Genomic DNA, 288,358 nt, shown 5'->3' on the forward strand with positions numbered 1-288,358 from the left:
AAGAAACTAAATATGAATAAAATGATGACTTACAACACGTGGTAAGCTTTCCCTCCTGGCTTTGATCTTTTTAATCTCCGGCAAAACTAACATAAAATGCGACAGAAACCAGGGTTGGGTAGGGTTACTTGAACTGGATTACTTTCAATTACTTTTGGATGACTCCAATACCAAATATGCTAATAAAAGACAAAAGAAACTCATCTCATCTCATCTCATTAGCCGTACCGCTTATCCTCATTAGGGTCGCGGGGGGGCTGGAGCCCATCCCAGCCATCTCCGGGCAGTGGGCAGGGGACTCAATATGAATAAAATGATGACTCACAACACACGGTAAGCTTTCTCTCCTGGCTTTGATCTCTTTGATCCCCAGCAAAACGAACATAAAATGCCACAGAAACAAAATGAAAATAAATCCAAACAGCTTGCCAACATCATTTTTGCCCTTCCGTGTGTTCCGTTACTCCCCAAGCCTGTACAAAATGTAGTCATTTTATTCATCTTTCTTTTCTTTTGTCCTTTATTAGCATATTTGGTATTGGAGTAATCCAAAAGTCATTGAAAGTAATCCAGTTCAAGTAACCCTACCCAACCCTGATGAGAATAACCTGTGGAGTCCCTCAAGGGTCTGTGCTAGGACCTTTATCAAAGACTCGTGTTATCCGTAATCAAAGCTCATCTGGAAGATAGTGATTTGTATGTGGCCCCCGAGCCGTAGTTTACCCGCCCCTGGGGTAACAGAAGTGCACCCCTCCTCTTGCTCTGTCACTCAAAGACGCACACGCACGCGGGCGCGTAAGCACCCTCCCCCCCGGCCACTTCCACCATTGTTGTTGTGGCCGCGCGCTGGTAGTAGCGAGCGCCAGTGCAGTCGAAGGCGAGCTGCCTGCCACACAAACCTTCTCCATTCTCTCCGTTCCACTTTCAGCGCGGAGAAAAGGAATCCGAGTCACAAGGAGAGAAAAGATCCGAGGACGCTGCGTAAAGACGCAGCGTAAAGACGCAGCGGCGAAGCCAACCGCGGGACTCACCCGGTGTACAGCCGCTTAAGCGGATCACGGTACCCGAGGAAAAGGAGAGCATTTATCGAGCCCCTCTATGGATGTACTTTGAGTGGTTTTCCCCGGCTTCTCGCACCAGAGACCCGGCAGCTGTCGCCACTCGAGGGGGTCGAAGGCAACGGCGGATGCTCCTTCTCATGGATTTATAGGCGAACGAGTACAAGAGTCCACTTAAGAAACTTGATTTTTTGGGGGGGGGGGGTTGTTGTTGAAAAAGGCACAAGTGGACTACATGAGCCAAACAGGGATTTCGGTTTCCAAAGACTGGGATAAGGAGTGAACACCAGCAAACAGCCTGCAAGGAGACTTACTCGAGCTTCGGTGCGTTGTTTCATTCATTTCATTCAATTATTGAGTTTCGGGCATTTTGGCCACCATTTGCTTTCCAATTCAAGTTCAATAGACTTGTTTGTGAGAGTAAAGCAAACTATTGAGTTCTTTAGACATTGAACCCGAGTAAAAGCGCGTGCGTGTGCGGAGTTTGGACTTATGGTCCGTTCGCAACTTCAAGTCGCTTCAAATCCCCACAAAGCCTTCAAACAAACGTGGGATTTTTCACTTTTGGGTGGAGTTTTCATTCAAATGACCCCCAAAAAATGCAGACAGCATGCAAATGACGAGAAATTAACATGAGGGATTAACAAGGTGCCGCTTTATCTTGTTTTTTGTTGACGGGTTGTTTTTCGGGACAATAAAATCAGATAACCCGAGATATAATTTGCATTTCGGTTTTTTGTAGGTCTGCAAAAGCGATTATTCAAATAATCAATTCAACCGTGGATTATTTTGTTGATGAAACGGATAGACACAAACTATATCATCTTATTCAATGCAGTGTCTTATAAACAGGGTTGGATAGGGTTACTTTAACTGGATTACTTTCTATTACTTTTGGATTACTCCAATACCAAATATGCTAATAAAAGACAAAAGAAACTAAATATAATTAAAATGACTCAATTTTGTGCAGGCTTGGGGAGTAATGGAATACATGGAACGACAAAAAGCTGTTTGGATTTATTTTTATTTTGTTTCTGTCGCATTTGATGTTCGTTTTGCCGGAGATCAAAGAGATCAAAGCCAGGAGAGAAAGCTTACCACGTGTTGTGAGTCATCATTTTATTCATATTTAGTTTTTTTTGTCTTTTATTAGCATAATTTGGTATTGGAGTCATCCAAAAGTAATTGAAAGTAATCCAGTTAAAATAACCCTACCCAACCCTGCTTATAAACCAGAAAAATAGCTCCTAAAACCAATATAGGCTACAAACTTTGATGGCAAATGAGTGAATAATTTGGTACCGTGTTGAAAAATACTGCAGGAAAATTGATTATTATGAAAAACAAAACATCAGAGTCAAGTCAAAATCAATTCCCCCAAAAGGAATGTATTTAAAGAGACCACAAAACGGTCAAAATGTGTTAAAGTAACAACCCCTACAATTCTAAAGCCAAATAAATAAGGCTCTAGAGCTGGGGTCTCCAGCTGAAAATCCTTCACCAGTGCTGGGTCATTGTGATTTTCCAGTAAAATGATGGTTGACTGCGTCCAAGCCTGCAAAAAATTTAGTACTTTTATTCTTATTTAGTTTATTTTGTCTTTTATTAGCATATTTGCCATTGGAGTAATCCAAAAGTCATTGAAAGTAATCCAGTTAAAGTAACCCTACCCAACCCTGGTGGTCTGTGCATCCCTCTCAAGGTTTCTTCATTTTACTCATGTTGAGGTTTTTGAGTTTTTCCTTGCCCTCATGTTGGTTTTAGATCAGGGGATGCTGTTATAATAGTCTGTAGTTTGCACTAGTCTGTGGTCTGCAGGGTTGGGTAGGGTTACTTTAACTGGATTACTTTCAATGACTTTTGGATTACTCCAATACCAAATATGCTAATAAAAGACAAAAGAAACTAAATAGGAATACAATGATGACTCACAACACGCGGTAAGCTTTCTCTCCTGGCTTTGATCTCTTTGATCTCCGGCAAAACGAACATAAAATGCGACAGAAACAAAATGCATTTTTGCCGTTCCATGTATTCCGTTTCTCCCCAAACCTGCACAAAATTTAGTCATTTTATTTTTATTTAGTTTCTTTTGTCTTTTATTGGGGGCGGCATTAGCTCAGGAGGTAGAGCGCTCGTCTGGGGATCAAGAGATCACAGGTTCGAATCCCGGCTCCTCCGTGTTACATGTCGAAGTGTCCTTGGGTAAGACACTGAACCCCTAATGCCCCCTAATGGGAAATGTGAAGCACATTGTAAAGCACTTTGGGAAGTCATCGACTCGAAAAGCACTATATAAATGCAAATCATTTCATTTTCATTTCATATTAGCATATTTGGTATCGGAGTAATCCAAAAGTCATTGAAAGTAATCAAATTAAAGTAACCCTACCCAACCCTGTTTGTAACAAAAAGTAATTCTCATCTTGAAAAAAGCTTGGAGACCTCTGTTCCAGGTACCCGTACGATGATTTTTTCGAGGAATTGATTTGATAATGGATTAGCGACGAACTATTGGAACAGTATACTGATTCTTAACGGAGAGAGTGAACATCAAAGATGATGCACTGGAATCGAACTGGGCAGGCAGCTGCGTCTCCCTGGAAAATTTGGAGTGTTTTTCCTCAGTCGGGACCCATTATCCCCGATTGGCCTTGAGCACCGTCCATTGACAAACAACAGCTCCTCTCCTTATTCATGACACGGTGACAATGAAGGACAGTGAAGGACCAGCGGGGCAGTTCGCAGGTCATCCGGTTAAGAATGTAGCTGCTCCCAGTCCAAACAGTGTCCCATTGATTCGCGTGGTGCAGAATACCAGGAGTAAAGCCTTCTCCTTGTCCGGTCTCCACAGGTTCCAAGTTGGATCGCCGATGTCAGGAGGTGGCGCGTGAGGCCGACTGCGGGCTTCCCACGTATAAATCGCCATCTTGAAGGAACGCTAAGGAGATCGAGATGGCCAGGGTCTGCATGTTGTGCCTGCTTCTGCTCTGCTGCTCGGACAGAGTCCCCGCCAGATCCCGCGATGGACCGGGAAGAATGAGAGGTACGGAATTGGGTTTTGTGGGTAATGTCGGCGATCTTTGTTCAAGTCTGGTGTGACGTTGCTCGAATCTGTCAGACGGAATGAAAACTGAGATCGCTTGCACTCGTTTCTTGGTTTTTATTGGAAGGAAGGAATGACAAGACGTGATTCTTCGATCCGTTGTTTGACGGATTGACGAAGCTTGACAGGCGGGCGAAGGCTTGGCGGGAATGGTCGTGGACAGGCGTAATCATTGTGTTGTTGGTCGAGGCTGGAGAAGAAGGGCGTCGTCGTATTCGGAAGAGTGATCAGGAGTCAGATGGACAGGGCAGGTCGTAGGCAAATTCGGAAACGGGTCGGCAACGGAGATCAAGTAGAATAAAACAGGAAGCAGGCAAGGGCTTTCTGAGCAGATGGCAACAGGTAGCATAGTACAATCAGACAGCTTGTTTCCGGAAGCTGAGGATTTAAATGGACAGGGTGCGCCAATCAGCTGTCCTGGCTGTTGGTGCCAAATCCTGAGCACAGGTGTTCCCGATCCGGGTGATTGTGACAGAATCCGATTCCACTTGATCAGGAAAATGCCAAGGTTTGGCTGAAGAGCCTGAAGGTAGTCCCTGGAGTACCTTAACTGGTGTGCACATGCGTCTCAGGTTTAGAAGAATCCCGCTTTTCGGAATTACCCCAAAGTAGAGTCTCATTTATTTGTGACCCCTATATTCACCCAGAGTCTTAAAGGGATTCACAGGCCACTATGACATCATCATACCTGTCAACCTGAACGTTTTTGCCGAAAAAATACATTTATTATGCATTTTAAGACGTGTACAACGTACGAGAAAATCTGTACGGAAAAAGGCAAATTTGGCAATTATGGGTACCATTCGGTATACACCGACTATCACGAAACGGCAAATTAATCAAGTCTAACGAGTTCGCCGCGGTAGCCTCTATCTCGGTATCGTATTTTTCGTTGCAAATGAAGCCAGCGGTTTGATGCTACTGTGCGCATGCTTCTGCTGCCTGGGGATTTCCCACCATGCATCATTCCGTGGTAGTTGTGTAGTGAAAGGAAGTCCGTCTCTTTTCAGAGAACCGGCTTTTTCGGCTCAACTCATTAAAGAGAGCCGGCTCTCCAACGGCTCACTTGCTTTGATGCATAATATTACGAATTATTATGTTATATAAAGTTGAAAAAAGGAAGTATAAAAGGAGAAAATGAAAAAAGACAGGTTTGTGGTTATCCCTTTAATCAGTGTATTACCAACAATAATTTAATGCAGAAAACAAATTCATAATTTGAATAAGAAAATTCTACTTAATTCTATTTGCATGTATTTTTCCTTCTACTGTGAACATTCAAGCTACTTCATTTTTGTACTTTTTTTTAATAATGAACCTCATTCATGTCGAGCAACTCAGGATCTCACTACAAAATGTTAATGAACAATATATATGATATAACGAAACACATGTACAATATAACATGTTAAACTACATACATAAACACGTTTGAAAAAAAATATATGGTGTAAGATTATTTTGTATTTTGTAAAGGAAAATACAACAGTTTGTAAGGTATCATCTACAGAAATACTACAAAAATGCCACTAAGGAACACTATAATAGAAACATATTGCAACATCAATATTACAATAGAAATACTACAAATATACTTCAACACAAATAGTTCTAAGGTCTTGGGAACCTCCTGCGTGGGTTCAAATCCAGCTCCAGACTTCCTGTGCGGAGTTTGCATGTTCTCCCTGTGCTTACATGGGTTTCCTCCGTGCACTCCGGTTTCCTCCCACATTCCAAAAACATGCGTGTCAGGTGGATTGGCCTAACCAAAATCAAATTGTCCCTAGGTGTGACTGAGCGAGCGAGTTGTCTGTCCCTGTATGCCCTGCGATTGGCTGGCAACCAGTTCAGGGTGTCCCCTGCCCACGGCCCAATGATTGCTGGGATGGGCTCCAGCACCCCCGCGACCCTACTAAGGATAAGCGGTGTAGCTAATAAGATGAGATGAGACAAATATTAAGACACGAATACCACAAAAATACTGCAATATACTTCAAAAAAAAAGTACAGCAATACTCTAAAACTAGTGCAGAAATATGACAAAATCTGACTGAAGAAACAGTAGAAAAAATGTCTGTCTTTTTAAATCTAGTGTTTTTCATGGTGTTTAAGCCGATCCTGTCCTTCATTGAGGGAATGCTATCATATTTGGCTTGAATTTGGGGTCTTGGACCCCCTCACTCCCCGCTATAGAGACGTCATTGAGGCAGTTTTCAGCCCCCTACAAGTGGTTTCACTGTCAATTCCAAGAAGCTTCACCTCCCATGAGATGAAGAGCATAATGGGGTGGAAGTGCTACCTGATCCGCTGCGATGGCCCGAGGCTCGGAAGTGGGAATGTGACGCTCGGCACGGAAAGAAGAACGAGTAGAAGAGGAGGAAAAAGGCGGTTGCAAGAGGGGTTGGGGCCTTGTTCTTCTCGTTGATGCTTTTCAAACAAAGTGCTAAAGCAACATAGAGGGCTGAGGTCCCCCCAAGGGACCTGTTCTGAAAAGAGCTAATCAGTGATGGGCTCATTGCCATGTTCTGGTCAAGGGACTGAGCCTATTTAACCCTGTTTCCAAATTTTAAACCCGATAAAACTCTGATCAATTGTTAGAAATTCAAAGAAGTAAATTTAAAATCGATTCAAGTCAGGGAATTATTTTAAGCAAATAACAGAGTAGAATGAAATGAAATGATCTGCATTTATATAGCGCTTTTCAAGTCAAGACTTCCTAAAGCGCTTTACAATGTGCTTCACATTTCCCAATAGCGGCCTTGCATCCATGTAAGGCGCTAACCTGCTTAATTGGGGTATTAGGGGTTCAGTGTCTTACCCAAGGACACTTCCACATGTAACACGGAGGAGCCAGGATTCGAACTGCGATCTCTTGATCCCAAGACGAGCGCTCTACTGTATTAAACACATTTATTCATCTTTTTTACATTTATTTTAGAGAAAATTCAACAAACTAAATCCCAATGTATGGGTTTTATAAAGTCAATGAACAAAACATGTGCAGGTTTCTTTTAGCTGGCTATCTTGTAACCTTGATTGCTCTGTAGCTAGCTATCAAGACATTTTTTTACATTTTGTTATGATTTGCGGTGTGGGTGAACCCATGTGGGGGAGGCTGGGACTGCAGGCAGAGGTTCTCAAAACAAGGACGGTATTTATTAAGAAAAATGGGGACCAAAGTACCAAACAAAGGAGTGAGAACAATGAAACTCACAAGAAACAAAAACCAAACTTGACAAAGGCTAAACTAGAAATGACTGAAACTGGAAATAGTAACTGCAAGGAACAAAGTAACAAACTAACTTGGCATAGAAGTGAAAATGACACAGGAAAATACACATAAACTCAAATCTACCAAACCGGGATTACTGCACAAAAAGGTCCTTTTAAAAGCTGCAGGATGATTGGGCACAGGTGTGTGATCATTGGACACACCTGTCCGTAGATCGAAGCGCCAGTTAGGGCCCCCTGGTGGTGGGAAGTAGACCCTTACAAATTTGACCTTTTGCACTAGTTACCAATCAATGCAAATATTTAGATGTATTTTTACTGTTTTAGATCGCTATTTTCAGTAGCTTTACCTGATTACCTTTCTAGCTAACTATCAAGCTACCTTTATAGTTATTTTGCAAGTCATCTAGCTGAGTTGCTGTATTAGAAATGTAAATGAAAGTGGGTCTTTGCACTAATTTTTAACAAAAAGTAGTTCTATGTGCGCAATTGCGCACTGCTTGCACATTCTCAGCGCACAAGAAAATCTAGCCAGCGCACAAAAATGAGAGCTTGAAATTACTAATTAAGAAGCGACTTAAGTCAAAGTTACAGTGCATGAAGGTAAAATTACAAGGGTTCCCTTGACGTTGTGTCCTAAATGCGGTATTTTGAAGTCGAGTCAAAGTAGAACGAAGTTGAGCAAAGTTAGTAGAGTTTGTCGAGAACCGGCTCCTTCGGCTCGGCTCACTAAAAGGAACCGGCTCTTTCGGGTCCTAAACGGCTCTTCAGGTTGTTTTTGCTCCTTTAATCCCTACACGACCAAATATGATGTAAAATTATGCACAAAATGACTTAAAGGAAGGGAGGAATAGAACAAAAAAGAAAGAAATACCAAAATGAAAATGTAGTGAAAAGCTGAGAAAAAAAAGAAACAAAAGGACGAGAGAAAAAAAGGAAAAATTTAGAAAAAAGCCAGAAAAAAAAGAAGCGAAAACAACCCGAAGAGCTGTTTAGGACCCAAAAGAGCCGGTTCCTTTTAGTGAGCCGAGCCGAGGCCGGTTCTCGACAAACTCTACTAACTTCTCTCAACTTCGTTCTAATTCGACTCGACTTCAAAATACCGCATTTAGGACACAACGTCAGGGGAACCCGTGTATTTTTAACTTCATGCACTGTAACTTTGACTTAAGTCGCTTCTTAATTAGCAATTGTGAGCCCTGATTTTTGTGCGCTGGCTCGATTTTCTTGTGCGCTGAGAATGTGCGAGCAGTGCGCAATTGAGCAGCTTAGAGGGAACTCTGCTGGAAGGCCAGTAAAAATGTGATCAAGGGCCGTAACCGGCCCTCAGTCCAGACTTTGGACCCGCTCAACTCAGGAGGATAAAACAAGCAAAATGTTTTATTGGGGGGAGACACGAGTGAATTCTTCCTGAGGATGTGAAAGGTGGAGGGTCTGTGTTTCTCTCTCCTGGGGCAAAGCTAGCTGAGGCTTGCTCCCCAGACGGCGTCCCCACTTTATTTGCCAGACAGACGATTGAAGATCTTAGATAGAAGAAGCCTTCAAGGACACATTCCTACCTTCCCCAGGAACTCGCTATGTGGAGACCACATAAAGGAGAAAACTCAGGTGTCCTCACCTTAACTTTTCAAAGCGATAAGAGAAACCTTTGATTTGCAAAATCCTAAATGATACTCTGCTCGTTCCTCCAAACAGAAGAGACGCTTTTGATGTGAAAAGCCCCCCAAGTCATGCATCCGGAAATGGGAATGTACATGATTCAGGATTTTTAAAGTGACAGTGTGTAACGTAGGGCATCCACTTGTGGAATGAAACTATTAGCGCAAGGGTATCCAACTCGATTGAGTAATAAAACCATTCCGCTCTTCTTAAAGGGACAGTATTTGTTATTTGCAGGGTTGGGTAGGGTTACTTTAACTGGATTACTTTCAATGACTTTTGGATGACTCCAATCCCAAATATGCTAATAAAAGACAAAAAAACCTCAATATGAATAAAATGATGACTCACAACACGTGGTAAGCTTTCTCTCCTGGCTTTGATCTCCGGCAAAACGGACATAAAATGCGACAGAAACAAAATGAAAATAAATCTAAACAGCTTGCCAACATCATTTTTGCCGTTCCATGGATTCCGTTACTCCCCAAGCCTGCACTAAATGGAGTCATTTTATGTTCGTTTTGCCGGAGATCAAAGAGATCAAAGCCAGGAGAGAAAGCTTACCGCGTGTTGTGAGTCATCATTTTATTCCTATTTAGTTTCTTTGTCTTTTATTAGCATTTCTGGTATTGGAGTAATCCAAAAGTCATTGAAAGTAATCAAGTTAAAGTAACCCCACCCAACCCTGCAGACCACAGACTAGCGCAAAAAACAGACTATTATGACAGCATCCCCTGATCTAAAACCGACATGAGGGCAAGGAAAAGCTCAAAAAACCACAAGATGAGTAAAATGAAGAAACCTTGAGAAGGGTCAGTCTCAAAGGGCTGCACAGACCACAGATTATTGCAAACCACAGACTATGATGACACCATCCTCTGATCTAAAACTGACATGAGGGCAAAGGAAAACTCAAAAACCTCAACATGAGGAAAATGAAGAAACCTTGAGAGGGACATCTAAAACGGCTGCACAGACCATTATCGTTGGGTAGGGTTATTTTAACTGGATTACTTTCAATGACTTTTGGATGACTCCAATACCAAATACGCTAATAAAAGACAAAATAAACTAAATATGAATAAAATGATGACTCACAACACGTGGTAAGCTTTCTCTCCTGGCTTTGATCTCTTTGATCTCCGGCAAAATGGACATAAAATGCGTCAGAAACAAAATTAAAATAACTCCAAACAGCTTTTTGCCGTTCCATGTATTCCATTACTCCCCAAGCCTGCACTAAATGTAGTCATTTTATTCCTATTTAGTTTCTTTTGTCTTTTATTAGCATATTCGGTATTGGAGTAATTGAAAGTAATCCAGTTAAAGTAACCCTACCCAACCCTGGATCTTGGCAGAGGTCTGTGCTTGACTCACGATGACAAAGAACAGCAAAACCAGTAAAATATTTGCGGTCCTAATGGCGAGGGAACTATCAAAGGATGGTGACCGTGCCAAAGAATCTTCAATATTGGCCCGGCTTTTTTTCTCTTGACCCGTCCGGGAGGGCATCTGCTGGTCAGACCCCGAGTCGGGACCGCCGCGAGGCCGTTTTCTCCCACGGACGAAGTTGAAAGGCTCCGGGGCCACTCCGACTCCGTTCTTGTTCCGACACCCGGCAGCTCTCGCCTTTGAATTCATGCACAATCGAGTCCGTCGGACAGCGAGTTACACTGCCGTCCGTCGCCCGGCCGTCTGTCTTGCGGTCTGTTGCTGTTTGGGCTTTGTTTTGTTTGGCCCCTTCGCCTCTAGGTGACGATTCACACCTCGCCGCAAGTTCAACGGCGGGGCACGGCTGGCCGTGCCCCGGCAAGTTCATTAGCGCGGGTCCTCGGAACCCGAATTCTACTAAACTTTAGGAAAAAACTGATTTGTGTTCCCATGCCTGTTCCCAACTGTTTTGGATTTTGGTTTTTCTTCCACACTTAGAACCAATGTTCCCTGTAATTTTCCAGGGGTCTGAGCGTTCACACAAAGTCAGTGAGCAACGCTTGAAACAACAATGAGCAACCGTAATCCCAAGTGTGGCAACTAAGTCATTATCAAACATGTCCAAAACATCAAGTTACATTTTGCTGAGTTTCCGGAAATTCAAAATTATTCTTCTCTTTTGAATGAATTGACTCATGTACGATTGCAAAGGTTGTACGGCCTACAAACGTCTTACAATTCTTTCACAAGATATCTATTTCTTTTTATTTCCTGACATATTTTGTCGCATAATATTCACATTTTTGGGGGCTTATTTAGTCGGTTGTAAGATACAGAACGGTACTTAATCACATTTTTTAGTGGAAGTACAATGTTGGCAACAAGATTCACTTGATATCATTGGAAATTATTTGAATGCAACACAAACTTTTTTTTTCCGGGTTTTTTTTCTACGTTTTTAAAATTCTTTTAAAAAAATCTCATTGAGTTTATTTTTTCCGAGCTGTTACTTTTTTCTTTTTGTTATCTATTTACTTTTTTTCCTTTGTTTCTTTCTTTTCTTTTTTTCTGGCTTTTTTCCGAATTATTCCTTCTTTTTTCTCTTCCTTTTGTTTCCTTTTTTTCTCAGCTTTTCACTACTTTTTCATTTTGGTGTTTTTTTCTTTTTTGTTCTATTCCCCCCTTCCTTTAAGTCATTTTGTGTATCATTTTACATAATATTTGGTCATGTTGGGATGAAAGAAACAAAAACCACCCGAAGAGCCGTTTAGGACCCGAAAGAGCCGGTTCCTTTTAGTGAGCCGAGCCGAAGAAGCCGGTTCCCCGACAAACTCTACTAACTTTACTCAACTTCGTTCTCCTTCGACTCGACTTCAAAATACCGCATTTAGGACACAACGTCATGGGAACCCGTGTATTTTTAACTTCATGCACTGTAACTTTGACTTGAGTCGCTTCTTAATTAGTAATTTTGAGCCCTGATTTTTGTGCGCTGGCTAGATTTTCTTGTGCACTGAGAATGTGCGAGCAGTGCGCAATTGCGCACGCGCGCAGCTTAGAGGGAACACTGCTTAGTAGTCAAGTCAAGTCATTTTTATTTCTATAGCTCTTAATCACAAAGAGTATCAAAGGGCTGCACGGGTTATTGCAGAGACTATTATTTCAGACTATTATTACACCATCCCCTGATCTAAAACCTACATGAGGGCAAGGAAAAACTCAAAAAACCTCAACATGAGGAAAATGAAGAAACCTTGAGAAGGGACCGGACATGTGGTATCCCCCTTTCAGGATTACCAGGCAAAAGATGTTGCAATCACAAATAAAACCGATATTGTCCACAAAAAGTATAGGTTATGCATATGCTTTAGAGTAGAAGTGTGTTTTAAGCTTAGATTTAATCGAAGTTTGTGAATGCGTTTACAGTTTACAGATAGTGGAGAACAGGAGAACAGATTGCCTTTTGACTGTGAAGCACCAGCAGGAAGCAATCAAACAGAAAATTGCGCGTTCTGAGTGACTGAGCGGTAATGGAGGTCCCCGGCCGGGAAGCGTACGCGTCTCGAGCAGTGCGAGTGGGCGAGTACATGAATGGAGCGAGTGACCCGATGAATGGAGGCCACTGTGGCCGATGGTGACACGATAGTAGCCAGGTTATCGCGCCACTCTATCCCCACTTCCTCTTGGCGTCGAGCCGACTCGATACGATGGGTACACCGTGCACTCCACATGCCGGATGTTTCCAAGGCCAACTTAAACCAGTAGGATGTGCGCCTATTGTTTTTTTAACACCCTCAGGACAGGATTAGGACCAGTGTTCCCTCTAAGCTGCGCGCGTGCGCAATTGCGGACTGCTTGCCCATTCTCAGCGCAGAAAATCTAGCCAGCGCACAAAAATGAGGGATCAAAATTACTAATTAAGAAGTGACTTAAGTCAAAGTTACATTGCATGAAGGTCAAAATACACGGGTTCCCCTGACGTTGTGTCCTAAATGCGGTATTTTGAAGTCGAGTCAGAGTAGAACGAAGTTGAGTAAAGTTAGTAGAGTTGGTCGAGAACCGGCTTCTTCGGCTCGGCTCACTAAAAGGAAACCGGCTCTTTCGGGTCCTAAACGGCTCTTCAGGTTGTTTTTGCTTCTTTAATCCCAACATCACCAAATCTCATCTCATCTCATCAGCTGCACCGCTTATCCTCAGTAGGGTCGCGGGGGTGCTGGAGCCCATCCCAGCAATCATCGGGCAGTGGGCAGGGGACACCCTGAACTGGTTGCCAGCCAATTGCAGGGCACACAGGGACAGACAACTCGCTCGCTCATTCACACCTAGGGACAATTTGGACCGGCCAATCCACCTGAAATGCATGTCTTTGGAATGTGGGAGGAAACCGGAGTGCCCGGAGGAAACCCACGCAAGCACGGGGAGAACATACAAACTCCGCACAGGAAGTCCGGTAGCTGGATTTGAACCCACACAGGAGGTTCCCAAGACCTTAGAACTGTGCCGCACATGCGCTAACCACTGCGCCGCCGTGCGGCCACATGACCAAATATTATGTACAATTATGCATAAAATGACTTAAAGGAAGGGGGGAATAGAACAAAAAAGAAAAAAATACCAAAATGAAAAAGTAGTGAAAAGCTGAGAAAAAAAGAAACAAAAGGAAGAGAAAAAAAGAAGGAAAAATTTCGAAAAAAAGCCAGAAAAAAAGAAAAGAAAGAAACGTAGGAAAAAAGTAAATAGAGAACAAAAAGAAAAAGGTAACAGCTCGGAAAAAATAAACACAATGAGATTTTTTTTAAAGAAATTTTAAGAAAAAGTAGAAAGAAAACACGGAAAAATTACATTCAAATTATTTCCAATGATATTAAGTGAATCGTGTTTCCAACATTGTACTTCCACTCAAAAATGTGATTAAGTACAATTCGGTATCTTACAACCGACTCAATAAGCCCCCAAAAATGTTAATATTATGCGACAAAATATATCAGGAAATTAAAAAAAATGGATATCTCGTGAACGAAATGTAAGAACAAACGACGTCAATTCATTCAAAAGAGAAAAAAATAATTTTGCATTGCCGGAAACTCAGCAAAATGTCAAGTTTTGGACATGTTTGATGATTAATTATCTTGCCACACTAGGGATTGCCGTTGCTCACTGTTGTTTCAAGCGTTGCTCACCGACTTTGTGTGAACGCTCAGACCCGTAAGGAAAATGACAGGGGACATTGATCAGGACTCTGATTCGAAGCTAACTCTAACAATCTCATTCATGTCACCTCACAGATCTGCGGATGTCCAGACCACTGATAGTGCCAGGTTACCCTGATAACATCACGGTGACGGTAACCGGTCAGGCGAAGCTTCTGTGTAAAGTCCACCGGCCCGCATCCACCAAGGTGCAGTGGTTGAAGGCGGAGCTCCGGGGGCCGGGCAGGGGACAAGGAGGACCTCCGCACCTTAGACCCCTCACGGTGAGCAGCCATCAGTTCGTTTGGTTAGTTTATTACGGTAGTATGGCTAAAACGAAGTTGTTTTCAGGCCTTGGAAAACAACGGCTCCAAGGTGAACACCTTGCAGCTGTCCAACATCAGCCTAGAAGATGCTGGAGAGTACGTCTGCATGGCGGAGAGCCGACACAGAGGGAAAACTGTGCAGTCCATGCAGTCCGCGTGGGTCCAAGTCTTGCCAGGTAAAATCCTACGATCAAACTAACTATCAGCCATTTATACGGAACACAACAACATTCACACAAAGTCGGTGAGCAAAGCTTGAAACAACTGTGAGCAACCATAATCCCATGTGTGGCAAGATAATGACTCATCAAACATGTCCAAAACTTGATATCAAGTTACATTTTCCTGAGTTTCCGGCAATGCAAGTGACTCATGTACTATTGCAAACGTCGTGTGTTCTTACAATTCTTTCAAAAGATATCCATTTCTTTTTATTTCCTGATATATTTTGTCGCATAATATTAACATTTTTGGGGGCTTATTTCGTCAGTTGTGAGATACAGAACTGTACTTAATCACATTTTTAGTGGAAGTACAATGTTGGCAACAAGATTCACTTAATATCATTTCCTTCTTTATACCCTGTTTTTTCTACTTTTTTTTTAATTCCTTTAAAAAAAATCTCATTGTGTTTATTTTTTCCGAGCTGTTCCTTTTTTCTTTTTGTTCTCTATTTGCTTTTTTCCTACATTTCTTTCTTTTCTTTTTTTCAGTTTTTTTTTCTAAATTTTTCCTTCTTTTTTTCTCTTTTCTTTTGTTTCTTTTTTTCTCAGCTTTTCACTACTTTTTAATTTTCTTTTTTTTTTCTTTTTTGTTCTATTCCCCCCTTCCTTTTAGTCATTTTGTGCATAATTTTACATCGTATTTGGTCATGTTAGGATTAAAGAAGCAAAAACAACCCGAAGAGCCGTTTAGGACCCGAAAGAGCCGGTTCCTTTTAATGAGCCGAGCCGAAGAAGCCAGTTCTACACAACTGTACTAACTTTACTCAACTTCTTTTTACTTCGACTCGACTTCAAAATATCGCATTTTGGACACAACGTCAGGGGAATCCGTGTATTTTGACCTTCATGCACTCTAACTTTGACTTAAATCGCTTCTTAATTAGTAATTTTGAGCCCTCATTTTTGAGAGCTGGCTAGATTTTCTCGTGCGCTGAGAATGTGCGAGCAGTGCGCAATTGTTAGAGGGAACGCTCAGGGACCATTAATTCTAAAGCAATGGACGCCATGAAAACCTTAATCCCACAAGGTATTGCTCTTTATGAAATGTTTCACAAATTGACCATAGCCTTGTCTCATCTCATTAGCCGTACCGCTTATCCTCAGTAGGGTCGCGGGGGGACTGGAGCCCATCCCAGCCATCTTCGGGCAGTGGGCAGGGGACACCCTGAACTGCTTGCCAGCCAATCGCAGGGCACACGGGGACAGACAACTCATTCGCTCATTCACACCTAGGGACAATTAGGACCGGCCAATTCACCTGAAATGCATGGTTTTTGGAATGTGGGAGGAAACTGGAGTGCCCGGAGGAAACCCACGCAAGCACGGGGAGAACATACAAACTCCGCACAGAAAGTCTAGCCTTGTGCAATGCAAAATGCAAGAATGGGAAAAACTGAGACCCAGAGATTTCTAATGAAAACTCGCCACCCTCCCTCTAGTGTCACACTTTGACATGTTCATTAGCTTCCTTTTCTCCCCAAACATTTTGTAAGTTTGTTTAAACGGAACCAAGAGAGGAGGGCGCTTCACGGTATTTGCTCCAGGACCACAAGAATCCACAAAAAGGGACAACAAAAAGGATAGGATCGAGATCGTGGAGGAGGGTATGGGGTCAGGTCGGTCTGGCAGTCCTGGTTTCCATGGCAATATCATTGTTTTGAAATAAAGGGCGTGAGGGGTTAGATGAAGAGGTAACACATAGACTCGTCGCTTTCGTCCAGTCCTGCTATCAGACCACTTTATTATCCTTTCCACTTTCCACTCACCGTAAATTCCGGACTATAAGCCGCTACTTTTTTCCCAAACCTTCAACCCTGCGGCTTATACAGTGATGCGGCCGATTTATGTCATTTTTCTAACGGCCGCCAGCGGCGCTCGAGTACAAAAGGTAAGATTTAGACCGGTGGAATATATGCGCCGAGGAAGACTGCAACTTCTTAGCTTGTGCACAAATTAAATTAGCGTAGACATATCCTCATCATGCAAATTGAAAAAAAAAGGGATATGACGTAGCTTTCGAGCTAAAAGCAAACGAGCAGTCCGATAAGGAAGGACACAGAGCTACTGCATGTAAACTTCACTTTGCGAGCGTGTTGCTAGCGTGTTTTTGAATAAGGGAGCGTGGGACCACGTCTATATGACAAAATCTCTTTCCCATACTGGGGAAGACGACTTTGATGACGTCAGTTGTAAGGAGGAAGATGAGGACGGTTTACCATGGTTTCTACAAGTACGGTATGTTTTTTTTAACAGACCCGTTTACTGTGTTGCGAGCGTGTTGCTAGTAGCGTTTTGCTACCCTTCACAGGCACAGTTTGGGATGAAAGTTATAATATTATATAATTGAAAACTCTCTCGGTATACTGTCTTTCTTTGTAAATATGTGTAACCGATGTATAATATGTATTTGCACCTATATATTTTTGTAATATATTTATTTGAGACACTTATTCTGATATGTTTTGCGAATTAAAAAAGAGAGGCAGAGCAAACGCGGGCTGATGGGAAGTGGGGTAAAGTTGAGTGAGACCTGTTGTCGCGGCGGACAAGAGTGGATATATATTTTTCCCACCCTTACCTTTGGAAATATAGACTTTTTTTCCTTGGATTAGTTTCAACGGGCACCCGGACTCTGCAGGTCTGCATCAAACCTTAAGTACCGGTATCATTTTCTGTTCATTATGCCGGCTGTGATTTTTGGACTGTGTACTTTATATTCAGTTACAATCGCGGGACTCAAAGCCATGTTTGGGCTAATTTTGTGATTGTGTTACATGTTTTAATGTGGGCGCATGCGGCTTATATACAGGTGCGGCATGTGTAAGTACCAAATCGGTTTTCCTCTTAAAATGTGGTGGGTGCGGCTTATAATTAGGTGCGCTCTATAGCCCGGAATTTACGGTACTTGTTTGTTCCTATTCTAGATGTTTTCAGGGATCCAGCAAAGCATCTCCTCCTCGAGCCGGGACAAGTTCTGAAATTACGCTGCGAACAAAGTTCTCGGCCTGGAATGGCGGTCAGCTGGTACAAAGAAGGAACCCGGTTGGTCCCCACGCCAAGAATCCAGATCCGTGGCGTCGCCATGGAAATCGCCGACCTTACATACGAGGACTCCGGGGTTTATGTGTGCGCTCGCCGTGGAACCAGAGGACCGGTGCAAAACTTCATGGTCACTGTGACTGGTAAGGATAGCAGTCACCACTCACAATAGGGTACATAGACATGGCAGAGTTCTGGTTTGGCCGCGTCCTAGACGCATGATTTCTGCTGGGGACGCATCGTGTCAAATCACCGTGCGTCCCCGGGACGCAACTTTTTTGACACGAAATTGTCATATCATTTTTTAACAAAGATTTACCGCACTCCAAACTTTTCGTCAGGCAGATCCTCCATTGTTGTTTTGGTCTCGCGGTTCGAGTTTTCGTCTCCACGCCGATCTCGAGTTCGAGTTGTGTAGTGAAAGTCCGTCTCTTTTTAGAGAACAGGCTTTTTCGGCTCAACTCATTAAAGAGAGCCGGATCTCCAACGGCTCACTTGCTTTGATGATTGATATTACGAATTATGTTGTATAAAGAAGTTAAGAAAAAAAAGGAAGTATAAAAGGAGAAAATGAAAAAAAGACAGGTTTGTGGTTATCTCTTTAATCAGTATATTACCAACAATAATTGAATGCAGAAAATGAATTCATAATTTGAATAAGAAAATGTAGTATTCTACTTCATTCTATTTGCATGCGTTGTTTCCTTCTACAGTGAACGTCCAATCGACTTCAATTTCGAACTTTTTTTATAATAAACCTCATTCATGTCGAGCAACATCGACAATTCATTAACAATATATATGATATAACATGTTAAACTACATAAATAAACATGTTTGAAAAAAAAAAGATTTTTGGGGATTTTTTAAGGGAAAATACGACAGTTTGTAAGGGCATGGAGCACACTAAATTTTGGGGAGCCCTAGATCTCTGTTGGGACCCATAGATTTTTGAGCATGCCAGTCCCCATCATTTTTCAGAGGTAAAATGAACACTGACATGGTCACAATAACTGTCTTTACTTTGTAGACTCACTGGGCTCGGGAGATAATTACGACGATGAGGATGGTCTGGATGACCCGACGATAGAGGTGGAAAACGACCAAGTTTACCTTTCTAGAGGTGTGTTACTGGTTTGCAGTGAAGCTTCTGTATATGCAATTTTGAGAGCCTTGTAAGCAGTGTTCCCTCTAAGCTGCGCGGCGCAGAAGAAAATCTAGCCAGCGCACAAAAATCAGGGCTCAAAATTACTTATTAAGAAGCGACTTAAGTCAAAGTGACAGTGCATGAAGGTCAAAATACACGGGTTCCCCTGACGTTGTGTCCTGAATGCGGTATTTTGAAGTCAAACAAAGTTGAGTAAAGTTAGTAGAGTATGTCAAGAACCGGCTTCTTCGGCTCGGCTCACTAAAAGGAACCGGCTCTTTCGGGTCCTAAATGGCTCTTCAGGTTGTTTTTGCTTCTTTCATCCCAACGTGACCAAATATTAAGTAAAATTATGCACAAAATGACTTAAAGGAAGGGGGGAATGGAACAAAAAAGGAAAAAAATGCCAAAATGAAAAAGTAGTGAAAAGCTGAGAAAAAAAAGAAACAAAAGGAAGAGAAAAAAAGAAGGAAAATTTTAGAAAAAAGTCAGAAAAATGAAAAGAAAGAAATGTAGGAAAAAGTAAATAGAGAACAAAAAGAAAAAAGGAACAGCTCGGAAAAAATGAACACAATGAGATTTTTTTAAAGGAATTTTTAAAAAAAGTAGAAAAAAACCCAGAAAAAAAGAATAAAAAGTTTGTGTTGCATTCAAATAATTTCCAATCATATCAAGTGAATCTTGTAGCCAACATTATACTTCCACTAAAAATGTGATACAGTTCTGTACAACTGATTAAATAAGCCCCCAAAAATGTTAATATTATGCGACAAAATATATCAGGAAATAAAAAGAAATGAATATCTTGTGAAAGAATTGTAAGAACAAATGACGTTTGTAGGCCATCGTACATGAGTCAATTCATTCAAAAGAGAAAAATAATTTTGCATTGCCGGAAACTCAGCAAAATGTAACTTGACATGTTTGATAATGAATGATCTTGCCACACTTGGGATTATGGTTGCTCACTGTTGTTTCAAGCGTTGCTCACCAACTTTGTGTGAATGCTCAGACCCATAAATAAAATTAGAGGGAACATTGCTTATAAGTCTTACCTGTGTTCTGGTCTTCTAAGGTCCTTACTGGACCCACACCCAGCGTATGGAAAAGAAGCTGTATGCCGTCCCGGCGGGCAACACAGTGAAGTTTCGTTGCCCGGCCATGGGCAGCCCTATGCCCGGTATACGCTGGCTCAAAAACGGAAGGGAGTTCAGAGGCGAGCATCGCATCGGGGGCATCAAGGTACAACGGTTTCCTTTTGGATGGAGCCCTGCTTCACAGTTAGGGTCACTGCCTGTTTTTTGTCTTCCTGTCAGCTGAGGCATCAACACTGGAGCCTGGTGATGGAGAGCGTGGTGCCTTCAGACAGGGGAAACTACACTTGCACGGTGGAAAATAAATACGGCTCCATTTCTCACAGCTATGTCCTTGATGTCTTGGGTAAGATTCCAAATTTGTCAATCCGGGGGGGAATTCCCGTTGAGGTTTCTCGACGCCAAACATTTTTACAGCTTCGGAATTGGCCAGCGCGTGTTAAAATGCTGTAAAGTCGAGTTTCCCTGGGCGAGCTCTAATTCTATAAAACTACCGTATTTTCCGCACTATAAGGCGCACCGGGTTATAGGGGCGCACTCCCCAAAAATAGTTTTTGGTCCTATATTTTCCATACATAAGGCGCACCGGATTATAAGGCGCTACAATGGGAACGTCGACAAAACAGTCAGATAGTTCAGTCCAACTGATTACCCCCTTAACATTCCAAAAGCTTGCAAAGAAGCAAATACGTGTCTCAGACATGTACGGAAAAAGTGTCTGTACGATGTCACCAATCTCTCAAATGCGTCCTTCCACATATCATTCGGAAGGTTAAACTCTTGGGATTCAAGAAATGCCAACCATTTCTTACTTTCCGTTCTATTTTTTGCTGGCAACTGTGTGGACAGCAAAGTAAGAATTTCATCGTGCGGGGAAACGGGGTTCTTTACCGTGCATATGACAACAAACACTTTGAATTGAATTGAGTTTAAAAATAGACTCATCACAGAAACATCAAGATCGTTCTAAAACAAGATACCGGGAAAATATAAAGCCGCATAGCTCACCTAAGTTCTCTTGCAGCCATCACGTTCAATAATGATACGTAACCATGGTCTTACAACCGTGAGTGTAGTAAATCCAGGAGAGTCAAATATTTACAAATACAGAATAGTAAAAAAATGTTTTCTCTATGCCGTAGTGCAACCCGACGTGTGATTCGCATTCATCTTTTTCGGCCAATTGCAGGCTTTGTTTTGCCCCTTTAGTCTATGCGAGCCTGTAAATGATAGAAAGGATCCTCCGAATAACTTTAGCCAATAGTGACTGATTCGAATGATGATTGACACATTGGTTAGGAAACGAAACGCCGGTATATAAATCCCAGCATACACTGCGGACGAGTCGGCGGCTGCTTGCATTAGTTGCAAGACTTTGCGACTTAATATTGATCCATATATAAGGCGCACTGTATTATAAGGCGCATGGTCAGCTTTTGAAAAAATAAAGGCTTTTAAGTGCGCCTTATAGTGCGGAAAATACAGTAATTTGATCTTAAAAGTTAGATTTCCAAGCCGTGCCGTCTGACTGACTGTATTCATGGCAGTGGTCATTAGTGAGCTCTTGTGGAAAAAGCCTCACGTCTCCAAATGAAAGCCTCCACTGTGAACGGGAGGCTAATCGGGGGGAACGAGCAAAAGGTGACGGGGCGCCTGGCGTCCGCAATGGCCGGCAGGATGTGGCGTCCAAAGCTGTTTTCTACCTGACCTGTCACTGGAGATTGAGGAGGCCAGTGGGCTTGTTTGTTCATTTGTTTCCTGTCCAAGCGCAGCAGGGTCGAGCTGACTTGTGGAGAAGACTAACCAGACAGAAAACACCATCAGAGAATGTCAAGTCAAGTTATTTTTATTTGTATAGCCCTTAATCACAAAGAGTCTCAAAGGGCTGAACAGGTTATTACATAGACTATTTTTTCAGACTATTATTACACCATCCCCTGATCTGGAACCAACATGAGAGCAAGGAAAAACTCAAAAAACCTCAACATGAGGAAAATGAAGAAACCTTGAGAAGGGATCGCACATGTGGCATCCCCCTTTCAGGATTCAGTGACTTACTCTCAAAAACTGCTGTTTTTGTGACTGCTGTGAACATTGACAACTGTAGATCAAAGTGACCCCAGCTGTCAATGAGATTCGAAGAAAAAAATCCCTTATTTTAAAAAAATTTTTACTGGGTGTGTAAATAGTTTTACCCTGGCGAGGTTTTATCCCCTATATTTCAGAATTTCTTTTACTTTTTCCTCAAATCACTTGTCAACACTAGTCCAAAGTCAGGCCTATGTCATGAAATAAATAATATGTGGCCCACCAGCAATGTTTACCGCAGTATAAAATATATTTGTTTAAAAAAAAATTTGACCGTGGCGTTCTGTGAGAATTGCCGCCCATCCCGTTTCCTACAAAAAGCTGACTGGAAACGGACACTGTGAAAAGGTGAAGCAACCGGAAGCTGTTTTAACGGCACAACGACGCTTTTTCAAATGTAAATACTCTAAAGGCGAGCTACAAGGTCTGATGGCCAAAGCTAACTGAGTTTTGAGAGAATGCCAGGCTGAATAGTCGGCACTCACACATTTTTAGCTTACCAAACCTGGCCTCCTGCTTTCTGATATGTTTGGACAGTCCTGGTCTAGACCTTTGCTCATTTGGTTCTACCTTCGTTTCCTTTTAGAGCGCTCCCCTCACAGGCCAATCCTTCAGGCAGGTCTTCCGGCCAACACCACAGCAGTGGTGGGCAGTGATGTCCAGTTCCAGTGCAAGGTGTACAGTGACGCACAGCCACACATTCAGTGGCTCAAACACATCGAGAGGAACGGAAGCCGATACGGTCCTGACGGAACGCCCTACGTCCAGGTTCTTAAGGTCGGTGGCGCTTTGATATTTCGGAGGCACAAAGACCATCCTTCTAACCTCCTGTCTCTGATAATTAACGCAGACCGGGAGTTTGAATATGTCCGAGGTAGAGGTGCTTTACCTGTCCAAAGTCACCATGGAGGACGCCGGAGAGTACACTTGTCTAGCAGGAAATTCGATCGGATTTACCTACCAATCAGCCTGGCTCACCGTCCTTTCAGGTAAAGCCAAAACCGAATTCTTCTTCTGACAACCTCTCGGCACTGTGTTTCAACTTTCGTTGAACTTTCACTTTTGTCGCAGAGGAAGAAGCTGCAGATGCAATGGACACTATTGAGACCAAGTACACCGACATCATTATCTACGCTTGTGGCTTTCTGGCTTTGGTCATGGCCATCGTCATCGTGGTGTTGTGTCGGATGCAAGTCCACCCCAGACGGGAGCCGTTTGACGCCCTGCCGGTCCAGAAGCTTTCCAAGTTTCCGCTGCGTCGACAGGTGCGCATCACGGCTAAAACCGGATTCCGTAATCCGAGCGCAAGATGTAAAGTTCCTTTTCTGTTCAGTACTCGGTGGACTCCAACTCCTCAGGAAAGTCCAGTGCGTCTTTGATGAGAGTGGCTCGGCTTTCTTCCGGCTGCTCTCCCATGCTGGCCGGAGTGATGGAATTTGAAATACCGCACGATCCTGACTGGGAGTTCCCCAGAGACAAGTAAGATACCCCGAATGACATCATTCGTTGTAAATTGTGTTCAAAGCTGTAATGTAAATACCGTAAATTCCGGACTATAGAGCGCACCTGATTATAAGCCGCACCCACCACATTTTAAGAGGAAAACCGATTTTGTACATACACAAGCCGCACCTGTATTTAAGCCGCATACGCCCACATTTAAACATGTAACACAAACACAAAATTAACCCAAACCCGACTTCAAGTACCGCGATTGAAACTAAATGTCCTTCATTAAAGTCCACAAAACACAGCCGGCAAAATGAACGGAAAATGATACTTAAGGTTTAATGCAGACCTGCAGAGTCCGGGTCCCGTTGAAAGTAATCCAAGGAAAAAAGTGTATATTTCCAAAGGTAAGGGTGGGAAAAATATATCAGATGAACACATTTACTCACGTAACTCCTTTTTCTTTAACCAACTTTTTACGCCCTCTTCTTTCCTTGTCTGTCCCTCACCTTTAGCGGTCCCCACTTAAACTCGGCACCCCGCGTTTGTTCCGCCCCTCATTTTTCGTTCATCCGTGCAAAACATATCAGAATAAGTGTCTAGGATAAATACATTACAAAAATATACAGTTGCAAATACATATTATACATGGGTTACACATATTTACAAAGCAAGACGGTACACCGAGAGAGTTTTCAAAGCTTTAATAATAATAATATAGCTTTGACAGGGCAGTTAATGGTAGCAACACTCGAGCGCCACTAGCGGCCATTAGAAAAATGACATAAATTGGCCGCATCACTGAATAAGCTGCAGGGTTGAAAGTTAGGGAAAAAAGTAGCGGCTTATAGTCCGGAATTTACGGTAGCTCTGTCTCTTGTCATGACTGAAAAGGAACCTGTGTTGGAAATAACCCAAGCCCCAAACGACGGCTTCAAACTTTTCATTTGGACCCCTCGATCTCTCTTCTAGCTTAATACTGGGTAAACCTCTGGGGGAAGGCTGCTTCGGCCAAGTGGTTCGAGCCGAGGCCTACGGCATCAACAAGGAGGCTCTGGACCAAGCTTCGACAGTTGCGGTTAAGATGCTTAAAGGTAAAAAAAAATGACGCCCATAAAGTTATAAGTGTGCCAGTCTGTTTATCTATTTTCTTTACTGTTACAGATGATGCCACAGACAAAGATCTGGCTGACCTCATCTCAGAAATGGAGCTTATGAAAGTGATGGACAAACACAAAAACATCATCAACCTTCTCGGAGTCTGTACTCAGGATGGTGAGTTCCAAGCAACACCGGGGTGGACAATTAGTCCCAAAAAAACCTAGAAGCAACCTTGTTTAAATGTGGCCCTACCTGGAAACAGGACCTCTCTATGTACTTGTTGAGTACGCTTCCAAGGGAAGTCTGCGTGAGTACCTGCGAGCCAGACGGCCACCGGGCATGGACTACACCTTTGACGTGACCAAAGTGCCAGAGGAGCAGCTCACCTTTAAGGACTTGCTGTCTTGCGCCTACCAGGTCGCGCGAGGAATGGAGTACCTTGCTTCTAAACGGGTATGCTGGACTTTCTTCTTCAGATGTTTGCGAGTATCTCAGTAAAACGTGGTTTGGAGTTTAGGTAACTACTACACAAACAATATATAACTACTCAGTGTTGGGTGAGTTAACGAAAAACAATGAATGGATGTCTAGATAGATAGATAGATAGATAGATAGATAGATAGATAGATAGATAGATAGATAGATAGATAGATAGATAGATAGATAGATAGATAGATAGATAGATAGATAGATAGATAGATAGATAGATAGATAGATAGATAGATAGATAGATAGATAGATAGATAGATAGATAGATAGATAGATAGATAGATAGATAGATGTCTAGATAAATAGATAGATGTCTAGATAGATAGATGTCTAGATAGATGTCTAGATAGATAGATGTCTAGATAGATAGATAGATGTCTAGATAGATGGATAGATGGATAGATGTCTAGATAGATAGATAGATAGATAGATAGATAGATAGATAGATAGATAGATAGATAGATAGATAGATAGATAGATAGATAGATAGATAGATAGATGTCTAGAGAGATGTCTAGATAGATAGATAGATAGATAGATAGATAGATAGATAGATAGATAAATAGATAGATGTCTAGATAGATAGATAGATAGATAGATAGATAGATAGATAGATAGATAGATAGATAGATAGATAGATAGATGTCTAGATAGATAGATAGATAGATAGATAGATAGATAGATAGATAGATAGATAGATAGATAGATAGATAGATGTCTAGATAGATGTCTAGATAGATAGATAGATGTCTAGATAGATGTCTAGATAGATAGATAGATAGATAGATAGATAGATGTCTAGATAGATAGATAGATAGATAGATAGATAGATAGATAGATAGATAGATAGATAGATAGATAGATAGATAGATAGATAGATAGATAGATAGATAGATAGATAGATAGATAGATAGATAGATAGATAGTTAGATAGATAGATGTCTAGATAAATAGATAGATGTCTAGATAGATAGATGTCTAGATAGATGTCTAGATAGATAGATGTCTAGATAGATAGATAGATGTCTAGATAGATGGATAGATAGATAGATAGATAGATAGATAGATAGATAGATAGATAGATAGATAGATAGATAGATAGATAGATAGATAGATAGATAGATAGATAGATAGATAGATAGATAGATAGATAGATAGATAGATAGATAGATAGATAGATAGATAGATAGATAGATAAATAGATAGATGTCTAGATAGATAGATGACTAGATAGATAGATGTCTAGATAGATAGATGTCTAGATAGATAGATAGATGTCTAGATAGATAGATAGATGTCTAGATAGATAGATGTCTAGATAGATAGATAGATGTCTAGATAGATAGATAGATGTCTAGATAGATAGATAGATAGATAGATAGATAGATAGATAGATGTCTAGATAGATGTCTAGATAGATGTCTAGATAGATAGATAGATAGATAGATAGATAGATAGATAGATAGATAGATAGATAGATAGATAGATAGATAGATAGATAGATAGATAGATAGATAGATAGATAGATAGATAGATAGATAGATAGATAGATAGATAGATAGATAAATAGATAGATGTCTAGATAGATAGATGACTAGATAGATAGATGTCTAGATAGATAGATGTCTAGATAGATAGATAGATGTCTAGATAGATAGATAGATGTCTAGATAGATAGATAGATAGATAGATGTCTAGATAGATAGATAGATAGATAGATAGATAGATAGATAGATAGATAGATAGATAGATAGATGTCTAGATAGATGTCTAGATAGATAGATAGATAGATAGATAGATAGATAGATAGATAGATAGATAGATAGATAGATAGATAGATAGATAGATAGATAGATAGATAGATAGATAGATAGATAGATAGATAGATAGATAGATAGATAGATAGATAGATAGACGGATAGATTATTCATCCCGTAGGGAAATTCCCACTTCCAGCAGTATCCTTGTGTTGAAAATAAAACAATAATAAAGTAAAAGGAATATAATACATAAATACCCAATGTTATGTGTTGCTATAGAGTATTTAAATAGTGCTACATTCTGGCCAGTCTTTGTGGGATCCCATGTGGATGCCACCGCTAGAACGCAATTGTGAGCTTGGACAGGAAACGGAGAAAAGAAAATGGAAGGTTTGAAATCGGATGCCCTGAAAGTTGTTAAGTTTGAATTGAGGTGTTTAATGAGCAAGCTTTAAGAGCTACAGTCCAGATGGGGATCATTTTATTCCAATAGTCCCTTCCTTCTTTCCTGTTCTTATTTTCCGGCAAACTCGGCGCTCTCGCTTATCAACATGTCCCTTTGTCTGCCAGTCGCCGTCTCAGAATCCAGGCCTGTTTACTCTCCGCCGTCCATCTGTCCGTCCCCGCCATCTTTAGGCTTTTGTCCCTTTTAGCACCGCCATAAATCTGTTAGCAAACAGAAGGTCTGGGCGTCGGCGTCGGGTTTCTGGGCCGCCGGGCCGCTGCCAGAGCCTGAAAGTAACCCTCCATTATGGGAAGACCCGCAAACCCAGGCCGCTCTCACAAAAAGCCAGAGTCTATTTCCTACCAAAACCAAAATAAGCTTTAATGACAGCCATTCCAGTCGGATAAACAGTGACTTTCAAAACCTTCCCCCTGTGCCTCCAAACTCCCGCTTTTCTATTTTAAGATGTTTGCCTTGAGTAAAATTCCATCCATTTGTGTGTTGACACTGACCAAGGCTTAGAAAAATGTCAAACCCGAACCTGCGTTGGGCAAGTCTTGTAGACTTTAAGAGATTTGGGATTTTAGTATTGGCTATGTGGAGATGGCGCTTTCCGACAAGGTACTCTTCCTACCGCCTCCATAAAATCTTCAAGTGGTTCTTAACATGGGTTCGATCTATCCGACTCATGATCAATGGTCCCTCCAAGCTGCGCAATTGCGCACTGCCTGCATAATCTAAGCGCACAAGAAAATCTAGCCAGCGCACAAAAATCAGGGCTCCAAATTGTTTATTAAGAAGCGAATTCAGTCAAAGTTACAGTGCATGAAGGTCAAAATACACGGGTTCCCCTGACGCTGTGTTCTAATGCGGTATTTTGAAGTCAAGGTCGAAGTAGAACAAAGTCGAGTAAAGTCAGTAGAGTTTTTCGAGAAGCGGCTTCTTCGGCACGGCTCACTAAAAAGAACCGGCTCTTTCGGGTCCCAAACGGCTCTTTAGGTTGTTTTTGCTTCTTTCATCCCTACACGACCAAATATTATGTAAAATTGTGCACAAAATGACTTAAAGGAAGGGGGGGGGGGATAGAACAAAAAAGAAAAAATACCAAAATGAAAAAGTAGTGAAAAGCTGAGACAAAAGAAACAAAAGGAAGAGAAAAAAGAAGGAAAAATTCAGAAAAAAAACAGAAAAAAAGAAAAGATAGAAACAAAAGAAAAGAATTAAATAGAGAACAAAAAGAAAAAAGTAACAGCTAGGAAAAAATAAACACAATGAGATCTTTTTAAAGGAATTTTTAAAAAAATCGAAGAAAAAAAAACTGGGAAAAAGAATAAAAAGTTTGTGTTGCATTCAAATAATTTCCAATTATACCAGGTCAACCTTGTTGCCAACATTGTACTTCCACTAAAAAAAATGTGATTAAATACAGTTCTGTATCTTGCAACCGACTCAAGATACAGAACTATCAACATAGTGAGTCAATTCATTCAAAAGAGAAAAATAATTTTGCATTGCCGGAAACTCAGCAAAATGTAATTCAAGTTTTGGACATGTTTGATAATGATTTAGTTGCCACACTTGGGATTGCCGTTGCTCACTGTTGTTTCAAGCCTTGCTCACCGACTTTATGTGAATGCTCAGACCCGTAAGGAAAATGACAGGGAACATTGCTCATGATGTCTATACTCAATGGCATGCCCCTTGAGTAGTAATAGTCGGCCATCATTGAATCACGTGACAATGCTGCACAGAATTTTAGGAGTGATCCAACAAGGGATGCCATTATAGTCCATAGCAAGATACTTTCTTCATTTTAAAGTCCATAATATGTCAAGCCAAAAAAGGAAGTGGCCGGATGAATTTATACAATATGGATTCTCATGTATCACAGAACCGGATGGGAGTCAGACTCCTATCAGCAGGATTTGAAATGCCCTAAAAAACACAATGCTTGCTAAATTCAAGGTGTAGAGAGCCAGAGTATGTGATTAGATCATTAACAACCTAACCCTTACAGCATCAAATTAAGTTGCGTACAATATCGCAAATTGGTAAAATAATTGTTAAGCCAGCTGCTTTAAAGATGGCTTATATATATATATATATATATATATATATATATATATATATATATATATATATATATATATATATATATATATATATATATATATATATATATATATATATATATATATATATATATATATATATAAATGCAATGTTATTCAAAATAACCGATTCCAAAGCACACCCTCTCACAGACTCGATGGACCCTACCTGGAGCTCATAACTTGCACCTTACAATAACCTCCTGTAGACCATTGAAGAAGAACCAGTATTCTGTCATAGCAGCAATCACAAAAGCAGTAGTACTGAGACTTAATACTGTAAACTACCAAATCACAGATATGAGTATGTTATGTCATGACATTTATAAACTCATATCGGTGACAGTGACCGAAGGTAAATGCTCCCAAAATCCAAAAGTGTTTGGGGAGTATGTTAGGAGTGAGAAGATTGGATAGATTGAGAAATGAAATTGTGAAAGACAGAACTGGAGTAAGGTGTGGAACTGAGGAAGCATGTAGATAACAGAGTGCTCCGTTGAAGAGGATGGGTGAGGAGCGAATGTTGAAGAAGATCTACAGAACGGAAGTAAATGGAAGGAGACCAAGAGGAAGGCCGCCATTGATGTGGATGTATGGTGTTATGAGTGCTCTGCAGGAAATAGGTCTAAATATAATGGAAGCTAGAGCTCTTGTTGGTGATAGGAATAAGTGGAGAGGTGTTGTGAAAGGTTATTGAGATGTTTAGATGTGTTCTAAGGGATGGGCAGGGCACCTGTATGATGCGGCAGGGGTAAACCAGTGAAAGCTGTCGGGCTCTGCTGTTGAACTCAAGAGTGTGTTGTGTCACCCTGAACTGAGTGACATGGTTATTTTATTGTTTTTTGTATGTGTTGTCTTGCTGTCGGTCACCCCTCTCGAGGGATATGACCAGGGTAGATAGAGAAATAGAATTCGATGAACATTTTTATTTTTATTTTACACTAATGTAAGGTTCGCTGAATGCGCCTATCAAACTGGTGGGGTTCGGCAACATCGACAGTAGATTCTCAACCAAACCAGCTATCATAGAATTCTACCCCACTGGGTCCTGCCAGAAGTTTCTCAGTTAGCTTAGGTTTTTCTTACTTCTGATCGCTCTGGTGAAGTTTTCCGAAAGGCCCCTTCAATCTTCTGTTTTTGTTTTTGCAGTGCATCCACAGAGATTTAGCGGCCAGGAACGTCTTGGTGACGGAGGACAACGTGATGAAAATCGCCGATTTCGGCCTGGCAAGGGGTGTCCACCAGATCGACTACTATAAGAAGACCACCAACGTGAGTCTTGTCTCCTCCCTCGCCGCTTTTTAGTTTAGTGTACCGCGAGACACCGGTCCTATGTTTAACCGTTGATTGGCGGGCAGCCTAATGGGACGTAATTACAAAGGGGGGAAGGCAGCCGGGGACGGGAGGTGTCTTTTACAGTCGGACAATGAAAGTCGTAGCTTTAAATGCGTGCAGCTGCGTCGGCACGGCAACCCGGGAGGCGGGGTTCTAATGTGTCTGTGCCCCGCCCATTCCCGTTGTTAGGAATTAAATACATTACAAATGTAGCGTTTACCAAATTGTTCGAATGAGTTATGTGACTCTATTAATCAAACACAAACTTCATTCTCCTAACAATGCATGCTCGTTTCTTTCTGGGAAAAGATGGAATAAGAATAGCCGACATTTTCACACGGAGGAAGACTTATTTTCTTAAAGAATTTAACTAAGTGAATTCCATCGAATTTAGCCAAATTATTGTCTAATTAGTCTTCTTCGAGCCTCCCTCTCATTCTCGATCTGATCTCCCGTCTCTTCTTCCGTCTTCTGAAGTTCTTTTCACAAGTCGGGGCGTCGGCCCCTCCCATGGGGCATGTTGACTCCTCCCATGGGGCGTGCCGACTCCTCCCCTGGGTGGGCCAGATGCCAGCTTCACCACCTCCTCACCTAAAGGCGCCGCTATGTCTAAACGAAACTCATATCGGCAAAGCGCTTCTCAAAACAATGCCGACATCCTTGTGCGTCTGGCCTTCTCCCGTCAGCACTCACAGGAATTCTGTTATCAAAATACGTCTGATGCGTTCCAGACAGCCTAACCTTCTAATGTAACTTGAAGAAAAACAGTCAGTGAATCTCTCTACTGCATCAAACTGAGTACATGTACTTACTTTGTAGTTGATTTTATAATATCCGTTATAGTCAAATGTATCAAATCTTTCACCGCGCAGGGTCGCCTGCCAGTCAAGTGGATGGCGCCGGAAGCCTTGTTCGACCGAGTCTACACGCACCAGAGCGACGTGTAAGCACTACGCCACACGCGGTATCCTTCGCCTCCCGATGGTTTGTTCAAACTTCACCACTCTTTGGCAGATGGTCCTTTGGGGTGCTCATGTGGGAGATCTTTACCCTGGGGGGCTCGCCGTACCCAGGGATTCCCGTGGAGGAGCTCTTTAAGCTGTTGAAGGAGGGACACCGCATGGACAAGCCCTCAAACTGCACCCATGAACTGTGAGCTTCGGTGGCTAAACGGAAGACCTCGGTTTTCTGCATCCGCCTCGTGATGTTCAATTCCTGGTCTGTTCTTTGTTGACAGCTACATGATGATGCGTGAATGCTGGCACGCGGTTCCTACCCAGAGGCCCACCTTTAAACAGCTGGTGGAGGAACTGGATAAGGTGCTGCTGTCCATCTCCGATGAGGTAAACATCACGTCTGCTGTCGCTCACGTTACAATTCACGTACCATAGATTAGAAGGCTCAACCCTCAAAAATAGCCCTTTGTCCTATTTAGGTCTATGGAAAGAGCTACTTTGTGTATTTACGTATAACCGGGTGGCTCTACATATACGTACGATTTCAAAATCACAAAAAATTTCATGCAACTGGAATCAAACCCGAGTTGTGGCAATCAGAGCTCTGACACCGCCAGATGTATAGGGTTGGGGTTAGGGTTAGGGTTAGGGTGAGGGTAATGGTTGGGGTTGGGGTTAGGATTAGGGTTAGGGTTAGGGTTAGGGTTGGGGTTGGGGTTGGTGTTGGTGTTGGTGTTGGTGTTGGTGTTGGTGTTGGTGTTGGTGTTGGTGTTGGGGTTAGGGTCAGGGTTAGGGGTTAGGGTTAGGGTTCGGTGACATGTTAAAACATATTCGAGGTAATCCCATAGTCACATTGTTTTTACTCAAGGTACCAGCAACACCGGTTTGCACAGTGCATTCTGATAGATTAGACAGTCTCTCCACGACTCACCAACCTCTCGCTTCAATATTCAGATTCAGATTCAGAATCAGACTCAGATATACTTTATTGTCATTCTTGTAAACATGTATACGGAACCAAATGTCGATACATCTGACCCGCATAGTTTTCCTTGAATGTACAGATATAAATATGTAGTATTGAGTTGGAGTATTGAAATACTAAATAATATACTAAATCATTATAGCTATGAGTACTATACAGTAGTGCAAAGAGTGCAAGAGGAGCAGCTGAACAGATGTGCAAAATGGGCAGTCAGGTAAACAAGTCACTATTCAATAACAATAACAATGGAGTACGGTAGTGCAGAGGAGAACAGATGTGCAAAGGAGTGGCAATATGTATACTTGCATAAGAGTATTTTGTTGGGGAAGAAGTGGAGAGACTGTTTAACCTTTCAGAATGTACAATTCAAATCGTGTAAAAATAGTGTGATCATAAGATAAAGTCAAATGCCTAGTTGTATGTCATCTGTATCACCGTTGGTTAAGTGGTAAAGTGCCAGCGCTCTCACCGCCACGACTTGAGATGGATTCCTTTTTGCATGCAATGTTATACAAATGCGTTCTTGTATTTTGAATCTCTTCTATTGTATGCAGTATATAAGGCGCGCTGGGTTTATAAGGCGCACTTTCACATTTCTGGCCAAATTGGGGTTTTACGTGCGCCTTATAGTCCCGAAAATACGGTCAATAATGCATCAGGTCAGGTTTGAAATTAAAAAAAAAATGAAAAACACAGCAGAAAAGTAGACTCAAGAGTAATAAAGCTCGTCCCGTATCCTAATAGTGCGCCCTCTTGTGTCTCCCTGCAGTACTTGGACCTGTCGACGCCTTTCGAGCAGTACTCTCCGTCGTGCGAGGATACGTCCGACTCGTGTTCGTCCGACAACGACTCGGTTTTCACGCACGAGGCGCAGTCCGCGGGGCCCTGCTTGCTAGGCTATCGGGACCCTCGCGCCCACCCCAAAACGGCCCTCCGATAAGACCCCCGCTCCGCTGCTTTTTACGCCGAGGACGGACGGCCTTTGTACCCACGGGACAACCTTCGAGGATCACCGCCGGAAGCTGAGACGGGAAAAAGACCGCCACCCACATTGGACAAACTTTATTTTTCAAAGACGTTTTATTTTAACGAGGAAAGTATAGATTTATTTTGCTATGGTATGAAAAGAAGCCATTGTTAATTGTAAATCTCTCTATATAAGATTATTCTAAGTTTGTTGTTCATTATTTAAAACGAAAAGTCTTACATCTCAGGATCTTTTATGTTGAAAAGAGAAAAAAGCAGTGCCTGAATTGAGGATTTCCTGTGAATATAGTAGAATCATAAAGTATTATATGTATATATCTATATCATCAAGTGATATCACCGATACAATTGCTTTCATAAATTATTTTGTATGACATGAAACGGATTGATGCCTCGAATGCTTTGGGACGGAAAACCAGAGAGGGTCTTTTGGATGGAGTGGGAGTGGGAATGGGCTGGCCTTTATCCGCCAAAGGGGGGTGGGATGCTATCTTGCTGGCCATTCTTCTTTGTACCCAAGCCTCCCAGTCCTGACCAGTGCGGGGGAAGGTCGGGGGCCTTCTTTAGAGGTGTGGACAATGTGACCCGTCAAAACAGTAACGAAGAAAGGGGGCTCCTATTGTGACCATAATACAGATATTCCACCACCCAAACCCTCCCCCCAAAAGTCCCACCCCCTATTTTAGAGGTCAATAACGTTTTTTTTTCCTTTTTGTTTTGTTTTTGTTCTCATCTTTTTTTTTTTAGAGAAGCGGCTCTTTCGGCTCTGCTTACTAAAAAGAGCCGGTTCTTTTGGCACACATACGACTCTCCAAATTGTTTTTGTTGCCGTCATCCAGATCCATCCATTAGCTGCATCAGCTCCTCAGTAGGGTCGCGGGGGTGCTGGAGCCCATCCCAGCAATCATCGGGCAGTGGGCAGGGGACACCCTGAACTGGTTGCCAGCCAGTCGCAGGGCACACAGGGACAGACAATTCGCTCGCTCATTCACACCTAGGGACAATTTGGACCGGCCAATCAACCTGACATGTATGGGTTTTTTTGGGAATGTGGGAGGAAACCGGAGTGCCCGGAGGAAACCCATGCAAGTACGAGAAAAACATGCAAACTCCGCACAGGAAGGTTGGTAGCTGGATTTGAACCCATGACTTCAGAACTGTGCCACAAACGTGCTTACCACTGCTCCGCTGTGCTGCCCCTGTCATCCAAATATTACCATTTATTATGTAACATTATGCTAAATGAATTAAAAGGAGAAAAAAAAAAAAAAAGAAAACTACACACAAATGAAAAAAGAAACAACAGAAAAAAGAAAGAAAAAACAGGAAGAAATTCAGAAAATAGCAAGGGGGGAAAGGAAGCAAGCAAGAAAAGGAAGTAAAAAGAGATGAAAAAGAAGAAAAAAAAGTAAAAAGAAAAGGGGTAAAACAACAGAAGAAGAAAAAAAGTAAAGACATTTTTTTGTATAATAAGAGCAGAAAAAAGCAGGGAAAAGGACACATTTATAGAGGCCTCTTTATCGGTTCTTGTTTGACATTCAATTCAATTGCAAATATACAAAGTCCCATTTTTTTCAAACATTCTATAATTAAATACAGTTTTGTATTGTCCAACCAACTTAATAAATCCACAAAATGTTTGTATTATGTCACAAAAACACAACTCTCATGTAATAGTGAAGTGTGTGGGCCATTGGCCAATAAACTCAAATCAGAATCAATAAATTAGCATTGCCGAAAAGCAGGGTTGGGTAGGGTTACTTTAACTGGATTACTTTCAATTACTTTTGGATTACAGTAATCCCTCGGTTATCGCGGTTAATGGGGACCAAAATCACCCGCGAAAAGTGAAAATCCGCAAAGTAGCGACGCCCCTTCAAAAATGCTTAAAAAAAAAACATTTATTTTTATTATGATTTTTTTTTTATTATTTTATTTTATTTATTTATTTATTTTAGACCCGGTTAATGGGGACCAAAACCACCCGCGAAAAGTGAAAATCTGCGAAGTAGCGACGCCCTTTCAAAAATGCTTAAATTTTTTTTAATTTTTTTTTTTTTAATTGTTTTTCTTTTAATATTTTTATTTTATTATCATTATTTTTTAGACCCGCAAAGCTCTGAACCCGCGAACGTTGAACCGCGAAGTAGCGAGGTCCCACTGTACTCCAATACCAAAAATGCCAATAAAAGACAAAAGAAACTAAATATGAATAAAATGATGACTCACAACACATGGTAAGCTTTCTCTCCTGGCTTTGATCTGCGGCAAAACGAACATAAAATGCGACAGAAACAAAATGAAAATAAATCCAAACAGCTTGCCGACACCATTTTTGCCATTCCATGTATTCCGTTACTCCCCAAACCTGCGCAAAATGTAGTCATTGTATTCCTATTTAGTTTCTTTTGTCTTTTATGAGCATATTTGGTATTGGAGTAATCCAAAAGTCATTGAAAGTAATCAAGTTAAAGTAACCCTACCCAACCCTGCCGAAAAGCCAGCAGAATGTAAGCGGATGTCGTGTTTTGGAGATGTTTGCTCATGATTGGGTTGCCAGAGTTATTCTCATTCACAGACCGGTGGAAGCACACCGGGAACATTAATTTTTCCCACAAGAAAAAGAAAGAGATGAAGAAAACGAAGTGAGGACGACGAGAGACAGACGGGCGCCGGGAGACTCGGGGTCAGATGTCAAGAGTCGGACGACCGTGGCGCTCTCCCCCGTCGACGTTCGGAGTTCAGGGGGAGTCAGGGTCGAAAAAGGCTTGCCTAGAAAACACGGAGATTCCCAGACGGACTGACAACAGGGGATTGACAGGACTGGGTTCAAATACTGACAGGGAGCCAATCAGAAACCATGGCAGTTGGCGCCAAATGAGCAAGCACAGGTGATCCACATCGGTAGTCATGACATTCACTCAGTTGCATGAATCAAAATCTCTAGTCCGGCAGTGGTAGAGTTTTAGCGGTGTCTGCTGAGGCACAGTCACATTTACGAAAAATGGAACCTACATCGTGTCAATGTTCCCTCTAAGCTGTTCCACGGGAACCCTGGCAATCACACAAAACATTTCGAGCAATCGAGATGATTCGTTCATATTTTAAAGAATTGACGGTACACAAATTTCACTTGATTTCACGACATCTTGGACATGAAGTTTGCATTTCTTTTAGTATCTGTTGATATATAATACTGACATTGTGGGGGGATTTATTTAGTGAATGGATATATTTGCACGGCGGCGCAGTGGTTAGCGCGAGTGCGGCACAGTTCTGAGGTCATGGGTTCAAATCCAGCTACCAACCTTCCTGTGCAGAGTTTGCATGTTCTCCCCGTGCTTGCGTGGGTTTCCTCTGGGCACTTCGGTTTCCTCCCACATTCCAAAAACATGCATGTCGGGTTAATTGGCCGGTCCAAATTGTCCCTAGGTGTGAATGAGCGAGCGAATTGTCTGTCCCTGTGTGCCCTGCGAATGACTGGCAACCAGTTCAGGGTGTCCCCTGCCCACTGCCCGGAGATGGCTGGGATGGGCTCCAGCACCCCCGCGACCCTTCTGAGGTTAAGCGGTAGTTCAGAGGTCATGAGATCGAAGCTCCTGTGTGGAGTTTGCATGTTCTCCCCATGCTTGCGTGGGTTTCCTCTGGGCACTTCGGTTTCCTCCCACATTCCAAAAACATGCATGTCGGGTTAATTGGCCGGTCCAAATTGTCCCTAGGTGTGAATGAGCGAGCGAATTGTCTGTCCCTGTGTGCCCTGCGAATGACTGGCAACCAGTTCAGGGTGTCCCCTGCCCACTACTCAAATATAGCTGGGATGGGCTCCAGCACCCCCGCGACCCTACTGAGGATAAGCGGTTCAGATAATGGATGGATTTGAATGCCACACAAGACCAATCAAAGAGACCCCTCTTTTTCTGGACTTTTTCTTATCTTTCCCTGCTTTTTTAAGTATATTTTTTAAATACATTTTTTCTTTTCTTTAATGGAACTGGGATTGGCAAGATACATGGTCTTATGACAGTCTTTAGCCTCGCTGTAAGCAGTAAACCGGACCAGCCGGACCGCTTTTGCCTTCTCCGAGTCGCATCTGGAACCCGAGATTAATCCACGAAGCACCCACTGGAGATCACAATTTTGTTGCGCTCTTCTGACTTTCTTTCGAGTCCAATGTAATGAACGAATTTAATGTACGGAGCCGCTAAAAACTAGCGGTCGATATCCTTCTCAGTTTATTAACGGAGGCAGCGCCTCCTTGCTTTTTGGACGAGTGAAAGATTTTATACATTTGACTATAAAGGAGTGTATACAATTGACTACAAAGTGCATGTATTCAGTTTGAAGCAGTAGGGATATTCGCTGACTGAGCTTTAATTCAATGTCAGGGCAGGCTGTGTGGAATGAGAGACGTATTTCTGATAACAGAATTCCTGTGAGTGCTGACGCAGACGGCCAGACGGAGAAGGCCAGACGCAGAAGGGCAGACGTCGGGGTGCCGCTGGTATCAAGTCAAGTCAAATTTATTTATGACGCCCTTAATCACAAAAATGTCTCAAAGGACTGCACAGGATTACAATTACAAAATTGCACAATTACCTAATCTTAAACCCGCATGCGGGCAAGGAACAACTCAAAAACCTCAGTGTGAGGAGAAGAGAAACCTTGAGAAAGGACCTCACATGTGGTAATCCGCCTTCCGGGATTGACCCGGGTGAATCACAATTAGCATTACTGTACACAGAATAGTAAAACACTAGGTAAGATGTTGAAAATGTCCGGAAAGAGCATGACACCAACGTCGCCCCCAGCCTGCAAACTAGTCCAGAAAGTCTATGACGGCCACGACGCAGCTTTCCATCTCTGCCAGCTGGTCCATGCAGGCGTTCACATGCTTCAGGTCAAACGCTGACTCATCTCAAATCGTCCTTCTCCTTCGTATCACCACCAGGCAGGCGGTCGGAAAAAGGCAGGACAATACGAATATGAGGTTGGCATCAATCATAACCTTTGGAATAGAAGTGTGTCTTAAGCCTCGATTTAAAAACTTCTGTTGAGGTTGCAGATCTTATCTCCGGAGCTCTCAAGCCTGCAGACTTCTTGGCTCTCGGAGTCACAAGTAGACCGGCATTTTCCGAGCGCAGACTCCGTGCAGGAACATAGGGGGAAATCAAATCGGAGAGATAAGAGGGTGCAAGTCCATGCAAATATTTATATGTTAATAAGAGAACCTTAAAGTCACATCTTAAGTGGACTGGGATCCAGTGCAAGTTGGCCAATACAGGAGTAATATGCTCAAACTTTTTGGTCTTAGTCAAAAGTCTAGCTGCCGCATTCTGAACCAGCTGCAAACTTTTAATGCTAGACATCGGGAGACCAGGAAGCAATACATTACAGTAATCAAGCCGAGAAGTAATAAACGCATGAATTAAAACCTCTGCATCTGATTGGGACAGCATCGAACGAATCTTTGCAAGATTACGGAGGTGGTAGAAAGCTATTCTGGTCATATTTTTCACGTGTGACTGAAACGACAGATTAGGATCAAATATAACACCTAGATTTTTGACCGAGTCACTATGGGTGATATGCATTAGTCTAGGTTCAGGGTAGTGTTTGAAAACAACTGACGACAGTGAGCTGGACCAATAATCAACATTTCAGTTTTTTCTGGGTTAAGGTGTGCGGAGATTGTGGAGCCCGGCCGACACGCCCTCATGCGAGGAGAAAACCAATAAGCCAAAGCTAACGGAAACTACAGATGACGCATAGCACATAGCCAATGGGATGTCTTTTCTTTGTTTGTGATATGTATAAATGATCCGGGGCAACTGGGAGGGGGACGCGGTCTCCTGTTGATACACCTAGGTCTTCTGTTAGGAACAATAAACATCCGCCCCGTGTGATCCTTCTGGTCATTTCTCTCTCAAAAAACGAGCGTGCATAATTGTTGGATGAATGTGGGTCGTGTTTGGTTAATGGAGTCAGATAAACGATACATTTTGATAGATAAATTCCCAACATGAGGGAGTGAGTTGTCTATCTCTGTGTGCTGGTTGTGCTGGCTGGCAAGCAGTTGAGAGTGCCTGAAGATAACTGGGATGGTCTCCAGCACCCCAGTGACCTTGCCGAGGATAAGCAGTGCAGATGATGGAAGGATGAATCAGATATTGTTTTAGGCCAGCAGAGAAGGCCTTGGAGGTAGGAACGGCCCACCACTTGTAGAAGGACATCATAATTAACATATTGTGCAGAAGTCTGGGGCAATAACGACAAAAGTTGACTCCAGCCCCTTTTCATCCTCCAAAAACAATGCAATTCGAACCATACACAGGGTAGGATATCGAGATCATATTCATATTTTATTCCTGCAGTCCAAATGATTTAAATTAGACGATTTCGTACAATTTTTCACTGCACAACTGCTATTTAAGGTCCACAAAAACATAGTGCCAGAAAACATCCAAAAATTATTCATTCAGAAGGAGGGAAATTATAACTTCAGGGGCTGTAGTAAATTCATAATCCCAAAGGTGAGAACCACCAGGAAAAGTATGTCTGTGTGTGGAGTCAAACTTTGGAACAATGTCCAACTATTCACTTCCTCAAATTTAAATACAAAAAAAACATTACTGGAATACAGAGATGGAGAAAATCGGGTATGAGTGATAGAGGAGATTGGGAATAGTGCGTCTAGAACTATGGTTAACTTTGTTGTTATTGTTGCTATTCTTATGTTATAACTGTCATCATTAATATTATTACAATTGTTGTTATATCATTGGTGTATGTAATAGAAAAGATGAAGGATAATATAAGCAATTGCTTCTTACTTTTCGAACATATGATGTAACATTATTTTGTTGTTGACTTATTGTTTTTGTTCTGTTTTTATTTTAATGTTCGAATAAAGTTTTCATTCGTTTATTTAAAAAAAAAAAATGACACTGGCAAGCCTTTCGGGAGTCACTTGAGTGATTTATTAACCCAGGAGCAAAAATGACACGAGCGGAGAACTGGAAAGTCACAGAAAGGCGTAGAAGAACTGCATTTCGATAACAGAGAATTCCAAGCGGTGCAAAACACTGACAGCTGTTCCAGCTGTTCCAGCTGTTCGGGCCGGAAACGCGCATTGAAAAGTTCGCAGCAGGTCGGATGAAGTTCACGCGGACAGGCTCGTTGTGGAAGGTGTACTCCGTTAGCAGGGTTTAAAGATTAACGAGAGTAGAGCGCTCACGCACACAATGGCTGCTGATGTCACCCGGCCTTTGGCTTCATTGAACATACGTCGGTGTCGGTGGAACACAGATAAGTGCATTTGGCACCGGAACGGAGGCGGCAGGCTGAATGCGTTTCAAGTTTGCCGGCCTCCTTTTTATCAGTTCCCCTCAGGAAGTACTTGGGAGTCGCTCCACACGGGCTTTGTGGGACGTCAATACAGGAAGAACATCCGGAAGAGCAACAGCTGATAGGAACCAGAGTCCAACATCCGTGTTCAAGAGGAATGACTTCTAGTTACTCGCTTCTTCTTACAAAAAGTTGAATGATTCGATAGTAAAAGTAACAAGTGACCAGCAGTGTTCGCGCATTTGCGCACTGCTCGCACATTCTCAGCGCACAAGAAAATCTAGCCAGCGCACAAAAATCAGGGCTCAAAATTACTAATTAAGAAGTCAAAGTTACAGTGCATGAAGGTCAAAATACACGGGTTCCCCTGACATTGTGTCCTAAATGCGGTATTTTGAAGTCGAGTCGAAGTAGAACGAAGTTGAGTAAAGTTAGTAGAGTTTGTCGAGAACCGGCTTTTTCGGCTCGGCTCACTAAAAGGAACCGGCTCTTTCGGGTCCTAAACGGCTCTTCGGGTTGTTTTTGCTTCTTTAATCCCAACATGACCAAATATTATGTAAAATGATGCACAAAATGACTTAAAGGAAGGGGGGAATAGAACAAAAAAGAAAAAAATACCAAAATAAAAAAGTAGTGAAAAGCTGAGAAAAAAAAGAAACAAAAGGAAGAGAAAAAAGAAGGACAAATTCAGAAAAAAAACAGAAAAAAGAAAAGAAAGAAACAAAAGAAAAGAATTAAATAGAGAACAAAAAGAAAAAAGTAACAGCTCGGAAAAATAAACACAATAAGATATTTTTTAAAGGAATTTTGTAAAAAGTGGAAAAAACACGGAAAATACAAGAAAAAGTTTGTGTCGCATTCAAATAACTTCCAAATATATCAAGTGAATCTTGTTGCCAACATTGTACTTCCACTACAAATTTACTAGGGCACAGGTGTGAAACAGGCGGCCCGCGGGCCAGATCAGGCCCGCTAAGGGATTGAATCCGGCCCGCGAGACAACACTCAGAGAAGCGCAAGAGAAAAACAAGCTGCAGGTTGAAATATATCCACTTGATGTTGCCAAAGCCAGGTGTCTCTCACAGTGCTTGTATTTACTACTCTTTCTCTCTTTCTCTCTCTCTCTCTCTCTCTCTCTCTCTCTCTCTCTCTCTCTCTCTCTCTCTTTTCCACCCCATTTCTCCCACTCTCTGTCTCTGTCGCTTTCACTCTCTGTGTCTCTCTTTTTCTCTTCCTTTGTAGCTCTTTGTCTCTTTCTCTGTGTCTTTTAACCTCTTTTGCTCCCACCTCCTCCTTTTTTCATTTTCTCTCTTTTCTCTTTCTCTCTTCCTACCCTTCGCGCTTTCTTTTCTCTTTTCTCTCCTTCTGTCTTTCTATTTGTCTTTGGATTTCTTTTTTCCTCTCCCTTTCTTTTCCCCCTCTCTCACGACTTTTTGTCTTTTGTTTCTCACGCTTTCTCTCTCTTTTTCTTTCTTTGTTTCCTTTTCCCTCCCTCTTTCTCTTATTTCTTGATCTCTTTTTCTTTCTCTTTAATCTACTAGTCCGGCCCCCGACAGAATTTTGGTTCTATCGTGTGGCCCCTGAGTTCAAATGAGTTTGACACCCCTGCACTAGGGGGATATGGCTCCGGTATATATATATATATATATATATATATATATACTTTTTACTTTTCAGTCCATAATGGAATCCTCTGGTATTTTCATTTTTCTGAGTAAACACATTCCTCAACTTTTCCCCCAACAGGGAGCGTTGCTCTCCCGATCCCGACGCGGGGGTTCGAGTCCCACTTTGAGTCTGTTAAGGACTTCCTGTAAGAAACGGGCACCCTATACTTTGGAGAGACGCTCGGTGTCGGCTGGAGAGTTTAAAACAACATGTTCCCCTGGCGTTTTTGTGTGTGAGCGCGGAGAGCAAGGCAACCGGCCAGCCCTTTTACAAGGCTGTCATTATGCTTCCGTGTGGGAATCTTTCGGGCCAATCAAAACACTCTTTAACATTTGACATGGGACTTTTGACGCCACCGGCCCAAAATAACACGCTTGCGCTCATTTGCTGGCGCGTGTGGGCCATTTAGGAACATCACAAAACTAAAAGAGTTGGGATTTGAGGGTCTGGGGGGAGCGATTTCAATTCGGAACTCAGGAACCTAAAAGTCTTGGTGGGAGTCCTTTTTTCATATTGGAGATTGCATAGTGAAGGATTTTATACATTGGACTATAAAGGATTTTATACGATCGAATACAAATTACATTTAATGCGAAAGATATTCACTGGCTGGGCTGTAGTTCAATGTCTGCTATCGGGTGTGAGTGTGTATGAATGGGTAAGTGTGAAGTACGTTGTAAAGCGCTTTGGGAGGTCTTCAGTGACTTGACTTGCTTCTTGGTCCCAATCCTAGCAGTTAGACAGGACACAGATCGTCCACGCTGAAGGATTTTATACGTTGGACTATAAAGGATTTAATACGATCGAATACAAATTACATTTAAAGCAAAAGATATTCACTGGCTGGGCTGTGGTGCGAGGTCAGGGCAGCCTGGTGGAAAATGTTGTTTACAGGAACGGCGGGAACGGGACGTAAGGCTGATAAGATAATCAGCACATCCGTAGGTTCGTTGACGGGCTGACAAGGGAAGCGTGACAGCCCTGAGCATAAAATAGACAGAAAGCCAATCTGTTAACGAGCCACAGCTGGCGCCACACGGGCGGGGCCAATTGGGCGCCATGGCAACATTATCACACCACTTTATTTACAGTACCAGAAAATGGAAGAAACAGAACGTTGTCCTGAAAAATACCATTGAACCCCCCAAAAAAGCACGCCAACTCTTTGTTGTATCGGTTGATGAATCTGACTTTGAAGGACATTAAATGAAAACATTGTCAATTTTAGGTTGGTATTGTGCGGGTTTTGAGTTTTTTCGAAAAAGTTGAGAGTGAAATCTTTTCTGTGTTAAGTTGTCAGGATCAGAACTGAGAAAGGACCCACTTGTGTTACGTATCTCTCAGTTTTATTGGAAGAAAGGAAAGGGTTGCACCCACGACCTGGTGATCGCTGGTCTCGGAAAGCAGGTCGCTCTGAACGCGGAAGTGGGACTTCCTGGGCGAGCGATGGCGGTGTCGGGAACGGAAAACAGGTCGGTAGCCGGGACAGGAGAGCAAAAAGTGGTCGGGGTCGGAAACGAGTCGTAGGCCAGGAGAGGAGAATAGACGTGGTCAGGATCAAAAACGGGTCGAAGCTGGGGGACAGACGGGAGCAATAAACACGTTTGAAAAAAAAATATGGTGTAAGATTTGTGAATTCAGTGAGTTTGATTCAAAAAGGGCTCATTCTACCAGAGAAAAATGATAGATTTGTCCCCGTAATATTCAGTCGAGTCAGCACATCGCATTTAAGATATTTCTAAATGAAGTTGAGATTTCAATGGAGAAACTCACAAGCCTGTACCACCGTGCTATCCTGAACTGCTCACAAAACCGCATTGTTACCGTAAAAACCCAACACTGTCACGGGAAAATCACTCAAAGGAAATGTTGTTAGAGGTTGGAGACCCTCTGCGTGCAGACAGAAGCAGTACCCGTACAGCCCCCCCATTCTCCACCCGTCGCCAGACTGGCCACACCGACCCCCCGCTCGTCCCGTCTCTGTGGCGGCCGAGGGCTCATTTATTGCTCTGTAATTTTAGCAGGCGAATTGATTCAGGGCGTAGACAGGAAGCGGACCCATAAGGAAAACGGCGAGGGAGGAACCTTTCGAATGTGTAGAGGGCCGTGCTGCGTTCGGACGCCTCTACGCAGGCCGTGTGTGGCGACCGCTCGACATTTCACGTTTGGTTTCCGGGCCGCAATTCTTAAGCTCCTTTGTTGACGCTCGACACAATCAATAGTCCATTCGGATACAAAACAGACCTTGTCATAAGAGCGAGTCGGACCTCCGCCGAGGCCGATCCACGTCCTTGGTTGAATACAAAGTTCGGCACAGAAATATTTGGACACAAGTTTTGTTATTTAAGATAGAGATGCCTCCGCTCCCGCACTACTAGACTCACAAACAGCTTTGTCCAGCAGGCAGTGAAACAACTGAACTCCCTCCACACCTATACTAGAAAGGATTTTATACGATTGAATACAAATTACATTATTTAATGCAAAAGATATTCAGTGACTGGGCTGTAGTTTAACGTCAGAGCACCCTGGTGGAAAACGTTGTTTACAGGAACGGCAGGAACGGGACGTACGGCTGATAAGATAATCAGCACGTCCAGACGCTGGTGACGCAGAAACGCTCGGTGTGGTTTTGAGTATCCCAGACATCGGGACTCTTCTACGAGATGGTGAAGCCCAGGGAGATTCCTTGGCGCGCCCATGGGAGGAGTCGGCAAGCCATTATGCGGGGAGAAGATGGCCAATAGGAGAAAGCTAAAAGACTTCAGAAAAAGGCTTCCCACAGACTCAAACGTCGCTAATTCGGCCGTTTTCGATGGAGTACACTTAGTTAAATTGTAAATGAAATTAATTCTGCCCCCGTGTGGAAATGTCGGCTTCCTGTTCATCTTTTTCCTCAAGAAACGAGCGCGTGTAAATTGTTGGGAGAATGTAGGTTGTGTTTGGTTAATGGAGTCAGATAACTAATTGGAACGATTTGGTAAACGGTACATTTTAATAATTAACTTCTAACACTGCTAAGAAGAGAAATGAACACTCATGACTGCACATCAACTTGCACACATGCTGACTGTATTTTTTTTTAACCTATTTAATCGTTTACCTTTTACCGTTGTTTATGTTACTGTCCGTCTTTGCTGCCGCTTTGAACATTTTTATTGTATGTGGTGTCTCATATAGACAGATAGATAGATAGATAGATAGATAGATAGATAGATAGATAGATAGATAGATAGATAGATAGATAGATAGATAGATAGATAGATAGATAGATAGATAGATAGATAGATAGATAGATAGATAGATAGATAGATAGATAGATAGATAGATAGATAGATAGATAGATAGATAGATAGATAGATAGATAGATAGATAGATAGATAGATAGATAGATACCATAGATACCATAGATACCATAGATAGATACCATAGATAGATACCATAGATAGATACCATAGATACCATTGATGGATACCATAAATACCATGGATACCATAGATAGATACCATAGATAGATAGATAGATAGATAGATAGATAGATAGATAGATAGATAGATAGATAGATAGATAGATAGATAGATAGATAGATAGATAGATAGATAGATAGATAGATAGATAGATAGATAGATAGATAGATAGATAGATAGATAGATAGATAGATAGATAGATAGATACCATAGATAGATAGATAGATAGATAGATAGATAGATAGATAGATACCATAGATAGATAGATAGATAGATAGATAGATAGATAGATAGATACCATAGATACCATAGATACCATAGATAGATACCATAGATAGATACCATAGATAGATACCATAGATACCATTGATGGATACCATAAATACCATGGATACCATAGATAGATACCATAGATAGATAGATAGATAGATAGATAGATAGATAGATAGATAGATAGATAGATAGATAGATAGATAGATAGATAGATAGATAGATAGATAGATAGATAGATAGATAGATAGATAGATAGATAGATAGATAGATAGATAGATAGATAGATAGATACCATAGATACCATAGATACCATAGATACCATAGATACCATAGATAGATAGATAGATAAATGGATATCATAGATACCATAGATACCATAGATAGATACCATAGATACCATAGATAGATATCATAGATACCATAGATAGATAGATAGATAGATACCATAGATGGATACCATAGATAGATACCATAGATACCATAGATACCAAAGATACCATAGATACCATAGATAGATAGATAGATACCATGGATACCATAGATAGATAGATACCATAGATAGATAGATAGATACCATGGATAGATACCATGGATACCATGGATACCATAGATACCGTAGATACCATAGATACCATAGATACCATAGATAGATAGATAGATACCATAGATACCATAGATAGATAGCATAGATACCATAGATAGATAGATAGATAGATAGATACCATAGATGGATACCATAGATAGATACCATAGATACCATAGATACCAAATATACCATAGATACCATAGATACCATAGATAGATAGTATGATACTATGGATACCATAGATAGATAGATACCATAGATAGATAGATAGATACCATAGATAGATACCATAGATAGATACCATAGACAGATACCATAGATAGATAGATACCATAGATAGATACCATAGATACCATAGATAGATACCATAGATAGATACCATAGATAGATACCATAGACAGATACCATGGATAGATAGATACCATAGATAGATATGTCAAGTACATTTGAGAAATTGACAAATAAAATTGACCATGTCCACATAAACATCCAAAATAAAATATTATAGTAAATATGAGCTAAAGGTGCACAATCTGAGCTGCAATTTGAGACGTTCCAGATACAAATAAGGATTTAGGAATCCCAGCACTTCACACTCTTTCTACCCCTTTCTCAAAAGTATCGGACAATTGACTCGGAGGGCTGTAATTGACTCAGAAGGGTCCTCCCTGGTTAACCTCTCATCAACTAATTAGTAAAAAGGCCTGGAGTTGATTGTAGGTGTGTGGTTTTGCATTTGGAAGCTTTTGTTATAACCACACACACTGCGTTCAAAGGAATTTCCAATGGAGGTGAAGCAGAAGATCCTGAGACTGAAAAGATATCAACAGTTTGGTACATTCTAAGAAAAAAAGCAATGCACTGGCAGTGTTCCCTCTAAGCTGCGCATGTGCGCAATCGCGCACTGCCCGCACGTTCTCAGCGCACAAGAAAATCTAGCCAGCTCCCCAGAATAAGGGCTCGAAATTGCTAATTAAGAAGCGACTTAAGTCAAAGTTACAGTGCATGAAGGTCAAAATACACGGGTTCCCCTGACGTTGTGTCCTAAATGCGGTATTTTGAAGTAGAATGAAGTTGAGTAAAGTTAGTAGAGTTTGTTGAGAACCGGCTTCTTCGGCTCGGCTCACTAAAAGGAACCGGCTCTTTCGGGTCCGAAACGGCTCTTCAGGTTGTTTTTGCTTCTTTAATGCCAACATGACCAACTATTATGTAAAATGATGCACAAAATGACTTAAAGGAAGGCGGGAATAGAACAAAAAAGAAAAAAATACCGAAATGAAAACGTTGTGAAAGCCCCTAGGTGTGAATGAGCGAATGAGTGGTCTGTCCCTGTGTGCCCTGCGATTGGCTGGCAACCAGTTCAGGGTATCCCCTGCCCACTGCCCGGAGATGGCAGGGATGGGCTCCAGCCCCCCCGCGACCCTAATGAGGATAAGCGGTACGGCTAATGAGATGAGATGACCTGGACGTCCACAGAGGACAACAGCGACGGATGATTGCCAAATTCTCTCCGTGGTAAAGAAAAATCACAGACTGAAGTGAAAAACACTCTCCAGGAAGTGGGTGTATCTGTTTCTAAAGAAGACTTAACCAAAGTAAAAACTGAGGGTTCAAAACCATTCATCAGTCCTAAAAACAACAGGCTAGACTTGACTTTGCCAAAAAAATCCTCAACAAGCCAGACCAGTTCTGGAAAAGTGTTCTATGGAGAGATGAGACAAAGACAAACCTGTACCAGATCAGGCCCGCTAAGGGATTGAATCTGGCCTGCGAGACAACACTCGAAGAAGCGCAAGAGAAAAACAAAATGCAGGTTGAAATATGTCAACTCGATGTTGCCAAAGCCAGGTGCCCCAAACAAAGACACTGTACTTGTATTTTTTTTTTCTCTCTCTCTCTTTCTTTTCCACCCCTTTTCTCCCACTCTGTCTCTTTCCCTCTCTCTGTCTCTCTTTTTCTCTTCCTTTATTGCTCTTTGTCTCTTTCTCTCTCTCTGTCTTTTTAACTTCTTTTGCTCTCACTTCCTTTTTTTCCTTTTCTCTCTTTTCTCTCTCTCTTCATACCCTTTGCGCTTTCTTTTCTCTTTTCTCTCCTTCTGTCTTTCTATTTCTTTTTGGATTTCTTCTCCCTTTCTTTTCCCCCTCTTTCACGACTTTTTATCTTTTGTTTCTCTCTCCCTCTCTCTCTCTTTCTTTCTTAGTCCTGCCCTCTTTCCTTTTACCTCCCTCTTTCTCTTATTTCTTTATCTCTCTTTTTCTTTCTCTTTAATCTACTCGTCCGGCCCCCGATAGAATGTTTGTTCTATCGAACATATGATGTAACCTTATTTTGTTGTTGAGTTATTGTTTTCGTTCTGTTTTTATTTTGATGTTCGAATCAGGGTTGTGTAAGGTTACTTTAACTGGATTACTTTAAATGACTTTTGGATTACTACCAAATATGCTCATAAAAGACAAAAGAAAGTAAATATGAATAAAATGACAACATTTTGTGCAGGCTTGGGGAGTAACGGAATACATGGACCGGCTTTTTATGTTAGTTTTGAGATCAAAGCCAGGAGAGAAAGCTTACCACGTGTTGTGAGTCATCATTTTATTCCTATTTAGTTTCTTTTGTCTTTTATTAGCATATTTGGTATTGGAGTCATCCAAAAGTCATTGAAAGTAATCCAGTTAAAGTAACCCTACCCAACCCTGTGTGTGCATGCATGCAACCCCTCCTTATATGCATTTATGTTCGTTTTGCCGGAGATCAAAGCCAGGAGAGAAAGCTTACCACGTGTTGTGAGTCATATTTTATTCATATGGAGTTTCTTTTGTCTTTTGTTAGCATATTTGGTATTGGAGTCATCCAAAACTCATTGAAAGTAATCCAGTTCAAGTAACCCTACCCAAACCTGGTTCGAATCAAGTTTTCATTCATTCATTCATTCAATTAGCTTTTACGGAAAAGAAACTGTGACTTTTATCGGCGGATCTGGACATCTTCTCCGCTTCGCTTCTTTTGCAGGAAAACAGGAAAGCTAGATGAGTTGTGAGGAGACGCCTGGAGATCCGGAAGCCAAAACGAGAACAAAAGACACACAGATTCCGTTTCCTGCAGCCACCTCCATATACGCACCGACACGCTAATCACAGGAACATACTTTCTCCGCATTTAAGCACGGAACACAAATATGCAAACCCTGGCACGGCGAATTTTATGAAATGTGTAAAAACAAAACAAGAACATTCATTTGGGCCGGCAATTTTACGAGCTGAGTCGGGTAACCGAGCCGAAAGCGCTCATTACTAACTTTTTATGAGTCTGGGGTGCTGGGGCGCATTTGGGAGGGGGGACCGAGTTGAGCAACCCTTCGAAATAAATAAATACACAAGAAGGAAAACAAACATCAGAAGTGGGCCGCCGAGACTGCTGGCTTGGAAATAATGTGATGTTCATTCTACAGTGGAACCTCGGTTCTCGACCATAATCCGTTCCAGAACCCTGTTCGAAAACCGATTTGTTCGATCACCGAAATCATTTTTCCCATTAGAAATAGTGTAAATCGTTTTAATCCGTTCCAACACCCTGAATGTTTACCTTGAATGTTTAACGTAAACATAAAGCTAACTCAGGCTAATCGTACGTTCGCGTTATCGTAATCTTCCGTACGAAAGATGACGCTAACATGAACGTGTAAAAATAAAAAAATCAGGTCGTTTACAAGTCATTTAGCACCCGGGTCTCCACAACCAGTGGCTAGCGTTTCATTGGAAAGGGGGCTCCGTTCCAACACCCTGAAAGTTGGGCTCCGTTCCAACACCCTGAATGTTTACCTGAATGTTCAATGTAAACATAATGCTAACTCAGGCTAATCGTACGTTCGCGTTATCGTAATCTTCCGTACGAAAGATTACGCTAACATGAACGTCTCATCTCATCAGCCGTACCGCTTATCCTCATTAGGGTCGCGGGGGGGCTGGAGCCCATCCCAGCCATCTCCGGGCAGTGGGCAGGGGACACCCTGAACTGGTTGCCAGCCAATCGTAGGGCACACAGGGACAGACAACTCATTCGCTCATTCACACCTAGGGACAATTTGGACCGGCCAATTCACCTGAAATGCATGTTTTTGGATTGTGGGAGGAAACCGGAGTGCCCGGAGGAAACCCACGCAAGCACGGGGAGAACATACAAACTCCGCACAGGACGTCTCGAGCTGGATTTGAACCCACAACAGGTTTCCATGACATGAACTGTGCCGCACAAGCGCTAACCACTGCGCTGCCGTGCTGCCTAACATGAACGTGTAAAGATATAAAAAAAGGATAAAGAAAAGAATTATGAATAGGATTTTTAACCTTTGTGGTGGTCAGCAGAAGGCGCTCGCCCACCTCCTTCATGTTTAGGGGCTAAAACACTTGGTACACCTATATTAAAAGCAAAAGCAAAAGGAAGCACGTCCGCACGCAATAACAGTTGGTCACGAAAAGAGCGATCTACACCCGTACGCCGCTCAGTATCGCACCCTAGCGTACGCACTCAAGCATCAAAGCGGCGCTGCCACGAGCGGCTGCCTTTTCCAGCAGCTGCCCTATTGTTTTATTGTCTGCTCCTATCTTCGGTGTTTTTCTTCCCGTTTTGACAACTACACTATGGATTACTTCTATTCTATGGACATGGGTTCTAGCGCACAAAAATGCGTTACTTCAAGGAATCAACTCCTTGCCCTGAAGAATTCTCGTGCCGGCGTGATGAAGGGGCCTATCGTGGAAGAAGAGCCGGAGCTAGCGAAGCGGCTAGCGGCGTTATAAGTCTTCGGTACCATCCGTAATCATGGTAAATGCCAACTCACGACCAAATAAGATCATCGAGTGCTGGTGGAAAACATCGAAGCGCACAGGGAGCGCAGTTGCTGTGTTTTGCGGAAACGTGGCTCACGTTTAGCATTACGGACGCTAACGTGTAACTACCCGGAGCTATCCGGCTTCTGCGCCGCTATACAGAGACACGAAAGCCGGGGGGAATCGGAGAGGAGGCGGACTTGCTAACACGAGGTGGTGTATCCCTGGATTTTCACAAAGAAAAGATTTCCATCTGCCGCAGGGATGTCGAACTTTTGGACTAGCGTGACGTCATCCACTCCGCTACAAGCACCCCTAGGGCATCATGTTCATCTGTTAATAAACAACGGGGTAGACTGCTGGAAGTGTGAATTTCCCTATGGGGATGAATAAAGTATCTATCTATCTATCTATTACCGACGTTCGAACTCAGATTTTTTTGACCGAACAGCGAAGCAAGAATTTCTCGAAATTTTGGGTCAGACTCCGATTTGTTCGAACTGAGAGGCGTTCGAAAACCCAGGTTCCACTGTATATGAAACTCTTTAACGATTCGTTTTTGAACAAAACAACCTCTAAAGTCTGCATCAAGGTATCAATGTCGCACTCCATTTACGACTCGACACGCTTTCTAAACGGCGAATACCGGTATCCTCCCCATATTTTTAAACAGTACACATTGCCACATGGCTGTACTATTTGCGGACCCTTGAAAAGCGTCTTTTGTTCACATTCAGTTAAGAAGCCCTTGTGTACACGTGGACGCACACAAACGACATCTTTGGGGGTGTTTATTTGGATTGGAGGCTTAACCGCCGAGGGCACAGTCCACCTTTCATGAGACCCCGCGAAATTGACGTCCCGTGAAGGAGACGATTCACGCCGGAGGAAAGAATTCAACGAGTGTTCCGCGAAAAGAAATGGTGAGACGTGAGAAGCGGGTGTTTTCCTGACCAACCGGAGGGCCTCTCTTTAATAGGTGTCATCATTGTTACTTCAAGGAAGAGAAATGAGAGATTGTAGCCGATTTTATCTTGAAATGTCATACACACTCTTTGTTAGCATACCTGTCAACTTGTACGTTTTTGCCGTACAAAGTACATTTATGATGCATTTTAAGACGGAAAAACGCAAATTTGTCTATTATGGGTACCATCCGGTATACACCGACGATCACCAAACGGCAAATCAATCAAGTCAAACGAGTTCGCCGCGGAAGCCTCTATCTCGGTATGTTTTTTTTTTTGTTGCAAACGAAGCGAGCGGTTTGATGCTACTGTGCGCATGCGTCTGCCGCCTCGGATTTCATGTGGTAGTTATGTAGTGAAAGGAAGTCCGTCTCTTTTTAGAGAACCGGCTTTTTCCGCTCATCATCATTGTTCTCATATATATAAAAAGGACGATGTTGGTTGAAATTCAGACTAAAGAAAAATATGTTGAATTCATTGTAAACGTTAAAAAAAACACTATACGATCTCTTGTTAAAAGTATCTTGTTAAAATGGATGTAAAAATGTATCGTGATGGTTGATATTCTAAAATGTTTTTTATGTAAACTGAAAAGAAAGCTCTTTGATATGTTTTTTGGCAATCTACAACGAGCTGCCAACGAGATCAAAGCCAGCAGAGAAGCTTACCATGTGTTGTGACTCATTCATTTGCAGCAACTGTAATAAAAACCTCATCATCCAGTCCAGCGTGAATGTGGATCTTTGTTGGGACAGGTACACCGCGGTTACATCAATATCATCGTTTTATCGGCTGAGTGAGAAAGCAATACGTAAAATCTATCATAAACAGATTCCATTTTGGCTGTAAATCGCTAAATGATCCTTTTAAATGAAAGCTCATTAAACAATTTAGGTTCCCCGTTGAGAAACTTTACGATGAAAAGCCACAGAACAAACTTTGACCCAAAACAAACATTTTACCCAAAAGCTCTATCAGGTCAGCGGTGGGAATGGGCGGAGCTATACTCTTTTGTCCTTTGCCCAGCGCCATCTGCACTGAAGGTAAATACGTTGGTTTCTACGTTTGCAGTATTTGGTGACATTTTCATAAAAGAACTTTGCTTGCGCCTTGTTTTGAAACCGTTATTTAGGACCAAAATGAGCCTCAACGCTCTTAAGCAACTGCGGGAGGGAGGCCAATTTTAATCGGTAAATGTATATTGATAAGGGAGACAGGCTCTGCCATTATTATTGTTTCCTAAATCCGATCAAATGATTTAAAGTCACACGGTGAGATCAAATGTGCTGAAGAATTAGCTTTTGTCTGGAGAGCGGTGTTGGAGCTTCTGTTGGATTTTGTTTGGAATAAAATGGTGTGGCTCTCTTAAGAAAAATATCCAAATCTTTTTTTGAATGAATGAATGAATGAAAACTTTATTCGAACATCAAAATAAAAACAGAACGAAAACAATCACTCAACAAGAAAGTAATGTTACATAATATGTTCGAAAAGGGTTAGTAAGATCTTGTCTTGTAAATTTTTCCAAAGTTTGACTCCACACACAGACACACACATACTTTTCCTGGTGGTTCTCACCTTTGGGATTATGAATTCACCACAGCCCCTTAAATTATAATTTCCCTCTTTCCGAGCGGATCATTTTTGGATGTTTTCTGGCACTATGTTTTTGTCTAATTTGAATAATTTGGACTGCAGGAATAAAATATGAGTATGATCTCGATATCCTACCCTGTGTATGGTTCGAATTGCACGTTTTTGGAGGATAAATCTTGGAGCTTTTAGGACTGTTTGGGTCTAAAGGTTTCCGGGCCCCCGTTCTATACAATGCACGTATTGTGGGTCTTCAATGTGCCATTTTGTGAGATGAAAGTATTTAGGGGATGCGTGGGAGGGAAAAGGAAGAAGAGCACTAGACATGGAGGTGCAGGATGTTGAGGGAGGAGATAGAAAAGAGACAAGAGGGAAGGAAGGAAGGAAGAAGTGAAGGCGGGTGAAGGCGGGTGAAGGCCAAATCTCCAATGGAACAAAGAGGCAATTATACAAGCCGAAAACATCCTGAAACTGGGACTTTGGATACCTTCCGTGTGTCTTTTTGTCTTTTTGTGCACCAAATTTGTTCACCTATCAACAGGGCTGGGTAGGGTTACTTTAACTGGATTACTTTTAATGACTTATGGATGACTCCAATAATAAATATGCTAATAAAAGACAAAAGAAACTAAATAGGAATAAAATGATGACTCACAACACGTGGTAAGCTTTCTCTCCCGGCTTTGATCTCTTTGATCTCCGGCAAGACGAACATCAAATGCGACAGAAACAAAATGAAAATCAATCCAATCAGCTTGCCAACATCATTTTTGCCCTTCCATGTATTCCATTACTCCCCAAGCCTGCACAAAATTGAGTCATTTTATTCTTATTTAGTTTCTTTTGTCTTTTATTAGCATATTTGGTATTGGAGTAATCCAAAAGTCATTGAAAGTAATCCAGTTAAAGTAACCCTACCCAACCCTGCTCGTTACCAGGGAGAGTAACTTTTTCCATTACTTAAAAAGAAGTTGTATGTCAAAAAAGTAGAAATCTTAGCAGTACTTGATTGATGTCATGGACAAATGATTAAAAAATAACTGAGCATCCTGATAGTAAAAGTAACTCGTTACCAGGGTTGGGTAGGGTTACTTTAACTGGATTACTTTCAATTACTAGCGTATTCTGCGCCTCTGTTCCAGGCCGTCGGACATAGATTGAGTATATAGCAGCTGCGTCCTCAGTCGGTACAAAAGGTTAACTCAAACCGGATCCGCATCGTCAGATCCACTTTGTTTTCAGTCTATGGAAACCAGACCTGATGGGTTGGTTGATGGAACTAACGGAGGGCTTGGGTCAATGTTCCCTGGAATTTTCCTTACGGGCCTGAGCGTTCACACAAAGTCAGTGAGCAACGCTTGAAACAACAGTGAGCAACGGCAATCCCAAGTGTGGCAACTGAGTCATTATCAAACATGTCCAAAACTTGACATCAAGTTACATTTTGCCGAGTTTCCGGCAATGCAAAATCATTTTTCTCTTTTGAATGAATTGACTCATGTACGAAGGCCTGCAAACGTCATTTGTTTTTACAATTCTTTCACAAGATTTTCATTTCTTTTTTTTCCTGGTATCTTTTGTCGCATAATACTAACATTTTGGGGGGCTTATTGAGTCGGTTGCACGATACACAACTGTATATAATTACATTTTTGAGTGGAAGTACAATCTTGGCAACATAATAATTGGAAATTATTTGAATGCAACACAAACTTTTTCTTGGTTTTCCCTGTTTTTTTCTTTTCTTTTTTTTTAATTCCTTTAAAAAAAATCTCATTGTGTTTATTTTTTTACTAGCTGTTACTTTTTTCTTTTTGTTCTCTATTTTTTTCCGTTTTTTTTTCTGAAATTTTCCTTCTTTTTTTCTCTTCCTTTTGTTTCTTTTTTTCCTCAGCTTTTCACTCCTTTTTCATTTTGGTATTTTTTCTTTTTTTGTTCTATTTCCCTCCCCCCTTCTTTTAAGTCATGTTGTGGACAATTTTACATAATATCTGGTCGTGTAGGGATTAAAGAAGTAAAAACAACCTGGAGAGCCGTTTGGGACCCGAAAGAGCCGGTTCTTTTTAGTGAGCCGAGCCAAAGAAGCCGGTTCTCGAAAAACTCTATTGACTTTACTCGACTTTGTTCTACTTCGACCTTGACTTCAAAATACCGCATTTAGAAAACAGCTTGAGAGGAACCCGTGTATTTTTACCCTCATGCACTGTAACTTTGACTTAAGTCGCTTCTTAAGTAATTTCGAGCCCTGATTTTTGTGAGCTGGCTCGATTTTCTTGTGCGCGGATAAGCTCTGAGTAGTGCGCAATTGCGCACGTGCGCAGCTTAGAGGGAACATTGGCTTGGGTGGTCCCGGCGTCACCGGCAGGAAGCGGACCGACGCTAAATGAACAACTCAGTCGCTGCGGGGCTCCGAGAAGGCTCGGCTTTTTTCGGCGATGTAAGCTCATTTCCCCTGCCGTCCTGGCCTTTTGAGACAGGACGAAGCCAAGTCGAGCGAGACAGTCTCAACTGTGCCCACTGGGTTAGGGATAAGCTCCATTCATGTTCCCCGTTGAACCCGCTTGCACTATTCCCGGTCTCTCCTTGAGGTCCTAAATGTTCTCAAACGTGTCCGTAACGATATATTTTCCCGGTCAATCGACGTCTGAGCCGATCTGGCCCTGAAGAGTCAATTTTTCTTCTCTTCTTTGCTTCTTCTCTCTTCTCTCTATCTTCTTCTCTTCTTATTAAAGAAGACCATAAAGTCATGGGCTGAATGGGTAAACTATCTGGGATAATCTGTTGCCTCCTTAGCGATGCTACAGTGTCGAAAAGGATTTTGGGGTTATTCTTTTGTGCCGCAATCACCTTCGAAAAACAGGCTCATTTTGCAAAGGCAAGGGCTGCTTTATACTTCTCTCTCTTTTTCTCTCTCTTTTTTCTTCTTTGCTTTTTCTCTCTTCTCTCTTTCTTCTTCTCTTCTTATTAAAGAAGAACATAAAGTCATGGGCTGAATGGGTAGCACTATCTGGGATAATCTGTTGCCTCCTTAGCGATGCTACAGTGTCGAAAAGGATTTTGGGGTTATTCTTTTGTGCCGCAATCACCTTCGAAAAACAGGCTCATTTTGCAAAGGCAAGGGCTGCTTTATACTTCTCTCTCTTTTTCTCTCTCTTTTTTCTTCTTTGCTTTTTCTCTCTTCTCTCTTTCTTCTTCTCTTCTTATTAAAGAAGAACATAAAGTCATGGGCTGAATGGGTAGCACTATCTGGGATAATCTGTTGCCTCCTTAGCGATGCTACAGTGTCGAAAAGGATTTTGGGGTTATTCTTTTGTGCCGCAATCACCTTCGAAAAAACAGGCTGATTTTGCGAAGGCAAGGGCTGCTTTATACTTCTCTCTCTTTTTCTCTCTCTTTTTTCTTCTTTGCTTCTTCTCTCTTCTCTCTTTTTTCTTCTCTTCTTATTAAAGAAGACCATAATGTCATGGGCTAAATGGGTAGAACTTCCTGGGATAATCTGTTGCCTCGTTAGCGATGTGTCGGAAAGGATTTTGGGGTTATTCTTTTGTGCCGCAATCACCTTCGAAAAATAGGCGGATTTTGCGGAGGCAACGGCTGCTTTATACCGTTTGACGGAAAACCTCAAGCTTGGTAGCGCGCCATTTTCTTTCAGATTTCCTGCATTCTTGTTTAGGCGATCTAGTTTCGTCAGTAAACCAAGGCATGCGTCTTTTAGGTGGTGATTTAAGCCGTATGGGCGCTACAGAATCCAGGACACTAGCCAGGGTAGCATTAAACTCATTCATGAGTGAGTCAATAGAGCCTTTATATAAAGGAAACGACGCAACTACTCCTGAAAGAAGATCAGAGAGTTTAGAAACTATTCCAGTGCTCCTTCAGTTTTTTATACAACATTTAGCCAGCACCTCAAATGTAACTAAATAATGATCCGAAATAACAGTAGTACATGGTTGAAACTCCTCGAGTCAGAACCAAGTCTAGCGTTATGTATTCCCACATGTGATTTGTCTTCTTCCCTTTTGGTCTCACTCAATCAGATATCTGACTAAAACCCTTGATAAGATCGATCAGGACTGAAAACGGGCTCCATCAGTCTTCGTTTGCAGCTCCCAAAAAGAGTTTCTACATGGCTTTCTGTGATTGATCAGACTTTGTCTAGTCCCTAAGTCTTCTGTTAGCTCAGGAGCCATTCAGATCCAAGTATTCAGTTACTAGTTCTACTAGTTCTCTCGTCTCTCTGGTTGTCAGACCGACTTCTGAATTCCATTTGTTAAATACACTTTTAGTCTGCCACCGTCCCTATTCCCTTAAATATTCAAATATTTAAATATTTCTTAGTGTTTTTATTATTTTTCTATTCTTATTTTTGTAGGGGTTATGGCCTCAGTTTGCTGAGGCCATGAGAGGGATTAAAGGATTTTATACATATGACTATAAAGGATTTTATACGATTGACTCAGTTAAATGCAATGAAGATTTTTTTACTGAGTGTGCTTTAGTTCAATGTAAAAAGTCAGGGCAGGCTGTTCAAAATGCATAATATTTTGTCTAGGGAATTTTGATTGCCTTTCCGTCTTTTTAAGCTCAGTGCTCTCGTTTTTCCTGGGTCAGTCCGTCAACAGACCTCTGTCCCGTAAGACGTAGGTTCTGACTCGGTCCTGTTTTCCTGTTGGTATTTCTAATCCTGTGTGGTTCCTGTCTATTTTTGTCCTGTTTCGTATTCTCTACCGTTTTCGTTCCTGTCTAGTTTGTCCTGTTACTTTCGATATCCTGTTTCATTATCAATCTTGTCTGTCCTGTCCGGTATCATCCCCATCTGTCCGATATCTGCTCGGGCAATCGGAATCGTTATCGTCGGTCTCTGGCTTCCTGTCTTTCCACGCCAGACCGCTGCCTATCGTGCATGACTCCCCATTTCCCGTAAAATAAAAGGCTGGTGTGAGTAACGTTACGCGTTTGGGTTCTGATCCTGTTCCGGTTCCTGACAAGTGGAATTTTCCAGTGTAAAAGAAGTCTCTTTTCTAAACCGGTACTAGCAAAGAAGAGACAAATGAAGAATAATAATAAAGAAAGAAACTGGTGGCAGCAGGTATGAACTGGCACCAATACCATAACGTCAAGGACACAAAAAAGGCTACGGGACAAAAGCTGAATTTCGAAAACCTTGTTTTCTAGAAAACTCCCTAGGTCTCAAGCGGAGAATGAAAGAACCCAGAAGACGAGGCCCGACGCTGAGACACGAGGCGGACATCCTGCCGATCTCTAGATTTGGCCCTCGGCCGTGGCCATCATCCAATCTATACGGTGTTGTGCGGCCGAGGGGCGCAACTCGATCCTGGCTCCAAAACACGCACACCGACCCGTTTCCTCTCTTGGATCGTCACACTCCATTCTTCGTCCTGGCTGCCGGCCAGCGCAAAGTAATAACAGGAAACTTTCATTTATTATCCGGAGTAACACTTACGCCCAGTCTCGGGAATGACCTCGTTTCGTAACCAGGTTGTGAAACTCGTGACTTTTTCCCGCCGTTTCCGTTACTGACGGTCATTACCGGCGCGTTACTTTGGCTGCAGAATGCCAACGCTGGTGTGTCCCCTTGGCTCACCCGCCCCCCGAGTTGTTTAGGTCGCTTCCTTTCCAATCGTCTCTAAATAGCTTCCACCATATACGGTAATCCCTCGGTTGCCACGGTTAATGGGGACCAAAACCACCCGCGAAAAGTGAAAATCCGCAAAGTAGCGACGCCCCTTCAAAAATGCTTAAAAATATATATATTATTTTCTTTAAATTTATTTTTTTATTTTATTTTATTATTATTATTTTTTAGACCCGGTTAATGGGGACCAGAAACTTTTTTTCCTAAACTTTCAACCCTGCGGCTTATTCAGTGATGCGGCCAATTTATGTCATTTTTCTAACGGCCGCCAGCGGCGCTCGAGTGAAAAAGGTAAGATTTAGACCGGTGGAATATATGCGCCGAAGAAGACTGCAACTTCTTGGCTTGTGCATGAATTAGATTAGCGTAAACATACCCTCATCATGCAAAATGCAAAAACAAAGGCACATGACGCAGCACATGAGGAAGATAAGGACGGTTTACTGTGATTTTTACAAGTACGGTATGTTTTTTTTACCAGATCCGTTTACTGTGTGGCGAGCGTGTTGCTAGCATGTTGCTACCTGTCACAGCCACCGTTTGGGATGAAAGTTATATTATTATTATTAAAGTTTTGAAAACTCTCTCGGTGTACCGTCTTTCTTTGTAAATATGTGTAACCCATGTATAATATGTATTTGCAACTGTATATTTTTGTAATGTATTTATTTGTATTTATTTTAGACACTTATTCTGATATGTTTTGCACGAATGAAAAAGGAGGGGCGGAACAAACGGGGGGTGACGGGAAGTGGGGTAAAGGTGAGGAACAGACAGACCTGTTTGTGGACGCGGCGGACAATAGTAGATATATATTTTTCCCACCCTTACCTTTGCACACTTTTTTCCTTGGATTACTTTCAACGGGACCCTGACTCTGCGGGTCTGCATGAAACCTTAAGTACCGGTATCATTTTCCGTTCATTTTGCCGGCTGTGATTTTTGGACTGTGTACTTTAATGAAGGACATTTAGTTTCAGTCTTGAAGTCGGGACATGGAGTCGGGTTTGGGTTAATTTTGTGTTTGTGTTACATTTTTGTAATGTGGGCGCATGCGGCTTATTTACAGGTGCGGCTTGTGTAAGTACAAAATCGGTTTTCCTTTTAAAATATGGTGGGTGCGGCTTATAATCAGGTGCGCTCTATAGTCCGGAATTTACGGTAAATAAAGCCGACACCGACCATCAGCAATACTGACGGGTTCGGGGGTGACGGGGCGGGGCGGGGGCCAGGGGGGTGACGGGGCGACGAGGAAGTGGAGTTTTAATGCTGACGAGGTTCCTGCAGAGACTGTTATGCTAATCTGCTCACGCTAAGCGCTGCAGAATGTCCGGCCTGGAAGAGAGGAAATGCTCCGTGAAAACATGCGGCTCCGGCCAAAACGAGGAGCCAGGAAGGGGGGAGGCAGGGGCGGAGGGGGTGCACCCCGCGTACAGGAAGCACATCGGAAGCAAACACAGCATGCTATTTTGGGGGGTTTTGTTTTGAAAAAAAACTCTCCACCTTCACAATTTGGAGAGCTACCATTCAACACTGAATGCAGTTGGCCCGGCGTTCTCAAGCAGGTATTTGCAGTTTGTTCTGTGGGTTTTCATCATCGAGTACCTCGACAATGAATAGAGGTCGTTTCTCGAGCTTTTATTTAAAGGGTTTCGTAGCGACCTGCTGCCAAACCTGATGATCTATGGACTATAAGCCACATCCGATACAGTGACTTGCAAAGGTATTGGTCCCCCAAAACATATAGCATGCGCAAACTACTCCATTGTAGATTTTGTATTATGTTTAGTGCAGGGGTCTCTGACTCAATTGCGTCAGGGGCCTCGGAAGCGTGGGCCAAATGAGATTTTCCACAAAAACAACGCTGATATACAGGTTACGCTCTTCTTAAAGGGACAGTGGTTTGTATTGGTCTACTATATGTCGCTCTCATGTGCAGTCCAACGAAAACTTCAAATGACAAAGACTGAAGGAATGGAAAAAATAGGGAAGAAGAAATAAGAAAAAGAGGCAAAAAAGGAAAATGGGAATTAAAAGAAACAGGGAAAAGGAAAATGGAGAAAAAGAAAAATAGGGAAAGAAGGAAAAGGAAGGAGTCAAAAAGAAGACAGAAACAAAAAAATGCAATTTTTCATTTTTCTTTTTTTTTCTTTTTTCTTTTCCTTTTTGTCTTATTCTATTTTGTTTTTTTAATTTTTGTCTTTTTTTTGGCCTTTTTTGGTCCTTTTTTGCTTTTCATTTTTTTTAAATCTTCTTTTCAAAAGTAATAAGGCGTCTCTGTATTTTGTCTTCTTACCTTGCGCTTATAGCAATCGTTTATGTAGGAATAGAGGGTTGCGGGGACCGACGAATCATGAATCACTCGTCTCAAATGCACGGCACGCCCACTCCCCGAAGATAGCTGGGATGGGCTCCTGCACCCCCGCGACCCTACTGGGGATAAACGGTGCAGATAATGAATGAAATGAAATGAAATGAAGTGATCTGCTTTCATATAGCGCTTTTCAAGTCAATGACTTCCCAATAGCGGCTGTGCAGCCATGTAAGGCGCTAACCTGCTTATTGGGGGCATTAGGGGTTCAGTGTCTTACCCAAGGACACTTTGACATGTAACACGGAGGAGCCGGGATCCCAAGACGAGCGCTCTACCTCCTGAGCTACTGCGGCCCCAAGAAAAAGAGGCAAAAAAGGGAAATGGGAATAAAAAAAACGTAGGGAAAAAGAAAACGAAAACGTAAAATAGAGAAAAAGAAACAACGTGAAAGAAGGAAAAGGAAGGAATCAAAAAGAAGACAGAAACAAAAATTTTTCTTTTTTTTCTCTATTTTCCATTTTTCTTTTCACCTTTTTCGGTCCTTTTTTTCAGTTGCATCATTTCTCTTCTTTTCAAAATTAATAAGGCGTTTCTGTATTTTGTCTTCTTCCCTTGCGCTTTTAGCACTCCTTTATGTCGGTGCATAAAATGATGACTCACAACACGTGGTAAGCTTTCTCACCTGGCTTTGATCTCTTTGATCTCCGGCAAAACGAACAAAATGCGACAGAAACAAAATGAAAATCAATCCAAACAGCTTGCCGGCATCATTTTTGCCGTTCCATGTATTCCGTTACTTCCCAAGCCTTCACAAAATTTAGTAATTTTATTCCTATTGAGTTTCTTTTGTCTTTTATTATTATATTTGCTATTGGAGTAATCCAAAAGTCATTGAAAGTAATCCAGTTAAAGTAACCCTACCCAACCCTGGTAACGGAATACATGGAACGGCAAAAATGATGTTGGCAAGATGTTTGGATTTATTTTCATTTTGTGTCTGTCACATTTGATGTTCGTTTTGCCGGAGATCAAAGAGATCAAAGCCAGGAGAGAAAGCTTACCACATGTTGTGAGTCATAATTGTCTTCATATTGAGTTTCTTTTGTCTTTTATTAGCATATTTAGTATTGGAGTCATCCAAAAGTCATTAAAAGTAATCCATTTAAAGTAACCCCACCCAAGAGATCAAAGCCAGGAGAGAAAGCTTACCACGTTTTGTGAGTCATAATTTTATTCATATTTACTTTCTTTTGTCTTTTTTTAGCATATTTGGTATTGGAGTCATCCAAAAGTCATTGAAAGTAATCCATTTAAAGTAATCCCACCCAACCCTGATTTGATGTTAGTTTTGCCGGAGATCAAAGCCAGGAGAGAAAGCTTACCATATGTTGTAAGTCATCATTGTATTCCTATTTCGTTTCTTTTGTCTTTTATTAGCATATTTGGTATTGGAGTCATCCAAAAGTCATTGAAAGTAATCGAGTTAAAGTAACCCTACCCAACCCTGATCATGAATCACTCTTCTCAGATCGCTGGGGTGGGCTCCAGCACCCCCGCGACCCTACTGGGGATAAACGGTGCAGATAACGGATGGATGTTGAAAGAACACCGGTCTGAATATTCGGGACGCGAGCATTTCCAGCTTAGCAAATGTGCCCACCCCCCTACACCTGCTTTCTGAAAAGTTTGGACACCCCTGCCCTAAAAGGCCAAAGGTTCCCGATTTCAGGGCCACAACTGGATGTGGAGAATTCCCTAGGGACGGAAAAGCGGACCTCCGTTCCTCTGGCGGAGGGATGAGTCATCATCCGGACCGACGGGGAGGACGGACATGGCAAGCGGGGCCGGTAGCGAAAAACCCCAAGAGGAAGCCTTCAGTTGATCCAGCTGTTTTCTCCTTTCCCCCCTCCATCTCGTATCGAATGTCGGAAGGGGGAGGGGGGCGGGGCAATGGCCGACAGGTGTCCGAGAAGTCCGGCAGAAGAAGACTCGCTCGGGTTTCTGCTCGCTCGTGTCCATCTGTTTCCGGAATTCCCGTTAATCCGTGAGAATTTCCACTTGCCACGGACGGAACCTGTGAAAACGTCGGGAGTTATGTTGGGAATTATATATCAAAATGTAGCGTTTACCAAATTGTTCGAATAACTCCATTAGGACCTTTGGCTGAGAGCAAGTGTCCCGGCTCCTTGGCTTTGTAGCGTATTATGAACTGACCGATAACGGATAATGGATAATTAATAAAGAAAATAGAACAGTATACCTTACAAAATCCCCCCCCCCAACCCATTAACCAAACACAAACATTCACCCAACAATTCATGCGCTCGTTTCTTGAAGGAAAAATGAACAAGATAGATGTCTAGATAGATAGATGTCTAGATAGATGTCTAGATAGATAGATAGATGTCTAGATACATGTCTAGATAGATGTCTAGATAGATAGATAGATAGATAGATAGATAGATAGATAGTCACACATCAGTTGGGTTGAGCGAGGGGGCTGGGAATCCCCTCCTCTGTATCGATTTCCCAGAAAGAGTCAGAAAAGACCACCTAAGGGGACATGACATTGGTGTACATACAATTTTTTTGTAAAAAAATAAAATCCTAGGTTGAGAAATTTGTATTTATTTTTCACAGTGGAATCCCCTCATGTTTGTCCGGCATCCTGCTGCCAGGACCTACAGTGTAAAACCGGCCCTGGCTCGTACCAGACAACACAGTGCCATCTAGTGAAATGAAATGAAATAATCTGCATTTATAGAGCGCTTTTCAAGTCAAGATTTCCCAAAGCGCTTTACAATGTACTTCACATTTCCCAATAGCGGCCGTGCTAGATAGATGTCTAGATGTCTAGATGTCTAGATAGATAGATACTTTATTCATCCTCGCAGGACCAGCATTTCCACACGGGGGCAGATTTAATTTCATTAACAATTTAACTAAGTGTACTCCATCAAAAACGGCCGAATGAGTGACGTTGGAGTCTATGGGAAGCCTTTTTCTCAAGTCCTTTAGCTTTCTCCTATTGGTCATCTTCTCGCCGCAAAATGGAGTGCCGACTCCTTCCATGGACGCGCCAAGGAAGCCCCCCCTGGGCTTCACCATCTCGGAGAAGAGCCTTGCGATGTCTGGAATACTCAAAACAACACTGAGCGTTTCTACCTCATCAGGGCCTTTCTGCGTCCGGATGTGCTGATTATTTAATCAGCCTTACGTCCCGTTCCCGCCGTTCCTGTAAACAACATTTTCTACCAGGTTGCCCTGACCTCGCACCACAGCCCAGTCAGTGAATATTTTTTGCATTAAATGTAATTTGTACTCAATCGTATAAAATCCTTTATAGTCAAATATCTAAAATCCTTCAGTACGGATCAAAAATACAAGAACCTGTCAAGACCAGAACAGATAGAGGAAACACTTGCAGATGTTTCTCTCAGTTTTATTGGGAAGAAGGGAAAGGATTGCACACACGATCCGATGATCACTGGTCGTGGGGAGCAGGTCGCACTGAACGTGGAAAAAACAGGTCAGTAGCCGGGACAGTGTACTCCATCAAAAACGACCGAATTAGTGTCGTTGGAGTCTCTGGAAAGCCCTCTTCTGAAGTCCTTTAGCTTTCTCCTATTCACCAACTTCTCCCCGCATAATGGTGTGCCGGCTCCTCCCATGGGCGTGCCAAAGAAATTGTTTGCGCCCATCGTTCTCACAACACAGCGCCTTGTTCTCAAAACAACGCTTACCGTCCTCCGTCAGAGTCCTGTTATCGAAATTCCCTAGACAAAATATCATGCATTTTGAACAGCCTGTCCTGTCATTGAACTAAAGCCTCAGTGAATATATTTTGCATTAAATCTAACTTTTATTCAATCGTATAAAATCCTTTATAGTCCAATGTATAAAATCCTTCAGCCTGGACGTTCTGTGTCCCGTCTAACTGCCGGGATTGGGACCAAGAAGCATGTCAAGTCACTGAAGACCTCCCAAAGTGCTTTACAACGTACTTCACACTTACCCATTCACACACACTCACACCCCATAGCAGCGTCAGCCATGCAAGGCATCTGTTTATCAGGGGCATTAGGGATTCAGTGTCCTGCCCAAGGAAACTTCGACATATAACACCAAGTAGCCCGGAATCAAACGAGTGCTCTACCTCCTGAGCAACTGCCGCCCCATGAGTTCATGAGAATTGAAAATAGAATTAACGTCACGTGATTCAGTTATTTTTAGGCCGGCAGAGAAGGATTTGCAGGCCCTGACGTCCCACCGCTGCTAGCAGGTGCTCAATGATATAGAATGTCCCTTTCACCACCCAATGGACAAAATAACTTCAAGTACAGTTCTAGATGTTGAAAAATAAATGCAGGAAAGTGTTTCTGCGCCAGATGTAAGAGCGACGGCAGCCCGGGAGGCGCGTACGAAATTTCGAGACAGGTTCAGGCACAAAATGTCCGCCATTAAACCGAGGATTGATGAGGATTTGCACTTAGTATGGATTTTGAATGACCACTTTTGACTTTTACTCGAGTGAGAGTAACTATACTTTTACTTGAGTAACACACTTCGGTGCTGCGCCTCAAGGGAAAAAAAGAAAAAGACTAGGATGAAAGAAGAAACAAAAGAAAAACAGAATAATGCAAGAAAAAAATAAGTAGAGAGCTTAACAAAAATAGCAGGTCTAAATAAAGATAAATTTAAAAAAAAAAATTAAAAACAAAAAAGCTTGAAAAAAAAAAAAGACAAAACAAAAACACAAAAAGAAAATTGAGAACAACAAAAGTAAACAACTAGGAAAACAAAAAACAAAGGATGAAATTAAGTAAAGAAAAAAATAAAGCATTGAAAAAGAAAAAGACTAGGATGAAAGAAGGAACAAAAGAAAAACAGAATAATGCAAGAAAAAAATAAGTAGAGAGCTTAACAAAAATTTCAGGTCTAAATAAAGATAAATTAAAAAAAAAATAAAAAAAACAAAAAAGCTTGAAATAAAAAGACAAAACAAAAACACAAAATAAAAATGGAGAACAACAAAAGTAAACAACTAGGAAAACAAAAAACAAAGGATGAAATTAAGTAAAGAAAAAAATAAAGCATTGAAAAAGGGAAAGACGGGTTATTGGGGCTCCCTTTCATCAATATATTACGGATAATGATGTAATAGTATTATTAAATGTTTTATATCTAATATTCCGACAAAATTATTAATGATGGCATTTATTCTTCCCAATTGATGCCAAATATTGACTCGCGTGCAAAAGGAGTTCATGGGGTCATCATAGATGCACCGCCCCACTCAGACTCACGTGTGGTGACGCCCCTGGACGTCGTGTTGAGAAGCGTCAAGCACCATCGTCCTCGACTATTATTTGAGGGGTGCAAGAGCGCCACCGCGTGGCTGCTATTGCGTCAACGGTGAGGGGTCCCAAGATAATGTATACACGCTTTTACATGAAGGGGCGTTACCGGGAGGGGGGTGTGGGGGGGCAAAGGCGGTGCTGACCGACGAAAACTCTGCCCACCCAAAGAAAACTGAATGTGAATGTTGAGGGCGGACTGAAAAAAAAGGAAAAAAGGAAACAAAAGGGATAACAGAAAAAAAAGGAGAAGAAGAAAAAGGTCAGAAAAACAAGAAAAATAAGAAAAAGCTGGGGGGGATTGCTCAAAAAAAAAAAAAAAAAAGGAAACTACAGAAAAAAGAAAACAAGTAAAAAAAACTACAGAAAAAGGAAAGAAAAGACATCAATGTAAGGGAGAAAGAAAAACAAACAGGAAAAATGAAAAATGAAACTGAAAAGAAAAATAACAAAGCTAGGGAAAGTGAAACAAAATAAAAAAGTAAGAGAAAAAAATTAAAAAAAAGAAGAAAAGCAAGAAAAAGGAAAAATCTAGGAACAAAAAAAACAGAAAAGAAAACATAACAGGAAAAAAAGGAGAAAAGAAAACAGAAAAAAGGTCAGAAAAACAAGAAAAGTTGAGAAAAAAACCTAGAGGAAAAAAATAAAACAATAGGAATCTACAGAAAAAAGAAAACAAGTAAAAACCTACAGAAAAAAGAAAGAAAATACATAAAGAGAGAAAGAAAAACTAACAGGAAAAAAGAAAAATGAAATTGAAAAACCAGGACAACAAAGCTAGGGAAAGTGAAACAAAATATAAAAAGTAAAATGAAGAAAAAAATTAAAAAAAGAAAAAGGAAAAATCTAGGGAAAAAAAACAGAAAAGAAAACCTAACAAGAAAAAAGGAGATACAAATAATAAAGCAAAAAAAAAGAAGGGAAAAGAAACAAAAGAAGGCAAAAATGAAAAAGATAAAAAAAAAAAACGAAACATTGCAGTGAAGGTAATACAAAACATTCCTTCTTGTGAAGTGGTGTAGTAGCTTTAACCCAAAAGAGGAATAAAAGCAAAAACATACAAAGGTTTTTTTTTTATTTTAAGAGCGCCAATCAATATATTTCAAGACAAAATTCAACAAAAGCGGATTTGATCCAATCGATGAAATATTAATAAATATCTCCGCCCTCAGTAACTTCGTAGTGACGAGGCTTATTTTCGCTTTCAAAACCAGATGCAAGCAAAATTTCTTTACAAAAATGTCCGAAAATACTGCAAACCAGAAGGACATTATGGTATTTACCTTCGGCGCGGACTGCATTGAGCGAGAGAGAAGGGAACGCCCCCCTCAAATCGTTCCGAGCGGTTGGCCTGCCGTTCTCCAGCAGGTATTTGCAGTTTGTTCTGTGGGTTTTCATCAGACGTCGTTCCCTGAGCTTTTATTTAAAGGGTTTCTTAGCGAGCTGCTTCCAAAAGGGGGTCTGTTGGTGCGACACCCTGACTGGAAACTGAAGCCGAGAATCGCTGCGTTACCTGCGGTGTTCCGCAGGGTTCAATACTCGGCCCCCTTCTTTTTAGCATTTAAATGCTTCCATTCTAGAATAAAATATGCCTTTATTGTCATTGTTACATGGGATATGCTGTGACGAAATTGGACGACTCCAGTTCCACATTTACAGTGAGGATAAGGAAACAAAGAGATAAAGGAACAAAGAACTGTCTTTGTTGTAAGTAGGCTTTGTTTTCCTTGGGGGGGGGGAGTGAGGGACAAACAGAGTTGGTGGATACAACCGAAATGTTCGATGTTTGATCTATGTGATATTATTCGCAACTATATCTTCCTATGGAGGAATCTGCCACACTAAATTGTGGAAATCTGTGCAGCTCTTTGAGACTCTTTGTGATTAAGGGCCAAACAAATTAACATGACTATTAGTGACGCTTGGGATTCCGCATATACCGAAATTGGTTCGGGTCTTAGAGGGATTGTGAGGCCCCTTCTCAAGGTTTAGTTTCCTCGTGCTGAGATTTTGAGTTTTTCCTTGCCCTCCTGTAGGTTTTGCATCAGGGGGTGGCGTCATCGTGGCCGTTTTGTTCACCAATAAATGGGACTAGACTTGACTAGGGCATCGATGACTCAAGATTGAAAACGCCGCATGAACATTAACATAAAGGATTCATTTAATAAGCGATCCGTTTGGGTTTAAGAAGGGCAGAAAGAGTCCGAAGCAGCAAGTTGTGACAAAACCATATTTTTTTTCTCATAAAACACAGCCAAACAATAGCCACTCGGCCACAAAGTAAGAGGACCACATCATCGCCATCAATGAGGTTGACAACAAACTGTACAGGCCAGGGTCGGGGTCAGGGGGAACCCTTGGTTTTTGTCCTTGGAGGCAAACATTCCACTAAGACGCTGTACCGACGTCGCTTTTCACGCTGGAAAATCCCCCGCAGGTTTGTTGTCCGCACCCATTTAATGTCAACGGAATCGAACCAAAGCCCAGAAATAGAGAACCGCGTTTTGGATCCTAGGGGTTTACTACTGATAGCTGGCCGCGGAATCTTGCTTCGAGCCGATCGGACGTGACAACGAAAGGATTCGAATACCTCCGACGTTAAAAAAGGAAAGCGATCGCGCGGTTGTTGTCTCAAAGGTTCTTACCAAGGTTTCGTGAGTGTCCCGTCCGTTCGGCTGCAACGAGAACTGAAAAAGTAGAGCGGGGGCGTCACCCTCGTTTGAGCTCGGGGGGGTCGCACTATCGGTTGAGAGAGGAAGAACGGAGACGAAAAGGGGAAAGAAAGAAAGACAAAGACGCATAAAGATAAAAGGGAGAAAGACAAAGTAAGAGAGGAAGAAAAAAAAAAGATAAAATGGAAAGAGATCAAATAAAAAAAGAGGCAAACGGAGAGAGAAATGACAGAGAGAAACAAAGAGAAAAAAACCTGCAGCTCATTTTTCTCTGGCGCTTCACTCAGTGTTGTCTCGCAGGCCGGGTTCGATCCCTGAAACACACTGGAGTCGCCATCTTTAATATTTGCCTGGTTTCAGTCATTTGCCGAACACAGATTGCTCAAAAATTTCGAAAAAGGAAAAAAAAAAAAAAGACTTCCGAAGTGTCCTTTCCCGCTTTTCACAAAATCTTGAAAAGTCTTGCGTCAGTGAGTCATCGGTTCCTTTGACAAGCCCCAGAACCAAACAAAAAAACCCAGCCGGTAGCAAAAAAAGGAGGGACAGTGTGTTTAATCTACCACTAGATGTCACTGTATTCTGTGGCGCTAACACAGAGTGCTAAAAAACACAAGGAAGAATACAAACTATGGAGACCGAATCGAACCGTTTTTTTCTCTCTTTTGTTGCCAGGTTTTTGGTCTTCGGGGGTACCCTTAGCAGTAACACGCCAGCGCCCTCTAGGTGGGCCTCGTCGTATGTCGATGAAATGCGCATTTCTCCATTTACCGCTAAGAGGCACTCAATTGCACACGCTGTTCCTTGAAAGTAGGGTTGAGCAAACTACAGCCCGCGGGCCACAGGTGGCCGTCGGGCTTCTAAAAGCGACCGGCTGAACGAAAATCCCGACAATGACAATAAATAGAAGGGTAAATCGAGTACTGCGCTAATAATAATAGGCGTCGTGGCCAAAGTCAGGCGCCTATCTTTCCAGTTCCGTGAAAAAAAGGAAGCCGGCAGGAATCTGGTACAATCTCGCGTGTGCGTTTATCAAATCTAAGGTGGGCTTAAGGGTACTTCCCCAAAAGTGTGCATCTCTAAACCTGATGGTATCACGTTTCTGTGTCAAATATTTCTTTGTTCTGCCTAAATAAATGCAGTCTGGTGGGGGAAGGGCCCCCCAGAGTTAGGAGCGCGGCCAAGGAGACGGACATTAGTTCCTCCTCTCTTGGCCCCTCCCCCTCTCCAACTGCAGTTGTAACACAAGACAAGCCATTTTTTTAGATCTCGAGTAAATGGCGAATGTATTTGTGTGTTCACCGTTTAAATACCAATCTCTTCTCATTTCTAGGTTGGGTAAAAAGGGCGCTAACACGTAGCTTGTATTCCAGTTCCACTTTACCTCTGGGAAACACGACCTACGTGATAATTGTCCATAATTGGTGTGTAATCCTCGCAATTATGCAAATTTCATTGAGCCCTGTTTAAGTGTAGCATGCACCCATCCAATTGGGACGATGCTGTACAAACAAATGCCGGCTGCCGTTCATCAAGAGGGAAGAAGGAACGCAACAGCAAAGCCGCCAGAGATTTGAGGTCCTCCATTCCAGACCAAACCGAAACAAAGTAGACCGTCGTTTTCCCATTCTTCTTCCGGCCCATTTTTTTAAACCACTGCGCCCCCCCTGACTCAAAAGGTTCGCCCCTGCTCTACTGTACATTTGTGAAGTTTTGCAGTTTCATTGAGAAGTCAATGTTCCTCCGATTTTAAGATTTGACTTTAAAAGGCTGTGAAACCAATCAAACGGAAGCAGAAGCAGGAGCCGCTCAGGGTTAGGATCTTGGTTAGGGTTAGTTATTCTTTCCCTTTGTTTTCAAGAGGGTGACCCCCGGAAAGCGGCTCTTTTCGAAACAAAGAAAATAAAGTCCAAACAATTCATAGTCAACCATGGAAACTTCACACTGGGGTTTGAGGCGTCCAGAAGAACCTAAAAACACACCAAAAAATGGCTGCCTTTTTGGACAGCCGGTGTTCAGAAAAAAAAAAAAGACTCGCGACGTCCTAGCTGTTTTCTTCATGGAGTTGGTCGTCTGCGAGGTCGGCTCCCGTCCCAAAGAAGTTTTCTTCGGACTCAAAAAGGTTGTTTTCAGTCACAAAATCCTGGTCCTCCCCCGCCGCCAAGTTCTCGTACGGCTGGTCGAAAATGTCGTTTCCGTTGCCGGGCTGGTCCGAGTCGCCGTGGTCCTCGTCGCCGTGGTCCTCGTCGGCGCCTTTCTCCTGGGGGACCGACTCCGCGTCGGAGACCAGGCCCGATTTTTTCATCCTGAGATGCCGAGAAAAAGGAAACAGTGGGGGATTTTGTAGAGGTTTATTGTTCTATATTCTTTATCAATTATCGGTCAAATCATAATATACTACAAAGACAAGAGGCTGAGACACTTGGTTCCAGCCAAGAGGCATAGTCAAGGTCCTAGCCACAGGGCCAATGCACCGTTCCCGGAGGTACTGCAATACCGGGCCGATGCGTGGAGTGGACAGAGCAAGCTCTTATTCCATCTCCCGATTGCAAAAAATCAATTGTTGACAGTCATGATCATGGTTTCATAGACAGTACGCAATCCTGTACACAATTTTAAAACCACGGTCAGGACCCACAGTTATTTGAGCGCTTCACGGTCGTAATACCGTCGAAAAAAACTTAAGTGTCGTGGTAAGACTGGGTATATATCTTGAGGGGGTGTGTTTTTGTAAAGTAGGCTTAAACAATTTCCACAAAAGTGTGTATTTCTAATCTGTTTCAAATATTGGTACTGCCCAAAGGGGCCTTTCTTTCTTTCTTCTACTTAAATAAAAACAGTTTAGTGGGGGAAGGGCCCCCAGAGTTAGTTTTCTTCTTTCTTTGTTCCTTTTTGTCTCTTTCTCTCCATGTCTTTTTTTCTTCTTTTGCTCTCTCTTCATTTTTTCCTTTACTCTATTTTTCTCTCTTTTGCTTTCCCCTTTCTTTCTTTCTCTCTCTTTCTATTTCTCCTTGGATTTCATTCTTTCTCTTCCTTTCCCCCTCTCTTACTGTTTCTGTTTGTATTTCTTGTTTCTCATGCTCTCTGTCTTTTTCTTCTTTTGCCCTCTTCATTTTTTCCTTTACTCTCTTTCTCTCGCTCTCTTGCTTTCCCCTTTCTTTCTCTCCTTCTCTCTTCTCCTCTCTTGCTATTTCATTGTTTCTCTTTTTTCCCACTCTCACTATTTCTGTTTTTATCTCGTTTCCCACGCTCTTCGTCTCTCTCTTTTTTGTCCCACCTTCTCTATCTTTATCTCCCTTCTTTCTTTCTCTCTTTTTTTCTATCCCTCTAATCTACTAAACCGGCCCCCAAGAGAACGTTTGTTCTATCGTGTGGCCCCCGAGCATAAATGAGTTTGACACCCCTGCTCTATGCGGTCCCCAAAAAAATGAAGAAACAAAAGGAAAAGCAAGTGTGCACATACTGGTTCTTGTGCTTTGCTCCGCTAATGTGAGACTGGTACTGGTCCACAGAGTTGAGCTCGATGTTGCAGAGTGTGCACGGTAAGCCCTTGGCAGTGGACGCCGCTACAAAGACAAACCAGAAGGAACATCAGCGGCGAGCGGAGTCAAAACGGGTCTTGATCAATGTTCCCTGTAATTTTCCTTACGGGTCTGAGCGTTCACACAAAGTCGGTGAGCAGCGCTTGAAACAACAGTGAGCCACGGCAATCCCAAGTGTGGCAACTGAGTCATGATCAAACATGTCCAAAACTTGACATCAAGTTACATTTTGCTGAGTTTCCGGCAATGCAAAAATATTTTTCTCTTTTGAATGAATTGACTCATGTACGATGGCCTACAAACGCCATTTTTTCTTACAATTCTTTCACAAGATATCCATTTTTTTAATTTCCTGACATATTTTGTCGCATAATATTAACATTTTTGGGGGCTTATTTAATCGGTTGTAAGATACAGAACTGTACTTAATCACATTTTTGAGTGGAAGTACAATGTTGGCAACAAGATTCACTTGACATAATTGGAAATTATTTGAATGCAACACAAACTTTTTCTTCTTTTTGCCGTGTTTTTTTTTCCTACATTTCTTTTTCTTTTTTTTCTGGCTTTTTTCTCAATTTTTCCTTCTTTTTTCTCTTCCTTTTGTTTCTTTTTTTTTCTCAGCTTTTCACTACTTTTTCATTTTGGTATTTTTTTCTTTTTTATTCTATTTCCCCTGTTTCTTTAAGTCATTTTGTGCATAATTGTACATGATATTTGGCCATGTTGGGATTAAAGAAGCAAAAACAACCCGAAGAGCCGTTTAGGACCCGAAAGAGCCGGTTCCTTTTAGTGAGCCGAGCCAAAGAAGCCGGTTCTCTACTAACTTTACTCAACTTCGTTCTCCTTCGACTCGACTTCAAAATACCGCATTTAGGACACAGCGTCAGGGGAACCCGTGTATTTTGACCTTCATGCACTGTAACTTTGACTTAAGTCGCTTCTTAATGAGTAATTTTGAGCCCTGATTTTTGTGCGCTGGCTAGATTTTCTTGTGTGCTGAGAATGTGCGAGCGCAGCTTAGAGGGAACACTGCTCGTGATGTAGACCGGGGCGCAACCTGGTGTGTCGGGGTTGCCGTAGATCTTCATCAGATCCTGCTTGGACAATTGCTTCTTGTGCTTCTTGCCCGAGTAGTGCTGCTGGGCCATGAGCGCGTTGTTAAAGGTGGCTTGGCAGATGGAGCAAAAGCGTTCGGGGTCCTGGTCCCCTTGCCCGGTGGGCGGCGCTGGCGCCGGCTCTGCCGCTTTCTTCTTGGACGGCGCCTGTGCGGCTTGTTGGACTACTGTGCCACACAAAGAGTACAGATTCAGATCTACTTTATTGTCATTCTAGTACACGTGTTTACAGAACAAAATGTCGATACATCTGACCCGCACAGTTTCCTTGAATGTACAGATATAAATCAAATGTTGTATTGAGTTGTAGTATTGAGTGCTAATAATATACTAAATAATTATGGCTATGTATAGTATTTTACAGTAGTGCAAAGAGTGCAAGAGGAGCAGCTCACCAGATGTGCAAAATGGGCAGTCAGGAAAACAAGTCAGGTAAACAGTAACAATGTACAACCGGGAAAGTCAAGTCAGGTCTTGTTTGTTCTATCGTGTGGCCCCTGCTTTAGAGGGAGGTTATATTCCGCTTACCCAAAAACATAAAAAACACAGTGAAAAAGAGGTCGAGCCAGATGCTGGCATTTACAAAGGAGATAGGAGCTGGCTAAATGGGAGGAAGTTGCTTTTTTCATTGAAAAAAATAAAAAATAAAAAACAATCATCAAGAATAAGCTTTCTTCTATAACAATTGTTGTATGCATTTCCCTAATATTATAAAGAATAGAATATACCTTGATTGTCATTGTTCAGGGATGTGATTGAGGTGAGCAGAAAAAGTCTGAAACCTAGCCGGGGGTTTGGAGGCCCAGGGCAGAGCCCAGTGGGGGGGCGATGCCCCCCCAAAGCTCCTGGGTTTTAAGCAATTTACTTGTCCAAAACCATGCTTAAAATAATAATTTAACATCTTTAGAAGATTTAAATAACAAAATAATTTGCCCACATACCTGATTTTTTTTGTAAATACTGCAAGGTCAGTTCAAATGCAGTTCAGACCCTGCAGCTTGTGCAACGATGTGGCCAATTTATGCAATTTTTCTAACGGCCACCAGGGTGCGCCAGAGCAATAAGGAAAGAGTGAGACAGTCTGATTTGTTTGCTACGCAAGTGAAAAAGTCGGAATTCCGACTATAGTCGGAAAAATCACATCCCTGATTGTTACAAAATGGGTTAACATAATGTGACAACGAAATTGGGCATGACACTCCAGTTTCACGCATTCAGGCAAATTAGGCTCATGTGCAGAGGTACTACTCTAGTGCAAAAGATGAATGTTTCTCTGGTACTTACAGGTCTGGGGGTCCACAGATTTGAGTTTTAGGTTCTTGGCGTGAATCTTGCCCTGGTAGTGAGACTGCGCCATGACGGGAGACGTGAAAGTCATCTTGCACATGACGCAAGTCTTCATAGGGTCCGATTCGGCAGCCTCCCCGGAGTTCTGAATGGGGAACGCACAGCAAACGCTCCAGTCAACAGGATGGCCTTTCAAACATTTAGATCAGGGGTCGGCAACCTATGGCACACGTGCCAGCAGTGGCACGCGGGGGGTTAACCAGTGACAAGCGAGCAAAGTATCGTATTTTCCGCACTAAAAGGCGCACCTAAAAGTCTTAATTTTTTTCAAAAGCTGACCATGCGCCTTATAATACAGTGCGCCTTATTTATGGATCAATTTTAAAATTGCAAAGTCTTCCAACTTGCAGCCACCGACTCGATTTTCCCCCGAACATGGAGTAGTCTGCGGTGTATGCTGGGATTTATATACCGGCGTTTCATTTCCTAACCAATGTGTCAATCATCATTTGAATCAGTCACTATTGGCTGATGTTATTCGGAGGTAAAGGGGGCGGATCCTTTTTATCATTTACAGGCTGGCATAGGCTGAAGCGGCAAAACAAAGCCTGCAATTGGCCGAAAAAGATGAATGCGTATGGCACGTGGTTGACGGCATACAGAAAGCATTTTTTTACTATTCTGTATTTGTAAATATTTTATTCTCCTGGATTTACTAAACTCACGGATATAAGAGGACCATGGCTGCACATTATTGAACACAACGACTTCGGTGAGCTACTCCGGCTATATATTTTCCCTGTATCTTGTTTCAGACTGAACGCGATGTTTCTGTGATAAGCGGTGCAGATAATGGATGGAATGGAGTGTCTATTTTTAAATTCAACTCAATTCCAAGTGTTTATTGTCATATGCACAGTAAAGTTGCGAGCGAAAAAGAAAATGGAAACGAAGGAATGGTTGGCATTTCTTGAATCCCAAGACTTGAACCTTCCGAATGATATTTGAAACGATGCATTTGAGTGACATCGTACGGACACCGCATCCGCACGTGTCTTTGGGAATGTTAAGGGGGTAATAAGTTTGACTAAACTATCTGACTGTTTTGTCCACGTTCCCATTGTAGCGCCTTATAATCCGGTGCGCCTTATCTATGGAAGATATAGGACCAAAAACTATTTTTGGGGGTGCGCCCTATAACCCGGTGCGCCCTATAGTGCAGAAAATACGGTACTATAATAGACATATATATGTATTTTTTGTTGCGAATGAAACCCTGGTTGCATTGGAGCCCACTGTCTTTTTTTTCCATTTAAAATCGGACTTCCCTGCCTATACTGTTTGCAAAATAAGACGCAATTTAAACCTATTATTTTTGGGGGCTTTGGGATCCAACGACAGAGGAATACTTCCACTTTGTGATGTGTTACTGAATACAAATCTATTTTGTTTTATTACTACTATTATTATTATTAATAGTAATATTATGAGAAATGTTCTGAAGCTCTTCAAAATCACTGTGCAGACATATTTATGTCACAAAAGGTTTCCCTTGAAGTCACAAGTCCAGTTTTCATTTTACCTCTGAAAAGTCAAAAATCTTAGGTCCCAACGGAGATCTATGGGTCCCCAAAATTGAGTGTGCTCCATGCCCTTACAAACCGTCGTATTTTCCCTTACAAAATCCCCAAAAATCTTTTTTTTTCCGAACATGTTTAATTATGTAGTTTAACATGTTATATTGTACATGTGTTTCCTTATATCATATATATTGTTAATGAACATTTGGTTGTGAGACACCGAAGTTGCTCGACATGAATGAGGTTTATTATAAAAAAAAGTTCAAAAATGAAGTCGCTTGAACGTTCACTGTAGATGGAAAAAATACATGCAAATAGAATTAAGTAGAATAATAAATTTTCCTATTCAAATTATGAATTCATTTTCTGCATTCAATTATTGTTGGTAATATACTGATTAAAAGGGATTACCACAAACCTGTCTTTTTTCATTTTCTCCTTTTATCCTTCTTTTTTTATTAACTTCTTTAAACAACATAATCATTCGTTATATAATGCATCTAAGCAAGTGAGCCGTTTGAGAGCTGGCTCTTTATTGATTTGAGCCGAAAAAGCCGGTTCTCTAAAAAGACGGACTTTTGCTACACGACTCGAACTAGAGATCGGCGTGCAGACGAAAACTTGAACCGCGAGACCAAAACAAAAATGGCGGATCTGCCTGACGAAAAGTTTGGAGTGGTAAATCTTTGTTAAAATTTAATAATGACAATTTGGTGTCAAAAAAGTGGCGTCCCCGGGACGCACGTTGATTTGACACGATGCGTCCCCAGCAAAAATAATGCACAGGGACGCGGTCAAACTAGAACACTGCAAGTCTCTACCTCAAACAGGGTCCATATTGACAGGGGAGTCCGATTTTGGCAGGTAAAATGCCTGCGAGTCGCTAATCTTGGTGTGGCACACTGATTTACAAGGAAATTTGAAAGTGGCACTCCACCCCTGATTTAGATGCATCTCAAAAGACGTTCCAAATTCCTGAAATCCAGTTGGAAAGCATTTCTCTTCCGTTCCTGCACGGCAACGCTAAAAAGCAAGTGCCACGGGGGCGCTGGATTCCTTGGAATGACAGCACACTTTCAGGCCGTGCCAAGGACTTGGCAAACGTAGCTCGATTTATTAAGCCCACGGAATTGCTACCGATCCCGTAGATCCAAATCTGTCAAACCTCTCAGAAGACACCGTTTGAATCATAAAAACGCGGAATACAAATCCAAAAACAAATCACTTGTTGCTTTATTATCCATCTTCTTTCTTTTAAAATCTAATGTTCTTTAAATGAGCATATACTCCGTTGAATTTACGTTAAGCAACCACGGACCCAAATGTGAGATAACCAGGGATCAGAATGGAGATTTTCATTTTCAGCTGAAATAGCCAGCGTCCAGGAATAAACCAGGGCGTTCAAGTTTCCTTGAATGTACAGATATAAATAAAATGTTGTATTGAGTTGGAGTATTGAGTACTAATAATATACTAAATAATTATGGCTATGTATAGTATTTTACAGTAGCGCAAAGAGTGCAAGAGGAGCAGCTAACCAGATGTGCAAAATGGGCAGTCAGGTAAACAAGTCATTCCAAAAGTTCACTACAGGCCCTTTTTATCCTTCAAAAACGTGCAATTAGAACCATGCACAGGGTAGAATATCGAGATCATACTCATATTTTGATCCTGCAGTCCAAATGATTAAAAATTGGATGATTTAGTAAAGGTTTTCACTGCACAACTGCTATTTAAGGTCAACAAAAACATAATGGCAGAAAACATCCATAAATGATTCATTCGGAAAGAGGGAAATTATGACTTAAGGGGCTGTCGTGAATTCATCATCCCAAAGGTGAGAACCACCAGGAAAAGTATGTGTGTGTCTGTGTGTGGAGTCAAACTTTGGAACAATTTACAAGTCGAGACCAAACGATGTCCAACACACACACACACACTCTCTCAAAAATATGCTTAAGAATCTGCCCCTTTTGTTGAAATAAACACAACATGATTATTTTTCTTTTACATATTTTACCGATGTTTATTCATTTTTATTCCGTATTTCTGCAGCCCTTTCCGTTCCTTTGGAAATTGTAATCTATGTAGTGTTTGACAGTTTCTTTCCAATTTGGTTCGTAATGAGGCATCGTGCAACACAAAATGATTCGAAAGCTGTTTTTATTAACGGTCTCAAGGCGCTCTCTGCAGGACCCAAGTGGTACTACAACCTTACAACGTCACAATATAATCCGATGTGAACGTTTGCATCGATTTCATTCGCTTAGTGGCTCGCAAATTTTGCAAAACATCTGGACGAGGTCATAATGGATTTGATCGATGAGTTGTTGCGGCCCTAATTCCATTTATCAGTTTTATAACCCTCAGCATTGACATCTCTGGGGTTTGAAGACAATTCGGCACAAGCTAAGAAAAAAAATCCACTTACGCTGAGAGAGGCCGGGGATTTCAACTTTTTGCACTCCGGCTCCAGCTCGTTTTGCATGGAAATGTAACGGCGCACTTTGTTGCCGTGTTTCTTACTCTGAAAGGGAAGACGAAAAAAAGACCGCCGTTGAATTGGACACAGTTTTAACACCCGGTGACGGCGACCATCGAAAAGCCCACCTGATAGTGAGCCAGTTTTTGCGATTCCGAGATGAGGACGGCGTTGCAGACGCTGCAAAGGCTGTCCGTGAACAAGTCGCTGTGCTCCGTGATCATTTTATTGACTGCAGGGAGGACAAAAAGAAAGGAGGATGACGTTCCCTCTAATTTTCCTTAGGGGTCTGAGCGTTCACACAAAGTCGGTGAGCAACGCTTGAAACAACAGTGAGCAACGGCAATCCCAAGTGTGGCAACTAATCCATTATCAAATATGTCCAAAACTTGACATCACGTTACATTTTGCAGAGTTTCCGGCAATGCAAAAAAAAAAATTCACTTTTGAATGAATTGACTCATGTACTATTGCCTACAAACGTCATTTGTTTTTCCAACAATTCTTTCACAATATTTTTATTTCTTTTTTTCCTGGTATCTTTTGACGCATAATACTCACATTTTTGGGGGCTCATTTAGTCGGTTGCATGATAAACAACTGTATTTAATCACATTTTTTTAGTGGAAGTACAATGTTGGCAACAAGATTGACTTGATATCATTGGAAATTATTTGAATGCAACAAACTTTTTCTTCTTTTTCCGTTTTTTTCTATTTTTTTTTAATTCCTTTAAAAAAAATCTCATTGTGTTTATTTTTCCTAGCTGTTACTTTTTTCTTTTTGTTCTCTATTTTTTTTCCTTTGTTTCTTTATTTTCTTATTTTCTGGCTCTTTCTGAATTTTTCCTTCTTTTTTCTCTTCCTTTTGTTTCTTTTCAGCTTTTCACTCCTTTTTCATTTTGGTATTTTTCTTTTTTGTTCCATTTCCCCCTTCCTTTTAGTCATTTTGTGCACAATTTTACATCATATTTGGTCGTGTAGGGATTAAAGAAGCAAAAACAACCTGAAGAGCCGTTTGGGACCCGAAAGAACCGATTCTCTTTAGTGAGCCGAGCCAAAGAAGCCGATTCTCGACAAACTGTACTGACTTTACTCAACTTTGTTCTACTTCGACTCGACTTCAAAATACCGCATTTAGGACACAACGTCAGGGGAACCCGTGTATTTTTACCTTCATGCACTGTAACTTTGACTGAATTCGCTTCTTAATTAGCAATTTCGAGCCCTGATTTTTGTGAGCTGGCTAGATTCTCATGTGCGCAGAAAAGCTCTGGGTAGTGCGCAATTGCGCAGATTAGAGGGAACATTGCCGCCGTCAGTCGTTTTGCTGATTTTTGCCGCCAAATACTGAATATTCTGTTCAATATTTTAGATCATTTTCAGAATTGGGGCAGCACGGCAGCGCAGTGGTCAGCGCGTGTGCGGCACAGTTCTGAGGTCTTGAGATCGAACCTCCTGTGTGGAGTTTGCATGTTCTCCCCGTGCTTGCGTGGGTTTCCTCCAGGCTAGTCATTTTATTCCTATTTAGTTTATTTTGTCTTTTATTAGCATATTTGGTATTGGAGTAATCCAAAAGTAATTGAAAGTAATCCAGTTCAAGTAACCCAACCCTGATTATTTCTCCCCCAGTCTTCGAGAGAACTCCATAGGAGCAATTCGAGTTGCAGTTTTCAAATGTAAAGAGAAGGTTTTGAGTTCACCCATTCTCGACTTGAAAAAATTATATGAAAATCTCCTTGGAAACGAAGCCTTGTAGATGTTAAATATTCCATCTTTGCACCGGGATGCGAATGTGCACGCCATGGCGGCAATTGCAGCGTGCCAGTTAGCCACATGCTAAGTTAGCCGCGCGATCGAACCCCAAAAGTCCCCCGTGCGATGATCAAACGTCAACACGAAGGTTTCCACAATGGACGAGCTGCACAAGTATGACGAAAAAAGCCATTTATTTGGGGAAAACATCTCTCGGGGACATAGATCGCGTCGACCTTGGCAACAGTTAGCGCAGCCGAGTTAGCTTCATTCATCCGGTGAACGGAGAGTCGAGACGCGCAGCATTTAGGAAGGCAGCGACAAAACGAACTTTATTTGAATTCGGTTTCGGAGTGAAAACTCGAGAGTCTACCTTGATCCAAACCTGACGGCAGGTAAGGGAAAGAATCGGTTTCCATTGCGAGCTCCATCCTCCTCCTTTGAGTGCTAGCGAGCAGTGCGACGGACTACGCATGCGCAAACTCCGCTCACTTCGAAAAGGGCTTTTTCTCTTGCTCGTATCTCGATTTCAATCAATGTCTATTTTCTTAAGAGTAATGCTGATCAACATAGCTATTTCGTTCATGTGATGGGGTGACGTCATATTTAGAAATGAATAACCCTTCGTCTCAGTTCAAAAATGAAGTCGCTTGGACGTTCACTGTAGAAGGAAAAAATACATGCAAATAGAATTAAGTAGAATAATACATTTTCTTATTGTTGGTAATATACTAATTAAAGGGATAACCACAAACCTGTCTTTTTTCATTTTCTCCTTTTATACTTGCTTTTTTTCCTAACTCCTTTATCTCATCTCATTAGCTCCACCGCTTATCCGCAGTAGGGTCGCGGGGGTGCTGGAGCCCATCCCAGCAAACCCAGTGGGCAGGGGACACCCTGAACTGGTTGCCAGCCAATCGCAGGGCATTATACAACATTATAATTCGTGATATAATGCATCAAAGCAAGTGAGCCGTTTGGGAGCCAACTCTCTTCAATGAGTTGAGCCGAAAAAGCCGGTTCTCTAAAAAGAGACGGACTTCCTTTCATTACACAACTACCACATGAATTCCGAGGCGGCAGACGCATGCGCACAGTAGCATCAAACCGCTCGCTTCGTTTGCAACGAAAATAACGATACCGAGATAGAACTCGTTTGACTCGATTGATTTGCCGTTTCGTGATAGTCGGTGTATACCGGATAGCACCCATCATTGACAAATTTGCGTTTTTCCGTACAGATTTTCTTGTACGTCGTACACGTCTTAATATGCATAATAAACGTACTTTGTACGGCAAAAACATACAGGTTGACAGGTATGCGTTTTATTGGCAGAGTCAAGTCAAGTCATGTTTATTTGTTTGGCCCTTAATCACAAAGAGTCTCAAAGGGCTGCACAGATCAAAGACTATTGCAAACTATTATTACAGACTATTATGACACCATCCCCTGATATCAACAATTGTAATAATTTTAATTAACCTATTTGAGAACTTTATTTTGAAAAGCATCACTTGGAATTCACGAGTCACAGGACCAGCCACCAGTGACTGTGACATCATCACTTTAAAAGGAGAAGCGCAAACAGCTTTCTACTTCTCTTCTACCGTTCCAAGTGTCTACATGCTCCCCTCTTGGGAAGGGGGTCACACGGCCAGGACTAAGATGGCCGATTGACATAAGTCGAGTAGTCGTAAGTAGGAGAGCGTCTTTATTCGACAATGAAAATGGTGAAAGTAAGAAAAGGACTGTTTCAAGTACAGTCCAAATGCCAACCCAAACCGCCAAAAAGTTGAAAAATTAAGTTTATTCAAGCACATCTAAAAATGTCACATACTTGTCAATCGGCCATCTTAGTTGCATAGGGGGGAACAACATTTTATGGTCTTATTTTAACGTCCAACTCAATCAAGTCGGAGGCCTCGGAAACTAGAGTCCCGGTAAGGTTTGGCCAAATGGGCTTTTCCACAAAAACATTCAGCTCTTCTAAAAGATACGGTTTTTAATATTTGTCCACTAGATGTCACTGTCGTGTGTCCAAAATGAGTCCAAGAAAGACTACTTGTACAAACCACGGAGACTGAAAGGGAGTAAAAAAGCAGTTTATTCTTTCCATTTTTATCCAATCTTTCTCAAAAACTAAAGGAAAACTAAATAGGGAAGAAATAAGAAAAGGAGGCTGAAAGAGAGGGAAACAGGAAACAAAACATTGAGGGGAATAAATGAATGAAAGAGAGAAAACGAGACCAAAACAGGAAAAATGCCATTTTCTCCCTTTTCATTTTTTGGGGATTATATTTTTCCCATTTTTCGATTGTATTTTTTTTTCTTATTTCTCTCATTTTCAAAAGCAATAAAGGTGAGTTTTGATCACTTTGGGTCTCCCTTTTTTGTCTTCGTGTAACGGGTTTAATTATAACTTTTGTTTTCTTGAAATTCCTGCTGAAATATGTTGTATAGTTCCTGTATAAGTGTCCTGCAATGATGAGTCCAACAGTGCCACCTGCTGGTATGTGGTAAGGTTTGTTTTGGCTTTAGACTTTGCGACAGGAAGGTGGGGGTTTTTGGCAGTCTACAACGAGCTGCCAACGGTAAGACACGATTTTTTGGTGCTCGGCAAAAAGTTAATTTTAAATATTAAAACCACAGCTGACAAATCTCTCAACATGCACAGTAATGTGATTGATGTTGTCAAGCTGTTTGGATTGATTTTCGTTTTGTTTCTGTCGCCTTTTATGTTAGTTTTGCCGGACGTTGCATGTTGTGCTAAGATGCTAATTCCCCTTATAGAGATCAAAGCCAGCAGAGAAGCTTACAACGTGTTGTGTTGTGACTCATTCATTTGCAGGTAAATTGTACCCGTTTTTATACTCATTATTGTTATTATTTCTATTTTCTCATATATATAAAAAGGATGATGTTGGTTGAAATTCAGACTAAAGAAAAATATGTTGAATTCATTGTAAACGTTAAAAAACCACTATACGATCTCTTGTTAAAATGGATGTAAAAATGTATTGTGAAGGTTGATATTCTAAAATGTATTTTATGTAAACTGAAAAGAAAGCTGTTTGATATATTTTGGGCAGTCTACAACAAGCTGTCAACGAGATCAAAGCCAGCAGAGAAGCTGACCACGTGTTGTGACTCATTCATTTGCAGCAACTGTAATAAAAACCTCATTATCCAGTCCAGCGTGAATGTGGATCTTTGGTGGGACGGGTACACTGCGGTTACATTCAGTTATGCTTTTTAGCACTCATTTTCGGTGGCACGAGGGGCAGCACGGCGGCGCAGTGGTTAGCGCGTGTGCGGCAGAGTTATGAGGTCATGGGAACCTCCTGCGTGGGTTCAAATCCAGCTCCCGGCCTTACTGTGCGGAGTTTGTATGTTCTCCCCGTGCTTGCGTGGGTTTTCCTCTGGGCACTCCCACATTCCAAAGACATGCATTTCAGGTGAATTGGCCGGTCCAAATTGTCCCTAGGTGTGACTGAGCGAGAGAGTTGTCTGTCCCCGTGTGCCCTGCGATTGGCTGGCAACCAGTTCAGGATGTCCCCTGCCCACTGCCTGATGATTGCTGGAATGGGCTCCGGCACCCCTGCGACCCTACTGAGGATAAGCGGTGCAGCTGATGAGATGAGACAGGATTCAGGAACTTCCAGTGGGAAAATAATACACACTGTCCCTTTCACTTGCGAATGGGAGACCCTTGATGTAAAGTCTATATAGTGTTCCTTTTGAGTAAAAGCATTAAAGAAAAAAATGAAGACGAAATAAATGTAATCATTTGATGGCATTTTGTATTTATAGAAACGGCAGCGTCGAAATGAATGTCTTTGTATGTGTTGTGTAATATCTGACCACTAGATGGCAGTCTTGTCTAAAGTGAATGAGAACCAGTGGTAAGTGAGCATAGCATTGCAGCAAGATGCTAAATATGGAAGCAATTACAAGGTACAAATTCCGCAATGTAAAAGAAATGCATTTCTCGACCTATAAATATTTCTAGAAATGAACATTGGAATGATAATTTACATACCCAAACCTTCCTCCTGACATTTACACAAGTCAAGTCATTTTTATTTGTATAGCCCTTAATCACAAAGAGTATTGTTACACCATCCCCTGATCTGGAAACAACATGAGGGCTAAAGGAATATGGAAGTTTGAATTTGGGTTAGTCTGTTCGACTGTTTTGTGCAAAAGTTTTCTGGAGTATATTACGTGGGGCAGTGGGAGGTGACCAGCTGTCTGGGGGCCGAGGCGGAGGAGGTTGACGCGCCATTCTTCCGGGACGAGAGACCAATGGAATCCAGACAAGTGGCGGAGGAGATTCTTTGCCGAGCAACTCAGAAGAAGGAGAGGAGTCGGCTTTTGGAAGGAGAAGCGTCTAGAGCTGTATTGATTTGTGTGTTAGAAATAAATCCACTCGTGAGTGAAAATGACGGCTTCTGGAGAACTTTCTATGCAGAAAAGAGCGCGCAAATTGTTTGGATGAGTGGTGATTGGGAAATGTCACAAATTGGAGTCAGATGATTAATTGAAGTTTGCGTTGATTTAAAAAGAAATTCCAACAGGGCAAGGATAAACTAAAAACAACAAAGAATGGTCCAGTCTGTATGATCTGGTAAATGGAGTATCCCCATACACCTGTGCTAACCTAAAAAACATTAAAGTCTGGATCCGTAGTAGTTCTTGTCGGTGTTGTGCCAACAAATTTGGGTCTATAAAATGTGTTTTTTTTTTTTTTTTAACTTAATGATGGAATCGACAAATTGGAAAGTTTAAAATGTGCAACAACCTTCCGCCACTGTTTCTCATTAACACGAATAATTGGTCTCTGGGAGCAAGGTTACACAATCGCACCAGTGATTAGGATTTATTTTGCACAATCCTCGTTTGCAGTGTCATTCCATATCGAAAACAGCAATTGATGAGATACAATTTACATTCAAGACCATGGCCACCAGGAGAGAAACCACTAGTCGGTCGCCAGTGGAATGGTAGGGAAGGTGGTGTACATGTTTCCTTTGGTGGACACCATCAGCGCTTCTCCGTTCTTGCTCTCGTCCGTCACGAGCTCCAGAAGAGCCTCGGCCACGTCGGACACACTGAAAAGGGAAACATCCGGATTTCTAAGAGTCTCTTGTGGAAAAGTGCTTTTTTTTTTTGTGTGTCTTTAAAAAAAGATTACACTTTGCGAGCAATGTACTCTCTAAGTTGCGCGCGTGCACAAGAAAATCTAGCCAGCTTGCAAAAATCAGGGCTCAAAATTGCTAATTAAGTCAAAGTTACAGTGCATGAAGGTAAAAACACACGGGTTCCCCTGACGCTGTGTTCTAAATGCGGTATTTTGAAGTCGAGTCAAAGTAGAACGAAGTTGAGTAAAGTCAGTAGAGGTTGTCGAGAATCGGCTTCTTTGGCTCGGCTCATTAAAAGGAACCGGCTGTCGAGTGAAAGAGAAGTATGCCTCCGAAAAAAAGTTGGTGTTGGGTGAAAATCGACAAAAAAATTGGTCATTTCTTCAGTTTCAATAATAAGTCAAAACATAAGGCAGAAAGCGATACCAACGGCAATAATTCCGGCACGAAAAAACGGCGGAGAAATTCTTCAGAAGACCGCGAAGGCAAGGAAAACATGTGTGTCGAAGCGAACGATTCGACGTAAGAAAACAAAAGAATACTCCGAGCAAGAAAAGGACTTTTCTGACAAAATGGACTCAATTATGTTCCTGGTTACGCTATGAGGAGGAGGATAATGGATTGGACCTTGAGAAGGCATTACAACTGTGGCGGGACAGCAAACCACGAAGAATATACGAACTGAAAAATCTGAAGTGATAACTGATTTGTATTACCAATAAACTGTGATGATTAAAACTGAATAAATATAGATTTAATTTATATAGTTGTCGCCAATTTACAATTTCAACCGCGATAAGACTAAATTTTGGGGAGCCGTAGATCTCTGTTGGGACCCACAGATTTTTGAGCATGCGAGTCCCCGGGACCCATCACTTTTCAGAGGTAAACCGAACCCTGGGTCCCGTCACGCCGCTCACCTTAACATTCCGTACTTGTCCAGTACTTGACGCGTGGGCTTCTCAAGCAAAGTGAATCGTCCCAGTTTGTCACTCAATCTGTCAATCAGCTCCGTTTGCACTAAAGCAGGGCAGAGGGCATTAAAGCGAATGCCGTAGCCCGCCATGGCCGAAGCACCCTAGTTCAAACACGCCGTCAGTGCTCGAACCTAGAAAAGGTTCAGTTCCATTCCGTGAGACAAACTCACCGCCATTGCTCTGGAAAAGCCCACCACGGCGCTCTTTGTGCCGGTGTAGACCGGGCAACACACCAGAGGTATGATACCTGCCAAACAAAAGAAAAATCAAACTCAAAGCAATTACAGTATCTAACAAAAAAAGCAACTCAAAATAGGGCGTGCGGCATTTGAAAACTGCAGTCATGACTTTGAGCCAGAAGATGGCAACAGATTATCACATGATGTGTGTGTGCTCATTTACAGGGTTGGGTAGTTACTTTAACTGGATTACTCCACTACCAAATATGCTAATAAACAGGGTTGGGTAGGGTTACTTTAACTGGATTACTTTTAATGACTTTTGGATGACTCCAATAGCAAAATATGCTAATAAAATGACAAAAGAAACTAAATATGAATAAAATGACTGAATTTTGTGGAGGCTTGGGGAGTAACGGAATACATGGAACGGCAAAAATGATGTTGGCAAGCTCTTTGGATTTATTTTTGTTTCTGTTGCATTTGATGATCGTTTTGCCGGAGATCAAAGCCAGGAGAGAAAGCTTACCACGTGTTGTGAGTCATCATTTTATTCATATTGAGTTTCTTTTGTCTTTCATTAGCATATTTGGTATTGGAGTCATCCAAAAGTAATCAAGTTAAAGTAACCCTACCCAACCCTGGTAGCTGGGTAGGTAGGAAGCTGGGTAGGTAGGTAGCTGGTTAGGTAGGTAGCTGGGTTGGTAGGTAGGAAGGTAGGTAGCGGAGTAGTTAGGTAGCTGAGTAGGTAGCCGGCAGGGTTGGGTAGGGTTACTTTCAATGACTTTTGGGATTACTCCAATGGATTACTTTCAATGACTTTTGGATTACTCCAATACCAAATAGCCAGGAGTAATCCCAAAAGTCATTGAAAGTAATCCAGTTAAAGTAACCCTACCCAACCCTGGCAACAATTATTTCATTTTGGGACCCAATTTGAGAGTGCTACCTTTTGAAACGAGACCAAAAGCGTCCATATTCTCAAAACAGTATTCAATTGACTTCGGATACGTCGGGTAACTTTACAGAAACTGTAAAAGATTTCAATCATAAACCTTGTAGCGCATTTCTATATCAGATGTCGGAAAAAGTGCAGGACTTTAACCACTTAATATAAAATCCCTGCCACAAGCTCATTTATCACTAACACGGAACATAAAATGCAATCATTTACAGGTGACAAGGTAATAAGAGTCACGTTTGTTTTCCCTCTCCAAGTAGAAAGGACGAAAATAATTGACCACGACGCTGTATTGCATCGTGCAACCTGAAACGAGGGCAAGAAAACAAACTACAGAAACTCAAAGTGGGCAATCATTTTGGGCATGTAAAAAACATAAAGGACATTTTTACATATTACCGTACATTCCGGACCATAAGCCGCTACTTTTTCCCCTAACTTTCAACCCTGCGGCTTATTCAGTGATGCGGCCAATTCATGTAATTTTCCAACTGCCGCCAGCGGCGCTCAAGTGTTGCTACCATTAACTGCCCAGTCAAAGCTATATTATTATTATTATTAAAGCTTTGAAAACTCTCTCAGTGTACCGTCTTCCTTTGTAAATATGTGTAACCCATGTATAATATGTATTTGCAACTGTATATTTTTGTAATGTATTTATTTTGGACACTGATTCTGATACGTTTTGCACGGGTGAATGAAAAATGAGGGGCGGAACAAACGCGGGGTGCCGAGTTTAAGTAGGGACCGCTAAAGGTGAGGGACGGACAAGGAAAGAAGAGGGGGTAAAAAGTTGGTTAAAGAAAAAGGAGTTGCGTGAGTAAATGTCTTCATCTGATATATTTTATTTTTTGGAAATATACACTTTTTTCCTTGGATTACTTTCAACGGGACCCGGATTCTGCAGGTCTGCATCAAACCTTAAGTACAGATATCATTTTCTATTCATTTTGCTGGCTGTGATTTTTGGACTGTGGACTTTAATGAAGGACATTTAGTTTCAATCGCGGGACTTGAAGTCGGGTTTGTGTTAATTTTGTGTTTGTGTTACATGTTTAAATGTGGGCGCATGCGGCTTATATACAGGTGTGGCTTGTGTATGTACAAAATCGGTTTTCCTCTTAAAATGTGTTGGGTGCGGCTTATAATCAGGTGCGCTCTAGAGTCCGGAATTTACAGTATATATATTGTAATGATTTGCCCATTGCCCTCACCTGTGCCCACTCGTTTGGTTCCCCTCCTTTTTAAACTCAACACTCTTTTATTCACCCCTGGTCAGTCCATCAGCGAACCTCCGCACATGCAAGGCAAGCATTTTTTGACTGGTTCTATTCACCCCTGGTCAGTCTGTCAGCGAACCTCCACACATGCAAGGCAAGCATTTTTTTTTATCCATCTCCTGTTGGTGCACTTAGTTCTGCTGTTAAAAATAATAACAAATATGTGTAACCATGTATAATATGTATTTGCAACTGTATATTTTTGTAATGTATTTATTTTAGAGATTTATTCTGTTATGTGCTCTACGGACGAATCATAAAAGAAGGGGCGGAGCAAACGCGGGCTGATGGGAATTGGGGTATAGCGGAGTTACCGGTAGATCTGTCTGTTGTCGCAGCAGACAATAGTGGATATATATTTTTCCCACCCTTAACTTAGGAAATATACATTTTGTTTCCTTGGATTACTTTCAACAGTAAGTCTGCATCATACGTTAATTACGGGTATCATTTTCCATCTGTGGTTCTAGAATTGTGTACGGTCTATGTAGTTACGATCGTGGAACTTACAGCCTGGTCTGAACTTAACTTGTGATTGTGTCACGAGTTTTGATTCGAGCTTACGCGGCTTGTACACGGGTGCGGCTTGTGTAAGTACAAATGTGGTAAATCACCCAAAAAGTGGTGGGTGCGGCCTATAATCAGGTGCGCTCTATAGTCCGAAATTTACGGTAATAAAAATCTATTATATTCATTCAGTTTTAATCATCAAATTATTAATTCATGTTGTGCATTAAATTATTGTTGGTAATATACTGATTAAAGGGATAACCACAGACCTGTCTTTTTTTAATTTTCGCCTTTTATACTTCCTTTTTTTCTTAACTTACAACATCATTCGTAATATCAATCATCCAAGCAAGTGAGTCGTTGGAGATTCGGCTCTATTAAATGAGTTGAGCCGAAAAAGCCGGTTCGCTAAAAAGAGACGGACTTTTCACCACACAACTCGAGATTGGCGTGCAGAAGAAAATTTGAACCACGAGACCAAAACAACAATGGCGGATCTGCCTGACGAAAAGTTTGGAGTGCAGTAAATCTTTGTTTAAAAAAAAAATTAAATCTGGTAAAAATGACAATTTTGCGTCAAAAAAGTTGCGTCTCAGGGACGCACGTTGATTTGAGACGATGCGTCCCTAGCAAAAATCATGCGTCTAGGACGCGGGCAAACCAGAACACTGAAAATATGACAAAATACTGCAAATAAGGATACGATGTACTGTATTTACCCTTAGTGCAGACGCCGCTCGACGAGTAAGACGACAGAATTCTGAAACACGCTCGTCTCGTAAAAGCATAGTAGGCAAAAGGATTGACCTGCCATGGACGCAGTGTTGATCACGACGCCTCCTCGACCGCCACTCAGCTTGCTCATATGCTCCAGGGCAGCGTAGGTTCCCTTGATGACCCCCACCTACCGACACATAGCAGTCATCAGTGTGAAAGGTACAAGAGAGACCCCTAGAGGAAGCATGACGCAACTCCTTCACATAGGGCCATAAACAATTTCATCGGCGGTCTTACAAAGTTGATGGCCACGGTCCGCTCCCAGTCCTCCTCGTTCAGGATACCGGCGTTGTTGCACAGGATGTCCATTCCCCCGAAGGCGTCGGCGGCCATCTTGAAGGCAGCTTTGGTGGGGGGGCGCAACAGACAATAAGCCACTCGTTTTCTTCCGATGACGAAAATGCTAACGTTTCGATTCGGTTAGAAGCGGGCAGGGTTGGGTTACTTTAACTGGATTACTTCAATGACTTTTGGATGACTCCAATACCAAATATGCTAATACAAGACAAAAGAAACTACCGTAAATTCCGGACTATAAGCCGCTACTTTTTTCCCCAAACTTTCAACCTTGCGGCTTATTCAGTGGTGCAGCCCATTTATGTCATTTTTCTAACGGCCGACAGAGGCGCTCGAGTACAAAAGGTAAGATTTAGACCGGTGGAATAAATGCGCCGAGGAAGACTGCAACTTCTTAGTTTGTGCACAAATTAATTTAGCGTAGACAAATCCTCATCATGCAGATAGTATAAAGAAAGGCACATGACGCAGCTTTTAATCCAAACGCAATCAAGAACAGAAGGAAATAGAGCTACGGCACGCAAACTTTGCTTGCCAGCGTGATGCTAGCGTATCTATGAGAAAGGGAGCATGGGACAATGTCTATAAGACAAAGTCTCTCTCCCGTACTCAAGGAAGAAAACTTCGATGACATCATTTATAAAGAGGGAGATGAGGACGGTATACCATGCTTAATACAAGTACGGTATGTTTTCTTAACAGAGCTGTTTACTGTGTTGCGAGTAGCGTTTTGCTACCCTTCACAAGCACTGTTTGGGATGAAAGTTATAATATTATTAAAGCTTTGAAAACTCTCTCGGTGCACCGACTTTCTTTGTAAATATGCGTAACCATGTATAATATGTATTTGCAACTGTATATTTTTGTAATGTATTTATTTTAGAAACGTATTCTGATATGTTTTGTACGAGCAAATGAGAAAGAAGAGGCGGGGCAAATGCGGGCTGACGGGAAGTGGAGTAAAGGTGAGACGTGTTTGTGGACGCGGCCGACAATAGTGGACATATATTTTTCCCACCCTTACCTTTGGAAATATACACTTTTTTCCTTGGATTACTTTCAACGGGCAACTGGACTCTGCAGGTCTGCATTAAATGTTAAGTACCGGTATCATTTTCCGTTCATTTTGCCGGCTGTGTTTTTAGGACCGTATCGGGTATGGGTTAATAATGAGTTTTTTCAATGTGGGCGCATGCGGCTAATATACAGGTGCGGCTTGTGTATGTACAAAATCGGGTTTCCGCGACCTTAAGTGTGTTTTGAATTTTGGTCCCTTGTGCAATTGAGTTTGATATCCCTGTCTTAGACACTCGAATAAACTATTCCAACTTTTTGAAGGATTGGACTACTTAGACGCAGACCTTTTCTCACGGTCATCATTTTGCTGCTACACTGACAAATAGGAATAAAAACCTGCAGAACGAGAACTAAGTCATAATCCAGCACTAACCCCCCCAGGCCCTATTCTGTTCTTCCCTGATAAAAGGAAATGGGCAGAGTGGAAAAGAGCCTCACGTTATGTTCAATGAATGCACATTTCTCAATGTATTTATTCTTATTATTGAGATCCATTTTTTTCTGTAACGAATCAAGTTTTTGATTTTACCACTGGTAGGTGCCAAATAATACACTGGCCCTTTAAGCAAACTGCCCTGGATTAAATATTTATCACAATTCAACAATGAAGTTGACAAATGGTTGTGAGCTTTTGGGATCATCTGCAAAGCTCTTCTGCCAATCTTGCACCGTTTTATTGTCATTTGCACAGACGACAGCCGTCATATAGTCTTGATTGGGATCACCCGGTATTTATTCCTAGGATGTGAAGGATTTTTATACATTTGACTATAAGGGATTTTATACGATTGAATACAAGTTACATTTATTGAGTGCAATGAAGATTTTCACAGAGTAGGCTATAGTTCAATGACAGCTCGCGCCGTTCCGAATGCATATTTTGTCTAGTTCTGTTAAAACAGCTCTTGAAATCTTACTTAACTCTAATCTTATTTTCGAAACCCTGCTATAAGGCCTGATTTTACGGATTCTGAAACGTACTGAAGGATTTTATACGATTGAATACAAGTTACATTTATTGAGTGCAATGAGGATTTTCACTGAATGGGCTTCAGAGGTCACGCTGTTCCAGATGCAAAATATTTGGACTAGGGAATTTTGATAACAGGACGCAGGACAGCAGGCATCGTTTTGATAAACGCTCGCTGCTGAGTTTTTCCAGACAACGAGGGGTGGGGGTGGACACCACGTGGGGGCTTTCCTGGCACCCCCATGGGAAGAGCCGGCACACCAGCTTGCGGAAAAGACGTGGGCCAAGAGAAGAAAGCAGAAGATCGAGAGAGGAGGCTTGACAGAGACTCGAGCGACACCAATTCGGCTGTAGTCGACGTTCACTTAGCTAAATTACTTCAATTAAATCTGCGCCCGTGTGGAAATGCTGGTCTCTTGTCCATATTTTCCATCAAGAAACGAGCGCGCATTGTTGGGTGAATGTAGGTTGTGTTTGGTTAATGGAGTCAGATAACTCATTTGGTAGAAGATACATTTCAATATCAAATTCCTAACAGATTACTCTAAAAGGGTTGATCTATTTGATTTGAAGAGGGACTTGGCCCAGAGAGGGATGGGCACCGCCAGGATGTATGTGCCCAAGAAAATAGTCCCCCTACCACCCCCACTGGTTCCAAAAGCGGCACGATGAATACACTTTCACAAAAGAGGACGGAGTTGGGCGCTATCAACAGGGTTGGGTAGGGTTACTTTAACTTGATTACTTTCAATGACTTTTGGATTACTCCAATAGCAAATATGCTAATAAAAGACAAAATAAACTAAATAGGAATCAAATGATGACTCACAGCACGTGGTAAGCTTTCTCTGCTGGCTTTGATCTCTATAAGGGGAATTAGCATTTTAGCACAACATGGAACGTCTAGCAAAACGAACATAAAACGCGACAAACAAAATGAAAATCAATCCAAACAGCTTGCCAACATCATTTTTGCCGTTCCATGTATTCCGTTACTCCCCAAGCCTGCACAAAATGGAGTCATTTGATTCATATTTAGTTTCTTTTGTCTTTTCTTACCATATTTGGTATTGGAGTCATTGAAAGTAATCCAGTTAAAGTAACCCTACCCAACCCTGGCTATCAAATTGGGGAATAGCCGACCGAAACCATTTATTAGACCCGGGGACCATCGGAGGGTTCCGACTCACCAGGGAGACTCAGAGCATTGTTGGGTAATCGGGCAGGCAGGTTTGAACAGGGGGAGAATGTTTACAACTGAAACTTAGGCTCATCATTCCATTCCAATGACTCCATAGAAAATTCACGGGGTTTCCGAAGATGGAGACTTAAAGTGACCGTAAATCACCCTTTTTCCCCTCATTTATTATCTCGGGTTTCAGTTTCTTAGGCACCTGGAGCAGCAAGACGGCATATAACCATGCACGCTCTCATTATGTAAAATAGACGCAGATTTCTCGACGATGCACGTTTTTGAATGCTGAAGGATTTTAGACATTGGACTATAAAGGATTTTATACGATTGACTACAAATTATATTCAATGCAAAAAGATATTCACTGGCTGGGCTGTGGTGCAATGTCAGGGCACCCTGGTGGAAAATTTTGTTTACAGGAACGGCGGGGACGGGACGTAAGGCTGATAAAGATAATCAGCACATCCAGACGCGGAAAGGCCCCGATGACGTAGAAACGCTCGGTGTTCAGTATTCCAGACATCGCGACGCCCAGGGGGGGGGGGCTTCCTTGGCACACCCATGGGAGGAGTCGGCACGCCATCATGCGGGGAAAAGATGGTGAATAGGAGAGAGCTAAAGGACTTCAGAAGAGGGCTTCCCGGAGACTCCAACGACACCAATTTGTCCGTTTTGGATGGAGTACACTTAGTTAAATTGTTAATGAAATTAAATCTGCCCCCGTGTGGAAACAAGCGCGCATAAATTGTTGGGCGAATGTAGGTTGTGTTTGGTTAATGGAGTCCGATAACTCATTCGAACAATTTGGTAAACGCTACATTTTGATATGAATTCCCAACAATGCCAATCTTTTACCATCAGGGTTGGGTAGGGTTACTTTAACTGGATTACTTTCTGATTACTCCAATCCCAAATATGCTAATAAAAGACAAAAGAAACTAAATATGAATAAAATGACTCAATTTTGTGCAGGCTTGGGGAGTAACGGAATACATGGAACGGCAAAAATGATGTCGGCAAGCTGTTTACATTTATTTTTATTCTGTCGCATTTTATGTTCGTTTTGCCGGAGATCAAAGAGATCAAAGCCAGGAGAGAAAGCTTACCACGTGTTGTGAGTCATCATTTTATTCAGTTAATCCAGTTAAAGTAACCCTACCCAACCCTGTTTACAATATCCTTTTAAGTGCAGCCCTAGCAGATTATTTTTAAGGGAATTGAAAAAAAACAGTGGAACGTTGATCAGAATTTTTTTGTGGAAGACCCTATTCGGCCCTGACCTCACCCAGACCCTAGGTTCTGTGCCCAAAATGAAATGAAATGATCTGCATTTCTATAGCGCTTTTCAAGTCAAGACTTCCCAAAGCGCTTTACAGTGTGCTTCACATTTCCCAATAGCGGCCTTGTATTGCAGCCATGACGCTAACCTGCTTATTGGGGGTAATAGGGGTTCAGTGTCTTACCCAAGGACACTTCCACATGTAACACGGACGAGCCGGGATTCGAACTGGGATCCCTTGATCCCGAGACGAGCGCTCTACCTCCCCAAAAATAAAAACGAGTCGGAGACCCCCGATGTTTACAGTATATTGCAGCAGTAGAGTTTCAAATGCGGCAGTTACCTTTCAACTGCTCCTCAGATTGAACATCGCAGCGGAGAAAAAGCGCTCGTTTTTCCCCGGCCTCCTCGTTGAGAGCTTCCATCAAACTCTTTCCCGCGCTTTCGTTCACGTCCAGCAAAACCACCTGAAAGGAGGAAGGGTCGAAAACGTTAAATGTGAAAAAAATAGTACAGCTATATTCCAATTATTTCCCAAGCTAATCCGTTTTGAAGACACTATGGCTGCGTCCCATTCTTCTCACTTTCAATCGCTACTTGCCCTAGTCACTCGGTTTTGAGCCTTCACGTGAAAATAGGATGTGTCCCAATACTCTCAAGACCGAGGGAGAAGTGCCCTCAACCCATGACATAACCACTTCAGATCGAGGGAGGTCGGTACCTCACTTGGAGCGAAGTGACTACCCAGAAGGCTTTGCGAATTCTCAATATCAACAAACATGGCTGGAAAGGAACCACACAAATGTAAGTACCCGTATTTTCCGCACTATAAGGCGCACCGTGTTATAAGGCGCACCTTCAATGAATGATATATTTTAAAACTTTTGCCATACATAAGACGCACCCCATTATAAGGCGCTATAAGTGCATGCTGGTTTAAGATCAGGTCATTGTGCAATTTTGTAATTGTAATCCTGTGCAGTCCTTAGAGACATTTTTGTGATTAAGGGCGTCATAAATAGATGTGACTTGACTACAGTAGAGGATGTAGTTGAGTTATGCAACCTCTAGATGGTGCCGCGCTAAAGGGAATGTCAACAAAACAGTCAGATAGGTCAGTCAAACTTTATTGATAACAAACAAGCTTTCCACAACTCCATTCACTCCCAAAATGAATAAACAACTGTTTTATTATTTTCTCTGAGGTAAAGTATTTTCGGGACACATCTTTGAACAACAGCAAGGCATAACATTTTACTTTTCCTCCATTTAGTCAACACGCAAAAAAACGTCTGATACTGTTATGGTAAATCACAATATAGTGACACTCGTAATGTGCAAAAATAACAAGTGCAAAACAATAACAGTAAAGCAATAACATAATAACTGTAAAATGTAAAACGTTGTAGTGGGTTTTACATAATTCACCCATGGAACCATTGTTCAGTTAGCGAGTTCCTAGGGGGACTCTTAATTCTGCCGGCTCGATTCATTAATGTTGAACTCTCTCGCTGCTGCTCTATTCCCGTGTTCTACTGCGTGACTGATCGCCTTGAGTTTAAACTCTGCTGTAAGCGTGTCTCTTAATAGGAGCCGTTTCAGGGTCTTTAATACAAACTCACAAATAAAAGAGAATCGTTGTTTAATATTTCCCAGTATGCACAGCGCACTTCTTCTACGCGAAAAATTGAGTCTGTGGCTGTTTCTCTTAGTTGCGAGACCTTGTAATTCAATATTGATCCATATAGAAGGAGCACCGGATTATAAGGCGCATAGTCAGCCTTTTTAAAAAAAAATGATTTTATGTGCGCCTTATAGTGCGGAAAATACGGTAGTTTTCCACAACTACGCATGTATTTGCAACGAAATATATTGAGATATCTTGGTTAGACATAATAGCAATAGAAAAATTGCATTAAAACATGAACATTGCAAAATCGCTACTTTACAAAGTGCACGAATCTACCGAGGGAGCCGCAAAAAAAAAATAATCTTCACACTCCGAACCGTAGAGTAGGATAATTGTGCAGAAAATCACGGTTCAGCCTTGCAAGTCCCGTCCAATTTCTCAGGGGACAATCTTCACTTTGCACTCCACACACTGAGGGGACTTCCCTATGGAGGGACCTCACTGGAGGGTTCTCAGGGCCAAGTGAGAGGAATGGGATTGGGCCTTTGATTTCCTGAGTTCTGATGTCATGTGAAGAACACCAGCACTTTGAGATAAAAGAGTGGATGTCACTCAATTTTTTTGAGTCTTAACTCTGGAAAGACCGAAATCTTAGTTATTGCCAGTGTTCCCTCTAAGCTTTACACGTGCGCAATTGCGCACTGCTCGCACATTCTCTGCACACAAGAAAATCTAGCCAGCGCACAAAAATCAGGGCTCAAAATTAATAATTAAGAAGCGACTTAAGTCAAAGTTACAGTGCATGAAGGTCAAAATACACGGGTTCCCCTGACGTTGTGTCCTAAATGCGGTATTTTGAAGTCGAGTCGAAGTCGAACGAAGTTGAGTAAAGTTAGTAGAGTTTGTCGAGAACCTGCTTCTTGGGCTCGGCTCACTAAAGAGAACCGGCTTTTTAGGTTGTTTTTGCTTCTTTAATCCCAACATGACCAAATATTATGTAAAACTGCACAAAATGACTTAAAAGAAGGGGGGGAATAGAACAAAAAAGAAAATAAAGTAGTGAAAAGCTGAGGAAAAAAAGAAATCAAAAGAGAAAAAAGAAGCAAACATTCTGAAAAAAGCCAGAAAGAAAAGAAAAAGGAAAAAAATAGAGAACAGAAAAAAATAACAGCTAGTAAAAAAATAAACACAGAGATTTTTTTAAAGGAATCTAAAAAAATAGAAAAAAAACAGGGGAAAAAAGAAAAAGTTTGTGTTGCATTCCAATAATTTCCAATGATACCAAGTCAATCTTGTTGCCAACATTGTACTTCCACAAAAAAAAATGTGATTAAATACAGTTGTGTATCGTGCAACTGACTCAATAAGCCCCCAAAAATGTTAGTATAATGCGACAAAGGATACCAGGAAAAAAAAAAAAGAAAATCTTGTGAAAGAAATGTAAAAACAAACAACGTTTGTAGGCCGTACAGCCTCTGCAATAATACATGAGTCAATTCATTCAAAAGTGATTTTTTTTTTTGCATTGCCGGAAACTCAGCAAAATGTAACGTGATGTCAAATTTTGGACATGTTTGATAATCACTTAGTTGCCACACTAGGGATTGTCGTTGCTCACTGTTGTTTCAAGCGTTGCTCACCGACTTTGTGTGAACGCTCAGACCCGTAAGGAAAATGACAGGGAACATTGCTCATGATGTCTCCACTGAATTCACTTTCTGTCACGGGAGCAGACCAGAACGGAGGCAGGAAGGATGAACTCACTTGCGTTAACGATCAGGACTTTTATTTAGCAAAATAAAAGTCGTCCAACACTCATGGGACAAAACAAACAAAAACAGGCTTTACAGGCAAACAGGATCTCGAACTAGGAATACTAACAAAACAGGCTTTAACTCAAAACGTGCAAACAGAGTTTTCTTCAAGACAGAACAGAATAATGCAGAACAGAAAACGCAAATGAACCAGCACCCGCAATACCCACAACCCACCCTTAAGTAGCACACACACGCAAATTAGCTCATCTACTACAGCCGGTGCCCAGGGGGCGGGGCCAGCCGGTTGACACGGCAACCACGCTGGGCACGACACTTTCGGGTGCGACCAATTGATACCATCAGTCAAGAAGCCGATTATTGGAAAATTGACGAACCGGACATCAATTTTAAACGCACCCGAATATTGTGCTGGGTATATTAAACCAGTATTTTAAGTTCAGGGGAATGATCGTTTTCCTACGGAGGAAATGCAATAAAGAACGTTTTTAACGAAATAGTTCACATTAAGATTTTACTAGACCAGTTCCTACCTACCCTTTGCACGTTGCGCATGCGCACAACGCTGATTGCGATTTCCTAGGGAGAGTACTTCCAATTTTAGTCTTATTTGACTCTTTCGCTGCTTCTAAATACACTATTCTGGCGTAGCTTTTAAGCCTGGTGGTTTTTCTCCTGCGGTAACGTTTTAGCATGCGGTAATGTGTGCATGCATGCAAACCCTCCTTATTTGCAGGGTTGGGTTACTTTAACTTGATTACTTTTGGATGACTCCAATACCAAATATGCTAATAAAAGACAAAAGAAACTCAATATGAATAAAATGATGACTCACAACACGTGGTAAGCTTTCTCTCCTGGCTTTGATCTCTGGCAAAACTAACATCAAATGCGACAGAAACAAAATGAAAATCAATCCAAACAGCTTGCCGACATCATTTTTGCCGTTACTCCCCAAGCCTGCACAAAATGGAGTCATTTTATTCCTATTTAGTTTCTTTGGTCTTTTATTAGCATATTTGGTATTGGAGTAATCCAAAAGTCATTGAAAGTAATCCAGCTAAAGTAACCCTACCCAACCCTGTTCGCCGGTAAACACATGCTTCTGTGAATTCGGATACAAGTGAAAGTATCTAAAAACAGAAATTCGAAATAAAACTCAACTACGGCAACAGGAAGGGGACAGACAAATTAAGGAATTAAAAAAAACACTCACACACAGAAACTCGGTCCTATTCACATGGAAAATAAGGACAAATAATAGTACATGAATGGGTTTAACACATCTCGAGAAGAAAATCAGTCAGAGCAGGGTTGGGTAGGGTTACTTTAACTGGATTACTTTCAATTACTCCAATACCAAATATGCTAATAAAAGACAAAAAAACCTCAATATGAATAAAATGACTTAATTTTGTGCAGGCTTGGGGAGTAACGGAACACATGGAAGGGCAAAAAGCTGTTTGGATTGATTTTCATTTTGTTTCTGTCGCAATTGATGTTCGTTTTGCCGGAGATCAAAGACATCAAAGCCAGGAGAGAACGCTTACCACGTGTTGGGAGTCATCATTTTATTCATCCAAAGTAATCCAGTTAAAGTAACCCTACGAGTCTTTCTTCCTTCTCTCTTACTATTTCTCTTTTTATATCTTGTTTCTCACGTTCTCTCTCTCTCTCTTTTTTCTCTCTCCCTCCCTTTTTCTCTTTCTCTTTTTGTCTTTTACTCTCTCTTCCCATTTTCCTTTTCTCTCTCTCACTCTTGCTTTCCACTTCTCTCTTCTTTTCTATTTCTCTTTCGATGTCATTCTTTCTAGTTCTTTCTCAGGGTTGGGTAGGGTTACTTGAACTGGATTACTTTCAATTACTCCAATGACAAATATGCTAATAAAAGACAAAAGAAACTAAATAGGAATAAAATGACTCCATTTTGTGCAGGATTGGGAGTAACGGAATACACGGAACGCCAAAAATGATGTCGGCAAGCTGCATTTATTTGATGTTCGTTTTGCCGGAGATCAAAGAGATCAAAGCCAGAAGAGAAAGCTTACCACGTGTTGTGAGTCATCATTTGATTCATAGTTAGTTTCTTTTGTCTTTTATTAGCATATTTGGTATTGGAGTATTCCAAAAGTCATTGAAAGTAATCCAGTTCAAGTAACCCTACCCAACCCTGTGTGTGCATGCATGCAAACCCTCCTTATATGCATTTGATGTTCGTTTTGCCGGAGATCAAAGAGATCAAAGCCAGGAGAGAAAGCTTACCACGTGTTGTGAGTCAACATTTTATTCATATTTACTTTCTTTTGTCTTTTATGAGCATATTTGGTATTGGAGTCATCCAAAAGTAATGAAAGTAATCCAGTTAAAGTAACCCTACCCTGCCTATAAGTCAGGCTAAAAGTTGTGTTTGCAATCATTCCAGGTTTCACTCGATAAAAAAAATAAAACAAAATTCACTGTCAGATGAGCCTAGGACGTCTCCACAAGGTAGGACCTTTCTGCAGAAGACCGCTCTTCCAAAACTGGGGCCATTTGCCCATTTCTAGAGTTTTTAATTCGTGCAAGAACTCTTAACATAAACTTGAGGAACCCGCGGTGAGTCATGCTCGAAAGTTGCAAAGAGTGCAGTTCCAAAGTCATGTTTCTTTACCTTCGCTCCATTCTTGAAGAGAATCTCGCTGAAGGCTTTGCCAAGTCCCGCTGCAGCTCCCGTCACCACGGCCACTTTGTCCTTTAGCGACATTTTGGCTTGTTTGGAGAGTAAATTGTGCAGAAAGGTGAGTGTTGGTGGTCTTAAATGGGATGTGGCGATATTGCACACATGCCGGGCACCGCCCACAATCCCAAACATGTTCGAAGAGATTGCGCAATCAAAAACGCTAATGAGTTTCCGTTTATTATTGACGATATAGGCCAACTCCTTGTTTAAATTGGCTTTTTAAATCCGCCGAATATTATTTAAATGTGCACAAATGCGGAATATGTTGCAAACGACGTCTTTATTAAGAGTCACGTGGGGTAACGAGTCAAAAACGCATAGTTTTCCAACCAGGTTTGGTTCACTCCGTATTTCTAACCGTGCTCTTCCGTAAACGGTCGCTAGAGGTCAGTATACCGCCGCTGTAAGATTTGGACAGCACTCTTTGGTTTCCACTGGGCTTCTCAAAATGGGGGAATCATGTGAGCTGTCATTTGGACCCTGTAACGGTCTGTCGTGGTGAAGAGGGAGCTGAGCAATGTTCCCTGTAATTTTGCAGGGGTCCGAGCGTTCACACAAAGTCGGTGAGCAACGCTTGAAACAACAGTGAGCAACAGCAATCCCAAGTGTGGCAACTAAGTCATTATCAAACATGTCCAAAACTTGACATCATGAGTTTCCGGGCAATGCAAAAAAATGTCACTTTTGAATGAATTGACTCACGTACGATTGCAAAGGTTGTACGGCCTACAAACATCGTTTGTTCTTACAATTCTTTCACAAGGTATCCATTTCTTTTTATTTCCTGATCTATTTTGTCGCATAATATTAACATTTTGGGGGGCTTATTGAGTCGGTTGCACGATACACAACTGTATTTAATCACATTTTTTTTTAGTGGAAGTACAATGTTGGCAACAAGAATCACTTGATATGATTGGAAATTATTTGAATGCAACACAAACTTTTCCTTCTTTTTCCGTGTTTATTTTTTACTTATTTTAAAAATCCTTTAAAAAAAATCTCATTGTGTTTATTTTTTCCGAGCTGTTACTTTTTTCTTTTTGTTCTCTATTTACTTTTTTTCCTACATTTCTTTCTTTTCTTTTTTCTGGCTTTTCTTCTAAATTTGTCCTTCTTTTTTTCCTCTTCCTTTTGTTTCTTTTTTTTCTCAGCTATTCACTACTTTTTCATTTTGGTATTTTTTTCTTTTTTGTTCTATTCCCCCCTTGCTTTAAGTCATTTTGTGCATAATTTTACATCATATTTGGTCATGTTGGGATTAAAGAAGCAAAAACAACCCGAAGAGCCGTTTAGGACCCGAAAGTGCCGGTTCCCTTTAGTGAGCCGAGCTGAAGAAGCCGGTTCTCGACAAACTCTACTACCTTTACTCAACTTTGTTTTACTTCGACTCGACTTCAAAATACCGCATTTAGGACACAACGTCAGGGGAACCCGTGTATTTTTACCTTCATGCACTGACCACGTGTTGTGACTCATTCATTTGCAGCAACTGTAATAAAAACCTCATCATCCAGTCCAGCGTGAATGTGGATCTTTGGTGGGACAGGTACACCGCGGTAACACATATACAGGGTTGGGTAGGGTTACTTTAACTGGATTACTTTCAATGACTTTTGGATTACTCCAATACTAAATATGCTAATAAAAGACAAAAGAAACTAAATATGAATAAAATGACTCAATTTTGTGCAGGCTTGGGGAGTAACGGAATACATGGAACGGCAAAAATGATGTTTGGATATATTTTCATTTTGTTTCCGTCGCATTTGATGTTCGTTTTGCCGGAGATCAAAGAGATCAAAGCCAGGAGAGAAAGCTTACCACGTGTTGTGAGTCATCATTTCATTCCTATTTCTTTTGTCTTTTATTCGCATATTTGGTATTGGAGTCATCCAAAAGTCATTGAAAGTAATCCAGTTAGAGTAACCCTACCCAACCCTGCACATATACAACTCAAAAAGAATTTAAAGTGAAATCCTGCCGAATGTGATTTGAGATTTAAAGTTCTATAAAATCCAGCCCGGGTCACGTCGGGACATCTGTGTGCCTTTTTGTTTTCTACTTTCAGACTGTGATCTGACTTTTAAGGGGGTGGTCCTGAACTCCTATCAGCATTTGTCAGTGAGGACACACCATGACGGGAAACTCCCTCTCAACTCTGAGTGATGCATAAATATCATGGCATCTTGCCCAAGACACACCCAAGGAATTAGTGCACCAACGACATGTGTGCTTAAGGGATACAACCCAACTTAACCCAACCGACCGACTGAAGATTCGTCCGATGCTGATGAAATCAAATGCTGAGATCTGAATTCATGCGTTTGTCACTTCCCGGATCGATGACTGTAATGTGTTGCTCTCTGGTCTACCTATGTCTAGCCTCAAAATCTCGCAGTTGGTCCAACATGCGACAGCAAGACTTTTGACTAGGACATCTGACTTGCACTGGCTCCCGCTCTGCTTAAGTTGTGACTTCAAGGTCCTGTTACTAATAAAGGATTTTATACATTTGACTATAAAGGATTTTATACGATTGACTACAAATTTACATGTATAGAGTTTAATGCGGGCAGCACGGCGGCGCAGTGGTTAGCGCATGTGCGGCACGGTTCATGTCTTGGGAACCTCCTGCGTGGGTTCAAATCCAGCTCCAGACTTCCTGTGCGGAGTTTGTATGTTCTCCCTGTGCTTGCGTGGGTTTCCTCTGGGCACTCTGGTTTCCTCCCACATTCCAAAAAACATGCATTTCAGGTGGATTGGCCAGTCCAAATTGTCCCTAGGTGTGAATGAGCGAGTGAGTTGTCTGTCCCTGTTGCCATGCGATTGGCTGGCAACCAGTTCAGGGTGTCCCCTGCCCACTGCCCGATGATTCCTGGGATGGGCTCCAGCACCCCCGCGACCTTACTGAGGATAAGCGGTGTAGCTAATGAGATGAGATGACAGTTTAATGCAATAGATATTCACTGACTGGACTATATTTCCATGCCAAGGCAGGCTGTTCAAAATGCATAATATTTTGTCTTGGAAATTTTGGTAACAGGACTCGTGGATTTGCTCACGCTGAACGACAGGCGCTGTTGTTTTGGGGAAAACGAGACATCAAGGCGCTGTGTTGTGAGAACGTTGGGCGCAAACAACAGCTTGGCACGCCCATGGGAGGAGCCGAGATGCCATCTTGCTAGGAGATGTGGGCCAAGAAGAGAAAGCTAAAGGACTTCAGGAGGAGGCTTTCCACACAGACTCCAATGTCACTTCGGCCGTCTCCGATGGAGTACACTTAGTTCTTCTGTTAGGGAAAATAAATCCGCCCCTGTGTGAAATGTCGGCTCTCCTGGTCATTTTTTTCTCTCAAGAAACGAGCGTGCAAAATTGTTGAATGAATGTAGATCGTTTTTGGTCAATGGAGTCAGATAACTAATTAGAACAATTTGGTAAACGGTACATTTTGATAATTAATTCCCAACACTAACATACAAAAGTTTGTATGGACTTGCCCCGTGCCCTATGTTCTTGCTGCTCGGAAAATGCCGGTCTACTTGGGACTCCAAGAGCCAAGAGGAAGTCTGCAAGCTTGAGAGTCTATTTCGGCCGCGAACCTGTGGAATGCTTTGCATCCTGTGATAAACTCTGCGACCTTAGTGGAAGTGTTAAAATTGAGACGTAAAACACACTTCTATTCTATAGTCAAGTCAAATTTATTTATATAGCCCTTAATCACAAAAATGTCTCAAAGGACTGCACAGGATTACAATGACACAATGACCTGATCTCAAACCAACATGCAGGCAAGGAACAACTCAAAAACCTCAGTGTGAGGAAAAAGAGAAACCTTGAGAAGGGACCTCACAAGTGGTAATCCCCCTTTCAGGATGACCAGGGTGAATTACATTTAGCATTACAGTACACAAACATAGTAAACACTAGGTAAGATGTTGAAAATTTATCCGGAAAGTGCATGACCGCAGCGACGCCCCCAGCCTGTAAACTAGTCCAGGAAGTCTATGACGGCCACGACGTCGCTTCCCATCTCTGCCAGCTGGTCCATGCCGGCGTTCACATGCTTCAGGTCAAATGCTGGTCCGCTCCTTCGTATCACCACTAGGCAGGCAGTCGGAAAAAGACAGGACAATACAGAATATGAGGTGGGCATCAATCATAAGCTTTGGAATAGAAGTGTGTCTTAAGCCTCGATTTAAAAACTTCCATTGAGGTTGCAGATCTTATCTCCGGAGGCAGGGCGTTCCATAGCATCGGGGCCAGGATGGAGAACGCTCTCGAGCCTGCAGACTTCTTAGCTCTCGGAGTCACCAGTAGACCGGCATTTTCCAAGCACAGACTGCGTGCAGGAACATAGGGGGAAATCAAATCAGAGAGATAAGAGGGTGCAAGTCCATGCAAAGATTTATATGTTAATAGGAGAACCTTAAAGTCACATCTTAAGTGGACTGGGAGCCAGTGCAAGTTGGCCAATACAGGAGTAATATGCTCAAACCTTTTGGTCTTAGTCAAAATTCTAGCTGCTGCATTCTGAACCAACTGCAAACTTTTGCTGCCCTTAGCTGACCTCATACTTGGTGGCAGTTGGCAGAGTGAAGAACAAGGACGCACCTGGATGAGTCAGTGGACCAGCACCTGGACGTGAGACATCATCATCTGCATTGATCAGTTGGCCGAGATGGGAAGCTACTTGAACACTTTTAAATATTACCTGTTTATTGTCGATGTTGATTATGTTTTGTTTATTCCTAACCTAGCGACATCCGCTTTGGCCCGGTCATCCCGGAAGGGGGATTCATTCCTATGTGACCTCTTCTCAAGGTTTGTTATTTTCTGAGATTTTCCTTGCCTGCATGCAGGTTTCAGATCAGCATTTGTAGCCCGGGTCGTCCTTTGAAACTTTGTGATTGAAGGTTGTAAGAATAAGTGTGACTTGTTTTCTACATATATTTATAGATAAATCGACATTGAATGAAAACTTTATTCGAACATTAAAAAAAACAAAAACTAAACAATAACTCAACAACAAAATAATATTATATAATATGTTCGAAAAGCGGTAGTAAGAAGCAAATGCTTATATTCCCTACCCCTTCATCTTCCCCACCAAATACACCAATGATAATAACAACAATAGTAATAATAATAACAGTTATGATATAAGAATAGCAACAATAACACAAAGTTAACCATAGTTCTAGACGCACTATTCCCAATCTCTGGTATCACTCATGCCCCATTTTCTCCATCTCTGTATTCCGCCAGTAATGTTTTTGTCATGATTGCTAACTCTGGTCACCTGGAGCAATCATGTGGGCGCCTTCTGATTGGCTGACGCTTCGTTCTTTAGCGCGCTGCGCCCAGACTTCTTCGTCAGAGTATTACGATTGTAACTCTGTGTGACTCTCCTGATTGCCCGTTTCGTGTAGAACTCTGTTTACCTGTTTCTGCCTGCCTCCGACCCGACCTGCTTCCGTCTCACGCTACGATCTTCTCTCCAGCCCCGGTAAACTCGACCTGCTTGACTTCCGCCCTCCGATTGGCCACCCGATCCGAAGCCTTCTTTCCGGCTCCGCTGTTGACGGCTGACAGCCATCTTGTCACCCGCAAGCCCTGATCGCTTCCCTAAATAAATAACTGTAACGAATGCTCTGGGGTCTCCTGGTCTGTTCTGGTCTCCTGATAGTTTTTTTGTCTTTAAATTTGAACAAGTGAATAGTTGGACATTGTTTGATCTCGTCTTGTAAATTGTTCCAAAGTTTGACTCCGCACACAGACACACACATACTTTTCCTGGTGGTTCTCACCTTTGGGATTATGAATTTACTAGAGCCCCTTAAGTTATAATTTCCCTCTTTCCGAATGAATAATTTATGGCTGTTTTCTAGCACTGTTTTTGTTGACCTTAAATAGCAGTTGTGCAGTGAACAATTTTACTAAAACATCTAATTGCAGGAATAAAATATTAGTGTGACATTCAAAATACTACTCCGTACCGAATGCAACAATCAGACTTTTCACTATGAACAGAACCCGGTTGTTTCATTTGGTCTACTAGCCTGATTCCCGACAGAGCGATATAGCGCTACGTGCTAGTTCTTTTCCAATACTGTATTTGAGCCGTTGAGACCGGGCGGAAATGACTGTCCTGTCCCCCTTTCCATGAAACGGTCCTGCTTACGGGGCACATGTGCCATTTAGCTGCTTTTACCAAGGACTTGCTGACCAACTGCTGACTTGTTGTGTTTTCACTGGTGATTACAGCGCAGCGCGACGGACAATGGGGCCGTGCTTTACGTGTTCCCCGAGCGCTGGCGGACAAAGGTGCAAAATCGTGACCCCCTTTACCGATCCGGGGCCCTCCGCCGGATAAGGAACACACTGGAGCCGAAGCGTGCCTGCGACCCCGGACCGGTTATTGATTAGCGAGCATTGGCTGCTTGTCTTTGTTGTTCTCAAGGACTCATTTATCAGAATTGAACAATCGGATTGAGTGTCAACAATAGATTGCTACAATTGTCCACGCATTGTGTATGAAAAGAAAAGACCACTGACTTTTAGAGTGTGACCGAATGCGCGAGCGAGAGAAAATACTCTGGGGACTCTTGATACTCTGACTAGATTAAGCGCTTGCGATGCTCGGGATTCGGGTAACTGTCCGATCCATCCATCCATCCATTATCTGCACCGCTTATCCTCAGTAGGGTTGCGGAGGTGCCGGAGCCCACCCCAGCCATCTTCAGGCATTGGGCAGGGGACACCCTGAACTGGTTGCCAGCCAATCACAGGGCACACAGGGACAGACAATTCGCTACAATCTAGTCGAAGCTAGAGCTCTTGTTGGTGATAGGAATGATTGTGAAAGGATAGTGGGATGTTTGGACGTGTTCTAAGGGATTGGCAGGGCACCCGTATGATGCGGCAGGGGTAAACCAGCGAAAGCTGTCAGGCCCTGCTGTTGAACAGAAGAGTGTGTTGTGTTTTCCAGTTTACCGTTTCATCTGGAGGGACGAATGCATGACCGACTTGGATGCCGAGGTGCTTAACTTGTTTGGCCATGGTCCCCAAAAAATTTGGGTTTGTTTTTTTTTGCTACCTTTTCTTTGTTTCTTTTTGTATGTGTTGTCTTGCTGTCGATCACCCCTCTAGAGGAATATGACCCAGGTAGATAGAAATGAAGTTTTTATATCATGTTTACCCCGGAGTGCCATGTCATCTTGGTTTTATTCAATGTTTCACAACGTTGATCTCAATGACAACAAAGACAATTCAATTCAAATCGTGTTTTGAAAGGTGTGGTAAGTTTATGACTGCATATTTTTACCCGAGTACCCTGAACGCGGCATTACTCTGACGTATGTTGAATCTTTGTTGGAGCATTCAGGCTATCAGTAAATATGCCCCTTTCAAGTAAACTGCTTCTACGTGTGGTTCAAAGAAAACGCATGGTTGCAATTATACTGAGAAAAGTTCACCAAAAGACTACAGAAACGGCTTCCCCGGGTCAACTGGAATCGAAATTCCTACCGAGGCGTCCACGTTGACTTTTGAAACGACTCGTTGTCAGTTTAGCAGAATACGTTGAACGTAGCATTGTGATGACGTTGGACGGCCGCGCGCTCCCGTCTCTACGTGCCACTGCGTACGTGCGCGCCCCCGAGTATCGCGTGGTGGAGAGCGACCATATTGCTGCTTCTCCCCCGTCAAGGCCCATCACGCGCGCTTGTGTCTCCCGTATTTCGATACTGCGCTCAACAGCGGACGTCTCAGCCTCTAGAACCGAATTTGGCTTCTTCGACAGCGACCGAGAAGCGGTCCACCCCCGCCGAACAAGTTCACTTTTCTCCTTCGAGCGAATTCGCTCCGGTGGCGGAGGAGGGGGGAGGAGGACTTGCCTTAATCCCGAAGGGGGGTGGGAGCACGACGGCGATTCCAAATGGCCACTCAGGTGGAGGCGCTCCTGCCGGCTAACCCTCTCCTCAACGCGGACGAACGCGGCGACGTGATCCGAAGCGCCCAACCGGAGCCCGAACGAGAGGAGCCTCGCCATCGCGGTGCTAGTCCCGGGCGGAACTCCGCCAGAAGCACGCGGGATACCGAGGCGGACGAAGGGGACCGTGACAGCGAGGCGGAGGGCGATCGAAGCCGGAAGGAGTTCCCTGAGGCTCCGCCGCCCAAGGAGAACCCGTGGACTAAGAAAATGAACGCGGTGACGGTGGTCAGCGTGAACGGTCAAGCGCATCACGGTGGGTACCCGCTTTCTTTGCACTGTAAGGTGGGCCAGGTATACTCCAGTTTGTGCAAATGTCAAGCCCCGCTGGATCTATTTGGAGGGCTATCCCTGGAATACAGTCCGCTACGGGATGTCTCCTTGCACCGGGGAGGCCGTCTCGCCCTTTTCTTTTTGGCTTTAAAAGTTGTCAAGTGCCGAGTTCCAGTCGTGCACCAAACCGAATAACGGGCCGACGTGAGCGGAGTTTGCGTTATTGCACGCACCATTGATCGAAATCATGCACAAAATGTAGACTAAAGGTTGAAGTGTAGCCCTGCCTTTCTGAAACGGGGAGAAAAGTGGAGACGCCCGCCCCGGCTAACAATAGTACAGGCCTAGCTTAGCCACCCCGACCATTTTCCTTCACTTGCACCGCCCGCTTTTCGAAACTCGCACCCCGGGTTAAATGCGTTGAATTCTGCGCCCTTTTGTCGAATAGTTGGCATTTTTCAATCCGCAAAATGAAAGACGAGACGTTTTGTTATGATCAGACGTCACGTGTTCACTCCACGTGTAGAGTGTGCGGTGCGAGCTAGCCGGCTAATCGCAACGTTTTTTGCAATCGCCATTTCTCTAAAAAAGGTGATTTTTCCATCACCGATGCGAGTGACATTTAGTTTTATCCGGTTGTCACGTCGCCTGCGCGTCTTTTAGGTCTTCTGGATGAGATGCTAACCGTGGAAGCTAACAAGGCTGCATGCAAGTCATCGTGATTTCGCTCGATGATGACCGCAGTGGTTTTTGTCGTCAGGAGAGCGACCTCGAATTAGTTTTTCCGATCCAGTGAATAGTTTTGAAATTTTCCAGAGACAGACAAGTTGTTGTTCAAACTCTCTACGGGTCATGGTTCGCGGATGCACAACGTGGCTCTCAGCCATTAGTCCAGTGCCATGCTGCAGCGACTGTGCGTCCAAGCTCCTGCTAGTTCTTTAAATGTTAAAGCGCTACTGACAGAACTTTCGCAGCATTTGCAGTTTTATTCGGTTTTGACACTTACACCAGTTTACATCACTTTTAAAGATAAGGAAATGAGAACTGACAAACCAGAGGGAACAATGGTGAAAGAGAAATTGAACATTGGATGGCTGTCTTGCCAATATTTTGCAGTGTGTGAGACAGAACTAAGTCAAGTCATGTTTATTTGTCTAGTCCTTAATCGCAAAGAGTCTCAAAGGGTTGCACAGGTTATTGCAAACCACAGACTATTATCAGAGTATTATGACACCATCCCCTAATCTAAAACCTACATGGGGGCAAGGGATAACTCAAAAACCTCAAGTCATGTTTATTTGTGACACCCTTAATCACAAGGAATAGAATAGAATTTACCTTTATTGTCATTGTTACAAAATGGGTTAACATATTGTGACAACGAAATTGGGAGATTATTGCAAACTACAGACTTATGACACCACCCCCTGATCTAAAACTGACACGAGGGCAAGGGAAAACTTGAAACCTCAGTCAAGTCATGTTTATTTGTGACACCTTTAATCACAAGGAATCTCAAAGGGCTGCACAGACCACAGATTATTACAAACCACAGACTATTAGGACACCATACCCTGATCTAAAACCGACATGAGGGAAAGGAAAAACTCAACCTCAACATGAGGAAAATGAAGTAACCTTGAGAAGGGACCGCACATGTGGTGTAATCCCCCTTCCAGGATGACCAGGCTGCAATGGATGTTGCAATGACAAATAATATACAGATATTGTCAACATCAAATATAGGTTATTCATATGCTATAGTGTAGAAGTGTGTCTTAAGCTTAGATTTAAACATTTCCAATGAGGTTGCAAAGTGCATTGTAACCTTTTCTAGGCTTGCCAAATGGAGAGTCACGACAAAAGACACGTTTTTGTACAACTTAACGACACCGGCCGAATGAACTTTACTTCATCGTTCTCCAACGTGAAGCCCGCAGGCATCAGATAGCGGCCTAAGAACACTTGCTTAGCCCACTGACAGGTTCTGAAAATAGCTCACCGGTAATGGGTCGTTGCGAACTTCTTGTAAAATTTGATTTCTTTTGAGCTTGACCTAACTTCTAAAAACGAGTCTTTTAATAACATAGTACCAAAATGGTAATAACGTATGATGCTATTTTAGAAATACAGTGGAACCTCGGTTTTCGAACGCCTCTCAGTTTGAAGAAATCTGAGTCGGACCAAAAATTTCGAGAAATTCTTGCTTCGCTGTTAAGTCAAAAAAATCGGAGTTCCAACGCCGGTAATGCGTGAGTGCGTACGCTAGTGTGCCATGCTGAGCGGCGTACGGGTGTAGATCGCTCTTTTCCTGACCAACTGTTATCGCTTGCGGACTTGCTTCGTTTTACTTTCGTGCTTTTAATATAGGTGTACCAAGTGTTTTAGCCCTTTTAAAAAAATTTTACACGTTCATGTTAGCGTAATCTTTTGTACGGAAGCTTACGATAACGCGAACGTACGATTAGCCTGGGTTAGCTTTATGTTTACGTTAAACATTCAAGGTAAACATTGAGGGTGTTGGAACGGAGCCCCATTTCCAATGAACCTCTCACCACTTGTTGTGGAGATCCGGGTGCTAAATGACTTGTAAACGACCTGATTTTTTAATTTTTACACGTTCATGTTAGCGTCATCTTTCGTACGGAAGATTATGATAACGCGAACGTTTGATTAGCCCAGGTTAGCTTTACGTTAAAAATTCAAGGTAAACATTCAGGGTGTTGGAACGGATTAAAACGATTTACATTATTTTTAATGGGAAAAATGATTTCGGTGATCGAGCAAATCTGTTTTCGAACAGGGTTCTGGTACGGATTATGGTCGAGAACCCAGGTTCCACTGTATATGTCAACATGGTAGCCTTTTGCACCAATCAGTCACAAAAAGTAGCTCTCTGCTTCAAGAATGGTGACCCCTCGTCTTCATCACGCCTTTTTGGGAGAAAAATCTCTCGATATTTCTCTGTCCTCAAAAACATATTTCACAATGTGTACATGTGTCATTTTATGTGCACTGGATTGTACTTTTAGCAGCAAAATCGTTATCAAACAAGTTTGACAGGATATAGTTGTCTAGGTGTTTACTGAGGTGAAGTGGCATCATGGAATTTTTCAATGTGGACTGGATAAGTGTCCATTCTGCTTGTTTGTGGTTTCAATTATTGACTTTCTCAAAATTAAGAATTGGTAACGAATCAGCTACGGGCAAAATACAATCTTACCTCTGAATCTCTTTTTTTGGTCATTTGTTGGTCTGGAAAAGGATGGGCATCACCAGGCTGTACTTGATCAAGACACACCACAGGAAATGGTGCCTCTACCACCCGTATGCTCGAGGGATCCAATACAAAATATTCTTTTTCCCGATTTATTTTCAGTTTGCGTGTTGTGGGTGTGCAACGCTGAGTTGCCAACAGTAATTTAGTTTTTTTTCTAACGGTCCCCTTTTTTTGACCTACCGTAAATTCCGGACTATAGAGCGCACCTGATTATAAGCCGCACCCACCACATTTTAAGAGGAAAATCGATTTTGTACATACACAAGCTGCACCTGTATATAAGCCGCATGCGCCCACATTTAAACATGTAACACAAACACAAGATTAACCCAAACCCGACTTCAAGTCCCGCGATTGAAACTAAATGTCCTTCATTAAAGTCCACAGTCCAAAAATCACAGCCGGCAAAATGGACGGAAAATGATACAGGTACTTAAGGTTTGATGCAGAGCTGCAGAGTCCGGGTCCCGTTGAAAGTAATCCGAGGAAAAAAGTGTACATTTCCAAAGGTGAGGGTGGGAAAAATATATATCCATTATTGTCCGCTGCCTAGTTAGGGAAAAAAGTAGCGGCTTATAGTCCGGAATTTACGGTATTTTTTTCTTTAGCATTTGCAATATCAAAAGTAAACAAGTGAACTCAAATTAAACCCAGACATTGTGGACTGCATATATAAAGTACAGAACCAACAAAACCTTTCCCTCGTTTCTGATAACGTCAATGTAAATTTTGGGGTTTTTCACGTTCCAAAAGTTTAACTTTTAATCAGTTTTTTTGTGTACTTACTGTGTCCTTGGTAGAATCCAGTCTCTGATAAGGGAGAAAGAGTGGAAAAATATTTCAACATCCCAGATGGGCGCTTATTTAAAGGACTGCCACGTGGATATCGACCATTTATTCACCCGAGCGTTATAGTCAGGGTTGGGTAGGGTTACTTTAACTGGATTACTTTCACTGACTTTTGGATGACTCCAATACCAAATAAGCTAATAAAAGACAAAAGAAACTAAGTATGAATAAAATAACTACCGTAAATTCCGGACTATAAGCTGCTCCTTTTTTCCCTAACTTTCAACCCTGCGGCTTATTCAGTGATGCGGCCAATTTATGTCATTTCTCTGACGGCCGCTAGCGGCGCTCGAGTGTTGCTACTATTAACTGCCCTGTCAAAGCTATATTATTATTATTATTAAAGCTTTGAAAACTCTCTCGGTGTACTGTCTTTCTTTGTAAATATGTGTAACCCATGTATAATATGTATTTGCAACTGTATATTTTTGTAATGTATTTATTTGTATTTATTTTGGACACTTATTCTGATATGTTTTGGACGGGTGAGCGAAAAATGAGGGGGCGGAACAAACGCGGGGTGCCGAGTTTAAGTGGGGACCGCTAAAGGTGAGGGACGGACAAGGAAAGAAGAGGGGGTAAAAAGTTGGTTAAAGAAAAAGGAGTTGCGTCAGTAAATGTGTTCATCTGATATATTTTATTTTTTGGAAATATACACTTTTTTCCTTGGATTACTGTCAACGGGACCTGGACACTGTAGGTCTGCATCAAACCTTAAGTACCGGTATCATTTTCCGTACATATTGCCGGCTGTGATTTTTGGACTGTGGACTTTAATGAAGGACATTTAGATTCAATCGCGGGACTTGAAGTCAGGTTTGGGTTAAGTTTGTGTTACATGTGTAAATGTGGGCGCATGCGGCTTATATACAGGTGCGGCTTGTGTATGTACAAAATCGGTTTTCCTCTTAAAATATGGTGGGTGCAGCTTATAATCAGATGCGCTCTATAGTCCGGAATTTACGGTACATTTTGTGCAGGCTTGGGGAGTAACAGAATACATGGAACGGCAAAAATGATGTTGGCAAGCTGTTTGGATTTATTTTCATTTTGTTTCTGTCGCATTTGATGTCAGTTTTGCCGGAGATCATAGAGATCAAAGCCAGGAGAGAAAGCTTACCACGTGTTGTGAGTCATCATTTTATTCATATTTAGTTTCTTTTGTCTTAGCATATTTGGTATTGGAGTAATCCAAAAGTATTTGAAAGTAATCCAGTTGAAGTAACCCTACCCAACCCTGGTTATAGTTTTTATATCTTCCATCTCGTCCCATAATTGTATTGATTTAGTAAAAGTGGAACGTCGACCATGAAGTGGCTTGTGATTTAAACGTGGCACTCGACTGTTGAGTCACTGTGGCTCCCGTTTGACAAAACACTCCTGTTTAGTGTGAGACCAAAGAGCTTGGAGGCAAATTCCCCATCCCGCATTCTGTGAGACCTCGAGACATGTGTCATTATAAACTGACAAGATCAGGAATTTTTTTGAAGCGTTAAGTGCGATTTGACAGAATTGTTGTTAGGCTTAGATGTTGAAACACAGAAGAACCTAACGAATAACATATTTGAACGCTGCTCGAGTCTTGCAAGACATACCATGTGTTTTCTTTGTGAAGTATGATGGTTCTTATTAGAATAGGCTTTCTGTGGCTTACTATTGAACACAACCAGCTCGGTGGCCTTGGGGGTAGGGCGCCCGCTCAGAGACTGGGAGGTTGCTGGTTCAAGCTACGGCCGAGTCATACCGAAGACTTACAACATTGGTACTCATTGCTTCCCTGCTTGGCGCTCGGCATTAGGGGTTGAAATTGGGGGTTTGGTCACCTAATGACTCCCAACACAGCAGTTGGGTTGAGCGAGGGGGCTGGGAATCCCCTCCTGTATCAATCTCCTAGAAATGAAATGATCTGCATTTCTATAGCGCTTTTCAAGTCAAGACTTCCCAAAGCGCTTTACGGTGTGCTTCACATTTCCCAATAGCGGCCGTGCAGCCATGTAGGGCGCTAACCTGCCTATTGGGGGTATTAAGGTTCAGTGTCTTACCCAAGGACACTTCGACATGTAACACAGAGGAGCCGGGATTCGAACCGTGATCTCTTGATTCCAAGACGAGCGCTCTACCTCCTGAGATTGATTTCTTACTATTAACACAATGTGTTGTTTGTACTAACAAACACTGTAGACGTTGAATTGTTGTAAACCTGTCACATTTAAACTCCATCATTGAATATTCTTTATTGTCATTGATATCAACATTGCAAAACATTGTATGCCATGGGATTAGACATTGCACTCCAGGATAAACATGAGTTGGAGACTTTAAAGAGAAAAAAACGATAAGACGGTCAAGATAAGTATGCAAAAATATGCCAGTTTCTAAGCCACAGGTGTCAAAGAGGCGGCCCGCGGGCCAGATCAGGCCCGCTAAGGGATTGAATCCGGCCCGCGAGACAACACTCAGAGAAGCGCAAGAGAAAAACGAGCTGCAGGTTGAAATATGTCAACTTGATGTTGCCAAAGCCAGGTGCCTCTCACAAATACACTGTACTTGTATTTATTTCACTCTCTCTCTCTCTTTTCCACCCCTTTTTTCCCACTCTGTCTCCTTCACTCTCTGTGTCTCTTTTTCTCTTCCTTTGTTTCTTTGTCTCTTTCTCGCTCTGTGTCCTTTTTTCCTTTTCTATCTTTTCTCTTTCTCTCTTCATACCCTTCTCGCTTTCTTTTCTCTCCTTCTGTCTTCTATTTCTCTTTGGATTTCTTTCTTCCTCTCCCTTTCTGTTCCCCCTCTCACGACTTTTTATCTTTTGTTTCTCACGCTCTCTCCCTCTCTTTTTCTTTCTTTGTCCCAACCTCTCTCCTTTTCCCTCCCTCTCTCTTTTTCTTTCTCTTTACTCTACTAGTCCGGCCCCTGACAGAATGTTTGTTCTATCGTGTGGCCCCTGAGTTAAAATGAGTTTGACACCCCTGGCTTAGAAACTGGCCAAAGTTAAAATGATAGTTGAATTAAAAAGAAAGAGGCATCATAACAAAAGTGCAAAAAGAAAAATCCCCAAATAAATCACAGGGTGTATATATTTTTATGCACTGACATTTTTCAGGGATCTCTAGCGCTTACCCGAGGGAAAAAGGTCTGATCGCTAACACTGGAAAGGTTGAGAACTAGGACTGAAACCTTCGTTAGGGTGCGGACACAAAAGGGGGACATCTTAAGTCTGCCACGATCTGGACCGGCCACCCCCCCGGGTGTCTCTTTACGAGGGTCAGGAACCCGGAAACTGCCAAGGATGCATGACTGCACAAAACGGCAGCTGTAGCCAAATGCTCGTGCATGTGAGCTCAGCTGATTGGTCAGCTGTCAGCAAGTTGGGAATTAGACGTTGACCCACATTTGCTGCCACTTTCTACTTTTGTCTTTGGTTCAAGTGACACAATGTACGGTTCTGGCTGCCAAGTGGCACGTTGCAGATGAGAGTCAAAGGAGCGGATAAGAATGGATTAAGCGGGGCTGCAACAACACATCGATGCGATCGTTTATTAAAAGCGTTGGCAACTCATTACCTGAGCGATTCGTCGTGTTAGGCGATTTATGAGCCCGATGTGTGTTAATCGATTGTATTGGATCTCGTCGTAAAGTTGTTGGACCGGCATTTTTTTTTTTTATTAAACATTGCATCATTACAAACGAAATTCATACCTGTCAACCTCCATGGCTCCATGCCCTTACAAACTGTCGTATTTTCCCATACAAAATATTCTTACACCATATTTTTTTTCAAGCGTGTTTATTGATGAAGTTTAACATGTTATATTGTACATGTGTTTCGTTATATCATATATACTGTTAATTAACATTTTGTTGTGAGACACTGAGTTGCTCGACATGGATGAGGTTTATTATAAAAAAGTTCAAAAATGAAGTAGCTTGGACGTTCACTGTAGAAGGAAAAAATACATGCAAATATAATTAAGTAGAATAATACATTTTCTTATTCAAATTATTGATTCATTTTCTACATTATTGTTTGTAAAATACTGATTAAAGGGATAACCACAAACCTGTCTTTTTTCATTTCCTCCTTTTATACTTCCTTTTTTTCTTAACTTCTTTATGCAACATAGTAATTGGTAATATAATGCATCAAAGCAAGCGAGCCGTTGGAGAGCCGGCTCTCTTTAATGAGTTGAGCCGAAAAAGCCGGTTCTCTGAAAAGAGACGGACTTCCTTTCACTACACAACTACACACAAATTTGCGTTTTTCCGTACAGATTTTTTCGGACGTCATACACGTCTTAAAATGCATAATAAACGTACTTTTTACGGCAAAAACGTACAGGTTGACGGGTATGAAAATTGGAAATTAAAACGGTATAACACTACAAAGTTAATAACTTTCAAGGTAACAGAAAGTGCTGCAGAAAAACTCATAATAATGATTGCATGTTTATCTCAACACAAGGGGCAGACCCTTAAGCATATCGTATAGCATTTTCACATCGAGAACTTTTATATCGAAAGTTTTAACCCTCCCAAAAAAGTTTCTAGTTTTAAAAAGATTTTGGGGGGAATTAAAAAATAGGCTAAGCATGAAATGTATTGTTCTTTTTTGTTTCGTATGATAAGTCCAAATGTATGATCTTTAGATAATGTGGTAGGAAAAGAGTATCTTATATATTTGCAGGTGTATATCATCTATTTCAGGGGTGTCAAACTCATTTTAACTCGGGGGCCACACGATAGAACAAACATTCTGTCGGGGGCCGGACTTGAAGATTAAAGAGAAAAAAAAAGAGAGATAAAGAAAGAGGGAGGGAAAAGGAGAGAGGGCGGGACAAAGAGAGAGAGGGAGAGAGTGTGAGAAACAAGAGATAAAAAGAGAAGTCGTGAGAGAGGGGAAAGGAAAGGGAGAGGAAGAAAGAAATCCCAAGAGAAATAGAGAGACAGAAGGAGAGAAAAGAGAAAAAGCGCGAAGGGTATGAGAGAGAGAAAAGAGACAAAAGGAAAAAAGGGAGAGAGAGAGAGAGAGAGAGAGAGACAAATATGAGAGACAAAGATGAGAGAGAGAGACAAAGATGAGACAAAGATGAGAAAGAGAGAGAGAGAGAGAGACAAAGATGAGAAAGGGAGTGAGAGAGACAAAGATGAGAGAGACAAAGATGAAAGAGAGACAAAGAGACAAAGATGAAAGAGAGACAGAGAGACAAAGATGAGAAAGGGAGAGAGAGACAAAGATGAGAGAGATAAAGATGAGAGAGAGAGACAAAGGTAAAAGAGACAAAGATGGGAGAGACAAAGATGGGAGAGAGAGAAATAAAAAACAAGTACAGTGTCGTTGTGAGAGGCACCAGGCTTTGGCAACGTCAAGTGGACATATTTCAACCTGCAGCTTGTTTTTCTCTTGCGCTTCTCTGAGTGTTGTCTTGCGGGCCGGATCCAATCCCTTAGCGGGCCTGATCTGGCCCGCGGGCCGCCTCTTTGACACCTATGCTCTATTTGGATGTATTTTTCTTGCCAAATTCATTGACAAACATACGGATTATATATTTGTGTTATCGAATCTTCTGTTGTTTTGTGCACTATTTTTCTATCCGTCCCAAACTTTAATATTTGAATATTGGACAAAACTTGAAAATCCGATTCAGCGAAAGAATAATCAACAGATTTATCAATTATTAAAACAATTGTCAGTTGCAGCCACTTTTCCCTGTAATTTTCCAGGGGTCTGCGCGTTCACACAGTCGGTGAGCAACGCTTGAAACAACAGTGAGCAACAGCAATCCCAAGTGTGGCAACTAAATCATTATCAAACATGTCCAAACTTGATATCGCGTTACATTTTGCTGAGTTTCCGGCAATGCAAAATTATTTTTCTCTTTTGAATGAATTGACTCATGTACGATTGCCTACAAACGTCATTTGTTTTTCCAACAATTCTTTCACAATATTTTCATTTCTTTTTTTCCTGGTATCTTTTGACGCATAATACTCACATTTTTTGGGGCTTATTGAGTCGGTTGTAAGATACAGAACTGTACTTAATCACATTTTTTAGTGGAAGTACAATGTTGGCAATAAGATTCACTTGTTATAATTGGAAATTATTTGAACGCAACATTAACTTTTTCTTCTTTTTTCTGTGTTTTTTTTCTACTTTTTTGTTACTTTTTTCTTGTTCTCAATTTACTTTTTTCCTACATTTCTTTTTCTTTTTTTTTTTCCTGGCTTTTTTCCAAATGTTTCCTTCTTTTTTTCTCAGCTTTCCACTTCTTTTTCATTTTGGTATTTTTTTCTTTTTTGTTCTATTCCCCATTCCTTTAAGTCATGTTGTGCATCATTTTACATAATATTTGGTCATGTTGGGATTAAAGAATGAAAAACAACCTGAAGAGCCGTTTAGGACCCGAAAGAGCCGGTTCCTTTTAGTGAGCCAAGCCGAAGAAGCTGGTTCTCTACTAACTTTACTCAACTTCGTTCTACTTCGACTCAACTTCAAAATACCGCATTTAGGACACAACGTCAGGGGAACCCATGTATTTTGACCTTCCTGCACTGTTACTTTGACCTAAATCGCTTCTTAATTACCGGTAGTAATTTTGAGCCCTGATTTTTGTGAGCTGGCTCGATTTTCTTGTGCGCTGAGAATGTGCGAGCAGTGCGCGATTGCGCACGCGCGCAGCTTAGAGGGAACAATTGTTTTCAGTATAGAATTTTTTTTCTGGCAGAAGATCTGATGACATGGATCAGAATGGCTGATATTTTTGCATTTCAAGCAAAATCGATGATTGGCTGTCATGCTATTGTTTGCTGATTTATGCAATCGTTAGTGATTGGACATGCAAAATCAATCATTCATGCCTGTTTTACAGAATAAACATATATTAGTTTTGCGTAGGGTCGAGCACATACCCGTATATAGGCAGTGGGCCATACCGGAGGGCTCCAACAGACGCAGTTTGATGCTATGTCATTGGCCGTTGGAAAGCAATCGCAAGGTGTAAGGTATCGTTTTTTTTCGTCTCCCTGCTATCGTTACCTCTCGGGGCAAGAGAAGTAAATGAAATGAAATGATCTGCATTTCTATAGCGCTTTTCAAGTCAAGACTTCCCAAAGCGCTTTACAGTGTGCTTCACATTTCCCAATAGCGGCCTTGCAGCCATGTAAGGCGCTAACCTGCTTATTGGGGGTATCAGGGGTTCAGTGTCTTACCCAAGGACACTTCAACATGTAACTTGGAGGTGCCGGGAATTGAGCCTGTGACCTCTTGATCCCAAGAAGAGCTCTTTACCTCCTGAGCCACTGCCGCCCCTAAGAAATGTCCAGAAGGAGGGAACGGACATGGTTATCTGGGCTCATTAGTGCAGACCTAATCGTAGCCGTATGCGAGAGTCTCTTCCGAACATTCGGTAGGTGATCAGGAACACAGTCGTTGTAGAATAAATAATAGGGAAACTGGGTCGTATTGCTTTTGGGTAAACGGGTAACTGAACAGACATTGTTTGTCCCGCCAAGTGTCAGCTAGCTACATACTACTCATACTTTACTCCAATTTTCTCCACACGAGTCAAAAACAGAAAAGCTTAGTTACATATTGTCATACTGCCTTAGACTGCCATTGAAGTCCTTTTGGCTGAACTTGTAATAAACATTCGAACCGTATGCCTTGTACCCAATGTTCCCTGTAATTTTCCTTACGGGTCTGAGCGTTCACACAAAGTCGGTGAGCAACGCTTGAAACAACAGTGAGCAACAGCAATCCCAAGTGTGGCAACTAAATCATGATTAAACATGTCCAAAACTTGACATCAAGTTACATAGAGCGGAGTTTCCGGCAATGCAAAATGATTTTTCTCTTTTGAATGAATTGACTCATGTACGATTGCAAAGGTTGTACAGCCTACAAACGTCATTTGTTCTTACAATTCTTTCACAAGATATCCATTTCTTTTTATTTCCTGATAGATTTTGTCGCATCATACTAACATTTTCGGGGGCTTATTGAGTCGGTTGTAAGATACAGAACTTTACTTAATCACATTTTTTAGTGGAAGTACAATGTTGGCAACAAGATTGACTTGATATCATTGGAAATTATTTGAATGCAACACAAACGTTTTCTTTTTTCGTGTTTTTTTTTCAGCTTTTTTTTTTTTCTAAATTCCTTTAAAAAAACTCTGTTTATTTTTTCCGAGCTGTTACTTTTTTCTTTTTGTTCTCTATTTACTTTTTTCCTTTGTTTCATTCTTTTCTTTTTTTCTGGCTTTTTTCTAAATTTTTCCTTCTTTTTTCTCTCCGCTTTTCACTAGTTTTTCATTTTGGTATTTTTTTTCTTTTTGTTCTATTTTCCCCCCTTCCTTTAAGTCGTTTTGTGCATAATTTTACTTAATATTTGGTCATGTTGGCATTAAAGAAGCAAAAACAACCCGAAGAGCCGTTTACAACGTTGATTGTATAAGATTCATTTGCAAATTATGGTGGATGGAAAAAAGGATTTGATTCATACCAAAATATAAATCTCAAATATTAATACTTAGGGTACAAAACAGTCTTCTTCTGGATCATCTTAAATGCTTAAACAGTTGGGGGGCCTGATCATGGACTGGCTTCAGCAGGGGTACCTGTCTGGCAGTGCAGGATTTGAGTCCCTGGTAGTGCAATGTGTTCCTTTTAGTGAGCCGAGCCAAAGAAGCCGGTTCTCGACAAACTCTACTAACTTTACTCAACTTCGTTCAACTCGACTCGACTTCAAAATACCGCATTTAGGACACAACGTCGAGGGAACCCGTGTATTTTTCCTTTCATGCACTGTAACTTTGACTTAAGTCACTTCTTAATTAGTAATTTTGAGCCCTGATTTTTGTGCGCTGAGAATGCGCGATTGCGCAAGCGCGCAGCTTAGAGGGAACACTGCTTGTACCTTTTGTTAAATCCCATCTTTCAGACAGCGAAACAACGACGCAAACATGCACATCCTACGTGCTCGCCACCGCTCGGGGTTTCCCCGGTTGTAGGTCACGTGATAGGGAACCATTTAGTCCTTCTTGGTCGTCTCAAATCTTTATGGAGTGAAGTGAGTAACAATTGTTTACTTGTTCCCCTACTAGTGAACTCCAGGGACAGTCACTGATATGCTACTTGTTGTTGATCACTGATCATTTTTTGACTTTGTCCAAATGATTGGCCTGGCATTGCAATCAGCCAGCAGTGAGATTCTCACCGTGACTAAGGAGTTGAGCCCAAAGCCAAACACATGAATTCCATTTGAAAATGTCACCGGACTCCACCTTTGCTTCCACTCCCACTCGACACACACACACACATTCTTACTATCAGCTGTTTGAGCCGAGCGCTTGTCAGGCCGCTTTATCTACCCCGGGCCGAGTCTGCGCTCGGTGATAGAGCTGGGCAGGGTGTGGACCATTGATGGCTTCCTCACTAGGCCATCTAATTGTGCAGAGGGGATTCCAGGACTCTCTCTGGTAACCTCACTTGTAAAGCCGGTTGTTATTTTAAGTTTTTGCTGTACAGATTAGTATGTAAATCATCGTGAGCGCTTGACGACTATGTAGCATTTGATCTCCTGCACCGCTATAGCATCCAGACATTTGAGGTCATGGGTCGTTCGAGTTTATTTTTGAGAGCTTTCTCCAGTCGGGCCTCGGTGCTGTGGGATGCTCTTCCCCCTGAGATTCGATCTGCAACATCAGGGGAAATGTTTAAATCTAAGCTTAAAATACACTTCTATTCTGTAGCATATGAATAACCTATATTTGATGTTGACAGTATCTGACAGTATCAGGTGATGGTGTCATAATAGTCTGTAGTTTGCAATAATCTGTGGTCTGTGCAGCCCTTTGAGACTCTTTGTGATTAAGGGCTATACAAATAAACTTGACTTGACTTGAATGTCTTTTGGTAAGCATTCCTTTTGCTTTTTAATGAAAGAATGACACCGACTTTTACCTGGTCGTTGCACAGCATCACAAGCAGTTCCATGTTTATTATCCTGCTCGAAGGTATTTTTCATAAGTAAATTAACAGGTAAGCTCTGGTTTGGGAAATGACCACCACTGAGTTATGTTGTCCTTAAAGGAACAGTGTGTATTATTTAGTGTCTCCTAGTCAAGTCAAGTCATTTTTATTTGTATAGCCCTTAATCACAAAGAGTCTCAAAGGGCTTCACAGGTTATTACACAGACTATTTTTTCAGACTATTATTTCAGGTGAATTGGCCGGTCCAAATTGTCCCTAGGTGTGAATGAGCGAATGAGTTGTCTGTCCCCGTGTGCCCTGCGATTGGCTGGCAACCAGTTCAGGGTGTCCCCTGCCCACTGCCCGAAGATGGCTGGGATGGGCTCCAGCCCCCCCGCGACCCTAATGAGGATAAGCGGTACGGCTAATGAGATGAGATGAGATTATTACACCATCCCCTGATCTGGAACCAACATGAGGGCAAGGAAAAACTCAAAAACCTCAACATGAGGAAAATGAAGAAACCTCGAGAAGGGACCGCACATGTGGATTACCAGACAGCAAAGGATGTTGCAATCACACATAATACAGAGATATAGGTTATTCATATGCTATAGAGTAGCAGTGTGTTTTAAGCTTAGATTTAAGTAGAATGATTTTATGCTCGTCCCCGCACTATTTTGGTGGTGTAGGACGAAAATGGTGAGAGTAACTAAAGGCATGTTCCAAGTAAAATCCAAACACCAATCTGAACCCACCAAAAAATTTAAATAAAGTTTTGCGTGTCTAAAAAATGCATGAGGATGAGCAATATGAGGAGCCAGGAAATAGCAGCAGGGAGAAAAAGTTCCAAAATCCGCACCTTTTAATTTAACAATTGTCATTTGTAGCTTTCTAGAATCCCATCGAACAAATGACTTAGACTTTTTCCTATTTTATTCTATATACATTTAGCTCAGTACATATTTGTCCAAAGGATGCATTTATTGATGACTTAAGTGAACAAATTGCTAGTTCACTTTAAATATGTTGCACATAGGTTATTGTTTGTTATCCCAATTTCAAATTGAATTCCCTCCAGGTCAAACTATTATCGACAAATAACATTGCTAGCCGAAATGGTGTTGTTTCTGACCCCTTTCTATTCTCACCTCTTTGAACAACCTGGATTTCGCCATGAATTTTTGTGCAAAGGACTGATAAGAAGTGACGAGGCCATGCCTCCTGTGATGTCGTGACTCCGGCAAAGCAGTCTACTCGGGCTCATCGAGCGTTTCCTCCATATTTGGAAATCGGCTAGCTTCCCTCTTGTCGTCACTCAACGCTATTGCTAACCACGCTGTCATAACGCTGCCTTAAATAAAAGTAGGCTGACACAATTCCATGTTTGTGGGTAAAATAAGGCCAGTGTAAACCTGGTTTACATTCGTTACATCTTTCCATTCACAGCAGGGTAGTTCTACTACAGTGGGACCTCGGTTATCGCGGTTAATGGGGACCAAAACCACCCGCGATGAGTGAAAATCCGCGAAGTAGCGGCGTACTTTAAAAAACTTTATTTATTTTATTTTAATTTTTTAAATTAAAAAAAATATTTATTTATTTTTTAGACCCGGTTAATGGGGACCAAAACCACCCGCAAAAAGTGAAAATCTGCGAAGTAGCGACGCCCTACAATCCTGGATCCAAACAACCAGTGCATTTTCCATTGGCACCATGGTCTTTTTCTGGGTGTTTACAACCCTTTTGGCATCTTTCGTGAAAGATATTGCAGCAGTTTGGCGGATGTTCTTCTCTTCCTTCTTTTTGTACCGTACCGTGGATTCATTCAGGCCATATTGTCGGGCTACGCTCGCGTAGCTATTTCCTGCTTTCAACTTGTCCAATAAACTCAGTTTTTCGTTAATCGTTAACATCTTTCGCTTTTTCTTCGGTTCACTAGACGCACCAAGGGATAAAGAGCGTTTGGGAGGCATCACGAAGGGCTTCAAGAAACTTTTAGACTTAAAAATTCACCGCAAGAAAAAGGCTAACTGCGAGCTATAGCAAGAAGCGTACAGTACTGTACTGTATACGAGGTAAGTGTGGTCTACTGTAGTGAATGGGCCAATGGGAAGTCGAGTATTCAGCGAGTGCTGGCCAATGAGCTTGCGTTTATGGCCGTGACGCTTAGCGTATACGTGCATTTCTTTGTGTTTTCAAATTTTGTAAAATAATGTTAATGTAATATTTTTCATTATTATTATTATTATTATTTTTAAAGGAAATGAAATGATCTGCATTTATATAGCGCTTTTCAAGTCAATGACTTCCCAAAGCGCTTTACAGTGTGCTCCACATTTCCCAATAGCGGCCTTCCAGCCATCTAAGGCGCTAACCAGGGGTTCAGTGTCTTACCCAAGGACACTTCGACATGTAACACGGACGAGCCGGGATTTGAACTGGGATCCCTTGATCCCAAGACGAGCGCTCTACCTCCTGAGCTACTGCCGCCCCATTTTATTGATATTATTTTTTTTTTATTTTTTTTTAGCTCTGAACGTCGAAGCGCAAAGTAGCGAGGTCCCACTGTACTTTGCATGCTGCTAAACATTTTCCTTCCAAGTATCGTGGTGCCAAAATAGAATAAATACAAACTGTCCGCCAGGTTTTAATGTTAGTCAGAGAACATTCAAATTCTTCTGTTGGAACGCAGAGCTCGACCTTTTCGCTTTCTTTCCCAATTTGACGTGGCAGCATGAGATTACCACGTGGCCCTCTTAGTGATTTTTGGTTAATGTTTGACGTCTCGCAGTCACCCGGGCCAAGTTTTCCTACCCGATTGTATCCCACTTGGAGATGATACCAAGTTGTTGAATAGAATATAGAAAGAAATGGCAGTGGTGGGGGGGACTTGAGTGTCTGACGTGAAAATGTTAATGTTTGCCTCTGGGGGATGACAACTGGCTTTTCCTGTAAACGGTCCAGATCCAGTTCAAGGGAAAGTAGAAAAAAAACAAGAGAATAGACTTGAGCAGAACATGCAAGTACTTGATTTTCGTAACGTAATAGTCTTACGAGATCAAATAAGAGCTGATCGTGGTTATTAAAGAGGTTTTTTGGTGAATAATACACTGAATTTCCCATAGTTTATCACATGTTTTCTCTGGTGTAATGGTAAGTTACTGGATTATTCTCAGTTTTGCTCGAATCAATTCCTCTTGTGCCTTTTTTGGTGTCTGTCCAATGAGTCTGCCATTTAGTAACCTTGTGAGTTTTGACTCACTAAACCTGCGTAAGCGCTTGTGATATAAACGAGCGCAGCCAAGAATTCAAGTCCCAGATTGTAAGATTTTCTTGGTGTTGGAATTCTTCAGCCTAAGCTTTATGATGAATACCGTAAATTCCGGACTATAAGCCGCTACGTTTTTCCCTAACTTTCAACCCTGCGGCTTATTCAGTGATAGGGCCAATTTATGTAATTTTTCTAACGGCCGCCAACGGCGCTCGAGTTGCTACCATTAACTGCCCTGTCAAAGCTATATTATTATTATTAAAGCTTTGAAAACTCTCTCGGTATACCGTCTTTCTTTGTAAATGTGTGTAACCCATGTATAATATGTATTTGCAACTGTATATTTTTGTAATGTATTTATTTTAGATACTTATTCTGATATGTTTTGCACGGGTGAACGAAAAATGAGGGGCGGAACAAACGCGGGGTGCCGAGTTTAAGTGGAGACCGCTAAAGGTGAGGGACAGACATGGAAAAAAGAGGGCATAAAAAGTTGGTTAAAGAAAAAGGAGTTGCGTGAGTAAATGTGTTCATCTGATATACTTTTCCCACCCTTACCTTTGGAAATATACACTTTTTTCCTTGGATTACTTTCAACGGGACCCGGACTCTGCAGGTCTGCATCAAACCTTAAGTACCGGTATCATTTTCTGTTCATTTTGCCGGCTGTGATTTTTGGACCGTGGACTTTGATGAAGGACATTTAGTTTCAATCGCGGGACTTGAAGTCGGGTTTGGGTTAATTTTGTGTTTGTGTTACATGTGTAAATGTGGGCGCATGCGGCTTATATACAGGTGCGGCTTGTGTATGTACAAAATCGGTTTTCCTCGTAAAATGTGGTGGGTGCGCTCTATAGTCCGGAATTTACGGTAGATTATTTTAATTATCAACGACTATTTTATAATCTAGTTGTTTTTTTTTCTTTTCCGGTAACTTCTTCGCTTAAGCTGTGCCAGAGGCAGCGATAGTGTATGTTTGTTTAAAAAAACAAAAGTCAATGTTTACAACAGGGTTTGGTCAGACGAATCAGCTCGGCACCTCCCAGCTCAATTACAACCGCTGGTCGTCATGTCTTTAAACTCCTGGGAAATAAAGCGCTTATGCGAAAACAAATTCGACTCGTAGCACAGCACTAAACATGAGCACTTCATAAGTGGAACCTATCGAAAACATTCGTTAAAATTTGGAAGAGGCCCAAAAGAGTTGTGCAAAGTAGTGAGACGATTGTGTCTGCTGTTATGAAAAGAGATCATTCCAGTGTTTCTAAGCGGATACACGGCGGAATCCTGAGAGACAAAGCTCTCGTTTGTCAACTGACGCTTTATGGAATGTGCGCTCGTTGCCAGCACAGGCAGCGCCTAACGCTCAGCTGAGTTGACGTCGAGTTTTGGTGAAAAAGCACCGTCCCTTACGTTCCTCGTCTCACCTGTCCAGCTAAACTGGACACTATGCTTGCAGTGTTCTGGTTTGCCCGCGTTCTTGCGTCCCTGACGCATCATTTTTGCTGGGGACGCATAGTCTCAAATCAACGTGCGCCCCCGGGACGCAACCTTTTTGCCACAAAATTGTCATTATTACCCGATTACTTTTTTTTAAACAAAGATTTACCGCACTCCAAACTTTTCGTCAGGCAGATCCGCCATTGTTGTTTTGGTCTCGCGGTTCGAGTTTTCGTCTGCACGCAGATCTCGGCCAACGAGATCTCGTTGTGTAGTGAAAGGAAGTCAGTCTCTTTTTAGAGAACCGGTTTTTTGGCTCAACTTATTAAAAAGAGACGGCTCTCAAACGGCTCACATGCTTTGATGATTGATATTACGAATTATGTTGTATAAAGAAGTTAAGACCTCGGTTATCGCGGTTAATGGGGACCAAAACCACCCGCGATAAGTGAAAATCTGCGAAGTAGCGACGCCCCTTCAAAAAAAAAGTCATCTCATCTCATTATCTGCACCGCTTATCCTTATTAGGGTCGCGGGGGAGCTGGAGCCCATCCCAGCCATCTCCGGGCAGTGGGCAGGGGACACCCTGAACTGGTTGCCAGCCAATCGCAGCTGCAAATCACTTTAGTTCTCGCAGCTAGCTGCGTTCTTCATCGACGCACGAGCAGAGTGATCCAACGCTAAGAGTCGTACAGCTGGGCGATTTTACGTCCGCCCGGGACGATCGGAGACAAATTCACGACAGGGTGCCGTTCGGTCACTCTCACGAGCGAGCCCCTAACCCGCGGCGCGGGTACTTTCGGGCGCGATACGCACGACATCGACACAGTTACGGGGGTCCCGCGCACGTCCACCGCCTCTCGCGCCGCGCTACTGGGGTTGTCGGACGAGCGGGCTCCCCCCAGTTACAGAGGTAGCCCGATCACGCCCGCCGCCTTTTCTCATGTCGCGCCGTGTGACGCCGCGTCCGCCGAACTCGCTCCGTCGCGCGGTCCGGGAGTGACCCCCGTCCCGTCCCGTCCCGTCCCATCCAGCCGGCCGCCTTATCCCGCGTCCGCTGACGCTCCACCGAAAAAACCCGCAAAAAGTGAAAATCTGCGAAAAAATGTTTTATTTTTTTTAAACCATTACAGACCGCGAAGCTCTGAAGCCGCAAACGTCGAAGCGCAAAGTAGCGAGGTCCCACTGTATATTATATATTTGTTGCTGATTTACGATTTCAACCTGGATAAGACTAAATTTTGGGGAGCCATAGATCTCTGTTGGGACCCATAGATTTTTGAGCATGCCAGTCCCCGGGACCCATCACTTTCCACAGTTCAAATGAACACTGCTATAGTAGCATTAGTGGTTGAAGGACTTTTTGATTTGGGGCTCAATCTCATCTGGTCCATTTCATTTGGGATTTCATTTAGAAATGGAGTTGTAAGATTGTTTTGTTATCCGTCCACTCATTGTTGACCGGTTTATTGCAAAAATAGTATCTTGTAGACCAGACCTGGGCACTCCGGTCCTGGAGGGCCGTATGTTCTGCATGATTTTTGAGGTTTTTCTGATCCAATACAGGTGATTCCAATCACCAGTATCGTTAACGAGCACTTGCTAGCTTGCTAACGAGGTTATAATTTGTATCACCTGAGTTAAAGAAGAGCAAACTTCAAAATCTGGCAGGACGTATGGCCCTCCAGGACCGGAGTGCCCAGGTCTGTTGTAGACCGTGGTCTGAATTTAAGTAAAATAATATATTTTTTCAAGAAATCTCTTTAATGCCTTGTCCAGCCATTTTTGCCCTGCGCGAAGTAAAGGTTTTTCTTATCTGACTGAAGCGACATCCAATTTTCATAGCATCTGTGAGGGCGTGACTCCATTGAGAACAAGTTCCCAAGCTTCTTTCCATTGACGTCGGTGATGTCATTAGTGGCACGTAGTAATTACGGAGTTTGACACCTTTCAGGAATACACATGTAGACTATGAACTTTACAATAGATGTCGAGTGACTCTCACAGGATGTGCCTTTCTCTGTGTGAATCTGAGCTGCCTGTGGGTGGCACCACATTTAAGGTTAGTCGTCACCAATGTTCCCTCTAAGCTGCGCACTGCCCGCACATTCTCGGCGCACAAGAAAATCTAGCCAGCTCACAAAAATCGGGGCTCCAAATTGCTAATTAAGAAGCCAATTAAGTCAAAGTGACAGTGCATGAAGGTACAGTGGAACCTCGGTTCTCGACCATAATCCGTTCCAAAACCCTGTTCGATCACCGAAAATCGTTTTCCCCCATTAAAAGTAATGTAAAATCGTTTTAATCCGTTCCAACACCCTGAATGCTTACCATGAACGTAAAGGGGAAGCTAACCCAGGCTAATCTTACGTTCGCGTTAGCGTAATATTCCATACGAAAGATTACGCTAACATGAACGTGTACAACTAAAAAAAATCAGGTCGTTTACACGTCATTTAGCACCCGGGTCTCCACAAAAAGTGGTGAGCGGTTAAAGGATAAAGAAAAGAATTATGAATAGGATTTCTTACCTTTGTGAAGGTCTGCGGAAGCCATGCTTTATTCCCTCGAAAGAAGGGAAACTCGCACACCTTCTTCATATTTGGCTATTATTTCTTTCTTAAATGCAATAGTTGTACGCACTACTTTTCTTTTTTCACCTGTAGCAACTTTGCTGCTTGCACCGACTTTCTTCGGAGGCATAATTAGGGGCTAAAACACTCAGTTCACCGATATCTAAAGCGAAAGCAAAAAGAAGTGCGCGCGCTCGTCATAACAGTTCTTCGCGAGGGGTGGGTGTAATCTACACTCGTACGCCGCTCAGCATCGCACCCTAGCGTACCGGCGTTCGAACTCCGATTTTTTTGAACGAAAAGCGAAGCAAGAATTTCTCGAAATTTTTGGTCGAGAATCGATTCGTTCGAACTGAGAGGCGTTCGAAAACCGAGGTTCCACTGTATTTAAATTTTTTCTTCTTGGGTTTTTTACCTCACTGTGAATGTGTGAAACTGGAGTGTCATGCCCAATTTTGTTGTCACAATATGTTAACCCATTTTGTAACAATGACAATAAAGGTATATTCTATTCTATTCTATTTTGTGTTCTTCCTCTTCTGCTGTTTTTTGACCTAATACATGTGTCTTGTCTTCACAGAGTCTACTGGTCCAGCCAAGGTGGTAAGAGCTGGCAACCCTCCTAAGGCCAGACGTGGAGGAAAGGTAACTGTTCAGTTTTTGGCCTCATTATTCCACGCAATTTTAAGTGTTTATGACGCTTGAGTCTTACACAACATCCACAAACATTTTTCTAAGCATAATTAAGATAAAAGTCAAGGCAAGTCAAGTCACATTTATTTATATAGCCCTTAATCACAAAAATGTCTCAAAGGACTGCACAGGATTACAATGACCTGATCTCAAACCAACATGCGGGCAAGGAACAACTCAAAACCTCAGCGTGAGGAAAAAGAGAAACCTTGAGAAGGGACCTCACAAGTGGTATCCCCCCTTTCAGGATGACCAGGGTGAATTACATTTAGCATTACTATACACAAACATAGTAAACACTAGGTAAGATGTTGAAAATTTGTCCGGAAAGTGCATGACGGCAGCGACGCCCCCACCCTTAAACTAGTCCAGAAAGTCTATGACGGCCACGACGCAGTTTTCCCATCTCTGCCAGCCGGTCCATGCAGACGTTCACATGCTTCAGGTCAAACGCTGGTCCGCTGACTCACCTCAAATCGTCCTTCTCCTTCGTATCACCACCAGGCAGGCGGTCGTAAAAAGACACGACAATACACAATACAATCATAAGCTTTGGAATAGAAGTGTGTCTTAAGCCTCGATTTAAAAACTTCCATTGACGTTGCAGATCTTATCTCCGGAGGCAGGGCGTTCCATAACACCGGGGCCCGGATGGAGAACGCTCTCGAGCCCGCAGACTTCTTGGCTCTCGGAGTCACCAGTAGACCGGCATTTTCCGAGCGCAGACTCCGTGCAGGAACATAGGGGGAAATCAAATCAGAGAGATAAGAGGGTGCAAGTCCATGCAAACATTAATATGTTAATAGGAGAACCTTAAAGTCACAAAACAGTCTGACTTCCTCCCTCAACTTTGTCATTTTATCCCATGGCAAATGATGGGTTCCAAGTTCTAAATAGAATTTTTGTAAGGTTTTCCTGAGCCACCCAAAGAAAGTATGGCAGCCGAATCGTACACTTGAATTTAAATTCCTTTAGGTGATTTCGGCCCATACTGTGTGTTATTTTCACTTCTGTTGTACAACATACCGTAAATTCCGGACTATAGAGCGCACCTGATTATAAGCCGCACCCACCACATTTTAAGAGGAATCACGATTTTGTACTTACACAAGCCGCACCTGTATATAAGCCGCATGCGCCCACATTTAAACATGTAACACAAACACAAAATTAACCCAAACCCAACTTCAAGTCCCGCGATTGAAACTAAATGTCCTTCATTAAAGTCCACAGTTCAAAAATCACAGCCGGCAAAATGAACGGAATATGATACCGGTACTTAAGGTTTGATGCAGACCTGCAGAGTCCGGGTCCCGTCGAAAGTAATCCAAGGAAAATAGTGTATATTTCCAAAGGTAAGGGTGGGAAAAATATATCAGATGAACACATTTACTCACGCAACTCCTTTTTCTTTAACCGACTTTTACCCCCTCTTCTTTCTTTGTCTGTCCCTCACCTTTAGAGGTCCCCAATTAAAAACTCGGCACCCCGCGTTTGTTCCGCCCCTCATTTTTCGTTCACCCGTGCAAAACATATCAGAATAAGTCTCTAAAATAAATACATTACAAAAATATACAGTCGCAAATACATATTATACATGGGTTACACATATTTACAAAGAAAGACGGTACACCGAGAGAGTTTTCAAAGCTTTAATAATAATAATATAGCTTTGACAGGGCAGTTAATGGTAGCAACACTCGAGCGCCGCTAGCGGCTGTTAAAAAAATGACATAAATTGGCCGCATCACTGAGTAAGCCGCAGGGTTGAAAGTTAGGGAAAAAAGTAGCGGCTTATAGTCCGGAATTTACGGTATTAACAAAATGCGTTCTTTTGTGCTTGACGTCATGTTCTCCTCTGACTTTTTTGCCCAGGTCAGTGACTTTGGTGACACCACTAGCTGGCCCACCCCTGGGGAAATTGCAACAAAAGACATGCAGGTAGAATATGAATGTATTATTTGCCGTTGCTGCGGACACTTGCCCTATGACCTAGGTCTTGTGTGGGGGGAGCTTGTGGACCGGACACGCTCGTTTCAAACCGGGTTTACCGCATTTGCAGAAACATTCTTGCAAGGCTATCCTGAAAAATACCTCTGTTAAAAGGATTCCACCTTTCCTGTTTACTTCAGAAGATCAATTTTGAGAATACTTTGGACCGATGACTAGCCTATTTGCTATTAGGTTTTGGTGATGCATTGCGTTGATTTATTTTATTAGAGTGGTTTAATACATGAATAAATACCTGTATACAGGGTTGGGTATGGTTACTTAGTCCAATACCAAATAGGCTAATAAAAGACAAAAGAAACTCAATATGAATCATATGATGACTCACAACACGTGGTAAGGTTTCTCTCCTGGCTTTGATCTCTTTGATCTCCGGCAAAACGAACATCAAATGCGACAGAAACAAAATGAAAATAAATCCAAACAGCTTGCCGACATCATTTTTGCCGTTCCGTGTATTCCGTTACTCCCCAAGGCTGCACAAAATTGAGTCATTTTATTCCTATTGAGTTTCTTTTGTCTTTTATTAACATATTTGGTATTGGAGTCATCCAAAAGTAATTGAAAGTAATCCAGTTAAAGTAACCCAACCCTGCCTGTATATATACACATTTTCTTTGGTGGAAATGCTTGTACACACTCTTTGCTCCGTAATATACATGCTGTTGCAGGACTTGACAGCCAAAACCTTTATTTACCACTAGACCACCTGTTGTACACATGACATACTAAAAGGCATTAAAGGTTGTCTCATTCTATCCTCTCTTATTACTCACTGTGCCATAAACTGATTTGCATAGTGCATTTAGATAGAACAAAGTCTCCACTTCTTCACCTGTGCGTCAACAACGTTGTGAAAAACTGAAACAGAAAACCAAAAGTTTCTCAAGAGAAAACTTTACGAGATCTTTTACGTAGGTATAGATATTAAACCGAGAGGTTATTGACGCTTTGTGAGCCGGTGCGCCCTACTGTGTGGAAAATGCGGTAGTTGCATCTGCTACCATTGGAAAATTTAGTCTAGAGCAGTGTTCCCTCTAAGCTGCGCGCGTGCGCAATTTCGCACTGCTCGCACATTCTGAGCGCACAAGAAAATCTAGCCAGCGCACAAAAATGAGGGATCAAAATTATTAATTAAGAAGCGACTCAAGTCAAAGTTACAGTGCATGAAGGTCAAAATACATGAGTTCCCCTGAAGTTGTGTCCTAAATGCGGTATTTTGAAGTCGAGTCAAAGTAGAACGGAGTTGAGTAAAGTTAGTAGAGTTTGTCGTGAACCGGCTTCTTCGGCTCGTCTCACTAAAAGGAACCGGCTCTTTCTGGTCCTAAACGGCTCTTTGGGTTGTTTTTGCTTCTTTAATCCCAAAATGACCAAATATTATGTAAAATTATGCACAAAATGACTTCAAGGAAGGGGGGAATAGAACAAAAAAGAAAAAAATACCAAAATGAAAAAGGAGTGAAAAGCTGAGAAAAAAAAAGAAACAAAAGGAAGAGAAAATTAGAAAAAAGCCAGAAAAAAAGAAAAAGAAATGTAGGAAAAAAGTAAATAGAGAACAAAAAGAAAAAATAGCTCGGAAAAATAAACACAATGAGATTTTTTCAAAAGGAATTACACAAAAAAGTAGAAAAAAACATGGAAAAAAGAAGAAAAAGTTTGTGTTGCATTCAAATCATTTCCAATGTGAATCTTGTTGCCAACATTGTACTTCCACTCAAAAATGTGATTAAGTACAGTTCTGTATCTTACAAGCGACTCAATAAGCCCCCAAAAAATGTTAATATTATGTGACAAAATATATCAGGGAAAAAAAAGAAATGGATATCTTGTGAAAAACGTTTGTAGGCTGTACTACCTTTGCAATCGTACATGAGTCAATTCATTCAAAAGAGAAAAATAATTTTGCATTGCCGGAAACTCCGCAAAATGTAACGTGATGTCAAGTTTTGGACATGTTTGCTAATGAATTGTCTTGCCACACTTGGGATTATGGTGGCTCACTGTTGTTTCAAGCGTTGCTCACTGACTTTGTGTGAACACTCAGACCCATGGAAAATTACCGGGAACATTGGTCTAGAGCCCTGTGTATTTTCCTGATTGGCTTCACTGATTGATCTATGTAGTTGGAATATTTTTTCATCAAGTTATAGCCTCCTCCCCAAAAATGGTGAGTTTTGAATCTTAAGATTTAAGGCTTTAGTCACTCGAGTGCTTTATTTTCGATGCTGGTGTTCAAAGACGAGCTTAGAAGCGGTCTCTGCAACAGAAACCTGTCACTTAAAGCTGCCCGGCGACTTCAAATCCAGGTCCTGACCCCCTCCCACCTCTCACCTTGAGTCAAGCAGCAGCAACCTTTATGGTTGTCTGCTATTTTTGATCACCGCATTGAAGAGCGTGTCACAGAGAGCGTGGGTTCCCCGATTTAGACCAGTGGATCCCAGTAAGCGCCATGTAGCCCGCGGTCGTTGCTCAGCAGGAAAATGTGGGTCAAAGGGATAGGAATAAAATGCCACTGTTGGACAGGGCAAGGCTTGGGTGCACCGTGGCCAACGCCTGGGAAGGGATGTCCTTTTAGGGGGATACCCTTTTGGTCATCGTCCCCTGGGTGGGTGATGCTGCTGCTATTTTGGGGTACTGTACTTGCATCAAGTCATGGGGAGTTTGTACTGTGCATCCTGATATTTTTTGTGATTCAAAGGTACAGTGGAACCTCGGTTCTCGAAATCCTCTCTGTTAGAACAAATCGGTGTCCAACCAAAATTTTGGAGAAATTCTTGCTTCGCTGTTCGGTCAAAAAATCGGAGTTCCAACGCCGGTAATGCGTGAGTGGGTACGCTAGGGTGCCATGCTGAGCGGCGTACGGGTGTTTTAGCCCCTTATTATGCCTCCGAAGAAAGTCAGTGCAAGCGGCAAAGTTGTTACAGGTGAAAAAAGAAAAGTAGTGCGTACAACTATTGCATTTAAGAAAGAAATAATAGCCAAATATGAAGGAGGTGTGCGAGCGCCTTCTGCTGACCACCACAAAGGTAAGAAATCCTATCCATAGGATTACGATAACGCGAACGTACGATCAGCCTGGGTTAGCTTAAAGTTTACGTTAAACATTCAGGGTGTTGGAACGGAGCCCAACATTGAGGGTGTTGGAACGGAGCCCCCTTTCCAATGAACCGCTCACCACTTGTAGTGGAGACCCGGGTGCTAAATGACTTGTAAACAACCTGATTTTTTTTATTTTTACACGTACATGCTAGGGGAATCTTTCATACGGAAGATTACGATAACGTGAATGTACGATTAGCCTGGGTTAGCTTTAAGTTTACGTTAAACATTCAGAGTGTTGGAACGGAGCCCAACATTGAGGGTGTTGGAACGGAGCCCCCTTTCCAATGAACCGCTCACCACTTGTTGTGGAGACCCGGGTGCTAAATGACTTGTAAACGACCTGTTTTTTTAATTTTTACACGTTCATGCTAGGGGAATCTTTCGTACGTAATATTACGATAACGCGAACGTACGATTAGCCTGGGTTAGCTTCATGTTTACGTTAAACATTCCAGGTAAACATTCAGGGTGTTGGAACGGATTAAAACGATTTACATTATTTTTAATGGGAAAAATGATTTCGGTGATCGAACAAATCTGTTTTCGAACAGGGTTCTGGAACGGATTATGGTCGAGAACCGAGGTTCCACTGTATTCTCTTTAAAGAAGATTGATGAGCTTAATTTTGACACGCGCTTTAGTTCTGTGATTAGTGAGTTGACTTTGTCTGGAAAGGGAAAGTCTAGTTGGTGGTCGTACCAGTTTTTGGAACCGCCAAAGAATTCCGGATGCCCCCGCTCCTTTTCTGTTCAGTTTTTGATGGGTAGTGCGTATGTTTTCATGGTTACTTGTTATTGTGAATAACCTTTAAAATGTTGGCAAACAAAGCTCTGGTTGAATATCGGCAGTCCAGCTAAAAGGTTACCGAGGTTTAGAGGCCCACAACCAGTTTATCAGTGGCTGGGTTCGAGAGGTCTTTGTGTGCAAAATCAACAGCCTTTTGTCTACTCACTGCTAAGATAAGTGCCGGGTAGACCTAAGTATTGTCTTGACTTTGTTTTCAGTAGGCACTAGAGACCTAGTTCATTGATTTACTAGTATGGGTTAACTTAAAAAGATCCAGTGGCTCTACACCGAGTCCTTCCCTGATGATTTTAATTATGTCGCCGATAATACGGCCATGCTACCCTGACAACGCCTGATTTCGGGAAGCTAAGCAAGCTTTGGCCTGGTTAGTACTGGGGGAATATAAGCTGCTGTAAATACGTCATTTGGCACACGCTCTGCTGTGGCGGGACTAACTGTACCCCCTTGGTGCAGTTGGTAAAAACGTTTCCCTAAGGGTACCAAATAAATTGAATTATTCAAGGGTGAACATTGACAGTCTGTGTTGTCATCATGGTACAAGGCATATGGTTTGCCTGTTGAATAAAAGTTCTGTAAGAAGTTGCAAACTAGTTCAACGGGCTTTTAAGGCTTCACAATTACAAAATGTAAATAAACATTTCAATTTTTTGACTTACGTGGAGAGAATCAGAGAAGTACGGAGAGTTGGTCGCTAGCTTTAGGAAGAGACTAAGTACTGTTTGTTATCGCTGGCACTTGGCAAAAAAAGCAAATGTCTGGCCTGACAAGGTATGTTAAGTCACCAGTCAACAAGTCTTTGTCAAATGTCTATCTGTTCCTGATCACCAATCTGGTTCAGAACAGACTCTCGCATAAGACTACGATTCGGGTGTTGGGTCTGCTCCATTAAGCCTCAATAACCATGTTCGTCGTCTCCTCGTGGACAATTCTCTTCTTCTCTCGCCCCGGGAGGTAACTTAAGCAGGGAGACGAGAAAAACATGACTTACAACTTCCTCTTTAAATCGACCAGCCAATAACAAAAGTGTAGACCAGGGGTCGGCAACCTATGGCTCGCGAGCCATATATGGCTCTTTCTATGAGTACCTGTGGCTCAGAGACAAATTTGATTGCATGCAAATTTTCTCCGTCTCATTCAAAATTTGAGCCATTAATCCTGTTGAGATACACGCAAAGCCAAACCAAAGCTGAATTGCAATGCAGTACTTCGCAGAATATACAGGGCACGTTTTTCACTACAATTTACAGTCAAGGTGTCACACAAAAAAAACTCGTTTTGGCTGTACAACGCTAAAGAATCCTTTATATAAAAGCTCACTATATAATCTGTGTTCAGTGTTAAGATACCTTATGATGAAATCCACAGAACAAACTGTAAATACGCCAAAACACCGGAAGAGAATTTAGTTATTTGATTGGGTGAGTGGGAGGGATGGGTGGAGCTATGCAAAAAAGTGCAAGCACTCCCTCCCATCTCTCTCCCTACGCCGTCTGCGCCAAAGGTAAGCACATCAGGCTCCCTGTTTGCAGAATGTTGTGACGTTTTTAAGAAATAAGTGCTTGCATCTGGTTTTGAAACCAATATGTATGAAAAAAAAGTGTCAAAATGAGTTGAACCGATCTTGAGTCATTGCAAGAAAGAGACAATTTTAAAGTGGTATGTTTGTTGATTTTGGGACACGGGCTCTTTTCATAATTTTGATCAAATCATCAAAAATAAATGTGCTGAAGACTAAGCTTTTGTCTGCGGCGCGGGTTTAGCAATTTAGTGAATTTGTCTCATTTGGTTTAGATAGATAGATACTTTCTTCATCCCCGTAGGGAAATTCACACTTCCAGCAGTCTACCCCGTTGTTTATTAACAGATGAACATGATGCCCTAGGGGTGCTTGTAGCGAAGTGGATGACGTCACGCCAGTCCAAACATTCGACATCCCTGCGGCAGATGGAAAACTTTTCTTTGTGAAAATCCAGGGATACACCACCTCGTGTTAGCAAGTCCGCCTCCTCTCCGATTCCCCCCGGCTTTCGTGTCTCTGTTTAGCGGCGTTGAAGCCGGATTGCTCCGGGTAGCTCCGGGTGGCTACACGTTAGCGTCCGGAATGCTAAACGTGAGCCACGTTTCCGCAAAACACAGCAACTGCGCTCCCCGTGCGCTTCGATGTTTTCCACCAGCACTCGATGATCTTATTTGGTCGTGAGTTCGCATTTACCATGATTACGGATGGTACCGAAGACTTATAACGCCGCTAGCCGCTTCGCTAGCTCCGGCTTTTCCTCCACGATAGGCCCCTTCACCACGCCGGCACGAGAATTTTTCAGGGCAAGGAGTTGAAATTCCTTGAATACACGCATTTCTTGTGCGTTGAAACCCATGTCCATAGGATAGAAGTAATCCATAGTGTAGTTGTCTTTCCCGAAATAAAATTAATATATTTTGCTTTTATGGTTCCTGACCCATGGTGTAGACCCACGATAGCATGAAACCGCATCGGTTGGACTCATCCAGTATGGCCGACTGTTTACACAGGGGTATATAACACTCTGCTTAGGCTTCAAGAGTTTTTCGTAGATCACAAAAAATCATGTGACCTAACGGGCAGTCTTAGGTTTATTCCCATCTCATTTGTGTCTGTCAGCAGTTTTATTTTCTTTTGTTTGTGCGTGTTGTTTTTGTCATCTCGGTCCACGTCATTGTCTCCTCTAAATTGCTCTTCCCCCCCTTCCTCCCTCCTTTCCTCTCTTCAGATCGAGGCAGTGACACGGACCGTGTCCTGCCCACCGACTGTCAGGCAGGTCAGAGACTCGTGGAGATCCACTGTAAGTGTCGGCCGGCAGTTTTGTAAAATGCCTGTAACCTGCCTGCCTGTTGACAGCAACTTGCTGTATATTAGCCATGGTTAACATGAATCCGGCCCGCCACAAATTTCTGAGTATGTAAAAAAAAAAAAAGTGAGTCTCTAGGTCATTTCGATCAAACTAAGGATTTGTTTAAATGAATGACAACCGAATGCTCCCTCTGCCCCCTACAAAGGCGTCAAGGATATATTTTCAGCTCTAGTAGAACCAGCCTAGTAGTTTGATCTGATGTAGTCTAATTTTGCTAAAACTTTTCTTTTGTACCATAAATTCCGGACTGCCGAGCGCTCCTGATTATAAACCGCACCCACCACATTTTAAGAGGATAACCGCTTTTGTACTTACACAAGCCGCACCTGTATATAAGCCGCATGCAGCCACATTAAAACATGTAACACAATCACAAAAGTAACCCAAACCCGACTTTAAGTCCCGCGATTGTAACTGAATATAAAGTACACAGTCCAAAAACCACAGCCGGCAAAATGAACGGAAAATGATACCAGTACTTAAGGTTTGATGCAGACCTGCAGAGTCCGGGTCCCGTTGAAAGTAATCCAAGGAAAAAAAGTCTATTTCCAAAGGTAAGGGTGGGAAAAATATATATCCAATATTTTCCGCTGCATCCAAAAACACGTCTCACCTTTACTCCACTTCCCGTCAACCCCCGTTGTTTTCGCCCCTTCTTTTTGATTCGCCTGTGGAAAACATATCAGAATAAGTCTCTAAAATAAATACATTACAAAATTGTACAGTTGCAAATACATATTATACATGGTTACACATATTTACAAAGAAAGACGGTACACCGAGAGAGTTTTCAAAGCTTTAATGATAATAATATAACTTTCATCCCAAACCGTGACTGTGACAGGTAGCAACACACTACTAGCAACACGCTCGCAAAATAGCTCTGTTTCCTTCTTTATTGGATTGCTCGATTGCTTTTAGCTTGAAAAAATCGTCATGTGCCTTTCTTTTTGCAATTTGCATCATGAGGGTAAGTTTACGCTAATTTAATTTGTGCACAAGCTAAGAAGTTGCAGTCTTCCTCGGCGCATATATTCCTGCGGTCTAAATCTCAAGCGCTGCTGGCGGCCGTTAGAAAAATTACATAAATTGGCCGCATCACTGAATAAGCCGCAGGGTTGAAGGTTTGGGAAAAAAGTAGCGCCTTATAGTCCGGAATTTACGGTAGTTTTTTTTTAATTCCAAACCAGCAGGACAATTAAGGCAAAATATGATAGTTTTTTCATAGCTCTCACTTGAGTTTATTGAGTGGTGAGTTGGTTCAGGTGTAAAATTGCATTCACTCTACTGTTAAAATAAACCTGTTAATGCATGAATGACAAACATTGGAATCCTTTTTATTCCCTATTGTTTGTGATTCATTGTGTTATGCTTAGAAAAGATCCCTTGTTATCCATGATTCTACTATTTAGTATTCACTACCAGGGTTGGGTAGGGTTACTTTAACTGGATTACTTTCAATGACTTTTGGATGACTCCAATACCAAATATGCTAATAAAAGACAAAAGAAACTAAAAAGGAATCAAATGATGACTCACAACACGTGGTAAGCTTTCTCTCCTGGCTTTGATCTCTTTGATCTCCGGCCAAACTAACATATAATGCGACAGAAACAAAATGAAAATACAGTGGGACCTCGCTACTTCGTGGTTCGACGTTCGCGGCTTCTGAGCGTCGCAGTCTGTAATGGTTAAAAAAAAAAATATATATTATTTTATTTTAATTTTTTTGGAAGGGGCGTCGCTGCTTTGCAGATTTTCACTTTTTGCGGGTTTTTTCGGCGGAACGTCAGCGGGATAAGGCGGCCGTCTGGATGGGATGGGGGAGGGTGGGAGTCGGCGGAGGTCAATCCCCGGCCGTGCGACAGAGCGAGTTCGGCGGACCCGGCGTCACACGGCACGACGTGAAAAAAGGCGGCGGGCGTGATCGAGCTACCCCCGTAACTGGGGGGAGCACGCTCGTCCGACGACCCCAGTAGCGCGGCACAACGACAGGTGGCTGTCCGCGCGCGGCGGGCGAAAGGCGGCGGACATGCGCGGGACCCCCGTAACTGTGTCGGTGTCATGCGTTTCGCGCCCGAAAGTACTCGTGGCTCGCTCGCGGGAGCGACCGAACGGCACCCGCGGTGCGGCGCAAATAAAAACCCTGTCGTGAATTTGTCTCCAATCGTCCCGAGCGGACGTAAAATCGCCCAGCTGTACGACTCTTAGCAGGTGGATCACTCGGCTCGTGCGTCGATGAAGAACGCGGCTAGCTGCGAGAACTAATGTGATTTGCAGCTGCGATTGGCTGGCAACCAGTTCAGGGTGTCTCCTGCCCACTGCCCGGAGATGGCTGGGATGGGCTCCAACCCCCCCGCGACCCTAATAAGGATAAGCGGTGCAGACAATGAGATGAGAATTTATTTATTTTTATTTTTTTTTGGAAGGGGCGTCGCTACTTCGCAGATTTTCACTTATCGCGGGTGGTTTTGGTCCCCATTAACCGCGATAACCGAGGTCTTACTGTAAATCCAAACAGCTTGCCGACATCATTTTTGCCGTTCCATGTATTCCGTTACTCCCCAAGCCTGCACAAAATGTCGTCATTTTATTCCTATTTAGTTTCTTTTGTCTTTTATTAGCATATTTGGTATTGGAGTCATCCAAAAGTCATTGAAAGTAATCCAGTTAAAGTAACTCTACCCAACCCTGTTCACTACCAAAGTAGGCCGTATGATATACCATAATACTGAAGAACTACGGTAAACTCAAAATATTAAGTTCCGAGTCTTGATCCAGCCCCAGAGCCAAACTTTGTTTGATATCCCTGCTGTATATGATTAGCTGCTAGCGCTAGGCGTAACCACTAAAAATAATATGCAAGATGTCAAATCATAAAAGTAGTTGAGTGCTCGTCTTGGGATCAAGGGATCCCAGTTCGAATCCCGGCTCGTCCGTGTTACATGTCGAAGTGTCCTTGGGTAAGACACTGAACCCCTAATACCCCCAATAAGCAGGTTAGCGTCTTACATGGCTGCAATGCAAGGCCGCTATTGGGAAATGTGAAGCACATTGTAAAGCGCTTTGGGAAGTTGAGTACTAATAGTTTAACACATTTGTTTTCTGATTTAATTTGCGCGATATTGTGTACGATACTGTCACATTTTTTTTAAATAGTTGAAGCAAAACATGAATTCAAAACTAAGGATACGTGACATAGGTGAGAAGTATACCATACTTTGACTAATTTAGTGAATAGAATAGAATATACCTTTATTGTCATTATTACAAAATGGGTTAACATAGTGTGACAACGAAATTGGGCATGACACTCCAGTTTCACACACTCACAGTGAGGTAAAAAAAGCCAAGAAGATATGGAACAGAGAGGAGTGGAGGTGCTGCATGAATGAAAATGGATTTCAACAGCATTTGTAGTCCTTAACACGCCACTCACAGTTTGTCCTCACCCTCATCGCTTGTATTTGTCGTACACCATTCAAAACTTTGCCAGTCGACGGAAGATTACGTGGATTAGGTATTGTGGACACGTGCTGTCGTTAATCCGTGTTCTGTGGGGAAATGTTGGGAGTGTAGGCACAGTGCTAATCTCGCTGCTCTGCTTTCACTTGAGGCCTCTCTTTTCCAGGAATGTTTGAATGGAGGCAATTATCTATCGACTTCTTGCTTTGACGGTTGTTTGTATTTTGAAAAATGAAGCGGTTTCAAATTTGAGATTGGACTCTGGCAGTGTTCCCGATAAGGTGCCCACACATTATCAGCGCACAAGAAAATCTAGCCAGCGCAATGTTCCCTCTACTGCGTGTGTGAGTTTTTCGAGAACCGGCTTTTTCGGCTCGGCTCACTAAAAGGAACCGGCTCTTTCGGGTCCCAAACGGCTCTTCAGGTTGTTTTTGCTTCTTTCATCCCTATATGACCAAATATAATGTAAAATGATGCACAAAATGACTTAAAGGAAGGGGAGAGTAGAACAAAAAAGAAAAAAATAACAACATGAAAAAGTAGTGAAAAGCTGAAAAAAAAGAAACTAAAGGAAGAGAAAGAAGAAGAAGAAAAAATTCAGAAAAAAAGCCAGAAAAAAAGAAAAAGAAAGAAAGGAAAAATGTAAATAGAGAACAAAAAGAACAAAAGTAACAGCTAAGAAAAAATACACAATGAGATTTTTTTTAAAAGGGATTTAAAAAAAAAACAAAAAAAAACAGGGTAAAAAGAAAAAGTTTGTGTTGCATCCAAATATCTTCCAATTATACCAAGTCAATCTTGTTGCTAACATTGTACTTCCAGTAAAAAATGTAATCAAATGCAGTTATGTATCGTGCAACTGACTAAATAAGCCCCCAAAAATGTTAATATTATGCGACAAAATATATCAGGAAATAAAAAGAAATGGATATCTTGTGAAAGAATTGTAAGAACAAACGATGTTTGTAGGCCGTACAACCTTTGCAATCGTACATGAGTCAATTCATTCAAAATTGAAAAATAATTTTGCATTGCCGGAAACATGTTTGATAATGACTCAGTTGCCACACTTGGGATTGCCGTTGCTCACTGTTGTTTCAAGCGTTGCTCACCGACTTTGTGTGGACGCTCAGACCCCTGGAAGATTAGAGGGACCATTGGACTCGGGGTTCTTGATGTGTTCGGTGGCGTTTTTACAGTCTGCTTTGATGCAATTTCCCTTCGGGAATGAATAAAGTATCTATCTATCTATCTATCTATGGCCCCCTGTGCGAAGAACTATGTCCTGATCGTGATGACGTCAACTGTTTGATGCGTCCTCATAATTCTGCTTCCTTCTCATTTCTGAATTGACTTCATCCACTGTGCGTATATTGGCGACACCAAACATGCAGTGTTCTGGTTTGCCCGCGTCCCTGCATCCTAGACGCATCATTTTTGCTGGGGACGCATGGTCTCAAATCAACGTGCGTCCCTGGGACGCAACTTTTTTGACACAAAATTATCATTTTTACCCGATTACATTTCTTTAAACAAAGATTTACCGCACTCCAAACTTTTCGTCAGGCAGATCCGGCAGATGTTGTTTTGGTCTCACGGTTCGAGTTTTCGTCCGCACGCCGATCTCGAGTTGTGTGGTGAAAAGTCCGTCTCTTTTTAGAGAACCGGCCTTTTTGGCTCAACTCATTCAAGAGAGCCGGATCTCCAACGGCTCACTTGCTTTGATGCATTATATTCCGAATGATGATGTTGTATAAAGAAGTTAAGAAAAAAAGGAAGTATAAAAGGAGAAAATGAAAAAAAGACAGGTTTGTGGTTATCCCTTTAATCGGTATATTATTACCAACAATAATTTGATGCAGAAAATGAATGAATAATTTGATGATTAAAACTGAATGAACATATAGATTTATATTATATATTTGTCACCGATTTACAATTTCAACCTGGATAAGACTAAATTTTGGGGAGCCATAGATCTCTATTGGGACCCATAGATTTTTGAGCATGCGAGTCCCCGGGAGGTAAAATGAACACTGAACATGTAAAAATGAGAGCAGAAATAATTCAGCGTTTCGAATTTGAGCAGGAAATGCTTTCGATTCAAATTTACCGTTTAGGAAGGGGGACCCATGTGAACCGGTTATTGTTATTTCCCAGAGGGAATTGGGCGTTCTGGTTTAAGTTGGTGTCGTCCACAGAGGCAGGAGTATTGTATTTATTAGCGTGTCACGCGCATTCATTGCGATCTCATCGCCTTATATGAATTCACAGTACCAGAGACAAATGTTCGGGAATGGAGAACACAGAAAGTTGTCCTGAAAGATAAGCGCTTAAAGCACGACAAGGGAAACGACTCTTTAGTGTATCTGCAGTGTTCATTTGAGCTGTGAAAAGTGATGGGTCCCGGGGACTCGCATGCTCAAAAATCTAGGGGTCCCAACAGAGATCTACGGGTCCCCAAAATTTAGTGTTATCGAGGTTGAAATTGTAAATCGGCGACAAATATATAATTTAAATCTATATATTCATTCTGTTTTAATCATCAGTTAATTAGTAATACAAAGCAGTTATCACTTCGGATTTTTCAGTTCATATATTCTTTGTGGTTTGCTGTCCCGTCACAGTTGTAATGCCTTCTCAAGGTCCAATCCATTATCCTCCTCAGAGCGTCACCAGGAATATAATTTAGTCCATTTTGGCTGAAAAGTCCTTTTCTTGCTAAGAGTATTCTTTAGTTTTTCTTTCGTCGAATCGCTTGCCTCAACACACGTGTTTTCCTTGCCTTCGCGATCTCTGAGGAATTTGTCTGCCGTTTTTTTCGTGCCGGAATTATTGCCGTTGTTAGCACTTTCTGGATTATTAGAAATGACCAATTTTGTGTTGTTTTTCACCTAATAATTTTTCGGAGGCATACTTTTCTTTCATTCGACACCGAGCACCACAACAATGACGTCATCTCGGAGCAACGAGATCTCGTTTGCCGAGATCGGCGTGCAGACGAAAACTCGAACCGCGAGACCAAAACAACAATGGCTTATCTGCCTGATGAAAAGTTGAGTGCGGTAAATCTTAAAGAAAAGTAATCGGGTGATTATGACAAATTTGTGTCAAAAAAGTTGCATCCCGGGGACGCACGTTGATCGGACACTATGCGTCCCCAGCAAAAATGAAACGTCTAGGACGCAGGGACGCGGGCAAACTAGAACACTGTATCTGATGATGAATCTGACTTTTAAGGGCATAAAATAAATACTTTGACAAATTTGGCTGTCAATAAATGATTTGAATGGCGGCCCCATGTATTCTACAACCTTTTGCACTTTCAATATTTAGTTTCAGCTGGAAAAAGATTTTTAATTTGGGTTGCGCTATACACAAAACAATAGGGTATTTCTTCCATACCCTTTTAAGTCCTGACCCATTTTTATGCCTGAATTAAGGTATCAATGAATACATTGAGACGGACTTCACTTGAAATAGTTGCAAGCCTCATTAATATATATTTTTAAATTTATACTAAGCAGGAGGGTTAACTTTTCACTCTGGTGGAATTCTGTTTAATAATACTGCCAGCGAAGTGAATATGCATTCTGCTGCATTCCACTAGGCCCACAAAAGGATATCCACAAAGAAGGAGATCAAGGAGAAGCGCGAGAACAACGAGGAGAGCAAGGAGAACCTCAAGACCAACAAGTCGGACGATTCTGGAGAGGAGAAGAACGGAGACGATGACTCCCAGAAGAACGGACAGAAGAAAAAAGGTGAATTCCGTCACATTTTGGGGTCCTAACTCAAAGGAGTTTCGAGTGAACGGTGACGTTCGGATCAAATGCAAAGTGACATGGTTCTGTGAGTATGTTTTTCCCCCTTTATTACGTGGTTAGCCGCGAATATTTTTAACTTTTTCTCTTAAGTGGTTCATCTTCACCTCATTCCCTGCTTTCGAGATGGTACAGCACATCGGCTCGCTACAACGGGTCAGGTGCAATCGACATTTCGTTCTGTGTACATTGTTACACAGAATGACAATACAAGGAAATTATTATTATTATTATCTTTTGAAAGCCGGCGTTTCGTTTTCCACTTTGTCCCCCCGGTCAAAACGCATCATTAACTGATATCTTTTGTGCCCCCTGCTGGCCAGCAGTGACCATGCAGCTGACTGAATGTTTTTGTTTTAACGTTTTACTGTTTCTTTCCTCAAATTTGGTTTTCCTCGAAATGCAAGGTTCAATTAAGGTTTGGAACTGTTGTTGAGAAAATCCTAAAAGGCTACAGATAGATATATAGATAGATAGATACTTTATTCATCCCCGCAGGGAAATTCACATTTCCATTTTCTATAATTGTACAGTTTTCTTGTTTCTGTCTTACTACAAAACACATTTCTGTTGTGATGAAATGGGAGGGGACGGCCAACTACCTCTTGTCTCTAAGCCAGGGGTGTCAAACTCATTTGAACTCGGGGGCCACACGATAGAACAAACATTCTGTCGGGGGCCGGACTAGTAGATTCAAGAGAAAGAAAAAGAGAGAAAGAGGAAGGGAAAAGGAGAGAGGGCGGGACAAAGAAAGAAAAAGAGGGAGAGAGCGTGAGAAACAAAAGATAAAAAGTCGTGAGAGAGGGGGAAAAGAAAGTGAGAGGAAGAAAGAAATCCATAGAGAAATGGTAAGACGGAGAGAAAAGAGAAAAAGCGCGAAGGGTATGAAAAGAGAAAGAGAAAAAGAGAGACAGAGAGTGAAAGAGACAGAGACAGAGTGGGAGAAAAGGGGTGGAAAGAAAGAGCGAGGGAGAAATAAAAACAAGTACAGTGTCTTTGTGAGACTCATCTGGCTTTGGCAACAGAAAGAGAGAAAAGGAAAAAAAGAAGTTAGAGCAATAGAAGTTAAAAAGACACAGGGAGAGAAAGAGGCAAAGAGCAACAAAGGAAGAGAAAAAGAGAGACACAGAGAGTGAAAGAGACAGAGTGGGAGAAAAGGTGTTGAAGAGAGAGAGAGAAAAAAATAAATACGTTCAGTGTCTTTGTTGGAGGCACCTGGCTTTGGCAACATCAAGTTGACATATTTCAACCTGCATCTTGTTTTTCTCTTGCGCTTCTCTGAGTGTTGTCTCGCGCGCCGGATTCAATCCCTTAGCGGGCCTGATCTGGCCCGTGGGACGCCTCTTTGACACCTGTGCTCTAAGCTGTTTAATGAAACATACCCCCAAATTCAATCTGGGACTTCTTAGTTAGTGTGAAAAGATTGTCCTTATTGGTGGTGTCCGTAACATCAAAATATTCTCGTTTCTGACGCCATCTTCTGGCTGAAATAATCACTGCAACCCTGTCATGCTCTTTTGTATGTGCGTGCAAGTGCAATGCCACTCAAATTGTCTCTTGATCTTTCATCTTTTTGGGGTTTGAGTTGGCATTTGGACTGTATTTGAAATCTTTTCATTCTTTCACCATTTTCATGGTAGAATCAAAAAAACTCCCTCTAAAAGAAATCTGTTTTTTTACCGTTTTGAGATGAAGTTTTAGTTTTATATCGCTGTCGGCTAGCGAGTTACTCCGAAACTTGTAAATGGAGGTGCACTTTCAACACAAATGCTCACAAATATGATTTCAATGTTTCTGATCTTACTAACTCTGCACAGTATTTGTTTTCAATTTGTAGCCTGGAAAAACAGTTCAACCGATGAAATCCAACTTACTTTGAATGAATGAAAACTTTATTCGAACATCAAAATAAAAACAGAACAAAAACTCAACAACAAAATAATGTTATAATATGTTCGGAAAGGAGTAGTAAGAAGCAAATGCTTATATTACCTACCAATGATATAGCTTCAGAGTGGTGCCTACCAAATAAATACTGTATTTTCCGCACAATGAGGCGGACCGGAATATAAGGCGCACCTCCAAAACTATTCTTATGTGATATTTACCGCCCCATATATAAGGCGCAACAGACTATAAGGCACAGGGTATTCATTCAGATTATGTCAGTACATTTTGTAAACATACACTTTTAATGACAAACGAATGAATGAATAAATGAAAACTTTATTCGAACATCAAAATAAAAACAGCACTAAAACAATAACTCAAAAAAATAAGGTTACATAATATGTTCGAAAAGGGGTAGTAAGAAACAAATGCTTATAGTACCTACCCCTTCATCTTCCCCACCAAATATACCATTGATATAAAACATTTTTAATGATATTAATAATAAGTTATGATATAAGAAAAGCAACAATAACACAAAGTTAACTAGACGCACTATTCCCAATATCTTGTATCACCTATTTTCTTCCTCTCTGTATTCCGCCAGGAATGTATTTTTGTATTTAAATTCGAACACATGAATAGTTGGACATCGTTTGGTCTCGTCTTGTAAATTGTTTCAAAGCTTGACTCCACACACAGACACGCACATCCTTTTCCTGGTGGTTCTCACCCTTGGGATTAGAATAGAATAGAATAGAATATACCTTTATTGTCATTGTTACAAATGGGCTAACATATTGTGACAACGAAATTGGGCATGACACTCCAGTTTTACACATTCATAGTGAGGTATGAGCAAGAGATAAGGAACAGAGAAGATAATGTTATAAGACAAGGGGGATAAGGCTATAGTTATAATTTACATGGTATTTACACAAGAAATGTCGGCATGTGGGATGTTACATACAGGGTTGTCGTGATAACGTTGGTATCGTAACGGTTGTGCAATATTGCATTTGGTGCAAAGTCATCATAGTGCAAAAATAGTCAGCATGAAACAGGAAATGGTCAGACATTGTGCAATTTGAGCATTAAACGTAGTGCAGTCGACATGTGCAAGAACAAGACATTATGAATTCACGACAGCACCTTAAGTTATAATTTCCCTTTTTCCGATTGAATAAATTATGAATGTTTTCTGGCACTATGTTTTTGTCGAATTTACCGCCATACACAGTTTATTCCCGTTGTTCTATTTTTCCCTCCGTAATAATTCTTTGATACTCGACCGTTGTGACCCGAAACAGGAAACAAACAGAAGTGGGTGCCCTTGATGATCGAAGGACCTCGAGAGCGCTCGGCCTCCCGAAATAACAGCAGGCAGAACGAAAACTCTCGCCTGCCGCCCAACGCCAGGAACGACCTCAGAGGTAACGAGCGCTAGGCTGGATAATCGAGGTTTTACACACACGACTCGTTCCCACTTCGTCGGGGTTCGTACGGGTGTTTGAAATCCTTAAAAAGGCTTGAATTTGAATGTTGTGTTTTCAAGGTCAGAAAAAAATGCTTAAATGCTCGAAATTGTCCGCTATTGCCATGTTTCTTGGCGGTCTGACTCTCTAGCAACAAATGATGTAGGATTTTTAGAAACTGTGATCCCGACATGCCTGCTCTCGGTCATTGTGGCGTCGTCACGTTAAGCGTCACCGCTCCCTGCTGGCTAGAAAACCGTCTTTTTTGCCTCGGCTCCCAAATTGTTCCACAAAATTTAGATTTTCTTGTTTTAATCATATACTGTCAAAAATAAGAAAATATGATGCACTAACTTATTGAGTCACGAGCACTTTCCTATGTTCCTCAGAGGATTCCTGCATGTGTGCAATTGAAAGTGCTTGAATTTGGCCATAAATAGGTGTAGGAACCCCGCTAAATGCTTGAACGCGCCTTTGCAGATTGGCACAGTCAGAAGTACGAGCGGGAGTGGCGCGACGACCACGACGAGGTTTCCAGCGTGAAGAGCGAGGGGGCGCCGTTGCGCGGCGGCTTCAGAGGACGCGGACGTGGCCGGGGGAGAGGCCGAGGAAGAGGCCGCGGCCGAGGTACGGACATAGCTAAGAATAGCTCTCGCGGCAACCGCTTTGCTGACCTCCTGCAAAACTTGGCTACGGTTTCTTTTTCTCAGTTTCTGTTTGGGTTGCCGTCCAAAACGGTAGCTTTTTTTCTTTTTATTGCTCATTTTTATGCTTGGAATCTAGAGTTCGGTCTTTTAGAGTGAAGGGCCTACTGAAGTTGGATTTTATTGGCGTTTATGAAAGTGGGACGAATCCTTTTGGAAACGACTGTATTTTCTGGGCTATGATGCGCACCAAAAACCCAAAATGGTCCATAAATTTGAATGTGCGGACAAAATGGGTAATGCATTACCATATTTGTGCAATTATTGATGATTGGGTAAAGAAAATCGATCCAGGTAGGATTAACCATAGCTAGCCACCAGGCGGCTAGGTAAATGGATAGTTGATCACAATTGCATAACATGGGATGCAACGGGAATCAAGCCCGTATCTTGGCGGGAAGAGTGCTGGATCCTATCCATCGGACCAATGCCTTTCTGTGTGTTGTCTGTAACCCTGCTGATTTAGTGGCTAGGATTCGGCACGCTCACCGCCGTGATCCTGGTTCAAATCCCGTTGCATCCAATGTTGTGCAATTGTGATCACTGAAATATTTCGACCAATCAATCAATGGAGAAATTCAGCGCTTTTTTTTTTTTTTTTCCATTATCTTTGTGCAACCTTAGCCCCTACTGATGTTTTCATTCTGAGGGCCTTCTGCGGCTTATTTACACAAAAATAATATCACAGTAGAATATTTGATTCTGCGAAAAATACAATATTTCTGTTGAGCTGCTGTAGACATGATGAGATGTTCATGTCTCTTCTCTGATAATCAATGGAGAGGACTTTCACAACTCTGATCTCGGCATTGAAGCTTTGTCATTTAAAAAATGTACTGAGAGCAAATCTGGATTAAACAATTCACGCTGTTCACGGACGCAAGCACAGAAGGCACCAGTGCCCCTATTGTGCAGTGCGCCCTGTGTATGTGGTAAATCCAGAAATGAAACCCTCTCCGGAGACTCCGCCTTTCAACACGGTGCCCTCAATGGTCCTGAAAATCTCCCAAAAATGTACCTTTCCCTATTTCAAGGACACCTCAAATGACGCACCCCACCATTAAGCACTCTTTGATGTCATCCGGCAGGCCACTACGACTACCATCAAGGCTACAAGTCGTATGAAATGAAAGACGGCTCCTATGGGCAGAAGTTCAGCCACTCTGTCACCTACTATTACGACAACATGAGCAGCAGCGACCTCTACTCGGTGGACCAGGACCTCCTCAAGGACTACATCAAAAGGCAGATGTGAGTTTGGAGCACGACACTCCAAAAAAGCTCCAGATGTGATGAGATTTTCATGTCTCTTCTCTGATAAACCTCAATGGAGAGAACTTGTTTTACTCTGATCTCAGCTTGATAATAGAAGGGATGTACCGTAAATTCCGGACTATAGAGCACACCTGATTATAAGCCGCACCCACCACATTTTAAGAGGAAAACCGATTTTGTACACACACCCAAGCCGCACCTGTATATAAGCCGCATGCGCCCACATTTAAACATGTAACATAAACACAAAATTAACCCAAACCCGACGTCAAGTCCCGCGATTGAAACTAAATGTCCTTCATTAAAGTCCACGGTCCAAAAATCTCAGCCGGCAAAATGAACGGATAATGATACCGGTACTTAAGGTTTGATGCAGACCTGCAGAGTCCGGCTCCCGTTGAAAGTAATCCAAGGAAAAAAAGTGTATATTTCCAAAGGTGTAAGGGTGGGAAAAATATCAGATGAACACATTTACTCACGCATTTCCTTTTTCTTTAACCAACTTTTTACGCCCTCTTCTTTCCTTGTCTGTCCCTCACCTTTAGCAGTCCCCACTTAAACTCGGCACCCCGCGTTTGTTCCGCCCCTCATTTTTCGTTCACCCGTGCAAAACATATCAGAATAAGTGTCTAAAATAAATACATTACAAAAATATACAGTTGCAAATACCTATTATACATGGGTTACACATATTTAAAAGAAAGACGGTACACCGAGAGAGTTTTCAAAGCTTTAATAATAATAACATAGCTTTGACAGGGCAGTTAATGATAGCAACACTTGAGCGCCGCTGGCGGACGTTTGAAAAATGACATAAATTGGCCGCATCACTGAATAAGCCGCAGGGGTGAAAGTTAGGGAAAATAGTAGCGGCTTATAGTCTGGAATTTACGGTAGTTTATTTACAGAATAGTTATCGCAATGATTTGGATAGGCTTGCTTTCTGGGATGTCAGCAGTTTTGTAAATGTTCCCGTTTTGGGGGATTCTCAGTGAGTACTACTTCAGTCTGGACAACCTGGAGCGCGACTTCTTCCTGCGCAGGAAGATGGATCAGGAAGGTTTCCTGCCTATCGGACTGGTCGCCAGCTTCCACAGAGTGCAGGCCCTCACCACTGACGTCAACATCATTCTTGAGGTATGGAGACGTGTCCTGACCCAATTGCATTGTGTTTGGTGGACCTAAAGAAGTTGCAGTCGATTAGAGACGACAAGCCGCTCCTTCTTTTTCAACGTTTTAACCATCAATGCGGTTTATTCTTCTTTTTATTTATTTTTCTCTACGTGTGAGGCGTTAGAATCCCATACGATCACTGCACTGTGATCATAAGCTCTCCCATCCCTTGCACACGTGACAAGAGACCAAGTATTGCTAACATTACATCAAGAAATCATGTGTAGATTGAACGGAGTTCTAAATTTGAGTTTGGTTTTGAGAATGTTTTATGTCGCACTCCTGCGTATATATTGATGCCGTTTGAATTAATATCGAGTACCACGCTAGTGGATTAAGCTTGACAGCTCGGACACAGGATATTAATCAAGGCACGATGAGATACTTTTCTTTACTTGATATTTCCCCTCGGAATTTTCAAAATGTAAGAAATGGGTGTGAATGGATTATATTTTACGACTCTTTTAGCCCGCCGCTTAAAATCCGGTGCGGCTTGTACAAAATAACGTTGCAATTCTTCGTTAAATCTCCTCTTTTGTTTCAGTTTGCAAGTCTTGCCCTGTTTCAAGTAAAAATGGCTGACTTTCTATGACTTTGATTTGCAAGTCTCATGATACAGTAATCCCTCGGTTATCGCGGTTAATGGGGACCAAAACCACCCGCGAAAAGTGAAAATCCGCGAAGTAGCGACGCACCTTCAAAAATGCTTAAAATATATATATATATATATATATATATATTTTATATATTATTATTGTTTTTATTTTATTTTATTTTTTTTAGACCCGCGTAGCTCTGAACCCGCGAACGTGGAACCGCTAAGTAGCGACGCCCCGTCAAAAATGCTTGTGGGGAAAAAAATAAAAAAAAATATATATATATATAAATTTTTTTAGTTATTTTATTATTATTATTTTTAGACGCTCTGAACCCGCGAACGTGGAACTGCGAAGTAGCGACGCCCCTTCAAAAATGCTTAAAGAAATATATATATATATATATATATATATATATATATATATATATATATATATATATATATATATATATACATGTATATATATTTTTTAATTATTATTTTTATTTTTTATTTTATTATTATTGTTTTTTTAGACCCGCGAAGCTCTGAACCCGCGAACGTGGAACCGCAAAGTAGCGACGCCCCTTCAAAAATGCTTAAAAAAGATATATATATACATGTATATATTTTTTTTAATTATTATTATTTTTAATTTTTATTTTATTTTATTATTATTGTTTTTTTTTAGACCCGCGAAGCTCTGGAACCGCGAAGTAGCGACGCCCCTTCAAAAATGCTTTCAAAAAAAAAATATATATATATAATAATGTTTTTTTTCTCCAATTATTATTCTTATTTTTCATGATTTTATTTTTTAGACCCGCGAAGCTTTAAACCCGCGAACGTGGAACCGCGATGTAGCGAGGTCCCACTGTATACTTAAATAAAGTTTTATGTTTTAAAAGTTGTGAGATGTTTTTTTCCAGAAACAAATATGACCCAGATTATTGAAAAAAAGAAATGATATAAACCGTTAGCTCGGCTCATCCAGTTTTTATCTGTACGCTCTCTCGCCAGGCTCTGAAGGACAGCAAGGAAGTGGAAGTGGTGGATATGAAGATCCGTCGTAAAGTGGAGCCCGAAAAGTGGCCCCTGCCGGGCTTTTCTGCACCCAACCCTACCGACTTCTCCCAACTCATCAACTGCCCAGAGTTTGTCCCCAGGCAGCCCGCTGAAGATCCAGCAGGTCAGATGTTACCTGAATATTTCTCATCCAGTTTTGATCTAAGTTTTTTAAAAAAAATAAACCATGAAAAAACAAATTCCGAAAAATGATCAAAATCAATAAATCGTACCGTTGTCATTTAGGTCCTTTCAGAGCCTCGGACCTCGCACAACGCCAACCCAAAGCCGAATCCGACACCCCCTCCAACCTTAAGACCATGCCTAAAGGTCTCTCCGCCAGCCTTCCCGATCTGGACTCTGAGTCGTGGATTGAGGTCAAAAAGAGACCCAGACCTTCCCCGGCTAGACCCAAGGTCAGCCCAGAGAAGGTGACATCATCATCCTTTCATTCACACTCTTGAACCTGATAGTTCAGGACCACATTGAGGCTTTTCTAGCTCTATTGGCGCTATAGTTTAAATTTTTTGTTTTATTGGATTTATTTATGTTAAGTTTTTATTTTATTTTTTTAATGTCTGGTTTCCAATACTTAGATTTGGTGAAGGCTACTAATTTCTGGCAAAGGTTTTCTGCAAGTGAGGTTTCTTTCCTTTGCTTCAGAGAACTGATAGTTTAATTAGGTGTGGCTAATCTACTTCAATTTTCAGTCAAAGCACCAGTTTTCAAGGGCGTGTCATCGCGTCTAGAAGTCAAGACTTCCCAAAGCGCTTTACACTGTGCTTGACATTTCCCAATAGCGGCCGTGCAGCCATGTAAGGCGCTAACCTGCTTATTGGGGATTATTAGGGGTTCAGTGTCTTACCCAAGGACACTTTGACATGTAACACAGAGGAGCTGGGATTCGAACTGCGATCTCTTGATCCCAAGACGAGCGCTCTACCTCCTGAGCCACTGCCGTCCTGGCAGAGAACATTTATGAAAAAAATGATCCCGGGTATGGCCGATGAGTGGTTAGGTCTTGGTTTCAATTCCAGCTATCGGGCCCCCTGTGCAGAGTTTGCATGTACTCCCCGGTCTTGTGGGGGTTATTTGGCCGGTCAAGATTGTCACTAGGTGGGAACGATAACCATTACTTGACTTGTCTTTCTCTGATTGGCCGGCTAGCATTTGAGGGTGTCCCCTGCCCACTGCCCAAAGACAGCTGGATGGGCTCCATCACCCCGCGAGTATAAGCTGCGCATGTAATAGATGAAAAATGCCAGAGCCTATGTCCCGTCCCAACAAATATACCATTTTAAATTTGTCTCCGCCCACGATTAGATTGTTGAGGCTTGTTTTGACCCGCATTTTTCATATATAATGGTTTCATAACAAGGTGTAAACATAGTTCTGGTGTAGAAATGTCACAGAAGACTGCAAACGAGTATACTGATGTATTTCGGTGCAAACAACGCTGAGCAGACAGAATCGCGCTGTGTTTCTAGCTCTGACCACCTCTACCGCTCACCCAATCAAACTACTCTGTCTGCTTGGCTTGCACTTTTTGGCTGATTAAAGTTTTTCTGTGGAATTCAATCATGAAGTGAACCTGAATTGTTTAATGAACTTCCGTTTAAAGGATTCTTAGCCCAAACTGTGCCTGTTGTTGGGACACCTTGACTGTAAGCTTTAAATCTAAGCTTAAAACACACTTCTACTCTATAGCATATGAATCACCATACTTTTCGTGGACAATACCTCTGTATTATTTGTAGGGCGGCAGTAGCTTAGGAGGTAGAGCCCTCGTCTTGGGATCAAGGGATCCCAGTTCGAATCCCGGCTTGTCCGTGTTACATGTTGAAGTGTCCTTGGGTAAGACACTGAACCCCTAATCCCCCCAATAAGCAGGTTAGCGTCTTACATGGCTGCAATACAAGGCCGCTTTTGGGAAATGTGAAGCACACTGTAAAGCGCTTTGGGAAGTCATTGACTTGAAAAGCGCTATAGAAATGCATTTCATTTCATTAATTGCAACATCCTTTGCTGTCTGGTAATCCTGAAAGGGGGATGCCACATGTGCGGTCCCTTCTCAAGGTTTCTTCATTTTCCTCATGTTGAGGTTTTTTGAGTTTTTCCTTGCCCTCATGTTGGTTCCAGATCAGGGCATGATGTAATAATAGTCTGAAAAATAGTCTGTGTAATAACCTGTGCAGCCCTTTGAGACTATTTGTGATTAAGGGCGTCACAAATAAAAATGACTTGACTAAATTGTAGTTAAGACTGTATCCTAAATTTACTGGTCCTAACTCTTCATATGACTAGCTCTACGCCAGCTCTGCGCATCATGGACTGAACTCTGCGCTTAACAGATTTGAAACGCCACGGATGAAATTTGCACAGGTTCTATTTTATCTCCGACCCTAATGTACTCATGAAAAGAGCCGTATATCGCTCGTGAGCCATATGTTCCCGAGCCCTGTTCTCGAGCCATATTGTGTCATGTGTTTTTTTTCCCTTTCTTTTTTTTGCCATCGTTAAACATTTCATCTTTTCTTTTCTCCCATCACCTCACCACCATCCTCACCTTCGTCCTCCCGGTCGATGGCGGCGGTGCACTGACGCAGGCGCCCTCCTCGCAACAGCACAAGGAAAAAGACGAGGCCGGCCGCTCGCCACTCCCTCCGTCCGGTTCCCCTCCTACTCCCGCCTTACCCGGAAACAAGGTGAAGAGGTTTAAAGCTCCACCAGGGTTGCTCCGTGTACCTTAGGCTGTGTTCTGGTTTGCCTGCGTCCAAGACACATCATTTTTGCTGGGGACGCATAGTCTCAAATCAACTTTTTTGACACAAAATTGTCATTATTACCCGATAACATTTTTTTTTTTAAACAAAGATTTACCGCACTCAAGTTTTCGTCAGGCAGATCCGGCAGATGTTGTTTTGGTCTCGCGGTTCGAGTTTTTGCCTGCACGCCGATCTCGAGTTGTTTGTTGAAAAGTCCGTCTCTTTTTAGAGAACCGGCTTTTTCGGCTCAACTCATAGACACCGACGATTACGAAAAGGCAAATCAATCAAGTCAAACCAATTCGCCGCGGTAGCCTCCATCTCTGTATCGTTTTTTTCCGTTGCAAACGAAGCGAGCGGTTTGATGCTACTGTGCGCATGCGTCTGCCGCCTGGGGATTTCCCATCATGCATCATTCCGATCAGGGGTTGATTGAGTAAATTTGAAATACATGTGGTCTTAAAAAACATCTGATTTCATGTGGTAGTTGTGTAGTGAAAGGAAGTCCGTCTCTTTTTAAAGAACCGGCTTTTTCGGCTCGACTCATTAAAGAGAACGGCTCTCCAACGGCTCACTTGCTTTGATGCATTATATTACGAATGATGATGTTGTATAAAGAAAAAAGGGAAGTATAAAAGGAGAAAATGAAAAAAAGACAGGTTTGTGGTGATCCCTTGAATCATTATATTACCAACAATAATTGAATGCAGAAAATGAATTCATAATTTGAATAAGAAAATGTATTCTACTTAATGAAATTTTCATGTATTTTTTCCTTCTACAGTGAACGTCCAAGCGACTTCATTTTTAAACTTTTTTTCTAATAAACTTCATTTCGAGCAACTCAGTATCTCACAACAAAGATATAACATGTTATTTTTAAGGGAAAATACGCCAGTTTGTAAGGGCATGGAACCGTGAAGGTTGACAGGTATGGAATCATTCCACAGAATGTTAATCAAATCTACCGTTCTAGGAGGGCGGCGAGCAGGACGAGCCCGAGGAGCTGGACTTCATGTTCGACGAGGAGATGGAGCAGATGGACGGGCGGCGCAACACCTTCACCGACTGGTCGGACGAGGACACGGACGGCGAGATCGACGACCGGGACGTCAACAAGATCCTGATCGTGACGCAGACGCCGCCGTATCTTCGCAAGCACCCCGGCGGCGACCGTACGGGGAATCACACCTCGCGCGCGAAACTCTCCTGCGAGCTGGTCAAGGTGATCAACGACGGACTCTTCTACTACGAACGGGACCTGTGGGATGACACCTACGAGCCGGAGTACGCCACCATCAAGGTAAGACCCTTTTGGGATGGGACGGACGACTTCAACAATGGGGCCGTGGGCGTTAGAACAGGAATTGAGCAGGATAACGTACTTTCTGAACTATAAGGCGCACCCAAAAAACTCCAAATTGCCCAGAAATGTCAACACTCGCCTTTGAATCCTGACAGCGATGCATTAGCATCAATGTTCCCTGTAATTTTCCAGGGGTTTGAGTGTTCACACAAAGTCGGTGAGCAACGCTTGAAACAACCGTGAGCAACAGCAATCCCAAGTGTGGCAACTAAGTCATTAGTAGTATGATACACAACTGTATTTAATTACATTTTTGTAGTGGAAGTACAATGCTGGCAACAAGATTGACTTGGTATAATTGGAAATTATTTGAATGCAACACAAACCCGTTTTTTTTTTTCTAATTTTTAAAATTCCTTTAATAAAATCTCATTGTGTTTTTTTCCTAGCTGTTACTTTTTTCTTTTTGTTCTCTATTTACCTTTTTCCTTTGTTTGTTTTTCTTTTTTCTGTTTTTTTTCCTGAATTTTTCCTCCTTTTTTCTCTTCCTTTTGTTTATTTTTTTTTTCTCAGCTTTTCACGACTTTCATTTTGGTATTTTTTTCTTTTTTGTTCTATTCCCCCTTCCTTTAAGTCATTTTGTGCATAATTTTACATAATATTTGGTCATATAGGGATAAAAGAAGCAAAAACGACCTAAAGAACCGTTTAGGACCCAAAAGGGCTGGTAAACGTAGTGTTTACTATTCTGTGTACAGTAATGCTAATTGTAATTCACCCTGTTCAATCCTGGAAGGGGGATTACCACATGTGAGGTCCTTTCTCAAGGTTTCTCTTTTCTCCTCACACTGAGGTTTTTGAGTTTTTCCTTGCCCGCATGCTGGTTTGCTGGTTTAAGATGAGGTAATTGTGTAATTTTGTAACTGTAATCCTGTGCAGTCCTTTGAGACATTTTTGTGATTAAGGGCTATATAAATAAATTTGACTTGACTTGACTGGTTCCTTTTAGTGAGCCGAGCCGAAGAAGCCGGTTCTCGAAAAACTCTACTGACTTTACTCAACTTGGTTCTACTTCGACATTGACTTCAAAATACCGCATTTAGAACACAGCGTCAGGGGAACCCTTGTATTTTGACCTTCATGCACTGTAACTTTGACTTAATTTGCTTCTTAATTAGCAATTTTGAGCCCTGATTTTTGTGCGCTGGCTAGATTTTTTTGTGCGCTGTGTGAAATGATGAATCTGTCGATAAATGAATTGCACAAGAACGGTGGCAACCGGATAGGAATCGTAAGGGTACCGAATCCTAACCACCGGGACGTCGGACGCAATGGGAATCGAACCATCGCTGTGTGAAGACTTAGGCCTTATCTCGATATTGCGCTATTTTTAGTCAAAGAATTGAGAAAACAGAAAACGATAAAAACGTGTTTCACTTTTTCTCTGCTCAAAATAAGAAACAGAAGTGACAAACGTTGTGTAATATCGCAAGTATCACGTTTGTTTTACTCAGGAAGACCGAATGTCTTCCCATTATGGCCGTTCTGTTCATTCAGTACAAAATGGCCGAATAACTTTCAGTTCAGAACCTCGTGCGCTTTTTAAAGACTTTGCCAGTCGGTGATATGACACTGTATTTCCACTTACTGTATAAGTATCTGACAATACTCTGGCCCAATAATATCAACAGTTTGGTGCAGTGACTCGAAATAGTGTGATGATGAGATAAAAACGAACGCCTTTTCATATGTCGTCTGTATCCCTAGTTCCTGATTGGATAGGAGCTCCCCCGCTGCCATCTAGGTTCAATTCCCGTTAAGCAACTGTGATCAGTGATTTATTCTGTCTGATCAATGAATGGAGAAATCCGCTACTTTTTTTGTGCAACCCTAGCACTTACTCTGTAGTCTTAATTCCGTGGGTCTTACGGTCAAGGGTGCCTTTTATATTTATACCGTATTTTCCGCACTATACGGCACACCGGGTTATAGGGCGCACCCCCAAAAAATAGTTTTCGGTCCTATATTTGACATACATAAGACGCACCGGATTATAAGGCGCTACAATGGGAACGTCAACAAAACAGTCAGATAGTTCTGTCAAACTAACATTCCGAAAGCTTGCAAAGAAGCAAATACGTGTCGTAGACCCGTGCGGATGCGATGTCCGTACGATGTCACTCAAATGCATCGTTCCAAATATCATTCGGAAGGTTCAAGTCTTGGGATTCAAGAAATGCCAACCATTCCTTAGTTTCTATTTTCTTTTTCGCTCGCAACTTTACTGTGCATATAACTATAAACACTTGGAATTTAATTTAATTTAAAAATAGACACTCCATTCCATCCATTACCTGCACCGCTTATCACAGAAACATCGAGTTCAGTCTGAAACAAGATACAGGGAAAATATATAGCCGGAGTAGCTCACCAAAGTCGTTGTGTTCAATAATAATGTGCAACCATGGTCCTCTTATATCCGTGAGTGTAGTAAATCCAGGAGAGTAAAATATTCACAAATACAGTACAGAAAAGTAAAATACTGTTTTCTCTATGCCGTCAACCCAACATGCTATTCATTCATCTTTTTCGGCCAATTGCAGGCTTTGTTTTGACCCTTTAGCCTATGCGAGCCTGTAAATGATAAAAAGGATCCACCCCCTTTACCTCCGAATAACTTTAGCCAATAGTGATCGATTCAAATTATGATTGACACATTGGTTAGGAAATGAAACGCCGGTATATAAATCCCAGCATACACCGCGGACGACTTCGCCTTCGGGGGAAAATCGAGTCGGCGGCTACTGCATGAGTTGCAAGACTTTGCGACTTAATATCGATCCATATATAAGGCGCACTGTATTATAAGGCGCACGGTCAGCTTTTGAAAAAAATAAAGGCTTTTAGGTGCGCCTTATAGTGCGGAAAATACGGTACATAAAAAAGATCATTAAAAACTTTTAGGGGGGTGCCTTGTAATCCCGTGCACCTTATCGTAGGAAAGTACAATGGTCCAGAAATTTGAATGTGCGGACAAAATGGGTAATGCTTTATTGACGATTGGGTAAAGAAAATCGATCCAGGTAGGATTAAGTGCGCTTACCATAGCTAGCCACCAGGCGGCTAGGGAAATGGATAGTTGATCACAATTGCATAACATGGAACGCAACGGGAATCAAGCCCGTATCTTGGCGGGAAGAGTGCCGGATCCTAACCACCAGACCAATGCCTTTCTGTGTGTTGTCTGTAACCCTGCTGATTTAGTGGATAGGATTTGACACGCTCACCGCCGGGATCCTGGTTCAAATCCCATTGCATCCGATGTTGTGCAATTGTGATCACTGAAATATTTCGACTGATCCATCAATGGAAAAATACGGTACTTTTTTTTTTCATTATCTTAGCCGCTATTGACGTTTTCATTCTGAAGGCCTTATAGTTTGGTGCGGCTTATTTACACAAAAAAAATATCACAGAAGAATATTTGATTGTGCGAGAAATACAATATTTCTGTTGAGGTGCTGTAGACATGATGAGATGTTCATGTCTCTTCTCTGACAATCAATGGAGAGGACTTTCACAACTCTGATCTCAGCATTGAAGCTTTGTCATTAAGTGTTTATGTTTACTAAATGTAAATGTTAAATGTAAATGTTTTTTAGATGAAGTGTTTGAGGAGTATGTTAGGAGTGACAAGATTGGATACATTGAGAAATGAAATTGTGAGAGACAGAACTGGAGTAGTAGTGGAACTGAGCCAACGTTTGGATAAGAGTACTTAGTTGGTTTGGACACATGGAGAGGATGGATGAGGAGCGAATGTTGAAGAGGATCTACAGAGCAGAAGTCAATGGAAGGAGACCAAGAGGATGGCCGCGTTTGACGTGGATGGATGGTGTTATGAGTGCACTGCAGGAAAGAGGTCTAAATAAAATGGAAGCTAGAGCTCTTGTTGGTGATAGGAAGGAGTGGAGAGGTTGTTGTGAAAGGATAGTGGGATGTTTGGACGTATTCTAAGGGATGGGCAGGGCACCTGTATGATGCGGCAGGGGTAAACCAGTGAAAGCTGTCGGGCCCTGCTGTTGTGTCACCCTGACCCGAGTGACATGGCCGCTTTTTGGTGTCCCATTTCATCTGGAGGGACGAAAGCATGACAACTTAGGTGCAGAGGTGCCTAACTTGTTTGGGTGTTTGGGCAACTGGGTTGGCCATCGTCCAAAAATGTTTTTCTGTGTTTTTTTCCCCTTTTATTTTGGCGGCAGTGGCTCAGGAGGTAGAGCGCTCGTCTTGGGATCAAGAGATCGCAGTTCGAATCCCAGCTCCTCCGTGTTAGATGTCGAAGTGTCTTTGGGTAAGACACTGAACCCCTAATACCCCCTATATGCAGGTTAGCGCCTTACATGGCTGCACGGCCGCTATTGGGAAATGTGAAGCACACTGTAAAGCGCTTTGGGAAGTCTTGACTTGAAAAGCGCTTTATAAATGCAGATCATTTCATTTCATTGTTTTGGTATGTTTGTCTTGCTGTCGGTTACCCCTCTTGAGGGATATCACCAAGGTAGATATAAATGTTTACAAAATGTACTGAGGTAATCGAATGAATTCCATGTGCCTTATAGTCTGTTGCGCCTTATATATGGGGGGAAAAAATCACATAATACTTTCGGAGGTTCGCCCTATATTCCGGTCCGCCTCATAGTGTGGAAAATACATTATATATTTGATAGATAGATAGATACTTTATTCATCCCCGAAGGGAAATTCACATTTGTTAGGCAGGCGGCACGGCAGAGCAGTGGTTAGCGCGTGCGTGGCACAGATCTGAGGTCATGGGTTCAAATCCAGCTACCAGCCTTCCTGTGCGGAGTTTGCATGTTCTCCACGTGCTTGCGTGGGTTTCCTCCTGGCACTCCGGTTTCTTCCCACATTCCAAAAACATGCATGTCAGGTGAATTGGCCGGTCCAAAATGTCCCTAGGTGTGAATGAGCGAGCGAGTTGTCTGTCCCTGTGTGCCCTGCAACTGGCTGGCAACCAGTTCAAGGTGTCCACTGCCCACTGCCAAATGATTGCTGGGATGGGCTCCAGCACCCCTGCGACCCTACTGAGGATGAGCGGCGCAGCTAATGGATGGATGGATGGATATTTGGTAGGCACCACTTTGAAGCTATATCATTGGCAAAGAAGACCTTTGTCCCTAGCAGAGACTTGTCGGAGAAGCTTCTGGTTTGAAGCGAAGGCCTCAAAAAAAGCTAGTAAACTGTTTTTTTAGGTCATGCTCATTTCTGAGAGCTTCCGTGTTGTGGTCATAGCATTGGAGAGGTTTCTGTCCAAGTCTGATGTTTTTGCAGAAAGATTGCCCTGGGTTTGAGCGGTTTCTGGATGCAGGCGCACGGACTTTTGTTTTAGGACTGTTCCCCTATTGTTGTCCGGCTCTTTTGTGAGCCCTTCACGAGCTCATCCAGCGGCGCGTGGAACAGTTTGAGTGAATAAAGCTAGGTCGGAGTCCTGATGGGCTCCGGTCAAAAATGGACATTCGACTCCCTCTACTTTCCCGCTCGGGAGCCACAAGCGTGAGTTCTTCTTGTCGTTTGTCGAGCCGGGCTCGTTTTTTGTCGTCGTCATCGCGGAAGGTTCATGTTTGTGTGTTGTCCTTCACCCGTCGGTCGCGGTCGCACTACGCACCGGGAATTCAGTCGCGGCAACATGAAGGTGAAGCGAGCGTTTTTGGCAGCCGTCTTATTCTGCTGCATGTCCTTCTCCAAACTGAAGCATATGAGGTTTGTTTTGGCGTATTTCTTAATTAGACCGGGGATCACCAGTGTTCATTTTAGCTCTAAAAAGTGATGGGTCCCGGGGACTCGCATGTTCAAAAATCTATGGGTCCCAACAGAGATCTATGGCTCCCCAAAATTTAGTCTCATCGAGGTTGAAATTGTAAATCGGTGACAAATATATACGATAAATCTATATATTCATTCAGATTTAATCATCACCGTTTATTGGTAATACAAAGCAGTTATCACTTCAGATTTTTCAGTTCACAACAATATTGTACATTATACAAAATAATATTGCTAAAATAATTATATTAATCTATATTTTCATTCAGTTTTAATCATCACAGTTAATTGGTAATCCAAAGCAGTTATCACTTCAGGTTTTCAGTTCATATATTCTTGGTGGTTTGCTGTCCCGCCACAGTTGTAATGCCTTCTCAAGGTCCAATTGCAGCAACGGAATTTCCATAGCTAATTTGTGGTTTTCATTGTCGTGGTGCCGATCCAATGTGCTTTTCTGAAAGTTTGTATTGCGAAATGATTTATGCAATCCAGTTTTTTTGTCATGCTGGGTGCATGCATCACAGAACATGTAGCCTCCATTAGCATCCTCCTCATAGCGTAACCAGGAATAAAATTGAGTCAATTTTGGCAGAAAAGTCTTTTTCTTGCTAGGAGTATTCTTTTGTTTATTTTCTTTCGTCGAATCGTTCGCTTCAACACACGTGCTTTCCTTGCCGGAATTATTGCCGTTGTTATCACTCTCTGCATTATGTTTCGACTTATAACTGACACTGATAAATGACCAATTTTGTGTTGATTTTTACCTAATACTGTTTTTTCGGAGGCATACTTAACCTTCACTCGACGACAAGCACCACAACAATGACGTTATCTCGAAGCAACTAAATCTCGTTTGCCGAGATCGGCGTGCAGACGAAATCTCGAACCGCGAGACCAAAACAACAATGGCGGATCTGCCTGACGAAAAGTTTGGAGTGCGATAAATCTTTGTTAAAAAAAAAAAAGTAATCGGGTAATAACGTCAATTTTGTGTCAAAAAAGTTGCGTCCCGGGGACGCACGTTGATTCGACACGATGCGTCCCCAGCAAAAATGATGCGTCTAGGACGCGGGGACGCGGGCAAACGAGAACACTGAATCACACAAGGACGAAGATGCGTTGTTATTGAGAATGAGAAGAAAATTGAGAAAAGTGGGATAGTTTGATCCAGGATTTTCGTTACTTTTGTTGTCCTCACTTCTTTATATGAAGTGAAGTTGGATAAAAAGGTAGTATGCGGTCGTATGCCAATATTGAATCTCTTCAAGTGCACTGTTTTGTTTTTGAACCACTCCCCTCATTTTTATCTTCTGCAGCAAGAGGTGGAGAACTTCAAGAAGGTCCACTTGATCAGCCGTGAACAATTTGACTGCCTAACTCCTGAGCCCCCAGTCGACCCCAACCAGGAAGTCCCACCTGGCCCCCCGCAACCTCAGCAGAGTAAGAACTTGTTTTACTATATGAAAAGAGCGGCTGATGTCCCAATCACGGTAAAAGGTAGTGTGAGCGACACACTTTCTCATCATCCTTTATGACTTGCTGTATCTATTCGTATATAAGCCCCTGCGCTCTCATTGCCGTGACCTGTGTTCGATTCCCGTCGAGTCCAAGCGCAACGTTTCGATATACAGTGGAACCTCGGTTCTCGACCATAATCTGTTTCAGAACCCTGTTGGAAAACCGATTTGTTCGATCACCGAAATCATTTTTCCCATTAAAAATAATGTAAATCGTTTTAATCCGTTCCAACACCTTGAATGTTTAACATAAACATGAAGCTAACCCAGGCTAATCGTACGTTCGCGTTATCGTAATCTTCCGTAGGAAAGATTACGCAAACATGAACGTGTAAAAATAATAAAATCAGTTCTTTTACAAGTCATTTAGCACCCGGGTCTCCACAACAAGTGGTGAGCGGTTTATTGGAAGGGGGGCTGCGTTCCAACACCCTGAATGTTGGGCTCCGTTCCAACACCTTGAATGTTTACCTTGAATGTTCAACGTAAACATGAAGCTAACCCAGGCTAATCGTACGTTCGCGTTATCGTAATCTTCCGTAAGAAAGATTAAGCTAACATGAACGTGTAAAAATAATAAAATCAGGTCTTTTACAAGTCATTTAGCACCCGGGTCTCCACAACCAGTGGTGAGCGGTTCATTGGAAAGGGGGCTCCGTTCCAACACCCTGAATGTTTACCTTGAATGTTCAACGTAAACACGAAGCTAACCCAGGCTAATCGTACGTTCGCTTTATCGTAATCTTCTGTATGATTATGCTAACATGATCGGTTAAAAAAAAAAAAAAAAAAAAAAAAAAAAAAAAAAAAAAAAAAAAAAAAAAAAAAAAAAAAGGATAAAGAAAAGAATTATAAATAGGATTTCTTACCTTTGTGGTGGTCAGCAGAAGGCGTAGGTGGACGGTGGGGAGAGGACTCGCACACCTCCTTCATATTTTGCTATTACTTCTTTCTTAAATGCAATTGTTGTACGCACTACTTTTCTTTATCACCTGTAGCAAATTTGCTACTAGCACTGACTTTTTTCGGAGGCATAATTAGGGGCTAAAACACTTGGTACACCTATATTAAAAGCGAAAGCAAAACGGAGCACGTCCGCACGCGATATAACAGTCGGTCAGAAAAAGAGCCCTCTACACCCGTACGCCGCTCAGCATGGCACCCTAGCGTACACACTTACGCATTACCGGCGTTCGAACTCCGATTTTTTGACCGGACAGCGAAGTAAGAATTTCTCTAAATTTTTGGTCGGACTCCGATTCGTTGGAACTGAGAGGCCATCGAAAACCGAGGTTCCACTGTATACCTATTTCAAGACACAAATGACTAAGGTATTCATCCCGCTTTAATGATCTTCTCCTGTGTCCCCTAGTCCCAACAGACGCCTTGGCGAACAAACTCTTCGGCGCCCCCGAGCCCACGTCGATAGCGCGGTCGCTCCCGACCGCCGTGCCCGAATCGCCCAACTACCGCAGTGCCCGGACGCCACGCACGCCTCGAACGCCCCACCGCAAGGACGCCTCCGCCACCCCGCGCTTCTACCCGGTGGTCAAAGAAAGTCGGCCCGTCGACGCTAAGGTGAGATCGGGGGGACGACTTCTCGACTTTTTCCTCATTTTCTCCGCCTTCCTGTCAAATCGGCCTCCCATCCAAAGTCGATTGGATGCTCTTCTCCAACCCTTCGGAGAATAAAGACTCCCAAATGACTAACATCAGGGTTGCGTAGTGTTACTTTAACATGATTACTTTCAATTACTTTTGGATGACTCCAATACCAAATATGCTATTAAAGACAAAAGTAACTAAATATGAATAAAATGACTACAATTTGTGCAGGGCTTGGGGAGTAACGGAACACATGGAACGGCAAAAATGATGTCGGCAAGCTGTTTGGATTTCTTTTCATTTTGTTTCTGTCGCATTTGATGTTAGTTTTGCCGGAGATCAAAGAGATCAAAGCCAGGAGAGAAAGCTTACCACGTGTTGTGAGTCATCATTTTATTCATATTTAGTTTCTTTTGTCTTTTATTAGCATATTTGGTATTGGAGTCATCCAAAAGTCATTGAAAGTAATCCGGTTAAAGTAACCCTACCCAACCCTGACTAACATTGAGTCATCCGAGTTGGAACACACAGATATAGAAGCTTTTTGTTCTCGCCTGAATTGCCTGCAGACATACATGTTAGGTTTCAGAAATGGGAAATCGGGAGATTTTTTTTCTCGACACGATTATTATTAATATTATTTGAAAAGCAAACAATAAAATTCGTTTTTTAATCTACTCTATTGTTATTTTATGTTTACATGTGATTATTACTATGTTTAATGATTCCAAATTTTCTGGTGTTCTTTAACATAGTCATATGTAGCTCTTATTCGTCTGCTGCTCTCAAAGGAAGGAGTTCACGTGGGTTTCGAGGTTCTGATTCCCGAGTCTCGATCAAAGCTTTTTCCGGTGCAAAACGGCGAAAAAGACGATGATAAAGACTATGGATAATTCGGCCACATTTTAATCGGCAAAACTTTGTTCACCTAAAAATTTCGCCGACCCAAAAAATTAAAATGTTAGAAATCTGTAAATGTTGCTCTCATACCGGTAGGCGGGAGAATCGTAGCCAAAGCGGTAGTCTCCCGACCAGATCGTGTGTGCAGATGAGTATAGCATGGGCATCTTACTTGGAAAGCATCTGGGACATCATACATGAAGCCTTACCTGGTCCCAGGTCAGATTTGATCACAATCTGAAACACTAAACTTAATTATTGTCCACATTTTTCAGATTCAGATCTACTTTATTGTCATTCTCGTACACGTGTATACAGAACAAAATGTCGATACATCTGACCCGCACAGTTTCCTTGAATGTACAGATATAAATAATATATTGTATTGAGTTGGAGTATTGAAGTACTAATAATATACTAAATAATTATAGCTATGTATAGTATTATACAGTAGTGCAAAGAGTGCAAGAGGAGCAGCTCACCAGATGTGCAAAAAGGGCAGTCAGGTAAACAAGTCAATACAATAACAATAACAATGGAGTACGATAGTGCAGAGGAGAACAGATGTGCAAAGGAGTGGCTAGGTATAAGAGAACTGCCAGTAGTGCAAAAAAACAAAACAATCAGATGCACAGGCAGCCCAAAAAGTTTTCCAACTGTGTATTTAACTCTGGCCAATATTTAGACATTGTGAAAGAGTTGTATATGTTTGACTCCTCTTTCCAAAAGTGAATCCACGACTGTGCACACTTGCCCGTAATGATGGTGCGTAAAAATGAATCACGGTTGGCCTTTGGCTCCGATTCCAATCCAGCTGGTAAAATTACATTAGGAATATCGTTGGCTGACCACATCTTGTTTCAGACTGTTGGTCGTGTTTCTGTGATGAGTCCATTTCGAAATTCAATCTTGAATTTGAAGAGTTTGCACTTTCCAATAAGATGGGGCATGAGGGATTTCAGTGACCGGCGAAGACACGACTTTGTTTATCAACAATTTGACGGCCCGAAGGTTTTAAATAACCGTGCTTCTTTTGTTTCCATTATCACAGACCCCGAGGAAGCGCAAGACCCGGCATAGCTCCAACCCACCCATGGAGTGTCACGTGGGTTGGGTGATGGATTCTAGGGAGCATCGATCTAGAACCGCCTCCGTCAGGTGAGATACTCTATTTCACCTCTCATATCCAGTTGCTGAAGCTGAGAAAATAGTAAACCGATAATCTCTTTAAGATTATTTTGAATGATCCGTCCAGTGTTCATTTTACCTGTGAAAAGTGATGGGTCCCGGGGACTCGCATGCTATGGGTCCCAAAAGAGATCTATGGGTCCCCAAAATTTAGTCTTATCAAGGTTGACATTGTAAATCGGCGACAAATATAATATATAGATCTATATATTCATTCAGTTTCAATCATCACAGTTTATTGGTAATACAAATCAGTTATCAAGATATTTCAGTTAACAACAATATTGCACATTATTCAAAATAATATAGCTAAAACAATTATATTAATCTATATTTTCTTTCAGTTTCATTTTCAGTTTTTATTTATCACAGTTAATTGGTAATACAAAGCAAGTTATCACTTCAGATTTTCCAATTCATATATTCTTCGTGGTTTGCTGTCCCACCACAGTTGTAATGCCTTCTCAAGGTCCAATCCATTATCATCCTCCTCATAACGTAACCAGGAATATAATTGAGTCCATTTTGGCAGAAAAGTCATTGCTAGGAGTATTCTTTTGTTTTCTTTCTTCAAAATTTTGTTCTTACAATTCTTTCACAAGATATCCATTTCTTTTTATTTCCTGATCTATTTTGTCGCATAATATTAACATATTTGGGGGCTTATTGAGTCGGTTGTAAGATACAGAACTATTTTTTAATCGCATTTTTTAGTGGAAGTACAATGTTGGCAACAAGATTCACTTGATATCATTGGAAATTATTTGAATGCAACACAAACTTTTTCTTCTTTTTTCCGTGTTTTTTTTTTTCTCATTGTGAAAAATCTCATTGTGTTTATTTTTTCCGAGCTTTTACTTTTTTTTTTGTTCTTTATTTACTTTTTTCCTACATTTCTTTCTTTTCTCTTTTTCTGGCTTTTTTCTAAATTTTTCCTTCTTTTTTTCTCTTCCTTTTGTTTCTTTTTTTCTCAGCTTTTCACTACTTTTTCATTTTGGTATTTCTTTTTTTTGTTCTATTCCCCCCTTCCTTTAAGTCATTTTGTGCATAATTTTACATAATATTTGGTCGTGTAGGGATTAAAGAAGCAAAAACAACCCGAAGAGCCGTTGAGGACCCGAAAGAGCTGGTTCCTTTTGGTGAGCCGAGCCAAAGAAGCCGGTTCTCGACAAACTTTACTAACTTTACTTAACTTCGGTCTACTTCGACTTCAAAATACCGCATTTAGGACACAACGTCAGGGGAACCCGTATATTTTGACCTTCATGCACTGTAACTTTGACTTTAGTCGCTTCTTACTTAGCAATTTCGAGCCCTGATTTTTGTGCGCTGGCTAGATTAAAGGGAACACTGGTCAGATCGGGTTCCGGTTAACTCTCCCGTCTGTGTCCCCTCTACAGCTCCAACGCCAGCCCGTCCGAGGGCACCCCCGTCCTGGGCAACGTGGGATGCACGCCTCAGTCCCTCCCCAAGTTCCAACATCCGTCCCACGAGCTGCTCAAGGAGAACGGCTTCACGCAACACGTCTACCACAAGTACCGCCGGCGCTGTTTAAACGGTAAACGCGACCCCCGTCCCCCTCGCGCTGTCCCTGTTTTAACCCTACCTCGGGATCATCGGCAGAGCGAAAGCGTCTGGGCATCGGACAGTCTCAGGAGATGAACACGCTCTTCCGCTTCTGGTCCTTTTTCCTGCGAGATCACTTCAACCGGAAGATGTACGAGGAATTCCGACAGTTGGTGGTGGAGGACGGCAAAGAAGGATATCGGTGAGTGTCGGGGACAAGAACGGCAAACGAGTGGCTTTTTGGTTGAATCCCGTTGGTCTGCTGCAGGTACGGTTTGGAGTGCCTGTTCAGGTACTACAGCTACGGTCTGGAAAAGAAATTCCGACCGGACATATTCAAAGACTTCCAGGAGGAGACCATGAAAGACTACGAAGCCGGTGAGAGAATGAACCCCTTTGTCCTAGAAGTAAGGACTATCGAGTCACAGAGAAGGCTCCGAGTCCCATAGTCACCGATTCTGCCTACGAATTGGTTCAAAACATCAAAAGTGGATTCATTTGTCGAGCGTTGTTTGAATGGTGGGCCTTTGGGATTGTTACAAATATTAATAATTAATATTTAGTATAGTAAATATTTTTGCCTCTTTATCCTAAAAATCTTTTTATTTTTGTTTAAACAGTGGTTATTAGCACGTCACATTAGGTATTTGTATATTGTATTCCTTTGGCTTTATTATTGTATTGTTCTCAGCACAGGGATGCTGCTGGAAATGTGAAATTTCCCTGCGGGGATGAATAAAGTATCTATCCATCTAAAAAAAAATGTAAATACTTGCAATCCCGCAAAAATTAAAACATGAAAAACAAGAGTAAGTAGGACCTTTTAAAAAAATAATTTTGTTCACCAAAATTTTTAATATTACGTAATAGTTCTTTGCTTACATTGCTCGTGGCAGAAACCTGTTGCTCAAAACTTATCCAGTTTGACATTTAAGTGTTTGTATTCAAAAGTTTACTACTTTTAGCACATTTTGTCCCGAACTGAGGCTGTGCGGAGAGGCCGGGTCGCCTAGCCGATGACAAAGTGTTCAAGCCGGGATAGTTCTGGTCCAGTTTCCGCCTCTCTCTCCTTGCGGTGCTAAACTGTTTATGACGTCGAGGCTCATGCGCGAAACCACTTGTTTGAAAGAAGAAACTTTATTGGTTGTTTTATTTCAGTGTTCATACATAAAGGTCATTTAGAAAAGGCAAATGTTGTTTATAAATTTCTGCTGTAATCTCTGGGATGAGACATTCATCCGTTCTGAGGGAAAAGTGACATGGTCGTAAAGCGGAGGATGGAAACCTATTTACCCTTTCCTCACACGTGATCTAACCACATGATGACACCATGACGGACGTCAGTAAACCGTAGTAAACAGTGGAGGAAGCCAGTAATCCGTAAACGACAACAAAAGCTATACTGGGAAAGACACTGAATCCCTAATGCCCCCGATAACAGGTAGTTGCCTTGCATGGCAGCGCTGTTATCGGTCAGTTAGTGCGTAAAAGGGAAAATTGTGAAGCAGACTGTAAAGTGCCTTGGGAGGTCTTCATTGACTTGAAAAGCACTATAGAAATGCAGACCATTTACATTTCAGAAAAATCAATCACAGTGAGGCCAAAAATTAAAGGAAAATATGAAAAATACATTTAAAAAAAGAAAAGAAAAATCAATTATTAACAAATGCAGTGCAAACCCAAAATATCAATATAAAAATAAATGAATTAAAATTGTGCAATCTGAAGATAAAACATGCAAAAAATACATTTGAAAAAGAAAGAAAATGCACTCGCAGAGCAACGCACAAAAATAAAAAATACGTTAATGAAAAAAAGTGCAACAAAAAATTAGTATTAAAAATAATAATAATAATAAAAGGAAAAAAATAAATCGTAGACTATTACAATGGAGCCACAAAATAACATCGGAAAATAAATATTTTTTTGAAAGAAAAATCAACATTTTGGTGCGAGCAGAAAATAAAACATGATAAATAAATTAAAAAAGAAAGAAAACCAAATTCAAACACTCGATTACATCCTTCTCGAAGATCAACAATATGAAAATACATTTGAAAATAAAGACATTTTAACATCTGCAGTGCAACTATTGGTGTGTGGGTGTGTGTGTGAATGGGTAAGTGTGAAGCACATTGTAAAGCACTTTGGGAGGTCCTCATTGACTTGAAAAGCGCTATAGAAATGCAGACCATTTACCATTCAGCATATTGATTATCCTCAAAACGTTTGGAGGCTGACTCCCTATTGGTGAGTGAGTGTGTGTGTGAATGGGTAAGTGTGAAGCACATTGTAAAGCGCTTTGGGAGGTCTTCATTGACTCGAAAAACCCTATAGAAATGCAGACCATTTACCATTTCCCATTCACAGGTCAGCTGTACGGACTGGAAAAATTCTGGGCCTTTCTGAAGTACTCCAAAGCCAAAACCTTGGAGATCGATCCCAAGCTGCAAGAGTGTCTCGGCAAATTCAAGCGTCTGGAGGACTTTCGAATCGACGTGAGTGCCATATTGTAAATGTCTGACGGAGGTATACCCATGATTCCGAACCCCCAAAAACCGCCGTGTTATTTCGCTAATTCTTTCAGCCTTATTGTGTTTGACCCCTTCAAAAACCTTCCGAAACATTCATCCTTCGTTTCCGTTCTCGGTCTTAGGGCCGACGTTGCGGTGGTTTTAAAGGGACGGTTTGAAATTCTCCAACTCATTTTCGATCCAGAAAAAAACATTATTACGAGGGCCTGACTACTAAATGAGTGGCATAAATGGTGGAGGGCTGGGGTTCTTTTTGGAGGCTCGCGTTCTAGGCAATGTTCCCTGTAAGCTGCGCGCGTGCGCGATCGCGCACTGCCCGCACATTCTCAAGAAAATCTAGCCAGCTCACTAAAATCAGGGCTCGAAATTGCTAATTAAGAAGCGACTCAAGTCAAAGTTACAGTGCATGAAGGTAAAAATACACTGGTTCCCCTGACACTGTGTTCTAAATGCAGTATTTGGAAGTTAAGGTCGAAGTAGAACCAAGTTGAGTTAAGTCAGTAGAGTTTTTCGAGAACCGGTTTCTTCGGCTCGCCTCACTAAAAAGACAAAGTCTGTGAGCAACGCTTGAAACAATAGTGAGCAACGGCAACCCCAAGTGTGGCAACTAAATCATTAGCAAACATGTCCAAAACTTGACGTCACGTTACTGAGTTTCCGGCAATGCAAAAAAAAAAATTTCACTTTTGAATGAATTGACTCACGTACTATTGCAAAGCTTGTACGGGCTACAAACGTCATTTGTTTTTACAACAAATCTCTCACAATATTTCCTTTTTTTTTTTTTCCTGGTATCTTTTTGGGGGCTTATTGAGTCGGTTGCACGATACACAACTGTATTAAACAGCAGCTTGCACACCCCAACGGAGCTTTATCGTCGACGGCGACTTTAATCGGGCATGTTTATGGACTGTACTCTCAAATCCATTCAATTGTGGACTGAGCAATTCGGAAAAACGCTGGACTATGTGTAATGTAAGATCAAACATTCGGTTGTGTCCGGCAACTCTGTTTGACCCTCACACCCCCCCCCGCAGAGGACAACAAAGTCAGTTAGTTCTTTGTTCCTTTGTGTCTTTGTTTCCTTATCCTCACTGTAAATGTGGAACTGGAGTCGTCCAATTTCGTTGTCACAGCATATCCCATGTTGTAACAATGACAATAAAGGCATATTCTATTCTATTATTTTCTATTTAATTACATTTTTAGTGGAAGTACAATGTCAGCAACAAGATTGATTTGATATCATTGGAAATTATTTGAATGCAACACAAACTTTTTCCTCTTTTTCCCTGTTTTTTTCTCCTTTTTTAAAAATTCCTTTTTAAAAAAATCTCATTCTGTTTATTTTTTCCAAGATGTTACTTTTTTCTTGCTTTTTTTCCCTTTATTTGCTTCTTTCTTTTCTTCTAGCTTTTTTTCTGCTTTTTCTTTCTCTTTTCTCTCCTTTTGTTTCGTTTTTTTTGATCTAGTTCCTCCTCTTCCTTTAAGTCACTTTGTGCACAATTTTACATCATATTTGGTCGTGTAGGGATTAAAGAAGCAAAAACAACCTGAAGAGCCGTTTGGGACCCGAAAGAGCCGGTTCTTTTTAGCGAGCCGAGCCGAAGAAACCGGTTCTGTAAAAAACTCTACTGACTTTACTCAACTTCGTTCTACTTCAACCTTGACTTCAAAATACCGCATTTAGAACACAACGTCAGGGGAACCCGTGTATTTTGACCTTCATGCACTGTCACTTTGACTTAAGTCGCTTCTTAATTACCAATTTCGAGCCCTGATTTTTGTGAGCTGGCTAGATTTCCTTGTGCGCGGAAAAGCTCTGGGTAGTGCGCAATTGCGCACACACGCAGCTTAGAGGGAACATTGGTTGTATGGGGCATATTTAAAACTGCAAGTCGTCGTCTGACGTAATGCAGCCCATTTGTCTCTTGTGCTTCTCTCAGCACTGTCTCGTAGGCCACAGCAAATGATATGGCAGGCCACGGGTTTGACACCTGTGATTTAGGGCCTCCTAGTGAGGCCCCCTCTCAAGGTGACCTATTTTCCTCATGATGAGGTTTTTGAGTTTTCCTTGCCCGCATGTTGGTTTCAGATCAGGGGATGCTGTCATTGTGGTCTGTGCAGTCATTTGAGACGTTTTTTGATCAAGGGCTAAAACAATAAATAGGATTTGAATTGACCTATTGAAAAAAAAAAACTACCTCATTCATTTTTAAAAAACACTATTGATATAAAAATGTTCAAAATTACATGAACTGTCTCGTAAATGCGTGTAGGTTGAGGTTTTTTTTTTTTTTTTACATGAGCCTCACTTAGAGAGAGCTGGCATAATTGTTAGCCATTTTGCTACTGCGGGTGCCCAAAACATTGCAAAAGGCTGGGCACAAATATTAAATGGAAAAAGTCTCCGCAAGTTCATATTCTTCCTTGCGCACTCGCCACTCGTTTTCGGTTGCGCGACACAATACGGCAAACCTACACACTGTCCCTTTAAAATCGTTCCCCTTTCTCCACAGCCGCCGATGGAAGAAGGAGGCCGTCGTAGAAACTCATCCAGCGGGGACGGCCGGCGCCGGCACCCTTCTCACCCTTCCAGTCGGCCCCACAGCCGGAACAGTTGCGGCTCCAGCCCAGTAGGGGGAGCCGCCGCCGCCAAGGACGACGCCAAAACCCTCAAGTAAAAACTCCACCGGAGCCCACAAACGGAATATCCAGTCACATTTTGGGGAGATGGGGCGGGGCATCTATTAGTTCTCCTTTTTTTTAAAAATTCTTTTGAGAAATGAGGAAGAAAATGATGACTTCTTAGTTAAGTTTGGAGAACCGGAGAGCATGGTGCCCGACACGTTATTTTCTTTGAAGATCCTTGACAGTCCACCAGGTGGATGCCGCTTTTTTTTTGTGGTTATTGAACCATCCCCGAGCTTGGTTTTCCCTCTGTTGGGGTATTTTCTTCCCCCCCCCCCCAGACAATTACGAGATCCGAGCGGACCAAAGCACCTTCGATAGATATTTGATTTTTAATTTTGGGTGGGTTGGTGAGGATACCTTTAGAAAAAATAGGAGGCTAAGAATCGGACTTGGCTGCGAGTTGCCTTATTGTCGGCGGCGCTTCCTTCATTTTTGGGGAGCGGGATCGGGTCATGCCAAAACCGCTTCGTCTTCCATGTGGTTAGGGTCCCACCTCGGCTTTTGTCGCCTGGCTTCGACTGAGAATTCTCGGACATTTTGATTTTCCACACGTCCGGTATCTCGGATTCCTTCACGCGTCGAGGACCGGAAGAATCGATCATCCGGATGGAAGGTGCTCCGGCCGATTTCATACTTCCTGTTGGATTAAATGTGAACTCCATCCATGAAGAAGAGAAGGTTTTTGCCTTTGACGTGTACTCTCTCCTCGACGCTTTCGCTTTTCCCAGCCTCCTTAAACGTTACACAATGGTTTGACGCCAATGGAACTGAATACGTTTTTGAGGATAATCAAGATGCTAATGGTCTACATTTTTTTGGTTCATCCTTGGACACGGGCGTGATTTTTTTAATCTTCTTTCCCCTTTTGATATCCGAACACCGAGGGCAACGAAAGGGAACCCCCGGAAAAGATCAAACGAATCTTGTTTCATGTTGAAATTTGTTCATCGACCTAACCCCCCCCCCTCTATCAATTAGCGCAGCCCCAATTCAATGGATTCAATATATCGGGGAATGCTCACAGTCTTAAAACAAATGAGTTGGCTTGTTCTTGTTTTTTTTAACCTTTTAGGTTTGGAAAAAAAACCCCAACTGCAATTCTTGGCCTTCTGTTTTGTGTGGACACGGCCCCCCTTTTGTCTTCCCTTGCTAGGGGAACTGGACTTTTCTGCGCACGCACCCCTCCCCCCCTTTTTTTTCTTCTTCATGGGACCCGGATCCGTTTTGGGAGGCGTCGGCTACGAAGGAGAGTCAGAAAGATCCAGGAAGGCGGACGGTCCGTGCAAGAAAAACTGCGCTCGACTGAAAATGCGCTCGCCCTTCCTCCCGTCGGAACATTCGGAGGATTTCGGGGGCCTGGTCGGAGTTGTTTTCCACTTTTAACAAACTCTTGGAGGCGAAAACCTAAGAGCGCAGCACGGCGCTAGGAAACGGGGCTGCTTATGATGGCTGTCGGCTGAAAAGTAACGCAATTTTATAAAAGCCATATGAAAAATAACACAAAAAAAAGACAAAAACTGTACATGAGGCGTTCATTGCAACACTTTAGGCTTGTCATGAGGAAAAAAAAATTGTGAAAATGCCAGAAAAAATGGAGGAAAAAGAGTATAAAATGGAAAAAAAATCAACTACTTGAATGAGATCCTGTATTATAACATTTGAAATTCACGATCCGCTTTGTAGGCAGATGTGATTGGCTATTATTAGTGTTATTTGTAATTTGTAGTCATTCTGCTTTTTCCTTTAATAAAGCAAAAAAACAAAAAAAAACACAAAACGGACAAAAAAACCTTAAAGCTGGCCTGTCGACTCATCATTTCCTGACGCGCGGTGACAAAATGAATTTTATTTTGAAATTCATTCCCGCTACAAACGATCAGAGCAGCAAGTGGAACATACAGTCATCGTACGAGAGAAGGATGGAATTTTCACGCGTCTTCAAAAATTGAAAAGCGCTCGACTTTTAGGGAAAGTGCTTGTGTATGCATGAAATTGTTGCCGTGTTTTTCAACAAGTCTGCTTGAAAATGACGCCGGCGCTGCTCTTTTGTGGCTTTGCCATTGACTTTCTTCTTCCCTTGGGATTTTTAACGGCAGTTGGCAATGGTTTCCCCCTACAGGTCGCGCCCGGTAGAGCAGGCGCATGCTACACCTCATCGGGCCCTTACGAAATATGAGTGCAAGGATTACGTATCGATGACGGACATTTATTAGGGGCCCAGTGGTAAATTACAACTCATAATGTAAGCTACATAGTACTTCTACTGTATGTAGGAAGAGACATGTGTTGAAAACAAGTATATTGGCAATTTACTCACATACTTTAAAATCGTACGTCTCGGTAAATGCACACACAAGATGAAAAGTGCAGGTGTAGGGTAGGGTTACTTTAACTGGATTACTTTCAATTCAATTTCAATCTAGTTGGATCCGCCCATCTCTGTCTGTCCCTCACCCCCTTATACACCCCCATCCGGAGGAAAACAAAGCCTATACAACAAGGACAGTACAAACATCTTCTTTCTTCCTTTATCGCTTTGTTTTCCTTATATCCCCACTGTAAAATGTGGAACTGGAGTGCCACGTCCAATTTCGTTGTCACAATATATCCCATGTTGTAACAATGACAATAAAGGTATATTCTATTCTATTCTAATTACTTTTGGATTACTCCAATACCAAATATGCTAATAAAAGACAAAAGAAACTAAATATGAATAAAATGACTAAATTTTAATTTGATGTTCGTTTTGCCGGAGATCAAAGAGATCAAAGCCAGGAGAGAAAGCTTACCACGTGTTGTGAGTCATAAATTTATTCATATTTAGTTTCTTTTGTCTTTTCTTAGCATATTTGGTATTGGAGTCATCCAAAAGTCATTGAAAGTAATCCAGTTAAAGTAACCCTACCCAACCCTGCCAACAACCTCATATGAGGCCGAATGAAGAAAAATGGTGCTGTCGGGTCACTCTGAATCTCCATCGTTTGTATTTGTCTTCCTGCTTTGTAGCACTTGTTTCAGGTTGTAATACAGCGATATCTAGTATTTGCATAGCAACATTAAGGAGAACATTTTCAGTCTTCTGAGCTGTACTTGGCTTGTGCTGATTAGCGCTCAATCTAAAGTGTGCATGCTAGCTTGTTGGTGTGAATATCCATGACAACGTGGGATCGTATGATGTTATATGTATTGGACTTTTAGCAAAGCTTGGGTGCGCTTTATACACGAGGTTTTACAGTAGTGTGATTACATTTGCACAACATTAGAGGCAATGGGATTAGAACCCGGATCACGGCGGCGAGAGTGTGGATTTTTAACCACTAGACTAAGGTTATACTTCATTTTATGTTTATGTTTTGTGGTACAACATCTAATACTACGAATATCTTTTTTTTTTTTTTTTTTCTCATTGGTTGCATGCCCTGCCACTCAAGGTGTCCAGTGGAACATTTAAAGGCGCAGGTTGTTACCGGAACCAAACTCAAAATCAGTCGATACAAACAATTATAGTGCAAAAGAAGTGAAATGAAACAGGAGACCGAAGGTGGCCTCGGGCTGTCCTAGCGGCCTTTGCCCCGGGGCGTGTCGGGGATGCTCTCGGAGAGCGGGGTCAGCCCGGTGAGCAAGGTGTGCCGTCGGTACTGCCCGCTGTGCCGGAACTTGGCATCGGTGCCGTGCAGTCGGTCCAGGACGCCGAACACTCCGAAACACTGGTCGAACCTTCCGCCGGGAAAAAAAACATAGGCTCACTTTGTAGCGCCGGGGTTATGCCGAGAATTGCATCCCCTAGCTACCATAACCACTTTTACCTGGTTTTAGCTCACTTTTATATCACTTTTCGGGAATGTAATGGCGAACATACAGTGGAACCTCGGTTTTCAAACGCCTCTCAATTCGAACAAATCGAAGTCCGACCGAAAATTTCGAGAATTTCTTGCTTCGCTGTTAGGTCAAAAAAATCGGAGTTCCAACGCCGGTAATGCGTGAGTGGGTACGCTAGGGTGCCATGCTGTGCAGCGTACGGGTGTTTTAGCCCCTTATTATGCCTCCGAAGAAAGTCAGTGCAAGCGGCAAAGTTGCTACAGGTGAAAAAAGAAAAGTAGTGCGTACAACTATTGCATTTAAAAAAATAATATCCAAATATGAAGGAGGTGTGCGAGTGTCTGATCTTGCTAGGGAATACAGCATGGCTAAATCTACGATCAGTACGATACTAAAGAATAAGGAGGCTGTGAAATCGAGCGATGTGGCTAAGGGAGTGAGTGCTATAAGCAAGCAACGGCCGCAAGTTTTGGAAGAGGTTGAAAAACCTTTGATGATTTTCCTCTCCCCACCGTCCACCTGCGCCTTCTGCTGACCACCACAAAGGTAAGAAATCCTATTCATAATTCTTTATCCTTTTTTTTAATTTTTACACGTTCATGTTAGCGTAATCTTTCGTACGGAAGATTATGATAACGCGAACGTACAATTAGCCTGGGTTAGCTTTACGTTAAACATTCAAGGTAAACATTCAGGGTGTTGGAACGGATTAAAACGATTTACATTTTTAATGGGAAAAATGATTTCGGTGATCGAACAAATCGGTTTCTGAACAGGGTTCTGGAACGGATTATGGTCGAGAACCCAGGTTCCACTGCATAACCAAAACCACTTGGTCTTGCATTTGTTGGGAATGTAATACAACTTAAACCATCCCTTCTTTGTATTTGTTGTGAATGTAACCGAACGGTAATGCACACCGAATATAAATCACTTTTGAGCAGGTAAAATGTTTATTTTGCCTTTTTCTATTCAAATCGCTCGTATTGGAACTGTTATGCACTCTACCATAAAGCTTATTTCAGCATAATAAGCTTTACGGTAGAGTGCATAACAGTTCTCAAAAGTGATTTATATACGGTGCGCATTAACGTTCGATTACATTCGCAACAAAGACGGAATAGTTTAAGTTGTATTACATTCCCAAAAAATGCAAGACGAAGTGGTTTTGGTTATATGTTCGCCATTACATTCCCGAAAACAAAAGTGAGATCTAACCAGATAAAAGTGGTTATAGTAATAATAATAATAATAATAACAATTTCCTTGTATTGTCATTCTGTGTAACAATGTACACAGAACGAAATGTCGATTACACCTGACCCGTTGTAGCGAGCCGATGCGGCCGCAGCCAACAGAGGGCGCCGCCGACCACTTTTTAAGTCTTAGGAATGACTCGGCCGGGGCGCGAACCACCGACCTCCCAGTCTCAAAGCGGGCGCCTTACCATCTAGGCTGAGTAGCGAGGAGATGCAAGGAGATTGCTTCTTTGCAAGCTTTGGGAATGTTAAGGGGGTAAGAAGTTGGACTGAACCATCCGACTGTTTTGTCCACGTTCCCATTGTAGCGCCTTATTATCCGGTGCGCCTTATGTATGGTAAATATAGGACCAAAAACGATTTTTTTGGGGGGTGCGCCCTATAACCCGGTGCGCCTTATAGTGCAGAAAATATGGTACATTCCCAACAAATGCAAGACGAAGTGGTTTTGGTTATATGTTCGCCATTACATTCCCGAAAACAAAAGTGAGATCTAACCAGATAAAAGTGGTTATAGTAATAATAATAATAATAATAACAATTTCCTTGTATTGTCATTCTGTGTAACAATGTACACAGAACGAAATGTCGATTACACCTGACCCGTTGTAGCGAGCCGATGCGGCCGCAGCCAACAGAGGGCGCCGCCGACCACTTTTTAAGTCTTAGGAATGACTCGGCCGGGGCGCGAACCACCGACCTCCCAGTCTCAAAGCGGGCGCCTTACCATCTAGGCTGAGTAGCGAGGAGATGCAAGGAGATTGCTTCTTTGCAAGCTTTGGGAATGTTAAGGGGGTAAGAAGTTGGACTGAACCATCCGACTGTTTTGTCCACGTTCCCATTGTAGCGCCTTATTATCCGGTGCGCCTTATGTATGGTAAATATAGGACCAAAAACGATTTTTTTGGGGGGTGCGCCCTATAACCCGGTGCGCCTTATAGTGCAGAAAATATGGTACATTCCCAACAAATGCAAGACGAAGTGGTTTTGGTTATATGTTCGCCGTTACATTCCCAAAAAGTGAGATAAAAGTGAGATAAAACGAGGTAAAAGTGGTGATAGTAGCTAGGGGATGCATTTCTCGGCATAACATTGACACCGGAAAAGTCAGCCGCGAGACTCACCTGAGGTGGTGGAAGTCGTGGAACTCCGGCGAGGGCAGGAAGGGAAGGTGGTAGCCGCAGTGCGAGATGGTGGTACTGACTAAGGCCAGGCAGTACCACGTACAGGTGGTGGACACGTGCGAGCCCAGCAGCACCGGCCCCGTCACCACCGGCAGCAGGTTGGACAGCTGATGGCGGCGGAACACGGATTTTAATGGCGATACTACCAAAGAATCGCTCCCTTTAGACCAGGGGTGTCAAACTCATTTGAACTCGGGGGCCACACCATAGAACAAACATTCTGTCGGGGGCCGGACTAGTAGATTCAAGAGAAAGAAAAGAGAGATAAAGAAATAAGAGAAAGAGGGAGGAAAAAGGAGAGTGGGTGGAACGAAGAAAGAAAAAGACAGAGAGGGAGAGCGTGAGAAACAAAAGATAAAAGTCGTAAGAGGGGGGGAAAAGGAAGGGAGAGGAAGAAAGAAATCCGAAGAGAAATAGAAAGACCGAAGGAGAGAAAAGAGAAAAGAAAGCGCAAAGGGTATGAAGAGAGAGAAAAGAGAAAAGGAAAAAAGGAAGTTAGAGAAGAGCAACAAATGAAGAGAAAAAGAGAGACAGAGTGAAAGAGACAGAGTGGGAGAAAAGGGGTGGAGGAGAGAGAGAGAGAGAAAGAGTCACAGAGAGTGAAAGAGACAGAGAGTGGGAAAAAAAAGGTGGAAAAGAAAGAGAGAGAGTGAAAGAGAGAATGACATAAAGAGTGAAAGAGACAGAGAGTGGAAAAAAAGGGTGGAAAAGAGAGAGAGAGAGTAGTAAATACAAGCACTGTGTCTTTGTGAGAGACACCTGGCTTTGGCAACATCAAGTGGACATATTTCAACCTGCAGCTTGTTTTTCTCTTGCGCTTCTCTGAGTGTTGTTTGACACCTGTGCTTTAGACCATGGCAATTGGGCTTTCCCATCTTAAGCGACTTTAAGGTTATTATGTGTTGTTTTGTTGCCCCTTACCCACCAAAACCCTATTGCCCCCTCTCGAGAAAACCTTAAAACTGGATTTTGGGCAGTGTGGGTGTTAAAGTTAAACATTATATAAACTCTTTGGTGGCAATATTACCCAAGTAAAAGCAGATATTAAGTTTTAAAATCTCTCTCGAGGATGAGCCAGCCCTGTCGGGATGGCATGTTGCCAAAAACCTGTCTCCGACAGAACTGGGGACTTCCGGTGAGGTGTGGTTTTATTGACACAAACAGGAAAAGGAACACGCATGAGCGCGACTTCAAAATAAAAGAATAGAAGATTGATAAACGTATAAAAGATGTCATTAGGGGCAGCACGGCGGCGCAGTGGTTAGCGCATGTGTTCATGTCTTGGGAACCTCCTGCGTGGGTTCAAATCCAGCTCCAGACTTCCTGTGCGGAGTTTGTATGTTCTCCCCGTGCTTGCGTGGGTTTCCTCCGGGCACTCCGGTTTCCTCCCACATTCCAAAAACACGCATTTCAGGTGAATTGGCCGGTCCAAATTGTCCCTAGGTGTGAATGAGCGAGTGAGTTGTCTGTCCCTGTGTGCCCTGCGATTGGCTGGCAACCAGTTCAGGGTGTCCCCTGCCCGATGATTGCTGGGATGGGCTCCAGCACCCCCGCGACCCTACTGAGGATAAGCGATGCAGCTGATGAGATGTAATTAGACTGATGTTTGAAACGTGACTTTATGTGTGTGTGTGTGAGAAAGATTGTTTTTATATTTCGGAATCTAAAAACAAGTTATTTTCATTGCATTGAATTCTGAGAAACGCACCTATCCAAAACGGCCAACTTTACAGCGGGAGACTGACGTCAACCTTGTTCTCGCGTTTATTGTTAGTGTCGTCTGAAAACGTGTCGGGAGGCCTTTGTGTACGGTCCAAGTGCCAACCCATTACAAAAGTTGATTCCAGTGCATCTAAGAAATCCACGTACGTGCACGGGCATCATGAATGAGCTGACAGATACTGCAATCGTGACTTACACTGGAGATAGATAGATAGGGAAATTCACATTTCCAGCAGCAGGGGGTGACATAGTTCTTTGCACATTTCATTCAGGCCCAAAAATGTCTTTTAGAATGGCAACGATGATACAATTGGCAGACATGTTGAACTGTTTTTGTGTGTGTCTTTAAAGTATTTATTTCTACTAGTTGGGAAACACAATTGAAGCAAAAGTAATAAACGAGGTCCCATTTTGAAAGGGCAGTGTGTATTATTTGAACAGCAAATATGGTTGTATTTTGTAGTGACCCACAAGGAAGAGACCCACTGGCACCATTTTTTTTTTTTTGCACAGCCGAGAAGTGCCTTTAGCAACGAGACAGCTGACTATTAAGTCAGATCCTTCTTGGTGAGGCGCAAGTTATATTAACCAGCTCAGTAGCCTAGATGGTAAGGCGCCCGCTTTGAGACTGGGAGGTCGGTGGTTCGCGCCCCGGCCGAGTCATTCCTAAGACTTAAAAAGTGGTCGGCGGCGCCCTCTGTTGGCTGCATCGGCTCGCTACAACGGGTCAGGTGCAATCGACATTTCGTTCTGTGTACGTTGTTACACAGAATGACAATACAAGGAAATTATTATTATTATTATTATGATGGTTAATGTAAGTTTGATTTTTGTTGAATTCATCTTTTAATAAATGAAAGATTTTAACACTATGTTTAAAAATAAACATATTTATAATAACAGTTATGATACAATAGTAGCTAAGACAACAAGTTAACTATAGTTTTAAACGCAGTATTTCCAATCCAATCTCACTCATCCCATTTTCTTCATCCCAGTAATGTCTCATCTCTCATCTCATTAACCGTACCGCTTATCCTCATCAGGGTCACGGGGGGGCTGGAGCCCATCCCAGCCATCTCCGGGCAGTGGGCAGGGGACACCCTGAACTGGTTGCCAGCCAATCGCAGGGCACACAGGGACAGACAACTCATTCGCTCATTCACACCTAGGGACAATTTGGACCGGCCAATTCACCTGAAATGCATGTTTTTGGAACGTGGGAGGAAACCGGAGTGCCCGGAGGAAACCCACGCAAGCACGGGGAGAACATACAAACTCCGCACAGGAAGTCTGGAGCTGGATTTGAACCCACGACAGGTTCCCATGACATGAACTGTGCCGCACAAGCACTAACCACTAGTCGGACATTGTTGGATCTCGTCTTGTAAATTATTCCAAAGTTTTACTCCACACACAGACACACACCTACTTTTCCTGGTGGTTCTCACCTTTAAGATTATGAATTCACTATAGCCCCTTAAGTTGTAATTTCCCTCTTTCCGAATGAATAATTTATGTATGTTTTCTGGCTCTATGTTTTTGTTGACCTTAAATAACAGTTGTGAAGTTAAAAATTGTATTAAATCATCCAATTTTAATAATTTGGACTGCAGGAATAAAATATGATTATGATCCCTATATCCTACCCTGTGTATGGTTCTTATTGCTCGTTTTTGAAGGATAAAAAGGGGCCAAAGTGAACTTTTGTAATTATTGCCCCAGACTTCTGCACAATATGTTAAATATGGCAGAACTAGAGAATATAATAAATACAATGCATTCTAATTTAAAAGGAATTTGGCTTTATTAATCATTGGGATGAAAAGAAGCAGCAAGAAAATGAGCGTTTCAAAAAATACAAAGAACACCAGAATCGAAAAAAGGAGAATTTACCACATGTTCCAGCGGATGAGCATAGGTTGCCACCACGCCGATGGGCGCGGTCCATTCGTGGTGCTGCTTGTGGAAGCGCTTGTAGAGACTGGGATGATGGAACAACCTTACGGGAAGGAACAACAAGATCGTGACCCAGCCGTCTAATCACAGTGCAGGCGGGGCGGGCAAACACCGCAACAACCGAGTCGGTGGGAGTGGGCTTTTGCATGGGGGAGGAGCTAACTGACCGAGACTTTTTCTGACCGTCGGCGACGCGAAGCGCAAATATACACTGGCGGGCGTGATAAGATGTGAGTCGCGAACCCCACCGCGTGTCACTGACAGGGTTGGGTAGGGTTACTTTAATTGGATGACTCCAATACCAAATATGCTAATAAAAGACAAAAGAAACTAAATATGAATCAAATGACTCAATTTTTGTGCAGGCTTGGGGAGTAACGGAATACATGGAACGGCAAAAATGATGTTGGCAAGCTCTTTGGATTTATTTTTGTTTCTATGGCATTTGATGTTCGTTTTGCCGGAGATCAAAGCCAGGAGAGAAAGCTTACCACGTGTTGTGAGTCATCATTTTATTCCTATTTAGTTTCTTTGGTCTTTTATTAGCGTATTTGGTATTGGAGTCATCCAAAAGTCATTGAAAGTAATCCAGTTCAAGTAACCCTACCCAACCCTGGTGGTCTGTGCAGCCGTTTTAGATGTCCCTCTCAAGGTTTCTTTATTTTCCTCATGTTGAGGTTTTTGAGTTTTTCCTTGCCCTCATGTCGGTTTTAGATCAGGGGATGCTGTCATAATAGTCTGTAGTTTGCACTAGTCTGTGGTCTGCAGGGTTGGGTAGGGTTACTTTAACTGGATTACTTTCAATGACTTTTGGATGACTCCAATAGCAAATATGCTAATAAAAGACAAAAGACACTAAATATGAATAAAATGATGACTCACAACATGTGGTAAGCTTTCTCTCCTGGCTTTGATCTCTTTGATCTCCGGCAAAACGAACTTGGGGAGTAACGGAATACATGGAACGGCAAAAACGGTGTTGGCAAGCTGTTTGGATTGATTTTCAGTTTGTTTCTGTCGCATTTTATGTTCGTTTTGCCGGAGACCCCAGAGATCAAAGCCAGGAGAGAAAGCTTACCGCATGTTGTGAGTCATCATTCTATTTATATTTAGTTTCTTTTGTCTTTTATGAGCATATTTGTCATATCCGGAAAGACTACAAAAGCTGAACTTGGACTTTTTGGAGCTCCGCAGAATTCGATTTGATTTAATTTTTGTGTTCAAAGTACGACATGGAATGATCAATGTGCCCTTTGATGGTTTACGTGGCCACAGATATAAGTTACGGGTGCCTAGACCTACCAGCAAACTTGCATGGAAACTTTATTTCTTTCAGGATACCAAAAAGTTGGAATTTTTGCCCTGACCGGGTTGTTGGTGCAAATTCAGTGCAAGGTTTTAAGCAAAGGTTGGCAGAGATTTTTCCGATTTTCTTAGGGGAAGGTGACCAAATTTGGCCATTCTCACTCTCAGCATTAGTTTTGTGTCATGTTTTGATTCATGTATCGAACAATACTTTCAATAAACATTACATTATTATCTCATCTCATTAGCTGCACCGCTTATCCTCAGTAGGGTCGCGGGGGTGCAGGAGCCCATCCCAGCAATCATCGGGCAGTGGGCAGGGGACACCCTGAACTGGTTGCCAGCCAATCGCAGGGCACACAGACAACTCACTCATTCACACCTAGTAGCTTGGTAGCTGGATTTGAACCCACACAGGAGGTTCCCAAGACCTTAGAACTGTGCCTGCACACGCGCTAACCACTGCGCCGCCGTGCTGCCCTACATTATTATTATTATTATTATTTGGTATTGGAGTAATCCGAAAGTAATCCAGTTAAAGTAACCCTACCCAAAAAGTGATATAAAACCAGGTAAAAGTGGCGTTTCCTACCTGTGCGAGTAGTAAAAGACAACTTCCTCTAGGATGGCAAAAAGTGCCAGCTCGGCCAGAGCTCGGTGAAAGGTGGGCAGTTGGGGCCCGCAAGGGTCTCGTCTCCAGCGGCTCAGGTGGTAGGCGAGGATCACGGCCGGCGCCGAGACGAAGAACTGGTTGAACAGGACAGTCTTCAAGGCCTTGCGGAGTTTCTCCGGCTCCACCTGTGCACGGATATTCTCCAATTCAATACGTCGAATCGTGCCCGGAATGAAAACATCGTCTATCAGATAAAATGACTAAATTTTGTAGACGATTGCGATAGCCGATCGGATTCTGAGATGGAGACAGTAAGGCCAGCTAGAAGGCCTCATGTGAATGTGACGGGGTGGTAAAGCACCCACATGATGGTTTCAACTGCCGTTAAAATCAGGAGCCGATTTGACTTATTGGCCCTCTCTGCTGGCCGGACATCATTATTATCATTGTAACAAAAATCCATTTCATTTTAAATGTATTTTTACAAAAAGGTATAGATGTTTTTGGTTATTCTGCATATGCTGAACTTTGCATGACATTTTCCAGTAGTTTTAGGTTAGAGTTTTGATCCAATCCGGTTTCTGCTAGCTGGTGTTATTTCCGCCCTAAGCCATGTAGCCGATAGACCAGGGGTGTCCAAACTACGGCCCAGTCAGTTTTTATTGGCCCGCAGCAAATTCTGAAAATATAGTTGAATATGGGCGGCGCAGTGGTTAGCACGTGTGCAGCACAGTTCTGAGGTCATGGGTTCAAATCCAGCTACCGGACTTCGTGTGCGGAGTTTGCATGTTCTCCCCGTGCTTGCGTGGGCTTCCTCCGGGCACTTTGGATTCCTCCCACATTCTAAAAACGTGCATGTCAGGTGAATTGGCCGGTCCAAATTGTCCCTAGGTGGGAATGAGTGACCTGTGTGCCCTGCGATTGGCTGACAAGGAGTTCAGAGTGTCCCCTGCCCACTGCCCGAAGATGGCTGTGATTGGCTCCAGCACCCCAGCGACCCTACTGAGGATAAGCGGTACAGATAATTGATGGATGGTTGAATATGGCCCGCACATGGCGCTTGAGCTCAAATCTGTTGCATTTCTCAGTTTTAACACTAGATGGAGCCAGTAACGATCCATGCATTTGGGATCCCCTGAACTGGAAAACATTGGAATTGTGTTTTCGTTGCTTATTTAATGAACCTTGATGTCATTCATTTGAACTGTCATTGAAATTCATAGTGTATTACTGTGTAACTTATTCTGAAACAAAATAGATTGATTGTTAATTGTAAACCCTATCAGTGCAGATGAATGTAAATTTTGCTACTAAAAATAGGTTAAGAACGAAATTAGAGTAGATGACCGGCTATCAAACTGAAAAATAAATAAAACATCCATCAATTATCTGCACCGCTTATCCTCAGTAGGGTCACAGGGGGGCTGGAGCCCATCCCAGCTGTCTTCGGGCAGTGGACACCCTGAACTGGTTTCCAACCAGTCACAGGGCACACAGGGACAGACAGGTCACTCGCTCATTCACACCTAGGGACAATTTGGACCGGCCAATTGGTCCGACATGCATGGAATGTGGGAGGAATCCGAAGTGCCCGGAGGAAACCCACGCAAACCACGGGGAGACCATGCAAACTCCACACAGGAAGGTTCGATCTCATGACCTCAGAACTGTGCCGCACACGGGCTAACAACTGCCCCGCCATGCTGACCGAAATGAAACATCATCTATCGGATAGACGATTGCGATAGCCAATCGGATCCTGTGATGGAGACAGTAAGGCCAGCTAGAAGGCCTCATGTGAATGTGACGGGATGGTAGAGCACCCAAATGATGGTGTCAACCGCCATTAAATTTGAAGAAGGGTCAGGTATGATCGGATACATGGATTATCCCATGTTTGACCTTGGAGTGCCATGTCCAATCTCGTTGCATTCAATGTTTCACAACGTTGATATCGACGATATACGAGACAATTCTATCCTATACTTGAGTGAAGCGAAAGCGGCTTTATGCAGATAAACCGAATTACATCTTAGCTTTTGTAAGTCAAGTCCTGTTTATTTGTGACGCCCTTAATCACAAAGAGTCTCAAAGAGCTGCACAGACCACAGATTACTGCAAACCACAGACTATTATGACACCATCCCCTGATCTAAAACCTACATGAGGGCAAGGAAGAACTCAAAAACCTCAACATGAGGAAAATTAAGTAAAACTTAATGCGACAGAAACAAAATGAAAATCAATCCAAACAGCTTGCCGACATCATTTTTGCCGTTACTCCCCAAGCCTGCACAAAATTTAGTCATTTTATTCCTATTTAGTTTCTTTTGTCTTTTATTAGCATATTTGGTATTGGAGTCATCCAAAAGTCATTGAAAGTAATCCAGTTAAAGTAACCCTACCCAACCCTGATTATATGTAAGAACGTTATCATTTTTACTTCTTGACTTTTTCTCTTATGTTGTTACCTTGTATCGTCCATGCCAGTTTGGTTTGCATTTGCAACCTTCCATCCCCCCCAAAAAAACATGGTAACACGCCGCCCCCTGCTGGAACGGAGTGGCTTCGCCCTTTGTTAACGTAAGATCAAAACATGTTTTGGTTTTATTGCCGGGCGGGTCAGGTACAAAAACACATACTCGATACTCCGATAACGCTTGGAGATAACGACCATGCGTGATCAGCGATCCGGCATGAAAGCGGGCTCTTATCTCCCCGGGATGTCCAACGACCGTGGACGCTGCTCTGACAGTCGAAAAAGACAAACAAGACTTTGACTTCTACCTAACAGAATTTTTTTGAAATTGTTTTTCGAGATTTACAGGGTTTGTATGGCTGCTCGAAATCCTCAAAAATGCTTGAATTTTGGGGGAAGTGCTTGTCAATGCTTGCATTTGTTGCCATGGTTCTCAACAAGTCTGGTTTAAAAAAGGCAGCATTTTCCTAGAATGGGTCATTGTCTTCTACGGGTTGCGCCCAATAGGACAGGTGCATGCTACATTTAAACAGGGCTCAATGGCTCAGTGTTCTTTTTAGCTGTGAAAAGTGATGGGTCCCGGGGATTCGCATGCTCAAAATTCTATGGGTCCCAACAGAGATCAATGGGTCCCCAAAATTTAGTCTTATCCAGGTTGAAATTGTAAATTGGTGACAAATAATATAATAAAATCTATATATTCATTCAGTTTTAATCATCAAATTATTTATTTTCAGCATCAAATTATTGTTGGCAATATACCGATTAAAGGGATAACCACAAACCTGTCTTTTTTCATTTTCTCCTTTTTTTCTTGACTTCTTTATACAACATCATCATTCGTAATATAATGCATCAAAGCAAGTGAGCCGTTGGAGAGCCGGCTCTCTTGAATGAGTTGAGTCAAAAATCCCGGTTCTCTAAAAAGAGACGGACTTTTCACCACACAACTCGAGATCGGCGTGCGGACGAAAACTCGAACCGCGAGACCAAAACAACAATGGCAGATCTGCCTGACTAAAAGTTTGGAGTGCAATAAAGCTGTGTTTAAAAAAAAAATGAAATCGGGTAATAATGACAATTTGGTGTCCAAAAAGTTGCGTCCCGGGGACGCACGTTGACTTGACACTATGCGTCCACAGCAAAAATGATGCTTCTAGGACGCAGGGACGCGGACAAACCAGAACACTGATTAGTGCAAGGATTATCTCCAGACAGAAGAGCAGCTTCAGCGACAGACTGCTGTCACAGTCTTGTACCACGGACAGACTGAAGAGATCTTTTCTTCCTCATGCCATGAGGCTCTTTAACTCCACCCGGCAGAGTAAAGGCCCACATTAAACCACACCACCTACATTGGATATTACCGAATCTTACTGCAATATGTATTCTGTGTAGCACTATTTAGTTATTCTATATAACACGCTACAGTGGGCATTTGCACGTCACACTGGGCATTTGTATATTGTATTCTTTTTGCTTTATTATTGTATTGTTCTCAGAGAAGGGATGCTGCTGGAAATGTCAATTTCCCTGTGGGGATGAATAAAGTATCTATCTATCTTATGCATCAATTATTGACAATTATTATGTGAAAATCAAGTAGCGTTTCATAGTTGTAACTTGTAATGCGAGGAACATCCTGCAACCGAAAATGGAGGCTACATTTTACTGCCATTTTCACCCAACCTCGATATGAGGAGAGATTTGTCTCCGAAACAAATACATTCAAAAATTGGTCGGAGATGTAAAAATGACATGTTTTGATAAATGCACATGCAAGATTAAAAATGGCAAAAAGATGAGTGGCTCTGCAAACAGGGTTGGGTAGGGTTACTTTAACTGGATTACTTTCAGTTATTTTTGGATTACTCCAATACCAAAAATATGCTAATAAAAGACAAAAGAAACTAAATGGGAATAAAATGACTCCATTTTGTGCAGGCTTGGGAGTAACGGAATACATGGAAAGGCAAACACGATGTCGGCAAGCTGTTTGGATTTATTTTCATTTTGTTTCTGTCGCAGTTGATGTTGATTGATTTTATGCCGGAGATCAAAGCCAGGAGAGAAATCTTACCACGTGTTGTGAGTCATCATTTTATTCATATTGAGTTTCTTTTGTCTTTTATTAGCATATTTGGTATTGGAGTCATCCAAAAGTCATTGAAACTAATCAAGTTAAAGTAACCCTACCCAACCCTGGTAGCTGGGTAGGTAGGTAGGTAGCTGGTTAGGTTGGTAGCTGGGTAGGTAGCTGGTTAGGTAGGTAGCTGGGTAGGTAGGTAGGTAGGTAGGTAGGTAGGTAGGTAGCCGGCAGGGTTGGGTAGGGTTACTTTAACTGGATTACTTTCAATGACTTTTGGATTACTCCAATAGCAAATATGCTAATAAAAGACAAAAGAAACTAAATAGGAATAAAATGACTCGATTTTGTGCAGGCTTGGGAAGTAACAGAACACATGGAACGGCAAAAATGATGTTGGCAAGCTGTTTGGATATATCTTAATTTTGTTTCTGTGGCATTTGATGTTCGTTTTGCCGGAGATCCAAGAGATCAAAGCCAGGAGAGAAAGCTTACCACGTGTTGTGAGTCATCATTTGATTCCTATTTAGTTTCTTTTGTCTTTTATTAGCATATTTGGTATTGGAGTCATCTAAAAGTAATTGAAAGTAATCCAGTTAAAGTAACCCTACCCAACCCTTGAATTTGGCCATGATAAAGGTGTAGCAACCCTGAGTTTTTTTCACAGTCATCTGTTTACACGTGTACAAATATATTTGTCTGGAAATGATAATTTTATGTCAACATTCGATATCCCGTTTTTGAATCTGATTTCTGTCTTATACTTTCTTGGATTTGTTTATTTTTTTCATCTTGGCAGTTTAAAGATTCCTATGAGAAAAAACCCACAAGGTTTCAATATACATGGAATCTGTGTTACTCATCATCGAAGCCTCAACGAGTTCAATTACATGCATTTCTTAGAAGTGCCCGAAAAAAACGCCTCTCTTTGTCATCTATTATGCCGTTTCTGCAGTATTTTGAATAGGACTTTTCTTACTTTCACCATTTTCTTGCGACGCTCACAAAAAACTGCCATTATGAGCATAAGCACACCCCTAGTCCCCATTTGTGTTCCGCCCCGAACAGCTCTGCTAAAAGCAGATAGGTGCAGAGGAAAATAAAGCAAAAGGGCTGTTTGAACTCAGTTGGACCTTGTCAATACATACTTAATAAACATTTTCAGGACACCTCAAGGGCAGCACGGCGGCGCAGTTCTGAGGTCATGGGTTCAAATCCAGCTACCAACCTTCCTGTGCGGAGTTTGCATGTTCTCCCCGTGCTTGATTCCAAAAACATGCATTTCAGGTTAATTGGCCGGTCCAAATTGTCCCTAGGCGTGAATGAGTGAGCGAATTGTCTGTCCCTGTGTGCCCTGGGACTGGCCGGCAACCAGTTGAGGGTGAACAAAGACACAGAGCTTGTATTTCTCTCTCTCTCTCTCTCTCTCTCTTTCTCTCTCTCCGTCTGTTTTTCACCCCTTTTCTCCCACTCTCTGTCTCTTTCACTCTCCGTGTCTCTCTTTTTCTCTTCCTTTGTTGCTCTTTGTCTCTTTCTCTCTCTGTGTCTTTTTAACTTAATTTGCTCCAACTTCCTTTTTTCCTTTTCTCTTTCTCTCTTCCTACCCTTAGCGCGCTTTCTTTTCCCTTTTCTCTCCTTCTGTCTTTGGATTTCTTTCTTTCTTTCTTGAGAAGGGACCGCACATGTGGTAATCCCCCTTCCAGGATGACCAGGCTGAAATGGATGTTGCAAGTTCAAATAGTACAGAGATATTGTCAACAAAACATATAGGTTATTCATATGCTATAGAGTATAAGTGTATTTTAAGCTTAGATTTAAACATTTCCACTGAGGTATACACACTGACAGGACACGCACAGTCGTTCTCGCCCAGCACCATCTGCACTGAAGGTAAATACAGTATGTTGCTGTCCTTATTTGCAGCATTTTGTGACATTTTTACAAAATAACTTTGCTTGCACCTTGTCTTAAAACCGGTATTTTTCATGATAACACTCTTAAGTAACTGCAGGAAAAGAAGATTTTTAAGCGATATATCAATATGGGACAGGGGCTACGGCATCGTTATTATTTCATGGATTTTCTCAAACGATTTCACGTCACACAGCGAAATAAAATGCGCTGAAGAACAAATAAGCTTTTGTCTGGAGAGCGGGTTTGGCCATTTTGTTGCGTCTTCAAACATGATATGGTGTGGCTCTCTCAAGAAAAAGGAAAATAAATATCCAAATCTTTTTGCTTTTATGGCTCTTTTGGTGCAAAATGTTCCCCAACCAGTGTTCCCTCTAAGCTGCACGCGTGCGCAATTGCGCACTGCTCGCACATTCTTAGCGCACAAGAAAATCTAGCCAACTCACAAAAATCAGGGCTTGAAATTACTTATTAAGAAGCCACTTAAGTCAAAGTTACAGTGCATGAAGGTCAAAATACACGGGTTCCCCTGACATTGTGTCCTAAATGCGGCATTTTGAAGTCGAACAACGTTGAGTAAAGTTAGTAGAGTATGTCAAGAACTGGCTTCTTCGGCTTGGCTCACTAAAAGGAACCGGCTCTTTCGGGTCCTAAACGGCTCTTCAGGTTGTTTTTGCTTCTTTCATCCCAACATGACCAAATATTAAGTAAATTTATGCACAAAATGACTTCAAGGAAGGGGGGAATAGAACAAAAAAGAAAAAAATACCAAAATGAAAAAGTAGTGAAAAGCTGAGAAAAAAACAAAAGGAAGAGAAAAAAAGAAGGAAAAATTTAGAAAAAAGCCAGAAAAAAAATAAATAAAAAAATGTAGGAAAAAAAGTAAATAGAGAACAAAAAGAAAAAAGTAACAGCTCGGAAAAAATAAACACAATGAGATTTTTTTTAAAGGAATTTAAAAAAAAAAGTGGAAAAAAAAAAACAGAAAAAAAGGATAAAAAGTTTGTGTTGCATTCAAATAATTTCCAATTCTCATTTCGATAAATAGATATCGGGCGGAGCCGTGTAAATAAAAAGTGAATCTTGTCGCCAACATTGTACTTCCACTAAAAAATTTGATTAAGTACAGTTCTGTATCTTACAACCGACTCAATAAGCCCCCCAAAATGTTATTATGATGCGACAAAATATGTCAGGAAATTTAAAAAATGGATATCTTGTGAAAGAATTGTAAGAACAAACGATGTTTGTAGGCCGTACAACCTTTGCAATCGTACATGAGTCAATTCATTCAAAAGAGAAACATTTTTTTTGCAAAATGTAACGTGATGTCAAGTTTTGGACAGGTTTGATAATGACTTAGTTGCCACACTCGGGATTATGGTTGCTCACTGTTGTTTCAAGCGTTGCTCACCGACTTTGTGTGAACGCTTATTGGTAAAAAAAAAACAACATCATTCATTTTTAAAAACAATATTGATATAAAAATGTTCAAAATTACATGAACTGTCTTGTAAATGCGTGTAGGTTGAGTTTTTTTTTTTTTTTAACTTGAGCCTCACCCAGGGGGAGCTGACATAATTGTTAGCCCTTTTGCTACTGCGGGTACCCAAAACCTTGCAAAAGGCTGGCCACAAATATTAAATGGAAAAAGACTCCGCTGTTCATATTCTTCCTTGCGCACTCGGCACTCGTTTTCGGTTGCGCGACACAATACGGCAACATTTAGTCCTCAAACCTACACACTGTCCCTTTAAAATCGTTCCCCTTTCTTCACAGCCGCCAATGGAATTGTCCCCGACCCTGGGTCGGACCTTCGATTTCCCACACGACTCACCGGGTTGTTTTTATCAGCTTGGATGCGGTAACGGGTAATGAAGGAAGGCTTCCCGGTGGTGTCCACCAATAGCAGCAGAGCGTTGAAGGACCAGAAGACGAGCGTTGGCACCAGCATTGTCCCTGGGAAAATAAGTCAATCATTAAAAGCGGTCCGACACAAACATTGACTTGTTGGATTCGTCCGGCAACGAGCTGCGTTTGCGGTTCATTCCAGGACATGAGATTGTTTTTGTCCAAAATCATCTCATCTCATTAGCTGCACCGCTTATCCTCAGTAGGGTCGCGGGGGTGCTGGAGCCCATCCCAGCCATCTTCGGGCAGTGGGCAGGGGACACCCTGAACTGGTTGCCAGCCAATCGCACGGCACACAGGGACAGACAACTCGCTCGCTCATTCACACCGAGGGACAATTTGGACCGGCCAATCCACCTGAAATGCAAGTGGGAGGAAACCGGAGTGCAAGCACAGGGAGAACATACAAACTCCACACAGTAAGTCCGGTAGCTGGATTTGAACCCACACAGGAGGTTCCCAAGACCTTAGAACTGTGCCGCACACGCGCTAACCACTGCGCCGCCGTGCTGCTCGTCCAAAATCACGTTTGGGACAAATCTATTGTTTCGATCCTGCCTAGCGACAAGATTCCATTTCCACTTTTTGGTCACGGTCACTACTTTCAAACACATTGAAAATCAAAACGTTTTCGCTTATCTTTTTCAAATAATACAGTAGCGTGAAGCCGGGTGAGAACCACCAGGAAAAGTATGTGTGTGTCTGTGTGCGGAGTCAAACTTTGGAACAATTTACAAGACGAGATCAAACAATGTCCAACTATTCATTGTTCAAATTTAAATACAAAAAAACATTCCTGGCGGAATACATGAAGAAAATCGGGTATGAGTGATAGGAGAGATTGGGAATAGTGCGTCTAGACCAGGGGTGTCAAACTCATTTGAACTCGGGGGCCACACGATAGAGCAAACATTCTGTCGGGGGCCGGACTAGTAGATTAAAGAGAAAGACAAAGAGAGATAAAGAAATAAGAGAAAGAGGGAGGGAAAAGGAGAGAGGGCGGGACAAAGAAGGAAAAAGAGAGAGAGGGAGAGAGCGTGAGAAACAAAAGAGATAAAAAGTCGTGAGAGAGGGGAAAAAGGAAGGGGGAGGAAGAAAGAAATCCAAAGAGAAATAGAAAGACAGGAGTAGAAAAAAGAGAAAAGAAAGCGCGAAGAGTAGGAAGAGAAAGAGAAAAGAGAGAAAAGGAAAAAAGGAAGTTAGAGCAAAATAAGTTAAAAAGACACAGAGAGAGAAAGAAACAAAGAGCAACAAAGGAAGAGAAAAAGACTACAAGTACAGTGTCTTTGTTTGAGGCATCTGGCTTTGGCAACATCAAGCTGACATATTTCAACCTGCATCTTGTTTTTCTCTTGCGCTTCTCTGAGTGTTGTCTCGCGGTCAGTGATTCCCCGGATTTAACGTTCCGCCAACTTTTGAAAGTGAAAAAGCCTAGTAACTAGGGTCAGGTCCAGGACGATCCCGGGGGGAATAATAAAAAGAAAGTTCTTTAAAGCTCGATAATGTATGTAATAGAACAATATATATATATATATATATATATATATATATATATATATATATATATATATATATATATATATATATATATATAATAAGTCATAGAAAACCCTCATAGTTTGCTTTGCTTTTCAATATTTGATACAATAAGAAACAAAACATTGAATTTTTTATCATTGAAGTCATATTATTCAGTGTTGGTTCTAGGGTTAGTTTTCAGTTTGGAAACTTTTTATTTGAGATGTTCCAATATATTTGTGAGTGAATAATTATATACTTGATTTTGATCAGTTTTGATATGAAATAATAATAATTTTCAATAAATTGCATAGTCAATGACCTGCGATGTATGCCCAGGGTTGGGTAGGGTTACTTTTACTTGATTACTTTCAATTACTTTTGGATTACTCCGATACCAAATATGCTAATAACAGACAAACGAAACTAAATAGGAATACAATGAGAAAATTTTGTGCAGGCTTGGGGAGTAACAAAATACATGGAACAGCAAAAATAATGTTTTGGGATTTATTTTCATTTTGTTTCTGTGGCATTTAATGTTCGTTTTGCCGGAGATCAAAGAGATCAAAGCCAGGAGAGAAAGCTTACCACTTGTTGTGAGTCATCATTTGATTCCTATTTAGTTTCTTTTGTCTTTTATTAGCATATTTGGTATTGGAGTAATCCAAAAGTCATTGAAAGTAATCAAGTTAAAGTAACCCTACCCAACCCTGGTTTTTGTCGCATTTTATGTTAGTTTTGCCAGAGATTAAAAAGATCAAAGCCAGGAGGGAAAGCTTACCACCTGTTGTGAGTCATCATTTGATTCCTATTTAGTTTCTTTTGTCTTTTATTAGCATATTTGGTATTGGAGTCATCCAAAAGTCATTGAAAGTAATCAAGTTAAAGTAACCCTACCCAACCCTGTGTATGCCGATGGAGATTTGTCTGCAATGAAGGACGCGACTCCCTCCTTGGATCCAAGAATAGATAGATAGATAGGTAGATAGATAGATAGATAGATAGATGGAAATCTTTGTGCCCAGGGATACACCACCTTGTGTTAGTGAGTCCGCCTCCTCTCCGCTTCCCGCAGGCTTTTGTGTCTCTGTCTGCCCTAACAGCACTGAAGCTGGGTAGCTCCACGTTAGCGTCCGGGATGCTAAACGTGAGCCACTTTTCCGTAAAACACAGCAACTGCACTCCCTGTGCACTTTGATGTTTTTCACCAGCATAGCCAGTTTGTCGGTCTTATTCGGTAGAGGGTTTACATTTACCGTGATTACGGACGGTACCGAAGATTTATAACGCCGCTAGCCGCTAAAAATAAACCTCGCGCATGCGCAGATGACTTTGTTTGAAATAGTACTTCGCCATCTCGCAGTGAAATGTTTTTTGTTCTTTATTTATTTTTTTAAGGGGAAAACCGTAGTTTTTGTGATGCAACCGTAACACCGTAGTGGGTTCAAGAAAACCGTACTTGTTACGGCAGAACCCTAGTGGTTGGCAGGTATGGTTCCGCCTTCCACCCTTCCCAGTCAGGTTTTCCGACCCACCCGGTTCTTACCCATGTAGAACAAAGCCTCGTTGTGGCCCTCAAACGTCACGTAGACTTTGGTCCACAAATTCTGCCAAAAGTCTCCTGAAGCTCCCCAAAACTTCTGTAGATGCCTGCAACAGGACGATGAGACTTCTTATCCCGTTCAAGGTGACTTTCAAACATTTCTCCTTGAAAAAAGTAAAAGCCTAGATATAAGATCAAATTGGCCATCGTTCTGGAATGTATATCCGTTGTTACTTATTGCTAGGGTCAGAAATGTAACCATAGGCCTTCGCCGTCAGTTCCTCAGGATCTGAGGCATAACATAAGTGAGGATAACCAATCATGTTTGGAGTCGGACGACTGAGACCTTCTAGAAGGCATAAGGAAACGTAAGGGCTGTCTTAAACCGTGATTGGCTAGGGGGCGCTAACAAGTATCTCGACTGAAAGGTGAGGAAAAATACAACATTCTTTTTTTTCTGGCTTTTTTCTGAAATTCTACTTCTTTTTTCTCTTCCTTTTGTTTATTTTTTCTCAGCTATTTACTACTTTTTCATTTTGGTATATTTTTCCTTTTCGTTCAATTCCCCCCTTCTTTAAGTCATTTTGTGCACAATTTTACATAATATTTGGTCGTGTAGGGATGAAAGAAGCAAAAACAACCTGAAGAGCCGTTTGGGACCCGAAAGAGCCGGTTCTCTTTAGCGAGCCGAGCCGAAGAAGCCGGTTCTCGAAAAACTCTACTGACTTTACTCAATTTCGTTCTACTTCGACTTTGACTTCAAAATACCGCATTTAGAAAACAGCGTCAGGGGAACCCGTGTATTTTTACTGTCGTGCACTGTAACTTTGACTTAATTCGCTTCTTAATTAGCAATTTTGAGCCCTAATTTTTGTGAGCTGGCTAGATTTTCTTGTGGGCAGAAAAGCTCTGGGTAGTGCGCGATTGCGCACATTATTGAGGGTCGTAGAACGACTGAAGGACTTAGTGTGAAATGCACGGCCACCGCTGCAGTAAAGTCCTCTTTCCTCTCACGTTATCGGTGATCGAAAGCGTCCCGTCTCTCGTGAGTAAGTCGTACCAGGTCAGAGAATTCCCAAACGCCGCCAAAAAGAGGATTCCGGATCCGATGACCACGCCGGCTTTTTTCACGGAATCCCACAGCTCTCCTGCCGGGGCCTCCTGCGAGGACGGAGAGGAAAAAGCAACATCAACCGCCTCAGCCTTTCAGAAGGCTACATAGTACGGTATTTCCACACATTTATTGAGCCGTTGTCATGGTTACTGATGTGGGGCACCTATATCTGCCCTGTTGCAACAAAAGCCACGGAACCCTGATTGGCTGCTGGATTCTTTTTAAACTCCCGCCTTCCTCGTCAGATCGTCTGCAAACCTATGCCACCCGCTAGGCAAGCTTTTGTGACTCTCTGACTCTATCCTGCCCCGTGTTCTGTCTGATTCCCGTTGCCGACCTCCTTTCTGGACCCGTTTAGGTTTTTGCTCCTCCGCCCCGGCCATCGACTTGTTCTTCTCGTTTTCAACAACTACCTTCGCTCGACACGGAAGGGCCACTTCCGCGTTCCTGCTATCTGTTACCCGTGACCGACGGTCTTTGGATCGTGGATGCAAGTGTCCCTTCCTCACTCTAAATAAAGCTGAGTAAAAGAAACGCAATTGGGTCCCGTCACTTTTTATCATGGTGGTTAATTCCCGTGCGGTAGACAAGCTTCTCAGCCAGATTCGGAATCTGAACCCTTTTGGTACTGGCACCCCTCAATCCACCATTTTTGACAAGGTACGTTCGATGTACCGTATTTCCGAGCTATTTTATGTTAAGTAGGTGCGAGTCACGTCCGTGACACTCAATGAAACACGTTAGCTAGTGCTAACTAGCTACGGATTAGCCTTGCCATTTCATACTACATAAAGGAGCTGCTTTTAATGTGATAAACCAGGGATTTGAACCGGAATCTTCCGACCATCATTGTCATGATCGCTGATTGGCTCCCTGACTCTTTTTAAACCCCCGTCTTCCAAGAGGAAGCTGTCAGACCGCCTGCGAACCTATGCTCTCAGCTAGGAAAGCTTTCTACTATCTGACATTATCCTGCCCTGTTTTTTCCTGCCTGATACTTGTTGCCGACCCGTTTCTGGGCCCGTTTCTGCTTTAGCTCCTCCGTCCCGGCCATGGACCTGTTTTGCCCTGTTTCCTGCCAGATACCTGTTGCCGACCTATTTTCTGGACTTGTTACTGCCTTTGCTCCTCTGTTCCGGCCATCGATCTGTTTTCTCGCTGTCTACGACTAACCTCGCTCGACACGGAAGTGCCACTTCCGCGTTCCTGCTATCTGCTACCCGTGACCGACGATCATCAGATCGTGGAAGCAATCACTGCTCTCTTTCTCAATCAAAACTGAGTAAAACGAACACTTTTGGGTCCTGTCTCCGTTTCTGGCGTGTATTGAAAACTGTTACGTGCTCTACCATAGAGCTTATAACTGTCAAATTATCATCAAAAAAACTGGGAGACGAATATTTAGAAGAGAAATTTTCATTTTGCCAAGGTCAAAAATGTTCAAAGTGATTTCTATCCAAGGTGCAAATTTCTCGTGCTTTACTGTTTCTGTTACATTCTCAAAAATGGACATACGAAGTTGTTTTAGTCACGTTTGAACGAAGGGGATATTTCACACGGGGAGAGGATTTTTCAGCACTCTGATAAAAACTGGTAAGTATCCAGACTTGTATAAACCTTTAGAAAAGCACGGGTGTATGGGGATACTCCGTTTACAATCTAGTAGTACAGATTGCGTTGACTGAAGTGGACTAGTTATTGCCAATGCTGTTGAATAATATGGCTGTCATATTAGCCATAAAGTACCCGAAGGGGAAAATATTGCCTCTAGTTACAAAGGCGTTTCAGGATACAAAGTCAAAAACACAGTACGCGCTGCTGTTCGCCTCTCCCAGAGTTCTGCCTGTCATATTAGCTCAGGTGTGTGCAAAAGGTAAATAGACCCAAATTCCAGTGTGCTACTTGTTTATCGCTCAACCCGACTGCCCACCCGTACGTCTGGATTTTGAGTCATTGCCACTTCCATCCTACCGCACCTTCACCTCACAAAGGCAGTGATGAAACCCAACCAACCTGTCAGTCCGGATCACAAGTGATATTTGATGTACAGCGGTACCTCTACTTACAAACGTCTGTTCATGTCATGATTGACAAAATGAAGACACCTGGGGCAATCGTTTGGCGCGCAGGAGCGCTGGCACTCTCCTCTTAAGCTGTCAGCGCCCAGAGGAGAGTGTCAGACTGTACTTGTGTCTCTCTGTGTGTTTCGCCATATTACCAGTGCCTTCTGTTTTGATCTGTTTCTGCCCCACGTTTACGACCTCCTGCCCTGGCCATCGACCTGCCCGCTAAGCTGTACCGATTCTGCCGACCGAAGGGGCTGAAGACCGACAAACGCCGGCCTCCGAAGCAAGCTCTGACAACTCATTCCAATAAAGATTTCTTTAAAACAAACGCAATTGGGTCCGGGATTACGTCCTGGTTCATGACAGTTCACACAAAAGTTTCAAGTTACAGAGTACCTGAAGGGGAAAATATTGCCTCTAGTTACAAAGGTGTTTCAGGATACAAAGTCATAAACACAGTACGCGCTGCTGTTCGCCTCTCCCAGAGTTCTGCCTGGCAAACGGCGCATGAATCCCGGCATGCTCTTCGTGTCTTCGTCCACTGTATGGTACCGCTATGAAGAGCTATCATTTGCAATGGGACCCAGGAAAGACATACAATAAAGAGGACAAGGAGAAAAGAAGAGAAAGAGGCTTTTTCTGGCCATGGAAACAATGCGAGTAATTATAGAAAAGTATGAAAACACACAGTGCCGTGCAGGGGGAGTTCAGGGACGACAATGTGAAGGACGCATCCAAGATTCCATCAGCCCAAATTGGAGACATTTTGGCAAAAGAGTCTATGAATTTGTGGGAAGGATCCATTCGGAAAAAGTGTTGACAAGCCGAGTTATCGCTCATTACGATGACGTCAGCCTGGCGCATTTCCCACGGACTGTCAAAAGCTGGCAAAGGCAGACGTCATCGGATCAGTTTTTCAAGATAAGCCAGGCAAAAAACACTGCTGGGGACCAGTTAAAAGGTACATGTATATTTTTATTATTTCCTTTATTCTATGTTTTTATACGCGATGTGCCTCTCGTTTTATGTTTATTGTGCAGTAATCGAATTTTGACGTGTATTTCTTTCCTGTTCTGATGCTCTTTTAGGATTTATTAAAAAAAAAATCTAAATTCGAACGAATGAGCGCGTTTCCGTTCAAAAGGCGTCTCTACTTACAAATGTTTCAGTTTACGAAGCTCCTCGCAGAAGAAATTCAATACGTAAGTAGCGGTACCACTGTACATCATGATCTAGCATGTATATTTGCAGGGTTGGGTAGGGTTACTTTAACTTGATTACTTTCAATGACTTTTGGATTACTCCAATACCAAATATGCGAATAAAAGACAAAAGAAAGTAAATATGAATAAAATGACTAAATTTAGTGCAGGCTTGGGGAGTAACGGAATACATGGAACGGCAAAAATGATGTTTGGATTTATTTTCATTTTGTTTCTGTCGCATTTGATGTTCGTTTTCCCGGAGATCAAAGAGATCAAAGCCAGGAGAGAAAGCTTACCACGTGTTGTGAGTCATCATTTTATTCCTATTTAGTTTCTTTTGTCTTTTGTTAGCATATTTGGTATTGGAGTCATCCAAAAGTCATTGAAAGTAATCCAGTTAAAGTAATCCTACCCAACCCTGTATATTTGTGACTTTAAGATGTGAAGAAAACTCTTACAGTACCTGTCTGTCGCTTGTTTGTGATCCCCTCATGTCTGGACAGAGAAAACACACAACGATACTGTCAAAATCAAAGTGATTGAAATTGTTTCTTCAACAACACTCATTTATGTGAAAGCAGTCTTTGCCAACCTTTTGGTTTTCATTCCAAAAAATGGTCAAGGCAAAATGTCCATCAAAAAGGTTTTAAACTCAGGATAACACTCATGTGTTTGTTTTTTTTGGGGTTAATCGTTTGGAAGTGTGAATTTCCCTACGGGGATGAATAAAGTATCTAGCTATATACCGGTAAATGAACATTCATTCATTCATTATCTATCTATCTATCTATCTATCTAGACATCTAAACATCTATCTATCTAGACATCTATCTAGACATCTATCTAGACATCTATCTATCTATCTATCTATCCATCTATCTAGACATCCATCTATCTATCTAGACATCTATCTATCTAGACATCTATCTATCTATCTAGACATCTAGACATCTAAACATCTATCTATCTAGACATCTATCTAGACATCTATCTATCTATCTATCTATCTATCTATCTATCTATCTATCTATCTATCTATCTAGACATCTATCTATCTATCTATCTATCTATCTATCTATGGTATCCATGGTATCTATCTATCTATCTATCTATCTATCTATCTATCTATCTATCTATCTATCTATCTATCTATCTATCTATCTATCTATCTATCTATCTAGACATCTATCTAGACATCTATCTACCTACCTATCTATCTAGACATCTATCTATCTACCTACCTATCTATCTATCTATCTATCTATCTATCTATCTATCTATCTATCTATCTATCTATCTATCTATCTATCTATCTATCTATCTATCTATCTATCTATCTATCTATCTATCTATCTAGACATCTATCTAGACATCTATCTACCTACCTATCTATCTAGACATCTATCTATCTACCTACCTATCTATCTATCTATCTATCTATCTATCTATCTATCTATCTATCTATCTATCTATCTATCTATCTATCTATCTATCTATCTATCTATCTATCTATCTATCTATCTATCTATCTATCTATCTATCTATCTATCTATCTATCTATCTATCTATCTATCTATCTATCTATCTATCTATCTATCTATCTATCTATCTATCTATCTATCTAGACATCTATCTATCTCTCTAGACATCTATCTAGACATCTATCTAGACATCTATCTAGACATCTATCTAGACATCTATCTAGACATCTATCTATCTATAATTTAGCTGTGATTTTGGGTTTTGCTGCATTTTTAACTGATTTCTAAAGTATTGCTATTTTTTTATCTCGGTTTTCTATAAACTTACCAAAAATAATGTTACAAATGCGAATGTGTTATCTGCCAACGGGACCCTATTTTGACTTTAACCTAACGTTTTCGACCTTTTAAAAAAAAAAAAAAAGTAAAAAACGTTTGACTTGGAAAAGCACAGTGTTAAACATGTCGGAACACGCTATGAAGTACATTTTCAAAACAATATGCGGCACTTTCTAATTATGAAGATGCATTTGTTCTTTCGTGAAAGTCGTGTTTTAAGCCTTCCATCACACCAAAACCCCCTAATACTTTTACTGGAGCATATGGGGGCCACTTACATCGACACTGCCCCAACATGAGGTTAGAATGACATTTTAAAGTAATTAACTAACAAAATGTGTCAATCCATACGGTGTTTATTTCTGGTGCTAAATGTTTTAAGAGTAAATGACTTCTTTGTATATATTATATATGCTATATTTATATATATATATACTACCGTCCAAAAGTTTGGGGCCACCCAGGGAATAGAGTTTTTATTATTATTGCAAAATAAATAGAAAAGTGTAGTAGAAGTTCATCTCATCAAACACAGATAAAAATAAATCTATAGTGTGTAATATATAATTGAATTGGAAATGTAATAATCGTTATTTGACTGTATGGCATCACATATCCATAAACATCCTCTTGGTGGAGAATATTGAATTTTGAACTCGTAAGTCGAGGCGTTTGCTGTGTGGACTGAATTCCGAGGATGTCTGACTATGAAAGCACTGCAATAATTTTAAAGAGGAAAAAAAAAACAAGTTTGCTTACCTGTTGTGCTTGTCCGCGTTCTTGGTGCGTCTTATTTCTTATGAGCGTGAGCGACTTTTGTTTCGCTATATTGGACAGAAAGACGATCCACGCTGATTGGCTTGTTGAGGGTCAGCTGACTTGACCGGGACCCGGAAGTCACACGTGCGCTTTGTTTTTCTTTTCTTCCGCACGCTGAAGATCAAGAGATCCATCTTAATCTTTATCGCTGCACTTTTTTATCTACCTTTGTAAATGTAAGGTCACTACCCTTTAGTATCATAGGATAATAGCCTCTTGATCGTATTTGCTCTTTTCTGAATCTTGAAATACAGTGGAACCTCGGTTCTCGACTATAATCCGTTCTAGAACCCTGTTCGAAAACCGATTTGTTCGATCACCGAAATCATTTTTCCCCATTAAAAATAATGTAATTCGCTTTAATCTGTTCCAACACCCTGAATGTTTACCTTGAATGTTTAACGTAAACATAAAGCTAACCCAGGCTAATCGTACGTTCGCGTTATCGTAATCTTACGTACGAAAGATTACGCTAACATGAACGTGTAAAAATAAAAAAAATCAGGGTTGTTTACAAGTCATTTGGCACCCGGGTCTCCACAACAAGTGGTGAGCGGTTCATTGGAAAGGGGGCTCCGTTCCAACACCCTGAATGTTTACCTTGAATGTTTAACGTAAACATGAAGCTAACCCAGGCTAATCGTACGTTCGCGTTATCGTTATCTTCCGTACGAAAGATTACGCTAACATGAACGTGTAAAAACGCGTTAAAGGGACAGTGTGTACCACTAGATCAGGGGTGTCAAACTCATTTGAACTCGGGGGCCACTTGATAGAACAAACGTTCTGTCAGGGGCCGGACTAGTAGATTAAAGAGAAAGAAAAAGAGAGATAAAGAAATAAGAGAAAGAGGGAGTGAAAAGGAGAGAGGGCGGGACAAAGAAAGAAAAAGAGAGAGAGGGAGAGAGCGTGAGAAACAAAAGATAAAAAGTCATGAGAGATGGGGAAAAGAAAGGGAGAGGAAGAAAGAAATCCAAAAAGAAATAGTAAGACAGAGAGAAAGGAGAAAAGAAAGCGCGAAGGGGATGAAGAGAAAAAGAGAGACACAGAGAGTGAAAGAGACAGAGTGGGAGAAAAGGGGAAAGAGAGCGAGAGAGAAAGTACAGTGTCTCTGTTCGAGGCACCTGGCTTTGGCAACATCAAGTTGACATATTTCAACCTGCAGCTTGTTTTTCTCTTGCGCTTCTCTGAATGTTGCCTCGCGGGCCGGATTCCATCCCTTTGCGGGCCTGATCTGGCCCGCGGGCCCCCTATTTGACACCAGTGCGATAGATGATGCTGTAGCCTATGGTGTCGTCAGTGCAATCGAAAACAACTGCTAAAAAGCACTAGGAAGACTACAAACTACAGAGACAGAAACTTACTACTTCGTTTCTCTTATTTTTCACCAGTTTTTTCGAGGTTTTTGGGTACCCGTAGCAGTAGGATAGCGGACAATTAGGTGAGGCTCGAATTAAAAACGACGTGAAACAATACGTCGTGATTCGCCACGAGAAAATTGTTTCTTTTTAAAGAGTTTAAACTTTCGATCCCCTTTGCTTCTATATTTAGAGATTGGTTTGAGTCTTATTGGGGAACAATAACATGGGCGGAGTGATGACTACGTGTGAAAAGGCATGACAGGTTTTCTATGACAAAGCGCAAGGGAACGCTCGTGACCACGCCTTCGGTTTTCGTACAGTGTGGGAAAAACGAAGCAGCGTCACAATAACACACGAGTCGGACAACTTGACGGCGCGTTTCGTCACGAGGACGATAGCACGAGACACCGATTGTGTTCTGTCACGGGATGACGCATTCAGTCGGAATGGACTGAATATCACGTACAATTCAAGTCCTAAGGCTAAAATTCGTCCTATGCTGTCTCAGTCGGATGCGGAGATTATAATTACCTCCCGTCTTGATTACTGTAATGCACTACTCTCCGGTCTCCCGAAGTCCAGAATCAAGTGTCATCAGCTGGTACAAAATGCTGTAGCGATGATATTAACTAGGATAAAAAAGTCCGATCACATCACGCCGATTTTGGCTAACCTGCATTGGCTCCCTGTTAGCCTAAGATGTGATTTCAAGGTTAGGGGTAGGGTTAGGGTTAGTCCTAGGGTTAGGGGTTAGGGTTAGGGTCTTCAGCTGGTACAGAATGCTGCAGCGAGGCTATTAGCTAGGACAAAAAAGTCCGATCACATCACGCCAATTTTGGCTAACCTGCATTGGCTCCCTGTTAGCCTAAGATGTGATTTCAAGGTTAGGGTTAGTCCTAGGGTTAGGGCTAGGGTTAGGGATTAGGGTCTTCAGCTGGTACAAAATGCTGCAGCAAGGCTTTTAACTAGGTCAAAGAAGTCCGATCACATTACGCCGATTTTGGCTAACCTGCATTGGCTCCCTGTTAGCCTAAGATGTGATTTCAAGGTTCTCTTAGCATTATACAAAATCATACATGAACTTGCTCCCTCATATCTTTCAGATCTAATTTCCCCCTAGATTCCGGTCCGAAGCCTTCGTTCTGAGAGCGCCGGTCTTCTGGTGATCCCAAGAGCCAAGAAGAAATCCGCAGGTTCGAGAGTGTTCTCCATTCGGGCCCCAGTGCTGTGGAATGCTCTTCCCCCTGAGATCCGTTCTGCAACCTTAGTGGAAATGTTTAAATCTAAGCTTAAAACACACTTCTACTCTATAGCATATGAATAACCTATACTTTTCTTGGACAATATCTCTATTATTTGTGATTGCAACATCCTTTGCTGTCTGGTAATCCTGAAAGGGGGATGCCACATGTTCGGTCCCTTCTCAAGGTTTCTTCATTTTCCTCATGTTGAGGTTTTTTGAGTTTTTCCTTGCCCTCATGCTGGTTCCAGATCAGGGGATGGTGTCATAATAGTCTGAAAAAATAGTCCGTGTAATAACCTGTGAAGCCCTTTGAGACTCTTTGTGATCAAGGGCGTCACAAATAAAAATGACTTGACTTGACTAAGGCCGGGGCCGCCGCAAGGTATCCCTAAAAATAAAAAAATCGATGAATAAAAGCTTCGGCGACTCGTTTTATCGCCGAACCGGTGTGTGTGAGCCATTGAGCACATCAAAACGACGCAAAGAGATCGCATTGAATTTCGTTGTGACCTTGAGAGTTGTAGTCCCACTTTGATCCGACAGAGGGCGCCGTTTATATAAAAAAAGATCTTACTTTTTTATTAAAAACCCTTTTCTATTAAACATTGCGTCGTTGCTGCCAAAATTGACATGAAACAATCAAACGCTATAAAGTTAAGGAAAGAGAAAGTACTGCCAAAATACAGGAACAAAAAGATCAGAAATTAAACTAATAAAATAAATAGACAGAAAGGATGACATATGACACAAACTGTCATAAACCAGAACAGGATCAGGACCCAAATGCGTGACATTTCTCACACAAGTATTTTATTTTGCAGAAAATGGGGAGTCATGCACGTTAGGCAGCAGGCTGGGGTGAAATGAAAGGAAGCCAGAGGCCGACGAGATCGATACCAATTGATTGAGTAGATATCAGACAGATGGGGTCGATACTGGACAGGACGGGACGGACAGGATTGATAATAAAACAGGATATCGAAATAAAACAGGACAAACTAGACGGGAACGAAAACTGGAAAGAATAATAAACAGGACAAAAAAAAGACAGAACAAAACTGGAAACTGATATAAAACAGGACAAAGATAAACGGGAACAATACCAGACAGGAAATACCAACAGGAAACAGGACCGAGTCAAAACCCACGTCTCGCGGGGCAGAAGTTCGTTGAAGTAAGTTAAAGTAAAGTAACCCTACCCAACCCTGGTCTTGGGCAAGTACAGCCCGGTGACGCCCATCCCTCTCCGGGCCAACATACGTTTCTGCCCGGTCTCGAACCGGGGACCTTTCGTGCGTTAGGTCGGTGTGCTAACTACTATGCTTCTCTCAAACAAATCCCTTTATTCAAACCTCAATTCATGAATTAGAATGTATTTTCATTGTTTTGTATTTCAAAAATGTTCATAGATTTTGGTGAAGATATACAGAAACCAGCCCTGCGATTGGCTGGCAACCAGTTCAGGGTGTCCCCTGCCCAATGCCCGATGATTGCTGGGATGGGCTCCAGCATCCCCGCGACCCTACTGTGGATAAGCGGTGCAGCTGATGAGATGAGATGAGATGAGATACAGAAACCAGGGTTGGGTAGGGTTACTTTAATTTGATTACTTTTAATGACTTTTGGATTACTCCAATGCCAAATATGCTAATAAAAGACAAAAGAAACTAAATAGGAATAAAATGACTCAATTTTGTGCAAGCTTGAGGAGTAACAGATTACATGGAACGGCAAAAATGATGTTTGGATTGATTTTCATTTTGTTTCTGTCGCATTTGATATTAGTTTTGCCGGAGATCAAAGCCAGGAGAGAAAGCTTACCACGTGTTGTGAGTCATCATTTTATTCATATTTAGTTTATTTTCTCTTTTATTAGCATATTTGGTATCGGACTAATCCAAAAGTCATTGAAAGTAATCAAGTTAAAGTAAACAGTATCGACAACAGTCGCACATTACTGACTTCTAGCGGTCGTGTGCTGCCAATACAGCTTTAATATGACGTCAATAAATCATCTTATCGCCATTTTATCACAATTTGAGCAGTGTTGTAGTCTTCTTATCATGTACTTATCAAGTTAATATACACAACCGATAAACATTTAGAGCAGTCTTTTATTTATATTCATTTGTCACTTGTTGTCATGACAACTAGGGATCTAGCGATTGGTACTGTCACGGTCGCCATGACGACCAGTATGCCACGCCCCCGAACTCAAGCTGAAGCAGATCAGCTGATTGCTGTTCTGCAATTTAAGGCTGGATTTTGGGTTTGGCGGGTGCTGGTTCATTACTCATTATTCACAATCTCGGTCTGTTATGCCTTGTCCTGTTTTAGTCTGTTATGCCTTGTCCTGTTGAGTTCGTGCCGGAGGAACTCTGTGTTGTTCTGTTTTGCCCCGGAGTATTGGGCGACTTTTAATTTGTAAAATAAAACTTATGGATCGTCAACGCATTTGAGTTCTCCCTTCATGCCTCCTGCCTCCGTTCTGGTCCGGTCACCTTCCACGCCACCACGTTCCCGTGACAGAATGAACCCGCCAACAATTGAACTCAGCGAACGATCCCAGCGCGACTTGGGGAGAGCTGGAGTGCGCAGTTTGGCAGGCGCCTACTGAGTTGGCCTTCCCTGCCCGTTCGAACCACGGCCCCGCCCGTCGTGGCCCTTGCTGTGCCTCGAATGGGGTCCCAGGAAGAATTGACGCCTGCCTGCCCGACTCCCGTGCCGATTGCCTGCTATTCCCTCTCCCCTGCGTGCAAGTCCGACTCCGACTCCCAAGCCTGCCTGTTCGACTCCCAAGCCTGCCTGTTCGACTCCCAAGCCTGCCTGTTCGACTCCCAAGCCTGCCTGTTCGACTCCCAAGCCTGCCTGTTCGACTCCCAAGCCTGCCTGTTCGACTCCCATGCCTGCCTGTTCGACTCCCATGCCTGCCTGTTCGACTCCCATGCCTGCCTGTTCGACTCCCATGCCTGCCTGTTCGACTCCCATGCCTGCCTTGAGTCTCCCTGTACTGATTTTGTTCAGTCTTTCCTGTCCTGTCTTGTCTGTTCTGAATCTGATCCCCCCCTGAGTCTGACTCTTCTGAATCTGATCCCCCCCTGAGTCCGACTCTTCTGAATCTGATCCCCCCTGAGTCCGACTCTTCTGAATCTGATCCCCCCTGAGTCCGACTCTTCTGAATCTGATCCCCCCTGAGTCCGACTCTTCTGAACCTGAACCCCCTGAGTCCGACTCTTCTGAACCTGAACCCCCTGAGTCCGACTCTTCTGAACCTGAACCCCCTGAGTCCGACTCTTCTGAACCTGAACCCCCTGAGTCCGACTCTTCTGCACCTGAACCCCCTGAGTCCGACTCTTCTGCACCTGAACCCCCTGAGTCCGACTCTTCTGCACCTGAACCCCCTGAGTGCGACTCTTCTGCATCGGCCTGACCTGAGTGCGACTCTTCTGTAGAGGCCTGACCTGAGTGCGACTCTTCTGTAGAGGCCTGACCTGAGCGCGACTCTTCTGTAGAGGCCTGACCTGAGCGCGACTCTTCTGTAGAGGCCTGTCCTGTTTACCTGTTCTGATTTTGCCTGTCCTGTTTACCTGTTCTGATTCTGCCCTGATTTTGCCTGTCCTGTTCTCGTCGGTTCTGCCTGTCTGTTATCCCCTGTCCAGCTTGCCCGCCGGACCCCCCCCTGCCGAGCGCCGATTCCGATCCGCCCGACGCAGATGGCGCCTGACTCTCCCCGTTCCTGCGTGTTCGGAGGAGGGAGCGGGGTTGCCCCAATCGTGAGCGTCGAACCATTCCGGGGCGTGAGGTTGTAATTTTTTCTTTTTTGGGACCTCGGGAGCTGTCCCTTAAGAGGGGGGCTCTGTCACGGTCGCCTTGGTGACCAGTCTGCCCCGCCCTCTGGGCAACAGCTGAAAGCAGTTCCACTAATGGTGGGTCTGATTTAAGGCTGCATGGTGGGCTCTGCGGTTGCGGGTTCATTAATACTCATTATTCACAATCCCGTTCTGTTATGCCTTGTCCTGTTTTAGTCTGTTATGCCTTGTCCTGTTGAGTTCTTGCCGGAGGAACTCTGTATTGTTCTGTTTTGCCCCGGAGTATTGGGCGACTTTTATTTTATTAAATAAAACCTATGGATCGTCAACGCATTTGAGTTCTCCCTTCATGCCTCCTGCCTCCGTTCTGGTCCGGTCACCTTCCACGCCACCACGTTCCCGTGACAGATACAGTGTACAACGGGGTCTCAAACTTGCGGCCCGCAGGATGTTTGAGGCCTCAACCTTCAGATACCAGTACACTAAATTGCCATTTTTTTGGTTGCAAAAATAACAAAATAAATAGGACTATTTGACAATGTATTATTTAGCACCCTCTAGTGCACAACAGGTGTCAAACAGGCGGCACGCAGGCCAGATCAGGCCCGCTAAGGGATTGAATCCGGCCCGCGAGACAACGCTCAGAGAAGCACAAGAGAAAAACAAGCTGCAAGTTGAAATATGTCAACTTGATGTTGCCAAAGCCAGGTGCCTCGAACAAAGACACTGTACTTGTATTTATTTCTCTCTCGCTCGCTCTCTCTTTCTTTTCCACCCCTTTTCTCCCACTCTCTCTCTCTTTTTCTCTTCCTTTGTTGCTCTTTGTCTCTTTCTCTCTCTGTGTCTTTTAACCTCTTGCTCTAACTTCCTTTTTTCCTTTTCTCTCTTCCTACCCTTCGCGCTTTCTTTTCTCTTTTCTCTCTTTTTATTCCTCTTTGGATTTCTTTCTTCTTCTCCCTTTCTTTTCCCCCTCTTCCACGACTTTTCATCTTTTGTTTCTCACGCTCTCTCCCTCTCTCCTTTTCCCTCCCTCTTTCTCTTTTTTCTTTATCTCTCTTTTTATTTCTCTTTAATCTACTAGTCCGGCCCCCGACAGAATGTTTGTTCTATCGTGTGGCCCCCGAGTCAAAATGAGCTTGACACCCCTGTTTTAATCAGTATATTACCAACAATAATTGAATGCAGAAAATGAATTCATAATTTGAATAAGAAAATGTATTATTCTACTTGGTATTTTTCCCTTCTACAGTGAACGTCCAAGCTACTTCATTTTTGAACTTTTTTTATGATAAACCTCATTCATGTCGAGCAACAAAATGTTAATGAACAATATTTATGATATTACGAAACACATGTGTAACGGGTGTGATAATAACTTTTGTTTTCTTGAAATTCCTGCTGAAATATGTTGTATAGTTCCTGTATAAGTGTCCTGCATTGATGATTCCAACAGTGCCACCTGCTGGTATGGGGTAAGGTTTGGTTTGGCTTTAGACTTTGTGACAGGAAGGTGGGGGGTTTTGGCAGTCTACAACGAGCTGCCAACGGTAAGACACGATCTTTTGGTGCTCCGCAAAAAGTTAATTTTTAACATTAAAACCACAGCTGACAAATCTCTCAACATGCACAGTAATGTGATTGATGTTGTCAAGCTGTTTGGATTGATTTTCGTTTTGTTTCCGTCGCCTTTTATGTTAGTTTTGCCGGACGTTGCATGTTGTGCTAAAATGCTAATTCCCCTTATAGATCAAAGAGATCAAAGCCAGCAGAGAAGGCTAACCACGTGTTGTGACTCAATTATTTGCAGGTAAATTGTACCCGTTTTTATACTCATTATTGTTATTATTTCTATTTTCTCATATATGTAACGGGTGTAATAATAACTTTTGTTTTATTGAAATTCCTGCTGAAATATGTGTATAGTTTTTTGGTAAGTGTCCTGCAATGATGAGTCCAACAGTGCCACCTGCTGGTATGGGGTAGGGTTTGGTTTTGGCTTCTGACATGTGACCGGTCGGCGGGGTTTTGTTGGCAGTCTACAGAGCCAGCTGCCAACGGTAAGACACATCTTTTGGTGCTCTACAAAAAAAGTTAATTTTAAACATTAAAACCACAGCTGACAAATCTCTCAACATGCACCGTAATGTGATTGATGTTGTCAAGCTGTTTGGATTGATTTTCGTTTTGTTTCTGTCGCCTTTTATGTTAGTTTTGCCGGACGTTGCATGTTGTGCTAAAATGCTAATTCCCCTTATAGAGATCAAAGCCAGCAGAGAAGCTTACCACGTGTTGTGTTGTGAATCATTCATTTGCAGGTAAATTGTACCCGTTTTTATACTCATTAGTGTTATTATTTCTATTTTCTCATATATATAAAAAAGATGATGTTGGTTGAAATTCAGACTAAAGAAAAATATGTTGAATTCATTGTAAACATTAAAAAAACACTATACGATCTCTTGTTAAAAGTATCTTGTTAAAATGGATGTAAAAATGTATTGTGATCAGGGTTGGGTAGGGTTACTTTAACTGGATTACTTTCAATTACTTTTGGATTACTCCAATACCAAATATGCTAATAAAATACAAAATAAACTAAATATGAATCAAATGATGACTCACAACACGTGGTAAGCTTTCTCTCCTGGCTTTGATCTCCGGCAAAACGAACATCAAATGCGACAGAAACAAAATGAAAAGAAATCCAAACAACTTGCCGACATCATTTTTGCCATTCCATGTATTCCGTTACTGCCCAAGCTTGCACAAAATGTAGTTATTTTATTCATATTTAGTTTCTTTTGTATTTTATTAGCATATTTGATATTGGAGTAATCCAAAAGTAATCCAGTTAAAGTAACCCTACCCAACCCTGATTGTGATGGTTGATATTCTAAAATGTATTTTATATAAACTGAAAAGAAACCTCTTTGATATATTTAAGGCAGTCTAACAGCGAGCTGTCAACGAGACCCTAGAGATCAAAGCCAGCAGAGAAGCTTACCATGTGTTGTGACTCATTCATTTGCAGCAACTATAATAAAAACCTCATCATCCAGTCTAGTGTGAATGTGGATTTTTGGTGGGACAGGTACACCGCGGTTACACATGTACAATATAACATGTTGAACTACATAAATAAACACGTTTGAAAAAAATATGGTAAGATTATTTTGTATTTTGGAAGGGAAAATACGACAGTTTGTAAGGGCATGGAGCCGTCGCTATGGATTGTGGGAGTCGAGCGAGGCGAGAGACGGCGACTCAAACCAGATTTGCTCTCCGTAGCCCGGGACATATTGGACGCCTTTGTCGCTTGTTTTTACCCCGATACCACGTAAGTACGACGCGGTTGTTACCAGTCGACCTTCACGTCGTCACGGTTATTTCTGTCTTTTTGGTATTTACGAGCGAGCGAAGGCACGGGGGGAGGCGGCCGACGCCGCAGCTGACGCCGTGTTGCTAACCTCCGCCTGCCCGCCTGTCGCTCGCTTTCCCCCCGCTCCAAAATGGAGCCGGCGTCGGTGTTCGACAGCACGAAACGTCGTCATTATGGCGACAAAAACACATTTTTAATTCCTTCGAGTCTCCCGAAACGGAAGGTCGTCGTTTGGATCAGGAAACTTGCTTTGGAATAATGGCTAATTGCTGCAATAAATGGCACGCCTCGTCCAAATGAATGCGACCATAATAACCGTTGAATTTCCTCTGCAAGAAATGCATATACACCCAAACAGCACATTTGTGCCTAATATTGCATTTATTTAAAGGGACAGTGTGTAATGTTTAGTGCCTCTTAGTGGTACCATACCTGTCGCGCTCCAGGGCTCCATGCCCTTACAAATTGTCGTATTTTCCCCCCAAAAATAAGGGTGTTTTTCGAGCACGTCCAAGAGATCCAGGAACTTGAATGAGCTGACTAAAGGGAAATGGCATCAGACAGTAACCAGGTTCCAAATTCCGTACAGCTCCTTTAATATCATCCTTTTTTTTGTTTGTTTGCAGTGTTACCTTGACACTCCCACAGCGTAAAATGTAAAATTGATATCGTGTTAAAATTGGAATCCTTTCAACTTTCAATCATTTTTTTCCACACTGTCTTAACTCGGGGCAGCACGGCGGCGCAGTGGTTAGCGCGTGTGCGGCACAGTTCTAAGGTCTTGGGGACCTCCTGTGTGGGTTCAAATTCAGCTACCGGACTTCCTGTGCGGAGTTTGTATGTTCTCCCCATGCTTGCGTGGGTTTCCTCCTGGCACTCCGGTTTCCTCCCACATTCCAAAGACATGCATTTCAGGTGGATTGCGCGGTCCAAATTCTCCCTAGGTGTCAATGATTGGCTGGCAACCAGTTCAGGGTGTCCCTTGCCCACTGCCCGATGATTGCTGGGATGGGCTCCTGCACCCCCGCGACCCTACTGAGGATAAGCGGTGCAGCTAATAAGACTTTCTCAACTCTCCCTGTCTGCATTTGCACTCCATTTGTACTCCAATGCTTGAATACTGTCTCACCTTCCCCCCCTGTAGGTGTACCCCGGTAGCGCCGCCAGACCCGCTGTGAAGCATGTCGAGTCGAGGGGGCAAGAAGAAGTTGACCAAAACGTCGCGCTCCACCAAAGCCGGCGTCATCTTCCCGGTGGGCCGCATGCTACGCTATATCAAGCGCGGCCTGCCCAAATATCGCATCGGGGTGGGCGCGCCCGTCTACCTGGCGGCCGTCCTTGAGTACCTGACTGGTCAGTTGGTTTTGTGATCTGTTCTTAACATGTTAAGACCGTGGAGCTTCAGTATCAACGTACTGCTAAATGTCGGACGTGTGACGAGACTCGCGTGAATTCTTTTCTCCCGTGGCAGCCGAGATCCTGGAACTGGCAGGAAACGCGGCCCGGGACAACAAGAAAGGCCGCGTCACGCCGAGACACATCCTGCTGGCCATCGCCAACGACGAAGAGCTAAACCAGGTAGTCCTTTTTGGATTATAGTCATTTACTGTAAATTCCGGACTATAGAACGCACCTGATTATAAGCCGCACCCGCCACATTTTAAGAGGAAAAACCGATTTTGTACTTACACAAGCCGCACCTGTATATAAGCCGCATGAGAACCCAAACCTGACTTTAAGTCCCCCGATTGAAACTGAATGTCCTTCATTAAGGTACACAGTCCAAAAATCACAGCCGGCAAAATGAACGGAAAATGATACCAGTACTTAAGGTTTGACGCAGACCTGCAGAGTGCGGGTCTCGCTTAAAGTAATCCAAGGTAAAAAGTGTACATTTCCAAATGTAAGGGTGGGAAAAATATATATCCACTATTGTCCGCCGCGTCCACAAACAGGTCTGTCTGTTCCTCACCTTTACCCCACGTTTGTTCCGCCCCCTCCTTTTTCATTCGCCCGTGCAAAACATATCATAATAAGTGTCTAAAATAAATACAAATAAATACATTCCAAAAATATACAGTTACAAATACATATTATACATGGGTTACACATATTTACAAAGAAAGACGGTACACCGAGAGAGTTTTCAAAGCTTTAATAATAATAATATAACTTTCATCCCAAACGGTGCCTGTGACAGGGCAGTTAATGGTAGCAACATGCTAGCAACACGCTCGCAGTAAACGGATCTTGTAAAAAAAACATACCGTACTTGTAAAAATCACGGTAAACCGTCCTGATCTTCCTCCTTAGAACTGAAGCCATCAAAGTCGTCTTCCTCAGTGTCGGAAAGAAACGTTGTCATAGAGACGTCGTCCCACGCTCCCTTGTTCCAAAACACGCTAGCAACACGCTCGCAACACAGTAAACGAGTTTGGTTAAAAAAAACATACCGTACTTGTAAAAATCACGGTAAACCGTCCTCATCTTCCTCATGTGCTGCGTCATGTGCCTTTCTTTTTGCATTTGCATGATGAGAGTATGTTTACGCTAATTTAATTCATGCACAAGCCAAGAAGTTTCAGTCTTCCTCGGCGCATATATTCCACTGGTCTAAATCTTACCTTTTGTACTCGAGCGCTGCTGGCGGCCTATAGAAAAAATATTATAAATTGCCCGCATCACTGAATAAGCCGCAGGGTTGAAAGTTTGGGGAAAAAAGTAGCGGCTTATAGTCCGGAATTTACGGTACAATCTTATATATAGCGATACAGTCTGAATACAAACTTCAGCAATACCTGAGTGTAGCTCCTATGCTGTTAGACAGAGGAAAGAAAAGCTACTGGACTTGTTCTAGGTTTGAGGAGTGCTAATATTTATTTTGTTAAATATGTTTCATTTTGGGCAGCATGGCGGGGCATTGGTTAGCGCGTGTGTGGCACAGTTCTGAGGTCATGAGATCGAATCTTCCTGTGTGGAGTTTGCATGATTTCCCCGTGGGTTGCGTGGGTTTCCTCCAGGCACTTCGGATGCCTCCCACATTCCATGCATGTCAGATCAATTGGCCGGTCCAAATTGTCCCTAGGTGTGAATGAGAGAGTGACTTGTCCCTGTGTGCCCTGCGACTGGCTGGGAACCAGTTCAGGGTGTCCCCTGCCCACTGCCTGAAGACAGCAGAGATGGGCTCCAGCACCACCGCGACCCTACTGAAGACAAGCTGTGCAGATGATGGATGGGTGGATGTATTATTTATTTTTCAGTTTGATAGCCGGTCATCTACTCTCATTTCGTTGTTCACCTATTTTTAGTAGCAAAATTTACGTTTATCTGCACTGATAGGGTTTACAATTAACAATCCATCTATTTTGTGTCAGAATAAGTTACACAGTAATACACTTTGAATTTCAATGACAGTTCAAATGAATGACATTAAATAAGCAAAGAAAACACAATTCCAATGTTTTCCAGTTCAGGGGATCCCAAATGCATGGATCGGTAACTGGCTCCATCTAGTGTTAAAACTGAGAACTGCAACAAATTTGAGCTCAAGCGCCATGTGCGGGCCATATTCAACTATATTTTCAGAATTTGCTGCAGGCCAATAAAAACTGACCCGCGGGCCGTAGTTTGGAAATCCCTGTGCTACACTAAAGGGCATCCGTTCGTGCTCGTTTGGATGACTTTGGTGGGAGGAACAACAATCGGACGTTTTATAAGCATCGACGAAGGGGGAGTGGTCTTTGGTGACAACTAGAAATTCAAGAAGACGACCTGCGTACATTCTGGTACGGCAAGGGGAAGCAGCGAGTGCAGATGACAAAGCCGCGGAAGAGTTCACGTAGTGCCTCACTTTAAAAGAAAACAAAAATGATGATGTATAAAAATGTTTGTTTACCTTACAGCAACTTTAATTTTAAGTGTACAGTAAGTAGTTACGAATAGACATTCTCTTGATTGTCACTCTTCATGTATCCCCCCCACTCCTGCACCTCCTTTACATTAGCAACTTGCAAAGTGCTCATTATAATCTTGCCTTTTATTTCCTGGATGTCCACCTATTCAACTTATTACTTTATTTGTTTTGTTTAACGACTGTTTCAATGTGTTTCACTGATCCATAAGACGTGTTTTATATCTATCGAGTGTTAATTTGGATGCTTTTGGGAGGTCAGGAATGGGCCAATTCGTTTTTAGTATCGTTATTTATTATTATGATTTCGTATCGGGAAAATCGGCCGGTTACATGAGCGTTTTGAGCTATGAGCACAATCCTGGAAGGAATTAAGCTCGTAAGAAGAGGTATCATTGTACAGAAAACGGGAGCTCAGGAAGAGACACGAGGGATCAGAGTGGCACCAAAATAAGACACATTTTTTAATAATATTTCTTTTAATCTTGCCTTTTGCAGAAGTCTGGCGCAATCATGACAAAAGTTGACTACAGCCCCTTTTTATCCTCCAAAAACGTGCAATTAGAACCATATACCGGGTAGGTTATCGAGATCATACTAATATTTTATTCCTGCTGTCCAAATGATTAAAATTAGATGATTTAGTAAAAATGTTTCTCTGCACAACTGCTATTTAAGGTCAACAAAAACATAGTGCCAGAAGACATCCATAACTTATTCATTCGGAAAGAAGAAAATTATAACTTAAGGGGCTGTCGTAAATTCATAATCCCAAAGGTGAGAACCACCAGGAAAAGGATGTGTGTGTCTGTGTGTGGAGTCAAACTTTGGAACGATTTACAAGACGAGATCAAACAATGTCCAACTATTGACTTGTTCAAATTTAAATACAAAAAAAAAACATTCCTGGCGGAATACAGAGATGAAGAAAATCGGGCATGAGTGATGCGAGAGTAGTGCGTCTAGAAATGTGGTTAACTTTGTGTTTTTGTCTCTGCTGTTATATCATAACTGTTATTATTAATATTTTTACAATTGTTGTGTATTTAATAGGGAAGATGAAGGGGTAGGGAATATAAGCATTTGATTTTGACTACCCCTTTTCGAACATATTATGTCATATTTGGGGGCGGCAGTAGCTCAGGAGGTAGAGCGCTCGTCTTGGGATCAAAGGATCCCAGTTCGAATCCCGGCTCGTCCGTGTTACATGTCGAAGTGTCCTTGGGTAAGACACTGAACCCCGAATACCCCCAATAAGCAGGTTAGCCTCTTACATGGCTGCAATACAAGGCTGCTATTGGGAAATGTGGAGCACAATGTAAAGCGCTTTGCGAAGTCATTGACTTGAAAAGCGCTATATAAATGCAGATCATTTCATTTCATTCATATTACTTTGTTGTTGAGTTATTGTTTATGTTATGTTTTTATTGTTCGAATAAAGTTTTCATTCATTCATTCAATCAACATTTATATATAATCATTATAGTTTTACCCTTTTCTTTACGGGGGATGGATTAAAACGCCTGAGCTCCTGTACTCCCCCCAAGCCGTAGTTTGCCCGCCCCTGTCATAAGCTATCTTTCCAGAAGGAATGTGTCCATAGATTCGGACTTGTTTTTATGCAATCGTGTACCAAAAATAATGACATAAAACACAAAATGTCTATTGTGAAACTTTTCTAGACTAATTACAGATGCCCGAAATACTATATAAGGATGTTTTGGGGCTGTAATTTGTCAGATTATGGTTTCACATCATGGAAAAGACCTGTGCCCGTCTCCCTCGCTTTAGCTCCTGAAGGGCGTGACCATCGCAGCGGGCGGTGTCCTGCCCAACATCCACCCCGAGCTCCTGGCCAAGAAAAGGGGTGCCAAAGGCAAAATGGAGACACCCCTGTCGCCCGCCCCGGAGAAGAAAATCAAGCCGGCCAAGAAGGCCCCCGCTAAGAAGTTCGGTGGCAAGAAGGGTGCCGGCAAAGCTAAGGTAGGCAGTGTTCTGGTCTGCCCACGTCCCTGCGTCCTAGACGCATCATTTTTGCTGGAGACGCATTGTGTCAAATCAACGTGCGTCCCCGGGACGCAACTTTTTTGACACCAAATTGTCATTATTACCCGATTACTTTTTTTTTTAACAAAGATTTACCGCACTCCAAACTTTTAGTCAGGCAGATCCGCCATTGTTGTTTTGGTCTCGCGCCGATCTCGGCAAACGAGATCTCGTTACTTCGAGATGACGTCATTGTTTTGGTGGTTGTCGAATGAAAGAGAAGTATGCCTCCGTAAAAACAGTTGGTATTAGGTGAAAATCAACACAACATTGGTAATTTCTTCAGCGTCGGTAATAAGTCGAAACATAATACAGAAAGTGGTAACAACGGCAATAATTCCGGCACGAAAAAACGGCGGAGAAATTCTTCAGAAGAACGATTCGACGAAAGATAAAAAGAATACTCCGAGCAAGAAAAGGACTTTTCTGCCTAAATGGACTCAATTATATTCCTGGTTACGCTATGAGGAGGATGATAATGGAGGCTACATGTTCTGTGATGCGTGCACCCAGCGTGACAAAAAAACTAGATCTCATAAATCAAGTCGCAATACAAACTTTCAGAAAAGCACATTGGATCGGTACAACGACAATGAAAACCACAAATTAGCTATGGAAATTCCGTTGCTGCAATTGGACCTTGAGAAGGCATTACAACTGTGGCGGGACAGCAAAGCACGAAGAATATATGAACTGAAAAATCTGAAGTGATTAAAACTGCATGAATATATAGACTAATATTTCAGCAATATTATTTTGTATAATGTACAATATTTTTGTGAACTGAAAAATCTGAAGTGATAACTGCTTTGTATTACCAATTAAGTGTGATGATAAAAAAAACGGAATGAATATATAGATTTATACTATATATTTGTCGCCGATTTACAATTTCAACCTCGATAAGACTAATATTTGGGGAGCCATAAATCTCTGTTGGGACCCATAGATATTTGAGCATGCGAGTCCCCGGGACCCATCACTTTTCACAGGCCAAATGAACACTGGGTAGGAAGGACCGCGGCATGGCAGCCGTCTCCCGCTAACCTAAACCTTTTCCGTCTTCAGAAACAGGGCGAATCTAGCAAGACGGCGTCAGCGGACAGCACCACCGAAGGTTCTCCGGATAGCTTCACCGTTTTGTCCAGCAAGAGCCTCTTCCTAGGTCAAAAAGTCAGTGGCCACTCAATGTCCTTACTCGCTTTCTTAACACGGTTAAAATGGCGTCTGGTTTCGTTTAATCGCACCTTACAGGAAAATTGCTCGAAAATACTTTTCCAGATGGACTTGATTCCTGCAACCAATGTTGGGCTTGTTACTGAAAAAGAGTTACTTGTCACAGTTACTTCATTGAAAAAGTAATTCCGTTACCCTGATTACTCTGAAAGTAACTATTGAGTTACAAATTACAAACATACTTGCATTGAAGCCGACTCCCTAAAACTAATTTTAAACAGCTTCATACTAAAAAAAACAAGAGAAAACATGTACACCAACCTGTGGAAGCAGTGAATCCATTATATTTCTTTGCTTGTGCAATCTTGGGTGCTTATGAACCTACACTTAGTTGTGACACTCCATTTCTATTTTCTCTATGGGCTTCAAACCACTCTAATTTGCCTCTCCATTTCTGGATTCTGTCTAAGACAGTTTCTTTTTTTCTCCAGGCACAGTGCCAAAATCATATTACAAATAAAAAGATAAAAAGAAAGAAATTCAGCACACTTTACCGTCAATTCTGTGCTCACGTTTGCTTGATTGATGGGTGGTTCCTGTATAAGCTACGCCCCCGCCCCATGCGCCGTCTACCATTCGCTACTGGTGACACACGGCTAAATATGCACATTTAAACTGACCCCTTGTTTCAGTATTTCATTTTATAGGTTGAAATACGACTTAAATGCTAGTATATACGGTAGGGGGTATATCTCCATGAGGAGAAATTCAGTGTCCTCGTACTGCGTTGTAACAACCGTAAAGTTACGAAATTTTATGTTATGTGTTCTAAAACTGCCTGCAAGTGCTTTTGTGAGCGCTTTGGCCATGACTTGATAACATTTTCTACAAAATGACAGGACACACAGTTTAGCACTGTAAAAAGTTAACAGAGGTGCTTGAACTGGTTTGGGCTTGATATATTTTGGCCGCTAACCCAAAAATGGAAGTTACTGACATTTAAGTTGGTAATAAAGTAATGTACGTTTGTCGTCATTAAGTGTTATTTAGAATTTTCAATCGTGCATATTTGGAGTTGATTTGAAAACAAAAGACACAAGTATTCTTGCGATTCCTTTTTGCATAATATTGCTAAAAATATCCGTAGTTAAGAGAGTATTTTCACTGCCAAACATAGTTATTTACACACAGTTTGACACCCTATAATGTGCATGTTTCGCTTGTGTATCTTCTGTAGTTGGCTCGCTCATTGCATTATTTTCTGGCAAAAATCTCAGATTGTTCTCAATTTAAAAAGGAGAAAAATGACCATTCGGTCACCGTGCTACACACATGCTAAGACTAACCCGATGTCCTACCAAGGATGTGGTCTGGGCCACAAATACAGGTTCAACTGATGCCTTGACGTCTCATCTCATCTCATTAGCTGCACCGCTTATCCTCAGTAGGGTCGCGGGGGTGCTGGAGCCCATCCCAGCAATCATCGGACAGTGGGCAGGAGACACCGTGAACTGGTTGCCAGACAATTTCAGGGCACACAGGGACAGACAACTCGCTCGCTCATTCACACCTAGGGACAATTTGGACCGACCAATCCACCTGAAATGCATGTCTTTGGAATGTGGGAGGAAACCGGAGTGCCCGGAGGAAACCCACGCAAGCACGGGGAGAACATACAAACTCCGCACAGTAAGTCCGGTAGCTGGATTTGAACCCACACAGGAGGTCCCCAAGACCTTAGAACTGTGCCGCACACGCGCTAACCACTGCGCCGCCGTGCTGCCCTTTTCTTATTTGATTTATTTTCAGATCGGATCCTATATCCGTTTTAATTCAGTTGTCTGAAAAATTAGTATTTCTGGACTCTGGTTGGATAAAAGATAAAAAGTAGTGCCTCATCATGTACATCAGGAGTCTCCAATGTGGTACCAGCTAAGAACACCCAGGTAGCCTGCGGACAAGTTCTGAAAAAGCGTAACGCATTATTTAGGTGGAATAGTTTTGAGAGCGTGGTGGTGGAGAGGGACTTCATGCTTGTCCTAGTGTTTTCAATCGTTAGTGCCGCATGAAAATGGTGGAAGTGAGAAAATACCTGTTTGGAGTCCAAACGCCAGCCCGAACCCCAAGAAAAATGAAGTGCATCTAAGAAATGCATGAACTTGCACAGGCATCATAAGGAGCTTGACAGAGGCTGCAATGATTTTGCAAAACAGGAGATGGACGCCAAGAGGAAAAAAGGTCTAAATTCTGGACAGTTCTTTTAACCCTGGAAAAGCCACAGGTCCTAATTTTCCAAAGAAGAAAGTGGTTCCTGAGTTCCTCCTGGTTAAATAGACTCAGTTAACCACTATAAAACCAGAAGAACATATCTAGTCACTGTTGTTTCACTTTATCAGGTGAGCCAAATTTAACCTCCTTAGACCCGAGATTCTTGTTAGCTGTGCATTTATATCCACGCATGTCGTTGGCAGATCTTAGGAGATTAAACATAATTTGTGGTTCTAGAAGGCAAATAAGAACCATTACCGGTAAATGAGAAACAAAGACATCTCATCTCATCTCATTAGCTGCACCGCTTATCTTCAGTAGGGTCGCGGGGGTGCTGGAGCCCATCCCAGCAATCAGCGGGCAGGGGACACCCTGAACTGGTTGCCAGCCAATTGCAGGGCACACAGGGACAGACAACTCGCTCTTTCATATACACCTTGGGACAATTTGGACTGGCCAATCCACCTGAAATGCATGTCTTTGGAATGTGGGAGGAAACCGGAGTGCCCGGAGGAAACCCACGCAAGCACGGGGAGAACATACAAACTCCGCACAGGAAGTCCGGTAGCTGGATTTGAATCCACACAGGAGGTTCCCAAGACCTTAGAACTGTGCCGCACACGCGCTAACCACTGTGCCGCCGTGCTGCCCGAAACAAAGACATATTTTTTATAATCTTTTGTAAGAAATAGTAACTTTCCCATTAAAAAAACAAAAAACAAAACATTGAATCTTTTTCTAAAGTAAAACTGCTCCCGGTGCAAGAATCAATCCCGCATATCCAGTTTAAATATTTAGATAGGAAAAAACACGAAATTGATGCGACACACTCAGGGGGCTAGCGAAACGAGATGCAAATGAATAAAAAGTCAAGGTATCATTTGAGCCTCAGCTCTGGTCCATCTGCTTTTAACAGCTTTGCTTTCTTCCTTCTTGCTCTTCCTCGGCATGACCCTTCCTCCTCCTCCTCCTCCTCCTCCTCTTCCCCCTACTCCTGGCACCTCCACAGCTCAACCTCATCCACAGCGAGGTCAGTAACTTGGCTGGCTTTGACGTGGAGGGGGTCATCAACCCCACCAACGCCGAACTTGAGCTAAAAGATGATCTAGGTGAGAGATCCTCCTCCCACCCTTCCCTACCTGACCCTTCCCAACCCTCGAAGCGCTAAAGCCTGGTCTTTGCACCTCAACGGGGCCTAGTTTTTTTCTATACCTACCCTTTAAGTTCTTCTGGACTTTCGGCCTGACAGAAAGTGTGTCGACCGTCTGCTCACCTTGTCAGGGGCCAACATATTATGTCATTTCCGGACTACAAGGCGCACCCAGGAACCCCAAATTGGCCCAAAAATTTGAACGTGTGCCTTATAAATCGGTGCTCTTTATACGCAAACAAAATTGGAATCGGTTGTCATATTTGTGCAATTATTGATCAGTCGATAATTCAATCGCTGACCGCAATTGCATAACAATGGACCCGAATAGCAACGGTAAGAGCACCGAATCCAGGCCGCCAGGGGTAGGGCCCCTTGTTTAGGATTGCAAAAGACGGTATTTAATGGGAATTTGACCCGGATTGTGCCAGGGAAAGCGTCGGATCTTATCCACTAGACGAATGGTTCTCAACTGGTCTGGCTTCTGGACTAGCCCGAATCGATAAATAAAATTCCACTTCTCAGATGTACTGAAGAAAATTTTATATAGTTTAGTATATTGCAGTGTTCTCGTTTGCCCGCGTCCCTGCGTCCTAAACGCATCATTTTTGCTGGCGACGCATAGTGTCAAATCAACTTTTTTGACACCAAATTGTCATTATTACCCGATTACTTTTTTTACCGCACTCCAATCTTTTTGTCAGGCAGATCCGCCATTGTTGTTTTGGTCTCGCGGTTCGAGTTTTCGCCGATCTCGGCAGACGAGATCTCCTTTCAAGATTACGTCATTGTTGTGGTGCTTGTCGTCGAGTGAAAGAGAAGTATGCCTCTGATAAAACAATTAGTATTAGGCGCAAATCAACACAAAATTTGTAATTTCTTCAGTGTCAGTAATTCGAAACATAATGCAGAGAGTGATAAGAACGGCATTAATTCCGGCACGAAAAAACGGCGGAGAAATTCTTCAGAAGATTGCGGAGGCAAGGAAAACACGTGTGGGGGTTTGGGGTTTTTAAGGGTTATTGTTCTATCTTCGTTATTCATTATCCGTTATCGGTCAGTTCATAATGTGCTACAAAGCCTAGGAGCCGGGACACTTACTCTCAGCCAAGAGGCCAAGCTAAGGTCCTAGCCCTAAAGCCTTGCTGCGATCATTGCGAATGCACCGTTCCCGGAGGTACTGCAATACCGGGCCGGTGCGTGGAGTGGACAGAGCAAGCTCTTATTCCATCTCCGGATTGCAAAAATCAAAGATCAACACATGCCATTAGAGTCTGAAACCCACGGAATGATCATGGTATCTCCCCTGCCGGGCAAATCCTAATTAATAGGAAAACGATTCGACGAAAGAAAGTAAACAAAAGAAAACTCCTAGCAAGAAAAGGACTTTTCTGCCAAAATGGACTCAATTATATTCCTGGTTACGCTATGAGAAGGATGATAATGGATTGGACCTTGAGAAGGCACTACAACTGTGGCGGGACAGCAAACCAAACTGAAAAATCTGAAGTGATAACTCCTTTTTTATTACCAATTAACTGTGATGATTAAAACTGCATGAATATATAGACTAATATTTCAGCAATATTATTTTGTTTAATGTACAATATTGTTGTGAACTGAAAAATATGAAGTGATAACTGCTTTGTATTACCAATAAACCGTAATGATTAAAACTGAATGAATATATAGATTTATATTATATATTTGTCGCCGATTTACAATTTCAATATAACACTAAATTTTGGGGACCCATAGATCTCTGTTGGGACTCATAGATTTTTGAGCATGTGAGTCCCCGGGACCCATCACTTTTCACAGCTCAAATAAACACTGTATTGTCATTATTAATAAACGCAACAAATCTCCAGTGCTCAATAAGCAGCATCTTTAATGAAATCCAAAGCCCTCGGCTTTAGTGGCTTTGTCTCCATGACTATAAAATCCCTATCTCATATGTTCTCCATTCTATCGCCGTTTATCCATGTGCAACATGTGTAAACAAACCTTACGTGCTTTTCTATTGTGTGTAAAATGTTAACTTGCAAGTTGAAACGATCCTTGGTCATTTTGTATTTTAGCTTTATTTTACAGAGGCAAAAAAAAAAAAAAACGGGTCAGTGACCCACCAGTTGAGAAACACTGCACTAGACGACCAGGGATACAGATGACACATGAAAAGGCATTTGGTCTTCTTACGTTAACACGAAACCAGATATGTTAGAACTTAGTAGGAAGAAGGTTGTTTTCCGGCAGTAGCTCAGGAGGTAGAGCGCTCGTTTTGGGATCAAGAGATCGCAGTTCGAATCCCGGCTCCTCCGTGTTACATGTGGAAGTGTCCTTGGGTAAGACACTGAACCCCTAATGCCCCCAATAAGCAGGTTTGTGCCTTACATGGCTGCACTTCCGCTATTGGGAAATGTGAAGCACATCGTAAAGCGCTTTGGGAAGTCTTCATTGACTTTCATTTTTCTCAGCTCAAATGAAGCATTGAAAGGGACAATTATTTTGAAAATGTGCAGCCATGCGTTTCTTTCTTTCAGAATGAGCAAATTACTTCTCACAATGCCTTTCTCGTCATACAGTTCAGAATGTCTTGCACTCCCAAGACTTTGCGAGTCAGCTGTTCCACGGACCGATTTCACGTCTGACAATATTCTCGCGGCCCGGCCCAAAAATAAACCCCAACAATTTGGTACCGTGGCTACAAGTAGCGTGACGATGAGATATGACCAAATGCCTTTTCGTTTGTCGTCTGTATCCCTCGTGGTCTAATTGATAGAATCCTGCCCACTACATTTCGCGCTGCGATCCGGGTTTGATTCCCATTGCATCTAAGGTTACGCATTGAAATCCAATTGTGATCATCGATAGGCTCCAACGTATTTGCCCAAAAGCCTATTTTTGGGGTTGCGCCTTATAGTGTGGAAATTCCTTTGGAATTCTGACTGAGCGAGATTCCCGCCGTGTTGTGATTGTCCAGTCGGTGTGGCATGGTCGCCATGTTGTTTCACCGCCGTGTTGTTTGTGGTTCATCCATAGTTGCAAGTTGTTCAAGCCGACATTTCCATAGTGGAGAGCGACGCTGTCGTTCACCCGACCAACTCTTCGCTCTATACGGGCGGTGAAGTAGGTAAAGGAACCGGGCTGCCGAGCGCTCTTCCCCAAGCTGCTGCTCCTGCTGCTAATGGCTACCTTTCCTTGCTTAATTCGATCAAAACCGACCTTGGGATCTGAGGCTGGATTTACAATGATAGTCCAAGCGGCCAATTCTTATTTATTGCCTACTTCTCCAAAGAATATTTCAACATTGCGTTTTATCACCGAAACCACATCATGGGGTGTGTCATTTGAGCTGCCCTTAAAAGGTTGAATATAAAATGGTGAAAGTAAGAAGAGGGCTATTTCAAGTATAGTCGAAACGCTAACCCAAACTTCCAAGAAAGATGAAAGGAGATTTTATTCGAGCGCCTCAAAAAAACGCACGTACTTGCAAACGCAAGGCTATGATCATGAATTTAACCTCCTAAGACAGGGGGCGGGAACATATAGCTTGCGAGCCCTATATGGCTCTTTTCATGGGCACATATGGCTCCGTGATGAAATGATTCGTCCGTAGCGTTCCAATTCTGGTAAGCTCCATGACGGGTTTGGTGCATGCATAGACAAAGCTGCCCTATTAATACCTACTATTGGGTCCATTATATAAAAGGCAGCGTTTTACTTACAATTTCTAGTCAAGGTGGCACACCGACACAGTACCTTTTTACTGTACATCGCTAAAGAATCCTTTGTATGGAAGCTCATTTAATAATATATATTCACTGTTGAGACTTTATCATGAAAAACCCACACAACAAACTGTAATCACCCAGAACAATTTGATTGTGTGAGCAGAGCTATGGTACACATCACGCCCCCCTCTCACATACGTCCACTGCGCTGAAGGAAAATAACATCAACTTTTCGCTTGCAGTTATTTGTGACATATGTAGAGAAAATTGCTTTGAAATATATTGACATGGTTCAGAATCTAATGTGGTGGTTACTGAATAGTCCAGCAAGGTAGTGCTCACAGTTTCCATACACTTTTAGGAAAACTGCAACCCTTGTTCACAGTATCGACACCTTACCTTTTTAGTATACATTCCGCTGATCCCGGTTGAATTTCTTTTTTTAGCGCATCTTTAATTTAGGATAAATCAACCAAGAAATAAACCAATGCCAGGGAGAGTCATAATCTATTTTTTTCTTTGTGTAGTACAGTGTTCTGGTTTGCCTGCGTCCTAGACGCATCATTTTTGCTGGGGATGCATAGTCTCAAATCAACAGGCGTCCCCGGGACGCAACTTTTTGACACAAAATTGTCATTATTACCAGATTACATTTTTTTTAAACAAAGATTTACCGCACTCCAAACTTTTCGTCAGGCAGATCCAGCAGATGTTGTTTTGGTCTCGCGGTTCGAGTTTTCGTCTGCACGCCGATCTCGAGTTGTGTGGTGAAAAGTCCGTCTCTTTTTAGAGAACCGGCTTTTTCGGCTCAACTCATTCAAGAGAGCCGGCTCTCCAACGGCTCACTTGCTTTGATGCATTATATTACGAATGATGATGTTGTATAAAGAAGTTAAGAAAAAAAGGAAGTATTAAAGGAGAAAATGAAAAAAGACAGGTTTGTGGTTATCTCTTTAATCGGTATATTACCAACAATAATTTGATGCAGAACATGAATTAATAATTTGATAATTAAAACTGAATGAATATATAGATATGTATGATATATTTGTCGTCGATTTACAATTTCAACCTGGATAAGACTAAATTTTGGGGACCCATAGATCTTTGTTGGGACCCATAGATTTTTGAGCATGCGAGTCCCCGGGACCCATCACTTTTCACAGCTCAAATAAACACTGGGAGTATTTTTAACTTTCTCCCATTGATTTCGCATTTGCGGTTTTGCCCAAAGACTTGATGTTTTTCCCGGGATCGTCTCTTGAACCGCAAAGCTTAAATTCAGCCTCAGAGCACGGAGGCTCGTTTTAACAGAATACGGGTCGGATGGCGACCATCTTGCTTGTTTTGCTTCCGGGCGCCTCATTACCTTTAGTCCGTTTGTGCCCGTCTTGTGTGTGGATTCCATATCAGCGCATCTCTCTCTCTCGGATATGAGTACCGGGAATAAAACACAAGCTCCTCCGGTGACTACTTGGAGCTCACAAATCCCAAAGAGGCAACGTCAGATGATTGACAGCATCCCGCTTCCGTATCCGTCCACCCGCCCGCATGACCTCTGCCGCTTCCGCCGCTTTTGCCTCTACCTCTGTTTTCGGTGCCTTTTTCAAACCTGGCGAGAACATTTACGATGGCATTTCCCTCCCTGCAGGTTCCGCACTGGAAAAGAAGGGCGGCAAGGAGTTGGTAGAAGCTGTGCTGGAAATGAAGAAGAAAAACGGTCCCCTGGATGTAGCGGGAGGTGAGTGGCTTGGTCGAGCGGGAACGTCCATTATCTTTATTCGTGTCTGGTAAGCTGAATCTTTAGCAGAAACTCAAAATAAGGAGAGAAGAGATGCAACTTGCAACAAAATGAGAGCTTTTAATTTCTTGTTTCTGTTTTGATTTTACCTTCAAAGTTACCCCCCCCAAAAAAACAGCAACGGTATCCTAAGAAATCTCCTTTGCAATTATCCAATATTAAAAACGGAATCAACGTGCCTGTTATCTTTTAATTGCATATGCAGGTAACATCAGACTTACGAACACGGCCTTCAGAATGCTATTTCTTCTGCCAATGCTCTGTGTTTTCCCCAGCAAATGATATTTTTTCAATTCAATGTCCATAGTAGCAGCCTGGCAACAAGTTTGACCTCTTGGGCGGCCAGCCGGCACAGCAATTTACCACTACGTTCAGCAACTTTACAATGGATTTATGACCCGTTGTTTGTCACTGATCATGGTCATAAATTGGATGTTACCTGTACTAGAAGTTATATTTGCGAGTCTTTTTTGTACTGTCGCCCAGGGTTGGGTAGGGTTACTTTAACTTGATTACTTTCAATGACTTTTGGACTACTCCAATACCAAATATGCTAATAAAAGACAAAAGAAACTAAATATGAATAAAATGATGACTCACATCACGTTGTAAGCTTTCTGTCCTGGCTTTGATCTCTTTGATCTCCGGCAAAACAAGCATAAAATGCCACAGAAACAAATTGAAAATAAATGCAAATAGCTTGCCAACATCATTTTTGCCGTTCCATGTGTTCCGTTACTCCCCAAGCCTGCACAAAATTGAGTCATTTTATTCCTATTTAGTTTCTTTTGTCTTTTATTAGCATATTTGGTATTGGAGTCATCCAAAAGTCATTGAAAGTAATCAAGTTCAAGTAACCCTACCCAACCCTGCTGTGGCCCTTGTAGCTTCCATTTATTTTTTGAGTGGCCTCTAGGGAATTATACCTCATCATACGCCATCTATATATCGGATTCATTGATCTGAAGGCCGCCTTTGACACCGTCTGCCACTCTTCACTGTGGAACATCCTCCAAGCTCTCAGAGCACCACCCAAGATCATAGCCCTGTTCAAGCTGCTCTACAGCAACACAGAGAGCTGTGTCCGTATCAACGGCATTGACTCCGACTGGTTTGCTATCTCCAGCGGCGTTCGCCAAGGCTGTGTGGCTGCTCCCGACCTTTTTAATTGCATCATCGACCATCTGATGTTCAGGGTTAGTGAGCGCATCCCCGGAGTGTCTTTCGGCAACTACCACCTGACTGACCTGGAGTATGCTGACGACACCATCATTCTCAGCACTTCCTACAGCCAGCTGAGAGACGCTCTGGGCATTTACAGCGAAGAGGCAGCGCGGCTTGGCCTGCAAGTGAGTTGGACGAAAACCAAGTTCATGTATGTCGGTGATGGACCAGATCCACCTCCCATCCAAATTGGTAGCGACATCGTAGAGCCTGTCAAGAGCTTTGTATATCTGGGGTCCATGGTGACAGACAATGGGGACCTAAAACCAGAGATTCTCCGCAGAAGAGCCCTGGCAGCATCTGCTCTGCAGTCTCTCTGGAAACCACTCTGGCGGCACCAGACCATCGCACGCAAGACGAAGCTCCGCATTTACAACCTCGCCGTACTCCCTATCCTGCTTTATGGCTCAGAAACATGGCCCCTGAACGACACCCTGGCCACAAGAATCGATGGTTTTGATAGCAGGGCTCTCAGAACCATCGAGAACATCAGGTGGCCCCAGCGAGTCTCCAATAAAGAGCTCAGAGCCCGCACGTGCCAGCCCCAAGCATCTTCCTTGGTCGCACAACGCCGCACCCGCTGGTTTGGCCATGTCCTTCGTCTACCACCAGACCATCCGACACGAGCCATTCTCCAGTTTGACCCAAAGGCCGCAGGCTGGAGACGACCACGAGGGAAACCCCGCACTCGATGGCTCGACGTCGTTGCGGGCGACCTCCAACAACACGGAGTTGCCGTAGAGGATGCAGAACAGCTGGCACAAGACCGCCAGCATTGGAAAAACCTGGTTCATCTGGTCGGCTCAACGCACAGGGACGGGACCCCCCGACCTTCGCTGGAGCAATAACTAACTAACTAACTAACTCTAGGGAATTAACGTATGGATACCTCTGCTTTGAATCATTAATTTGCCATTTATGTAAAAAAACAATGTTGATTTGAATGGTAAGCAAAAATACATGAACTATCCTTAAAGCGTGCATTAAAAAAATACTCATAGGTCAAAAAAATGTGTGTTTATTTTCCATAATATGAAACTCACCTAGAGGGATCTGACATGATTTTCCGCCGTCTTGCTGCTAAGAGTAGCCCCAAAAATAAAGTCTGGGTAAATTAAGAAAAATGGTGGTGTAGTTTGGTGACTTTGAGTCTCTGCTGTATATATTATCCCTTGTACTTTGACGCACTCATTTTTGGTTGCACTTTTTAACCCGCAGAGCCATAAAAGCAGAAATATATCTACTTTTTGAGAGACACACCATATATTTAAGGACCCCATTTAATAAAACCACCAAACCCGCTCTCCAAACAAGCTAATTCTTCAGCGCATTTTATACCACAGTGTGATGTTTGGTGATTTGATCAAATCTATGAAATAAGAATTATGCAGGTGTCCTACATCAATAGAAATACAGTAATCCCTTGGTTGTCGCGGTTAATGGGGACCAAGACCACCCGCGAAAACTGAAAATCCGCGAAGTAGCGGCGCCCCTTCAAAAATGCTTAAAAAAACGTATACAGGTATACAGTAAACCCCCCCTGTATACAGTACACCATATAGAATACGGGTAGAGAGAGAGTGAAATTCATGTTATAACAAAAAAAAACAAACAACTGTAAAATATGTTGTATGTACACGCAATAGGACTGCGGCGAAACCACTACAAACCATTCAGTATGATTGTATTAACCGCTCTCAACCACATGCAGCCATCGCAGTTTATTTCGCTTGTTAACACTACCGGTTACATATTGAAAATAAAAACAGTGAAAATGTGATATTTGATGAGTTTTTGTGAAGCGTCGCCGAGTTCCTCCATGATAAACCGAGCGCCACATAAGAAGGGGGTGAGGTGGGAGGAGTTAAAGGAGGGGGGGTGAGCGAAGCGGTAACTCACCATGACTAAGCATTGTGTCAGGGCCTCCCCCTCCCCTTCACAATAAGAGTGTCCACACCGTGTCCTCAGTTGACATAAGCTCGCGCTCAATGGCGTCAAGTCAATAAATGCTTTTATTAAGAAGGTAAGGTATATTTTTTAGACCCGTGAAGCTCTGAACCGCAAACTAGCGAGGTTCCACTGTATATCACTTCAAATACGTCTCCCTAGCGCAGCTACTTAAGAGTGTTGAGGGGCATTATAGTGACATCTAGCGGTCAAATATTACACAGATAAATTCAAAACGAGTTATTTTTCTAACTGTCTGAAATTCCCGTTGCTGAAAACGATCTCTTTTCATTCTTCGTTCCTTCCTCAGCCGTGTTGACTGCCGGCTTCGGCCTCCCGGCCAAGTACGTGATCCACTGCAACAGTCCGGCGTGGGGCTCGGACAAATGCGAGGAGATGCTGGAAAAGACGGTGAAAAACTGCCTGGCGCTGGCCGACGAGAAGAAACTCAAGTCCGTGGCCTTCCCGTCTATCGGCAGCGGAAGGTAACGGCGCCGATAAACCCCGTAAAAATAGTCTCTTGGTTAACCCCTTCTCGTTCCTGTCGAGTTGGCCTCAAATCCCAATCTGAGACTTACTAAAAGTCCATTGAATGCTCTTCTTGGAGACACACACAAATAGAAGGTTTTCGTTCTTGGGGAATGACATGCCAACCAATAGAAGTCCTCATTTTTGCTGCATTTAATTGAATGCAAGAACGATTAGCCTAGCTTCATTGTTGCGTATGTGTAAGCTAAGTGTGTGGTCCTCCTCCCAGCACGATGGGCATGGGCAGTCAGTTTTTTCGGTACAATTATTCTTTCAGATATAATTTCCCCCTATGTTCTGCTCTGAAAATGCTGGTCTACTCGTGATCCCAAGAGCCAAGAAGAAATTCGCAGGTTCTCCATTCGGGCCCCGATGCTGTGGAATGCTCTTCCCCCTGAAATTCGATCTGCAACCTCAATAGAAATCTAAGCTTAAATCTAGCCAGCTCACAAAAATCAGGGCTCGAAATTGCTAATTAAGAAGCGAATTAAGTCAAAGTTATAGTGCATGAAGGTAAAAATACACGGGTTCCCCTGACCCTGTTTTCTGAATGCGGTACTTTGAAGTCAATGTCGAAGTCGAACAAAGTTGAGTAAAGTCCGTAGAGTTTTTTGAGAACCGGCTTCTTCGGCTCGGCTCACTAAAGAGAACCGGCTCTTTTGGGTCCCAAACGGCTCTTCGGGTTGTTTTTGCTTCTTTAATCCCTACACGACCAAATATTATGTAAAATTATGCACAAAATGACTTAAAGGAAGGGGGAATAGAACAAAAAAGAAAAAAAATACCAAAATGATAAAGTAGTGAAAAGCTGAGAAAAAAGAAACAAAAGGAAGAGAAAAAAGAAGGAACATTTCAGAAAAAAAGCCTGAAGAATAAAAAGAAACAAAGGAAAAAAGGTAAATAGAGAACAAAAAGAAAAAAGTAACAGCTAGGAAAAAATAAACACAATGAGATTTTTTGAAGGAATAAAAAAAAAAGGAAAAAACAGCGAAAAAGAAGAAAAAGTTTGTGTTGCATTCAAATAATTTCCAATTATACCAAGTCAATCTTGTTGCCAACATTGTACTTCCACTAAAAAATGTGATTAAATACAGTTCTGTATCGCGGAACCGACTAAATAAGCCCCCAAAATGTTAGTATTATGCGACAAGATACCAGGAAAAAAAAGAAATGGAAATCTTGTCAAAGAATTGTTGTAAAAACAAACGACGTTTGTAGGCCGTACTACCTTTGCAATAATACATGAGTCAATTCATTCAAAAGTGAAAAATAATTTTGCATTGCTGAAAACTCTGCAAAATGTCAAGTTTTGGACATGTTTGATAATGACTTAGTTGCCACACTTGGGATTGCCGTTGCTCACTGTTGTTTCAAGCGTTGCTCACCGACTTTGTGTGAACGCTCAGACCCCTGCAAAATTACAGGGAACATTGCATATGACTAACCTATATTTTATCTTGCTAATATGTGTATCATTTGCCCTCATGTAGGTTTTAGATGAGGGGATGGTGTCATAATAGTCTTTAGTTTGCAATAATCTTTAATTAAGCGCTTTGGGAAGTCTTCATTGTCTTGAAAAGCGCTATATAAATGCAGATCATTTCATTTCATCTTTGAGACTCTTTTGAATAAGGGCCAAACAAATAAACATGACTTGACTTGACTTGAAGTATTAGAAATAGATAAATAAAAAACAGACATGGCGTAGTAATAGTGTTTCTGCTAACCAAAAAGTGTAAACACTCCTGAACGGTGTTGGATGATCCTAAATCAATTGAAGTGAAATAAAAATTTTTAAAAAACACATTTGACTAACAAGACTCTCTGTATGCGCACGACCCCCAAAGCTCTGTACCTAAAATGGCCCCTAGCAGTCACCGTTGCAGCCAGCTCACGCAAATTGAGTCAGGTTGATGGCAAAATGGTAAATGGTCTGCATTTCTATAGCGCTTTTCAAGTCAATGAAGACCTTCCAAAGCGCTTTACAATGTGCTTATCACATTCTCTTAAGGCAACTACCTACTTATTGGCGGCATTCGGGATTCAGTGTCTTATCCAAGGACACTTTGACATATAACACGGAAGAGCCAGGAATTTATCACAAAAAGCCGGTCTCAAAGGACTTCTCAGGTGACAATGACAGCATCCCCTGATCTGAAACCGACATGCGGGCAAGGAAAAACTCAATAGCTCGACATGAGCAAGGAAACTGTGGGGGTCAGATGCATCGACATTTCGTTCTGTATACACGTGTACTAGAATGACAATAAAGTAGATCTGAATCTGAATCTGAATCTGAATGAGCACAAGTGGTCATCACCCTTCCAGGATCACCAGGCCAAACTAGTAGTTGCATTGAGTAACCATACACAAAACATCAATGACAAAAAAAAACATTTCAAAAGTCAAAATTGTCCAAGAATTCATGACAGCAAGGACGCAGCCTCCCATTTCTACCGGCTGGTCGAGTCAGACGTTGACATGCTTCAGGTCCAGACGCTGGTCCGCTGACTCCTCTATACGAACCTTCTTCTTTTCACCACTAGTCAGGCAGCTTGAAAGAAAAATATGAGGTGGTTATCAATCATAAGCTATAAAGTAGAAGTGTCTCTTAAGTCTAGACAAAAAACTTCCACTGAGGTTGCAGATGATATCTCCAGAGGTAGAGCATTCAGCAGTACTGAGGCCTGGACAGAGAACACCCTTGCACCTTCAGACTTCTTCTTGGTTCTGGGAGTCACAAGTTGACCGGCATTTTATGAGTTGAGGCTCCGTGCAGGAACATGGATAAAAATCAAATCGGAGAGATAAGAGGTGGCAAGACCATGCAAGTTAGGAAGCCGGCGCAAGTTAGGTAATAGAGGAGCGATACGCTCAAACTTTCTTGTCTAGACACGTGGAGACCGGAGAGCGACACGTTACGGTCATCGAGTCGAGAAACGATAAACGATGACCTCTCCTTCCAGGAACGGCTTTCCCAAACAGACCGCGGCCCAAGTGATCCTGAAGGCCATCTCCAGCTACTTCGTGTCCACCATGTCGTCCACCATCAAGACGGTTTACTTCGTCCTCTTCGATAGCGAGAGCATCGGCATCTACGTGCAGGAAATGGCCAAACTGGAGGCCAGTTAGGAGCCATCTTTCTAAATGGGCCGGGAACTTCTTTTTGGCGTTGGGTTTTTATCTGGTTTTGTGTTCCTAAAAAAAAGATCTCATGGCTACCGTATTTTCCGCGTCATAAGGCGCACCGGGTTATAGGGCGCACCCCCAAAAAATAGTTTTTGGTCCTATATTTTCCATACATAAGGCGCACCGGATTATAAGGCGCTACAATGGGAACGTGGACAAAACAGTCAGATAGTTCAGTCCAACTTATTACCCCCTTAACATTCCCAAAGCTTGCAAAGAAGCAAATAATTGTCTCAGACATGTACGGAAACAGTGTCCGTACGATGTCACCAAACAAACATTTCTTAGTTTCCATTTTATTTTTTGCTGGCAACTGTGTGGACAGCAAAGTAAGAATTTTATTGTGCAGGGAAACGGGGTTCTTTACTGTGCATATGACAATAAACACTTTGAATTGAATTGAGTTTAAAAATAGACTCATCACAGAAACATCAAGATCGTTCTAAAACAAGATACCGGGAAAATATAAAGCCGCATAGCTCACCTAAGTTCTCTTGCAGCCATCACGTTCAATAATGATACGTAACCATGGTCTTCTTACAACCGTGAGTGTAGTAAATCCAGGAGAGTCAAATATTTACAAATACAGAATAGTAAAAAATGTTTTCTCTATGCCGTAGTGCAACCCAACGTGTGATTTACATTCATCTTTTTCGGCCAATTGCGGGCTTTGTTTCGGCCCTTTAGCCTATGCGAGCCTGTAAATGATAAAAAGGATCCGCCCCCTTTACCTCCGAATAACTTTAGCCAATAGTGACTGATTCAAATGATGATTGACACATTGGTTAGGAAATGAAACGCCGGTATATAAATCCCAGCATACACCGCGGACGACTTCGCCTTCGGGGGAAAATCCAGTCGGCGGATGCTTGCCTTAGTTGCGAGACTTTGCGACTTAGTATCGATCCATATATAAGGCGCACTGTATTATAAGGCGCATGGTCAGCTTTTGAAAAAAAATAAAGGCTTTTGGGTGCGCCTTATAGTGTGGAAAATACGGTAACTGTTTTTTTCAGGCAAAAAGTCCTGCACTGCGCTGACCAGCAGTGACACGAAAACAAAGAGTTGAGTTCTCTGAAACGGGTATGCATGTTGACATCTCAGACACGTAAACACAAAAAAAAAGCCTCTGTCGGGCGTTCGTCTTCGTTTTCGTCTCCGCAGCGCTCGGAATCGTCTTTTTGGTCTGTTTTCTTTACTGTCGAGATTTTCTTTTTGGTGTTTGTTGACGTGGGGCCCTGCAGGGAACATTTTATTTCCTCCCCCCCCAAAAAATAACCTGTATAATCCAATGTATCACTATTTAAGATTTTTTGCAGTTTCTGGAGGCGTGTCGCTATCGATGTTCCTAGATGGAGTATTTGTGGAAAAGTACTAGTCAAGAAGAACCGAGTTGATGATGTTGTATTTTCAGGGTTGGGTAGGGTTACTTTAACTCGATTACTTTCAATGACTTTTGGATGACTCCAATACCAAATATGCTAATAAAAAACAAAAGAAACTAAATAGGAATAAAATTACAAAATTTTGTGCAGGCTTGGGGAGTAACGGAATACATGGAACGGCAAAAATGATGTTGGATTGATTTTCATTTTGTTTCTGTTGCACTTTATGTTCGTTTTGCCGGAGATCAAAGAGATCAAAGCCAAGAGAGAAAGCTTACCACGTGTTGTGAGTCATCATTTGATTCATATTTAGTTTCTTTTGTCTTTTATAAGCATATTTGGTATTGGAGTCATCCAAAAGTCATTGAAAGTAATCCAGTTAAAGTAACCCTACCCAACCCTGTGTATTTTTTGAAGTTGCGCATTTTTAAGAAAGGCTCTACGATTTCAGCCTTTTCATCATGCGAATCGTGCTCCTCGTTTAGCCGCAAAAACAAACAATCAGAGGGATTTCAAACGGGAGGTGTCGTAACTTCTGTAGCCGTTTGGTGGCGCACTTGGATAGGAAATGCCTGCGTCCTCATACTGAATTTGGCTTCTATTGGAAGGATTTTCCACTTTCTTATATTTATTGAGGGGACGTGCTTTCTCTACTCTGTACATTTTCTGACTTCACGCAAAAAAAAACAAAACAATCTGTACCTACTCTGATAATAAAGTATTCAAAATTTGACTCCAATTTTTTTTTTCCATTGAAATCTGACGAGAAAAATTTATTCTGCTGTGAAATTTCTTTGATTTTCTGCCGTGCAAAATCTTAATTCAACTTCATTTTACTAAATCGTTTTTCATTTTTATTAAAGATGTGTTTTTCTCCCCAAAAATAATTTGACTTTACAAGCTTTTTACATCAACTGCACAGTGAAATAGCTAGTGTTAATTTAACACTAAATAAGGGCCATCTATTCAGGTAGTGTTAAATTGAAACTCTTTACATCATAGTTTTACGTCGACAATAGTAATAAAACTTTTAAAATGAGGAACAATCTACCTTAAATATAATAATTATTTTTAAAACAAATTTAAATGAGCAAAATTAACAGACCTACATAGTTTAAATCAAGGGTCAGGAACCTATAAACGGCTCTATTCATGATTAGATAAGGCTCAAAGACAAAGAAGAACGTGTGTAATTAAATTGTTATTGACTTCTGGTGAGCCTTTTGTTTCGTAAGCCAAACCAAAACGAATGTGGTCCAGTATATATTGGACATTAAAGAATATTTGTTTATTGTTGAGACTCATTATGATGAAAAAGACACAAAACAAATTCTAAATACCCAGAAGCTCTAGCAAAGCAGCTAGAGCAATTTGATTGGGTGAGCGGTAGGAATGGGCGGAGCTATACACAAGACAGGACACGTGCACTCCTCGTCTGGAGCTGTCTGCACTGAAGGTAAAAATGTTTTCGTTTGCAATATTTTGTGACATTTTTATGAAAAAGGACTTCACCTGCACAATCGAATATCGGCACCGCAACGGGAGAGGGCGCGGCTTATACAGGAAAAACAAAACATCGAGGAGGCAAAGGTGAGCACAGAATTTACGGTACAATGTTTTTAATTTTTGTCCTTTTACTTGGACTTTTTTTTTTTTACACCAGGAGAAAGGTACCTACTTAGAAATGGAGAAGGACATCTTCGAAGGGTTCGAAGCCCCAAGACAAACTGGATATGGAGTGTATTTTCAGGAATTGTACAAGCCAAGAAATATGAAAAGGGTTCACTGCTACCACTGGTGGGTTTCCACATTTTCTCCTATTTATTTTATGATGTGGCTTTTTTGAAAGAAGTTTAGGGCAGGGGTCTTAAGCTCGATTGACATGGTTGAGTTTGGGCCCCAATTGGGTTTTCCTCAGGGGTAGGGAACCTATGGCTCGGGAGCCATATATGGCTCTTTTCATGAGTACGTATGGCTCCGAAATAAAATATAACTATTGCACATCTCTCTGTGGCGTTCCAAAGTCAAGTGATTTCATCCCGATTTTGGTCCATATAAAGCCGAAGCAACTTCATGCAGAAGTTCGATAAGAAACCATTTAATCTGATTAAAAAAAAACGCTGGCAAACGAATTTGATTGGGTGCGCAGTACAGGTGGGCGGATCCCTGCACACAGCGCAAGGCACTTCCTTCTCTCTCTCTCTCTCTCTGTCCCTCTCTCTCTGTCTCTCTCTCTCTGTCTCTCTCTGTCTCTGTCTCTCTCTCTCTCTCTCTCTCTCTCTCTCTCGCTCTCTCTGCAGTGAATATGACGATATGCTTATCGTTTACAGTCATTTGTGACATTTTTACAAAAGAACTTTGCATGCACATTGTTTTGAAACCGCTATTAATGACAAATTTAATGGGAAAAAATTGCCTCATCACTCTTAAGGTGGAAGACAAATTGTAAATCGCATATTTACATTGATTTGTGACACAGGATTTGGCATTATTATCATTTCATACATTTGATGAAACTGATGTGTTTTTGAAATGAACTCACTGTAAGTAATGAGCTCTTTTGGCCAACATGGCGCAGAGGGTCCCCAGTCAGCCTGCAGCTAATCCAAAACCTTCTTAAAGGGGTAGGGCACCTTTCAAACTTTCCAACCTGCCCCCCATTGCACACCCACCCAGGATAAAGGCTCACCCCAAGGGCGAGCTTTGGTGACTCAGGCTCGCAACCTCCCTGCTACTGACTCAGCACTCGTCACGCATCCTTGCAACAACTAGTTTACCTTTTGGAAGGATACGCCGGGGTATTTGAGGGTATTTTGGGGGGTCTTGTTTGGTTTGAAGGGGCGGCCCGGGCGGGGTTCGAAAAGCCTCAGCCCGACCGACGCCGAGTGACTTCCTGGCAGGCTTAGCATCACGTGTGTCTTGGCTTTGAAGCAAGGGCGTAACCGGCGGGTTTTTGGAGGGGTTCAAGCAACCCCCATCCCCAAATTCGACCCAAGAAACCCCCCAAATTGATAACATTTTGAAAACTCTTTCATAAAAGACAGGCAGGAATAGGATCAAAAACCCGAGTTTAAAATAAAAGAGAAATGTGAATACAGTGACATAAATACTCCACTGCTTTGAAACGTTTCAGTGCGTTTCATTCCTAGCTTTGTATCGTATTTCTGTAGTCATCGTTTTGTAGTATTGCTTGAAGTATTATTGTAGTTTTTTTTTTTTTTTGTATTTTTGCATTTGTGTTGTTGTGATATTTCCATAGTATAATCTTTGTACTATACGTGTAGTATTTTTGCAGTCCGATTTTTGTAGTATTTTTAGGGTATTCAGTGTTCATTTGAGCTGTGAAAAGTGATGGGTCCCGGGGACTCGCATGCTCAAAAATCTATGGGTCCCAACAGAGATCTATGGCTCCCCAAAATTTAGTCTTATCCAGGTTGAAATTGTAAATCAGCAACAAATATATAATATAAATCTATATATTCATTCAGTTATAATCATCACAGTTAATTGGTAATACAAAGCAGTTATCACTTCAGATTTTTCAGTTCACAAAAATATTGTACATGATACAAAATAATATTGCTGAAATCATTATATTAATCTATATTTTCATTCAGTTTTCATCATCACAGTTAATTGGTAATACAAAGCAGTTATCGCTTCAGATTTTTCAGTTCGTATATTCTTCGTGGTTTGCTGTCCCGCCACAGTTGTAATGCCTTCTCAAAGTCCAATCCATTATCATCCTCCTCACAGCGTAACCAGGATTACAATTTAGTCCAATAACGGATCTGCCTGACGAAAAGTTTGGAGTGCGGTAAATCTTTGTTAAAAAAAAAGTAATCGGGTAATAATGACAATTTTTAAAAAAAAATGATGCGTCTAGGACGCAGGGACGCGGGCAAACCAGAACACTGGGTATTTCTGTCTTTTATTTTGAAGTATTTTGTCGTATTTTTGTGATATATATATCTGTAGTTTTTTTTGGGTAGTATTTTTTTTGTAATATTTCTGTAGAAGTATTTATGTATTTTTTCTGTGGTACTTTTGTAGTAGTAGTAGTAGTTTACTAGTATCTTTAGTTTTTATTTTGATTTTTTTATATTACTGTTATTAGATGTTTGTAGTATTGATGTTGTAAAAATTCTGTATTTTTTACCATAGTATTACTGTTTTAATATTTTTGTAGTATTTCTATGGTATTTTGAAGACAAAATAATGATAGGTCTCTCTTTTTAAACACTAAATTTGATATTTAGTCGTTTCGTAGTATTTTTGTGGTCGACAAAGTTAGTACTATTTTACTATTACAAACATTGTCGTTATATTTTGACCACTTTTGTTGGCGGGTCAGATGAAAAAGGCCAGCGAGCCGTAGTTTGCCCACCCCCGATCCGAGCGCTCAGCACCCCCGAATCTCTCCGCCTGAAACGGTCCCCGCTTCGAAGTGGTCTCCGTAGGAAGCGTCTCCCGGGACCGACGCGGCTCCATTCCACGTATTTTGGAGGTCGCTGGTGTCTTTGAGAGGCGTTTTCCACCATCAAAGATCCGGAAATGCTCCGAATATTGTTTCCTGGTAGCTCCCTTTGGGAATTTCCTTCCGACACGCACACACACAACACGTCAGGAGTCGACACGGAAGGTCCCCAAATCCCCCTTTAAGCCCCTAATTGCGCCGCATGGTCCCGACATACTTTGAACTCCCGACGGAGGCCGGACGTGATGGACAGGTCCCACTCGGAGGTCCTGTCTTCCTGAAAGTATCAAGGGGGACAATTTTCACTCCGAGAGCCGACACACAAAGACGGACGATGGTGGCTCACCGGAGTCGGACAGGAATATTCGCACGTAGCATTTTTGCTGGGACATCCAAAGCCGTTGCCTCTGGCTGTTCTTCTTGAAAGGTTTTTGCTCTTTTCATAGAGCGTTTCGGTGGATTTCATAGTTTTATTTTCGAGGCACAGTTTCTTCTACAAATGAATAAGCACACATCAAATTCATCATCGGAACAAAAAGGCAACAGATTTACTGTAGAATTCAAAATAGAATGAGAAAAGTCAGAAAAAAACAACATATTGTTGCTGTTCAGAGCCTTTGTTCAAAAAACGCTGGTCTACTCGTGATCCCAAGAGCCAAGAAGAGATCAGCAGGTTGGAGAGCATTCTCCATTCGGGCCCCGATATTGTGGAATGTTCTGCCCACTGACATTCAATCTGCAACCTCAGTGGAACTGTTTCAATCTAGGCTTAAGACACACTCCTATTCTGTAGCTTCTGAATGATGTTGACTTCATACTCTTGTCTTTTTGTCCTTGAGGGAGAAGGGTGAGTCTGTTAGTCAGTGCATGCATTTGGATCTACTGTACCAGCACTTGGACCTGATGTTCGCCTCATTTAGAACCTGCTGTGTCAGTCAACATTTGGAAATAGGAAGCTGTCAACTGGACATTCTCTTATGACTTGTATTTCATTTTCACGATGTTTGTGTATTGTCTGTTAAAGCCCTTGCGGCGTCCATTTTGGCCTGCTTCTCAAGGTTTCTTCATTTTCCTCATGTGGAGGTTGTTGAGCTTTTCCTTGCCCCATGTCTAAGATCAGGGGACGGTGTAATAATAGTCTGTAGTTTGTGCAGCCCTTTGAGACTGTCCCTTCTCAAGGTTTCTTCATTTTCCTCATGTTGAGGTTTTTGAGTTTTTCCTTGCCCTAATGTAGGTTTCAGATCAGGGGATGCTGTCATAATAGTCTATAGTTTGCAAACATCTGTGCAGCCCATTGAGACTGTCCCTTCTCAAGGTTTCTTCATTTTCCTCATGTTGCGGTTTTTGAGCTTTTCCTTACCCTTATGTAGGTTTTGGATCAGGGGATGCTGTCATAATAGTCTAAAGTCCGACAGCTCTTTGAGAGCCTACAAAGAAACATGACTTGACAACTCTTTAGAAAAAGGCAAAATACTGAAACTGGTTTTAGATGCTAAACTAAACAAACTCAAACGTTTTATGCTGATTAAAAAATGGACTTTATTCCCAATCAACAGAAATTTCTCGTGTGGAATAGAACAAGAAAGCGTAGGCCTAGCCAAACTTGAGGAGCAGCGACAAATGGAGGGCGGCTTGACCCCCTTTTAACCCAAGCAGGGGGTCATTAGTAGCGATAGATCTCATCCGATCGCTCACAATGCCGAGGGAGAGACCAGAGGAGCAGGTGGGCGCTGATAAATGTCAAACATTTTGACGTCGGACGCAGTTAATCTTGTCTTACTGATTATTGATGCGGCTGGAAACGAGGAGCCAATCATAAGCTGGTAACTCCAGCGCAACTTTGAAAAACAAGAAGTCAAGTTATGTTCTTTGGGGGAGTCACAAAGAGTTGCACAGACTATTTGGACACCATCCCCTGATCTAAAACCTACATGAGGGCAAAGAAAAACTTAAAAATGAAGAAACCTCGAGATACACAGACATTGTCAACATGAAATATAAGCAGGGTTGGGTAGGGTTACTTTAACTGGATTACTTTCAATGACTTTTGGATGACTCCAATACCAAATATGCTAATAAAAGACAAAAGAAACTAAATATGAATCAAATGACGACTCACAACACGTGGTAAGCTTTCTCTCCTGGCTTTGATCTCTTTGATCCCCGGCAAAACCAGGGTTGGGTAGGGTTACTTTAAATGGATTACTTTCAATGACTTTTGGATGACTCCAATACCAAATATGCTAATAAAAGACAAAATAAACTATATATGAATCAAATGATGACTCACAACACGTGGTAAGCTTTCTCTCCTGGCTTTGATCTCCGGCAAAACGAACATAAAATGCAACAGAAACAACGAAAATCAATCCAAACAGCTTGCCAACATCATTTTTGCCGTTCAATGTGTTCTGTTACTCCCCAAGCCTGCGCAAAATTTAGTCATTTTATTCATATTTAGTTTCTTTTGTCTTTTATTAGCATATTTGGTATTGGAGTAATCCAAAAGTCATTGAAAGTAATCCAGTTAAAGTAACCCTACCAAACCCTGAATATAAGTCAATCATAAGCTATAGAATCTAAGTGTTTTTTAAGCCTAGATTTAAAGCGCTCTGCTTAGGTTGCAGATGGAATCTCATAGGGCAAAGCATTGCACAGCAGCAGGGGCCAAATGGAGGAGCTCTCGAACCTTCTGATTTCTTCTTGGCTCTTGGGATCACTGAGAAGCACCTGCTTGTTTGTTAATATAGAGGGTGCTCCAAAAGTCTCAGACGCATTTTAAAATGTAATGTCTCTGAAATGACTAAGGAAGACACCCCCTCGTTGAAAAATCGATCCCTGTTTTGGGGAATTTTCCTGCTCGCTCCCAAAAGTGGCGGCGGATTGAGTGCTGTTTATGCTCGGACACCTATTTTTCCTTTTCACGTGTCAAACTTTTCCAAACGGACGAGCGTCGGTCTCGGGATGAAAGCCGACGTTCCGTCTTTAGGGAGGGCCATCGTTTGTTTGGCTTCCACTCAGAGGGCCCAAAGATCAAGCGTCGCTGACACGAGGGGAGTTACCTGGGGGGAGGGGAGGGCCCGCTCTGCCCACCCAAAGAAAACTGGATGCAGTGAGAATAAATGGGTGAAGTGAAAAAAAAAGAATGAAAGTAAGCATAGAAAATACAGGTTTTGTGGGATTCCTTTGTTTACTATATTATTCATGTCATTCTTCACAAAATAAATGGATACATTTTTTTTTAAATCCATTATTCTACTAAACACATTTATTTTTCCACTCTGCCGTGAACTTTAAACTGATTTTTTATTTTTTATATGGAGCATCTTTGAACTAGGGCAGCGCGGTGGTTAGCACATGTGCAGCACAGTTCTGAGGTCATGGGTTCAAATCCAGCTACCAACCTTCCTGTGCGGAGTTTGCATGTTCTCCCCGTGCTTGGGTGGGTGTCCTCCGGGCACTCCGGTTTCCTCCCACATTCCAAAAACATGCGTGTCAGGTTGATTGGCTTAACCGAAATCTCCCTAGGTGTGAATGAGCGAGCAAATTGTCTGTGCCCTGCGACTGGCTGGCAACCAGTTCAGGGTGTCCCCTGCCCACTGCCCGAAGATGGCTGGGATGGGCTCCAGCGCCCCCGCGACCCTACTGAGGATAAGCGGTGCAGATAATGGATGGATCTTTGAACTAGAATCTCTGCATGCCACAAGAAAATGTCTATTTCAAATATTGACTTTTCAGTATAACAACAAACTACAAAATACAAGAATAAATGATACACTTTAAAAAAAGCTCATTGTGAAACACAACCTTGAAAAACCAAAGCGGTGCTCGCCTGTGTTTGATATACAACCACCCTAGAGATTCTGGGTAAAATGTTTGTTCTGTGGCTTTTTATCCTAAAGTGTCTCAACAATGAACATAGATTTTTTTAAAAAGCTTCCATTTAAAGGAAAGTACAGGTGGGCTGCACAAAATGGAGTCATTTGATTCATATTTAGTTTCTTTTGTCTTTTATTAGCATATTTGGTATTGGAGTCATCCAAAAGTCATTGAAAGTAATCAAGTTAAAGTAACCCTACCCAACCCTGACTATTATACACCGTTTACATCTTTGCCACTATCAGCCAATCACCTTGCTGTTCTTTGATTGACACACTCTTTAGGGTGGATCTGCTTTCGTAACCGGGGATTTTGAATCAAAAGAAAGTACTCCGGTTGGTATTTCTTATTTGTAGTTGTTCTTTGTGCAAGTTCAAACGCCATTGATGTCTTCTCTCCTATTTTGTATTGTCTATGCAACAATAATCTTAGAATAATCACACTCATTTGCTTTTCTTCCTCTAGAAGACTGCCAAGCAACATAGTGGCAGAAGTCATGCAGTTACTGAGGAGGTAGAGCTCCTCGGGACAGAGAAGTTGCGGGTTGGATTCCCGTCTCCTTTGAGTCAAATGTGGAAGTGTCCTTGTGCAAGACCTGGAACCCCGAATGCCGCCAAGGTAGGTGCCTTGCATGGCCATCGGTGTGTGTGCGAATGGGTATCTGTAAAGCACATCGTAAAGCCCTTCGGGTGACTCGAAATGCAGACCATTCATCGTTTACCTTAAATGAACGAAAACTTTATTCGAACATCAAAATAAAAACAGAACAAAAAACAATAAACCATTCCAAAGCTTGACTCAACACACAGACACACACATACTTTTCCTGGTGGTTCTCACCTTTGGGATTATGAATCCCCCTTTCTATTGGAATGTAAAAACCCAAAAGGGGAAAAAATACATCTGAAATCTGCAATGTAACAAAGGAAGAAAGACGGACGGCAATCATCGGGAGGGCGGGGAAACGTCTGTTTTGCTTAACGCCGACTATACGGAAATGGTAAACACGGCGGACGTTGACAGGAAATCGAGGAAAATGACACAAGAACGAGAGCAATCTGAAAATCAGGGTCCCCGTAATAGCAGCGCCCTCCTTTTTTTGCAGGAAATTGGGCTATTTGTAATTAATGCTCAATTCAACTCTGCGTGGCGCCCCCCCCCTCCCCTAAATCCTTCACATGAGCCCCCACAGCTGCTCCGTATTGCCCCACAGAGCTCCAGTTACCTTGTTAAGGTGCAGGGGCTTCCTCGCTGATCCCAGACTGCAGATTGCAGATTGCCCCGAAAAAATAGGGAGATTACGTGCAGAACCCGCCGATTTTTTAGCACTCTCGACTTGTGAGTGCCTACGCGACCGATTGGACAATCGGAGATGCATTTCTCAAATTATTGTTAGTACCAGGGTTGGGTAGGGTTACTTTAACTGGATTACTTTCAATGACTTATGGATGACTCCAATACCAAATATGCTAATAAAAGACAAAAGAAACTAAATAGGAATAAAATGATGACTCACAACAGGTGGTTAGCTTTCTCTCCTGGCTTTGATCTCTTTGATAACTGGAAAAACTAACATAAAATACGACAGAAACAAAATTAAAATAAATCTTGCCAACATCATTTTTGCCGTTCCATGTGTTCCGTTACTCTCCAAGCCTGCACAAAATTTAGTCATTTTATTCATATTTAGTTTATTTGTCTTTTATTAGCATATTTGGTATTGGAGTCATCCAAAAGTCATTGAAAGTAATCCAGTTAAAGTAACCCTACCCAACCCTGATTGTCACTATGTTATCATTATGTTTTACTAGCTTGTATTTATTGGCTGTAGTGAATTCATAATCCCAAAGGTGAGAACCACCAGGAAAAGTATGTGTATGTCTGTGTGTGGAGTCAAACTTTGGAACAATTTACAAGACGAGATCAAACAATGTCCAACTATTCACTTGTTCAAAGTTAAATACAAAAAAAAACGTTACTGGCGGAATATAGAGATGAGTGGTGCGGGAGATTGGGAATAGTGCGTCGAGTTAACTTTGCGTTATTGTTGCTATTATCATATTATGACTGTTATTATTATTACTAATGTTGTTATTATCATTGGTATATTTGGTGGGGAAGATGAAGGCGTAGGGAATATAAGCATTTTGCTTCTTACTACCCCTTTTCGAACATATTATGTAAAATGATTTTGTTGTTGAGTTACTGTTTTTGTTCTTTTTTATTTTGACGTTAAAGTTTTCATTCATTCATTTATTAGAAGTAGGCTCATCGACCCGCTAAAGTACTCTAAGGGTACGGAGTCAATCACCTATATGAATTCCGGTACAAGCTAAACAAAAACAAGAAGAATGATCGTGTATTTTAGGGGGAAAGTGTGTCGTAGCGCAGCCGAGCCAATTGTGGGTTTTTAACCTTTCTGTAAATCACTTTGAATTGCCTTGTGTATGAATTGTGCTATATAAATAAACTCGCCTTGCCTTGCCTACAAACGAGTTCCCTCAGCAGCCCAACGACACTACAATGTCACAATAAAATTCATTCATTGCGTTGAACAAACACGACACAACGATGATGAAATCGCTTACCGAATCGACGTCATCGATGGGTTGTTGCGGCCCTAGCTACCCCTAAGTAACCCCTAGGCGAGACAGTGCATGTCAAATTTGAATTTGAAGGTCAACTCGTTTTCTGGAGCCCATCGCCGTTAAGTGTGTCGTCGTGTTGACTCTGAGTGAATGTTTACCTGAAAACGACGGGAGATTGCACGCTAACGCCGCTAGCTTATCAGCCGAAAAAGCCAGTTATCCCGCGTTTGGCACGCCGGTCGTCCTCATCGCCGTCGTTGGAGAGGTCACTCGGGTTGTTTATTGATCCGTTGGTCAAGAAGTGACTTGCGTAATCATTAATGCAATAGCCGGCCTCGGAGTAGTAAGCGTGCGACTTGGAGAGGAGTCTAAAGGACTTCAATTGAAAGTCTATGTGTACTATATCGAGGGGTCCAAACTTTTGAGAAAGCGGGGGGCCAGATTTGGTAAGATGAAAATGTGTGAGAGATTTTTCCAACAGTCTCTCATAAACTTACCCTCCGTCAAAGGTTGGTTCGCCTTCGTAGCATGATCTCATTGATGTTGACTTTGTGTTGTGTATTGGTCAGTGTTCTGGTTTGCCGGCGTCCCCGCGTCCTAGACGCTTGATTTTTGCTGTGGACGCATCGTGTCCAATCAACGTGCGTCCCCGGGATGCAACTTCTTTTGACACAAAATTGTCATTATTACCCGATTACTTTTTTTTATAACAAAGATTTACCGCACTCCAAACTTTTCGTCAGGCAGATCCGCCATTGTTGTTTTGGTCTCGCGGTTCGAGATTTCGTCTGCACGCCGATCTCGGCCAACGAGATCGCGTTGCTTCGAGATGACGTCATTGTTGTGGTGCTTGTCGTCGAGCAAAGGCTAAGTATGCCTCCGAAATAAGTTAGTATTAAGTGAAAATCAACACAAAATTTGTAATTTCTTCAATGTCAGTAATAAGTCGAAACTTAATGCAGAAAGTGATAACAACGGCAATAATTCCGGCACGAAAAAACGGCGGAGAAATTTTTTGGAAGATCGCGAAGGCAAGGAAAACACGTGTGTTGAAGTGAACGATTCGACGAAAGAAAATAAACAAAAGAAAACTCCTATCAAGAAAAGGACTTTTCTGCCAAAATGGACTCAATTATATTCCTGGTGACGCTATGAGGAGGATGATAATGGATTGGACCTTGAGAAGGCATTACAACTGTGGCGGGACAGCAAACCACGAAGAATATATGAACTGAAAAATCTGAAGCGATAACTGCTTTGTATTACCAATTAACTGTGATGATTAAAACGGAATGAAAATATAGATTAATATTTCAGCAATATTATTATGTATAACGTACAATATTGTGAACTGAAAAATCTTAAGTGTTAACTGATTTGTATTATCAATAAACGGTGATGATTAAAACTGGATAAATATATTGATTTATATTATATATTTGTCGCCGATTTACAATTTCAATATAACACTAAATTTTGAGGACCCATAGATCTCTGTTAGGACCCATAGATCTTTGAGCATGCGTGTCCCCGGGACCCATCACTTTTCACAGCTCAAATGAACACTGATTAGTACCCAATGCAAAATCTATTGCGCCTTGGTCATCCTGGAAGGGGCCCGTCTCATGGTTTCTTATTTTCCTCATGCTGAGGGTTTTGAGTTTTTCCTTGCCCGCATGTCTGTTTCAGATCAGGGGATGGTGTCATTGTAACCCAGGGGTGTCAAACTCATTTAACTCGGGGGCCACACGATAGAACAAACATTATGTCGGGGGCCGGACTAGTAGATTAAAGAGAAAGAAAAAGAGATAAAGAAATAAGAGAAAGAGGGAGGGAAAAGGAGAGAGGGCGGGACAAAGAAAGAAAAAGAGAGAGAGGGAGAGAGCGTGAGAAACAAGAGATAAAAAAGAGAGGTCGTGCGAGAGGGGGAAAGAATGGGAAAGGAAAAAGAAATCCAAAGAGAAATAGAAAGACAGAAGGAGAGAAAAGAGAATAGAAAGCGCAAAGGGTAGGAGGAGAGAAAGAGAGAAAAGGAAAAAATGAAGTTAGAACAAAAGAAGTTATAAAGACACAGCGAGAGAAAGAAACAAAGAGCAACAAAGGAAAAGAAAAAGAGAGACACAGAGAGTGAAAGAGACAGAGACAGAGTGGGAGAAAAGGGGTGGGGGGGAGAGAGAGAGAGATATTATACATATATATTATATATATTATACATATATACAAGTACAGTGTCTTTGTGAGAGGCACCTGGCTTTGGCAACATCAAGTTGACATGTTTCAATCTGCAGCTTGTTTTTCTCTTGCGCTTCTCTGAGTGTTGTCTCGCGGGCCGGATTCAATCCCTCAGCGGGCCTGATCTGGCCCGTGGGCCGCCTCCTTGACACCTGTGTCTTAACCTGTGCAGTCCCTGTGCATAAATGGGACTTGACTTGACCTCACAGTCAACTTTCCTTTTTGTATTTACAGTCGCCATGTCAGAAATGCGGTGGGCTAAAATTCTCACGGAAAGGGCAAGCTGGCCTCACGGTAGAGAGCGCTAGTGAGAACAAATATTTGGATTCGGGGCGTAACTCAGCCACAAACAAGACATTGGTGAGAGCTTTAGCAAGCTAACAGCAAATCAAGCCATCCTGTACTGGAGGATTACCTAACGAGTAATACTTCTCTTAAAATCTTGATTTATGAATTAACGTAGGGAAAGAGGAATGAAGTTGTCAAACGGGATATTTAATAACAACCCAGGTAGAAAGTAAAAAAACTACCAAACAAGAAATAAGAAACAAACCTGATCACCCATAACAATGTCAATGACGGTCAATATACGGAGCTGGAATAGTGAGGTGCAGGTGTAGACACCAGGCGGGCGCGCTCTAGCCACTCCCCCCCAGGTTGGCGCCCCTTAGGGAGGAATGGAGAGCCAGAACTTGACACCCTATGAGGACACAATAAACCTTGATTTCGTAAAAATAATTTTGTTGGTTGTCAAGGGAAGCAAAGAGCGCTCTTCGCGGAGAACGGCCTTAAAAGCGGAAAACCTTGCTCGCTGGGTTAGCGGCAAGGTCACGAAAATCCGCCTGTCATCCGGACGACCCGTTTCATGCCGGGGACCCGCCCGAGGCGCTAACAGGTAGCCGGCGACGCCTTGACATGACGCCAGGTAACATGTCAGCTAGGAGACGCGCAGGCGGCGGCCTAGGGGCGTCAGGAAACCCCGGAGACGGACGTTCCAGTCTTTTTTTCGGACAGTCTCGCGAGCAGGGTTAGGTAGGGTTACTTTAACTGGATTACTTTCAATGACTTTTGGATGACTCCAATACCAAATATGCTAATAAAAGACAAAAGAAAGTAAATATGAAGAAAATGATGACTCACAACACGTGGTTAGCTTTCTCTCCTGGCTTTGATCTCTTTGATCTCCGGCAAAACGAACATAAAATGAGACAGAAACAAAATGAAAATAAATCCAAACGGCTTGCCAATATCATTTTTGCCGTTCCGTGTATTCCGTTACTCTCCAAGCCTGCACAAAATTGAGTCATTTTATTCCTATTTAGTTTCTTTTGTCTTTTATTAGCATATTTGGTATTGGAGTAGTCCGAAAGTAATTGAAAGTAATCCAGTTAAAGTAACCCTACCCAACCCTGTTCGCGAGCAGAATAGAATAGAATAGAATAGAATATACCTTTATTGTCATTGTTACAACATGGGTTGAATATATTGACAACGAAATTGGACGTGTCACTCCAGGTCCACATTTTACAGTGAGGACAAAGAAAACAAAGAGATAAAGGTACAAAGAAGATGTTTGTACTGTCCTTGTTGCATAGGCTTTTTTTCCCCTCCGGAGAGGGGTGTATGAGGGGGTGAGGGACAGACAGAGATGGCCGAATCCAACTAGATGTTTGATCTTACTGTACACACAGTCCAGTGTTTTTTTTCCCTAATTGTTCAGTCCTCGAATTGAATGAATTTGGGAAGTACAGTCCTTAAGCATGCCTGATTAAAGTCGCCGGCGACGATAAAAGATCCGTCGGGGTGTGCGAGCTGCTGTTTATTGATGGCGGCGGGCAGGAGATGTAGCGCTATGCTAACGTTAGCATCCGGTGGAACGTAAACAGCAACCACAATGACCACAGTTAGCTCTCTCGGTAGATAGAAGGGTCTACACGATACTGCTAGAAACTCTATATCGAGTGAACAGTGTGGCCATTGTCGAGCATGACGTCAGATAAGTCTTCAAAAGACAAAAATCCAGGTCGACCGCTCGTTCACAAAAGGAAACTAGCAAAGCGGCTGCGCAATCCAATCATATAGTACATGAAGAAACATGTGCCCGAAAGGAGCAGGCCAAAGCCCGGGCTTGCCTACCCCTAGTTCATGTTTTCCTTGCAGGGAAGACCGACATCAAAACAAGAAAATAGAAGCTTACCCAACAGAAGGTACTAATATTTTATTCCTGCAGTCCAAATTATTAAAATGAGATGATTTAGTCAAATTTTTCACTGCACAACTGCTATTTAAGGTCAACAAAAAAATAGTGCCGGAAAACATCCATGAATTATTCATTCGGAAAGAGGGAAATTATAACTTAAGGGGCTGTCGTGAATTCATAATCCCAAAGGTGAGAACCACCAGGAAAAGTGTGTGTGTGTCTGTGTGCGGAGTCAAGCTTTGGAACGGTTTGCAGGACGAAATCAAAAAATGTCCAACTATTCACTTGTTCAAATTTAAATATAAAAAACCATTCCTGGCGGAATACAGAGATGACGAAAATGACGAAACAAAGATTTACCGCACTCCCAACCTTTCGTCAGGCGGATCCGCCATTGTTGTTTTGGTCTCGCGCCGATCTCTGCAAACGAGATCTCGTTGCTTCGATATCACGTCATTGTTTTGGTGGTTGTCGAGTGAAAGAGAAGTATGCCTCCGAAAAAACAGTTGGTATTCGGTGCAATCTATCTATCTCTATCTATCTATACATCTGTCTGTCTGTCTGTCTGTCTGTCTGTCTGTCTATCTATATTTACATCTATCTATACATCTGTCTGTCTATCTATCTAGACATCTATCTATCTATCTATTCTATCTATCTACCTATTCAATCCATCCATCTATCTATCTATTCACCTACAATATCTATCTATCTATCTATACATCTATGTATACATCTATCTATACATCTAGACATCTAGACATCTATCTATACATCTAGACATCTATCTATCTAGACATCTATCTAGGCATCTAGACATCTATCTAGGTATCTAGACATCTATCTACTAATTCAGACATCTATCTAGGCATCTAGACATCTATCTATCTCTATCTATCTCTCTCTCTCTCTAATCTTTGTCAATTTTGAATTCTTTCATCATATTTACTGTGTATTTCAGTTTTAACGTCTTTTTTCTTCTATCTTTCTTTTTCCATTTGTTTCTTTTTTCTCCCATCTTTGTCATTTTTCTTTATCTTCCCCCCTTTTCAAGTCATTCCACGCATCATGTTACATCCTATTTGGTCGTGTAGGGATTAAAGCAAGAAAAACAACGCGTAGAGCCGTTTGGGAAAGAGCGAAAAAGATGGCTCTTTTTAGCGAGCCGTGCCGAAAAAGACACTTTTATAAAACTAGTCTGAATTCCCATCCCCGGTCGAAGACGTCACCGCGGTATTAGCTTAGAAAATGTCAAATTCTTCGTAATAGGATTTCTTTCGAACGTAACAGAAATATATACTTTCCCCGGTAACTTTCATTTTCGGAAGAAGTAGCGAGTCACTGTTAGGAACGACTTTTTCAAACACCGTCACCAACACGGCCGATCAATCTCCACTCGAGCGATGTGTGTCAATACTTCCCTTCCTGCGCTTCTGCTAAAAAAAGACAAAAAACAAAAAAAAAACCCGTCTGCTGCGAGAAGCAAAGTCTTTTGAGCTTGTCGGCTAAAAGGCGCTAATCCCATTAGCACACAATGTGACTGACGTGTCCCTCGGTCTCATTTGCACAAGCGGCAGCTGACGATGGGCCCTTTCCTCCGCCTTAGGGTCCGCATCAGATAAGGGGCCGCATTCCCCAGCTCGCTAAAACCTCCGCCTACGTCACCTTCAATATGAAAAGCTTGCTTGTTGCTGATGCATGCCACTAGGTGGCATTCAGATAGGTCTTTTAGTAAATGGGATTAGGTCTACCAAACAAGAAATAGGAAACAAACCCGATACGACCATAACAATGTCAATGACGGTCAATATACGGAGCTGGAATAGTAAGGTGCAGGTGTGGACACTGATTAGGCGCAGGCGGGCGCGCTCTAGGAGTCGGGCGGCAGTAGCACAGGAGGTAGAGCGCTCGTCTTGGGATCAAGAGATCGCAGTTCAAATCCCGGCTCCTCCGTGTTACATGTCCAAGTGTCCTTGGGTAAGACACTGAACCCCATTAAGCAGGTTTGCAGCCTTACATGGCTGCACGGCCGCTATTGGTAAGTGTGAAGCACATTGTAAAGCTCTTTGGGAAGTCTTCATTGACCTGAAAAGCGCAATATAAAATGCAGATCATTTCATTTCATGGCGCAGTGGTTAGCATGTGTGCAGCACAGTTCTGAGTTAATGGGTTCAAATCCAGCTACCAGCCTTCCTGTGCGGAGTATGTTCTTCCCGTGCTTGCGTGGGTTTCCTCCAGGCACTCCGGTTTCCTCCCACATTCCAAAGACATGCATTTCAGGTGAATTGGCCGGTCCAAATTGTCCCTAGGTGTGAACGAGCGGGCGAGTTGTCTGTCCCTGTGGGCCCTGCGACTGGCTGGCAACCAGTTCAGGGTGTCCTCGAAGATAGCTGGGACGGGCTCCAGCACCCCCCGCGACCCTACTGAAATGAAATGAAATGATCTGCATTTTATATATACTATATATATCACTGTTGTTTCAAGCGTTTCAAGCGTTGCTCACCGACCCTACTGAGGATAAGCGGTGCAGATAATGGATGGATGGATTTCATTTCATATACGGCTCTTTTCATGAGCGCGTACAGCTCGGAGACAAAAAAAGAACGTGTACGGTTTTTCAATTCTTTGCTTTGTGCAGGGCAAATCGGTCCTGTATATAGGACACAATTTTAACAAAAGTTTAAAGTAAAAGTAGCTAAAAAAAAATACAAAAAAACGGGAAACAAGAAAGCGGCCATGTCACTCGCAAAGGTCTCGCAAACCCTAGTTCTCGGGTCACTAAATGTGAGAGGATGTGGAAGTAAAGCGACTGAGCGGAAGAAAGAGGAGATCGGAAGGATGATGACTAAAAGGAAGGTTGATGTGTTAGCCTCGAGAGTGATTCCATGGGATGAAAATGGTGAAAGTAAGAAAGGGGCTGTTTGAAATACAGTCCAAAGGCTAACCCAAAGATGAAAATAGAAGTTTATTCAAGCGCTTCTAAAAAAGACACGCAGGAAGCTTGACAAAGCCTGCAATAACAATTTCAGCCAGAGGATGGCGTCAGCAAGTGGAATCATTTCAAATAACACCACCTTAAACTGGAAAACAGGAAGGGAAACTCCTCCCTTCAGTATAACATAGCACCAATGTTCCCTGTGATTTTGCAGGGGGCCTGAGCGTTCACACAAAGTCGGTGAGCAACGCTTGAAACAACAGTGAGCAACCATAATCCCAAGTGTGGCAAGATAATTAATTATCAAACATGTCCAAAACTTGACATCACGTTACATTTTGCTGAGTTTCGGCAATGCAAAATTATTTTTCACTTTTGAATGAATTGACTCATGTACGATTGCAAAGGTTGTACGGCCTACAAACGTCGTTTGTTCTTACAATTCTTTCACAAGATATTCATTTCTTTTTATTTCCTGATATATTTTGTCGCATCATATTAACATTTTTTGGGGCTTATTTAATCGGTTGTACAGAACTGTACTTAATCACATTTTTTAGTGGAAGTACAATGTTGGCAACAAGATTGACTTGATATAATTGGAAATTATTTGAATGCAACACAAACTTTCCTGTGTTTTTTTTTTCTACTTTTTTTTAATTCCTTTAAAAAAATCTCATTGTGTTTATTTTTTCCGAGCTGTAACCTTTTTCTTTTTGTGCTCTATTTACTTTTTTCCTACACTTCTTTTTCTTTCTGTTTTTTTTCTAAATTTTTCCTTCTTTTTTTATCTCTTCCTTTTGTTTCTTTTTTCTCAGCTTTTCACTACTTTTTCATTTTGGTATTTTTTTTCTTTTTTGTTCTATTCCCCCCTTCCTTTAAGTCATTTTGTGCATAATTTTACATAATATTTGGTCATGTTGGGATTAAAGAAGCAAAAACAACCCGAAGAGCCGTTTAGGACCCGAAAGAGCCGGTTCTTTTTAGTGAGCCGAGCCGAAGAAGCCGGTTCTCGACAAACTACTAACTTTACTCAAATTCGTTCTACTTCGATTCGACTTCCAAATACCGCATTTAGAACACATCGTCAGGGGAACCCGTGTATGTTTACCTTCATGCACTGTAACTTTGACTTAAGTCGCTTCTTAATTGGTAATTTTGAGCCCTCATTTTTGTGCGTTGGCTAGATTTTCTTGTGCGCTGAGTTTAGAGGGAACACTGCATAGCACTGAAGCAAAACTTAGCTGCCGCACCTCCTCTTAGTATTTATTGGACTGGAAAATCGGTTGTTTCGGGTCAACGTCATCCGTCAGGGTTGGAATACAATACAGACCGGTTGAGGTTGACACTTGCTTGCGGATACAACGTCGGCACGCTAGTCGCAGTAGCAACAAGCCCGGACGAGGCTAACCGGGTCGCGGCCAACAAAAGGAAAGCTTCAGAAAAGCCTTCCGACACGCCGACGCCACCTAGGGGTTCGCTTGTCGTCGGGGATTTTCGTTTCTAGTGTTCAAATGAAGTCAAATTTGGAGAAAATACTCAAGAAAATAATGATTTATACAAAACTTTATTGTCATCATCAGGGTTGGGTAGGGTTACTTTAACTGGATTACTTTCAATTACTTTTGGATTACTCCAATACCAAATATGCTAATAAAAGACAAAAGAAACTCAATAGGAATAAAGTGACTCAATTTTGTGCAGGCTTGGGGAGTAACGGAATACATGGAAGGGCAAAAATGATGTCGGCAAGCTGTTTGGATTTATTTTTATTTTGTTTCTGTGGCATTTTATGTTCGTTTTGCCGGAGATCAAAGCCAGGAGAGAAAGCTTACCACGTGTTGTGAGTCATCATTTGATTCCTATTTAGTTTCTTTTGTCTTTTATTAGCATATTTTGTATTGGAGTCATCCAAAAGTCATTGAAAGTAATCAAGTTAAAGTAACCCTACCCAACCCTGGTCATCATTTATTTGCATTTCATTTTATACTCAATATTCATTTCTTTTCCAATTGCGTATCGCCAATGGGGTTTTGGGGTATACTCACTTTTTCAAACATATGTACTCGTTAAAAAGATAAACAACAAAAAAGATGAGTTTGATCAGTATTTGCCAAATCCGGTTTAAAACAGAAGGCTGGTGGGAAGTCGGGAATTTCCCACGACTTCTGAAGTTTCGTTTTTGTCATAGCAAGCCCTCCTAGTATAAAGGTGATTGTTAGCCACAGTCAAGTCAAGTCACATTTATTGATATAGCCCTTAATCACAAAAATGTTTCAAAGGACTGCATAGGATTACAATGACACCATCGCCTGATCTTAAACCAACATGCGGGCAAGGAAAAACTCAAAAACCTCAAGTCAAACAGCTTTCTTCTGTTCCTCATTTTTTTCTCAGATAACTGTCATAAAAACCTTAAGAGAGCTGTATTTTCACCAGGGTTGAGTAGGGTTACTTTAACTTGATTACTTTCAATGATTTTTGGATGACTCCAATAGCAAATATGCTAATAAAAGACTAAATAAACTAAATATGAATCAAATGATGACTCCCAGCACGTGGTAAGCTTTCTCTCCTGGCTTTGATCTCCGGCAAAACTAACTTTAAATGCGACAGAAACAAAATGAAAATAAATCCAAACATCCTTTTTGCCATTCCATGTATTCCATTACTTCCCAAGCCTGCGCAAAATTTTATTCATATTTAGTTTCTTTTGTCTTTTATGAGCATATTTGGTATTGGAGTAATCCAAAAGTAATTAAGAGTAATCCAGTTAAAGTTACCCTACCCAACCCTGATTTTCACTTGCCCCACATGCTGTTACAAACCCAAAAAAGAAAGAAAACTCCACTTTGTTATTAGTTGAATTGACATGGTTTTATTTCATTTCTTTTTTTTGAAGAGAAGCATCACTCGTTTGGTAATCCTCCATCACAGGATGGCTTGATTTGCTGTTAGCTTGCTAAACCTCTCACCAATGTATTGTTTGTGGCTGAGTTACGCAGCAAATCCAAATCTTTGGTCTCACTATCGCCCTCTACTGTGAGGTAATAGAGATGTGTGCTGTCCGGAATTTGAAAAATCTTCTACTTGCTAATGCCCTCTTCTGGCTTTAATCATACTCACGCTCGAAAAAAAATCTTTTTGGGGGTTGGGTTGGCAAGTGGACTGTATTTAAAACGGGCCTTTTCTTACTTTCACCATTTTCACCCTACAATAACAGATTACCGCGAGTATTGGCATGAAATCCATCGCAGCCCACCTTACCCCCTCACCAATGTGTTGCGAGTACCGTACACCTCTGATAAAAGTATAGGAGGAGATAGGCGCAGTGGATAATCAATTATAAAGGCTTTTTGAACTTAGTTGGGCATTTTTAACACACACATACATAATAGAGAAATGATCTTCTTATTAAATTTATTTTTTCAAAAATCTCAGCAATGTTAAATTGTTGTCTACTTAACAATGGTAGAAGCTAAAAAGATTTTTTTTTTCTAATAAAGTATGAGGGCTGAAGTTTTCTTTGGATATGTGCTATGCCCATATAGCTCCATAACTCAATTATCTTTAGGCCTTCAAAAATGGCAACAATTGTTTGTCTCTTCCCATTTGAGACAAACATCTAATGTTGAGTTGCTTAAGGTGGACGGATAAAGACACCATCCATCCATCCATCCATCCATCCATTATCTGTACCGCTTATCCTCAGTAGGGTCGCGGGGGTGCTGGAGCCCATCCCAGCTATCTTCGGGCAGTGGGCAGGGGACACCTTGAACTGGTTGCCAACCAGTCGCAGGGCACACCTCAAGACAATTTGGACCAGCCAATCAACCTGACATGCATGTTTTTGGAATGTGGGAGTGCCCGGGGAGAACATGCAAACTCCGCACAGGAAGGTTGGTAGCTGGATTTGAACCCATGGGCTCAGAACTCTGCCGCACACGCGCTAACCACCGCTCCACCGTGCTGCCCATAAAGACACCAGTAATGGCAAATTGTCAATATTGAAATAAGACACACGGAAATCACCTTAAAGGCCGGATGCTAACAAGGAGCTAACGTGCTAATTGCTGTTTTTTATCAACGCTCGTGCGCGTTTGCCCCGCCTTCTCAGGTTCTTAGACTGTTGGGTAATCCGTATTGACCGGAGGTCACAGGTCACGGCCCGAAAGGACGGGTCAACAAATTCCTAACTAAGGAGCCCTTCCTCATCCGCATCCTCCGCAATAAATGACTGTTACTGAACGCGCATCTGTCGTCCATAAGAAAGGGGCGGGACCCTTGGAAATGACGTGTTCGTGAAATTATTGAAGCCTTGAGTTAGCATAAACACTGCACACATATTTTAAGCACAACTACATTGCAAACTTTATCAGTATAAATAAATACTATAAATATTTCTATTACAACCGTTTCAAAACAAAAGCGTAAAACCCCAAAATGCAGCGATGTAACCAAAAAAACAAATACTGTATTACGATGTCAACCATAGAAATAAAATATCTTCCCTTGCGTCCTATTTTGAAAATAAAGTAAGTTCTGCAAATTAAGTGTCTATTGTCCCCTCATTGGTTTTCACAACGGGTTTACAGTTTTTTGTTCCAGAACAGTAAAATGTTTACATTCATGCTGGTAGCTCGTTGCTCTCTGGAGGGTGAGCATTATTCATGACTTTGTTTAAATTTGAGGTGTTGCCACAGTAGCTGATCACTACAATAATAATACCAATAATACGGTGGCTGGGTGGTTAGCGCACGTTGTTCAATTTCAGCGAGTGCAGTCTCACCATGCAGATTTTGCATGTTCTCTCTGCGCCCGCATGGTTTTTCAACAGGCACTCTGGTTTCCTCCCATAATCCAGGTTGATTGGCCGGTCCAAATCGTCCCTAGTACTTTCTTAGTATTGATAATATCGATATTTGGATCTATCTTTTTTTTTTTTTTTTTTTTTTTGTACCTAGCCACTCCTTTGCACATTTGTTCTCTCTGCACTACCGTACTCCATTGTTATTGTTATTGTATAGTGACTTGTTTACCTGACTATTCAGCTGCTCCTCTTGCAGTACTTTATAGTACTCATAGCTATAATTATTTAGTATATTATTTAGTATTTCAATACTCCATCTCAAGACTACATATTTATATCTGTACATTCAAGGAAACTGTGCGGGTCAGATGTACAGTGGAACCTCGGTTTTCGAACGCCTCTCAGTTGGAACAAATCGGAGTCGGACCAAAAATTTCGAGAAATTCTTGCTTCGCTGTTCGGTCAAAAAATCGGAGTGCGTACGCTAGGGTGCCATGCTGAGCGGCGTACGGGTTTTTTAGCCCCTTATTATGCCTCCGAAGAAAGTCAGTGCAAGCAGCAAAGTTGCTATAGGTGAAAAAAGAAAAGTAGTGCGTACAACTATTGCATTTAAGAAAGAAATAATAGCAAAATATGAAGGAGGTCTGCGAGTGTTTGGTCTTGCTAGGGAATACCCCACCGTCCACCTACGCCTTCTGCTGACCACCACAAAGGTAAGAAATCCTATTCATAATTCTTTTCTTTATCCTTTTTTTTATTTTTACACGTTCATGTTAGCATAATCTTTCATACGGAAGTTTACCATAACGCGAACGTACGGTTAGCCTGGGTTAGCATTATGTTTACCTTGAACATTCAAGGTAAACATTCAGGGTGTTGGAACGGAGCCCAACCTTCAGGGTGTTGGAACGGAGCCCCCTTTCCAATGAAACGCTAGCCACTGGTTGTGGAGACCCGGGTGCTAAATGACTTGTAAACGACCTGATTTTTTTATTTGTACACGTTCATGTTAGCGTAATCTTTCGTATGGAAGATTACGATAACGCGGACGTACGATTAGCCTGGGTTAGCTTCATGTTTACGTTAAACATGCATGGTAAACATTCCGGGTGTTGGAACGGATTAAAACGATTTACATTATTTTTAATGGGAAAAATGATTTCGGTGATCGAACAAATCGGTTTTTGAACAGGGTTCTGGAACTGATTATGGTCGAGAACCGAGGTTCCACTGTATATCTGAATCTGATCTGCCCACCCTCTACTGAATTTGAAAATGTACAAAACGTGAAAAAATAGTTTTTGCATCATATCTATCTCTATATATGTCATTGCTATATTCCAATTCGAATTTTAGCGTCGGAGGCCCACGGCGTGCACGGGAGCCGGCACGATACGGGGCGAGGTCGGAAAAAAACCCAACAAAAACACGCACAAAAAGCCGAATACTTGTACGCGAGCGTGCAAATACAAGAGGCCGCTTGATGAATGGCACTTTCTGCACCGTTTACTCTGCAGAGAAAACGCCTTGGAGTGACTCATTTTTCAGAGTGAAAGGAAAGCAGCACGCTTGGGAGCCATCGCAAACATCAGCCCTACATTTCCACCGAGTAGCAAGAAAAACTCTTTTGTATTCAAAGTGGGGCTTTTCTTCCCGTTCGCCTCCTCGGACCGCGACGCCTACCTTCCCGAAACGGAAGCGGGTCCCCGGTCGTCGTTCGGAACAGGGGTCTCGAACTCGATGGAGTCGGGGGCCCACGATCTAGATGAGGTGGGGCCAAATCGGCTTTTACGCGAGATAAGACGTTTGTTTCACTGTTTTCTTAAATGCTACACGAAATAAGATCTAAAACGTGTCTTGTTCCACGGACAGACTGTGGAGATCATTTCTTCCTCATGCCATGAGGCTCTTTAACTCCACAAGGGGAGTACAAGCCCACATGAAACCCCAACCCCACATTTGCATATTACCCTATTTTATGACAGTGTGTATTTTATGTAGCACTATTTAAATACTCTATATCAACACGCTACAGTGGGTGTTTATGTATATGTATATTATGTATATTTATGTATTTATTTTATTATTTATTTTTCAACACAAGAATACCGCGAGAAGTGTGAATTTCCCTACGGGAATGAATAAAGCATCCATCCATCCATCTAGACATCTCTCTCTCTATCTCTCTCTATCTCTCTATCCCTCTCTCTCTCTCTCTCTCTCTCTCTCTCTTTCTATCTCTCTATCTCTCTTTCTCTATCTCTATCTCTATCTATCTTTGATTTTCATTATATATTTTACATACCTGTCGCGCTCCAGGGCTCAATGCCCTTACAAACTGTTTTATTTTCCCTTAGAAAATACAAAAAAAATCTTACACCATATTTTTTTGTTAAACGTGTTTATTTATGTAGTCTACTATGTTATATTGTACATGTGTTTCGTTATATCATATATATTGTTCATTAACATTTTGTTGTGAGATACGGAGTTGCTCGAAATGAATGAGGTTTATTATTAAAAAAAAAGTTCAAAAATGAAGTCGCTTGGACATTCACTGTAGAAGGAAAAAATACATGCAAATAGAATTAAGTAGAATAATACACTTTCGTATTCAAATTATGCATTCATTTACTGCATTAAATTATTGTTGTAATATATTGATTACAGGTATAACCACAAACCTGTCTTTTTTTCCATTTTCTCCTTTTATACTTCCTTTTTTACTTAACTTCTTTATACATTATCATCATTCGTAATACAATGCATCAAAGCAAGTGAGCCGTTGGAGAGCCGGCTCTCTTAGATGAGTCGAGCTGGAAAAGCCGGTTCTCTAAAAAGAGACAGACTTCCTTTCACTACACAACTACCACGAAATGATGCATGATGGGAAATCCAGAGGAGGCAGACGCATATGCACTATGTTTGCACCAATGCATATGCTGACTATTTTTTTGCACTATGATGACTTTGCACCAAATGCAATATTGCACAACCCTTACGATACCAACGGTATCACGATAACACTGTATGTAACATCCCACATGCCGACATTTCTTGTGTAAATACCATGTAAATTATAATTATAGCCTTATCCCCCTTGTTTTATAACCTTATCTTCTCTGTTCCTTTATCTTCTTGGCTCATACCTCACTGTGAATGTGTAAAACTGGAGTGTCATGCCCAATTTCGTTGTCACAATATGTTAACCCATTTTGTAACAATGACAATAAAGGTATATTCTATTCTATTCTATACAAACAGTAGCATCAAACCGCTGGCTTCGTTTGCAATGAAAAAAAAACGATACCGAGATAGAGGCTACCGCGGCGAACTCGTTTGACTTGATTAATTTGCCGTTTGGTCATTGACAAATTTGCGTTTTTCCGTACATATTCTCGTACGCCGTACACGTCTTAAAATGCATCATAAACGTACTTTGTACGGCAAAAACGTACAGGTTGACGGGTACGATTTAAACTCATTTTCTGTTCAAATGAGGACGTCGACCCCCCCAATATGGCTACCACGTAGGCACGCTAGTTAGCGAGCTGCTACGGCGCACTGAGGTATCCAGTCTTCTGTAGATATCAGTGGTCGGGTGAGGAGTGGGGAAACCCCCTCCCGGACACGGCCCACAATCCTCCGGGGCCAAGCCGCCGTGAATCACCTCCGGCTTAATGATTTGCAGATCCTCGGAGAGGCTGGAACCTCCAGGGCCGGAGTTTATCTGGCGGGCTTGACCCCTTCCCGTCCAGCCCTCGGATTAAGCGACCCGCCTGTGTTTGTGTATGTGTGTACCTAAAGGAAAATGCTATTCGGTATTTTGCACGTGCACGCGTAGCCTCGGATAACCTGACAATAACCCCCCGCCAGACTGGCCAACACCAATAAAAGGCAATTCACAGCAAAGGGTGATGCCTTCCAGGGTCTTCAGGCTTTTGCTCGTCGTATTTGGACTCCGAGTAGTCTATCTATCTACAGTATCTACAGGGTTGGGTAAGGTTACTTTAACTGGATTACTTTTAATGACTTTTGGATTACTCCAATACCAAATATGCTAATAAAAGACAAAAGAAACCAAATATGATCAGGCCCGCTAAGGGATTGAATCTGTCCCGCGAGACAACGCTGAGAGAAGCGCAAGAGAAAAACGAGCTGCAGGTTGAAATATGTCCACTTGATGTTGCCAAAGCCAGGTGCCTCGAACAAAGACACTGTACTTGTATTTCTTTCTCTCTCTATGTCTCTCTCTCTCTCTCTCTTTTCCACCCCTTTTCTCCCACTCTGTCTCTTTCATTCTCTTTTTCTCTTCCTTTGTTGCTCTTTGTCTCTTTCTCTGTGTGTCTTTTAACCTCTTTTGCTCTAACATCCTTTTTTCCTTTTCTATCTTTTCTTTCTCTCTTCATACCCTTCGCGCTTTCTTTTCCTTTTTCTCTCTTTCTGTCTTTCTATTTCTCTTTGGATTTCTTTCTTGCTCTCCCTTTCTTTCCCCCCTGTCTCACGACTTTTTATCTTTTGTTTCTCACGCTCTCTCCCTCTCTCTTTTTTCTTTCTTTGTCCCGCCCTCTCTCCTTTTTCCTCCCTCTTCCTCTTTCTTTTGTATCTCTCTTTTTCTTTCTCTTGAATCTACTAGTCCGGCCCCCGACAGAATGTTTGTTCTATCATGAGGCCCCCGAGTTTAAATGAGTCTGACACCCCTGTTTTAGAGGAAGCCCTGTGTTGCCAAAACGATTGACTCTATATATCAGCAAATTATTTACAAGAACCATTTTTCAAATTCTTTATTTTCATGCTTTTTTGTTTCCTTTCCTAAAATTTATTTTTCCATTTTTTTTAATTTTTTTTATTTTATTTTATTTTTTTTTTACTTCTTGTGTTCCCTTTTCCCCATGCTTTTCCTTCTTTTGTTTCTTCTTTATATTTCATATTGAGTTTCTTTTGTCTTTTATTAGCATATTTGGTATTGGAGTAATCCAAAAGTCATTGAAAGTAATCCAGTTAAAGCAGGGGTGTCAAACTCATTTTACCTCGGGGGCCACACGATAGAACAAACATTCTGTCGGGGGCCGGACTAGTAGATTAAAGAGAAAGAAAAAGAGGGATAAATAAATAAGAGAAAGAGGGAGGAAAAAGGAGAGAGTGCGGGACAAAGAAAGAGAGAGAGGGAGAGAGCGTGAGAAACAAAAGAGATAAAGAAAAGTCATGAGAGAGGGGGAAAGAAAGGAAGATAGAAAGAGAAAAGAGAGAAAAGGAAAAAAAAGTTAGAGCAAAAGAAGTTAAAAAGACAGAGAGAGAGAAAGAGACAAAGAACAACAAAGGAAGAGAAAAAGAGAGACACGGGGAGTGAAAGAGACTGGTAGAAAATGGGTGGAAAAGAGAGAGAGAGAGAGAAATAAATACAAGTACAGTGTCTTTGTTCGAGGCACCTGGCTTTGGCAACATCAAGTGGACATATTTCAACCTGCAGCTTGTTTTTCTCTTGCGCTTCTCTGAGTGTTGTCTCGCGGGCCTGATTCAATCCCGTAGCGGGCCTGATGTGGCCCGCGGGCCTCCTGTTTGACACCTGTGCTGTAGAGCATCCATAATATTGGCAGCGGATCCGACATCAGCATTCCGGCAGAGAGAATACGAAAGGCGGAGGAGGTCTTGGGAGAGATGGACGTCGGACTCGGTTCAAAGCTCTTCAGGCGGACTGATCCAGCCTTCGGTTGATTGACAGTCACACCGGCCTTCCATTAGGACCATATTTGATCCAAAATTCATAGGAAAGAGTCGGAAGGAGGTCGAGGGAGGGTAGGAGAAGCTCCCGTTCCAGATGAAAATCCTAAATCAGCAACCACGGAGCGCTGGGAGGAGGAGGAGGATCGCTTTTAATTTATTCTCCTAAGCTGGGGAATCAGGCCATCAAAGGCCGGACGGCTATCGGGTTGCCTCGGCTAAGTGCGAGGAGGCCGGCCCGGGGAGGGATTTAACCCTTTTCGGGTGTCGCGGAGACGAGCGAAGGGGGCCGGGGGGGCAGATGCCGACCGAGTGGAGAAGGAGGGCCGTCCGTCTTCATGTTAGAGATCTTACCTTCGGTCACCTTTAACGGCAGACGATCGTGGTCGAGCAGGGCTCTGTGAGCTCATTTCTGTTACGAATGAGTGGGGGGATCGGAGTGATATCTCGCATATGGTCGTGGTTTTCTTTCATTGTGCAGAAGTCTGGGGCAATAATGACAAAAGTTGACTACAGCCCCTTTTTATCCTCCAAAAACGTGCAATTAGAACCATACACAGGGTAGGGTATCGAGATCATACTCATATTTTAGTCCTGCATTCCAAATGATTAAAATGAGATGATTTAGTCAAATTTTAACTGCTATTTAAGGTCAACAAAAACAGTGCTAGAAAACATCCATAAATGATTCATTCGGAAAGAGGGAATTTATAACTGTCGTAAATTCATAATCCCAAAGGTGAGAACCACCAGGAAAAGTATGTGTGTGTGTGTGTGTGGAGTCAAACTTTGGAACAATTTACAAGACGAGACCAAAAAATGTCCAACTACCGTATTTTCCGCACTATAAGGCGCACCTAAAAGCCTTTATTTTTTTCAAAAGCTGACCATGCGCCTTATAATACAGTGTGCCTTATTTATGGATCAATTTTAAAATTGCAAAGTTTTCCGCCGACTCGATTTTCCCCCGAACGCCAAGTAGTACGCGGTGTATGCTGGGATTTATTTACCGGCGTTTCATTGGCTAACCAATGTGTCAATCATGATTTGAATCGATCACTATTGGCTAAAGTTATTCGGAGGTCAAGGGGCGGATCCTGTTTATCATTTACAGGCTGGCATTGGCTTAAACGGCGAAACAAAGCCTGCAATTGGCAGAAAAAGATGAATGCGTATAGCATGTGGCTGACGGCATAGAGAAAGCATTTTTTTCTATTGTGTATTTGTAAATATTGTATTCTCCTGGATTTACTACCCTCACGGATATAAGAGGACATTGGCTGCACATTATTATGAACACAACGACTTCGGTGAGCTACTCCGGGTTTTATATTGTCCCTGTATCTTGTTTCAGACTGAACTCGATGTTTCTGTGATAAGCGGTGCAGATAATGGATGGAATGGAGTGTCTATTTTTAAATTAAACTCAATTCCAAGTGTTTATTGTCATATGCACAGTAAAGTTGCGAGCGAAAAATAAAATAGATACTAAGGAATGGTTGGCATTTCTTGAATCCCAAGACTTGAACCTTCTGAATGATGGAACGATGCATTTGAGTGACATCGTACGGACACCGCATCCGCACGTGTCTGAGACACGTATTTGCTTCTTTGGCAGCTTTGGGAATGTTAAGGGGGGAATCAGTTGGACTGAACTATCTGACTGTTTTGTCCACGTTCCCATTGTAGCGCCTTATAATCCGGTGCGTCTTATGTATGTCAAAAATAGGACCAAAAACGATTTTTTCGGGGTGCGCCCTATAACCCGGTGCGCCTTATAGTGCGGAAAATACGGTATTCAAATTTAAATACCAAATAACATTCCTGGCGGAATACAGAGATGAAGAAAATGGGTAATACGAGAGATTGGGAATAGTGAGTCTAGTTAACTTTGTGTTATTGTTGCTATTCTTATATTATAACTGTCATTATTAATATCATTACAATTGTTGTTATATCATTGGTGTATTTGGTGGGGAAAATGACAGGGTAGGTAATATAAGAATTTGCTTGTTACTACCCCTTTTCGAACATATTATGTAATTTTGTTGTTGAGTTATAGTTTTAGTTCTATTTTTATTTTGATGTTCGAAAAAAGTTTTCATTCATTCATTCATTGTAGGATGAAAATTCTGAAAGTATGAAAAGAAGGTCCAAACACCAACCCAGCCCTCCAAAAAGAGCTTATCTGAGCGCGTTTTAGAATTTCACATACTTGCACGACCAACAAAAGGAGCCACAACGATGGCGCCAGCAAGTAGACTTTAAAAGTAACAAGTAAACTCAGTCAACCACAGAAAAAAAATCATCTTACTGGAGAATCACCTGGTGGTTGTGAGCTATTTTCACTACAGGTCTACAGGCAAAGGCAGCACGGCGGCTCGAGTGGTTAGCGCGTCTGCGGCACAGTTCTGAGGTCCTTGGATCACACCTTCCTGTGTGGAGTTTGCATGTTCTAACCGTGCTTGCATTGGTTTCCTCCCACATTCCAAAAACATGCATGTCATGTTGATTGGCTGGTCTGAATTGTCCCTAGGTGTGAATGAGTGAGTGAGGTGGCTGGTAAGCAGTTGCCCACTGCCCGAAGATAGCTGGGATGTGCTCCAGCACCTCCGCGACCCTACTGAGGATAAGCGGTACAGATAATGGATGGATGGTGTCTTTATCCGTCCACCTTAAGCAACTCAACATCAGATGTTTTTCTCAAATGGGAAGAGACAAACAATTGTTGCCATTTTTGAAGACCTAAAGATAATCGAGTTATGGAGCTATATATGGGCATAGCACATATCCAAAGAAAACTTCAGCCCTCATACTTTATTAGAAAAAAAAAAAGATCTTTTTAGCTTCTACCATTGTTTAGTAGACCCACTGCCTGAAGTTGGGCTCCAGCACCTCCGCGACCCTACTGAGGATAAGTGGTGCAGATAGTGGATGGATGGGTGGATGGATGGGTCTACAGGTGCCTCAGCTGTCATTAGGTGGCACCACATTTGAGACCCCTGATAGAAAATTGAAGAGACGCTAGCCCAGCTCTTTGATAGTATCCCCGAAAAAAACGGTAATAATGACAATTTTTTGTCCAAAAAGTTTAATCCCGGGGATGCTCGTTGATTTGACACAATGCGTCCCCAGCAAAAATGATGTGTCGAGGACGCAGGGACAAACCAGAACACTGTGTCATATAAAATGCGGAGTGGAAAAAGAATATGGATTAAAAAACAGATGATGCCTTACACTAGCCCCTTGAGGGACACCAACGTTAATATACAGAATGTGCCCGAAAGACTGACTTGAGTCTGTTTTGCCCATTTGTGTGACTTGTAGTTGCCCTGATGACCAATTCAAGGCCTTCTATCCCTCATAAGCTAGGATAGGCTCCAGCTCACCTGAAACCCCGATTATAGACAAGAGCTAGCATAAAGATACGTGTAACCGCGGTGTACCTGTCCCACCAAAGATACACATTCCTGCTGGACTGGATGACGAGGTTTTTATTACAGTTACTGCAAATGAATGAGTCACAACACAACACGTGGTAAGCTTCTCTGCTGGCTTTGATCTCGTTGACAGCGCGTTGTGAGACTGCCTTAAACATATCAAAGAGCTTTCTTTTCAGTTTACTTAAAATACATATTAGAATATCAACCATCACAATACATTTTTACATCCATTTTAACGAGATACTTTTAACAAGAGATCGAATAGTGTTTTTTTTAACGTTTACAATGACTTCAACATATTTTACTTTAGTCTGAATTTTAACCAACATCATCTTTTTTATATATATGAGAAAATACAAATAATAACAATAATGAGTATAAAAACGGCTACAATATACCTACAAATGAATGAGTCGCAACACAACACTTGGTAAGCTTCCCTGCTGGCTTTGATCTCTATAAGGGGAATTAGCATTTTACCACAACATGGATCGTCCGGCAAAACTAACATAAAAGGCGACGGAAACAAAACGAAAATCAATCCAAACAGCTTGACAACATCAATCACATTACTGTGCATGTTGAGAGATTTGTCTGCTGTGGTTTTAATGTTTAAAATTAACTTTTTGCGGAGCACCAAAAAGATCGCGTCTTACCGTTGGCAGCTCGTTGTAGACTGCCAAAAAACCCCACCTTCCTGTCACAAAGTCTAAAGCCAAACCAAACCTTACCCCATACCAGCAGGTGGCACTGTTGGACTCATCATTGCAGGACACTTATACAGAAACTATACAACATATTTCAGCAGGAATGTCAATAAAACAAAAGTTATTATTACACCCGTTACATACGCCTCTCCTCAACAAAAGGTTCGGAATTCGAATCATCGTCATTCGTAAAAACGAGAGCATTTATTTTTGAAGTCAAATCTCCAAAATGTTTACGGAGGTTTCGCAAATCATTAAGAAGACCGGTGGCCGAATTCTTAGACATGTTTTCCTATTTTACAGCTAAAATACGCATACCGGTAACTAGAATTGCCTTTTTCCGGTTTTGTTTCATGTCAGACGAACCCCTAAAACTTGAGTCGTCCACAATACTGACAGGGTTGGGTAGGGTTACTTTAACTGGATTACTTTCAAATACTTTTGGATGACTCCAATACCAAATATGCTAATAAAAGACAAAAGAAACTAAATATGAATAAAATGATGACTCACAACACGTGGTAAGCTTTCTCTCCTGGCTTTGATCTCTTTGATCTCCGGCAATACGAATATCAAATGCGACAGAAACTAAATGAAAATAAATCCATTAAATGCCGTTCTATGTATTCCGTTACTCCCCAAGCCTGCACAAAATGTAGTCATTTTATTCATATTTAATTTATTTTGTCTTTTATTAGCATATTTGCTATTGGAGTAATCCAAAAGTCATTGAAAGTAATCAAGTTAAAGTAACCCTACCCAACACTGAATACTGATAGAACATGCCAAAACTATCAGTACATACGATTCCCTTCTTCGTGCAAACATGGTCTTTGTTCAATGTGAACTTACTTTCATTTCAGGTTCCTGATTGGCAAATGGCCACTGAAGGCAACACATACTAATGTCAGATACCATCGTGGTATTGATGGAGAAAAGAGCTTTCATTAGAAGAATCTCCAAAGTTTTGTTATCTCAAAATATTTCGAGCACAGGGCAGCACGGCGGCGCAGTGGTTAGCGCGTGTGCGGCACAGTTCTGAGGTCGTGGGAACCTCCTGAGTGAGTTCAAATCCAGCTCCCGGCCTTACTGTGCGGAGTTTGTATGTTCTCCCTGTGCTTGCGTGGGTTTCCTCTGGGCTCTCCGGTTTCCTCCCACATTCCAAAAAACATGCATTTCAGGTGAATTGGCCGGTCCAAATTGTCCCTAGGTGTGACTGAGCGAGTGAGTTGTCTGTCCTCGTGTGTCCTGCGATTGGCCGGCAACCAGTCCAGGGTGTCCCCTGCCCACTGCCCGATGATTGCTGGGATGGGCTCCAGCATCCCCGCGACCCTACTGAGGATAAGCGGTGCAGCTGATGAGATGAGATGAGATTGAGCTAACAGCACAATTGCTAGAAGGGCTGTCAAAATGGCTGACGATTCCTTTTATACTGGGAGGGCAGGCCATGAGAAAATCTAAACTTTGAGTTCCCTACTACCAAAGCCGGTCTGGCAGTTTCTGATAAAACGCAGTGAGACTTTTCCATATTCCGACAGTATATAACATAACATGCAATCAAATTTTCCATTTTGTTTCATGTCAAACGGGGAAGTCTTTTTTTTCTCAGCAAAGAAAAATCCTTTCATCGTCCTGGGGATCAGCGCTCATAATGGAACGCCTTTTGTTTCCCCCCCGAAGCGTTGACCATTATTTTCTCCTCCTTGATCTTCCCTCCGATGTTTGCTTAATTTTATTCCCTGTTTTCCCTCCGCCCTCGCTTCATTTTTTGGCGCAAAGAATAAAATGTCATCGGGCCGGGCTCTCGGATTGGCCCTCGCCAATGCTCCCTCTAAGCTGCGCGTGCGCAAGCGTGCACTGCCCGCACATTCTCGGCGCACAAGAAAATCTAGCCGGCTCACAAAAATCAGGGCTCGAAATTTCTAATTAAGAAGCCAATTAAGTCAAAGTTGCAGTAAATGAAGGTAAAAATACACAGATTCCCCTGACGCTGTGTTCTAAATGCGGTATTTTGAAGTCAATGTCTAAGTCGAACGAAGTTGAGTAAAGTCAGTAGAGTTTTTCGAGAACCGGCTTCTTCGGCTCGGTTTACAAAAAAGAACCGACTCTTTTGGCTCCCAAACGGCTCTTCAGGTTGTTTTTGCTCCTTTAATCCCAACATGACCAAATATTATGTAAAAGTATGCACAAAATGACTTAAAGGAATGGGGGAAATAGAACAAAAAGAAAAAAATACCCAAATGAAAAAGTAGTGAAAATCTTAGAAAAAAAAGAAACAAAAGGAAGAGAAAAAAGAAGGAAAAATTCAGAAAAAAGCCAGAAAAAAAGAAAAGAAAGAAACAAAGGAAAAAAAAAGAAAAAGTAACAGCTCGGAAAAAATAAACACAATGAGATTTTTTTAAAAGAATTTTAAAAACGTAGAAAAAAAACCCGGAAAAAAAAAGTTTGTGTTGCATTCAAATAATTTCCAATGATATCAAGTGAATCTTGTTGCCAACATTGTACTTCCACCAAAAAATGTGATTAAGTACAGTTGTTTATCGTGCAACCGACTAAATGAGCCCCCAAAAATGTTAAAATTATGCGACAAAATATATCAGGAAATTAAAAAGAAATGGATATCTTGTGAAAGAATTGTATGAACAAAGGACGTTTGTAGGCAATCGTACATGAGTCAATTCATTCAAAAGAGAAAAATAATTTTGCATTGCTGGAAACTCAGCAAAATGTCAAGTTTTGGACATGTTTGATAATGACTTACTTGCCTCACTTGGGATTGCCGTTGCTCACTGTTGTTTCAAGCGTTGCTCACCGACTTTGTGTGAACGCTCAGACCCGTAAGGAAAATTAGAGGGAACACATGCTTCGAATTGACGGGGTTTTTCTTTTTTTCCTTTTTCGCCGGACGGTGGGACGGGAAGGGGAGGGACGGCGGCAGAGTCCTGGATGTATTTCCTGGGGATTAGGACTCAGATGGGTTGCCCTCAGAGGGGGTCTCAGGTCCCGGCCTCCCTGGATGGCTGGGAAAATGACCCCCATCTGACTCCGCCGACAGGTCCGCCCGCGCTACTTTTGAAGCGTACTCTGGACATTCTTTCACTTTCATTCGTTTAGAGCAGGGGTGTCGAACTCATTTTAACTCGGGGGCCACACAATGGAAAAAACATTCTGTCGGGGGCCAGTTTAGTAGATTAAAGAGAAAGAAAAAGAGAGATAAAGAAATAAGAGAAAGAGGGAGGGAAAAGGAGAGAGGGCGGGACAAAGAAAGAAAAAGAGAGAGAGGGAGAGAGCGTGAGAAACAAAAGATAAAAAGTCGTGAGAGAGGGGGAAAAGAAAGGGAGAGGAAGAAAGAAATCCAAAGAGAAATAGAAAGACAGAAGAGAAAAGAGAAAAGAAAGCACAAACGGTAGGAAGAGAGAAAGGGAAAAGAGAGAAAAGGAAAAAAGGAAGTTAGAGCAAAAGAGGTTAAAAGACACAGAGAAAGAGACAAAGAGCAACAGAGGAAGATAAAAAGAGAGTGAAAGAGACAGGCAGAGTGAGAGAAAAGGGGTGGAAAAGAAGGAGAGAGAGAGAGAGAAAGTGAGAGAGAGAGAGATACAAGTACAGTGTCTTTGTGAGAGGCACCTGGCTTCGGTAACATCAAGTTGACATACTTCAACTTGCAGCTTGTTTTTCTCTTGCGCTTCTCTGAGCGTTGTCTCGCGGGCCGGATTCAATCCCTTAGCGGGCCTGATCTGGCCCGCGGGCCGCCTGTTTGACACCTGAGGTTTAGAGAGAGAGAGACAGAGAGAGAGAGAGAGTGAGAGAGCTCACAACACATCACTATTATTCAAGTCCCCTTTTTTCGTTTGGCCCTTAATCCCAGAATGTCTGAAAGGACTGCACAGGCCACAATGACACCTTCCCCTGATCTATAACCGACATGCGGGGTAGGAAATACTCAAAAACTCAACATGAGGAAAAAAGGGCCCCGATGACAAGATATAATATATGTTGCATTGGATAACAATACCCAAAATATAGTCAACATCAATTTTTTAAGCTAGCCTTTCACAATGTTTTTGGATTTCCCGGTTGCCATAACATCAGTTTTCAAAAATGCTGTTGGCATCGAGAAAAGGTTTTGTCCACCACTTTCAGCCTAGACGTAAGATCTAAAGCGTGAGCCCAAGCTTGACCTGATCTAATTTTCAGGTGGGCGGGGCTTAAAACGTCTATACTAGTTTTTCTGCTACTGCAATTAAATCTAAAATTTTGATTGAAGGTAAGAAATATATGCCTGTAAGCCTGAAAATTGATGACTCATTAACTGGAATTTAGAGCCTTGAAAATTCAAAAATTCGGAGCTTCTCACTTTTTTTTTTTTCAATCGTCCAACTGTCATTGTTTTTCTTTGTCTCTTATATTACAGTTGGGTTTAAATTAAATTCTAGCTGCCTGACCAGGATCGGCGGCTGGGGCCAAATCACTTCTCCTCCACCCGAGTCCTCACAAATAAAATGGGAAATTTCAGTTCCAAGAGCCGTCTCACAGAGCCGATTTGTCGGCGAAAGACACATCACTCATCCAGACCGGAGCTGTAGGCCTAGGTGTAAAATGCACAGCCTGCTTTGGGTGTAAATGGTGGGGTTCAAAGTTTGTGGGTCGCCATTGATCACCGGCAGTGTTCCCTCTAAGCTGCGTGCATACGCAATTGCGCACTGCTCGCACATTCTCAGCGCACAAGAAAATCTAGCCAGCTCACAAAAATCAGGGCTCGAAATTGCTAAGTAAGAAGCGACTCGAGTCAAAGTTACAGTGCATGAAGGTCAAAATACACGGGTTCCCCCGACATTGTCTCCTAAACGCGGTATTTTGAAGTCGAGTCGAAGTAGAACGAAGTTGAGTAAAGTTAGTAGAGTTTGTCGAGAACCGGCTTCTTCGGCTCGGCTCACTAAAAGGAACCGACTCTTTCGGGTCCTAAACGGCTCTTCGGGTTGTTTTTGCTTCTTTCATCCCAATTTAGCAAAATATTATGTAAAATGATGCACAAAATGACTTAAAGGAAGGGGGAAATAGAACAAAAAGGAAAAAAATATGAAAATGAAAAAGTAGACAAGAAAAAAAAACAAAAGGGAGAGGAAAAAAGAAGGAAAAATTCAGAAAAAAAGGCAGAAAAAAGAAAAGAAAGAAACAAAGAAAAAAAAGTAAATAGAGAACAAAAAGAAAAGTAACAGCTCGGAAAAAATAAACACAATGAGATTTTTTTGAAGGAATTTCCAAAAAAGTAGAAAAAAAAACACGGAAAAAAGAAGAAAAAGTTTATGTTGCATTCAAATAATTTCCAATGATATCAAGTGAATCTTGTTGCCAACATTGTACTTCCACTAAAAATGTGATTAAGTACAGTTGTGTATCGTGCAACCGACTCAATAAGCCCCCAAAAATGTTAATATTATGCGACAAAATCTATCAGGAAATAAAAAGAAATGGATATCTTGTGAAAGAATTTGTAGCCAATCGTACATGAGTCAATTCATTCAGAAGTGAAAAATCATTTTGCATTGCCTCAGCAAAATGTAACTTGATGTCAAGTTTTGGACATGTTTGATAATGACTCAGTCGCCACACTTGGGATTGCCGTTGCTCACTGTTGATTCAAGCGTTGCTCACCGACTTTGTGTGAACGCTCAGACCCCTGGACAATTAGAGGGAACATTGATCACCGGTGTCTTTGATGTCTTAGCACTCTGATTTGAGCACATCTTAGCGAGAAAACGCTGTTAACTCATTGAGTGTCAGCAGGGCGATAACAACACCAGACGGCTTTAATCACTAACCTGACAGATAAGCCAGCATTTCCAGCCTTAAGTTCACAACAGGTGAAGTCTACTGTCACTCATTGACACACAAAGACACACACAGGGTTGGGTAGGGTTACTTGAACTGGATTACTTCCAATTACTTTTGGATGACTCCAATACCAAATATGCTAATAAAAGACAAAAGAAACTAAATATGGATAAAATGACTCCATTTTGTGCAGGCTTGGGGAGTAACGGAACACATGGAACGGCAAAAATGATGTCGGCAAGCTGATTGGATTGATTTTCATTTTGTTTCTGTCGCATTTGATGTTCGTTTTGCCGGAGATCAAAGAGATCAAAGCCAGGAGAGAAAGCTTACCACGTGTTGGGAGTCATCATTTTATTCCTATTTAGTTTCTTTTGTCTTTTATTAGCATATTTGGTATTGGAGTAATCCAAAAGTCATTGAAAGTAATCCAGTTAAAGTAACCCTACCCAACCCTGGACACACACTATAGAGCAGGGGTCTCCAATTCAATTGAGTTGGGGGCTTCGGAAGCGAGGGACCGAGTGAGCTTGGGACCTGGTCTTTTTATACGGTGCCTCATTTTTTCTTCTTCCGTTGTGCTGATTGATGCCCAGCTCATATTCTGTATGGTCCCGTCTTTTTCCGACCGCCTACCTGGTGGTGATACGAAGGAGAAGGACGATTTGAGATGAGTCAGCGGACCAGCGTTTGACCTGAAGCATGTGAACGCCTGCATGGACCAGCTGGCAGAGATGGGAAGCGGCGTCGTGGCCGTCATAGACTTTCTGGACTAGTTTACAGGCTGGGGGCGTCGCTGCTGTCATGCTTTCCGGGCAAATTTTCAACATCTTACCTAGTGTTTATTATGTTTGTGTACTGTAATGCTAAATGTTATTCACCCTGGTCATCCTGAAAGGGGGATACCACTTGTGAGCAATGTTCCCTCTAATTTTTGTTCTCTATTTACTTTTTTCCTACATTTCTTTCTTTTCTTTTTCTCTGGCTTTTTTTCTAAATTTTTCCTTCTTTTTTTTCTCTTCCTTTTGTTTTTTTTTCTCAGCTTTTCACTACTTTTTCATTTTGGTATTTTTTTCTTTTTTGTTCTATTCCCCCCTTCCTTTAAGTCATTTTGTGTATCATTTTACATCATATTTGGTCCTGTTGGGATTTAAGAAGCAAAAACAACCCGAAGAGCCGTTCAGGACCCGAAAGAGCCGGTTCCTTTTAGTGAGCCGAGCCGAAGAAGACCGACCAACTCTACTAACTTTACTCAACTTCGTTCTACTTCGACTCGACTTCAAAATACCGCATTTAGGACACAACGTCAGGGGAACCCGTGTATTTTGACCTTCATGCACTGTAACTTTGACTTGAGTCGCTTCTTAATTAGTAATTCTGAGCCCTGATTTTTGTGCGCAGGCTAGATTTTCTTGTGTGCCGAGAATGTGCGAGCAGTGCGCGATTGCACACGCGCGCAGCTTAGAGGGAACACTGCTTGTGAGGTCCCTTCTAAAGGTTTCTCTTTTTCCTCACGCTGCAGTTTTGAGTTGTTCCTTGCCCGCATGTTGGTTTAAGATCAGGTCATTGGGTCATTGTAATCCTGTGCAGTCCTTTGAGACATTTTTGTGATTAAGGGCTATAAAAATAAATTTGACTTGACTTGGCTTTAAGCACTGGTTTTGGGTGGCGGTGACATCTAGTGGGCAAAAAACACAAATCATCTCTTTTCACTATCAAGGCGGGGGCCTCCAACGATCAGGCCACCATCGTCCCCCGGGCCAGGAGTTGGAGGCCTTTGTTCTCGAGTCTTCTCAAAGAGCCTCATCAGATCACAAAGACGACACCACGGACTTTGAAGTGTTCCTGACGCTGTCCAGACGCAAAAAGTGCATACCGATACCACTCGTGTGCTACTTAGCTCGTCCGTGTCTGTTTGTCATTCTGGACTGAAACGTAAACACCAAAGGAAGAGAGTGAGTGAGAGACAGAGAGAGAGAACTAAAAGCTAAAAGACGAGTCGGTCGATATGCCGAGTCGGCCGATTCGAGAGGATTTCCGAAGGCCTGAAAGTCCGAGAGGGAACTTGCTCATCTACAAAGGAGCCAATTTTTTTTTGCATTGTCGGAAACTCAGCAAAATGTAACGTTATGTCAAGTTTTGGACATGTTTGATCATGATTTAGTTGCCACACTTGGGATTGCCGTTGCTCACTGTCGTTTCAAGCGTTGCACACCGACTTTGTGTGAACGCTCAGACCCCTAAGGAAAATTACAGGGAACATTGGCCTTAACGCCTTTGCGTTCCCGTCAAATTGGCTTTAAATCCCAATTCGAGACGGACCCAAAGTCAATTGAATGCTCTTCTTGAACGCTTTTGGTTTCACAAGCCAGAAACGGAGACAGGACCCAATAGCGTTCGTTAACTCAGTTTTATTGATAAAGAGGGAACGCAGGGCTTCCTTACACCATCCGAGGATCGATAGACACGGGTAGCAGGTGGCAGGAACGCGGAAGTGGCACTTCCGTGTCGAGCGAGGATAATCGTAGACTGAAGGGATACTGGTCACTAGCCGGGACGGGAGAACAAGGGCGGTATCGAGTTCGGAAAAGAGGTCAGCAACAGATATCAGGCGGGAAACAGGGCAAAATAGATCGGTGGTCCGGATGGCAGATCAGGGCAGAAACGCGTCCAGAAACAGGGCGGCAACGGGTATGAGGCAGAAGAAAACAGGGCAGGAAAATGTGATAATGTGAAAATATGAAAACTTTAATGTAATGTCATATTAATAGTAAAACAGCAAAATGACAGGCAGATCATTTTATTTAAAGGAAAATGATCAGCTCACTTTCAGAATTTGTTATATAGATATTAAGTTTTTAATATTTAATTATTGCAATGATAATGTCACGATTGCCATGGCGCCCAATTGCCCAACCCCCCAATTACTCCAATAACAAATATGCTAATAAAAGACAAAAGAAACTAAATAGGAATAAAATGACTAGATTTTGTGCAGGCTCGGGGAGTAACGGAATACATGGAACGGCAAAAATGATGTTTGGATTTCTTTTCATTTAGTTTCTGTCGCATTTGATGTTGGTTTTGCCGGAGATCAAAGAGATCAAAGCCAGGAGAGAAAGCTTACCACGTGTTGTGAGTCATCATTTTATTCATATTTAGTTTCTTTTTGTCTTTTATTAGCATATTTGGTATTGGAGTCATCCAAAAGTCATTGAAAGTAATCCAGTTAAAGTAACCCTACCCAACCCTGCCGAAAAGTGCATTTTGTAGTGACTCGGAGGTCTCTGCGTCATGTTCAAATTTCTTTGATGATCTGAAACCTTCGGCGAGCGATACACGGACTTCAGGAAGGGGCCAAATACTTTTTCACGGCAAGCAGTGTTCATTTGAGCTGTGAAAAGTGATGGGTCCCGGGGACTCGCATGCTCAAAAATCTCAAAAATCTATGGCTCCCCAAAATTTAGTCTTATCCAGGTTGAAATTGTAAATCAGTGACAAATATATCATATAAATCTATATATTCATTCCGTTTTAATCATCAAATTATGAATTCATGTTCTGCATCAAATTATTGTTGGTAATATACCGATTAAAGAGATAACCACAAACCTGTCTTTTTTCATTTTCTCCTTTTATACTTCCTTTTTTTCCTTAACTTCTTTATACAACATCATCATTCGTAATATAATGCATCAAAACAAGTGAGCCGTTGGAGAGCCGGCTCTCTTGAATGAGTTGAGCCGAAAAAGCCGGTTCTCTGAAAAGAGACGGACTTTTCAGTACACAACTCGAGATCGGCGTGTAGATGAAAACTCGAACCGCGAGACCAAAACAACAATGGCGGATCTGCCTGACGAAAAGTTTGGAGTGCAGTAAATCTTAATAATGACAATTTTGTGTCCCAAAAAGTTGCGTCCTGGGGACGCACGTTGATTGGACACTATGCGTCCCCAGCAAAAATGATGCGTCTAGGACGCAGGGACGCCGGCAAACCAGAACACTGGGCAAGGTAGCAGAGGTCGTGTTTTGAGTCATTTTGCAACAAGGTGCATCGTTGCAAAAGACAGGAACTTGCGTACATTCTCCGCATTCCCTTTGCCCCCCCCCCGAACGGCTTCCAGTGATTAACGTTCCCTTCTGAGGCTTACGGACCCTTCCTCCCTTTTTGGGGGAGATTTTATTAGCATCGCCGCCGTCTTAATTCGTTTGCTCCGGAGCGCTACCGCTCCTTTCATGTGTAGCGTGGGAAAACGTTGCAGCTCCAGGGGCCTCAAACTGACTTACGGCACTCGATTGGGGGCGCTAGTGGGCCTCTGCCGGCTTTGAGATGCATTCCCCCCCCCAAAAAAAGGGAAAACAATACTCGGGATGACTCTAAAGACTCCAAAAATCATGTTTTATTGCACAGGTGTGAAATATGCGGCCAGATCTGGCCCGCTAAGGGATTGAATCCGGCCCGCGAGACAACACTCAGAGAAGTGCAAGAGAAAAACAAGCTGCAGGTTGAAATATGTCAACTTGATGTTGCCAAAGCCAGGTGCTTCGAACAAAGACACTGTACTTACAAAAAGGAAAGTTGACTGTGAGGTCAAGTCAAGTCCCATTTATGTGTTTGGCCCTTCATCACAAAATGTCTCTAGGGACTGCACAGGTTACAACACAGGTGTCAAACAGGCGGCCCGCGGGCCAGATCAGGCCCGTTAAGGTATGGAATCCGGCCCACCAGACAACAGTCAGGAAGCGCAAGAGAAAAACAAGCTGCAGGTTGAAATATGTTAACTTGATATTGCCAAAGCCAGGTGCCTCGAACAAAGACACTGTACTTGTATTTCTTTCTCTCTCTCTCTCTTTTCCACCCCTTTTCTCCCACTCTCTGTCTCTTTCACTCTCCGAGTCTCTCTTTTTCTCTTCCTTTGTTGCTCTTTGTCTCTTTCTCCCTCTGTGTCGTTTTAACTTATTTTGCTCTAATTTCCTTTTTTCCTTTTCTCTTTCTCTCTTCCTGCTCTTTGCACTTTCTTTTCTCTTTTCTCTCCTTCTGTCTTTCTATTTCTCTTTGGATTTCTTTCTTCCTCTCCCTTTCTTTTTCCCCGCTCTCACGACTTTTTGTCTCTTTTGTTTCTCATGCTCTCTCCCTCTCTCTCTTTTTCCTTCTTTCTCCCATCCTCTCTCCTTTTCCCTCCCTCATTCTCTTATTTCTTTATCTCTCTTTTTCTTTCTCTTGAATCTACTAGTCCGGCCCCCGACAGAATGTTTCTATCGTGTGGCCCCCGACTTCAAATGAGTTTGACACCCCTGCATTAGGGGGACATGGCTCTGGTATATATATATATATAATAACAGTAAATGATGCAAAATGAAATCCATCGGCAGATCGGTTGTCAGTGTCATTTTAAGTATATTTTTCAAACAGAATTTCTTTATTATCAAAACGATTTTTAGTCACAGAAAATTACCGTATTTTCCGCACTATAAGGTGCACCTGGTTATAGGGCGCACACCGAAAAAATAGTTTTTGGTTCTATTTTTGACATACATAAGACGCACCGGATTATAAGGCGCTACAAT

At 42.1% G+C, this 288,358-nt stretch overlaps 6 protein-coding genes, 1 long non-coding RNA gene, 1 other non-coding gene and 1 pseudogene across 13 annotated transcripts; 3 read left to right on the forward strand and 6 right to left on the reverse strand.

Moving 5' to 3' along the window:
* Window positions 1-843: 843 nt before the first annotated feature.
* On the forward strand, window positions 844-34,094 carry fgfr4 (fibroblast growth factor receptor 4). Of its 2 annotated transcripts, none has more exons than XM_088320519.1 (20): window positions 844-1,382; window positions 3,916-4,107; window positions 14,274-14,461; window positions 14,529-14,679; window positions 17,652-17,909; window positions 18,797-18,889; window positions 19,989-20,155; window positions 20,230-20,353; window positions 22,682-22,872; window positions 22,946-23,084; window positions 23,167-23,360; window positions 23,429-23,574; window positions 24,517-24,638; window positions 24,709-24,819; window positions 24,908-25,098; window positions 30,600-30,722; window positions 31,658-31,728; window positions 31,800-31,937; window positions 32,023-32,128; window positions 33,496-34,094. In XM_088320519.1, exons 2-20 carry the CDS (start codon window positions 4,017-4,019, stop codon window positions 33,664-33,666), a joined length of 2,775 nt encoding a protein of 924 aa, XP_088176645.1. In that variant the 5' UTR covers window positions 844-1,382; window positions 3,916-4,016; the 3' UTR covers window positions 33,667-34,094. The 2 variants fall into 2 exon arrangements, with proteins under 2 accessions (XP_088176645.1, XP_088176646.1); XM_088320520.1 differs by lacking the exon at window positions 844-1,382 and adding an exon at window positions 1,578-1,706.
* A 35,810-nt stretch (window positions 34,095-69,904) lies between these two features.
* znf346 (zinc finger protein 346) lies at window positions 69,905-82,680 on the reverse strand. Its single transcript, XM_088321219.1, has 7 exons — window positions 82,571-82,680; window positions 80,572-80,675; window positions 80,393-80,488; window positions 76,379-76,526; window positions 75,037-75,261; window positions 73,898-74,000; window positions 69,905-72,740 (listed from the first exon to the last, which is right to left on the reverse strand). The coding sequence occupies exons 1-7, from the start codon at window positions 82,626-82,628 to the stop codon at window positions 72,479-72,481; spliced, it is 996 nt and encodes a 331-aa protein (XP_088177345.1). The 5' UTR covers window positions 82,629-82,680; the 3' UTR covers window positions 69,905-72,478.
* On the reverse strand, window positions 72,905-72,996 carry LOC148348935 (U2 spliceosomal RNA; annotated as a pseudogene).
* Window positions 82,681-87,045: 4,365 nt separating the features above from the next.
* Window positions 87,046-103,073, reverse strand: LOC148348936 (15-hydroxyprostaglandin dehydrogenase [NAD(+)]). Its single transcript, XM_088321220.1, has 7 exons — window positions 102,897-103,073; window positions 97,185-97,308; window positions 92,261-92,367; window positions 92,054-92,150; window positions 88,487-88,563; window positions 88,260-88,417; window positions 87,046-87,309 (listed from the first exon to the last, which is right to left on the reverse strand). The coding sequence occupies exons 1-7, from the start codon at window positions 102,987-102,989 to the stop codon at window positions 87,180-87,182; spliced, it is 786 nt and encodes a 261-aa protein (XP_088177346.1). The 5' UTR covers window positions 102,990-103,073; the 3' UTR covers window positions 87,046-87,179.
* Window positions 103,074-106,721: 3,648 nt separating this feature from the next.
* On the reverse strand, window positions 106,722-108,081 carry LOC148348937 (uncharacterized). The gene is made up of 3 exons (XR_015847225.1): window positions 107,680-108,081; window positions 107,464-107,603; window positions 106,722-107,307 (listed from the first exon to the last, which is right to left on the reverse strand). It is a non-coding gene; the product is annotated as an uncharacterized LOC148348937 (long non-coding RNA).
* Window positions 108,082-110,614: 2,533 nt separating this feature from the next.
* On the forward strand, window positions 110,615-181,281 carry larp1 (La ribonucleoprotein 1, translational regulator). Of its 4 annotated transcripts, none has more exons than XM_088320733.1 (21): window positions 110,615-111,214; window positions 133,194-133,258; window positions 135,182-135,247; window positions 141,973-142,044; window positions 149,189-149,342; window positions 152,603-152,725; window positions 153,248-153,394; window positions 154,560-154,722; window positions 155,739-155,883; window positions 157,517-157,685; window positions 157,808-157,992; window positions 160,168-160,266; window positions 161,303-161,629; window positions 168,790-168,913; window positions 170,363-170,568; window positions 172,547-172,653; window positions 174,084-174,241; window positions 174,307-174,451; window positions 174,518-174,627; window positions 176,620-176,747; window positions 179,303-181,281. In XM_088320733.1, exons 1-21 carry the CDS (start codon window positions 110,905-110,907, stop codon window positions 179,465-179,467), a joined length of 3,168 nt encoding a protein of 1,055 aa, XP_088176859.1. In that variant the 5' UTR covers window positions 110,615-110,904; the 3' UTR covers window positions 179,468-181,281. The 4 variants fall into 4 exon arrangements, with proteins under 4 accessions (XP_088176859.1, XP_088176860.1, XP_088176861.1 ...); XM_088320734.1 differs by having other exon boundaries at window positions 157,808-157,977; XM_088320735.1 differs by lacking the exon at window positions 160,168-160,266.
* A 1,588-nt stretch (window positions 181,282-182,869) lies between these two features.
* Window positions 182,870-209,889, reverse strand: faxdc2 (fatty acid hydroxylase domain containing 2). The gene is made up of 9 exons (XM_088320740.1): window positions 209,757-209,889; window positions 207,641-207,672; window positions 203,853-203,953; window positions 202,796-202,899; window positions 199,655-199,776; window positions 191,321-191,526; window positions 189,361-189,466; window positions 185,683-185,849; window positions 182,870-183,197 (listed from the first exon to the last, which is right to left on the reverse strand). Exons 2-9 carry the CDS (start codon window positions 207,668-207,670, stop codon window positions 183,038-183,040), a joined length of 996 nt encoding a protein of 331 aa, XP_088176866.1. The 5' UTR covers window positions 207,671-207,672; window positions 209,757-209,889; the 3' UTR covers window positions 182,870-183,037.
* A 9,408-nt stretch (window positions 209,890-219,297) lies between these two features.
* On the forward strand, window positions 219,298-244,699 carry macroh2a1 (macroH2A.1 histone). 2 transcript variants are annotated; one of them, XM_088320738.1, is made up of 9 exons: window positions 219,298-219,566; window positions 220,753-220,961; window positions 221,080-221,186; window positions 225,310-225,501; window positions 226,633-226,737; window positions 230,018-230,117; window positions 235,544-235,633; window positions 239,175-239,349; window positions 242,359-244,699. In XM_088320738.1, exons 2-9 carry the CDS (start codon window positions 220,790-220,792, stop codon window positions 242,522-242,524), a joined length of 1,107 nt encoding a protein of 368 aa, XP_088176864.1. In that variant the 5' UTR covers window positions 219,298-219,566; window positions 220,753-220,789; the 3' UTR covers window positions 242,525-244,699. The 2 variants fall into 2 exon arrangements, with proteins under 2 accessions (XP_088176864.1, XP_088176865.1); XM_088320739.1 differs by lacking the exon at window positions 230,018-230,117 and adding an exon at window positions 233,201-233,291.
* Window positions 231,314-231,498, reverse strand: LOC148348941 (U2 spliceosomal RNA). Its single transcript, XR_015847466.1, has one exon. It is a non-coding gene; the product is annotated as a U2 spliceosomal RNA (small nuclear RNA).
* Window positions 244,700-288,358: the final 43,659 nt, after the last annotated feature.

The sequence above is a fragment of the Urocampus carinirostris genome, chromosome 17 (assembly GCF_059441175.1).
Source record: "Urocampus carinirostris isolate Australia breed hairy pipefish chromosome 17, RoL_Ucar_1.0, whole genome shotgun sequence".
NCBI classification, from domain to species: domain Eukaryota; kingdom Metazoa; phylum Chordata; class Actinopteri; order Syngnathiformes; family Syngnathidae; genus Urocampus; species Urocampus carinirostris.

What these genes read in the sequence shown, in the direction of transcription:
- LOC148348936 (XM_088321220.1), bottom strand. Translation starts at nt 102,989, where the DNA reads ATGTCGCTAAAGGACAAAGTGGCCGTGGTGACGGGAGCTGCAGCGGGA. An exon ending in GGACCGTGGCCATCAACTTT is followed by an intron (nt 92,151 to 92,260) that starts GTAAGACCGCCG and finishes ATGTGTCGGTAG; the next exon opens with GTGGGGGTCATCAAGGGAAC. An exon ending in GCTTTTCCAGAGCAATGGCG is followed by an intron (nt 88,418 to 88,486) that starts GTGAGTTTGTCT and finishes TGTTTGAACTAG; the next exon opens with GGTGCTTCGGCCATGGCGGG.
- macroh2a1 (XM_088320738.1), top strand. Translation starts at nt 220,790, where the DNA reads ATGTCGAGTCGAGGGGGCAAGAAGAAGTTGACCAAAACGTCGCGCTCC. An exon ending in GCCTCTTCCTAGGTCAAAAA is followed by an intron (nt 226,738 to 230,017) that starts GTCAGTGGCCAC and finishes GCACCTCCACAG; the next exon opens with CTCAACCTCATCCACAGCGA. An exon ending in CCGTCTATCGGCAGCGGAAG is followed by an intron (nt 239,350 to 242,358) that starts GTAACGGCGCCG and finishes CTCTCCTTCCAG; the next exon opens with GAACGGCTTTCCCAAACAGA.
- faxdc2 (XM_088320740.1), bottom strand. Translation starts at nt 207,670, where the DNA reads ATGAGGGGATCACAAACAAGCGACAGACAG. An exon ending in GTCTTTTACTACTCGCACAG is followed by an intron (nt 189,467 to 191,320) that starts GTAGGAAACGCC and finishes CCTTCCCGTAAG; the next exon opens with GTTGTTCCATCATCCCAGTC. An exon ending in CTCATCCGCTGGAACATGTG is followed by an intron (nt 185,850 to 189,360) that starts GTAAATTCTCCT and finishes CGCCGCCATCAG; the next exon opens with CTGTCCAACCTGCTGCCGGT.
- fgfr4 (XM_088320519.1), top strand. Translation starts at nt 4,017, where the DNA reads ATGGCCAGGGTCTGCATGTTGTGCCTGCTTCTGCTCTGCTGCTCGGAC. An exon ending in CTGGCTCACCGTCCTTTCAG is followed by an intron (nt 23,085 to 23,166) that starts GTAAAGCCAAAA and finishes CTTTTGTCGCAG; the next exon opens with AGGAAGAAGCTGCAGATGCA. An exon ending in AGTTTCCGCTGCGTCGACAG is followed by an intron (nt 23,361 to 23,428) that starts GTGCGCATCACG and finishes TTTTCTGTTCAG; the next exon opens with TACTCGGTGGACTCCAACTC.
- znf346 (XM_088321219.1), bottom strand. Translation starts at nt 82,628, where the DNA reads ATGGAGCTCGCAATGGAAACCGATTCTTTCCCTTACCTGCCGTCAGGT. An exon ending in AAAAACTGGCTCACTATCAG is followed by an intron (nt 80,489 to 80,571) that starts GTGGGCTTTTCG and finishes CTTCCCTTTCAG; the next exon opens with AGTAAGAAACACGGCAACAA. An exon ending in CGGCAACCCCGACACACCAG is followed by an intron (nt 74,001 to 75,036) that starts GTTGCGCCCCGG and finishes TTGTCTTTGTAG; the next exon opens with CGGCGTCCACTGCCAAGGGC.
- larp1 (XM_088320733.1), top strand. Translation starts at nt 110,905, where the DNA reads ATGGCCACTCAGGTGGAGGCGCTCCTGCCGGCTAACCCTCTCCTCAAC. An exon ending in CCGCCTTACCCGGAAACAAG is followed by an intron (nt 160,267 to 161,302) that starts GTGAAGAGGTTT and finishes CTACCGTTCTAG; the next exon opens with GAGGGCGGCGAGCAGGACGA. An exon ending in CCCCCCGCAACCTCAGCAGA is followed by an intron (nt 168,914 to 170,362) that starts GTAAGAACTTGT and finishes TGTGTCCCCTAG; the next exon opens with TCCCAACAGACGCCTTGGCG.